The sequence below is a fragment of the Gallinula chloropus genome (assembly GCF_964237585.1).
Source record: "Gallinula chloropus genome assembly, chromosome: Z".
NCBI lineage: Eukaryota > Metazoa > Chordata > Aves > Gruiformes > Rallidae > Gallinula > Gallinula chloropus.
In genome coordinates this window covers 57,936,541-58,224,898 of record NC_140089.1, presented here as the reverse complement: position 1 = coordinate 58,224,898, position 288,358 = coordinate 57,936,541, and the positions used below count along the sequence as shown (strand labels likewise).

At 40.2% G+C, this 288,358-nt stretch overlaps 3 protein-coding genes across 3 annotated transcripts; all 3 read right to left on the bottom strand.

The window, feature by feature from the left end:
* Nucleotides 1-41,291: 41,291 nt before the first annotated feature.
* SHB (SH2 domain containing adaptor protein B) lies at nucleotides 41,292-112,857 on the bottom strand (the record flags this gene model as incomplete). Its single annotated transcript, XM_084278925.1, has 6 exons — nucleotides 41,292-41,475; nucleotides 55,434-55,553; nucleotides 59,778-59,946; nucleotides 70,678-70,893; nucleotides 96,659-96,776; nucleotides 112,276-112,857. 6 exons carry the CDS (start codon nucleotides 112,855-112,857, stop codon nucleotides 41,292-41,294), a joined length of 1,389 nt encoding a protein of 462 aa, XP_084135051.1.
* A 10,236-nt stretch (nucleotides 112,858-123,093) lies between these two features.
* Nucleotides 123,094-131,846, bottom strand: MINAR2 (membrane integral NOTCH2 associated receptor 2; the record flags this gene model as incomplete). Its single annotated transcript, XM_084278031.1, has 3 exons — nucleotides 123,094-123,273; nucleotides 124,315-124,560; nucleotides 131,682-131,846. 3 exons carry the CDS (start codon nucleotides 131,844-131,846, stop codon nucleotides 123,094-123,096), a joined length of 591 nt encoding a protein of 196 aa, XP_084134157.1.
* A 6,231-nt stretch (nucleotides 131,847-138,077) lies between these two features.
* On the bottom strand, nucleotides 138,078-271,533 carry ADAMTS19 (ADAM metallopeptidase with thrombospondin type 1 motif 19; the record flags this gene model as incomplete). The annotated part of the gene is made up of 23 exons (XM_084278841.1): nucleotides 138,078-138,229; nucleotides 141,207-141,384; nucleotides 155,790-155,942; nucleotides 158,608-158,812; nucleotides 160,713-160,848; nucleotides 163,568-163,721; nucleotides 164,480-164,637; nucleotides 168,439-168,519; nucleotides 170,342-170,462; nucleotides 172,874-173,001; nucleotides 175,931-176,100; nucleotides 177,665-177,795; nucleotides 180,958-181,059; nucleotides 187,230-187,380; nucleotides 188,552-188,692; nucleotides 198,413-198,518; nucleotides 221,172-221,215; nucleotides 228,973-229,126; nucleotides 230,519-230,606; nucleotides 231,458-231,630; nucleotides 242,525-242,690; nucleotides 269,796-270,409; nucleotides 271,449-271,533. 23 exons carry the CDS (start codon nucleotides 271,531-271,533, stop codon nucleotides 138,078-138,080), a joined length of 3,591 nt encoding a protein of 1,196 aa, XP_084134967.1.
* Nucleotides 271,534-288,358: the final 16,825 nt, after the last annotated feature.

Here is a 288,358-nt window from a genome sequence, read left to right as displayed (position 1 = left end):
GCATTAGTTTAAATCTGCAAGACATGGATATATGCTTTTTTTGGTGTCATGTTGCCAATTTTAACTTGAAGGCAGACCTGTGATTTCCAAACAAATACTGTAGCTGTTGTCTGCAGCTGCTGGTGGACCTACAGTGGCAGCCTGACAAACCACTGATCCCCGATTCTTCAAGTAAGTTCAATGGTATTTTCCTGGGTAAAAACACAGGGCCAGAGTCCAATATAGGCTCACACCTTTTCCATCCAGTGTTATTAGTTTAATTCCTTTGCCTGTGCAGGATTACCCTCACATCTAGCAGGTGTGTCACAATGATACAACAAGACTTGAGGCTCCTTATGAGTGTTAAAGAAATAATTTCCCAAGTAGCGTCGTATACCTAATGGGATTGCCTACTGAAGAATGACTAAGAGGTGTCTTTGTAGGCCTGCCTACCTGTCATTTCTTGTATTCAAAAGTCAAAGTTTTATCTGGAAATGCTTAGATACCTGTATGATGTAGGCATCAAAGGCCTGTTTCCAAGATGTTAAGGCCCAGATCTTCAAAGGCAGACATGTGCCAAGCTGTCACAGATTTAAGCAAGAGTTAGCCTCACTAGTGAGGATTTTAAAATATAAATTCTGGCCCTGATGGAGCTCACAGGGCATTTTCAAACTAAAAAGAAAAAAAGTAATGTTATACTCTTCTTTTTGACAGTTACCCATTAGTTTTCAGTATTTTAAAAATCCATATAGAACACCCATTTCTGCAAAATTACAGTTAAATGCTTGCATTAACGAGCTCTAATATGTTGGATTAACAAGGTTAATTAACATATCTAATTATTTTAAACACATCTAAAATTCAAGGCATGATTAAACGATTAATAACAAAAGCCTGCACAGTTAACTCTGCTGAACTTTGGGAACTGGTCTTTGCCAGGCTCAGTGCTGTCATCAGAAGTACAGTCTGCCTGCCACTGATCTTTCCTTTGGCCCTGTATAGAAGCACATTGCAACACCTTCATCATGAGATTGCAGATGAGGTGTTTTCCTGTAGCTAATTTACCTTATTCATCTTACATGATTGGTCTGGGTGAGAAGTCATCTGCTGTTTTTAAAAAAAGCTTGTGAGAACATGTGAACACGTTTCTGCTTTCTTTGTTACAGTTCCTGTTGCTTCACTTGATAAAAATATTAACTAAGTTGCGCAAACTATTTGCACCTTCTGTATCAGTAGAAATACCTTTAGTGTTTCAATGAACACAGGTCATATTTGCTGAAAAGAAGTGATGGCATTCCTTTGTAGCTACTTAATCTGGCTTAGGAAGCTGTGCATTCCCTCTCCATTACCTACACACTATGTGCGAAGGATCAACTTTGATTACACTGATAGAATACCCCTTGGCACATCCCATTCCTTTTTCTGTTTCTGGCTTCTGCTGTTTTTTAAAATGCCTGATGGTGGTTATGGAAGGGCATTGTATTGATGTCCCTGTCGCCTCGATGTATAAAAATCTCATGTGGATGCCTTTGGTAGAACCATGCATCTCCTTACATGCAGTCTAGAGGTCAGTAAATGAAATGTCACTAAATGGGAGGCTGAATCAGAAATATTTTCAAAGCCTGAATACGCCTCTAGGTGGGAGTATCTAAAGACATTTTCTTCATCAGTAGAATAGAACTACCTTAACCTGTGTATACCCATTACAGGAGGCTTTGGAAGCCACGGCGTTACTTGTCTGTGTGTTGCAGTAATAGAAACAAAGATCCTCAGTGCATAGAAGTTCTCAAACACTTGTGGTTTATGATAAATACAACTGATCAGCAAATCAAAGGCTGGGATAAACCACAAACCTATCTTTATGGTGCACTTGATAAGCTGAAGTTTTGCCTCAAGCAACGAATAGTTGTGACTTGCTGGTGTTATACACGAGATCAGCTCTTAGAAGGTATGTTGCCAAAACTGCTCTATGTATTGGATGTAGTAACACAGAATGCAACAGGTTACTGGTTGCAGCAGTATTCTACCTCTGCTTAATATAAGCTACAAGATAGCATTCTGAAATGCCACTTCATTAATAGTCATATTTGTTTTACTAACAGCATTCAGTTTTTTTAAAAAAGGAAATTTTGGCTCAAATTTCAAAAACTTAATAGTGTATTAAAGTGTTTCTCTGTCAATAGCTGTATGACAGCGTTTTCACAGAAGATCTGAGCATAAGAGAACAACTGAGACAAATGCATGCACAAATACAGCATGCAGCAGCACTTCTAGATTGTTCACAATGCAGGTCCAACACAGTATGATTTTCTGTCTCCTGAGAGTTTTGGTGCAGAATGAAAAAAAACCCTGTAATTACTTTTATTTACTAATTCCCAGCTTTTATGAACTGTCATTCCCAGCTTCTGCAGCAACCCATGGGCCCCATGGGTGCTGAATGTAGTGTTTCCTCAAAGTTGTGCTGGCCAGGACCTTCTTTGCCTTCAGCATGCCTTGGAATCTTAGCATCTCATGGCGCTGAGCTCTAAGATAAGTTGTCCTAACCAAAGTTTCTGGAATCACATTACTGTCTACATTTTCCTACTGCCACAAAACTAAGCTATAAAAGAGCATGTTATTGCTTTCTCTTTTGTGCTTACATCTGCACTGTATCTCCCAGTTGCCGCTAGTACTACATTGTTTTGCCGGCAGTAAGAAATTAGTGAGCTACAGGTGCTTTAACCAGAACCAGAAAGATTTTCTGTCTCTGAACTGCCTTGTGATATTCCTCCTACTCTGAGATGTGATTCAGTTTCAAGGCTAAGTCATTCTGAAGGCAGAGCAATTGATGGAGTTGGTAGCAGAGCAATTCCCATTGACTATACTTTCAGTATGAACTAGAGTGCTTGGGGAATGAGGTCTTTGGAGTTGTTTCTTGTATCAGGCCTGCTGGACTTCATGAAATGTCCATACATGGCAAGTTTATGCTGGCTTCTATTGCAAAAGTGAAACCAATTTGATAACTGAGATTGTGAGAATGACTGGTCTTTGGAAAAGCTGGAATAGACACTGTTGAAAAAACAAATTTCACCATTAGTAAACCATAAGACCTATAGATGAGAAAGGTGTCAATCATAATAAAGCTGAAACAAAAGGTGCACATTCCAAAACTAGTCTAGAGTTCTGTTAATGCCTTATAATGGAAAGATCAACTCTTGAAGGGAGTTTTAAGTATTATGCCAACATATTTATAAAACCTCCAGTTTCTGTCAACAACCTTCCTCCAAAGAGAGAAGACTGTTTGAATTTAATTTGACCCCTTAAAAAAAAAAAAGACATTAAGGAACTTAGAGAAACTGCTAATAATAAGTTAGCATGAAATGGCTGAGTATTGCCCATGGATACTGTGTAAAGATCTCTTCTCCTTCTTCCACTGCAGTCTTGAGAAATAGGAGTTGGATGGCTTACCCTTAGTCACACTGGTTTTGATGCAGAGCAGGAGACAGTTTGCTTTCTGGGCCACATAGCCAGATCATCTTGAGCTTCTCATCCACCAACACCCCCAAGTCCTTCTCCTTGGGGCTGCTCTCAACCCATTCTTCTCCCAGCCTGCAGCTGTTCTTGGGATTGCCCCACACCATTTGCAGGATCTCACACTTGAGTTTGAATTTGAATTTAATGTAGTTAGCATGGGCTGACCTCTCAAGCCTGTCAGAGTCCCTCTGCATGGCATGTGGTTGTGCTTCTCATTAGCCGACTCTGGTTTCACTGTGTGCATAGTATAGACTAATAAATTAGGTAGTTTTCTTTCCTTCACTCTGTCATTGATGACAGGATGATCTCTCCCTGTCCTTATCTTGACTCCTAAGCCTCCATATATATGTTTTCTCCCCAGCTCAACTAAAAAGAGGAGATCGACTTTGGTGGGCATCTGGCCTCCAGCCAGGGCTAAACCACCACAACTACATGTTCCTGTGAGTGTGATTTCTTAACAGGTAAAAGTGGGATATTACATTCCAACTGGCACTCCTGCAGTGGTCCATATTTGCTGATTCCAACCCAACACAGGCTTCCAATTTCATAAGATACTGTTTTCATCTCACTAGTTCAGCTCCAGGCTTCAATTCTGTTTTTTTTTCTAGTTTGGCAGATTTAGGTCTTCCATGTTTCTCAGTTGTCCATACAAAAGGGGTTACAGTGTCCTTTATGTCAGAAGATAATTGATTGGATCTTCTTTTGCTTTGTTATCTGTTGTCTTCAGGAATTCCTATAATGCAAATATTTGCCCTTTCAAGATTTTATTATGTGGAATATCAGGTCTAATTTTGTTTTTTGTCAAAGGTTAATCGTGTCTGAAGTTTGATTAATAAAACACTTTCCATTAGATATATAGGGCATTCTAGCAAATGTAAATATTCATGTACAAACATTTCATTACCAATTTTGTATTTAATTACTTGAAAAAAGGTCCCATTATTGGAACTGCAGGAGTCAGGTTGGACTGTTTTCTTCTTAACAACCTAATCTAGTGGATGATGTCTCTACCTGTAGGAGAAGGGTTGGAATTGGATGATCTTTAAAAGCATCTTCCAATCCACAACATTCTATGAGTCTGTGATTCTCTGAGCATGTGGGAGAGCCCATGGTACTTCAGAGAGTACTGTCACATTTATTTTCCTCTTTCATCGATACCAGAATCTTAGAGTCTTTTACAAAGATGTAGTTTATGCTGCTTGTATTGGAAGTTTTGTGGTCTTCTCCAGGTCTTGTTCCACTGTTTTGACTTTCCATATGGGAAAAAATATTTGTGCAGGGATAGAGTTAACAAATGCCTCTCAACCAGTGAAGATAAGTCCTCACATATATCATAGAATACCCATTCTGTCTGCCACCTGGAAGAGGTCACAGATGTTCCACAGACCAGCTATCTGTGCCAAGAAACACATCTGAATATCCAGCATTTCACGATTGCCAGCAACCCTGTTGTTTCCTAGTGCCATGAGGAAATCATCAGCAGTGTATTGACAGCAAAGTTTATTCATACTGGCAGAGGAAGGCTGGAATGGTAAAGCTAATGTGCACTTGGGAATGAGAAGTTCAAGATTCAGGGTTACAGTAAAAACTGAGGCATGGAATACTGAAGCAAGTGGGCATGAATTCTGTATCTAGTGATTCTACGGCATGGCAGATACACTTGCAAAGCACACCCCGGGAATTAATGAAACAGTTAATCCTGGAATCCATTTAAAAACACATAAAGGACAGGTCACTGCAAGTACTCAGCATGGATTCACCAAGAGGAAGTATCAGGATGTATCAATGCACACAGGATACATGCTGCATGAATTTGTGCTCTGGTAGGTGCACTCATTCACACTGCTGCTTGTAAGTACACATGTCACAGCTTTAGATCCCACCCCCCAAGTTCATTGTTCAAAACACTGTTCACTAGGTCAGCCAATCTGCCAGCAAAGATTCTCTTTTGTCTTCTAGGCAGTTGGACCCCATCTCTCCTCAGTAATCTGTATTCATTTTGTGATCATTCAGGATGAAACTCTGGCAATGATACCAGCCATGAAACCTGGTTTTGATCTGTGTGAAGCATTGACGTCTAAAGGGTGATACCTGCACCTCTGTCTCCGAGGAGAAGCTTATTTGGGGATCTGTCCTTTTCACTTGTTCCCGTGGGGTTCTGAAGTCCTGCTTGACTTCACCCAGGTTATGATTTACTGTGTAATTGGTGCCCACATGGAACGGAAGTAGGGGATAGTACTGTGTTTTTTACCAGTTGTAGCAGTCTCTGTGACATCTCTGATCTTGAATCCTGGCAAGCAATAAACTTCCCCCAACTGTCTATCCAGACAGCAGGTAGGTGCCTCAGTGCTTCCCAGCAGAGTGTCTCCCACTACTAGCAGCTGCCACTTCCTGTTGCAGATTCTCATGTGGGCAGCTGGTGCAGTTTCTCCCTGTGAGTCTTGCTCATTGGCTTCATCCACTGCTAAGACTTTGTATCTGTTGCTGGTTGGTAAGTATGTGGAAATGGGGGAAAGTGATATCCTGTTGCCACAAGTTATTAGAGTGCATAGTGGCACTCCATTCTCGAAGATGCTGCCTGTTGACTGTTGCTCTTTGTTGGATGATCCTTGGAGGACTGTGCCACAGAACCTTTGTATTCCTTTTTGAAATGCCTTGAATAATACTCTATATTTTTAGTTTCCCCTCCCAAACAGAGCATAACCTGCTGGCTTCCTCCTGCAGTTCCTCCACCCCGTGATTGTGTGACTCCACCAGAGCACGCCTTGAACAGGTAGAGCTTCCACCCTCCTCCACCTGACACCATGGGGCACAGACTTTACAGCCTTTCACCCATACAGCAGGCTCTCTGACAGGAAGCTCCCTGTTTGCATGCTCTATTTGCAGCATTCCTGGTTGCAAGGTACTCTCTCCAAGCTGTTTATATGTAGCTTCCTGCAGTTTGAACTGGCCACAGGAACCACCAGCACCACCCAACTCTTGCCTGCCTCTCTTGCAAGATTGGTTGCCTGCTGGCCAGTCTGATCACACACATAGCCCAGGGGTGCCAAGAATCCAGAAACTCCCTCAGATCCAAGGAGACATCGCAAGCGTTGCACTCTTCTTGTCATGTGGCAGCACCTACCACTGCAGTTTGAACTAGAAGTGGGAATCATTGACTCATTAAACTCTTTAAGGCAGATTTTCTTAAGGCTTGACCTTCAAATGAACCCTTGCTATAAATTAGTTAATTCATAGTGTTCTGGGTGGCAGAATGGAAAAAAGTTAGTGCAAGCAAAAATATCAGTGTCAGCTATTCAGGCATAAACAAACAGCACACCCTTTATAGTGCTGGTTTATCATAATGCCATGTGGAAGAAAGGGTGTCTTTACACAAACGCACACAGCATGGGTAAGAAGCTGGAGGAATTGGAAACCGTGATGTCACTGGAAAATTATGATCTAGTTGCAATCATGGAAACATAGGGGGATGATTCCCACAACTGGAATACCCCTGTAGAAGAGTATTGCCCTTTTATAAGGGATAGGCTAGGTAGGAAGGGTGGTGGAGTTGCCCTCTATGTTAAAAAGTGGATAGACTGTGAGGAGCTCTCTCTGAGAAGTGGTCAGGAGCAGGTTGAGAGCCCGTGGGTCAGAATTAGGGATGGAACTAATAAAGTACAGCTGGTGATAGGGGTCTACTACAGGCCACCTGATCAAAGAGAGATTACTGATGAGGCTTTCCTCCTTCAGCTGCAGGAGGCATCGCGGTCACAGGCACTCAGACTGATGGGGGACTTTAACCACCTGGATATCTGCTGGGAATACCACACGGCGAGCTGCAAGAGATCCAGGAGACTCCTGGAGTCTATAGATGACAACTTTCTGGTTCAGGTTTTGGACAGACCGAGCAGAGGCAATGCATTGCTGGACCTGGTGCTCACCAGTGTAAGGGGGATCATTAAAGGTGTTAAGGTTGGAGACAGCCTGGGCTGCAGTGACCATGTTCTAGTTGAGTTTGTGATCTCAAGGAATGTGGGCCTGGCAAAGAGTGGCATCAGGACCCTGAACTTTAGGAGAGCAAACTTTAGGCTGTTTAAGGACTTGTTGGCCAAGATCTCCTGGGAGGTGGTCCTTAGAGACAGAAATGTTGAGGACAGCTGGCTACTCTTTAAGGATACCTTTCTGAGAGCTCAAGAGCTTACTGTCCCTCTGAATAAGAAAGTGGGCAGGAGGGGTAGGAGACCAGCATGGCTAGGCAAGGACTTGCAGGCCAAACTACAGTGGTGAGGTGCCGGAACAGGCTGCCCAGAGAGGTGGTGCATGCCCTGTCCCTGGAAGAGTTCAAGGTCAGGTTGGATGGGGTCCTGGGCAACCTTGTGTAGATCCAGGCATGGAGGTTGGTGTCCCTGCCTGTGGCAGGGGGGGTGGAGCTCTATGATCCTTGGGATCCCTTCCAACCCAAGCCATTCTATGATTCTATGATCTGAGACAGGAGAAGCAAAGATAGAGAAGTACTTATGAGAAACAGATGTAGACATTTAAGATGACAGTTCCTACTATCTGAATAGTTTCATATGAAACTATTGTTTATATGAAAAGCCTTTTTTTAAACAAGCAAACAAAAAAGAAAACCACTAGTCCTGATTTTTCATTTTAACCTCTTTAAATCAAGAGCAAACACTTCCCATAGTACACCTTACCATATTTCCTACTCCCAAACATTAAGATTGATAGGTACCTCTTCTGCTGGAAGAGGACTGTGCAGTATAGCCAAAGTAACATGTGTCCTGGGTTTGGCTAAGATCGAGTTAATTTTTCTTTCTAGCAGCTGGTGTGCTGCTCTGGTTGGGAGTCAGGTTGAGAGCAGTGTTGGTAACACGCTGATGGGTTTGGATGTTGCCAAGCAGCCAAGGACTTTTCACTGTCCTGTTAACAGGTAGCTGGCGTCTCCCAGGAGTCTGGGAGGGGACACAGCCAGGACAGGTGACCCAAACTGGCCATGTGCAGTGACCATTTCAAGCTGTGGTGGGAAGGTTTTTCCATGAACTTTGTCAGGGTGAGTGCATCTGGCACACTGAGCCAAAGGCACACTGGCATGCTGGCACACTGAGACAAAGGAAGGACAGGAACAGTTTCATCTTTCCTCCATATCTGAAATAAAACCTGCTTCTGAAAGGCTATTCACATAGATCAAACACCTGAGGAATCACAGAATCACAGAATGTAAGGGGTTGTAAGGGACCTCCAAAGATCATCTAGTCCAACGCCCCTGCCAGAGCAGGATCATGTAGATTAGGTCACACAGGAATACATCCAGATGGGTTTTGAATGTCTCCAGAGAAGGACAGTCCTCAACCTCTCTAAGCAGTGTGTTCTGGTGCTCTGTCACCCTCACAGGGACAGTCACCCTTTACATATTTATAGACATTAAGGAGTTAATGAGGGCACCCCTCAGTGTCCTCCAAGCTAAAGAGGCCCAGCTTCCTCAGTCTGTCCTCATAAGGAAGATATTGCACTCTCTTAATCATCTTTGTGGCCTGTGTTGGACTCTTTCAAGTAATTCCCTATCCTTCTTGAACAGAAGAGCCCAGAACTGGACACAATATTCCAGATGAGGCCTCACCAGGGCAGAGTAGAATGGGAGGAAAACCTCTCTTGACCTAATAACCACAGACCTTCTAATACACCTCAGGATGCCATTGGCTTTCTTGGTCAGGAGGGCACATTGTTGGCTCATGCTCATCCTGCTGTCCACCAGTACCCCCAGGTCCTCACCCTGCAAAAACCACCCGCCTGAACATGGTATCTTCCCTGTTCTTCCCTGTGCTGGTCTCCAACAGGTCAGTCCCCAGCCTACACATGGGGTTGTTCTTCCCCAGATGCAATACTATGCTCTTGCCCATGTTGTATTTCATTAAATTTCTCCCTGCTCAACTCTCCAGCCTGTCCAGGTCATAAGGCAGGTGAGGGGAAGTGTCCTCATTGATGAGAAGTCAGGTGGTCAGGTCAGCAATTGAGGGTCAAGTCTGGAGATGCTAACCATGGTCAGACACATTCCAGCAATGATTAGCAAGCCAGTATGATGATGCAGGTCCAAGGTCAACCCATGAAAGCAAATCAGCAATTCAGGGTCAGATCAGAATTGGGAAGGCATGAAGCTAGGCAACACAACTGTACTCATTCAGATTTATCTGTAGTCCGTGGAAAGGATTGTGACTAAAGCAAGGAGTGGGCTAGGGGAAAGATTTGCCTGAGATGGAAGTTCTGGGGGTGGTGGAGGTCTCTGTACAAGTGTACACTTGCAGGATCATTTCAGAATCCATCTGCACTGGTGTAAAAAAGCCTTTCTCCTCCTCCTGCTGAACCTGTAAAATCATAGGTCATTCTTTATGGTCAGTACTAACACGGGGAGCCCCCTGTGCATGCCAGGGTTGGTTTTTTTCCATTTCTTCTCAAGTTGTCCTTCATGAATGGCCACCACATCTATCACTTAATGACTTCAAGTAGCACAGAGTAGTATATGCTCTCACAAGACTCATAATCAACCTCATTTTATCCCACAATGAGAATTTTGCAGTCTGTAGTAAGTTTCTGTTTTTCCCGAGGACTTGCAGAGGTGGAGCTCATTCCTGTTCACTAACTGCAGTATATGCTGTTAGGACACACATGTTGGGATCTTGATTAAGTAATTTCTTTCCTTAGAAAGCATTTATAAGCTGCGAGTGTTCCACAAATAAAATGACCTCTGGCTTTATACACCACCTTACACTGAAAAGTGAAAATGGTCAGAATTGTACAATGCAGCCAAGATCTGACAATGGTTTTGTTCATTAACTCTTGGACTGCTACATCTTCCCTTTGGCTATTAAACTTTACAAGCACAAAAGCTTATGACCAAAGTGTCACACCTGGGAGTTGACTCACCGCTTCCCTCCTGCCAAGCTTGTTTTGCAATGTTGGGGGGTTATCTGTCGGTCACAGTAGTCAAGACTACTTTCATTAGCTCACAAGCCAGAAGAGAGGGTGCTAGAGAGCATGGTTTGTTTGCATAAGGAAGTGTCAAGAACCTGCTTGGTTCCTCTTTGTATCATCAACTTCTAGTGTACTGCTAAAACACATCCTTCAAGCTTACTTTTGTAGTTACAGCTCATAATATTACATTATTATGTGTTGTGCACTACATTACATGTGCTAGATTCAGCACATGGTGAAACAATAGGAGCTTCCAATCACCAACTATTTATGAAGTACCAGTACTCAGGACTTGTGTTTCCTAAGAAAACAATCCCTCCAATATCATGACCTAAAAGAATTTCACAATTTCAATATAATGGAAAATGGAGTGAAGAAAAAAGTTTCTCTTTTACAAGAGTAAAAATCTAGTCCTGGAGAACTCAGTAGAAGGAAGACAGACAATGAGTCCAGAAGAAGGCCAAGGGAATGATTGAGGGCTGGAGAACCTCTCCTTTGAGGACAGGCTGAGACAGTTGGGCTTGTTCAACCTGGAGAAGAGAAGGGTCCAGGAACCGTTTTCTGGCTTAAAGGAAAGACAGAAATAAGATGAGGTAACGGTTTTAAACTAGAGTAGACTAGATATAAGGAAGAAATGTTTATGGTGAAAGTGGTGAAATAATGGAATAGGTTGTCCAGAGAGGTTGGGGATTCCCCTTCCCTGGAAACATCCAAGGTCATGTTGGACAGGGCTTTGAGCAAACTGATGTAGTTGAAACTCTCACTGGTCATTGCAGATGATCTAGGTGACCTTTAAGATTCCCTTCCAACTCACACTATTCTATGATTCTATGATAAAGCTGTATTATTGTTAGTTTTCTTTACAGCATAAGAATGGATCAGTAGCAGAGGAAGAGCTTATATAGCCTGAGTGAGAGCCATCATCACTCTTGTCCAAAACACAAAAAGGAGGTAACCTGGCAGTTATCAAGGAATCTTGTTTTGCAAGCTACAATTGCATGGAAATGCCATTATAGACTCTAGATTGCAGGTAGAAAACTAGACTGAATGAGACTGATTAAAAATACCTGTTTACATACAGATACCACCTACTGGCAATGAACACAAGTAGAAAAGAGACATGGAATTTGAATGAGGTTTGGTAGCTCTTTGCCTTATTGTGGTATTGGATTTCCTTTTGTGCTCAGAAGCTCCTATTCCTACTGTGAATAAGTATTTAGAGTTTCTCTTTTCTTACAAGAAAAAAGCTGGATAACACGTGCCACAATATCCATGATTGATCACATTGATGATGAGGACAGATGTCCAAGCTGTACAGTCTTTGACAGGAAATAAGCAATACTGTCAGTCACTTAAGAACGATATATATATGATGTTTAAACAGCCCATACTCTGGCACAAAATGTGCAGTGTAGTTGCTGCTTTAGCATGAATGTCATTGAAAAAGGTAAGCCAAGTCAGTCTCACAATATTGCTGTTTTGATGCAACTGTGCAAAGTGTAAAGCATCCAGCAGGGACCACACCCTAGATCACACAACTCTATTCCAGTGCTCCTTAAATGATCAGCACTTCACATAGTTTCTCTTAATGTGTTCCTTTTGGAAAAAGAGAAGATCCTCTTAAGAAAATCAAATTTTTGTTTCTCCTTCCAAAGCAATAACTTTTAAATGCTACATAATTTGCAGGTGATGTATTTTTCTCTATAATAACAATTATTTCCTATTACTTTTGTGGAAATCTTTTGTTATCATTAATGAGTCAATTCTCAGTTATCATGATGAGTGAAATGTTTCTGCTGTTGTCCAGAACTTGGAGCAGCAAGAAGGCAGAACTTCTATATTTCATCTTCTGAATGAAAACACCAGAGCCAAACCCCTCATTTTCACATTCATAAAGTCCTCAGTAAGGTAACAACCTTAGTCTCACATGCCAATACTGAATGATGAAAGCTTTCTATTTCATTTTTCCCCCTATCTTTTCCGGAGGAAAGTGAAATTGCCACTTCAACTTTGTTCATCACCTGATGGACTTAGCTTCAAATATTAAAACACAATATTCAATCCTGCAATTCAGATTTATATTCCTAAATTTATTTTCTATATGTGAGGGTGTGATTGCTTATACAATCAGATCTAGTCAAGAGGCCTTTTACCAATTACTGCAATGGCAGCCAGCATAGATATTCAAGGATTACCTAAGGACTATAGTTCTTACCCAGTTTTGAAATAACTTTCAGTCTTCCCAGATGGTGGAAGAGACCATTATTGTGTTAGGACTGCACAAGAATTGAAATGGAAAAAATGTGAGAGATTCCTCAGTGCCAGCTTTTGCTCTGCACTTTCTAGTTGTATTACTCTTGCCTGGGGTGGATATGTCTGGTAGTGGTCACTTTGACCTGGCAGGCTGGAGATTTTGCTCCTAGTTGTGAGATTGATTTAGAAACTTCCTGCATAGAACTACTTTCAACTGATCTACTAGCCTGATTCCCACTGAGGTTCATACAAACCCTCTCCTGAGTGTGAGGAAGGAGGATTAACATGTCTAATTTGCAGACAGTGAGTTTCTTATTATATTCTTCCTGTGATAAGTCAGTAACAAATGAAGAAGTAAAGATTGCACAAGTCTAGTCTCCACCTCTAGACCAATGAGAATATGCACCATATCTCTTGCCATGAAAAGAAGATAGTAAGAGCCACTATCCTCCACTGAGGGTGGAGAAGCCTTGCAGTGAGATCAGAGAGTTGGGGAATCACCAGCTGCAAGAAGTAAAAGGACAAGTGCTAGATTCTGCACCTGAGAAGGGGCAACCCTGGCTGCACATACAGACTGGGGGATCAGACACTGGAGACCAGCCATGATGAGAGGGATTTGGGGGTCTTGGCTGACAGCAAGTTAAACATGAGCCAGCAATGTGCCCAGGCAGCCAGGAGGGCCAACTGCTTCCTGGAGTGCATCAAGAATGGCATTGCCAGCCAATCTAGGGAGGGGATTGTCCTGCTCTACACTGTGCTGGTGCAGCTTCACCTGGAGTACTGAGTGCAGTTTTAGGCACCACAGTACAAGCGGGGCATGAAACCATTGGACAGTGTCCAGAGGAGGGCAACAAGGGTGGGTAAATGCTTGGGTGGGAAGTCTTACAGGGAAAGTCTGAAGTCCCTGGGTTTGTTCAGCCTAAAGAAAAGGAGTCTTAGGGGAGACCTCATCATGGTCTTCCTGACAAGGTGGAGCAAAGGGGCAGGCCCCAATCTCCTCTCTGTGGTGACCAGTGTTAGAATCCAAGGGAATGGCATGAGAGGGGAAGTTTAGTTTGCATATTAGGAAGGGGTTCTTCACTGACAGAGTGGTTGAGCATTGGAACAGGCTCCCTGGGAAATGTGGTCTCAGCACTGAGCTTGACTGAGTTCGAGAAGCATCTGGACAACATGCTCAGTCCCATGCTCTGACATGGCTGGTCCTGTGTTGGACTTAATGATCCTTATGAGTCCCTTCCAACTATCATATTCTATGATTCTATTTATTATAAATCAGTTGGATCCAATAAGTAACTATACCCAAAATATGGGCTGCTCAGCCCCTCCCCCCCCCTCCCCCCACCTTGAACTTGCTTAGCACTCGGGTTCCTCCCACATTTAAAATCTTATTTCTGCAAGAGAGAAAGAAATCTAGGTTGTGGGGGGTCTCAGATGAGACTATCTCTCTTGGCACTGTAATGCAGTTCTGCTGTTAGCTGAAGTGAAAGCATCAGGCTTGATAGGAGATGTCTGCCTCAGCCCCTTGAAGTTCATAGGAGTTCATGAGGCTCATCAGACTTCTTCAAGGCATGTATCTTAACAAAGATTTTTGTCTGTCTTGACCACTCTATGTGTTGCTTTATGAGTATGCTGTGAGATAGAGCCAGGAACCACTGGTTTTTGTGGCTCTTATCCACAAAATTGATGCTTAATCTCCTACACTAACTTATTAAAGTCTAGATATACTATGAAAACTATTAATGAATAGCCTCCCTGAAGGCCTACAGTCATATAGTACAGGTGTGTTAGGAAAAACAGGTTAAAGTGATCTCATTTGTGAGTAGAAAGTTAGCATTTCTCTTTCTGTCTTTTAGGATGACAGAAGATAACTGTGATTACTTAGCCAGGGTGTTCAGCAATTACTCAACCAGGCACCATGCCTGAGGAAGCAGAAGTCCTTAGGCCACAAGCAACTGAGGGAAACTTGGGGCTTCTCCAAGCAGCTGGTAAACTCCAGTTTCTTCAAAACCAGACCTTGGGCTTATACAGATGGTCTCACTGACACAGCCTAGGGACCCAGGATCTGACCCCTCCTTGATGCTAAGCTCAATGTATTTCCTGGGTGGGGTCATCTTGTAGTGGTACTATAAGGAGATATTTTTCATTTCAGATTCATAGAGCGATCACATTTGCAGTCCTCCTGTGAGAAAAAATGGAAATATTCCATAGAAATCTTTCTTTTATCTCATAATGAGAAACTAGCCCCATGAAAGGGAGCACGAGATAGGCGATACCCTGTTGTTCTCATACTGCTGCAGAGACATAGAATTTTGCCACATACATATGAGCACCATGTACTTCTTTTTAATACTGAAAAACCTGATGTAGAGCTGATGTGGGCTTAACAAACTGCTTTATTCACAACATTGAAAGAAATGTAGTCCTTTTAACCGGGCAGTTAAAGTAATCTGGCTTCAAGACATCTGGTAGAGAAACTCGGACATGATTCTTCACTTTTTTATCCCTACAAATTAATAGTGTGAATTTGAGGTTACTGTGACAGGAGGTTCATAAAAGAGCAATGAAGGCACCAGGATGTTCACATCTCTGTGACAGAGAATATATTCACTGCTCAACATCCAGAGGTAGTAGCTGCAAACATTGCCTCATGGCTGATTACGGAAGTTGGACAGACTACTGACAGTAAAAGAAGTCAAAGGCCTGCATTTCAGGCTGTATCAACAATATGACCTATGACAAAATATGTGGGAAAATATCATGTGTCGTTTTTAGACAGGAGCTCCTGAAAAAGAACACATTATTTACAGTGTTCAACTTATAGCAAGGAAATCGGGTCTCACCTCCACAACCACTAATGTATTCTGAATATAGGAATGTATAATTACCATATATTGGGGTTGCAATCAAATTTTTGTGAATCAAGGCATGTCTTTGATAATAAACTTTGAATTAAGGAATCCAGACAAGGCATGAGCGCCTGGCTTAGGAGTCTTATTTCCTTCCAGGAACCACATCAAACTCCTCTCTGTGAAATCCAGCTACGCTTCTCTCTAAAGCAAGATCAGCACTCTGCCTTTGTGATTCCTGTGGGCAGGCATGGGTAGTACCCAGATACAGTGGTTAAAAAACTTCCTTATTTTTGAGACTAAACTTACTCATAACAATACTGCACTCAGTTGTTCTTATGCTATAATTGTGTTTTAGCTCAAAAAGTTCTTCACCCACCATAGCATGTTCTATTCTGACACTTTTACAGAAAATAATCGATTATCTTTAAGCCTTTTCTTAACCTCCTTCCCAAAGGCTTAATATATACATACATCCTACCTCTCCTTTTGTCCTTTCCATAACTGCATATCCTTGGTCAATCAGGACGGCCGTGGTTTAGCCTTAGCGAGGTGCTAAGTACCATGTGGCTTCTCACTAATGTACCCCCACCTCATGTCCCCCACCCCCTGGTTGGATGGGGAGGAAAATCAGAAGAAAAACGTAAAAGTCATGGTTTGGGATAAGGACAGTTCACTGGAACAGCAAAGGGAGAGGAAATTAATAACAACAGTACTTAGAATACACAGAATGAGTGATACGCAATGCAATATGCTCATGCGATGACCAAACACTCATCCTGTCCCTGAGTCACATCTGGTCTCTGGACAGCCCCCTTTAAATGATGAGTGTGATGTCATATGCTATGGAATACCCCTTTGGATAGTTTGGGTCACCTGTCCTGACTGTGTCCCATCCCAACTTCTCGTGAAAATGAACTCTATCCTAGCTGAAAACCAGGACAATAACCATCCTAGAATGGTAAGTACACTCAATTACATTTTTTTCTCAGGTCATTCAAGTCCTGATGAGATGTGATTAGTCTTTGATAATCCATTTTTAATTTCTTCCTTTTTACTACATTTTACTATATTCTTTCATAAAAACCTCTCAAAATCTAGGATACTGTTAAAACTCTTACATTTCCTCCAAACATGTATTAGAATCCATGTCTTGTTTTTCCTGTAATTTATCTGGGTGTAAGGAGGAGGGATTGTTAGCTGAATTCAGCATGTATTCATAAATAATTGCTGTCATCTTGTTAACACACCCAAGTCACATCCTGTGGCATGCTATGGTTACTGACAGGGCTACTTGTGAGGGATCACAGGCTATTCTGGAATGTTGGTGTTCTGATATATTTCTACTACATCATTATAAATCAAAATTTTCTGTCTTATATATGACCCATAGAAGACACTCTTTTCTAACACCAGCAAAAACAACTACGCCTGTGTAGTCCTATGCACCCTGACAGTAAAACTTCGAGAGGCTGGGGCAGGTGAACATGTCAAAGTACCTTGATTTTCAGATTCACCACACACTCTTCCAAGGAAAACCCAGGATTTTTCCTGCTACCTAAAAACCCTATTATCTTAGTAATTGTAAGCACAAATAAAATAATTTATCACATTTAATAGGCAGAAGGAATGAAAGAAACCACTTTTTATCTTTTCAAACCTTCATCAAGAAGCTTGCCAGCATGTAGGGCCATTGACTGGAAATTAGCTGGATTGTGTGGGATGACATGCCAAGGTTGGAGGGACCAGGTGCCAGCGAGGGCCCTCAGTTTGTTGCTTGGAGACGTGCTAGATACACAGCAGCGTACTTGATGGCTTCCACAGGTGAGCCAGGGGCTGTTGACATAGTAGGAACAACAAGGAAAACATGTGAAAGCACCACAGAGGAATTCCAGTCCATTCAGACAGAAAGTAACCTTCATCAGAGGCCCAACTTCAATGCCTTTATGAAAATACATATAGTAGAGGAACAAGCAAGAAGAGTTAGAGGTGTGTACACACACAGAGGCCCGTGATTTTATTAGCATAATGCAGGTATTGTGGGATGGCTCCTGTGAGTGGAGTGCTGGAATGGACACAAGCTCTTTAGGAAGGGCAGGAAGGGGAGATGAAGCAGGGGTGTCACTCTCTATGTCAATGACCAGCTGGAGTGGATGGATCTTCATCTGGGGATGGATGAGGAGCCAAATGAGAGCTTATAGGTCAGGATTAAAGGGGGACGCAGGAAGAAGGGAACATTATAGCAGGGGTCTGCTACAGGCTACCCAACCAGGGAGATTAAGACGAGGAGGTCCTATATAGTTGGATAAGAGTAGCCTCACATTCACAAGCCCAGGTCTTCATGGGGGACTTCAACCATCCTGACATCTATTGGAGATGCAACAGAGCAGGGCACAAGCAACCCAGCAATGCTGGACCTTGTTCTCACCAGCAAGGAGGGGTTAGTGAAGCTCAAGGGCAGTTTTAGGTGCAGTGACCACAAAACAGTGCAGTTCAAGTTCCTCAAGGCAGCAAGGAGGATGTAGAGCAAGCTTGCTACCTTGGACTTCAGGAGAGCAGACATCGGCCTCTTCAGGGCCCTGAAGAGTACCACCAAACAAAGTCCTGGTGGGAAGAGGGGTCTAGGGCAGCTGGCTAGTATTCAAGGACGACCTTGCTCAGGACTGATACATCCCAACAAAGAAAAAGGTCAAACAGGAATGCCCAACAAAGAAAAAGTCTGACAAGAATGCCCAGAGACCTGCCCAGATGAATAAGGATTTCTTGGGCAAACTCAGACATAAAAAGGAAAACTATAGAGCATGGAAACAAGAGAAGGTAGCCTGGGAGGAATACAGAGAAACTGTCCAAGCAGTTATGTGTCACGTTAGGAAAGCTAAAGGCCTGGTAGAATTAAGGCTAGCCAGGCATGTCAAGGGAAACAAAAAATTTTCCATAAGTATGTTGGTGACAGAAGGAATATGAAAGAAAATATGGAAGGAAACAGGAAACCTAGTTACCCAAGATATGAAGAAGGATGAGGTACTCAATGAATTTTTTGCCTCAGTTTTCACACTGCCCAGGTCACAGGAGGGCTGGGAGAATGAATAACCTCCCTCTGTAGGAGAACATCACAGTCTAGACCATATAAGGAGCCTGCGGGTGCACAAGGACATGAGACCTGATGTGATGCAACTGCAGGTTCTGAGGGAACTGGCGAATGAAGTTGCTAACCAGTCTCCAGTATAGAGAGTGGTCTGGTCTTCCCACTGGAACTTGGTCTTAACTGGGTCAGTATTTCTCTCCATCATATCTCACAGGCTTTAACAGAGTAGGGCTTTGAGCAATGAACTCTTGAAAAAACACATATCACCTTGTGATGCTTCAGGGTTGTAGACACATATTCCTTTAACAGAAAGGAAGAAGAAAGGCACCAAGTATTTCCTTGATTGTTAGACAAACTCCCTAATAAATAAAATTTGACACTTTTCAATTATACCAATATCCTGGATATTGCAGCAGAAGCACTATGAGGAGCTGTATAACAGGGGAAATTATCTATGACTAAGATGACAGTGCTTTCCTGAGCGACAGCTCTAAGTGATTCTCCAGTCCTTATCTGCAAATGGACGTTAGTGCACAGCTTCTGAGACTGTAGTGTGCAGCCACTCAAGAATATTACCATAAATAAATAGATAATAACAAAGATAAATAAGATATCTGGAAATATCTTCAGAAAAAAAAACCTCAACAAACCAAACCAAAATAAAAAACAAGCAACACAAAGCTTCTTGGATTTGGACAAGACTAAACAGATTTTTATTAGAGATTTTTATTATCTTAGAGAAAATTATTACTGCTCATAAAGCAGGGCAGCTACTAAACCTATTCAAAACAAAGTGGTTTTGGAATAAAGTCTTACAGCAATTTTATAACCCAATTGCTATAGCAATAGGTTTCCCTTTCTTGAAAGAGCAAGGCAGCATGCATGGTTTACACGTTGCACCTGGCTAACTGGAATTATTTCATGACAGAAAGTTCACGTGCATGCTGCAGCTGTGGTATTGGTCCATAAGTGAACCTTGTCAGGCAGAATTAGAAGCATGCAGGAAATTACGAACGAGTAGTATAGGTTCCTTTGATTTGTAAGTGGGATACAAGACAAAATGAAACAGAATATTTAGAATATTCTGAAATATTCTAAGTGGGTGTAAATCAATTATCCACATATTCATCCCTCCAGAATTAATTTTAAAAATCCAGTGAAAACTGGAGAAATACTCAGAAATGAACCAAGAATCCAAGAACTACCTGGAAAAAAGTACTCCTGGACTATAACAATTCATACTAGCAATCCATACATAGAAATGCATATCATTCATGCACTCAGCCATCCTTGGATTTAAAACATTTATCTCTAGGTTAGAACATGCTGCATTATTTAAAATGCTGAATAAAAACTGTCCAGAAGGCTTTAAATGTCAAATGGACTTTTCAGCCAATGTAGAGGATAAATTTTCAGCACTGTCATCTGGGTGGCAGGAAGTATGTGGTGAGCATTTGCACGGAATTGCTCAACAATTTTTCAGCAACACACAAAACAAGGCAGTAAATCTAATAAAATGATCTTCATCAGACCTCATATCCATGTTCTCAGTTCTGCAAAATGCAGAATCATTGTTTAAATCCAAAAATTCTGTATCCTAATACTCAGCTTTAATCTGTGCAAAAGCCACGCTGGAAAAGACAGATCAAAAGCTGTGCTGAAGCTGTTCTGAGTAAAATTAGGTGTTGAGTCATTGGTGGTCCTGTTATCACTCTTCATTCACCTCTCTTACTGTCCTAACTGCATGTGGTTTATTGCCATATATAGTGAGGTTCAGAGGATTCCTCTTGAAAACACTCTGTGACCAAAACATTCAGATGCTGTTGCTGGAACCCCTGAGAAAATACTGTTCATGCAAATAACAAGTCTTGTACTTCCAGAGAGGTTGTAGATGCCCCATCCCTGGACTTGTTCAAGGCCAGGTTGGATGGGACCCTGAGAAACTCTGTGTAGATCGAGGCCTGGAAGTTGGTGGCCCTGCCTGTGGCAGGGGGGTTGGAACTCTATGATCCTTGGGGTCCTTTCCAACCCAGACCATTCTATGATTCTATGATTCTGTGATTCATGAAGCCTTGTCTCATAGCCGGTGCCCAGGGAAACAGAGGGACACGTAATAGTTGATAGAAGTATTGAGTCAACTGTAATAATATGACTAATTTTACCTGGTTGTTAATTTCTTTCCTAGCTTTCATACATTCAACAGAATACTACCATTTGGCCTCTAGTGGTTTTGGGAATATTTTATGTTACAATGTCATAATATTTTTCTGAATCTCATCCAGGTGAATACATATCTTTTCTCTCCTTAGTAAAGACATAGGTGCATGCACCTGTACCTGTATTGCCTGTTTTACAGCTAAGTAGACTATCTATGAAATATGACATAGGAAAGAAAACTTTTCTAGCAATAGCAGCATCTTGGGAGTAAGCAAGAGGTAAATCGCAAACCAAAGGCTACAAATCATGGCTGAACGCAAGTGTGGGTACAGGAAAGATCTAGGTCTGTTTACTCTCATCCAGATACATAACTTCTATACTTACTCAGGGTGGTATGTTTCTAATTGTAGGAGTATCTGAATGTGGTGTGAAAGCAACAAATTTTGTCATTATTTGCAGAGCTGTGACAGCAAAGTAGAAGTTGTGTATTGCTTTTTATAGTAGTTGCCTCAAGATTCATTACTTCTGATGATACATCATCATATTTTTCTTAGTAGTTTTTGCTTTATAGCTCTCCTTACATTAAAAAACCCAGAGAAACAGGTCCCTGATAAAAAGTAATGCTGCTATGTTTTTCCCTTTGTATTCATTGAAAGTTACACTATCCTTTTCTACCCTACTTACTGAGGATGTGATCTCAGTGGAAACTTTGGTGAACCCTGAGAGATTACTAATGAGCTGGACCTGACCTCTGTGTCCTGTAGAGCTGATTTTTAGCTTGCATTTATACAATCATGACACAGATCTTTGGAAAAATGTAGGATCTGCTACACAGAGAACTGAAGGCAGTAGAAACTTTTAAATGTATTTCAAAGGTTCTTGGATTAGGCTTTTATTTTATGTCCCTTGCAACTGGATTCTCACTGAAATCTGAAACTCATGTTATAGAAGGTCAGCATTCTAACAAGCAATAAAGGCAAAAATTATTATGTGCGATTGAAGGAAAAGAATTTTGAATTTCTGACCTTATACGAGATCCAGTTTTGTCTGTGAGCCTAGGGTTGACAGCATAATCTGAAACACTTCTGTCAAATCATCAAATGTAAGATTTATACTTAATTGGGATTCGCTAAATCTGACTGAAGAAAGTTTGTGAGAATTTCTGTAGGGGATCTGGTTCCTCCTGGTATTAGTGAAGTGGCTTATGTGCGATTGAATCAGCCCTGATTACATATTCTATTACTTACCTAATTCTCAGCTGCCACCAACACCATCACAATACTGTTTGGGAAGTTTACCTGGGACATGCTGGTCTAGCTCATTGCAGAAATCGTAACTGTCCTGAACAGCTAGGACAAAAATCCGCAGCTTTGAAAACATATGAAAAACCCACATTGGCAAGAATGCCCAAAACTGCAGTCATGCTGTGCTGCGAGGGCAGATGTAGTTAGAAAAGGCTGCACCCTACTGATCCTGCCACGAATGAACTTCCTTATCAAAGTTTTTTAATCAAAATTATAAAAAAAGTTGGGAGTGGTGTTCCAGGCACTGACAGTATGCTTCTCCTCTGAAAGGGGTAATAATATGTTTGTTTCCTGTGAAACAGCTAGGTGATATTCATGCCACATGCAGAAAAAGCCCACATGAAGCAAAGAATGCACGGTGATTGAACAGATTCACATAACTTTTCTCCCTCACACTAGAGCCTGAAAGGATAGCTGAACTCAGTGGATAAGGGGCTTATTTAACTTGTTCGGTTGCTCTCATTTCAGCTGCCTGTCTGTAGTTTCAGGAGTGCAATGGAGTCTGATGAAACTATGCTGATGTAAATTTGACAAGGTGTTCCCACATCTGTTGGTACGTAGCCGATTGGGCAGACAGGAGGTCGCAGGAGAAAGTATTTGTAGTTTTACAGAATGCTGCAATACCTCTCGTGCAGGTAACCTTAATGCAACAGAAAATCATAACTTGAGTTGGAAGAGACCCATAAGGACGATTGAGTCCAACTCCTGGCTCCACACAGGACCAGCCAAGTCAAAGCATGTGACTGAGCACATCAGCCAGATGCTTCCTGAACTCAGTCAAGCTGGGTGCTGTGATCACTTCCCTGGGGAGCCTGTTCCAGTGCCCAAGCACCCTCTCCTGTAATGAACCTCTTCCTAACATCCAACCTAAACCTCCCATGTTGCAGCTTCATACCATTCACTTGGGTTCTATCACTGGTTCCAAGGAGAGGAGATCAGTGCTTGCCCCTTTGCTCCCCCTCATCAGGAATTCATAGACCGTGATGAGGTTTCATCTCAGTCTCCTTTTCTCCACGTTGAAGAAACCAAGGGACTTCAGTGTCTCCCTGTAAGACTTCTTCTCCCGACCCTTCACCATCCTTGTTGTATATGGTGTATGGAAGACATGGAGTCCAGCAGATGCAAGCACAAAATCAGCTTTATTACACACACTACTGCTTAAATACCTTCCTCTAAAGGGAGGCTCCATTCATTCCCATGTGATCACTCAACTCAGGTCTCTAAATAGCACAAAGCTGAACACATCACTTTTTCCCAGGCTGCTGTTCAAGAGTATCCTACAAGTTCCCATTCACTCCCAGACTCATGCATATTTTGCTGTTGCAGATTCTTGGTCAAAACACACTCTTTGTTTAAACCTTGCTTCTTGGCACATTGCCTGTACCAGTCTTATCAAATGTTTCCAGTCTCTATATCTCCTCCTGTTCTGTTTAAACCACACTGCTGATTAGCTGCCCTCTTCTAGACGGTCTCCAATAGTTTTGTGTCCCTCTTGTACTGTGATGTCTAAAACCACAGACAGTACTCATGGTGAGGCCGCACTAGCACAGTGCAGAGCAGGACATTCCCCTCCCTGGACCTGCTGGCAATGCTGGGCTTGATGCACCACAGGATGCAGTTGGCCCTCCTGGCTTGCCGGGCACACTGCTGGCTCATGTTTAACTTGTTGTCAACTGAGACCACCAAATCCCTCTCAGCAAGGCTGGCTTCCAGTGTCTGATCCCCTAGTCTGTATGTGCAGCCAGGGTTGCCCCTTCCCTGGTGCAGAATCCGGCACTTGCCCTTGTTAAACTTCATGTGGTTGGTGATTCCCCAGCTCTCTGATCTGTCCAGGTCTCTCTGCAAGGCTTCTCCACCCTCAATGGAGTCAACAGCTTCTCTCAGTTTTCTGCCATGTGTAAACTTACATAAGTCATTCTCTAGTCCTGAGTCCAGGTCATTTATGAAAATGTTAAGAAGAACTTGACCTAAAATGGAGCTCTGGGGAACCCCACTAGTGACTGGCTGACAGCCAGGTGTAACATCATTTATTGTAAACCTCTGACTGACCCATCAGCCAGTTGCCCACCCAACGCATCATGGCTTCCTTTAGTTGTATGCTGGGCAAGTTTTCCAGCAAGATACTGTGAGACACAGTATCAAAAGCCTAGTTGAAATCCCCCCCAAATAACATTGGCTGTTTTCCCTTAGACAGCCAGCTAGGTGATCTTGTCATAAAAGAAAATCAGATTGCATAGACAGGACATGCCTCTCCTGACCTCATGCTGGCTGCATTGTCCTTTAGGTGTTTTTTAATAACTTGCATCACGATTTTCTCCATAATTTTACCAGGCACTGTGGTGAGACTGACAGGCCTGTAATTATCAGGGTCTCCTTTCTTACTCTTCTTGAAAATTGGTACATTTGCCAGCTTTCAGTCAATTGGGACATCTCCGGATTCCCCAGACTGTTAAAATAAAAACTGGAGAGAGGTCTCGCAGTGACATCAGCCAGCTCCCTGAGTACCCTGGGATGAATCCCATTGGTGTCCAAGGAGTCACTTGTATCCAGGTGGAATGCCATAAACAGGATGTTGGGGAAAGGTATAAATATTTGCTACCTGCTTTGGCATCACAGAGTCTCTATCTGTCACAGAAGAAAAGTCTGGGGCGATGCTAAAGATGATGCTTGAACAAGTTTCCTCACGTTCAGAAGAAAAGTAGTCTGTAAGAGAAAACAGAACCTTTACAGTCTCTTTCTGGTTTTTCTTTGCTACTTAAGTTACAAGCAATGATCTCACATTGGCTCTTTGACAAAGCTTTGACACTGTTATGAAAAAAAACTATCCCTGCTGTTAGGAAACAACCTGTCCCTGAACACTATTCACTGTCTTATAAAAGACATCAATATTGAAACTGAGATGGGCTAGTTTGGTCTCTACCTTAATGTTTGCTTCCAGCATGATGAAAGTTTTGGTCTGACCTTCATGTACACTATGAAGACAAGGACACTTTACTCCAATGGGTTTTGATTGCACTTCACTGCCTTTGATTCATACTGCTGGGGTGCATGCTGGTCTTGTGATGGTGATAAGCAATATTGATGATTTTCAAATTATTTCCCTTAACCTATACAAAATATCCTTCGTGTTCTTCACTGTAATTTTTTGTTTGTCTAGGTCTTTTCAGGAGAGGAAATCTCTACTTATGTAAGGGGACATAAATTTATTCCGATAACACAAAATGGAATGAACTTCTGTCTTGCCCCTCCTACAGAACTATGTGAGTGATTTATTTTGTTGTTATTTAAATCACTTGGTAGTACTGTCCTGGTTTTCACTGAGTTAGAGTTAATTTTCTTCATAACAGCTACGGGGCTATGTTTTGGATTTGTGTTGATAATGTAAAGATGTTTTCATTACTGCTAAGAGTCAATATCTTTTTGCTTCTCACCCCACCCCATCAGTGAGTAGGCTGGTGTGCAGGAGGTTTGGAGGAGACACAGCTGGGCCAGTTGACCTCAGCTGACCAAAGGGATATTCCAGGATATATGCTCAGCTTTTAAGGGGCTGGAAGAAGAGGAAGCGTTGAAACGGGGGCAACATTCACAGTGATGGCACTTGGTTTCCCAAGTAACTGTTACGTGTGGTGTAGTCCTGCTTTCCTGGAGGTGGCTGAACACCTGCCTGCTGATGGGAAGTTGTAAATAAATTCCTTCTTTTGCTTTGCTCGTGCATGTAGCTTTTGCTTTATTTATTAAACCGTCTCTATCTCAACCCATGAGTTTTTTCTCATTTTTCCCCTTCCAATTTTCTCCCCCATCCCACCGGGAGAAGGGGGTTGGGTGTGAGTGAGCAGCTGCATGGTGCCTAGTTGCCAGCTACTGGTTGGGCCTAAATCATGACAGATATTTTACTGAAAGAAGGATATTTGCCAACCAACTAAAGTACGTTTGCATAGCAGCTGATCAAGATTAGTTAATTAAAGTGAGATAAACAAGGCACAAGGGAATGATGCCATGGTGTGTTCCCCTCTCCCTCCTCTCTCGCCCTTGTTTAAGCCATAACCACCAACATGGTTAGGATGGCTGCATCTGACTTAGGCTGGAATTTGGGGGACAAATGGCAACACAATAGGCACAGGCTGTCTGGAAATAATGACACAGATGTCTTGCTGGTATGCAAATATGACTATAAGTCAATCATCTTATTCTGTAAACAGTAGACAGCCCAGGACACATTGAGCTCCCCTGCATAGCAGTGAAGGCATGCTAGAATCTCCCCCTGAGTAAGGATGCCTCTCCAGGCTAGTCCTCGAGGTTGAAAGATTCCTTACTGCAGCAGATCTTTGGTAATTGACTACTAGCTTGCTAAACTTTGAAATCTTAGTTAAGTGATACAAAGGATTAATTGTGCATATATAATCCTTTAGACATAGACCATTGGTTAACAATGTCTGAGACTGGAATTAGATTCATATACACCTAGACTCCTCTCTGAGGAGGAGTTCAGATAGAAAGAGTCCTCTCTGAACCTCATGACTCAACATGAGGGTCTCCCTGACAGTATTATCTGCCCCTGTCCTCCATGGAGTAAATAATAAAGTGTACCTTGTCACTGAATCTTGCTAAACCACTGCTGTACTTACCATTGAATGTTATTAACTCACTGTTTATATCAATGATGTATATTGTTGCCTGGGACAGTTTGAGAAGGTTTTACACAGCTTTCATTCTTTTGCTAGTGTGGAATGTAAGTAAATTCACTGTATTGCTGACTGGGTCCATGAAGCAAAAGGACAGTGCCTCAGCTAATGTAAATGGAGAGAATTCTCTGCAAGACATTATGAATCTAGACTTTTTTCCCCCTCATACTACAGAAACATATTTTTATTAACAAGTGTCTGCTGCTCTCAGGAACACACACCCTTTTTTGTAGTGGTTTATCTGAGTCTTTATAACATGTTACTAGGAAGCGATGTTGTAAATATTTAAGGCCTTTCCATTACCTAGTTAATCAGTTCCCCAGTGGCTTTAATAAGGAACTGCGCTTCCACCTGCAGCCCAATGACTGCCTCTGAGATAGGAAAGTTTTGTAGGAACTATACACAGGTCATGAGATTCATATCATGAATTGCTTCTTGTAAAAGCTCAGACTGAGAAAAAAAAAAGAGGTCTCATTATGAAGCCAGTATAAAAATCATGTTTTGCTCTTCAGCTCAGTGCTATCTATAAGCTCTATCTCCCATCATACTGGCTTAACCTGAAGGAAGCACATTTCTCCAAAAGGATTTAAAAAATAAAACTGTTAAGAAGATAATTGCTTGTAAAGGATATATATCAAAATAGCTGGGAGATTTCTACTCTAGGAAGATTTTTATACTATGGACTAACTGTGGCACAGATCTGCTACCTGCTACAGACATGTATGTTAGATTAAGTGCAAGTCCTAAACTGTCTGTGGTCATTAGCGGTCTTTTACATCAGGGGGTTCTGCAGACAAAATCAATATCATACTAAGAATCTTTGTGATTCCAAACAAGCCATATATTAGGGGTTGACCTGCTGGGAAGGAGCTCTGCAGAGGAGCTGTCTGTCCTGTCTCTCCACGATACAGCAGTGTGCCCTGGTGGCCAGGAAGGTCAATAGTATCTATAGCTGCTTTAAGAAGACTATGGCCAGGAGGTGGAGGGAGGTTGTTCTCTTCTACTGTGCCATGGTGAGGACACATCTGGAGGACTGTGTCCAGTGCTGGCGTCCCCAGTTCAGGGAAGACAGGGAACTACTGGACAGAGTCCAGCGAAGGGCTACAAAGATGGTTAGGGGACTGGAGTTTCTCTCTTATGAGGAAAGGCTGAGAGAGCTGGCTCTAATCATGCATTGTGCTCTCACTTACTAAGTCTATGATACAGGTTTTTGACTAGTAGAAGTCAGTGTAGCTCCATCAAAGTAAACGGTGTGTTCCCAGCAGCAAATTAGTTGCTGTCTGTTTAATGATAAATATAGTGTTGTCTATGTTAGAGATAAAACTACCACTTACAAAATTTCAGAAGAATTTCTAGAGAAAAATACTTGCTACCTATGTTTTCTGTGCTAGACTCCCTTTATTCTGAAAGAAGATAGATTCTTTAAGCTAGGAAGGTCTGCTAGTTGGGCATTCTCTTATTTCCTAATCCTGTACTGCAAACTGGCAGCACAGAAACTATCAAGGCTGTGATTCATGATAGTGTCCTCAGAACAAAGCAAAACTGCAACAAAACTGGATCCAGAACTCAGATCTAAGAAAACTAGATGACTAAGAGAACAATCTACTGAGAAGAATCCTGAAAACTCTGATTAAAACACCCCAAATTATTTAGAGTGCTGTCTTTCCATACCCAAGCCTCTCAGGCAAAAGTTTTCAGGGACAGTTTCCTACAACATTAGATCCAGATAAATATAAAAGAGGTATTTCCTGGATTTTCTTTGTCTTCCTCTTTATCCCTGCTCCACGCCCCCTCCCCACCCCCCCCCCCAAAAAAAAAAAAGGCATAATTAGTGCCCATTAGATATAGCACACTCCCACACATGGGAAGGTTGAAAAATGTCCTGAAAACATTTTTAAGTATTTTGAGGGATCTTTTTTTCCTATACTTTTTGGTCTATTCTAATGATATATTTAACCAGGCTGTGTATTCTTCCAGGCTGCTTCTGAAGAATGTGAATAAACCTCTATATGACAAAAAAAAAAAAAGTATCTAAGTATTTTGTTTGTTATTTCCTGAAGGAAATGTGATCACAAAATCCCTCAGAGAAGAACATCACTAGCAAGGTGAACTAACAACCTTCACCTCTCTCCACCACCAGAAAGAGCTGCAAAGACTGCAATACTCAAGGTGCCTTATGCCTGGGGCTGCAGCAGCCCCCAGTGCCCTCTGTCCTGCATTGCCTCCTGTCTGGAGAAAGGGCCAGGCCTGGGCTGGTAGGGCAGCCTCTCTTTGCCACCCCTGGGGAATCCCACACTGCACTCCACCCCAGGCAGCCATCTTATATGGGGCTTGCAATTAGAATAGTGCAGGGGTAGTGAGCAGCAGGGCATATGGGCTTCCTGGAAAGCGGCAGGATTCAGTACTCTTTCACCAGTCTCTCCTCTCTTGAGATGAGGATCTCCTCCCAGTCATATCCCATGGATATGCTGATGATTAAAGGCTATGTCTGCTTCCCTGGTGCTGCAGTTTTCTATCTACATCCTATCACTCAGCTGAACCTGGAGCCTCAGATGACGGTGCTGAAATCTGCCCAATGGGGAGGTGTGTACCCAGAACAGAGAGATTCTAAATGGGGTGATTCCCCCTTTGTATCAGCTCTAGACACCTGGAATAAGGCTGGGGGGGGGAAAAATCACTTCCCTCTTCCTGTACTCTGTCTCCAGATGTTCTTACATAGACCCTAGTTGTGCCACAACACTGTTGGGAAAGCAACACTGCCGTGAGGAGGCAGGGCTCTCCCTGGAGAAGCTTCCTCATGCTCTGCCCCTATATCAAATGGGGTTCCAACACAGCCAGGCCAGAGGAAGTTCAGTCTTCGCAAGATCAGGAAAGAGAGGGTTCTCTCTAGTCCCTTCCTCTGCAGCTCGGCAGTGTCAGGGCCCATCCCAGCTTGAAGAGTGCCAGTAGCTCTGTGTAGCGCATGCAGCCCCACGGACTTCAGCCCCTCCAGAGTCTTGGGGGCTGCACTGTCTCACTGGCCCTATCTATCAAGACACTGGCTGGGAGTGGCCACACAGGGCCAGGCTTTTCTGGAGCAGATGAAACAACATTTTCATTCTTGTATTGGAACATCTAGAATCTTCTAATTTTCCCAAAACTGAAACCAAATTATTTGGCATTTAGAATTGCGCTTTTCCAGTTGGTGGCAAAAGGAGGAGGAATGGGGAATTAGGATGAAGAAAGGAGTGACAACCTGCAAAGCCTGAGAGGACCACAGGCAGGCTAGGCATGGTTTCTATTTCCCTAGCTGCTCTTGTTGAAATGACCGAAGTGCTAGGATTCAGCAACAAGAAAACTCAGTGTGAAGGAAAAAAACCAACCCTGAACATGATGAATATTGAGTTAACATTAAACTCTACAAAAATGCAAAGCAACGAAACCCAACAACAAACCCCAACCCAAACATGGCAGGAATTGCCATGCATGGAATTGCCCCGGGCTTGACTAATGCATCATTTCGTTAAAAGCAGAAAACCCGGGTTTTTTGGGTGTGGGGTTTTTTTTTCAACCTGAAGCATCCTCCTTCCACAGCCGCTGGATGGCACGCGGCGCCAATGGAAAGGATGCAACCCGCGCGTTGGAAGCGCAGTAGCACCGCAGCCGCGGCGTCTCCAGGGCAGTGTCACCGCCTGCTTTCTCGGGGAGGCATCGGGCTTGGCGGGGTATCGAGAAGGTGAAGGTGAACCAGAGCTGCGCCCGAGAACGCCACGAATCACTTTGCAGCCTGCCCAGTGGCGTGGGGATGAGCTCTGCCCTGGAGCTGAGATGCTGATTTGATGCTGTGTGGATTGTTCTGTGTCTTCCAGCTCTGTGATCACACTTTCAGTGCTTGCATAGTTCTGGAAGCAAAAGCAACCAAGCAAAAAGAAGAAACATGGCAAAGAGCAGCTGACTATAATTTGCATGATTTCAGTGCAGTCTCACATTTTTAAATATGCTCTCATTTGCACAGAGCTGAATCAGAAGAAACTGAAGCTAACACAGTGAAATGAAAAGAGCAGACTTGCTCAACAAGGACTCAACAGGTGCGAAAGGAGCCAAAGTTCAAGTTTCAAAGTCAGCAGTTTTGTGCTGAGCCTCTCATCAGCTGAATGCTTTCTTCTGCATTTGGAATTTCACGTGAAACAACCCCCAGTGTAGGGAGAGGCACCGACATAAGGCAGGCATGTTTGATGTAATTGCTAGCTGACCTTAAACAAGCAAGCAGGCAAACAAAACCCAACCAACCAACCAACCAACCAACCAACCAACCAACCAACCAACCAACCAACCTACCTACCTACCAACCACCAACCAACACAATTTCCATCATTGTAATTCTTCTTCTCAATCTCATAGAATTAAACCTAGGAAATGTTATAACAGGCTTCAAGTGCCTCTTGAAGCAGAATTTCTCCCTGCATAGTTTTCCACCTCCCTAGAATCAGCGGCGTAAAAAAAATGCTTGAAGAGATCAAAGACATTATTTTACTAGTTTACTAGAATTTTTCTAGACCTCCTGAGGACACAAAAAATATTGTTTCTGGTGCAAACAGAAAAATTCCAGTAACTTTCAGCAAGCCTTACCTGCAAACAGGAAGCAAGAACAAGGCAGAGTTGGAAGGATGCTTCTACCTCCAGCTGTATGTTAAAAGGGCTACTTCAAGTAATTTTGTTCTTTGAAATAATGTATTATTCTTTACTGAAATGCAAACACTCCCATGAAAAGCAGCTCTGCAAGTGACCTTGTTCAGGCCAGTAAGAGGCATGACTTTCTTAGTTGGTGGCGTTGAACTGGATTCAGCTCTGGAATTACAAGTTATAGCACAGCAGATTCTGAGCGTGTGGATGGGCTCAAACCATTGAAAACAAAGGATAAAAATAGATGACAGGAGAGAAAAAAAAAAGAAAAAAAAAAAGGAAAGAAAAGAAAACAATTAGGGAGCTGCTGAGACAGGTAAATGATGATGAGGGATTACCCAAATGCATCTTTCCTGCTCAGGAGCGCGCGCTCACTGCAAGCCAGAGCTCAGATAGCACGTTGAAAGTTCTGACATATTTTTCTGCTCCCACAGTTGCCTTCTCAGACAAGATTTCCTGTCCTCATGGCTGAGGGCAGTGTTGCTACCCGACCACAGCAGAAGACTGCAGCGATCAGGATGGAGGCCTGTCATTTCTCTTCCTCTTTCACACCACTCTTTCTTCCAGCTCTGCTACAGCAGCGTTTGATGTGTGGCAAGCAGCAGACCCAAGTCACTGCTAACTCACTGTCTTGACAGTTTCCTTCAGTTTATCTCAATCTCTCTGATTCTAGTCGAGCTTTCATTGACACACATACTCCCCTCCCAATTCAAGCAAGGATAACAAACAGTCTGTGCCAATAACACCAAATTCTTCCTTTCTTGCTGCACAGAAAGGATAAGGATTAGGATCCTGTGCAACAGGGAAGGATACAGTGGTGAAATCTCTGTCAGGGCACAAAGAACCTTTCGCTGGACATGCACGGAAGATAGGGAATTAACAATGAGTTTTTCCATCAGAAGTTCTTCCTTATGCTCTATTCAACTGCTACCAGGAAAAAACGTGGGGGAAGCACTACAGCAAAATTAAAGTCTTTTGGGTTTAGAGAAAGAAAGATAATCTATTTGTCATGTTCTTAGGCTACATACCCTTCAATACAGCCAAAATGGACCATAATTTTTGGAAAGAGTCAGGGTGGAATGAAGCCCTTCCTTCCCTCCTTGCGTAAACACAATAATGTCATCCTCAGATCTGTGTCTCTGGTTTATTTTTGGGAAGCAAAGCTTAAATAAAACATGATGATTTTCTCTTCCAAACAGGCTCAGATTTAATGCAAAATACTTATTTCTACAAGTGAACAGTAAATTAGGGGTTACGTAAACATGTGTTTGATCTCATGTAAATAGGATGGATACGATGCTTTTATGGAAAGATTGTTGTTAAGTACTACTTAGCTGTTCTATCAACCAGTCTGATGTTGTGGCTCCTCCAGAAGATCTCTATATATGTATTTTGGTACACTTGCACTAATTTAGAAAAGTATTATTTAATGCCTTGATCTTGTTCATAAACTAATATATATTGAGGTGATTTTTTTGTTTACATTCAAGGAAATTGTCTTGGATGTAACAGGAATCCTTCAGGGTACACTGTTTTGCACTCAGTAAACAGTAGTGATATTCAGCCAACTAGAATGAGCAGTATTTGCAAGGGTCTCTTCATGCTATAGTGATTAGCAGGAGCTTCATGAGTACTCTTAACAACACCTGAAGTCAAGTGAAATTGCAGTATTAAGCCTATAATGTAGGCATTTGGAAATACATTTTCATATAAATAATATAGTATAAAGCATTTGGAATATATTTTGCTTTGAAAAAATCTAAACAACACCTACCTCATATCCAAGAATATTCTCATTTACTCCACTAGAAGTTGTAAGAATATTCTACATCTGTACCAATATCACAGTCCTGCCCTGTTCTCAATGTTTGGGATGTGGTCTCATATTGAGATGCGGGTGGGAGGGGGCAAGTAGAAGATAAAAGCTGCTTCATTCTCTACCCACAATTATTTATGTATCTTTATTTTTCCCAGCCTCTTACACCATAGATACTTCTTCAGATACATCCAGTTCATCAACAAGAATTAAGAAAACAAGAAAATTGTGTGCAATTAGTTTAAACCCAAAATATTTGTGAAGTAATGTAAAGAAACAAAGATTATCATATGCTTACATTGCTCTGGTACTGAGGGACCAACCAGAGTGACTTCTGTGAGAAGATACTAGAGTTTTTCTTCAAGTCAGATGAAGCCAGTTCCAGCCAGTGTTGCAGTATAACCGGATGCAAAATGTTGTCACACTGCTGCAGAAGTCCATTGTGCAGCCCCGTCTTTTCCGGTCTAAGGCCAGACAAGAAATATCTACATAATGTACCTTTGTCTAGCAAGTAAGTTATGATTGTTAAAAGCTGAAGTTTAACTGATCTGTTGCTAGTTTAGTTCGTAAACCATGAAGAGCTATTTGGACTCGCCAAAAGTAATGGGAAACTAGGGGAAAGGTGATTCTGGGAAGAGGAATTGCTACCACCAATACACAGACCACCTACTCCATTTAGATCACCTACTCAGATGATAAAGGTGAAGAAGAAAACTGAACATGGGTTCCAGTTTGTATGCTAAACGAAGAAATCTAAAGCAGTAATAGAATAACAATGCCTATGTATTAGAAAGATGAACATGTTGATGCTTGTGTAGAAATAAACACTGATTTTGAGCTTTGGTAGCCAGTATTGGGACAGCCAGATATATCTGTGCAAATATGCAATAAAATACCTCTGTGTATACTTGCATATTGTACACCAGGTAAATGAAACCCCCAGTTTTGGGACAACAGTTTTGGCAATGAAGACGGGACCATGCTGACAGCCTTGCGTAGATTATCCTGCCATAGCCAATGGGGAGAAATGGACCAGCGTGCACTGGTTTGTTGATAAGGCACTCGATTTCCTCCTCTTTTGTGGCTGGCTGGTTACTAATACAATGGTGCAGTGCCATTGGAAAAAAAAGAGGTATATTCCAATAGGTAAAGTAGGGGAAAACGGAAATGTCTTTTGGGGCAAGTAGCACACATCTGGGGACATTTTGCCCCATCTGACCTCCTAACTATACTGCTCCTGTGCACTGTTTTGCACAGTGGAGACAACCCTCATTCTGTTCTGAAACATGAATCACGTGTCCGCTGCTTTTAACAGTGGGAGGTGTCCCTCCTTCTGTTTAGAATTTGTGTACGAACTGCTGTTAACTGTGGGAGACATCCCTTGTTCTGCTCTGAATCTGTGGATCATGTAAGAAATGTTGGGTTATCCTTTACCTATACAAGCAATACTATTTCTCAGGAGATTCCACTTTGTTCTCCCTTAGGATGTGTCGAAAAATTAGAGTAAGTTTTGAAGGGACCTCATGACAAAAGATAAATTAAAATGCTATGGTAATCAGTTGTGGCCACAGTATAAATTAGATGGTGGTGAAAAAACAGCCTGAAAATGGATCTGTTAAGTATAATACTGTATTACAATTAATGTTATTTTGTCAAAGGAATGAGATACTGTTGTGGTTTTGCGTGGCAAAGTTTTGTTGGTGGAGTAGGGGGGCCGCAGGGGTGGCTTCTGCAAGAATCTGCTGGAAGATTCCCTTAGGGTCAGCAGAGTCTATACCAGCCAGCTCAAGGAGGAAAGGATGTTGAGGGGAGATATAGTTGCTCCCTACAAATATCTGAAAAAGAGGTTTTGGCTCTGACATATTAGTCTTGCATGATAAAAAAAGATGTTATAGGGCTGAAAATACAGTCTTGCTGACATAGTATTGAATAAATGTTCAATGTGCTGTGCTAACAATCCAAAGGTGGTGAGGAAAATGATAGGGGAAAATCTAAAATGAGGACTAACACCCAGTCAACACCGGCAAACAGATCATTCAGAGTTACCTAGATGAAACCTGCTTTAATAGCTACCTTTTCTGGTTGGCCTGAAGCCTTCCTCTGTCACATCAATGTGTAATGAAGTAATTAAGGTAATGTTATAAAGAATAATTACATGATTTGGTGTCCCAGAAGGAGTATTTTCTGACAATGGACATCACATCTTAGTGGAAGTGGTTCAAGGAATACAAAAATATTTTGAAAATAAAATGCGATCTCAAGATTCCATGGAGACCTCATTCTAGTGGGAAATAGAAAGAATGAATCAGGTCAAGTGCATGTAATAGGACAGGAAGTGATTGAATAATATTTCTCTTCACAGATTTTTATCTTATTTACATAGCTATTTAAATCAGGGCGCACCGTGTTCATCCGTTTCAGCCTGTCTGTATTTGGACTTGGAATGAGAGTCTAATTACTTATGTACTAGTTGTGCAAAATGGAAGTAAGACTTCATGAAAAACAGGGTTACCATAAAACCAAATGTAAAATGTTGTGTAGTACTGTTGATCTTCTTGAGGGTAGAAAGGCTCTACAGAAGGATCTAGACAGGCTGGATCGATGGGCCAAGGCCAATTTTATGTGATTCAACAAGTGCTGGATCCTGCACTTGGGTTGTAACAACCCCTTGCAATGCTGATGGCTTGGGGAAGAGTGTCTGGAAAGATGACCAGTGGAAAAGTGTTGGTAAACAGACAGCTGAATATGAGCCAGTGGTGTGCCCAGGTGGCCAAGAAGGCCAACAGTATCCTTGCTTGTGTCAGGAATAGTGTGGCCAACAAGACTAGAAAGTGATTGTCCCAGATCTTTGTGTTGGTGAGGCAGCACCACGAGTATGATGGTCAGTTTTGGGCCCTTTTCACTACAAGAAAGGCACTGAGGTGCTGAAGTGTGTCTGAAGAGTCATGAAGCTGGTGAAGGGTCTAGAGAACAAGTCTTATGAGGAGTGTCTGAAGAATCTGGTTGTTAGCCTGGAGAAAAGGAAGTTGAAGGGAGACCTTATCGTTCTCTGCACATACATGAAAGGAGGTTGTAGCCAGGTGGGTGCTGGTCTATTCTCCCAAGTAGGAAGTGAGAGGATGAGAAGAAACTGCCTCAAGTTGCACCAGGGGTGGTTTAGATCGGATATTAGGAAAAAAAATCTTCACTGAAAGAGTTGTCAGGCATTACAACAGGCTTCCCAGGGAAGAGGTTGAATCATCATCTGTGGAAGTATTTAAAAGATATGAAGACACGGCACATAGGGACATGGTTTAGGGGTTAATAGTTGGACTTGATCTTAAGGGTCTTTTCCACCAGAAATAATTCTATGGTTCTACGGAAACAAGAATATTCTTCATATGTGGACACAACAGACAGATGGCAAAATCTTACAGGCCATTCTCTCCATTAATAGATCTAATTAATGGAGTTAATAAGATGATTTCAGTGGAAAGTTTACTTCTGTGATGAAAGGAGGTGAATTAATGAACAGTAAAAATCAATGATGTTGTTTAAACAGGCCTTCCTTTCACAGAATTAATGATATCAAGGTTGAAAACATGGAAGCAGAAGAATACATTGCATTAATCCAACCTGGTCATATGAAATCCCTATCCAGAATCCTTTTTATTACAATGTTTTAGTACAATCATATCACATAAATTTGTATTTGGAAATAATTAACAATAGTACCAGTAATTAAACACTCCATTCATGGATATGTATGATGTTAACAACAGGTAGCATGACTTCCCTGTTCTGCAGGACACATTGTTCACTCCAGGAGAGTAGTTGGGTTGGTCATTGTGGAGGTTCTTGACATAATTTCCTTGTGCTGTGTGGGAGACCCCATGGTCTGGGAGAGAAGTCAGGTGGGTCAGTGTAGCAGTTCCAGCCCTGCTGTGTGTAGTTTAGGTTTAAGGTTGTGGGATTCCCTCTGTTTCTTCCAAAGTATTCCTCTAACCTCTCCATTTTCTCTCCAGCATTTTGATTGAGGTGTCTTCAAAGTCTCTGGATTGTCCCCAGTTTTCTCTAGTCTCTCCCCATCTTACCTCTCTCTTGGAAGCACCGAGTTCAACAAAAGAACTCAGTTCTGGGTGTATGTTCCTCAGACTGAGCTCATGGCTTGAGACAGGCAATAAGATCTGCAGAAGAAGACTGTACATGGTTATCCTTTGCAATCAAAGAACATCCTTTTTCAGTAGGACTTCTCTTTGCTTCATTTCAGACCAACACGTTTGTTCAGCTGCTGCCATCTCCCTTCCCCCTCTTACTGAGAACTCCACCAAAAGGGAATAAAGGGAAACAATTTGCAGTGTTTTATGTGGGGTGATTAGAGATGATTAAAAAGAATGACCATCCACTGTTCATTCCCTTCTCCCCTTGCTCAGATTGAGAGTGCAGACAGGTCTGTCAATTTCTGTTTTGGTTTTCCTCCTCTCCAAGGAGTGCAGTGTTTTGTGTGGGTTTTATTTCTTTACTTACTTATTTAAAGCAGTGTAAAGACCTAGCTTGTTCTGCTCAGGCACCACCCTAAGTACAACGTGAGGACAGCACGACCAACAGCAGCAGGGGATGAACCAAGAACCATAGAGCGTAGTTTAGCAGTGCAGCAGGGAGCCTGGATGAAAGATAGCATTTGCAGCTTTCACCGATACTGCCACACAGTGTTTGTGCTGCCAACTTGAAACATGACAAGAAGACAGAGGTGAAATCTTAAACCTCACTGTATATGGTGAGCAGCAGAACATAGAAGTGTCATCCTCCAAGCAGCAACCAGTTTTCCTATGAGCACAGACACAGGTCATGTTCTTTGAGAAGACAGAAATGTGTTTTCTGTTTTTCGCATTTAAAAGACCCCTGCACTTTGCATCCTGGCTTCAAAGATTTAATTTCAGAGGTAGAGAATAAACTATTATTATATAAATAACCCATGGTGCTGACTGTAATTCCACAAACTTGAACAACTTTTCCAATTATGAGAGGAGCTGCGAGATGTAATCTTGGCCCTTTACATGCTGATCATGATGTCATATGGCATGGAATACCCCTTTGGCTAGTTTGGGTCACCTGTCCTGGCTGTGTTCCCACCCAGTAATTTTCTTGTGAAAATTACTCCATCTCATCTGGAACCCAGGATGGTCATTCACATGCACAGTTGCGTTGTTTTGGCACAGCCCTTGCAAAGATGCGGACTGTCAAGAGAATAATTACTCAGGGCAGAAATAAGCAGTATGATTTTCCAGACTCCAAAACAGGTTATAGCCTAATGATTACTTTCACTACACAGCTAAGACACCCAAACTCAAGTGGTTCTGAAAGGCCACTTCTGCTACCAGCTGTTCAGGACAATCTGAGCTGGCAATTACAGGAAGACCAGGGAGAGGTTTGGTTTTTCTTTTTAAATAAACTTTTAATGTGCTCGATAGGCATGATCACTACAACATCTTACACCTGTACGCAGTACTACACACTGCAACACAGTATTTCCACTGCACAATGAAAAGCCTGGGAAGAATATTCCTTCAATGGAAAAATATTGTACAATCACTTAAATAAAAAAGATGACATTACAGTGCAAAAGAAAAAAAATCCTGGTTTTACTTATTCTGCAATTACAGTACTTTCTAAAAGTATTTTAGAATATAAATTAAAAATTCCTTCCCACAGACAACCAAAATTTTGAGATTATTTCCTCTTGCTGAAGCAAGAATCCTGATCTGATTCTTGAAGCTGTAAACACAGTTGTATGATACATATTGACCTGATTTATATGAAGCAAAAGATCCCCAAAGCAATATCTGCAGACAGCAGTGTTAACCTGCTGGCTTCAGCTGCCTTTTGATCAGGCCTGTGACAAAAAAGATTTAGTACAACAGTCATCTCCTTGAGCTAAAGACAATGTGCTTAAGGAAGTCTGGCAAGACTTTCGTCAATCATCATGTTGGTTTCTAACAGTAATTGATATTAGAGAGTAGGGGCTTACTTTTCTACTGCAGAAGAAAAATGTGTCACAGAACAACTACAAGGCCTGATTCTCAAAAAAACACACTTCAACATGCAAAAGAAGAAATATGTCATATTTCTGCCCCAATCTGATTCCTAATTTCTGCCATTTTCATGAGCTCCTACTCTGGTGAGAGAAGAATATGCTAACTTAAAAATGCCATATATTCTCTTGCCAGTTGACATTAAAAGAAGAATGAAGAGTTCTATGAAGACTTCAGGGAAATAAAAGTACATGGTTTCACTGAGAGGCATGTTGTCTCTTTCTACACCGTGGTGCCAGCCTTCTTTCCGAAAAACTGTAAGAACCTAGTACAATGCAGTTTCAGATTCTGGGTGAGATAGGGACAGCTTGACCCACTACTGCTTGCTGCACAGAATCACGCTGGGCTCTTCACATTTGTGTGATGCACTCCTGTCCAAACTCTGTTTGATGTCATATAATGAACAAGGCAGGCTTAAAAGGAAGCAGACCATTCATCACAAATTACATTACATGGAACATCCTTGAGGTTCTTACCAGAAGAGACAACACAATGAAGTACTATTTTATAGGCAGTAAGTGGTATTCCATCACAATCTTCAGATTTGCACTTCTTTCTAAGCATACATAAAAGGGAGCAATATGTAAGAAAGCTGAATTAAATAACACACGATTGCACAGTCCTACTGCAGTCTGCAAAATACATAAACTGCATATAACCAGTCTGGTACTACAACAGCTGATGGGTTAACACACAACATTCTAGACATAGGTGGGAGATAGCACAAAGTAAAGACTACCAGGCTATTGGCTCCCCAGCTCCAATTTCCCAGGTCAATAATTTTATTTTTTTTTTCTCCCTCACTTATCCCATTCAATATGCACACAGAGCATATAGAAAATATCTCTCAGGTGGATGGTTACTGAATTGGCAGGACTAAGGTACAGCTTCTGCAGTTCTGGCTGATAGTGACTGAAATACAGCATGAGGCTTCTGCTTAGGGTGAAATTGAATACTAAACAGAAGATGTGTGCCAAGAGATCATATTTTAAGAATGCCTTGGTACACCAGGAAAACAAATACTGCTCTGCTACATACTGCAGTTCTCATTCACACAGCTGCAAGTCATCTTATGGAAAGGCAGTGTGACTTGTTAGTCTGCTACCACAGTGTGACAACTTAATCCAGATGAATCAGCAAGTCAAGATTTTGCCTACTAAAGCTTTATAAAAGCCTTTGACCACTCTCATGCATAAATACTAACCCTCACATTAAAATGATTCATTCTCAACTACTTAAAACATTTTGGTGTAACCGCCCCAAACAGAATTAGTTGTCTGCATCAGTGAATGAAACTTGCAAAATAAGATGGTATCCCTGAAGAGATTATTGTACCAGAAAGGATAAAAATATATAACAAACTCCATTTTAATTATATCCCATATTCATAAATAATTGACCATAACTGCTTTCACAAAATTATTTTAAGATTGTATGCCTAATAGGAGATCAATATTTGACTACCCCAAGAAACTGCATGAAAAACCCCACCAAGCTAAGTGACCTGAGCCAGAGGGACTTGTCTGCTAAGCAGCTCCTTCTCAGGCCCCTAGGAGAAGAACACCCTAGAGTCCCTCAGAATCATGTTACTCTTTCACATGGAGAAGTTTCTCAGGGTAAAAAGAAAATAAAAGCTGTTGGTGTTTTACTTGTTGATTCTGCTCAAAACATGGAATAAGAACTTCACTGGGAAGTACTTCCATTCACAGAAAAGCCCTGGCAAGGTTATCTGTTCTCCTTGCTCTAAATCAAAATTTCTTTTATGTAGAAGCACAGTTCTAGAGGCATGCTGTAGCATAAGCGTACCACACTCACAGTCCCACACACAGCTCTGCAGAGTGCTTCCACTGCCAAGACTAAAGGCTGCCACTCTGTATCACAGACCTAAGCACTGAACTCTGGCAACGAACTCTGTGCAACCTCGCTTAACTCTCGCCTCCCATCCACAGGAAGGGGTGAGACTGTGCTATCAGAGGGTCCGCACAGCCACAGGGTAGAGCAGTGACAAGTGTTCTGCTCCTCTGATTGGCAGCTTTTTTGTAGTGTAGTAGTGGATGACTTCAGGAACGCTGTCGAAGGGAGGACTGTTCTGACCCAGGATGTATTTCTCTTTGGTCTTCATCAGCTTCATGTGCATAAACCCTTGACTGCTCCTGCAAGGAAAGCAAAGCGTTAGTTCATGTTTCTGCATAAAGAGGGGAGCAGAACTGCGAGAGGACCTCCTTCATGATGTAGGGGAATGTAGGAGAACAAAATGCAGACAGTTTCTAAGTGACAGGCCAAGTTAGTGGCCATACTCTGGCAGACAGTGACTGCCAGATGCAAACCTCCAGGAACAGACCAACACACTTTATATTTTCTTTCCACTACCTGTGCTCTCTGAATCCAGGTGCAAGGCTGTCTTATCCTGGAATGATCCAAAGGCATGCCAAAGAACAACCCCTTTCCTGTCCTCTCACCCCCAGTGGTTTCCTGTGAACTTTCCACTCCAGCAAATCATCATTTCTGGACCAGAAGGTACCATTGGTTTTTGCCTCTCAGAGGCCTGAGGATCTCTTCACAGACACAGAGCAAACCATAAGGTCTGCTCAGGTAAGGCCTGCCCTGCCCAAGCCTCCGGACAGACCTCCACCCCACCCTGACAGCAATTGCCCAGAACATGGCTATGTGCAGAACCTGGTGGCTTCAGATGGGGAAACTTCATCAGGTAAGTCCATTCCCAAGATCAAAGGCATAAAGGCTTTTACCTGCACTGCACTAAGACTGTCTGTGACTTCTACGCCAGAAGCATTCAATTCCTAGATGAACTGCTTTGATGCACAACACAATGCTTCTTTGAGGTAAGGTTCATGATTATAAAGGGAAACAAAGAGTGGCATAACAACTCTCTTCTTTGCTCCTGCAAAAGCTGTGGTGGTTTAGCCCTGGCTGGAGGCCAGATGCCCACCAAAGTCAGTCTGTTACTCCCCTCTGTAGTTGGACAGTGGAGGAAGTATATATTGAGAGGCTTAGGAGTCAATGTAAGGACAGGGAGAGATCATCCTGTCATCAATGACATGGGTAAAACAGAATCAACACAGAGTGAAGGAAAGAAAACTACCTAATTTATTACACTTCACTACACACACAGTGAAACCAGAAATGGGTAATGGTAAAAGTGCAATCAGATCTTAAAAGACCTTCCCCTGTCCCTCATTAGCAGACTTCAGTCAAGATTTTGCTCCCTTCTTCCCTCCCGTTGTGGCGGGAGCGGGGCAGGGACTGGGGAAAATGGGGTTCTCAGTAGCACCTTTCTCCCCATTCCTCCGTTCTTAACAGACTTCCCTTTTGTCATGATTTCGCTCCCTTCTTCCCCCTCATTGTGGCACGGGTAGGGGGTGGGGGGCGGGGACTGGGAAAATGGGGTTCTTGGTCACTTCTTCATGATCTGTTTTCCTTTTCCAGATCTTAAAACACCTCTACCTCTGCCCCCACCCTTCTTAGCAGACTTTAATCAGGATTTTGCTCCCTTTTTCCCTCCTGTTGTGGCAAAATGCACCTGCCTGCGTTTTTTTTTTTTTTTTTCCTCTCCTATATGCGATTCCCAGAGGTGCTGTAACTATTGCCGGTTGGCTTGGCCTTGGTCAGCCCTTTGGGGCCTGCAGAGAACTCTAGCTGCTCCTTACAGCAGTCTTTTTCTGCAGCTCCCAGTCTCTCTCAGCACCCAGCTACGCAAAACTGTGACACCATCTAAGAAAATACCACTCTGATGGGCAGCACCCACACTGCCATGTATTACAGAAGATGGTAGAGTTGACCTCACCTCTTCCCAGCAGTGACCCTTCAGTCAGTGTCTGCTATCTTTGGCATGTCATGTAGGCTATTTTAAGAGTGCTGAGTTTAGCCAGGACAAAACAAGAACAAAGGACAGTTCCATATTTCAAGATGCTAACTAAATGAAGACTAGAGGGTTTTTACAGCTTGCTCGATGTTCCACTCCCTAACTTCCAGGCTCCAAACTGCCATTTCTTCCAAGTATGTCTGAAGAACTGAAGCCCCTTTGGGAAGGCCTCCCACCGGAGAAGTCCATACTGGAGCAGGTGAAGAGTCCTCCCTCTGAGGAGGAAGGAGCAGCAACTTGATGACTTGTGATGAACTGACTACAACCCCCATTCCCCATCCTCCTGTGCTGCTTGGGGGAAGAAGGAAATAAATCATGAATAAAGTTGAACTCAGGAAGAAGGGAGGGATGGGCAGAGGTGTTTTAGGATTTGGTTTTATTTCTCATTATCCTACTCTGTTTTCATTAGGTAATAAATTAGATGCCTTTTATTCCTTGTTAAGTCTGTTTTGCCCATGACAGTAATTGCTAAATGATCACTCCCTGTTCTTGTCTCGACCTACAAGCCTTTCATTATACATTTTCTCCCTGCATCCAGCTGAAGAGGGGAGTGACAGAGCAGCTTTGGTGGGCATCTGGTCTCCAGCCAGGGTCAACCCACTACACTGTCATTTCCTAGTCAGAAGGCATAGCATGAATGCCCTCCAGAAGTGTTTGCAGCACAGTCATATGTCTTAGATATGTTCAATGAGTCTCTGATGAAGTGGTCCTTTCTAGTGAGCAGAAACCAATGCAGGTACTAAAATCTTACTTATCACACTTAAAATCTTGCTTTTCTTAGAGGAAAAAAAAATCTTTTGGATCATAATAGCTCCCTAAATTGTTTCCTTTAAATAAAGGTGGCATATTTAAATACTTCATTATGAGGACAGATGTATTGTTCCCTTCCTTTAGTTCACCATGCAACTGCTTTGCTACAAAATGCCTTAAAAGTATGCACATCACAGGTGCATGGTAGTTTAGGAGCACAGTAACAAGAACAATTTGCCAAGTGCCCTATAATGCAGGAAAGGCAAGGGCAGTGCAGAAGGAAAATGCATATAATGTAAACAAACTGCTACAAGCCATGCACTCATAACAGAGAGCTGCTCCTTCCCTAGTAAGGACTTATGTAGATACTTAAGTTTGGGTAGTATATAGTCATTGAGCTTACAGTATACAATATTTATGGCTACCAGAATTCCACAAACAAGAAGCATCTCATCTATATCACAACAGATCAGCCTTTAGAGAGACCATACTCTTTGTGAAGGTGAGTGAAAAAGAACGTGACCTAGAAATTATGGGTAGCAGAGTGATGGATTTCAACCAACGCAAACAGAAGGCTCTGCTCTTGCGAGGAATTAAACCCAGGCAGAAGTGCAATCTAGGGCATGTTTGCCCAGAAGAGAAACCATGGTGGACAGGACACAGAATGTGATTCTACAGTCTGCTCATGAATGCCTGCTGCAGCCCAGGATGCATAGCCAGCTTCTGGAACAAAGTGTCTACTTCCTCTATGGAGCACTGGTGAGACTGCATCTGTAGTTGTACCTGGTGTAAGGGCCTGCCCATAAAAAAGAGAAGCCAACACTACAGCAAGCCCAGAGCAGAGCCACTAAACATAGTCTGGAACTGGAAGCATGTGAGGTACAAGAATGGGCTGAGAGTGTCAGGTAACAGTCATCCATTGTCTAAAAGGAAGAGTTACAGATAAGAGTTAAATTTCTCAGAAGTAGGAAGTGAGTCAACAAGTAAGAAAGACAGTTCCTACTGAATGGAGGGAAAAGCTTCTTTATGAGAGCAGTTTAGCCCTAGGACCAGGCTCAGAAAGGCCAGGAGGTCTCCATCCTCCAAATTTTTCCATTTATGCCTATACAGAGCACTGCTGGGTGTGTCCTGCTTGGAGCAGAAGGTTGGACTAGACACTTGGCAGCCAGCTTCAAACCATTTGCTTACAAACAAAAGCATCTTTCTGTTGCTGTTTTCACCCTTCACTGCAAAGCAGCTGAAGCATGAACTTAACAGTTCTGTCATCATACTGTTTCACCAAAGCACTGCCTGTGGCTCATACTGATGCTGCACGAGGCAGCTCCAGCTGCCCTACTACTTCTCTTCCTTTGATAGAACATGTTTGAAGAGCAAGCTGCAATGACAGAGAACTGCCCAGCAGGTAATGCATTTCATTAATGTACACAATCTTTACTTCAATTCACACCAATACTGGATATCACTCATTGTCATAACAAAAAGAATTTTTTAATCAAGAAGACTACGAAATACTGCTAATCAAATTGACCCTAGTGGCAAAAGCAACCACTCCTGAAACACATGATCTCTAATAATACATTATGCACTTTTGCAGCTGCTGACCCATATTACCAGTAGCTACTATGTACCTCTTGGATCATTATTCCTGGTAATTGGTCAATTAATTTTCCATGAAGAATGTAGGGCAGCATTTAGACTAAATCAATTCCTTTTGTGACAGGTGACTTAAAATCACTAGCATACAAAACTAGTAGGACTGGAGGCAGAAGGGTCATCCTCATGCAATTCACATGTAGTTTGAATTCTGAGGATCAAAACTCCATCACTGATTTCTGACATTTCTATCTTACTTACAGCCATTTGATGTCACTGCAAATCCCTTCTTTTCAGGCAGTTTGCCGTATAATTTCTAAGGGGCATAGGCCTGTAATGTTAAAATCAGTAAGAAAATGAACTTGCTTGTGGGGTAGAAGGGATGATTCTATTCCCCTCTTGTGAGACCCCGCCTGGATCACTGATTCAGCTCTGGAGCCCACAACACAAAACGGACATGGACCTAGTGCAGTGTGCCTAGATGAGGACTACAGAAGACAAATCTCCTGGGAGACATTATTGCAGCCTTCCAGTACCTAATGGGAGGCCTATGAGAAAGCTGGAGAGGGACTCTTAATGGGGAGTGGTGTAGTGATAAGGAGACAAGCAGTACTGGCTTTCAACTTACAGAGCGTAGGTTTACAACCAACCAACAGGACCAACAAACCTGGAAATTTATTTGCACATAGCTTTTCTGTTGAAACCAACTGCTAACCAGGATCTTTGGGGAACATCACACATGATTCAACAGTCAGCTGGTTACATGCAGATGAAAACCTGTGAGGTTATCTTCATTCAGTTATCAGTTATCTTCATTCACCTTCATTTTCAGCTCTCTTCTGATTATTCAGTGATGTCTGTAATGGCTCTCACTCAAGCATTAGCTTCCATTTTCTTTTCAAGGCAGTGTTTTGGAAAAGTGGGAGGAAATGGTTGGCCAGCTAACCTACCATTTTGACTGTTGAAAAGTGGTTATTTCCCACCTCCATACATGTCCTATCTTCTTTGCAGTTTCTCTCCTTCAGCATATGTGGTGTTTCTTCAGCTTTTAGAGCAGGGCAAAACCTAAAGTTTGTCTTTTGCAGGTCTTTCCTGTAATAGCATTTTGTGGCTGGTTTAAAATGGATGTGGATTTTATTGTGGTTTCTTGCAAAATAATCACACCAAAAAATAATCACCCCCCGATCTGCTTTTCCCCATGTATTTCTATGGGATTTTTCATTGCCCTAAAAGCTCCAGAGTTACTTTAATCATGTAAAACCTAGTCTGAATGGAAAACCATCGAAAATGGATTTCAGAGGTCACTTTCTACAAAGGTTGAGGAAGAGCAGAGGTGGCAAGTGGGAGTTGTGTGAAACTGACTTCAAAGCTATGCAACGCCAAGCATGCAAATTTTTTGTTCACAATAGAGAACTGAGAGGCAAAAGCATTTAGTTAATTAACTATTTTACTTACGGCTAATGTTTGTAGCCAAGAGTTAACATGTTCCTGATCACTACCAGAGCTAAAGATGGGCTGAGTTCTAATTTCTATCCTGGCCACTCTTCTGTATGTCCAGAACTTTCAAATTGAGCATTATTCCAAGCTTACTGCAGGATGAAAGCAAAGATTATGTTTTCAAATTCCTTCATCCTTCTCTCCCTCCTACCCCCTTTTAGTTCTCAAAAATTACATTGTGAATCTGTTATCTGCCCTCCTTGTTTCAAGTAAACCAACTGAGGTGTCAATAGTTGCAGCTAGAAATATCAAACCAGACATTTCTCATCTCCTAGAATAAAGAATAAAATGGAAGAAAAATTCAGTTCAGTACCTTGAACTTAGCCCTTGAATTAAGCAATTCCAGGTGTATAAGATTTTAAACTGTCTTTATCTAAATTAGGGATCCTTCTGTGCTGCTTCCCATTGCTCCCACTACTGCTCCTAGACCAACAACTCCCCATCTCCTCTCCTTAAAATCCTTTTGATCTAAGCTCTGATTTCTGTATGCAGAGAGATTACTGAAATTTCAGGTGGCTTGAATTGGTTTCTGCTTCGTTTTCTAAGCACTGTTGGAGTCTACCTGAAAAAGCGTAAGTGGAATACATACCTGATAGTGAATAGTCCCAGTTTTGTTACACAGATTTCTCAGCTCTTTCAACCTCAGTAAATATTAGAAACTGCCAAGTTTTCAAAGAGCATAACCTAAATAGAAATCCCAAATTCATATATGTGAAGAACCCTGATGAAAGCCAGTGCCTTGAGATAAGACACACTGGGGTCTGATCGATATCTTATGATACTGTTAGTGTGAATTCTGAATGTCACTATGGTTTCTCAAACTTTGTAACAATTTTCTCCTGAGTTTATGTTCAACTAAGGGAAAACAATGACAAAACAGTGCCATGACCAACAGTATTCTCTCCTTCCTTTCCCTACTGCAACCACTCCCTTTCCCTACTGCAACCATTCCCATGAGTTTCAAATACAGAACTGCAGAATTCCTAGCTGCTAATCCCTGCAACAAATTGCTGTGGAACTCTCCAAAGAGAGACATTTACACAGACATAATACTTGATACATGACTAACAGACATTTTTTAGAATGTTTTTCAACATAACCGTAAAACCAAGTAACTGTGAATTACAGCTTTCCCACACATTTTCCTTCAGTTTTCACAACACAGCGTGGATGACAAAGGAATTGTGCAGACTGTGCTTCTTTTGATCTTATGTCTGAAATGTAATATGTGAATATTCAAGAAATATTAATTAAAGCTAGTATTTTTTCCCCAGAAAATGTGAATGGCTTTGAAACATCATTCGTGTTCAAAATCAGAAAAGTAGTAAATTAGCACCCTTCAAATTCTGTTTTAGCTGAAAAAAGTGCTGTTTTGTCAGAAAAGATTTTCTGCATTCATTCTACTGAAATGTCATTTGGACGAGGAAAAAAGTAGTAACTTTACAGTAATACCAGAAAAAGCCCACATTCTAGCAACGTAGGAAATACATATTGTGTTGTTTTGTTTTCCCATTCTGAAATGCCTTTCCATCTCAAAATTTGATGTTATATACTGTCACTTTGAACAAAACCTGTAATATTTCATGCTAACCTACCACAAAAAGGAACTAACTTAAAATCTCCTCTGGAAAACTGGGTTTTACTCCTCAGATGAACAATTACTTTGAAAAATCCTTTACTAGAGCCATTAAGAGGCAGACCTGTCCGCTGCTTTTCCTAACCCAGCTCTCCATTTCAAGAACAAAATAAACAGCATTGTCATTCACTATCCAAAAGCCACTGCCTGACGTTACTGTAAACAATGTCTCTTCCCCTGCGATCTAGGGCCCATTTACAACAGCATACAACGCATGTGAGTATCACTCTATTGGGCTCAGGCACCATTTTCTAGAAGGAATTCCCATCTGCTGACTTGAAGGCAGTAAGGATGTGTAGCTTAAAATTGACAAGATCCTTGCTGTTTGCTAACAACCACACACACATCATTAGTGTTTAGGCTAACCACACACTATGAATACACTTCTAAATACTTTTACTCAACTCTAGAGAGCCACCAGAAATGCATCTACCTCTTTATAAATTATACTGACAGTAAGAAACTCATGCTTTTGTTCAGTATCATAACAGTTACATTTCACGAATGCATTATGCATTTTAAATCAACTAAAAGTGACCAAGTCCAGCATTAGTTCAAAACCCACAGTCTATGTTCTCAACTTCCAGAAAACAGGACCTTCTTCTACAGATCAACACTGCGTTTTCACTATGACAGAAAAAACTTTGCTTGCAGTCCCCTTTCCTACTTAGTGAAAACCAAATGTCTGAGTCCACAAGATCGTGTCGTCAGTAGACACCATTCTGTCTCGATTCACCATTGTTCTCCCTCCACTGGCAATGATTCTGTAGAAATTACCTGACAGAGCAGAAAGCCGAGTCCATTACTGCTTTTACTTACAGTGTGCACATGTAGCTGACTTCTGAAATAATCCTAATGTAAATTCGAGAATAACGTTTCCCAACATCAAAACTTGAGTCAGGAAATGAAGTGGTGCAGGCATGATGCACACTGCTGCGAAGAGCCTTGAGAACGGGAAATCCTGGTAGAAGGAATTACCTAGTAGAGCCCAGCTGCTGGCTGGTCCTCACTGAGCAAAGATTTAAAGTAACACTGAGATGCTGGTTTATTGTTACATTAGGAAGGCACTTCCATGAGATCAATGTGCCGTGAAGTTATTGCTGAACACCTAAAACCTGTAACTGAGTGATGGCTGTCTTCTTGCCTGTCACATCTACTCCCAGTTCTTTCATCAGCCTGCTTGCTAGTAATGAACTGACCTAATTTAAGGAGCTTGCAACCAGGCATTTTAATGTTAGCCAGAGACTGGGAGCCCTGGCCACTACAAAGTTACTACACTATGGGTCTCCAGATTTTACCCAGCCTTAGGTAACTAAAATGGGGTGTAAGAAAAGAGTGGGTGGGTCAAATACTTACAACACAACCCTGAAGGAATATGGACAAGGAGAAACACAAGGGACAATGCAGCACTGCTGGAGGAGGTAAAAAAGAATGCTTAGCTGCTCCACAGACCTTTGGGATCATTTTGTTTGGGAAGGTAGATCACATTCCTTCCCTCTTCTGCTATGGAGAATTTAAACAATGTGGACAAGAAGGCCCATCTCTCTCGATCACAATCCATAGAAAAATGGGGGTTTTTTACCTCAAACATATGTCATAAACAACAACAAATCCTTGTTTCTGAGATGACTAACACATGACTCTGTAAATCACCAAGACCACCTCTGGGGCCCCCAGAGGTAGCTAGTTCACATGCAACTAATTTTCTCCAGATACACCACTGTCACCTCAACAGACATTTGACATAAGCAACTTAAATGTACCTGATTGATGTTTTATGTACAGGTGCATTTTAGTTTGGAAAAGAAGAAGCGAATTTGATGCTTGTTACATACATATGGTATGGTCATTTTTGGAATTTGATTCGGACAATCAAGTCGTGCAAATTCCCCATCCCAGTTAAGCCTGCCTACCTGCCCTCTCAAAGGCAACAGAACACAGAAAGCTTTCCTGCTATTGGAAAAGAGGGTCTTCAGAGACATACCCACTGTCCAATATTGCTGTATTAAATGAAATACAGCAAGTGCTAGCATCATGTAACTTTCAAATACAATATTTGTATAGATTCCCATTGCTTCACAATGCTGTTTTTAGGAAACCTAAAGTTAGGCTTTTGTTACTAGATTAAAAAAAGCAGAAACCCAAGAACTAGAGTAAGAATGTGTGTGGGATTTTTTGTTGTTTGTTTGGATTCGGGGTTTGATTTTTTTTAAATCTTGCCACATGAAGCTATTAAATCACCCTCACTTAATAAAAAAATCAAGGTGTCATTCTTTCTTTTACCCTGAATCAGAAATGTATGACATTTAACTGAAAAAAAATTGCTGGCTCACAGCATAGTGACTCACAACATATTGCTTCTGTTCCTGCTGCTGATTCACTTCCCAGGCGGTCATCACCTCTCTGATATCATCCTTCTGCTCATACAACATACCTGTGTCACTTCTTGAGCTCTCCAGTTGTGCTTGCCTATATATTATTAAGATGGTAAAGATGCAAAAGCATCAGTCCAAGGATACAATAGAAACATCAGGCTTCATCAGTTACTGGGGGGGAGGGGAAGAGAGCAGGTGTCACATCCCAAAATAAACCTCCCACCAAACAGGGGCTTGCATTCACTAGAGTTTTCCCACTAGGGTTTAGCATGTCTCCTCCTAACAAATTGCTGTGGAAGCTCATATACTTTGTAGGGCACATTTAATATTACAAAGAGTCTCTTATTCAGCTGACTTTATCAGAAACCCTGCAGTGAGGCACCTACATATAATCCTAATCATGCTCACACCAGCAGTCCAACGCATGCAGCTCCTTTAGAGTTTTTTACAGTTGCATATCCTACTCTTTCTCTAGTGTTCATAATGGAAATTAATTGCCTACCAGTGACATCAGCCAGAAACTTAGTGTACAAATCAATGTTTCAGGAACACTTTCCCGTAAACAGAAATAATTTTACTTCCAGCAGTGGAATCACTGCCATTAACTTGAGTATACAAATCCCTTCAGAGGAAGGGATGGCTGGTTGCTATTGTGTTTATGTGTAACTCTGCCAACTACAACTGATTTGAACACTTCTATACAAGCCATATATCTGTCCTGGTGAAAACGAGGAGTGAAACAAAGTCTTATGTAAATGTCACTGAAAGATGAAGCACTGGAAAGAGCACAAAATCATCTGAAATGGCTGCATCCCTGCAACACTTCTTACCTTACTTCTTCCTGAAGGCAATAAAATTGTGAAAGAACACAGAGACTTGAAATCTCTCTTAAAATCTCACAGGGGAAGATATAGGACTGCTTAAGCTAGAAGTAGAGTAGTTTTGAGTTGGAAGGACCTTCAAAGGTCATCCAGTCCACGCCCTGGCAACAAGCAGGGCCATATTCAACTAGATCAGGTTGTTCAAAGCCCCAGCCAATCTGACTGTGAATGTTTACAGGGATGGGGCATCTACAGCTTCTCTGAGGAACCTGTTCCAGGTTCACCACCCTCATAAAAAAATTATTCCATACATCTAAGTCTGAATCCACATTCTTTTAGTTGAAAATTATCATCCCTCATCCTATTGCAAGACCCTTAGCAAAAAGTTTGCCTTCATCTTGCTGTAAGTATTGAAAGGCCACAATAAAGTCTGCTTGAAGCCTTCTTTTCTCCAGGCTGCACAAGCCCAACTCTCTGAGTGTTCTCAAAGGAGAGGTGTACCTTCCCTCCAATCATTTTTGTGGACCTCCTCTGATCCTGCTCCAACAGATCCATGTTAATGAGGACTCCAAAGCTGGATGTGGTACTCCAAGTGTCGTCTCATCAGAGTGGCAGAATCACCTCCTTCAACCTGCTGACCACGCTCCTTTTGACACATCCCAGGATACAGCTCATCTTCTGCACTGTGAGTGCAGATTGCCAGCTCACATCCAGCTTTTCATCCACCAGGCTTGTGTTTAGCTTTTCGCACTTCTCCAGTCCTTCTTCACAGGGCTGCTCTCAATCCCTTCAGGTCCCAGCTTGTATTGATATTGGGAGCTACCCCAACCCAGATGCAGGACTATGTTGAAACTCATGAGGTTCACATGGGTTCGCTACTTGAGCTTATGCAGGTCCCTCTGAATGTCACCCTGTCTCTCTGGCATGTCAACCACACTACTCAGCTTGGTGTCATCAGCAAACTTGCAGAGACTGAACTTGATTGTACTATGTCACTGATGAAGATAATAAACAGTACTGGTCCCAGTATGTACCAGTGAGGGACTCCACTGAGTCACTGACCACTAATCTGGATGACACTATCCAGCCAACTCCTTATCCACTGAATCCATGTATCTCCAATTCGGAGAGAAGGATGCTATGGGGTACCATGTCAAAGACACTATAGAAGTCCAAACAGACTACATCCACAGCTCTTCCCTTGCCCACTGATGTAGTCACTCCACTGTAGAAGGCAAGCAACTCCATCCAATGCAAGAAAGCCTGGTGCTGCGTATTATCAAAATCCCTTAAGTTTTGGTGGTGACACCAGACACAGACCCATGTATTAATAGACCATGTCTGCCTGTTTCTCTCACTATCACTGCCCACAACTGGAAGGATAAAGGAAAAGGTTACCTGTGCTCCAGGTTCTCTTACTGATCACCTCAAAGCCCTGAAGTCTCTTTTGATTTCTCTGTGCATTGCAGCTTCACTGCCACCCACACTGAAGAGCAGTAATGGGTAATAATCCAAGGGCTGTAGCAGACTAGGAAGTTTCCTAGTGATGTCCTTAACCTGGGCTCCAGACAGGTAGCAGACTTCCCTAAGAGGTGTGTCCGCCTGGCATATGGGACCCCCTGTGACTCTTCAGAAGGAAGTTTCCTACAAATATTACTATAATCAAGACCATTGTGATATAAGGGGGTGGGCCGTACTAATCTTGGCAACACCTCTAGTATAGACTAACGGTCATCCACATCATACACTGACTGATCTTCCACATCCAGAGCCTCCTATCTGGTGCACAGAGGCACCTGAGAAGGTAAGGTGGGCAAGGAGGGGGTTTGCCTGCTGCTTCCATTTACTCCTTTAAGCTACTGCCTTCATCATGGTGGGGTGAGGATTCAGGGTCGTCTTAATCTTCAGTTTTTTTCTGGTGGCTGTTCCTGTTTCTGTCTCAGGGAGGGCAGAGCATGGCTCCATCAGTCTATCTCTTTCTCAGCCTCTCTGATGCTCTTTAACCTGTCTACTTCCTCTGGTAGCTCTGCCACCAGGCTGAGGAGATTATCACCTGGTCACACCTCACACAGTCATTCTCACTACTGCTATCCTTTCCCCATGACAGGCTCTGGCACACATATAAAAGATGAAGGAAGAGTTGTAGGGTACTGCAAGAATCTTGTGTTCCAGAAAACACAGAATGGTGGATGTCAGTCATTTAGCAACCTTACCACAGAGTAAGTTATGTGGAGACTAAAAATAAGTACCAACAGGAAATCTGGTTCAGAAAACTTTGGAATACAATGTGTAAAGGGCCAACATGCAAACGGACATCAAGGGCCTGCATCTAGAAGTCCAAAACTGTAAAATATAAATTTAACTGTTGGCCCCAGAAAGATGATTTTGCCCCCTCAAATGGGATGGATATATAATTAGATTGGATATTAGATAAAAATTCTTCAGAGAAAGAGTGGTTAAGCTTTGGAATAGGCTGCTCAGGGAGGTAGTGCAACCACTGTCTCTGGACCTGTTCTAAAAACGGGTAGATGTGGCACTTCAGGAGATGATTTAGAAGTTACAGTGGTGTAGGGACAGTTGGACTTGATGATATAGAAGGTCTTTTCCAATCATGATGACTCTATGATTCTATTACCTTGTTACCATCAAGTATTACCAGCATCCCAGCAGTAAAATGTATCCAAACCAGACCTATGAAGAAACAATGTAAGCCAAATAGTCAAGAGTAATGCTAATAAAAAAGACAAGTAGGTCGGTGTCTCAGACCTACTTGGAAGGGTAAGTTCCACCTCAGACCCTGTTCTGTAAGAAGAAAAGAAAGGAAACAGTTATCTCTGTATTTGTACATACTATACCAAGGGCTTCTTTTTCTCCTGCATGGAAAACATGGAAACTTTTCCGTTGCTGGAAATGCAAGTAAGCTTTTGTCCCTGCCCATGGTAGGAGGGTTGGACTAGATGACCTATGAAGGCGCTTTCCAACCTAAACTATTCTATGATTCTGTTCTATAGTATGTAAAAGCCAACATCTGTAACATAACCTGATTAGCCTAAGGTAGGTGAGGCAGGTTCAAAGCAGTACTAAAACTGGAACAGTGCTTATTTCCTAATTCTGTAGATCTTTCATCCTTGTTCATGGGCTTTTTACTTTCAAGAATAACAATTGTAGCAATACTGTACACCTCTACCATGGTAAACTGCATGAAGCCTTCCTTCCTTGCACAAAGCAAAAGAAGTCCTCAGACAATACAGTTGCTTATTCAGACTGAAGCAGAAGCAGCAGGAACATTTCAAACCAGAATAATTAAAGATAAATAAATAAAACTGAGTTAATATATTGAAATGGACACCAAATGAAGACTAAAAATCTCTTCATGTCAGCAAACTGCAAGGTCCTAATTCCACAACTGTCATTACATACCATGCAGAGTGTCTCAAACTCTTTGGGTGCCCTTCTGAGCTGAACCAGTTCAGCAACACACTGGATCGTGTTTTCTTTTATCACCTGAGAGTTATGGCTTATAAAGGACATCTATTATGCTTTACTGACAAGTACTTACTTCAGTGAAAGAGAATAGTCATGCTTGTTTGTTTGACTATTTCTTACAAGGTAGCTACACTCTTTACATAAACGTAGCAGATTTTCTGCATCTGTCCGACTGATTGCTCCATGATACCATCTACAAAAAAGAAAAGAGATCAATACACACACATATTCCAGCTCATATTCTTTTAACTACTTCAGCTTTTTAAGATATGAATAATGGCTAGTAGTATCACATCAATAACTTTAAGATCTAACGTATTATGGATAAAAAGCACATAGCCTACATTATCTGAAATTAACTTTACAACTTGCAGAGGACTGTAGCTCCTGTCAGCTGAAGGAAAAAACAAAACTTGTATCAGGAGTACATACAACAGGGTTGGTGTACATATTTATGAAAGAAAACCTCACTTGGAGCCACACATTACCTACCCTACAAGCAGCAAACCCATAATATACACATTCACTCTATTTCATTCCTGTGATATATCAGTAGTTCAACTAATATACAAAAGAACAAGAAAACAAACAAAAGAAAAAGAAAAAAAAATCACATCTGAAGAATAAGTAGCAAATAGTGGAAAAGACTTGCTGAAATAAATCTTTGAGAACGGAGAAGAGTGATAAAATGAGACGATATGTAACAAAATCATGTGTTCTGAACACAGCTGTGACAACTCAGAACACTTTATATAAACATCTGGTGGATCTGTGGAGTGCATGTGATCAGTCAAGAGAAGAAAGGAGATGGGGAGAGGAGAGATGGGTCCTTCACTAAGCTGACCACTGCAAAAATTGAACCTCCTCAGCACATGCTGCTCTGTGTCAGCAGTTAAAATCTCTCAGTCTAGTAGTAAACATTTTGACCCTTCCTCCCAATTTTATTGAGCAATATAGCGTACCTGGCTCTCCACTGGGTCATCTGTACCTCTGCAGAAGATCTCCCCCTTTCTGCAATTGTCACATGCACTTTGAAGTACTATGTGACACTACCATGCCTGCCTAAGAAGGACAATGCACACACTAGAAGTGCCGCCTGACTATTATTACAAGGAATTGTCACTGCTCTTGTGGAAATAAAATTTCCTTCCATTTGTTCTAGTGTTATTTCTCTGATGAACTTACTTGAATTGAGATGTTCCAACTAAAAAACAAGTGAATAAGGACCAGAGAGATCCCTTTGACAGAAGTCATGCTCTTACCTACCTTGTGATGATGTCAGCTCTACTGCCAAATGTGTTAAACAAAAGTTGGTGCTTAAATTAAGAATTCATTGTGTGCCTGGTTACAACCGAAGATTGCATTAGAGAAAACTAAAAGGAGGGTTATACTATTTTATATTCAAGACAGACTTGAAAGGGAGGCCTGACAGCTCCATCACTTGAAAAAATTGAGGCAGAGATGCAAATGTTTTCAGGCAGTGTTCTCCCTACCTGCTATTATACATTTACTACTAAGGGGTACTTTTCAACAAGTAATTTAATGTCTTCTGAGGGTAAGGGAAGAATATTAACACTAAGTGTAAATTAGAAAACAGATTTGGGAGAGTCTAAATTTATCCCCCCAAACGGCCAAGCAAAATCAATGAACTATGACCTAGCCAAAACCTGGGAAATACCAGGGACTCTGATATTCAGAGGGGAGTATTTCATATATTCTTCAGATCTGGTGTTCCCTTGTCAGCAGAGGGGTTCATGATAAAAGAACACAGGACTGGTTCCAGAAAGCAAAACTTTTTTAAAGCTTTTAAAATAATTGCAAGAAAAATAAAGACAGTTCCTGATAGGAGAACATCTGATTCAGAAGTGATGCCTGGAAACTGTTTTGGGTACAGCTGAAAGTAAACAGCAGTATCCAGATCTGTAATTGCTTGTGAATCATATGCCCATGTAAATAGGACACCGAGATTGCTCCTGTTCCAGTTAGCTAGAGAGATAAGCACACTGTAATCCTCAGCTTCAAGTTCCTGACTAATTCACTGTTTCAAATGTACTGGGGCTTTTTGCCCTGGGTGTGTCTATTTTTCAAATGTCAACATACAGGCATTTGTGCAGAAAAGTCAGAGATTCAAATGTTAATGATGTGATCACAAAATAGTGAAATTTCAACTTGTAAAAGATGCCAATGTAAAAACTTGGGACCTGAAAGCATGCATTTTTCCTAAGATATCCTGGAAAACATAGGCACACAATTCAAACCTGAAAGCCAAATTCAGACACAATCACCCACTTTGACCTCTATCAGGATCTCCTCACATGATTCAAAGCATGCTGATTATAGTTCATAGAACATACTTCCTGATGTCGCTTACTTTCTTAATGGTCTGTTTTCAGTCATTAGGTGGACACAGCTCCACTGAAGACAGGACAGATACATCAATTGTACAGTAAGTATAACCAGGTCTTATTGTTCATATAATCCACAATACCACTCTGTTTCTGAATTGGCCAGAGCAATGTATATAAGGCTGGTAGGGATTCGCTTTCAGTAAGACAATGGAAACAGAAGAACTCATTTTCTTCTTTTCACTGTTATTGAGGAAATTGAACAAATTAATTCCAGTCCCTTAAGCCCATGGGCTACTAAGTTCATAGTTACAAATTCCTTAATCACAAGCAATTAGAAATATTTTCGTGATTTATTAATACACTTCAGTATTTCTGCCTGTTTGGGAAATGTCCTAACCTACCTATTAGAAATCCACTTGTTAATTTGCATGCTTTCCTTCCTCTCTATCTTGTACTCCTCTCTACAAAAACAGACTCGGGTTTTGTAGAGAAAGGAGGAATGGATCGGCATGTGCTGTGGAGAGGTTTCATGTTGCTAAAACTTGAGCAGTTTGAGTGATTATGAATAGGGTACAATAAATCACAATGAATAATCAAAAAGAATCTTGTGTGACTAACACTTGAATAATTAAACGAATGAAAACTATCTCTGTTTTTTTCAGTTATTATCGCTTGCAGTTGTACATATATAGTTATACTAAGAGAAATAACCACACAACGATCTATTTATAACTCAGAAGTTATTTAATAGATGCTCAACTTCCTAGCATTTTAAATGTATTTCTGGGGCCTATCACAGGATGTTAACTACTCAAATCTGAGAACTAAATTTTACAGTCAAATGTATAGCATTTTAGACATTTTTCTGACAGTATCAGCCAACAGTGGTTGCTACTTCCTCTGCTGCAGAGGTCTACAATCTACAATGAGAAGAATGTTCAAAGGCTGAGGTTTATTAGATGTATTATGACACCATGTGGATGATATTATTCTCTGTTTCAAGTTTAAATTTCCAAATATTGCACATAAAAATAAAATGTCAAAGAAAAATAATTTTCTGAAACTACCTTCTCTCAGATGCAACTGACAGAGGGGATTCTCCTACTGAGGATCTGAAATGCAAAAGGATTGCTAACCCTCCTAATACTGCTACCATTCAGGAACAATGTATTCTCACAAAGAGCACACTCCCATCCATGCTAAATTATGCCCTCCCTCTCCTGTGAAAATAAACTGCATCTAATTTAGAATGATAATGTCTGAAGTGGGACTGCGTTCGAGGATTCAAGACATAGCTTCCTAACTTTACTGTGAACCCACTGAACTTCTCAGTGCTCACAAATATCAGTGTAACCTGTGTAAATGTTCTACAAGATGATATTTCCTTTTTTGTGTTAACAGTGGATTCTGGCCTCTTCTATGAGGCTGCATCTTTGGTGGTATGATAGAGGTCATTCCATCACACAAGCCAGTCTGCCCAAATGGTTCAAAGAAGGGCAACAATGAAGCAGGACAGAGGCCACTCTTGTAGATACCAGACATTCACTCCAGGGAATTCCACCAGTTGAGTTTGGAGCTGACAAACTGCCTCTAAACACCAACCTCAAGTTTGACACCACCAGAGCTGAAACAACAGTCTCTTTTCTGAAAGCTTTGTAAACAGTCTTATCAGTCTCTCCCTGGAGCAGCAGTACAACCAATGCAAGGCACATCTGAGGTACTGTGTAGCCACAAATACATAGAATTTGTGCAGCTTCAATGCACAATTTGCATAGATGTGATATACACTTGTTTTTCCTAATGCAATGTAATCAATGTGGTTAGAAGTGGAATAACTGCAAATACTTGGAAGATAAAATTCACTGTTCCTGAGAGGAGTTACCTGTTTAAATCTATTTTGTTCCCTGCAAAAGTTACTTACACTTTGCAGGATTCGTAAGAATAGCTTTTTGTGAGCACTAACACAAGGCATACTGAGGAGGAGGAGCTGGACAGCAAGATATGGGACACCTGCTGCTCCTGTGAGTGGGGACGCAAAGAGCTAGAGAGCAATTACTGTGCTTACTTACATCTGATTTTCCAGTTGAATAGTTGGATCTATTCTCTCTCCCAGGATCCCACAAAATTCTGGACTGCCATGTTTGATGGGTTTAAAGCCTCCTCCAGGTGCTCTTAACTGCCTGCGCTGGTCATTTGAGAGAGGAGATGCTTGCCGCTTCTCACTTCCATTAAATTGGGCTGCAAGATACACAATAATTACCTCTCTAGACAAGGTTAACAAGGACCGAAGTAGTTGTAGCACTTGAGAGAGGTTTTACATTTCCCAGGGATAATAAACATGCATCCACTAGCACTAACATGTAGTGGTTTATCTACAAAGTTCTATGTATCATAAAAATGTTTCTAACTGTGCAATGTACAGTTCTAAAATTCTTGCATTTCCAGTGACAAAATCCACTCTTCTAAACCTTGTTACAGTAACTAGTCAGTACTTTCTTTCCCAAGAGATGATACTGTTGAACAAGTAACAGTAACAAAGATAGGCCACCTGCCAAAACTACAATATCAAACAAGTGAGCACATTAAGAATCCAGCTTGCCTCAGTTGATGTGGAATCATTGTAATAGTGATCTGGTTCCAAATCCGGACTGCTAAGACCCACCTACCTGCATCAGAAATACTAGCAAGCAGCAATGAATCTAAACTGTACTCACTTACACAATGCTGGCACAGAGCTTTTGTCTTAAAACACTAGGATACAAAGTGATGAAAAGGGAAAATAGCATTAATTAGCATTTCCCACAAACTATATTATTCCAAGAAAAGGAATATGCCTTAGTTTGCAGAGGCATAATTTCTTAGACTGCTGCAATAGCCGTGTCAAATAACATACTGATAATGTCAGCATTTTCATTCTGTATTTACTACATTTGCACTTACAGATCTACACACCTATAATTTAAAAAAAATTAGAGGACAGAATATTGACAGAAACATCTTCCTGACTCTTACTGACTTCAGTGGTTTGCTTCTTCATCAAACTCTAACACTTGCAGCTGCAGATGGATTATTGCTTAAAGGTCACCTACTGGGGGCCAGGGAGAAAAACTTTACTGTATCACGAAGCAACATCAGAATGTGCACAAATATGCACAGCACAGTAACCCCCTCTGAGAGTGTCAAAAGCAGTATCAGAGAGAATGTTACAAGGACAAAGGAAGAACAACAGTATGGTGCAGATCTCATGCATTTAGAACTCAGCTTGTTTTACCACACAGCAGTTAGGGATGTGGCTGGTAGTACTTACTGTTTTGAAGCAGTGCTTTACAGCAGGAAGAAAGCTGTAACATTCAAAAAGGGAACACATACAGAATATAGATCTCTTGGAAGTAGGAAATGGTTTGGAGAGGGGTTTTTACATGCTTTCCTCATGGGGCTTCAAAATCCCCTTTCTGCTCAGAGAAAGTGGGCACAAATTATTGCAAACATTGGGCACAAGCATGGCAGAAGTATGGTGGTTATTAAAATGGAAACTCAGATTTAACCTTGTTACTGGATAATGAAAGCAGATTAGCATAACAAAGAGAAACACTGCATGTGCGTACTTGCCAGTGACATACAAGAACACCATTATTATTAAAAAAAAAAAAAGCTGGATGTAGTTTGGTAACTCTGTGAGAATACTGGTGAGGTTAATGGCAGCTTCTGACCAAGAAATGTCTTTAAGACATGAAAAACATTCAGTTCACAAAACAAACATGAAACTCTCAGATAGCAGTATCTTCACAATCTGATGATTAGAAGTAGGATCTATTGAACAAAAATAGCACAAAGTTAACATTTCAGATGTTTTTGAATGCTTTCTCTGACTGAAAAGCTCAGGCATGTCTCTGGAACCCTGCCCCTCTCCCCCCTTTTTATTTTTTTGTTTTGGTTTGGGGTTTTTTTTGGGTGGGTGGGGGGTATGTGTGTGTGTGCACAAATTACATTGATAGACGCAGTCTGAGAGGGATACTAAACTGACAAGCATGATAGCCGAACAGGCACCAATCCCATGCATCTGGAAGTGTAATGATTCTTATTGCTATTGTAGTTCTATTTACATAGCCACTACAGTTATGAAAGTGACTGCATACATAACACTTTCTCCTTTTTCATGTGCCCTCTCTTCCTCTGGCCTGTATCTGGTGCCATATCCCTTTGGTGGCAGCATGCCAGAAGTCCCCCTCTGGGGCCACAGGCACCAGTTGACTGTGCAACAGCACTTGCAGCCAGCAGAGGTGATCAGGTTTGGAATTTACAGATCCTCCTTTAAGGATTCCATGATCAGTGCTGAAATCTACTACCAGATGGCTCTCTTTGTAACAGAGCGCTACTTGCTTTGTAAAGCAATACTAAGACAGGCTCTACAGATACCACATGCATTTCCTTATTTGCTACCTTCGCATAACAGCCTGGAAAGGCCTGGTTTCTCACACACTCAAATGGGAGCCAGTTGGCCTGACAATCCTGAATGGCCTCTCCAGTGTTACTAGCCAGATTGACATAAGATTCACGTACCAGAAAGTACTTTGTTCATGTTACTTTGCTAACCTCAGCTCTTCCGAGCAAACCAGTTTGCCTAGCTCAGTACAAGGTCTAAAAAGACCTGCCCGCTTCCCATAAAAGTAATTAAAACCACATTTCAGCTTCAGCTGTACAGCCTCCAATGTAATAAACCCAACCGAACCAATCCAACAAATTTGTTTGTGAAAGAACTGAAGTTGCAAACAAAATGCTGCAGTCATCTCTGCTGTATACAGACACATCTTTCAGCACTGCAGTTAACAGCAGAAATCCCTGAGGAAGGCTATACGTAGCTTGCTCCAAAAGTATGAGCATGACACCTGCACTACTTACAGTATGGACATGCTCATCTCAGCAGGAGCAGATTTTACAGCTTGTGCACACTTTCAGTCTGGCACATCTCAAGCTCCAGTTTGGTGATAAATAGGTTTTATCTGTACATCAGCAATAAATCTTGACATCTTGGCAGAAGAACAAATGTTTTCCTTAAAAGATTTGCATGGTAATCCTAGTCGTGCTTGCCATTTTGGTTTGTTTCCTAGGTCTATCATGTCACACATCAAAAATACTTGCTGAGTGTCTTGGTCTTGTGTCTGCACTTCACATCACTTCTAGATGAAATTCTCAAAATAGTAAAGTTTTAGCAGATGGTCACTTCAGGTTCACAGCCTCCACAAATCTAAGTAGTTGGGTGATGGTAGTTGTGGGGGACTTGCCTATTATTGTAATTTCTAATGCCACTATATCAACAGTCAGAAAAATCCACCTCAGCTAAGAACTGAAAGATACCCAACCCAGTCTAGCTACTTTACATTGCAGAACCACAGTACACAGTCAGAAAAGCCCTTCACACATCTCAGCTGAGGTTCGAGGCTTCTCCATTGCAAACTTTCCACTGTTTCAAACTTCAAAGTTGGACCTCTTCCTTCATAATTTAAACATTTATAATTCCTAGGAGTTCGACTAAATATAGAGATACTAGATGTGACAGCGGCTTGAACCTGTGCTTGCAGTCAATCCTTATGCCTTCCTTCATAACAAATAACCAGGTGACCAAGACATATTAAGCTATAATGAATGACACACACAATCAAATAATTCCAATCAATCCGAAAAACTGTTTACACTTGTCCTAGGTTCATCTGGGATAGAGTTAATTTTTCTTCCTGCTAGCTGGTGTAGTGCTGTGTTTGGGGGTCAGGATGAGAGCAGTCTTGGTAACACACTGATGGATTTACGTGTTGCCAAGCAGCCAAGGATTTTTCAGCTTCTCAAGCTGCCCTCCTAACAAGAAGGTGGGAGGCACCCAGGCGGCTGGGAGGGGACACAGCCAGAACAGGTGGCCCAAGCTAAGCAAAAAGGGTGTGCCATACCAACAGTCATGCTGTGCTCAGTGTAAAGCAGACCTAGTGGGACAGGACTGCACAGCTCCAGGATGCATGGTTTTGGGGACAGTCAAGCTTCAGGACCAGTCTGAGCTCTATGGTCTGAGTCGTGCTGTTTGGTGAGAAACTGCTTTGAGTATGACCAGTTTTGTAGATTTTGCTATAAAATCCTGCTATAGTTATTTCTCTCTCTGCTGTCCCAGTAAACCGTCCTTATCCCAACCCATAACATGTGCCTTTGGTTTTCTTTCCCTTCCTCCCTCCTCAGAGAGAGCAATTGTGTGGAGCTCAGCTCCTGGCTGGGGCAAAACTGGGACAACTCTCTTACCATATTAAAGCAGAACTCTGCACACTGTACCCATAAGAAATTCAACCACATCATTCTTTTTAATTAAACTTTTTAGTCTGTTACTTTTGTAATGCAAAATTTTAATGTAGTGTGCTTCCACATGTTTACTACATTATAGTTAGATTAATATTTACACAATCATAAAATATCATATTGGATAGATTGTGCCTTATGAATTTACAGTCACATGGAGACCAACTCAAATCTATGCAGATGAAAAAAGTTGACAGAACTATGATTCCTCCTTTTTCTCAAAAGACTATTTCAGAGTTTACTTGATAAATAAAAGAAAATGTGCATGAACATTATTACAGAGCTCAAAAACTATTTACAAGCACCAAATGAGCTGTGCACAAAACAGTATGCAGTAGAAATTAATACATCATTCTTTGGATTCAATGAATTAAAAATCTGCCATTTCATGTAATACACACTATACATGAAGAATAAGGTCTTAATATTTCTTTATGCACACATATGACTCTTAAGACACTTACTTTTAAACTTAATAATCCCATTTTTACAGCTGCTGCATTACTGATGGAAAAATCTGTAAAGTGTGATCTCACAGCAGGCAAATTTGTACTGGTTCCACAGCTTGTATCTCTATGTTGCTAAACAATGAAGTTTGTCGTTTAGGTGTTTTGCATACTTTGAAAGAAAAATTACTCCTAGGTAGTACACCTTGTGTGGGAAGCTCACAATAACTCTGATACTACCCTTAGCCTTTAGAAAATTATCAAAAACTAATACGTAAGGAAAAACAGAATCTTCATATTACAATAAACCATAGAAACAAGGTACAGGAAGAGATAAATTGCCTTAATGAATTCTACCTCTGAAGACTTGAATGTTACCTGCTCAAGCATGTGTTGCTCCTTGACCTTTCATGCAGTTCAAGGGCTTTACTTACTCTCTCACCATCAAACAAAAATGTTCTTTGCTCAGAAGTAGTTCTAACATCAAACTGTCCAAGAATACAGACAAGAATGGCTGAACGTGCCTCCAGCCAAGCAAGCACTAGACAGGTTGGTAAAAAATAACCGGAAGCTTTTCAGCTAACACAGTCAGCAACAATTAACTGCTCAGCTTCCTTGCAGGAGCTTTTCCAGCAAGCCAGTAGTCACTGTAGCCCAGACATTCCCATGGCATGTAGCCTGGGGGGTATCTGGCATTTGGCCAGAGGGCTAGAGGGATGGGGATGAATGAGGAAGCACACAATCCTCTTCTTTTTGGGCAGAAAAGCACATACCGCTAATGGGAGAGACTTGGGTGATAGAGAGCAGCTGTCTGAGGGTGGGAGAGGAAAATCCCAAGGAGATTTAAGAAGACCACAGAGTGGGCCAAGTGTCAGGTAGGAGGTTGAATGAGAGTCTAGATATAGACACAGTTCTGCAGGATAAAAGAAAATGGAAAAGTAAACCATAAACAAAAGAAAGATGGGCAAGATGCAGACATGGTGGCAGAGGGAAAACAGTGGAAAACTATCCGGAATCTGCAATGGAAAATAGAGAAATTCCAGAGAACAGCCTAAGACTCACTGCAAATCCACTGTTTGTGTCTCTTCACAGTCCCTATGCATCCTCTGCGTAGCTTGTGAAACCTTCCAAGAAGCAGACATCCTACTTCTACAAGAAAGTTCCTGTGGACTACACTGCTGTGTAGTAATGCTCACCTGTCAGAAGATGGAGGCTGCACATGTGCTCTAGGCAGAGAAATATCTACTGCAGCAGGGCAGACAACAGTATCATTGCATAAACCCAAATCAGAAGGCTTTATACATACATGCCAGACTGATATTCAGCATCTGATAAACAGCCATTATGGCACGGGAAACCTACTGATAGAAATATCTATTGATTAGCCTATTTTGACACACAACAGTCATCCCAAATCCCAGCCAGGATCTCACAAGCAGGCAATCTCACAGGACAAGCTGTGCAAGCATTTTAATTGGTCCAGCAAAGCAGAAGAGTCAGCTCAGACAAGCCTGAACCAAAGCCTGCTTTCCATCAGGCAGAGCTCAGTAGCAGCACTGTATATCCTACTAGAAGCCACACGAACAGGTTAGATTGTTGTGTTGGAGTTCATGCTCTTTAGAGGCACTGCAGAGAGTGAGCAGAACTGGAAGCTGGTTTAGATCCTTGCTTGAAAGAACTATCAGAACATACTCAATGGGAAAGTGACTGAGCCTGGAACTCCGCAAGATTATTAATAGGTCACATGCCAGAGCAAACCATTATCCTAGGAAGCTGAAAGTTAGTTTTCTCTAACCTTCTCTTCTGTTCCATAGGAGCCCAACAAGAGGAAAAGGGATGCTGAGCAAGAGATCTTTTTAAGCAGCTGCTTCAAGTTCATCCATGGTCTCGTGTCCACCCACATTTCATAGAATGGATACTGCAGACATCACCTTGACATGAAAACAAATCAACCACAACCTAAACACGTACAAACAAATGAAGCAGAGAGGCAGAATCACTCTCACAACAGATCACCACTGCTCTATTCCACTGTACTAGAAAAGAAACACATTTCTGTCACCCACATCAGGCTACCTAGTAGAAGGTCAGGTCAGAACATCCAAACAGGTTATTATTACAACAGGCTCCGTTCACATAACAGTAGACCTGTACAGATGTGGAGACAAGTCATTTCACATTTCTGTAGTGCAGCAATATCACGGCATGCAGAATCGCAAAACCAGAATAATTCAGGTGGAAAGGAACCACAGGAGGTGTCTAGTCCAACCTGCTTAAAGGCAGGGTCTGCTATGTGATCAGATCAGGCTACTCAGAATTTTATTCAGTCATCCCTTCATACAGGATGAAAAAAAAACCCTAAAAATGGAGACAGCAAAAGACTCCCTGCACCACTGGTTCTGATGCTTCACTGCTCTTGCAGAGATGTTTTTTCTTTTATATATATATATACTCAGAAACTCTCCTGATCCATCTTGTCTTATCTACCCATTACACACCTGCTCATTTGTGAATAACAAGGCTTCATCTTCTTGAAGATCTTCTCATAGACATTGCAAAGTTGCTTATTACATCCCCTCAAACCTTTATCTTCTCCAGGCTAAGCAAGCCCAGTACTTTCAACATCTCCTCACAAGTCTGTGCTGCAGTCCCTGTCATTTTCATGACTCTCTGCTGATACCTAAATGTATCAACATCCTTCTTGCATTGCAAAACTGTATTACATATGTTATCAAAAAACATGAAGTAAAGAGGAACAGTCTACTGGCTATGTTCCTGTTCACAGAGGCCAGGACGCTGCTAACCTTCATCACTGTTGGGGAGCACTACTAGACACGTTTAGTCCACTTTCCTCTAGGACTTCTGTTGTGGTTTTACCTGAGCCAGTAGCTGAGCACTCTCTCAGGGTGGAGGAGGGAAGGGGAGGGGGGAAAACCCAACCAAAGACAAATCTAGTGAGTTAGGATAAGGACAGTTTACTGGGACAGCAAAGGGAGAGAGAAGTAACAGGACTTTACAGCAAAATACACAAAAGTGGTGATACACAAAGCAATTTCTCACTGAACTGCACAACTCAGACCATACAGCTCAGAGCCACCCCAGAGCCAGACGATACTCAAACCGTGCATCCTGGAGCTGTACACTCCTCCCCTACCAGCCCACTTTTATGCTGAGCATGATGCCGGTGGTACGGAACACCCTACCCTCTTTGGTTAGTTTGGGTCACCTGTCCTGGCAGTATCCCCTCTCAGCTTCCTGGGTGCCCCCCACCTTCTTATTAGCAGAGAGCTTGAAAAGCACTGCACCACCTACTAGAAAGAAAATGAACTGTATCCTAGCCAAACCTAGGATAACTCCCTAAGCACCCTCCAGCAAAACTGTAACCCAGCAAGCCAGCCAGTCCTTGGTCCACACCATTGTAAGGAGATAGTCTGCTCCAGATGCAAGTCTTGAATTCTGCCCTCGCTGGACTTTGTAAATTTGTTGTCAGCCCATTTCTCCAGCCTGCCCAGGTTGCTCTAAATGGCAGCTCTGTACACACACCTCCTCCCTTGCATTTGATAGTATTCCAGTGCACCATGAGGTGTGTTTCCTGTCTTCCTGTTGTGGTTTTGCATGGCAGGTTTCTGGTGGAGGAGGAGGGGGGTCAAACCACCATACTTCCTCTTCTAGGTTACTGATAAAGATGTTGAACAGGACAGGTTCCAGAGCAGATACCCTGAGTAATCACACTTGTAACCAGAATACAGGAAATGTATGAATCACAAAGCCCTACCCTTTTAGGTATATGACCCTAACAGGTTTTATGCATATACTAGTCCGTCTTTCTAGGCTACTGCATTCCAAATCAGGTAACACAGCTGATTCCACAGCATAACATTCTGAAGGCTTAAGTCAACATAGATGGCATTTACTGCTGTCCTTCCATTATCTAGTAGTTTCAATGCAGAAAAGAAACAGGTTTGTCAGGTAAGATTTACCTGGGGTAGATGCACACTGACTGCTAATCACTGCTCTCAGACTTCTTCCATGCCCCGTCCCAGAGCAACATCTCTCTCTTTCTTCGTCATCCCCATAATCATCACCACACAGAACTTTTGTCCAAGCTTTCTCACAAGCTGACTCTTAAAAAGAATGGGGGACAACCTTGCATCTAGACACAGCTTTTTACTAGCCCATACCACTGTGGGGAAAATCACAGTGCATGTATGACACCATCACTCCACAAAAGTATCCTGGAACACAGTCTGAACAACTGACCAGCTTGGCTTTGTTATGCACACACAGGGTGCAAGAAAAAGCCTTGGTCTTTAGAATCACCTCCTCACTCAACAAAGTCATCTCACCCATATCTGCAAAGTGACAGAAAAAAAAAAAAAAAAAAAGAGCAGTGTAACCAAAAACAATCACATGTGTATAAAGCCAGAAAACAGTTTGTGTCAGATCTCCCTGACTGACAAGTTCTGGTATGGAAAGACTGCAGCAGTTCACAAGGATTACTCTGAAAACAAGTTCTTCATATCCACAGAAATGCCTGTAATTATAATGAAAATACTAGAAATACTAAGAAACTCATTGTGGTTTTGCATGGTGGGGAAGGGAGAGTGTAGGGGTGGCTTCTGCAAGAAGCAGCTAGACACTTGCCCTAGGTCTGACAGAGTAAACACCAGACAGTTCCAGGATGGACCTGCCACTAACCAAGGCTGAGCCAATCAGCCACAGTCATGGTGCCTCTGTGAATCATATTTAAGAGGGAAAAAACCCGCAAGCAGATCATTTTTGCTGCCAGAGAAGGGAGTGAGAAGACATAAGAAACTTTGCAGATTCCAAGATCAGTGAAGAAAGATGGAGGCGGAGGAGGCCCTCCTTGCACCAGAGGAGAGATTCCCCTGCAGCCTGTGGAGAAGACCATGGTGGAGCAGGCTACCCCCCTGCAGCCCATGGAAGATGATGGGGAGCAGAGACCGCACCTGCAGCCCATGGAGAGGCCCCACGCTGAAGTGGGTGGAGACATATGGAAGATGCTGTGACCTGTATTGGAGCAAGCTCCTGGCAGGACCTGCAGCCCATGGAGAGAGAGAGGGCCCATGCTGGAGCATGTTTGCTGGGGGCACTTGTGACTCCATTGGGGACCAAGCTGGAGCTGCCTGGGTCTGAGAGATTCCACCCCACAGAAGTGACCCACACTGGGGCAGTTGATGAAGAGTTGTAGCCCAGTGGGAAAGGACTCGCATTAGAGAAGTTCGTGGAGGACTGTCTCCCATGGGTGAGGACCCCACACTGGAGCAGGGTAAGAGTGTGAAAAATGCCCCTCCTCCCCATCCCCAGCTCAGAAGGAAAACCACTTGTGAGGACCTGAACGAAACCTTTATTCCTGTGTGATCCCCTGCCACCCCCATGCCACCCTGAGAGGGGAAAAGGGAGAGAAATCATGAATAACGTTAAGTCTGCAAAGGGAAGGATGGGAGGAGGTGTTTTAACATCTGGTTTTACTTCTCATTATCCAATTCTGATTGTACTCTGTAGTGTAATAAATTAGATGTTTTATTTCCTTTTTAGTCTGTGTTGAATCTGTTTTGCCCATGGCGGTGATTGCTGACTGATCTCTCCCTGTCCTTATCTTGACTCCGAAGCCTCTCAATATGTATTTTCTCCCCTTTCCAGCTGAAAAGGGGAGTCACAGAGCAACTTTGGTGGGCATGTGGCCTCCAGCCAGGGTCAAACCACCACACTCATCACTGAATAGAAACATGTTACAGCATGCATGTCGCAGAGGTATTTTTTGTCCTGCCCTTTTAAGAATTACCCCATGATTTAAGGATCTTGCAAAGCAAGATTACCATTAAGTAAGTTACCACATCATGGAGCTGTTCAATAATAAACACTATCTACATCACATCATTGAAATGGTGGTAGGGTGCAAGGAGTGGAAGAAACAGAAGCCTTACTAGCATGAAGCAAGTGGTGAGATGGTTGACAACAGGTCAGCTGAAGCACCAAATAAAAAGTGCCACATTCCATATTTCTGCAGCAGGTAAAGATTTGAGACTATCCATGTTTGCTTTTTAGATTTTTCTGCATATGAACATATCCCCCCCGAAAGAGCAGAAATACTTGAATTTTCCCAAAGGCAAGTACATACGACATGAGTGTGGAAAAGAATGTCCAGGTTGGCATCTAGGAATCCTACCTGTCAGAGCTGGGATGGTGACTTTGTTCCACTCCCACGGCTGATCATATTCATCTGCAGGCCTGTCATCATCCTGTGGCAATTTGCTTTCTTGTAAAGGATGATTCACCACACTTTCAGAATCAAAAATCACACCACTGCCTTCTGGTTCATAGGGCATGTCATAGAGCTGCATGTTTTTCTGATGGGACTTCATGTCTTCCTGCTTCTGAAACTCTGTTAGCAAGAAAGAAAAGTGCATCAGCATCACTACGAACCACAGTTTATCATCACAGTCTATCATCATAGTCAATAGTTTTAAAGTATTCAACTTCATCCATTCCTTAGTAGCCACATAATTATACAGATGGTGAGTTTGTACAAGACTTCTAAACTTAACTTCTACATTTGATAACTGGTTGGAAGCAAAAGTTTTCTCCAGCTAACAACATCAGCCCAGTCTCATGCCTCCACCAGCATTCCCCATCTTGCACAGAGACAGATTACATGAAGCACACAATCCCTGTCAGCCTCCACTAAGCAAGCTTATAAACTATGGCACAAAGATTCCCCAGAACCCTGACATTTGCGAATGCAGTTAACTGTACAAGAGAACTGCAATTTGAAGATTCAAAGATCACAAAAAATAAATACCACAGTATAACTATATATACTGATAAAAAAAATCTCTATAGTTACCTCTACAGATTATCAGCAGAAAGTGAGCTAGGACTAGAGTAAGAACACTAAATAAAACCACTGTTAAATAGAGCTCAGCTCACATTGTATTAAGGAACATGTATTTCTTTAAATTAAGGCTTACAATGAAAAAAATTAACATGCTGATGCATCACAGAAAGGAACAGTGTAATGCACTCCTGGAGACAATAAACTAAAACCTAGACTTTGTTAGGAGGAACAAAGCTAGCAAATCAAGGGGCAAGGTGTCATGTCTTCACCCTTGGCCCCACAGAAGTCACACCCACCAACAGGTGGGTCCTACTGAGTCTAGTTTGCACACTCCCTACAAGGAGCATAATAAAAATAGAAAGGAACCAGTGCAGAACTACCAGGAGAGTGGGTCCTGGAGCCTATGATAAGGAGACATGTCTTTGATTAATCTGATGAGGGACGCAACAGCAGCTGTCAGCTGCCTGCCTGAAGGGCAGTTAGAAAATGCAGTAAGAAGAAACAGATACGAGATGTAGCTTGTGAGATCAGGTGGGACACTGGGGGAGCCTTCTTCCCCTGGTGTGTAGTGTAGCCATTGGATAGGTGTCCAGGACTTGGGACGTGTCAGGCCAGCAAGGAGAGGTGGTAGAGTTGCTCTTTATGTGAGAGAGAAACTGAAATGCTTCAAGATCTTCAGAGGCATGGATGAAGGATGAGTAATGACCTTATGGGTAAGAATTAAGGGTCAGGCTAATATGGATGACACTGTTTTGAGTGTTTACATACACCTGGTCAGAATGACACTCACAATCACAGGCCCTGGTTCACATAGAGGACTTCAACAACCCTGACATTTGATGGAAAAGCAACACAGCCAGGTGTGTGCAGTCCAGGAGGTTCCTACAGAGCACTGATGATGAAAGCTTTTTTGACACAGGTGGTGGAGGAGTCCACAAGGAGAGAGGTGCTGCAGGATCCTGTACTAACAAACCCAAGAAGGACTGGCTGACGATGTGAAGGCTGAGGTCAGCCTCGGCTGTAGTGGCATTGAGATGGTGGAATTCAGGATCCTGTGTGAAAGGAGACGGGCAATACATAGGATTACAACCCTAGACATTAGGAGAGAAAGTCTTGGCCTCTTCAAAGACATGCTTGGGAGAATCCAAGGATTAGTGCTCTGGAAGGTATGTGAGACCAAGAGAGCTGGTCAATATTGAAGCACCACTTCTCCCTAGCTCTGGATCAGAGCATCCTGATAAGCAGGAAATCAAGCTGAGGAGGCAGGAGACCTACATGGATGAGTAAGGAGCTTGTGGAAAAACTCAAAGGGAAGAAGGAATTTTATTGAATGTGGAAAAGGGGACTGGCCACTTCGAAGGAATATAGGAATGTCATCAGAGAATGTAGAGATGGAACAGGAAAGCTAAGGCCTACTTGGAATTAAATCTGGCAAGCGATGTCAAGAACAACAAGCAGGGCTTCTTCAAATATATCAGCAGCAAAAGGAAGACTAGAGAAAATGTGAGCCTGCCGAAAATGAGGATACAAAGGAGGCAGTTACTGAATGCCTTCTTTGCCTCAGTCTTTACTGCTAAGGCCAGCTGTCAGGAATCCCAGATCCTGGAGGCAAGAAAGGAAGACTTTCCCTTGGGCAAGGAGCATCAGGTTAGAGAACATTTAGGCAAACCTGATATCCACAACTCCAGGGGTCCTAATGAGATGCACCCATGAGTGCTCAGGGGCCTGACAGATGTTTCTGTTAACAGCTCTCTATCATCTTTGAGAGGTCATGGAGAACAGAAGTGCCTGAGGATTGGAGGAAAGCCAGTGTCACTCTGGTCTTCAGACAGGGCAGAAAGGAGGACTCAGAAAACTATAGGCCAGTTAGCCTCACCTCCATCCCTGAAAACAGCTTATACTCAGGTCATCAATAAGCATGTGGAGAAGAAGGTTATCAGGAGCAGTCAACATGGATTCACCAGGGGAAGTCATACCTGACCAATTTGATAGCCTTCTGTGTGGCACTACCAGTTGGGTGGATGAAAGGAGAGCAGTAGATATTGTCTACCTTGACTTCAGCACTGTATCCTGTTTGGGCTCCACAGTTCAAGAAAGACAAGGAACTACTGGAAAGATTCAGTGGAGGGCTATAAATAGATGATGTGTGGACTGGAACATCTCTCTTATGAAGAAAGGCTAAGAGCAGCGCATCTGTCTAACCTGGGGAAAAGACTGTGAGGGGATCTGATCTGTATCTAAAGGGTGGATGTCATGAGGATGAGCCAAGAGTGTTTTCAGTGATGCCCAGTGACAGGAGAACGGCCAATGGACACTAACTAGAACACAGGAAGTTCCATCTGAACATGAGGAAAATCTTATGAGGGTTACAGAGTACTGGCACAGGCTGCCCAGATAGGTTATGGAATCTTCTCTGGAGATAATCATGTCTACCTGAACATGATCCTGTGCAGCCTGCTCAAGGTGATCCTGCTTTACCAGGATGGTTGGATTAGATGATTTCCAGAGTTCCCTTCCAACCCCTGTAATTCTGTGATTCTGCAATTGATATACAGTAACCTGACGAAATAAACACAAAAAGCAGCTATTTTAAATACAAGTAAAGTAAGGTAGGTTATGAGAATTCCTAGCCATGAATGACGACCCCATTACCACCTTTCAATACAAGCAAATCTAGAAAAGGGTATCTTAAATGAAAAAAAAGTGCTTACAACTATTTCAAAGTATGTCTTCTGTCACTACAGCCTTGGGGAAGGGTGGCTAGAAAGCTGCACAGAGGAAAAAAAACTGGGCGTGTTGGTTGACACTCACCTGAACATGACTGGGCAGTGTGCCCAGGTGCCCAAGAAGGCCAGTGGCATCCTGGCTTGTATCAGGAATAGCATAGCCAGTAGGACCACGGAGGTGATCATCCTCCACCCCCACACCTTACTCAGCTCCGGGGAGGCCGCACCTCGAATACTGTGTTCAGTTTTGGCCTCTCACTACAAGACAGACATCGAGGCGCTGGACCATGTCCAGAGAAGGGCAATGAAGCTGGTGAAGGGCCTGGAACACAAGTCTTATGAGGGGTGGCTGAGGGACCTGGGACCGTTTAGCCTGGAGAAGAGGAAGCTCAGGGAAAACCTTATTGCTCTCTACAACTACCTGAAAGGAGGCTGTGGTGAGCTGGGGGTCAGCCTCTTCTGGCAGATAACAAGACAGGATGAGGGAATGGCTTCTACTTGTGCCAGGGGAGGTTCAGATTAGAAATTAAAAGAAATTTCTTCTCAGAAAAAGTGTTAAGCATTGAAACAGGTTGCCCAAGGAGGTGGTGGAGTCTCTGTTCTCAGGGTGTTTAAGGAAACATTGAATGACGTACTTAGGGACATCGTTTAGTAAATAATATAGGTGGTAAGGGGACAGTTGGACTAGATGATCTTGGAGGTCTTTTCCATCCTTAATCATTCTGTGATTCTGTAATTTTGCTCAAGAAAATATGCTGCATTAAAAAACACATCTATTAGAAAGAACACAGACATGATACATTTTTGAATGCTTCTGGATCAAAAAGATAAATGTTTTATTTCTTTAGACAGAAATGGAGTATGTATCTGTCTTTCACTACTGTGAAGCCAGCAGGAAATGTGCATTTCTGGAGAACAGAAGCCAGGATGTTGCTAAATCAAAGACTTCATGAAAAAAACAAAGCAAACAAAAAAGCCCCAAAGCTGAAAACCACAAACCAAAACTATTTAATTGCCAAACACAGCTACACCACTGGTTCCTGGTCTGTGTGTATATTTCAATATTGGATCAACATTGTTTTTTTTTTTTAAATCACAGGACCAAAGCACCAGACTGCACAGAAAAGCTGAATTTGCACCACAAGCAGTATTAGCATTATACACATTGATAGCGCAGTGAAGACTTGGTATTTATGAATTAGGTAACTGAAGACAAGAGAACATTTGTGATGAAGCATTTTTCATGGATTTCACATAATTTCTAACAATGACAGCTCTGAGCACTGAAATAGTTACTGGAATGACCAGGCAGTAGAAAACTGTGCTGTATTTTTAAATTTATTTTTCCGTTTCATTACTTTTATCCTTTGAACTACTACTGCTGATAAAGAAAAGTACATTTTAACAGAATTATACTCATTAAGTTAATTAACTACTAGAAGAAGAAACAACTGAAGTTGTGAAGGAATTTATTTTGCTAGTAGGCTGGAAGGCTACTAGCAAATTCTTATTCTTGAACACTAGCAGCTGTAACAGAATCAGGGTCCAGGAGTTTGACTCTTGTGTAAAATCAATAACCTGACCAAAGTACAGAAACTGAGACATCTGACAACACAAGCTTATGAGTCAAGTTGACATTCTTTGTTATATTTGGTGAACAATTCTAACACTCACGTACAGAAGAGCCAAAGCTCCCCAGGACATGCAGATAACTTTATGGTAACCTTTACTGCAGCCACAGTAAAAACTTTTACAAAAATAATAAAAACAGTATTACTCATAGATGCACCATATTCCTGAGTTTGGAGAGAATTAGGGAATACATCATTGAGAAAACAGAACAGCTATGCAGCCAACAAAAGGGAATTTGAAGACTACTTGCCTACAGAACCCAACACGTGAGCTTCTATAGCTTTCCTTCCAAGAGGATTTCTTCTACAAACTTTATCAAACTACAGCATGCAGTAACAAGAGGTAAAGCAATGTAGCTGCATTCCTAAAAAAGTATTTTTACTCACCAAGTACATCTGATTCTAAAATGTACTGACTCACATATATCAAATACAACTGTGACAAAACAGATCCATTTCCACTATAGCTACCGACTTCAGGACTGGTTCAGAACTTAAAGTGGCAGTCCTACCAGCTCAGCTGCTTTCTCTAGCAGCAAAGCCTTATCCTGGTTAGCTAAATCTGACCATGAAGGTGATATGCTGGAAACAGTATTGCCAAGCAAAGCCAACTTTTGATAAGCTGGCACTGAATTTGACTTCTAAGCAAAGTACAAGGGCTATCAACTCCCCTTGTACCTGAGAAGCCTAAGAGAACAGGACTCAGGGCAGATGACAGAATTCTGCTGCTGGGAATTTAAACAGCACACTTCGTTGCATCTGTCTTCACTCAACAGGATAGACCTAAATTCAGAGTTGGTGATACTGATGGTTAAAGCTTCACCCTGTCTCCTAAAGCATGGGACAAAATACTTAGCGATGCTTCTTAACCCAAAGAAAGAGCTGTTGATAGAAGTTCTTGAATAAAATTATGATGATTTTTCAAGACAATTTGTGCATACACTTTCCTTTGTTCAGATACATAGATATTTGAGGGAAGACCTGCAGACTGTTCATTCATTTATTTAACAGATATTAACATGTAAACACTGTGCGGGAGTAGGATCTTACAGAGCACAGCCTTCAGTCTAGGACAGCTGTGCACCCCTAACTTTGGACTCAGACTACAGGTCTCATCTAGATGGTTGCTTCACTTATGTACTCTTCCCAGAAGTCAGCATTTAAAAAGCTTCAGTCCTAGTGACCTGGCTTTACCTTCCTGCTAACCACACAAAAAATGCAACCCGCTATCAACTACACAAGATTCAAAATATAACCATCCTGGAGAGAATACCACTATGATGCTGTTCTCAGTTAGTACATTTGAACTACTTAAATGTCCTAGACAATTCCAGCTGCAAGGATCTTAATACCAAAGCAACTTTGAAAATCTCAGATTATTTTGGTATCAAGTTTTCAAGGCACACAGCCAAGCTAAATATTTACCATAGAAAGATTTGGATGTGCAATTAAAGCAGGCAAGCAAAGAACAATCCCTTGCTAGAGTCCACTGTTTGTATCTTAACTATTAAGTGTTTGGAGGACTTGCTATAGCACACTGGCTTTCTACAGATAAGATTTGGGAACGCTTGGAAGAGCACCATACATTAAATTTTTTTATTTAAAAAAAAAAGAGATAAAAAAAGAGAAGGAAAAGAAGGAAGGTACCTGAAAACATAACTCAAGAACTAGGACAGCAATCACTTGTATTCCTTGCATTTTTACCTGTTGCTGAAAACCTTACGTTATCAGTGCAAGTAGAAAGAAACTCAGGCTCACGATGAGAGGTACTGATGAATATCTGAATATCTGAATATCTCCCCAGACACTATCCTGACAGCCTGACTGTTTCTAGCAGGTGAAGGTCTGTGATGACACAGAAAGCCATGTCTCATTTGGAGTTGTTTTTACTATTTATCAGGCACTTGCTGAATTGGCCCAAACCTCTGCTCTCCACGTGTTCTGCTCTTGAGGCTTTCAATGAAGAGTCACTGAACTACCATGTAACTGCACCAAAGAACAGTGAGCTGTTTGCACCAGGGCAGGCTACATATCAACCAATAACTTGTTAATCTGCCAGAGGCATAAGATGGATGATAATGCAAAGATCACCCTGACACAGGAACATCTGGTCCCACTGAAATTACTTCCTTGCCCTCTCCATAAACAGATCAGAAAGTGTCTTACTTATTCCAAGCATCACCATTACTGGTTCTCATCATATTGGCAAGATAATGTGGAAACATTTTCCAGATTCTCATTGTATTACTGCAATGTCTAGTCACCACAGAAGCGAAGTTTACTTCTGCTCAGTTTTACCTCAGGCCACCAGAATTCAAACTGCTTTCTGCTCTGCTTTCAGGTCCAGAGCACAGCTAGGACACCAGAGAACACCAAAAACATTTCAATAGCAGAGGGGTGGTTGCGTTTCCAGACTGCAGCAACTGCCACTCAGTGCACACACCTCTAGATTTTGCTGCAGGAAAAACTGGCTGTCAGAAAATCTTCCCTCATTTTTCCTTCTAAGCCAAGTGACTCAGAAGTGAACCACTTCCCAGGAACGAACAACAGACATCTGCTCCACTGCTATGGTGTTAGAGCTTAGCATAACCTCTGGATGTGAAACACAATGTCTTGCAACAGCCTGTATCATGATAGAAATCCTACTGAAGTCCAAGTATGACTCACTACCCCAGGAAGAAGCACTCCAAGCAACTCTACCTTCTGATAATCCTGACAAAGAAACACTATTAGGCCTGTCAGAGCAAGGGCTAAGGTAAGAAGTCTCTTTATGGTATCAATAAAGCAGCAACAAAACACATTTATATCTTCCACAGAAAGTATGTGCTGAAATAAAACAAAAAAGCAAGCTTACCCTGTCCAGGAAGTCAAGGCAAACAGTTTTAATTCAGGGGTGGACGTTGGTAGAATTGAGGGAGGCTGATTAAAAAAACAGAACATGTTGGAAGAAAATCTAAATCTTGGTGGACTGGGAGAAGAGCAGTACTGCTTCCAATGGACATGAAACATATTTTTTTATGGCAGAGGGAAAGAAATTTACAAAAAATAAAATTCTTTTGTTCTCTGAAGTTAGAAATTTATTATACAAAGCCTTCCCCCTCAACACCTACTTATCTCTTAAATGAGCAGTGATTAAACATTGTAGCTGCCAATTTAACATTCGTAATTTCTGCAGCCTTCCCCTCTCCAGAGGTGCTTTGATCCTACTACAGCCACTTCTTTCACATTTCTCAGAAAGGCACAGGAGTAGGGATGCCCTTTATATTTAGGGAAGGGGTAAAAAAACCCCAAAACCCAAGATTCTTTACATTTACTGCTGCTTGACCAATAGCCAGCTCCAGGTGCTGCTAAAGCAAGTTGCGTCATAATACTACATCCACTGTTCGTTTGTAGGCTTCCTTGGTCTTTCTGATCAGGAGCACTGATCGTTGGGATTCAAGAATCATCACTCAATGTGCTAAGTGTAGCAATTCAAGTGACAGCAACGTAAATCAGAGACTTCAGTTTAATAAAAATCTGTGATTTTCATTCCATAGTCCTAAGCTTCTACACTGTGTAGTAGTACTACTTCCTTGTAGTAAGTGGGAGTGGAAAAAAAGTGAAGTGTAGGTATATTCCTGTACACCTGTTTTGGGTTTGTGTGGCTAGGCTTTGGTAGTGGAGGGGCTTCTGTAAGAAGCTGCTAGAAATTTCCCCTAGGCCTGACACCAGCATTACCACCTGGCTCCATTATGGATCTGATGCTGGCCAAGCCAATCAGCAATAGTGGTAGTGCCTCCACGACAACATATATAAGAATAAAAACCACAAACAACCTACTGACATTTTTTTTCAGCCAGAAACAGAAGGAAGAAGATGTGAGAAACCTTCCAGACACCAAGGTCAATGAAGAAGGGTAAGCAGCTGTTCCTGATGCTCCAGACCAGATTCCCCTGCAGCCCACAGAAGATGACAGGGAGTAGAGATTCCCCCTGCAACATTGTGGAGGACCCTGTGGTGGAACATGGGGAGATACCTGGATGAAGCTGTGACTTGGTGGGAAGTCCATGCTAGAGCAGGCTCCTGGCAGGACCCACATCCCATGCAGAGAAGAGCCCACACCAGAGCAGTTTAACTGGTAATAAATTAAATTAATTTTTTCTGAGTCTGTTTTATCTGTGTTGGTAAAGGGTGAATGATGTCTCCTTGTCCTTATCTCAAGCCATGAGCCTTTTATTATATTTTCTCTCTCCTGTCCAACTGAGGAAGGACGAAAGCCCAGCTTTGGTGGGCACCTGGTATCCAGCTGGGGTCAACCCTCCACAACACCTGTTAGCACAATTGTTCTCAAGAGCACATGACAGTGTCCCAAAGATTTTATTCCAAGATTAGCACAAGCAGAATTAAGTCTCTTTGATACCCACTCTAAAACCAATGTAGTGGCTATTTTAAATAAGGTAACACTCTACAGCATCAGGACAGCAAAGCTTGCAGCAAATATGACCACTATTACCTGCAGTTAGATCAGTCCTGCTACTCATGTTTACTTCTGATGCTCACAACGCCCTTGCCAGCTCTCTTCAGGTACACAGTGTCACCCCTTCACAGGAATCACCTTGAGAGGGGAAAGGAGTGGAAGAAGAACCCATTCATAATGTAAATGCCATTCTATGCTTATACAGAAAGAAGACATTTTCTTGAATCTTGCCTGCCTGTGAGAGTCTCTGCTTACAGAAAGCTTACTCAAAAGCATAAAAGATGTAAGCAAAAGTGAGTTAATTAAAAGCCAAGACAAAATATGCAACTATTTCCCTGATAGCTGGAGATTTCTGTTCAGTAAGAATTACCCAGAAAGGAGTTATCTTCTCTCCACTGACTAACTCTGAACATGGACTTACTTCCTTGTGATGGGGGAGGGGGTGGCAGGAAAGAAGGGAAGTGTACAAAGGCCTCCCTCCAGACTTAATTGCCATGTGATACCTAGTGGGGAAGAAGTTGTCTACACTTATAAACAACATACATTGCAGACTGAGACAGCAGATTCATGTAGCCAGAAGAGCTGCCGTGTCAGACTTAATACAACCAGGTGAGATGTCCTCTCAGCCAGGTGAGATGTACTCTTATCTTCTTTTAGCCATCTGCTAATATTCCCCACAGACAGTACAAGGTAGGGAGAAGGACTGCTGCTTAAAATCTGTGGGAATAGATTTCTTTCATAAACATGGTGGTTACAGAGTGAAATGCAACAAAGAAATGTAAATTGTCTGTTGTTTCTAAAGAAGCATGTAGCCTATGAATGATTGTGCCAGTATGATTAGAAAACCAAACCAAACAAAACAAAGAGCTCAAAACAACCAGAAGTTTCCCTGGTGACTGGCAAACACTAGTCATTTTTCAGAAAAATGTAATGAAAATGAAGAGAAATCAAATCTTTGGAGGTGATACCTGATGCATCAACAAGAGATCTTTCCCTTTGACCAGGACTGCAGCAAAAGCAGGCACATCTCTAAGGGACTGCAGTTTCTGGACAAGACCAAGTCAGAGCCGGGACAAGACAAGGAGTTCACTGTAATGTTAAATCAAATGGTCTGCCCAAAGGGACCAAGGATAGAGTGGGTAATGGAGCTACCTTTAAATCATTGTAATCCAGAATTTAGAGTTACATGTTATGGGAATTATTATAGTAGGAACCCCTTGCTGCTAGCCACACTAGCACAATTCATTGCAATGTAAAACACTATAACCTGGACCCAAAGTGACCAGGGGTGGAGATTGTATTGGCAATACCTTTAAATTCTTGTAACTGGTGATTTGAGTTGCATGTTACAGGACATAATATAGCAGGAACCCCCTGAACCAACGGAGGACAAGCCTTACAAGAAGTGTAAGTGCAGCAGTGAGCTGGTTTTGGTGCCCAGTAACTCCATGCAACCCACAGTCTCTCTTGTCCTGAGTAGCCACCATGAAAGACAGAGTCCAAAGTCATAGCCTAAATGAACTTAATGGACATTTTATAACAGTAGTCCATAGACTAAGGAAATGATATCCGCAGATTATATCAAATGGCAAGGGGCGTGGTAGTTAATGAGGATGTATTTAATAGTGTAGGACCTGAACATGAAATAAAGGAGTGGAGAATGTGCCAGTTTTGGCTGGGCTAATCATCTTCACAGTAGCTAGTATGAGGTCTGATTTGCATTTGTGCTGAAACCAGTGCTGATAATATAAAGGTACTTTCGTATTTGCTGAGCAGTGCTTATACAAAGTCAAGCCTATTGTGCTTCTCACATGACCCCACCAGAACATCGGTTGGGGGTGCACAGGAAGTTTGGAGGGGACACAGCTGGGACAGCTGACCTCAACTAACTAAAGGGATATTCCATAACGTATGACATCATGCTCAGTATATAAAATGCTGGGGCAGTAAGAAGAGGTGGGGACATAAGGTTTGAAACAATGGTGCTTTGTCTCACCAAGTAACTAACCATTATGAACAACGAAGCACTGCTTTCCTGGAGATGGCTGACCACCTGCTTGCTGACCACCCCAGAGGACGGAGAGGTAGTGACTCTGGTGCTTAGCTGCTGGCTGGGGCAAAGCAGTGGTATGCTCTTATTTTCCAGTATGTATCCCTAGATCACTAACCAATGCGCATGCAAATATTTTCAGTGCAAAAAGCACACCCGAAGGGACTACAGTGGAAAGCTGGATTTTTTTGCTGGGTGGTTTGGTTTTTTTTCTTTGTCTTTAAATAAAGATACAAAAAGTGTCCTTAAAAAAAACGTGACTAGAAGAGGCTGCCTATTGATATGTTTTATATTCTACAATGATGCTAAGTTTTCTCAGTAACAGTGCATCTCACAACCAGAGGAAAGGTTAATAGTGATACTCAGCTTAACATGCAAAAGCAATGGCTTATCTGAAAGACACCACATTTTCCTTTTGTTCTTCTCTTTCCTTTCTATTTAAATCGAGACAGCTCCACAGACACTTTCTGGCCCACCTGAGGCTGCAGTACAGCTACAACAGCTGCTGCAGGACTTGCTGAGGAAAAGCTCAGGAGGGGTCAGCTATGCCATTACACTTACCTGCCTTGCAGCCCACCCCAGTCAAGTGCAACTGTTTGGCAGTCTATATGAAAGCTACAACAGAACTACAAAACCCACTGTTTCTTCACATAGATTTTAAAATTGCCCATTCCACAGAAAATGAATGCAGAACTCAAAACAAGCCCAGAGTTCCTTCAGGCAAGCCTCACTTCCCACCAGTTTGCTTGGGTTTTTTTTTTAATTGTTAGTCTGACCTAGACCACCATCAGTTTTACATACCTACCTTCTGCTTCCTAACATGTAGCTGTGTGTGAACTCTCCCACTCCAAGTCACCAACACATGACACTAAATAATGCACAAACACGAGCAAGGTCAGATGAAGATTATTTCCCTCTTCTTTTTGCCCACACATTGCTCAAGAAATTTAGTCACAGTAGCACATGACCCAGCAGCAAGCAGAAACACACTGCAGGCACACCTTGCTTGGGGAGGCATGACAGAAAGAAGCACATATATCAGCACACCAACACTGACTAAAACAAGAGGAGGTTTCTCTGACTTCACCCTAAAAGGGCAGGCTGCTCCCACAGAAAAATAGCTGCTAATAGTTTTAGCAAACCAGACTGATGAACAACTGAATTTGCATAGGCATTTCAGCTCCTCCAAAAGAGCGCTTTCAAGCAGTTCTTCATAGTCAGAAAACAGAGAATGAAAGAATCTGTATGCTGTTGCAGCCTACATTAAATGCACAGTGCACAAATGTTGTGTTTCTGACCACTTCCTACTAAGATTTTAAGCTCATTTTATGACATGTGAAGCCACATTAAAATATTGCTAAACAGATATGGCAAGATGTTTAGTCTCTGTGGCAGGCAGATACAGAACTAGCTGAATCTTCAACCCTTGTTTACTTCTAAGGGTAAGAAAAGTTTCCTCTGGATGGGGTTACATGAGCAAAAAGGGTGTAGGTGAAACTGCAGCTGTGTTACAGCTGATCTCAAAACAAAACTCTATGTACATAGCGTTTCACTCATGTTTTGCCACTAGTGACTTCCAGAGTTTGTATGTAAAGACAGCAGATACAAATTCTATCTATTTACCAGCAGACTAATAATAAAAAAGATGACAAAATATCACAGTTTATTCCAAGAAGTATTTTGTTTGTTTCATCACATTCTTAACTAATACTTCCTGTACCATCATGTTTGAACTTACTTAAATTTTCTATACAGTATAAAAAAAACCCTAAAGTGACTGGAATAGAGAAAAATCTAATACGAAGAGATGAATAAGAAAGTACTTCTGAGAGAAAAAAAAAAAAAGGACCTCCAGCAGGACCTTTGACTTGATGTAACCACAGCTAGCTATGGAAAGACTAGAAATCATTCCTGCTGACACCACAGCACATGTAATGTCCACTAGTTTTCTTTAAAAATAAATACAAAAATCCAGGTTAGAGAAGATATTTTTATTCCCAGGGTTGTATTCCTGATACCAAAATATTTGGTTATTAAAGTGCTGCTTCTAAAGCTTTGCACATGGGCTTTGGTTAAAAGCCTCTTTGCAAAAGAACAAGAAGCAAGCAAAACAGCGTAATTTTGAAGAAGAGGCACATGAGTGTGAGAAAGGACTTCTATCTCATTTTTTCTTTTAGCATCACTCAGCTCCAATTAACAAATCTCCATAAACCTCATCAGCAACAGTCCACGGCCATCCTGAGCTGCTCACTCTTCATGTAACAGATTATCTACATTCTGCTTTTGAGCAACGTGCCAGAAGAACAACAGCACAGGGACCAGTTTGGGAACACTGCTGGCTGAACTGCTAAGTCTGTGGGATATACCACTGATGTCATTCACCCAAACAAGTAACCCTTCTCCCCAACAGAGCCAACAGCAACAGTTTACTGTGCTCCCTCCCTTTTCCATGCACGCCACAGTGATATTAGACACCTACACTTCCATCACACTTCAAGCTAGAAAGCACCCAGAATTCCAGCCAAAAAAGTCCAGACATGCATACGCAGGCCCAGTCCAGCTTGCAAGTCTGTCTTTCCAGCCTCTGCTCCTCCATCCCAAGAAGGCAATAGTGAACAGCTGTCAGGAATCATACTCGCTGCTGCTACAGTGCGCTTTCCGCATGCGTATCTCCCATCCACAGTGACCACCAGAAAACTGGGATATTTATGGATGAGGCCCTGCTCAAGCTGTATTTCAGCATTGCTTTTTAATGCCTCACAACCACCTGTCTGGTCCAGTGATTAAGATTAAAAAGACCAGTAATGGGAGCCTATTGGCATGGTGGCAAAGCTGCAAATGGATTAAGACCAAACAAAAATGGATTCCCACAAGCTAGCCTGGGATATTGTGATTCTCACAGCCATTTCTCACTTTCCCAGAAGAGTTACGGATCAGTCACAAGTTTGTAGGTTAAATTAGGTTTAACAAAATCTCAGGAACTGTAATTTTGTTCAATCTCATACTCAAAGCTATGAGATCAGATTCCTCGGGTTCTAGTTCCTCAATCCAGTCTTGGAAAAACTCTGAAGGCAGTGACTACAGAGTCTTACCAGGCAAGCTTCTCCACCATTTGCCTGTCCTCACAGAGATTTTTCTTTTTTTTTTTCTTCACATTCAGTTGGAATCTCTCATTTCAGCTTACGCTCACTGTTTCCAAGCATGGAAAGGTCAGATAGAACAGTGATGAAATCACAGAGAATCACAATTTAAAGAAGTCTGCTTTCAAACAAAAACGCAAAACAGTTTCATTTTTCATTTATTTGATGCAGTTTAAGGGTTCACACAACTCAGATAAATCTTTACAGGACAGGTGAAAGCTCCCTTAGCTGCCATGTGCCCTCATGCACAGGCATGTTCTTGTTCTACATAAGAAGCCTTTGAGGTAAGATGACATTCATATTTTCTATCTTCCTGGATGGCTGGAGCAGTGAGACATCTTCAGATTCAATATACCCGGTGCTAGATTAGGGGTAAGGGGAGAAGGGTGGAAGTGAGTTGGGAAGGAGGCTAAAATGATCTTGAATAGAAGTGCAACAAATTACTTAACCCACTAAGATATGAAATGGCAAAACAAGAGCTCTTTCATCTTTATAGCCAAAATATTTCCAAGATTTCCAGGAACCCAGATTTCACTGGATTCTTCACTCAGTTCTCTTTTTTGCATTTCTCAAATGGCGACTGCTAGAGTCATTGAGCAAAGGACAGATCCTCTCAGACTGCCCAGACCTCACTACTCCTCAAACTGCTGCCAGTACCATCCCTATCTTGTAGGGGCAGGCAATCCATGTACAGTAGGAAAAGAACCGCTGTTTCAAGAAAAGCAGCCCAAAGGCTTCAAACTTGCCTGGGTGTGAGGAAGACGGGTTAGAGTGAGAGGGAAGACCTGTGGTAACTAGCAGGCTAAAGCATAATCAAAGAAGAAACTTAACCATAATCCTCCATGCTAAACACAATGCTGTGTTCAAAGCACACACAGGCACCAAGAAATAGCATCATCATATGTTACAGACGTTGCTGGTATTAGGAAAGCAGCAAGGTTTTGCCTAAGTAACCTTGATCAAAGTGGCTTCAAACTACAGCTTCTTTATGAACATGATGCTGGCAGTCTTCCAAGCTGAGGCTAAGTGTTTAATAGCATTTTGAGCTCAATGGTTTCTCTCTCCTAACCATCCAAGAATCCATTCCTTTGCTTTCTGTGGAGGAACACAGGCCGGATTCATTGAAAGCAAGTAAACTGAATGAATAAAGTTAAGTTCCTTCCACATGCAGATTCACCTAGTCCATTATGATGCTGACCTACCTTTCCAAAGTTCTGGACATCTTGTTCCCATTACTTTGGGTATAAGCTGTGTCTTAAAAGAGGGCAAGAAACTGGAAAAAACCTTCAATTTACATTCAGGCTTATGATTGAGGTTTCCCTGTTTATTCCATTTCCAGACTACTTCAAGTCATAAGGGCAAGATGAAGGTGCTGATACAGAAAAAAACCCCAATAATAATCTTGGCTTAAACTCATTCTGGACTATATATTTATACACTGAAACTAAGCAACAAAATTCTGTGATGCAACAGCTGCACTCAGTGGCAAGACACAGGGTCCTTCTAACTCCTATTCCAGACCAAGCTTTGGGGATGGTTAGTCTTTCAAGAAAACCATTCTATGATTCTTCTACAAAACACCAGTTTTACAGTTACCTGGCTGTACAGAATAGAGATGCATTTAATTATAGCAATCACAACACACCACAGTCGCTCCTAAAATGAGAAATAAGACCTTATACATTATTTCCTCACGCTTATTGATGGGGTGTCAAGTGCTCTATGAAGACAGGAACAGAAGTACTGATCATGGCAACTGGCCATGGATATAAAGTGATAGTTTCACAGCACATGCGTGATTGCTTTGCTCAGAGAGAAGGTAAGGACTCGTGTTGAAGCATTATTTCAAATATTCCTCAATTCACACATATCAGACCTAGTGCATAGGCAGAAGTCCTCTTCTAGAAAGGTTCCTAGATCTTCTAAATCATTGCTGAATGAAAGCTTTGTCCAAATTTCTAACAAAGAAATAACTTGAAATAGATGCTGAAATCTAGAAGGTTTCAAATGAACACTACTTCTGGAATATTTCAGAGAAAGAGCACTGCTGTTCACAGCATCATAGAATGTTAGGGCTTGCAATGGACCTTGAAAGATCATCTAGTCCAAGCCCTTTACCAGAGCAGGATCACCTAGATTAGGTCACTGTCAAAGTTTTGTGTGGTTGGGCTCTAGCAGAGAAGGGGGGGCTTCAGGGGTGGCTTCTGCAAGAAGCAGCCAGAAGCTCTCTGCAGGCCCAAGAGAATAAACACTGGCCGGCTCAAGGCTGGAGTTGTTGACCAAGTCCGAGCCAATCGGCGATGGTCACAGCGCCTCTGGGAATCACATTTAGGAGGAACAAAAATGCAATCAGCCACTTTTTGCCACCAGAGAAGGGAGTGAGAGGATGTAAGAAGCTGTGCAGACACTAAGGCCAGGGGGGTTGGGAGAGGAGGCGCCCTGATGCATGTTCCATGATGGCCCTGCAGGCTGTGGAGAAAGCCATGGTGGAGCGGGTGTCCCCCCGCAGCTGAGACCCCAACTGCAGCCCCTGGAGAGGCTCCACGCTGGATGAGGCAGGTGGAGACATAGAGGAGGTGCTATGACCCATGCTGAAGCAAGCCTCTGCTAGCACATGGAGAGAGACAGAGACACTGAGATGAGCAAGGGAGAGATCCGTGCCAGAGCAGGTTTGCTGGGGACAGACTGGTGACCCTGTGGAGGACCAGCCTGGAGTAGTCTGTGATTGATAGACTGAGAGGCATTCTATGATTTGATTGCATCCCATAGCAGTGACCCATGCTGGGGCAGCTGATGAAGAGCTAAAGCCCCATGGGAAAGGACTCACATTGGAGAAGTTCATGGGCTGTCTCCTGTGGGTGGAGTGCAGCAGGAGAAGGGTGTGAGGAATGCCCCCCCAGCCAGGAAGAAGAAGATCTCATGAGGAACTGACTAAAACCCCCATTCCCTGCCCCATCTTGTGGCACAATGTGGGGGAAAGAAGGGAGCAAAGTCATGACTAAAGTGAAGTCTGCTAAGAAGGGAGGGGTGGGAGGAGGTGCTTTAAGACCTGGCTGCACTACTCCTTGCCTGACTCGGGTGTCACTGGGTGTGCAGTGCAGTGTAATAAATTAGAGTTTCTTTCCTTTATTCTGTGCTGAGTCTGTTCTGCCCACGATGCTGATTGTTGAATGATCTCTCCCTGTCCTTATCTAGACTCCTAAGCTTCTCAATAGATATTTTCTCCCCTGTCCAGCTGAAAAGGGGAGTGATAGAGTGACTTTGGTGAGTGTCTGGCCTCCAGCCAGGGTCAAACCACCACGGTCGCACAAGAACATATCCAGGCAGGTTTTGAATGTCTCCAGAGAAGGAGACTCCACAACCTCTCTGGCAGCCTGTTCCATCACTCTGTCACCCTCACAGTGAAAAACCTTTTCTTCTGTTCACACGGAACCTCCTATGCTCCAGCTTGCACCCATACATTCATATATTACACCCATACATTTTCAGAACATGTCTTTGATTCTACTGGGCTGCAGGGAATTTTGCACTGCAATCAGGCTAGCAGCAGGTGAGGGCCAAGATCTATAAATACACACTGCAATGCTAGTACTATGCTCCAAATCATGTATGCTCAGTGGTAAAGTCAGCACCAACAAGCAATATGCCAGAGGCCACCTGCTAAAGGGTTTTACAAGAACTGACTCACCACTGAACAGTAACCTTCTGAAGTTACTGTTCAGATGAAGTTACCTGTCTTAACAAAAAACCTGGCCTTTCCAGTTACAAGGAAAAGCAACGCCCAAGACCTTCTGAAGTAGGTGCAGGTTCATGGAAACAGTTTTCCCTGCAGTCCCAGCACTGCCTACTGCTCCCCATATGCTCATGGGAAGCTCCCAGTTAAAGCAGATGCACTGCTTTTTTTAGGCTGCCATGCATTGGAGATTCCACTGTGATTGAGAGACACTATTACCACAGCCCCTACAAAGAAGCACAAGAATACATGAAGGGATTTGCTCTTCTAGTACTGCCTTCATCTAGAAAGGAGGTTCTGAGCAGACTCTAAATTACCTCAAAGAGAAGAGAGGCACAATATATGTACTTAACAATAGCGTTATGACAGCTTTTTGAAGTCTGTTCACAACACAGCATTTGCTGCATGAGGACTACCGCATGGAATGTTACATTTCAAGGAATGTAACTATTTTCAGAAAAGCTACAAACTTAAGTCAGTGAATTCTGAAATACAACAGGGTTTCTCCCTGTCTACCATATGCCCAAAGCATGATACAGAGGCCAGAACCCCATGCAGGCGCTAATGCCCCTGGCACAGTGCTAGGTGATGCCTAAAAGGCAAAACGGAAACAGGGTGCATAAACTTCCAGGCAGGGAACTTTTAGGCTTCTAAGATATTAAGGTGGTCAATGTTCAAACTACTACCTTAACTCCAGGGCCTAGCTTGTCCCAACTCTCCCTCAATAATCATTCTATAACACAGAAAACACAGCTTCTGATTTTGATTATACAGAAGTGTTTTTTCTTTTAATAATTCCCCTCTCAGAGAAACATTCCCTGCTATTTGATAATGTGGTTCCAATTTTTTTTGATACTTGAACTGCCACTTTTTATATTAGAGCATATATGATGCTGGGCACCTTGTACTCAAAAAAATGGTGAGTTGGAGGTAAGGGCTCCCTTCAAAGCCAGGCAGCAAGTTAAAGAAAGGCACCAGAAGTCTATTACCTGATTCTTGTAGCCAGGATTTTTTATCATACCTTAAAAGGATACAGATTTTTATGCAACAACTTGGCTGACAGAGTGTCTCTAAGTGATGATCCAAAGTTGGATCCTCCTTCAAAAGCGAGTTTTAGATACACTCTATGATTCAGCACACAGATGGCTATGATACAGACTGCCTTGATTTAGCATTTGTTTGCAAATATTTCATATATTCTGAGGACTCAATTCCTTCTGAGAAGCAGAGGTATCTGGAAAGGGAAAGCTGTGTCAACAAGTGCAGTTATCAGAAGAAAGTGGAAAGGCACTATCCCTTACAGTTCACAGGGTATGACTGGGATGCAGCCTTATGACTTCAAGGAGATTTTAAAGGGAAAAAAGGTACACACATTTTTTCCCCCGGCGTAGCCATATCCACAATTGATGGCATGTTTCATGCACTCAGGTAAGGGATTAGCACAGAAAACAGACTAATCTCCAGTATTTGACATCCCTTGCAGGCTGATGGGAGTTCCATGCAAGTGGAATTAACTTACCCAGCACTCCCTAAGAAGAGATAATGAAACAATCCGGATATTACAGGTACCACCACTCTGGCCTGAAAGTGTCTCAGCCATTTACTTCTGCTCAAACGCAGCACCTCCAGCCATTGATCCCATGGGGAATGCTTTCTCAAGCATAAAGAGCCTTCTACACCTTGACCAGCAATGACACTTAGTTACAAGTTTGGTAAGGCATCACAGAAGCAGGCCTGTGATAGGCCACATGTTAACTGCCGCAGCTACAGACTGATTCTAGGGGAAAAGGTAGAACTGAAAGCTTTCATAAGAAAGCACTGGAAACATTGTAATAACAATACACTTGGAAAGTCTAACCCTTGCAAGGGTACAATCGGAATTTATTCTGCTGTTGAAAAGAGAACAGTCCTTTCCACTCTCAGATGTACGCTGCATTGCAGCTTTAAGAACCCCAATCACAGTCTTGTTACCTTTCCTTGTTTCTTCTTTCCTCTTCTCCTTCATAGAATCATAGAATGGCATGGGTTGGAAGGGACCCCAAGGATCATAGAGCTCCAACCCCCCCTGCCACAGGCAGGGACACCAACCTCCAGGCCTGGATCTACACAAGGCTGCCCAGGGCCCCATCCAACCTGGCCTTGAACACCTCCAGGGACGGGGAATCTACTACTTCTCTGGGCAGCCTGTTCCAGCACCTCACCACTCTTTCTGTAAAAAACTTCCCCCTAAGATCTAATCTAAACCTTCCCTCCTTTAGTTTTAGTCCATTCCCCCTTGTCCTGCCATTATCTGCTCTTTTAAAAAGTTGAATCCCCTCCTGCTTATAAGCTCCCTTCAGGTACTGGAAGGCTGCAATGAGGTCCCCCCGCAGCCTTCTCTTCTCCAGGCTGAACAAGCCCAGTTCCCTCAGCCTCTCTTTGTAGGGCAGGTGCTCCAGTCCTCTAATTATCCTTGTGGCCCTCCTCTGAACCCTCTCCAACAGTTCCACATCCTTCTTGTATTGGGGGCCCCAGATCTGGACACAGTACTCCAGATGGGGCCTCACAAGGGCCTTCCCTCCAATCCTTTTTCATCTATTTCTTGCTGGGATGTTGTTATCCAGACAGCATCAGCAAGGCCAGTATCTTATCATCAGGTTTTTTTCTCTCTGGTCCACCTACTTCTCAGGATCCTTAAAAATCAACATCATCTTAGCTAACTCAACTTGTTTTTCATGATGCATACATGAGCCAGGATCTCACTTCATGCATAGTCCAGTATGTCAAATATTAAGATCACAGGGAACTTCTTTCATATATCTGAGTTTACCCAGGGATGTCCAATTCCCAAACACACTGAGGATATGGCAAAAAGGCAACACTATTCCTGTGGTTTTGGGTGTACATCCACCCAAGCTGACTCACACTGCACAAGGTACACCAGGAACTAGATTTCCAGTGACTTTCTCTGAGCCTCTGGAATGGACTTCCTGAAGACAGGACAGACACTTAAAATACCAGCTCAGGTGAGCAGATGTATTTGGCTGCCAGAAGACAACAGCTTCTCAAACATGCTTTGGTCTCAACATGCTTTACCCTAGTTTCAGGTCAAGCCTTTCCTTGAAAAGCCTTTTACCAAACTTTGGCATAAAGGTTGCTTTCTTTCAATGAACTTCATCACAAATCTGGGAAGACAGTATTTTTTGGGGACATTATCAGCAGAAGAAACTTCAAGCCTGATTAAACCCAATTCTAACCACAGCGTGGAATCAAATCATTATTCAATAGCTTACTGAAATCATCAACATCAATGTGGTTTTTTTATTTTATTTTTTTAAAATTAAACATTTAACCACTAAGAACCAATTCAATCACAACTGCGAGTCCACAGAGCTTTCAGGGGGCAAGAATACATTTTGAGCAAACATATTAGTTATTTCAGACTTCATGTATTTCTATGCAAGTGTAAGCTTAAGAGCTTCTCAAATTGAAACAATGAGGGTTTATGTCATAGGGCATTCATTTTTGCTTAATTGTCTACTAATTCAAGGAGCATGCAGCACACACAACTTTAGGCTCCCTTTTCAAACTAGCCATTTGTCACATTAAACAGGTAAAGGCATTTGGCAGGAAATGAATCTCTTCATGTTCCAGCTTGTCCTCAGATATGGCAGGGGCTACGGGCAGGTAGGAGTCTGAGAGAGTGCCAATTCTGCACTATATGTCTGGTCACATTCAATACTGAACTACCATGATTTCAGATTCACAAGCAGTGAAAGAACCATTCAGTTTAGTCATGTTCAATTAACTCTCAAAATCAGACTCAAGCAGTTTGATCACAATCAATTGGCTAGATTAATGAATGGTGCTGTTTATCGAGTGCCAATTCAACACTGTAAGTCCAGTCACGTTCAATATACTGAACTACTGTGATTATGGATTTGCAAATAGTGCAAAGCACCATCCAGTCTAGTTGCATTCAGTGAACTAACATAGCCAGACTTAGGCAGTTTGGACATGTTCATTTTGGATTACTGGTGATGATCCACTGTCTACATAAGCAGCTGCAACTAACACAGCAACATAAAACAACATGAAGTTATATGCAAAGCAACACAGAACTATTCGAGCAATACAAATAATTCTCTATAGAGATTTCTAAGTTTCCTGGGATAGCTAAGTGTTCAAATCTCACCCAAGGTGTCCCAGAGAGGAGGAGGGGGGGGCGGGGAAAGAGAGGGTCAGTCTGTCCACTGGTCCCAGAAGTCAGCAGTGGTTCATGATGGTATCTTCTTGACTTGTTGCAATGGTATCTTCCTTAACATGCTTCTGGTTTTGGGCTACTTTTCTACTATTTTTTAACCTATCAGGTGGAGCTTGAGTGACTCTAGTCATGCATATCTTTGTTGTGTCCGGAATAAATTTTCCTCACTTCATATCTAAAGGTATAGGCTAACAGAAATTCAGAGCACATGCTCAGTGAGGGGTGGACGTACTTTGGAGGCTGGTAGCTTTTGGGATTGAGGTGTGGTTTTGTATTATAATGATATTATAATCAGCAAAAGTTGACCTGAAGAACATTATCTGGTCAGGAAAGTTATGAATTGCTAGCTCAGTTCTGGTTCATTTCTCACTCAGGGGACCTCTCTGTACCATAGCACACCAGATCCCCATAGATCACAGAGCCTAGTGGCAGCATGTCCACTCCACTCTACCCTCTATGTACTGTTCTCTCAGTGTTAGCACATCAAGCTCCCCTGATGTTGCCAACCTCCAAGATCAACTAGGGAACTTAACAGCAAAATGGACTTTTGGCCTATCAGCTGCTCCTCACCCCGGAAGTTTCTTGAATGTGGAACCTTTTCTTAAACTGTGAACATAAGTTTTAAGTCATCTCCAGTAATTATTCCACACCATTACATTTGGCTTCTGGAGTTGATTAAGAATTAGGGTATATCTGTAAACAAGGAATAATTGACAAAAAGCTGCTTTGTTTTCTATGTGTCCTAAAGTGCATTCTGGTAGAGTATGCAGATCTCCCCTCTCTGGGATTAACCCATATTAAATACGGTCAGAAGGACTTCACCAGATTAGTTAAACTAAATGGATAGCCTTTTGTTCAGACAGCACAGCTAACAAACATAAACAAAGCAGTAAACCCAAATGCAGTCCAAAGGTCTTCTTTGTTAGTAGATAAGTGATAGAACTCACCTGGGAAACTTAAACCAAATCTTTACAAACTTTCAAAAAATATGCCTGTCCTGGTTTCAACTGAGATAGCGATAATTATCCTTTCTAGTAGCCAGTATAGGGCTGTGGTTTTGATTTAGTATGTGAACAATGTCGATAACACACTGATATTTTTAGTTGTTGCTAGGTAGTTGAATCTAGGACTTTTCAGCTTCCCACACTCTGCCAGGTGCCCAAGCATCTGGAAAAGCACAGCCAGGACAGCTGCCCCAGACTTGCCAAAGGGATATTCCCTACCATATAACATCATGCTCTTCTCAGTACCTAACTGGGGAAGCTAGCTGGGAGGCAGATTTGCTGCTCAGAAACAGACCAGGCATTGGATCATTTTCTTTTTGCATGAGGTAAGCAACTGCATTTGTTCATCACTTGTATTACCGCTGTGGTTGGTTTTGTTATTACTATTATTGTCATCATCTTCCTTTGTTACCCGATTAAACTGCTTTTATCTCAACCCATGATTTCACCCTTCTCCCTCCCCCTCATTTTCCTCCCAATGCCCATGTGAGGGAAGGAGTAGGCAAACAGCTGTGTGGTGCTTGGTTACCTACTAGGGTTAAACTGCAACAATGGAGTTGGATTTTCATTTGTCAAGTAAAACACAAAGGCAACATCTGTCTGTACAAGGAAATAAACAAATATAAAACCACATACTTGAAATATAGGTTGAATGTAACCTGACCTCACTGAGGTTTATGGGAAGACTTTCTCCATTTCTACCAGCATTAGGACAAGATGACTGGAAAGCACACACTCAGACCTCAAAACACTAAGCATCTCCAAGGAGATATTAAGCTGCTTCCACTGGCTCAATCAAATGCATATTCAGAACACTGGCTATATCATTATAGTCAATTAAACCTCAGTCTTGAAAGTGTCTTTAGCATGTTTGAGAGCTCGTGTCTGCTTTTTAATAACATACAGAATAGATTTAACAGCTTATCAGCTGCACCAAACACCAATTTGGCAAAGGGTGCCTTGCAGTTGGCAAAGGCATAAAATTTACTGCCCCTTACTTAAGGTAAACCATTCAGTACTGCCCACTAAACCATCCCATTCGTTACGGCTAATCTGGAAAAGGAGATAGAACAAGCTCCAGTCCTAAACACAGAAAGAACAAAAGAAATCAAGGCACTATAAAATTCAGTTAAAATTCAGTTAAAATTATAAATGCTTAATCAGAGCATCAGAACTTACTCAGACTTACTTGTTTTTTGAGAAACTACTCAACTATAACACACAGATTTACACCCATGAGAAATAAAAGCTACCAGATACTGAAAACTTCCAAGCAATAGTCTACCTGTCATTTCCTGTGTCTCAGTTCAGAGATGCTATTTAAGAAAAGAAAAATAGGAACACTTGCATGAAAAAAGGATCTTTGCATCCAACAGCCTCATCTTCCCCCACTGATTAATCTTTTCTGAGGGCTCAAAACAGGAGCTGCCAATAGAAAAGGAAAGCATACAATCAACTTAACTGGGTACATGATTCACTTTCACCTCATCAGAAAAAGAGGACCTGCTGTACAAATCTGAAATGCACAACTGATCTGCACAAAGATGCGTATTGACTGAGTCAGATTATCATAAATTAAAAACAAATGGCCCCACCATACCCTAGAGAAGTTTATGGACTGCACAGCCAACAAGTAGGAAATGGATGCAAATGGTATGTGGAAAATACACTGACAATACGGTCACATCATGCCAAGACAAGGAGTTCAAACACTCCAGACTCCTACAGCAATACCACCATTGCCTCCCTACACAACACAAAAGGAAGGACAGTAGCAAGAATAGCAATTAAATGCTCACAGGCATTCTAAAGTGTCTCATTCTGACCACTGGTACAAAAAAACCATCAGAGAATTGAGGAAGGAAGGAAGCTACACAAAGATATATTTTGCAGCCCTCCTCCAACAGAGGGAAGACCAAGAAGCCTGCATCTGATTAAGGAAAAAAAGGCCGTAAGCAAATTCAGCAACTGTTTTTAAGTGAACTAACACAGCGTCACATTTTAGCCATCCCTAATACATGCACAGATGACAGTCCTGACGTTGCCAAGCTGAATAATACACACTCCAACTCCCACTGCTCACATTTTCATCTTCCCACATGACAGTACAAACCACCTATATTCAATAGTAAGGCCCAGAGTGGTATTTTTAGATATCAAGGCGTGTGCCGGCACAAGAAAACCCTCCAGAATATTTACTGTTGACTACCTAAACATCTTCAGAAATACGGTATTGTATGCTGAAGGACTTTTCTGTTTCATAGCAGCTGCCATGTCCATGTGAACTGCCATGCAATTAAAGCTCATATGCGCAACTGTCTTTTCTTACCAGTCATTATTCTCTGGGCTTCATATGGTTCCATATAGCCAGTGTTCTCCCCTCTTCCCATTCTGTTCAACTCACTTTTGGCATCAAATGGATCTGAGTAGTCATCAGCTATCAATACCTGAAAGACAGGAAAGTAGCTGTTACTAGAATCTCAGTCAAATGTGCAAACTAGAAGGCAGTAACATCCCACCAGAAAAAAAAACAACAATCAAAACCAGTTTCACACAGCTGCATCTTAGGGCATCTTCAAAATACAGTCTGGGTTCAGAGAAGACATGTTGACAACTGTCACAAATCAGTTACTACACAGTGCTGAAATAGGACTGTGCTCCTGTTCATACCAGAAACCACACAAAGGCAGACACCATGCCAAGATTTCTGGCTAGCACTAGATATGGAAGAATTGGGATAGACAAATTAGAAAGAGCTAATCAGTCATCACATTAAATCCATTGTAGTTCTTATCAGAAGAGTTTGTTAATATCAAGGAAATAATGCACGCTTGCATTTGCTTCACCCCTTCTGCTTTTTAGCTTTATCAACTGAAAATACTGATTTTTTTTTTCCAAATACACACTCAAAGGCTATAATTAAAGTGAGAAAGCACCTCACCAACCTCACTCAAAGCTAAGCAAGCCTAAAGGGTTTCTTCCTTGAAGGCCAGCTCTCTTTCAGATGGATTTTTTTAACCAAGACTCTTTCTGTCCCATTAGTTACTGTACATCTAAGACCAGCACTAATAAGACTGACAGCAGATTGCTAATCCAATGGCTTCATTCTTTTCAAGAAAGAACCAGAAGTACATTGCCAACTATGAGACAGAAACTGTATCTGCTTCTGTATTGTGCTGACAGCATACTCCATCAGCCAAAGCAAGATGCAGGGGATGAAAGCATTTCTGCACACTCGCACAAACGTCATAGAGGAAATAACACTATTACAAAAAGCAGAGATCTCTCTAAAGATTAGGGACCAAAACATCTAACAGACTTCAGAGTCACTACTCAGGCCCTGCAATGCTGCTACACTGATATTTTATACCACTTATTTTACTTACCAAAGAAAACCCTGAAAGCAAACCCACAATCAAATAAAGCAAAGCACAGCCAATCAAAAAAATACCCTCACCACATTCCTTAGCATAAGCTCCCAACCCTGTACTACTCAAAAGCACATTCCAAAAGAGGAATGTATTTGTTAGCACCAAATCCACAGTTGCAAATGTCACAGATTTAGCTACTACAGTCACAGGTTAACAGCAGGCATACTAGAATACCTGACATTGATGTTTTACATTGTAAGTTAATTGTATTTTTCTCCACTCAAATTTTAAAATGACTGGAAGGTTAGTCCTTGACCAGAAACCACCAGACTGACATGGATAACAGAGGAGGGGAAAAAAAGAATTCTCTCTCACTTAATGTCCAATGTTACTGCCACATTGTGAAAAACAGTTAACCCAAAAGAAAATTTCCCTCTGCCTTGTGTAGCAACATATGCTCAAGCAGCAAATCAAGTGCCAGCAGCTGCATACACAAAGACAACAATGTGTATCACACAGCAGTGATTTCTCCTAGTCACAAGTTTACCTCCCAAAGTGCTGCAATTGAAATGCCATCTATTTAATATTCTGATGAATTGTGTCAACAGCTGCTGGATGGTAGAATGGGCTTTGTACTGCTCTCCTATTACAAGTGTTGGTAAGCAATACTTGCCAATCCTTAGCGTAACTGTACTAAAACATGAAACAGAAAGCAATCTAACAGTTATTTGATATTCATTCTTCTCAATTTGCCAAAAATATACCATGAGGAAAATAATACATACTGAATGCTGTCAAGATAAAAAAATCAAGACTCGTTTGCTTTAAGCACAATGGTAACATATTCAAGAGCTTACTGTACCAAACAAGAACAGAAGGACTAAAGCAACTAACTTGTTATTCAAAAGAGGTCTAACAAAGCAAAAGCCACTTTCTAAAAAGGAAATTAAAACAAAAAAAAGGGGGGGGGAGAGGTCTAAGCCCACATTATTTCATTATTATATTTGTTACTATTATATTTTATTATCTGTGAATCTTTACCAGATAAGATGGGGACTGGAAATATATCCAACTACAGTAATCTCTGGAGTGAAAACCTCCTCTAGCTTGGACTGGGGTTATAAACTCCTCCCTTTCAGATGAACAAGTGTCACAAGCACTATGAGATTCTACACAGCTTACGATGACTGTTTACAACCAGTTCACGTATCAAATTTGTCAGATTGGGCAAAATGCCCTCCCCAGTGACTAGACTCCCCCTCCCCCAGCAAAAAAAAACCAAACAAAAACCCTAAAAAAATCCTAAATCCACTTTTCAGCACACAAACAGAAAAGTTTTATCTTCCTAGAGCTTTATATTTGTATTTTCTTATTAACAGTAGCTTTAGAGCTCTCAGCTATCAGAGTGTTCTTCACGTGACTGTTACTATTTTCATATATGTTAAAATGTACTAATTCTCAGCCTAGATGAAGCAGCTAGCGAGTCCAAACTTTTGATTTCTTCTGTACTTGCTAACAGCTGTAAATTCTTAACTTCTAGGAAGGCTCAAGTTCTACTTCTTTCAAAAACAAGCCTTTATTCAAAGAGACATGAAAACTTCAGATGAAAACACATTTTTGTTCTATTAAAACTTACTTACTGTAAATATCTAAATTCATTTTCACAATCTTGTTATGAAAGAATATTTCTCCTATTCTTAGAGATCCAAGCCAGAAACTAGTTGCAATTCCAACTGCAAATCTTTACGCCATCTCCCCAGAACTACAGACTTGGAGGGGATGGAAGAGACCTCTGGAGATATCTAGTCCAATCACCCAGCTAAAGAACGATCACATCAAACAGGCTCCACAAGTTCATACTGAAGTGGGTTTTGAGTATCTCCAGAAAAGGAGACTCCACAACCTTTCTGGGCAGCCTGTGCCAGTGCTCTATAACACTCACAAAACAGGTTTTGTCCTCACACTCAGATGAAAATTCCAGCATTACACTTTGTGCCTGTTAATCCTTGTCCTGTCATTGGGCTCCGCTGAAAAGAGCCTGGGCCCATCCTCTTGACATCCATCCTTCAAAAAAACATTGATAAGATACCCTCGCTGTCTTTTCTTACCACGGCTAAACAGACTCAGCTCTCTTAGCCTTGCTTCATAAGAAATGCTCCAGTCCCCTAGTCATCCTCATAGCCCTCTGCTGGACTGTCTCCAGTAGATCCCTGTCTTTCCTTCCTGGAACCCAGAACTAGACACAACATTCCAGGTGTGGCCTCAGCAGCACAGAGTAGAGGGGTAGCAGAACATTCTTCGACTTGCTGGTCATGCTCTTCTTAATGCACCCCTGGCCATCAGTGGTCCTCCTGGCCACCAGGGCACACTGTTGGCTCATGGATAACTTGTCCATCAGGAGTCCCAGGTGCACCTCCGCAGCTATGCTTCCAGCAGGTCAACCCCTGACTTGCATAGGTGCTTGGGGTTATTCACCCCTAAGTGTAGAACCCTGCACTTACCCTTATTGAAGTTCATTAGGAACAGGCCTTTCTACATAATAAGCAGAGTGCCTCCAGGTTCACCAGGGCTCATCAGTTCTCCAGACAGGGATATTTCTGTTGTGTTGTTTTATCCCAACAGTCTTTCAACCACTGCCTAGTAAGCTGGTCCCAGTGTTTTGGGGTTTTTTATCCACAGGCCAAGACTAGCACAGAAGATCCCAGATTATGGTCTGCATGCAGTGCCCTTCCCACATCTCAGGTAAAGCACGCTTCCAAGACAATTGCCTAAACTTGTTCAACTGGCCTCCAAATTTATCTATCACATTACTGAATTAGAAACACAGGACAGGAAAGAGAAGGGAATGGATGTCATCCATCATCTACTAATGTATAATACTCATGCTAATACATACTAACGCATCCCTCCTGGGAGTCTCAACTAATCAGGCTACACAGGATCTAATGCTGTACCTGACACATCTGCCTTAGATATAATTTGAGGAGTGCTAATATGCTGAAGCTTTGTAACCGCAGGCTACAGAGAACATTCACACAGGGTCTGCACTTTGGTGGACACAGTTAACTTGCTTTCTCTTCACCAAATCCATCCACCTCCCATGTGGGTCCCATCTCTCAAAATTTATCACAACTATCAGGGAATCTTGAGGCAGCCTCAGGCAACCATTCAGATTCCACAGTCATTCCTCAGCTGGCTGCATTTGTCAAAGCTATTGCTACATAGCTTATCTTTAGCTTAACTCTTAACAGAATGCAAGACTAGCAGAGTGGACTGTGAGTTCCTACAACTACTGACACCCCATACACGTATGTTATTAATTTTTATCACGTAGACCTACTAACAGCAATTTGAGGCATGAGTAACTTCAGGCAAATGAAAGCCCAAAACAAATAGAAACGCACTGATCAAAAGTAAGTGAAACTTGTGACTGAGTTTCCACGATCAGAGAGGACAAGGATTTAGGGAACACTGACAAAAGTTCTTCCTAGGAGGTTGTCTGCTAAAACTCAAAAGGCAAAACAAAGGAGTATGGCTCAGTAACCAGACAAGTTGACCAATTTAAAACTATAGCTCTCACTAAAAAGTCAGTTATCAGATACAAGATCAAAAACCACTAGCAACTACCCCACCCCCTATCTAAATACAAGCTGAGATTCTCATTTATCCCTCTAATATATAACTAAGGTACAAGCTTCACTGTTGATGCTTTGTTCTTCTGCAGTCTTAAGAAATACCATTTAAGACCTACATATGTTATACTAAATAAAAATTTATGTATTTGCATATGCAAAAGTATGATTTGCATACACAGCCACCCGAAGAAAAGAAAGAACATACCTTAGAGCTTAACCTGGTAGATATCTCTAACTAAAAAGTATATTTTAAAGGTACTTTAAACAAACAAAAAAGAAACCAATGAGAACTTACCACACTGAAATAAAGTAAGTCTTTAGGGACAACCCTTCTTTGAACTGAAAGGAAACATGAAACCACATATCCTTGAAATCCTTGAAAAAGCCTCAGCACAGAACTATTTGTAATTCGACTGATTTAGTGGTTATTGTGATTAATGACACACAGTTCTGGAGAATCAAAGAGGAATTCTAGTAAATTACATGAAGCAAAAAAGCCAAAAGACATTTCCTGCTAGCCAAATCTTTGGAAGACTTATTACAGGAGACTCCAGTTTCGGGGTGTGGGAGGTTTATTATTAAATGTAGCCCTCTCTTGGTTTTTGTGACTGCCAAGTCCACCACTATTACAGACAAAAACATGTGACTATCAGCAGAGGCACAGAAGACAAAAGCACTTGGAAACTGTGAATTTGCATCAAGAAAACACATTTACACAAAGTAATGAAAATTCCTCATCCTCTCTGAGAAGTTACAGTTACAAAAGACAACTCACTAGCTATAACAGAATTCACTCTACATTAAGTGGGGTTTTGTTTAGATTTTTTTTAATATAACCACAGTGTGAAATTTTTGACAGATACCAGTGTTCTCTCTTTGTTCCCAAGCAATCTACAGGTCTCACATCCTAAACATGGCCTAGGCATATTTCCTTAAAAATAGTATTTTAGTTTAATGCTCAGACTGCTACACATCAGAAAGGTCTCTGGTGATGAAGCCTGGACAGAACTCAGCCTGCATGAAGAACTGTGCCATTTGGCCTGAAATTTTTTTCCAAACAAGTAAAGACTTGCACTTATGCTGAAGCACTCAACCCAAAAGCCAGTATTCCCCATAACCTCAGTAATGGTTTTTTTCAAAATAAAGTTCGTAACATTGGAAAACCTGCTAATACAGTGATCTGGATATGGTTGAATTCCCAAAAGGGTCAGCAGAAGGATCAGGAATAGCAAAAGGATTTTTAATATCCTGCTAATGTTAGAAATTTAGGTCCTAATTGTAGAAATCTACAGATAGATCTGTGTATAAGAGCCTTTCCTTCTAATGTTAGAAATTTAGGTCCTAATTGTAGAAATCTACAGATAGATCTGTGTATAAGAGCCTTTCCTTCTACTCATAAACTTGAGTGTCAAAAAGACCTTTTTCAGCTTTTCCCTGGATGAAATTACAGGCTTCACTCATATCTTTGATTTCTAGAGACAGACACATTCATTGTCCAAAATGTAACCAAAACATAAATCAGGAAAGGTAGCTTCTTAATTTCTGCCACAGATGTGGAATGGTAGCAAGGTGTTTGGGGAAAAAAAAAAAAAGCCAGTATTTTAAAAAGGGTTTCAAGAGCTACTCCTCTACACACAAGCTGAGTTTTCAGAGAAAATGCATTGCTTTTTGTGGTTTCTGCAAGTCTATGCAATCTCACTTACAAGACCCAATTGCTTACAGGCTTATATATATAAACAACAGTTCTTGTCTTCTTGACTCCCCATTTCTCTCCTCTACGTCTTAGATTTCTCAGACAGTAACTGCAATTATTTCCTACCCCACGAGTATCCCTACTTCACAGCGGGCAATGTAGGCCACCCTGATGCTGCTGCTCAAAGTTTAAAAACAGAGCTGTACCTGCTTTCCCCTGAGAAAGGAAATGATCCTTCCTCGACCCATCCACTCAACTATTTTAAATTGGAAAAATTTACCTTCCAGCATCTGCCAGTATATCCAAGAGTTATGGAAGGGTGGACAGATGGAGCAGTTAATAGACAGTGCTCTCCTCAGAAAAATCAAGTTTAAAAAGTTAAAAAAATACTTGTATCCCATAAACAATCATTGGCAGAATGTTTTGTAAATCACTTTTCTATGCACTTCATGCACAGCTACTCCAAAACTACACCTTATTTACATTTCATTGTCAATGCAGACTGGTTTACAGCAACATTTACAGAAATAGTGACATATCCAGGAAGATCTGTACCACTGTCCCTATCTATCACTAAAATCCACTGTATGCTGTTTCAACTGCCAAGGCTCATATTACTTCCTCCACTTTAATATAGGGCCTAGCATACAATCACACTTATACAGAGCAACAAAGAAATGAGAAGGTAAACCATATTCTCTGCCATGGGTCATTGCTCTGCAGGAATGCCTGAGAATCAGACATAACCAACTGCTGGGAGGCAAGGACATATGTACAAAGACATTTAGAGACACAAACATCTCTCCTATACCACACAGTGTCAGTGAGCTTAGGGAGCAAATGACCTAGTAAAAAAAAAAAAAAAAAAAAAAAAAAGAATAGGCATTTCTTCAGCAATCCAAGCAAATACAATGGCAAACCAGCCACCACTAGATCAGACTGCAAACTAGAAGTTTACTAGGAGAGTTGATGGTTAAAAAGAGGAACAGAGATCCGCCTTTTTCCTTTCTAGGTGCTTTGTCCTCAATCAGGCTGAAATCCGTATACATAAGTTCCTACTGTGCTCAGTTTCTCATTTAGAGTTAAAATGCCATTTAAATCATAAAAAAATACATAACCTATTGTCTGTAGATTTCACTTCCACATACTGTATACATATTTTACGATGTTTACATTAAACCAATCCCAATCCTAACAGTTTGCTTTCAAGTTAGCTTTAAGTTGGTTGTGTGACAGAAGTGTAATACAGGTCTCCTTCCTTACCAAAACAGTTTTGAAGGAAAGGTTGCAGAAAAAATCTGTGCTATCAAGCAATAACAAGAAAGCTGGATTGATGATGGCCCAACTGTTGAAAGAGAACTGTGTAGTTTTAGCTATTCTCAGCGTCTCTGTAGGACTTAACTGAATCACAGCTCCTGCATGCACCCATGTGAAAATTCAGAAGAAAAATTCATTCCCTTTTGCTGATGAGCACCAGTATTCAGCCCTGCTTTAGTGTCCTGTTGTGTGATTGCCTGGCAAGCTTCTGGTGGATGAGGCTGGGCTGCAGGGGTGGCTTCTGCAGGAATTTGCTGGAAGCTTCCCCTAGGCCTGACAGAGTAACCAGCTAGGCTCAAAGCTGGAACCAACGCTGACTGAGGCCATGCCCATCAGTGACATTGGTAGCACCTCTGTGATAATGTATTTAAGAAGGGAATAAAACCACAAGCAGCTGCTTTTTGCCACCAGAGAAAGGAGTGAGAAGGTGTAAGAAACTCTCCAGACACCAAGGTCAGTGAAGAAGCAGGGGGAGGAGAAGGCTCTCCAAGCAACAGGAGGCAGACTCCTCTGCAGTCCGTGGAAAAGACCATGGTGGAGCAGACTGTCCCCCGGAAGCCCAAGTAAGATGATGGGGAGCAGAGACCCCACCTGCCGCCTCATGGAGAGGCCCCAAGCTAGAGCTTGTGGAGATACATGGAAGATGGTGTGACTCATGTTGGAGCAAGATCCTGGCAGGACCTGCAGCCCATGGAGAGAGAGAGAGAGGAGGCCACACCAGAGCAGGATTTCTGGGGAGACTTGTAACTCTGTGGGGGACCATGCTGGACCAGTCTGGGCTTGAGGGACTGCACCCCAGCAAAGGGACCTATGCTGGGGCAGCTGGTGAAAAGATGAAGCCCTGTGGGAAAGGGTGCATGTTGGAGAAGTTTGTGGAGGACTGCCTCCCATGGGTGGGACTCAACACTGAAGCCAGGGGAGAGTGTGAGGAATCCCTCCACTAAGGAAGAAGACAACTTGTGATGACCTGACCAAAATCCCCATTCTGCCATCTCCCCCTGTGCCACCTGGGGGTGGATGAAGGAAGATTTGGTTTTATTTCTGATTATCCTACCCTGCTTTCAGAGGAAGAAACAGTGTTGGTGACATTAATTGCTGAATGATCTTTCCCTGTCCTTACCAACTCCTAAGCCTCTTAGTACGTATATTATCTTCTCCCTATCCAGCCGAAAAGGGGAGTGATGGAACAACTTTGCTGAGCGCCTGGCCTCCAGCCAGGGTAAAACCACCACATGTCCTCACAATAACATTCTCTCCTACTGACTCACTCAGCCATGCCCAACTGTATACACATGCACTAGGTCTGAACAAAGCCCTATTCATTTTTATGCTTTTTCAGAAGGTGTGCTAGTAGGCTTTGGAGACTATTGTCAGACTAACTCCACATTAAATTACTGTACAGATTTGTCTACAGAAGGAGGAAAAGCACTCCAACTTGACAGAACCATGCCTTAGATCCTGCACTGTGGTTCTCGCACTGGAATGCTCTGTATTAACACAAGTCTGCCTGCAACACTCGGACTCCAGGGCAGTTTTTGAAGATTGTGGTTGCACTAAGACTTCGATTCCATGAGATCTCTGAACACAAATCACTCTTCTGCTCAAAGCAAGGCTAATATGAAAGCTACACCAGATTGTTGAGGTTCTCACCCACACAAACTTTGAAAGTCTGCAATATGCAAATACATAAATAAAATAACACATTATAATTACGTATTTTATATATTTTTCATATTTTGGTATATGCATGTATGTGCACATATATATAAAGTAGATTTCAGAAGTTTACAAATAATCTCAGCATATGTAACAAGAAAGCCTAAATACTTATATAAAACTAGTAAACCACAGCAACAGTTTGAGATCAAACACAAGATGTGTAGGTCAGAGACACAGAAGATACATTATGGTTCCCATGAAAAGGGAAGACAGGCAGACACTACATTGATGGACTGCTTTAGACTCAGCTCAGTAATTTAGAAAAATCCTTCCACATATAACATGCTGTATCCACCATGTAGTTTTCACTTGTATTTACAGTCAGAAGCTCTAAGGCAATACACATCTGCTGTTGGTATTTTTAGTCTTTTCAACTGCCGCCTTTGGCCACCCATGCAAACTCCAACATTGTGTTCATTTTCAAGTACTGTTTTTTCCACTATCGTTTATCCATATCCAAGATTTAGCCATATGCAGACTGCTACTACCTTCTGAGGTTAAACAGTATAGCTCCTCACCTCCTACAGTTATTAGCTTTATGAGTTTGGTGACTTTAATTAGAACTGCTGGCTGAACATAGAAACACAATTACAAAAGAAAGTTTAACCATAGGGACATACCACACTTGTACTATTAATAATTTTATTTATTCCTCTAAAACTTTTCATATTGCTTGTTCACAGATGCAAATTTAATTTTTACAAGGAATGCTCCAGGGTCTTCATAGGTGACCAAATAATCTACAGGTACTGCAAAAACATGAATTGCATCTACGGTATGCATCTTTCTCTTCAGTTTCCATATCCAAGAAGCAGTCAGCTACTGGAACCAGGTCAAAGTTATCACTACTAAATCAGGAAAAGCAATAGATTACTTCCATGTCTCCTGCAGCTGTTTTTTTCAGCTTATATTTTCATAGTAATCTACAGATTCTTATCTCTAGATACAGATATCTACATATGCAGAAGCAGTAAGAGGTAAACCAACTGCAAAACACACAAGGCAAGCTTGTAATGGGCATGCAAGTGCAAAGACCTGGAAGGTTACTGCATGCAGTGATACCCTTCCAGGGGCATCCCTGCAGCCCACCTAACCTCTTAAAGATAAAGCACAACCCTGCTGAGCAGCAGTAGGGCCACATGGCTCCTCTTCCTGCACTAGAAAGCTGAACAGAGGAGAGCCTTCTGCTGGCTCAGATACCTAGCTGTGTAGCTCCAGTCCATCACCCTGTAAAAAGAAACATAGCCATGCTGTTCTGCCCAGAGGTCTGCACACAGCTGGCAACTTCTGAAGTCAGGGTGTTTCAGTCTCAGACCAACCACAGGCACTCATCCTCCATCAATTGTCCTAACAACACAATGGTGGCAGAAAACTCTGACTAGGTTGATCCCATAGACAGCTCAGGATTCACTGAATTGCGTTATCCTGGATGTAAAGTTATTCCCCATGCTCCAGTCTTTAAGCTTTACTTAAGCCTGTTTGATGGAGCAGACATACATTATAGTCCAGCATTCAGTCCCCACTGAACCATGGAAAAAGAATCCTAAGAAACCTCATTGTCTGATGAGCCTGGGTCCTTACACTGGGGTCAGGACTCCCAGTGAAATTTCCACTCAACATTTCTTCCTCACTGTAGGCCTCAATTCAACACCTCTTCCCCCATGCCAGATCAGCAGTTAAAATTACTTCAGACACAAATACCAATAAACACTCTCAGAAGTATGGTGACAGCAAGCCCAACACAACAGCACCTGTGTTCCCTCCAATACCTTCCATCATCCTTGAAATCTAGCTGGAAACATGTCAGCAACACCTGTGCGGTTCAGTGAACCCAGAGTCATCCATTTCAATACACATAGCATCATGATCATGTACAGGCCAATCCACTGGTTCAGACAGTATAGTGTTACACATAACAGCTGGGAGCTGCACCCCACAGCCAAAGACCTCTCTGAGTACCCCACTGGAACTTCCCCTGTATGGGCTTCATAACAAGTGGGAGGTGGGGAAGGGCAGGCCCTTGTCTGCAGCATTAGGTACATTTGTTCTTTTCAAAACAGAAAGCTACAAGCATTCTAGGCAGTTCTGCACATTCCTATTATAATATCAGAACATCTGGCAGTTTTTGGTTTCTCCCAGGTTGCACACTTCCAAACCTTATCTATGAGTCATTTGCCTAATTCTTACAGTAGAAAAGTCACTCCCAGGATTTAGCAAATCATCCAGCTCACCTTCCTCAGTGCTTCTGCAATCTTAGTAACTTTGCACTGCCTTTACCAGAGAGGTGTATCTGTTAGCCACAGCAGAGCTTCTCAACTGAATTTCAAGTTTTAAACTGCCTACAGTAGTCTTTCATTCTTCAGAATACCCTGAAGGTTTCTCATAGGGCTATCATGACTGGCAGTATGGCTAACCAGCTTATTTTTTTAATGTAGACAATATCAAGGTATGAGAGACAAGAGAGAAACCCTAGAAATGTATGCAAAAGAGTGTCTCTCTAATCTAGAGCAGAGATAAATTAATTGCAGATCACAAAAGTTAAAGCAAGCTGGACCAATGCTTTCTCATTGATGGGTAGGATATCCTCTCAGTTTAACACAAACAAGCATTTACACTTTTCTACCCCCACCACAGGCAGAGTTACTCTGAAGACATGAAATCTAACCAGCATGAAAGTTTAACATGAATAAATGATGGCTTCTATACCTTGGATGGAGGGATGCCAGGTACAAACTCGGACAGTGGCTGGATAGCTGCCCTGCAGAAAGGGTTCTGGGGGTGCTGGTTGACAGCAGCTCAGTATAAGTCAGCATTGTGTCCTGACAGCCTTGAGGGCAAACCACATCCTGGGGGGCATCCAACACAGCATAAACAGCTGGTCAGAAGAGGGGATTATTACACTGTATTCAGTGTTGGTGTGGCCCCGCCTTGACTAGTGTGTGGTTCTGGGTCACGCAATTTAAAAAGAACGTTTGTGTACTCAAATATGTCCAGAGGAGGGCAAGAGAGCTGGTGGAAGGGCTGGAGGGCATATCCTATCAGTAACAACTGAGAACTTTGGAGAAGAGGAGGCTGAGGGGCAACATCATTGCTCTCTACAGCTTTCTGAGGAGAAGTGGAGAGAGATTTGCTGATCTCTTCTCCCTGGGATCCAGTGTCAGGGTATGTGGAAATAGTTCAAAGCTGCATCAGGGAAGTCTCAGACTTGACAGTAGGAACCACTTTTTAAGAGGCAGCTGGTGTCCTAAGCTTGTCAAGTGTTTAAAAGGCACTTGGTCAATGCCCTGAACAGTATACTGAAATCATCAGGCAGTGAGACTTGATCATTTAACACCCTTCCGACTGAGCTATTCTAAGACAGGCCAAGAACCTGTTTGCTGGAACAATTTTGATTGAAACTAGGGAAGAAAGAACGTATCTGAAAAGTAGCACTTCAACAAGACCAACTACCCAAAAACTTTACTGGTAGAGAATCCACTGGATCACAGAATCACAGAATTGTAGGGGTTGGAACCACAAACAGAGAGGAAGAGCAGAACCATCTGTAATGAGTGGCAACATGACACCCACTCCACTGCAATGGATTAAATATGGGAATAAGACAACTGTAGTTCAGGGTATCTAGGAACTATATACTTTAATTTAAATAACCCAAACACTGCTTAGACATATTTCAAGTGTTTACTCAATACTTCTCAAAATACCAGCTGTAAGATTCTGTTAAACACACCTGATCCATTCTCATGGGCAAAATCAAACTTAGACCTTCTACGTAGAGAAATATGACAAACATCTTCTCAATATTTACTAAGAGTTTTAATTATATAAATATGAATACTGTTTCATGGAGCCTAAGTACTTTTGTGCAAGACCTTAAAAATTCAAAAGCATTTCCACAGCCTATTGCAATGTCAGAAAGGTACTTGTTTCTTACATAATGGAGGAAAGCTTGTTGAAAACAGCTTTAGCCCTTATACATAGGTAGCTAGCAGCCAGATGTCTGCACCATATACTTCTGAGGTAGATCCTATGGAAACAAAGTCTGCTTTTGTCTGGGGATTTTTTTTTTGTGTGGGGTGTGTGATTTTTTTAATTATTATACATGGGTAGAATTCACATACACAGATACTGTATATGCACAGTATCCTCTCTGGCTTTACATTTCAGCGCTATGAATTACGATTTTGCTTCCATTACTGTGAGGAAAGAACACAATTGAACAAAACCCAAGCAAGCTATGTGGCTTCTCACAACCAAATTTTGCTGTGGGTGGGGGTAGGCACACTTAACTTTTGAGGTGTAGTGATGCTTTTATTTCTCAGACATTGAAGTCTACTACTTGTAACATTTACTTCTCAAAACCAGAAAGAATGTGACTATAACAGGAGTGTTCTGTTATCTTTTTTTTTTTAAAGAGAATTATAGGCTGCTTAGTCAAAACAAGTTTTAGAACTTGCAACAAGGGCTTAGCAGCAGCACACAGATTTACGACTATGCAAGGTAGCACATAATTTAGCAACAGATGTAGTTTCTGCTTTGAAAAGTACTTCAGCAATTGAAAGACAAATAAAAAATAATCATGCCCTAATAAAAAATAATTAGGAAAAAAGAAGTTGCACTTAGAAGGTTTGTTCTCTTAAGTATGACAGTTGCTCAAAGTACTTTTCTAACAGCAGATGTATTGGTATCAACACAGGCAATTGAAAAAAGTGTGAATATAATGAAACTATAACAGAGGAAGACTCTAATCATTAACTTTCATAAAAGAAGCTACTTTCATTCAGAAACTACACTGAAAATGACAAGCATGTAGTAAATTCTAGGCTTTAATCTTGTATCCTCACCATTGTAAGCCGACTTACTTGGAATTCCACCTCGACAGCATATAATTCATCAAGTTGACATGGAAACGTGTCACCACTCAATGCAATCACGTCATATTTAAGCTTGTACACACAGATCATTTAAATTGATAACATTCAGCACATACTTAAAAAATCCCATGATGTGACTATTACACTGAAGTTGTAAATGCCAATTTACAAAATTGAAAAATATTAATATGTGAAAAAACTAAACATATTCACAGGACCAACAGAGCTGGAGGCATACACCATTTCATTAGTATTTCTACAAAACAGCCAATAAAAGATGGGAGAACATTTGCAACTGAGCAAGCTGCTAGAAAGCATGCTTGAGGTACCTGGCCATTGGAAACAGTTATGATGCCATTATAACCCAGGACTTCAAACTACTTTGCCTCTGACAGTAAACCATGTGGCAGAGAAATCATTCACAGATCACAGAATTGTAGGGCTTGGAAGGGACCTCCAGAGCTCACCGAGCACAACCCTGTTGCCAAAGCAGGTTCCCTAGGACGTATTGCACAGATAGGTGTCCAGATGGGTCTCGAATGTCTCCAGAGGAGACTCTGCAACCTCCCTGGGCAGCCTGTGCCAGTGCTGTCACCCTCACTGTGAAAAGGTTCTTCCACATATTGGTGTGGAACTTCCTATGCTTCAACTTGCAGCCACTGCCCCTTGTCCTGTCTCCACAGACCACTGAAAAGAGGCTGGCTATTTCCCGCTGTGTCCCACACTTCAGATATTTATAAAATTAATCAGATCCCCTCTCAGTCTTCTTTTCTCAAGGCTGAACTGCCCCAGTTCATTACTTAACATGTGAGAAACTGCCTCCTTTAAAGCAGGCAGCTTGACTTGGGATGGCAGCTGACTTTTTTTTTATTTTGCATTTTTAATATATGACCACTGCATACCCACACGCAGTTGGTCTGAGACCACAGCTTCGGATAACAGGTACAGACAGGGCTTCAGATGACCGCAAGGCTTTCTCCCCAAGCACGGAGTGGAAGGCTCGCATCCTGCTCTGCATGAGCACGCCAACCCAGAAGCCTTAGTACTAGTGGTGAAGTTGGCAGTGCACCGTGCTGAAGAGGAGGACTAAGCACACCTGCCTCACCAGACGGGAGGTAAACTCGGCCCACCACTTCAGGTGCCAACCTGCTAGGCGTCCTGCCCGCCGCAAGCTGTTAAAGGGCCAGGCCATCCTGTGAGGCACAGGGGAGAGCAGCGGCTGCTCCAGCTGCATTCAGGCAGCAGTTAGCCCCCTCACCAGGAATCTTTCCTGGGGCTGACGCAGCCCCAGTCCTACTACTTCGTCCACACGGGGGAGGGACCAGGAGTACACTTACTTTATCCTTCACGGTAGAGGGAACAGAGGTCGCAAGCTGCTTGGGGCTCTCGTTGAGCTTCTTGACCGCACCGTCGCCGACTCCGCCGCTTTCGACCTTGATCAGCCGGTGCTTGGGAGAGATGTATTTCACGTCAGGTGGCGGCGCCGGGCGGCGCTCGCTGTGGCTGCGAAAGAGGTGCGGGGAGCCGGCTGCGCAGGTGATGGGGGACGCAGCACAGCACGATGAGGAGGAGAAAGCCTTGGGGAGCGCCTCGCCCAGGTCCTCCCGCGCAGAGTAGTCCGGACGGCACATGGCGCGTAACCTAAGCAGGGACGAGCCGGGCCCGCTGTAAGGGTCCTCGAAGTCGCGGTCCTTCTGGGCGCGGTAGGCGCGGAGCAGGTCACTGGTGTCGTCGCGCAGGCGGTGGTGCGGGAAGCCGGGCGAGGTGTGGTGGTGAAGGTGGAGGTGCGGCAGCCCTTCGGGGCGGGGCGCGCTGCTGGCACCGTTGCGTTTTTCCCGGTAATCGGGCCGCGGAGGCTGCGGGGGGCTCTTGGTCTTGTTATTACCTAGGCTGAAGTATTTATTCAGCCATTTGGCCATCGTCTCTCCCGGCCGTGGCCTCTCAGCACCGCGCACTGTCCCCGGCACCCCCAGCGCCAGCCTCGCTCACCGCCACGGCCCGCATGGAGAAGCGGAGCGGCTAGGAAGGGCAGGCCAGCCGCTCCGTCTGCGCGCACGCCGCTCTTCCGCTGCTAATGACTGGAAGGGTCCCGCTTGCGCCCCCGACCTGCCGGCGGGACTGAACCGTTCGTAACCTTAGCCAACCGCCCGCCGTAAGCTCCACGCCGTCTCCAGCAGCCCCGCGACTCTCGCGAGTGCAAACCAGCTCGCCCGCACCGGCAACACAGACCCACCTGACATCAGCACGCACCAGGGAGGCGGGGCACGTATCGGCATGCCGGTCTGGCCTCTGGGACCCGCCCACCGCCGGGGGCGGGGAGAGCCGGGCAGGGCAGGGCCGGATCGGGCTAGGTAGCGGCGGGCGGTGGCTGTGCGGTGCGCCGCGGGACAGAAAGGGTGGGAGAGTGGGTGGGTGGGAGGGAGGCTGGCTGAGCGCCTCCTTGCCGGGGGCCGCTCTAGAGCTCGTCGCTCCCCTCTGGGGCATTGAGAGATGACAGGAAGAAGTGGCCTCAAGTTGCATGACGGGTGGTCTGCGTTGGATGTTAGGAAAAACTTCTTTACTGAAGGTGTTGTCAGGCGCCGGAACAGACTGCCCAGGGAAGCGGCTGGGTCGCTGTCCCTGGAGGTATTTAAAAGTATGTAGATGCGGCAGTTCAGGACATGGGTTAGGGGAGATGGTGGCGTTGGGCTGGTGGTTGGACTTGATGGCCTGAGAGGTCTTTTCCAACCTGAACGATTCGATGATTCCGTGATGTGTGTTAGCAACAGCAGGAGTCTCTGGGGAGCGAGGAGGCGGTGGCACGGCCTTTTCCTGCACTCTGTGGCAGCAGGGATCTGCCAGGCCCCAGCAGGGGCCCCCAGTGGAGGGGCAGGGGTGGGGGGCACTTGCCTTGAGGAGGCACGATATTGTGTGCTTTGGTGGTAGGTGCCTTTCCCAGGTGTGTGGATGTGTTCTTAACACACCTCTTAAACAGAGGTGCTGATATGCTTTCTGCACAGAAGAGTGGCCTTAAGTTAGAATTAAGATGTAAGCTCCTCTTATAAAGATGGGAAAGGCAACGTTACGCAGTGTTTGGATAAGGGTGTGAAGATGTTAGGACCTAGTTACAGTTTGCACAACTTGCTGGTTTAGTTCTCTGGGAGATGGATTCCTTGTCTCTTTTTTTTTTTTAATACATACTCAGAATAGCTGAAGGGAAAGTAAAGGAATGCTTCATCTACTTCTCATGACAAATCACCTGTGTAGTTCCCTGTTGAATTTTGGCAAACACCTGTGTAATACCTTGTTGGCATTGTGGAGGCCCCACATCAGGATCATACCTGTAGTATGTTTTGCACAATCACACCCAATAATGCATTCTGAGTGCAGAATGGAGTCAGTTATTTTCGCAAGTTAAAGATGGATACGGTTGTCACAGGAAGTTTTCATCTGGTTTTATGGACCAATAAAACCTTACTCTTGGTTGCATATTCTCTATAGGAAGCCTTATTCTCTCCTTTGAATGCAATGGAATTCCTTGGGCTTGGTCATTATCATGCAGTTTGCTTAAGGTAAGTGTGTCTGTATGTTTTAGTGACTTCCTGTGAACAGAGCTCCTTCAATATCAACACAAGGTTCAATTACAATCCCTCCTTCCAGGACTTCCTGCAGCATTACCACCAGTTTGCATGAAAAGGAGGATAGCATGCTGCTTTTACTGGCCTCAGCAACTGGAAGCATTTCTAGTTTTACATTCTTAGTGCTGTTTTCTCATTTCTGATCAGCACATTGATCCTGTACCGCTTTAGTTTTTTTCAGAGTAACTTCTCAATCTAAGCCTGACCATTGTCCTGTTCCTACACTTGCTAGTACCAGGGCGTTGCAAGTTTTGCAAGTCTCCTAACAGTTGCTTTTTCTAAGAGTGGTGTGTTCTAGGCCTTTTACAGAAGGGTTATTTTTTTTTGCCGTGAAGCATGATGAGTTTCAATTTCTTTAAAACTAATTCCCAGAAGTGTAGTAGCTCCTGTTGCATTAAGGGTAGCAATATGCCCACTTTTTCGTTATCTGTCCAGTCACATGCTGTGCACTGAGCTGATTTGGATTCACAAATAATGGAATATACCTTCAGCCTAGTCGCATTCCTTGAGCTACCACAGCTGTACTTAAAAGACTTTGGTCATGTTCAATGAGAACCAACACGACTGGCTTAATGAAAGTGCAGTTTATTTAAGCAGTAGACACACAGATTCTTTGGGTTGCTGGTGATACATTCACTGCCTGCAAAGCGCTTGTAAATACCAAGGGTCTTAACTACTAACACATTAAAAGATATACATTGATTCTGTAGAGCTTTATGGCTTCCTGGGGAAGCCTTTGGTGTGACCAAGTGTTCAAATCTTAACCAAAGGTGTATCAATGCGGGGGGAAGAGAGGCTCAGCCTCTGTCAACTGATTAGGGGGTCAGGATGGTATGCAATGGCATGTTGCCTAACATGATGGTATCTTCCCTAATGCCTCTGATTTTTGGCTACTTTTATGTTATTTCTTATCTCTAAGGTGGAGCTTGAGTGACTCTAGTCATACATACTTTTGATGTGATTGGTGTAAAGTTCTCTTGCTTTGTGTTTAAAGGTACAGGCTAACAAAATTCAGACCACATGCTCAGTGGGGCTTGCTTGCACCTTGAAGCAGGTAGCTTTTGGGATGGATGTGTGGTTTTGTATTGTAATGATGTTATAATGGACAAAGTTTACTAGTCGACAGTGTTTTGTCAAATACACAACAGATTGTTGGATTAGGGTAGCAAATATGCAGCTTATCAGTTCCATCTAACCTTCAGGTTCCCATATTATCACAGAGCCTGTCCATGGTGTCTCCACTCCATCCTCTGTGCAGCTATCTCAGGGTTAGAATGTCAAGCTTCCCTGAAGTCACCAGCCTTCAAGGTTGCCTTGGAACTTGTTGTTTAGGAACTGACGATGACAAGGATGCTTGGCATCAATTGCTCATCACCCTGGAATGTTTTGTGAATGCTCAACACTTCTTTAAATTGTGAACATAATTTTAATTTCCAAGTTACCCCAGCCATTATTCCATGGCTCCCTAGTTCCTGTTCTTCTAGTCTTTCCACCAATAATTGGCTTTGGCATGGAGGCATGGGAGGGGCAGGAAGGCCCCAGGAGTACCCCCAAACTCAGTTAGATACTGTCCCTTGTGGCTTAATAAGGAACTGTATTTTCTCTACTGTGTTGACAAGCACCTTGGAGTAACAGGTAAGCAAACTGACGCCACTGAAGGGCAGCTTCTCTAAAATTTCAGAGTTTGTCTTAATTTACCTACCATCAAATCTCAGCAATGTATGAGGGTAGGCAAGGTTGGGAAAAAGAGGAAAAGCCATACCTCGAGAAAACCTATGAATGACAACAGAAAAATTTGTAGGACACGTGTAGCAGACAAATGAGAGCAGAGAAATGTGGCACATACCAGTCTCAGAGGTGGTTCCGATCTGAGTTTGCAAGGATTGCAGCACTCTTGGATGTACACAGCCTGCTTCCCAACCCCGACCGGTTCGTGCAGGGTATACCTGCACCTGCAGTACTACTAATCCCTTCTCTAAGTCATTTTAACATGGCTGTTTGGAGGAATAAGGCTTCATCTCTTGAAGTAAAACTATGCATTTCAATTTGTTCCAACTTACAGAATGAGTAATAAAGAGATTCTTATCACCACTGAGAGCAAATGAAGCATTGGCATTTGATATTTTATTGCCAACAAGTTATTCATTTGTTCTGACTAAGTGTGCACACCCTTAATCATATTAACTGAATAATGAAATTAAGTAGCAACTGCGCTGGAATTTATAAGACCTTTGTTTCCTCTCATGCTTCTGGTTTCCAGAAGTTACTTCTGGAAAAACCAAACCTAAATAATTTCATTATTTAGTTAAACTAATAAGATTAAAGGTGTGCACACTTAGTCAGAAACAAATGCTTCTGCCAAGCAGAAGCAGATGTTCAATTAGATCATAACATTTTAGGATTTGTTTTTTCACAGAGAACTTTAATGAACATTCTCTTTCACCATTGCCCCTCCATCCCCTTTGTCTGGTAAAAACATGCCACAAACCAGACATCCAGAACTCATAACTCTAGTCAAAGCTCTGAAAACATGAAGCTGCTCAGACAACCATACTTATCCCATGGAGGGCTACAAAGATGATTAGTGGTTTGGAGCATCTCTCTTACGAGAAAGACTGAGAGTGGGGTTTGTTTATTTTGGATAAGAGAAAAATGAGAAGGGATCTTATCAATACTGATAAATATCTAAAGGGTGGATGTCAAGGAAGATAGGCCCCAGTGCTTCTCAATGGTGTGCAGTGACAGGGCAAGGGACAGTGGGCACAGACTGAAATATAGGAAGCTCCACCTGGATGTGAAGAAAAATACCTTCACTTTGAGGGATGCAGAGTACTAGAAGTTACAATACTCTGCAACCTGCCCTAGGTACTTCTGCTTAGCAAGGGGCCTGGACTAGACAATTGATCTCCAGGGGTCCTTTCCAAACCCTACCATTCTGTGATCTGTGATTTTGAATAATATCCAGGTCATTGCCATTCTTCATAAACATAAGGCATGACTCACAGTAATTGAAAGTGTTCAGTGTGCTGGCACACCAAACTTGCTTTGACAGCAACTCTCGTCATTTTTGCTTGGGAGGCTATCCTTAACAGGAACTGAGATGTCTAATTAATAGAGGACTTGCTGGATTGAGTATGTCTGCATAAAGGGCAGAGTTTTTGGGAGTTTGCAGTCTACACTCTGAGTATTTTCTGCAGAAAGTGTTGCATTTACACTTTGGAAAGACATCACAGCTAAACGCCACACCTTAGTCACCCCTGATCCAGAGCTCATAGTGTGAACTTTTAAAATGCCCTGTGTGATTTTTAATCTTCCCTCAGGGGCTATGACAGCTGATCCCCAGGGTCAAGCATCTTGGTTATTCTCTGCATCTCTGCATCTAAATTAGAACTGGAGTCTAGTATCTGGATTATTTTAGAGACACAAATGTCTACTCCAACTTTGAGGTGTGCAGACAGTCAGGAAAATTCAGACTAGCTGAAGTAGTTAACTTTTTTATCCCCAACTACCTCCAGACTATATAGTAACAGTGTGTAAGTCAGGCATTTAAAGTTTACAAAGCTGCTAAAGAAACCAGTCCTGGTGAGGCTGTGTGTACTGGAAAGACCAAGCTAGGAGAAGCAAAACACAGTACTGAGGAAAAAGTGCTAAGAGCCTTTGGCACTTGATCTGTGTCCTGGTTTTAGTACAGCCAGCAGCTGAGCACCACGCAGGCAGGTGTGGCAGAGAGGGGGGGAAAGGGGAGCGAGGGGAGGAGTGGGGAAGTGGAGGGAGGAAAACCAAAGACAAGCCTAGTGGGTTGGGATAAGGCCAGTTAACTAGGCCAGCAAAGGGAAGGAGAAATAACAGGACCTTACAGCAAAATGCATAAAACATGGTGAGGCTGCACCAGCACAGTGCGGACAGCAGGACAATCCCCTCCCTATACCGGCTGGCAATGCTGTGCTTGATGCACCCCAGGATGCAGTTGGCCCTCCTGGCTGCCCAGGCACACTGCTGGCTCATGTTTAACTTGCTGTCCACCGAGACCCCCAAATCTCTCTCAGCAAGGCTGGCTTCCAGTGTCTGAGTCCCCAGTCTGTATGTGCAGCCAGGGTTGCCCCTTCCCTGGTGCAGAATCCGGCACTTGCCCTTGTTAAACTTCATGTAGTTGGTGATTCCCCAGCTGTCTGATCTGTCCAGGTCTCTCTGCAAGGCTTCTCCACCCTCAATGGAGTCAACGGCCACTCTCAACTTGGTGTCATCTGCAAACATACTTCAGACACCTTCTAGTCCGGAGTCTAGGTCATTTATGAAAATGTTAAGAAGAACTGGGCCCAAAATGGAGCCCTGGGGAACCCCACTAGTGACTGGCTGACAGTCAGATCCAATCCCATTTGATACCACCCTCTGGGCCTGACCCATCAGCCAGTTGGCCACCCAACGCATTATGGCTTTGTCTAGTTGTATGCTGGGCATTTTGTCCAGTAAGATACTGTGAGACACAGTATCAAAGGCTTTACTGAAATCCCCCCAAAATAACATCAACTGTTTTCCTTTGGTCAGCCAGATGGGTGATCTTGTAAAAGGAAATCAGATTGGATAGACAGGACCTTCCTCTTCTAAACCGGTGTTGGCTGTGACCAATGACTGCTTTATCCTTTAGGTGTTTTTCAAGAAATCCCAGTATGATTTTCTCCATAATTTTACCAGGCACTGAGGTGAGACTGACAGGCCTGTAATTACCAGGGTCTTCTTTCTTACCCTTCTTGAAAATTGGTACAACATATGCCAGCTTCCCGTCAACTGGGAGCTTTCCAGATTCCCAAGACTGTTGAAAAGTAATTGAGGTCTCGCAATGACATCAGCCAGCTCCCTGAGTACCCTGGGATGAATCCCATTGGGGTCCATGGACTTAGGCGAATCCAGGTGGAACAGCAAATCTCCCAGAAGTTTGGGGTTTTACTACGAGTTTATCATTACTGCAGTCATGGTCCTCCCACTTGGGGCATCTGGAGTCCAAAGGCCCATCAACTGTGTTGAACACAGAGACAAAGAAGGCATTTAACATTTTTGCTTTGTCTATGCCCATGTTTGTAAGGTGACCATTCTCATCAAATAACAGACTAATGTTCTCTCTGGTCCTCTTCTTGTTAATGTATTATGTATTTTAAAAAAACATTTTTATTGTCTGCCACAGTATTGGCCAACCTCAACTCTGACGGAGCTTTGGCTGCACAAATTTTCTGCCTACAAAGGTGGACAGCATCCCTGCAATCGTCAGGGTTGCCTGCGTTGCTTCCATTGGTGGTATAATTTCTTTGTCCCACCTAAGCTCTAAAAGAAGGTCCCTGTTCAGCCAAGCCAGCCTTCTGCCCCACCTGCTTGACTTGACATTTTCAATTCACAGAATCACACAGAACATTAGGTGTTGGAAGGGACCTCAAAAGATCACCTAGCCCAACTCACCCTGCCAGAGCAGGATCACCCAGACTAAATTACACAAGAATGCATCCAGGTGGGTTTTGAATGTTTCCAGAGGAGACTCCACAACCCCCCTGGGCAGCCTGTTCTAGGGCTTTGTCACCCTCACAGTGAAAAAGTTTCTCCTTTGCCTGTCCCTGTCTTTTAGAACGTGGTATTTAAAAAGTGACCAGCATTGATGGACCCTGATGCCTTCAAAAGCAGTTTCCCAGGGGAGCATCCCAAAATCTGCTTTGCCCATATGTGTTGACATTTGGAGGCTTTTTTCCTCCAAATTGAGCAAGATTTTGGATTCCACTACTTCATGGTCGCTATGGCCAAGACGGACACCTACCACCACTTCCCTCATGAGACCTCCTGGTGTTTCTGCTTCAGTCTCTGTCACCAATGCATTATGAGTAAAAAGGTGCATTACCCAGCACAGGAGGTGGTGCACAGCAGCCCTGCCCACCAAAAGATAACATCGTTCCTGTGCAGCAGAGGTAACCCAATGCTGCGTCAGGAGGCTAAAGGTGAGTCTCCTTCATTGCCTTTGGACTAGACACATTGTACGAGGGACCGCGAGGCTCCACTGCTCCCCATTGAAGAGTCTGTTTCTCTCAATCCGTTGTTTATTGTCTCACACCATGGCGCCCACCCCACATCGGAGAGCGGGCCGTGGACGTCCCCCATCTCCCCCTTCCCAAAGCGCGCAGAGCAGCGCACCGCTTTCTCCAAGGCCTGGCAGACGCCGCCGCAGAGAATGAGCGGGCTTTTCCCTCGTGCTGCGCATCCCTACCTGGACAAACGCCTGGGAGCAGGAGAGGTCGGGCTGCCCGCCCGAGCGGTGCGTGGCGCGGGCGGGATGAGGCAGGGCGGGAGGGGGGGGGGGTGTCCCTCCTCCTGCCTGCCTCCGCGGTCCGCCGCAAGGCGTCAGTAAAGGAGCGCGCACGGCAGGGCGGGAGTGGGAGGTGAAAAAACAGGTCCCTGAAAGTTGAAAGGAGGAGCGGCACAAAAAAACCCCGCAAACCAAACCAAAAACCCTCTCCCCCCCCCAAAAAAAAAAAAAAAACATGAGAAAAAGAAAGAAGAAAAAGAAATAACAAAGAAGCAGGGAGGGTGCGGGTGCGCGTGGGAAGTCAGATTGCCTCACGCCCGCACCTCCTGCCGGGAACTTGTTCCCTCTCTCCTGGGTGCCCGCTAGGGGGCAGCAGCGCGTGCGGACTGTGGCGGCCGGCAATGGGGGTGTGGAGAAAGCGGCTCCATCCCTGACGTTAAACAAACCCTCGGAGAGCAGCGCCGTCAAGAAACGCGCGTTACTGGCTGTTTTCCTGGAAATTACGGAGTCCTTTGCTTTTAGGCTTACCGTCTGCAGGCCTCAATAATTTCCGAAAATATGTCTCTACGTTGTGCACGATGCACCTAAAGAAAATGTACGAGGGCTGGGGAAAAGCAGTGAAGTATTTTTTGTTTCTTTAAGGTGAACACTTGCTTCGTAATGCCAGCTGTTATTCCTGTGAAATGCTCCAGGTTCTTACTCTGGTAAGCTGAAGGGGCCTGGTCTTTCAAACAGTAACACCTATCTACGTTGAAACTGTAGGAAGCTGGGAGACTGAGTTCCCCTGTATAGTTGCAGGGATGTTCAATTTTGTAATGGGAATACCAATTTCATGCCAATGCATGAAATATGGCTACAGTTTTGCTGTTGGCTGCTCACCAGATTGAAGCAGTAAACTGCTTTAGCTTGGGTCATCAAACCAGTGATGGTACGAAGTTAGACTGGAGTCCAGGTAGTTACAGCACAAATGAGATTCAAACATGGACCAGGTGAGGTAGGAATTAAACACAGTTACACTGTGCTTGAAGATTAATCTGCTGTGTTAAAGCTTGCCAAAGCTTCTTAAAGCACTGCAAAGTTCCTGTAGGTAGATCCCTTGATGGAATTCATGGGGAGCAATACACATCCTCTTTCCTTGGTCCTATTCCTGACTGATTCCAAAGCATCTTTTGTGTGAAGAAAGTTAGATCTCATGTAACCTCAGCTTTCCAGTTTTTGTGCATCTGTGAGATTCTCTTGCTTGAATGAGGGGGATCCCTACTTCAGCATTAGGGATGCCTCTTGTCCTAATGTGGAGGTATAATGGGCTTGCAGCACTCAAGAGTACTTTTCAGAAAAAAGGAATTTAAATTCATCTTTCTATGTTCATCATTATTTTGTAATTTTAGCTCAAGTTTTCATTTTCCAGAATTATTCTGAGGTGTATGAACTTAATTGTCTGCGTGCTCCTAACGTTAATTTTTGGTCTTTTCATTTAGAAAGATCTATTTTCACAGCAGGTCTATATACCTTTAGTCTTTTTAAGGTGTATTCTAATTCCAATTTATACTCTAGTATTTCACCAACTTTTGATGTGACAGATTAAAAATATTGTCAGTCTCTCTTTTGGGATGCTAGAGATGCTACATGGCACAAGGATGATAAACCCCATCTCGACTATCATTGAATTATTTCTATAGAAGCCCAGTAGTTTATTTTTTGTTTTCATTCTTTGAAAAATTATAAGGACACATTTGTGCCTTTAGGGTAGCTTCATATCAAGTACTGCATTAAACGCTGCAGCAATGCTTTCAGTCAATAAGTAACATTTAAATTTTTAGTTTAGAGTTCTTTGGGACATCTTGAATGCCTCTAGATCATACTAGTTTGTATTCCAATAATAGCTGTCATAAAAAGATGACCGTGGTGGTAGGTGTCTGTTAAAGCATATATCCAATTGGTTGTCTTCTGTACTGTATGCACCATACAGCACAGACTGACCCAAATCACTCATCAAAAGAAGAAGGTACAAAGAGAAGTAGCGTATTTATCATTTTCTTTTTTAAATTATAATCATAAGAAGACATTCTGCCATACTCAGAGCATTTGTGTCTTTTCAGGACCAATTTCTTCTGCTGCACAGGAACATTGTAAAATAATGATGTAAAACAAATTGTATTTGTGACCAAAAAAAAAAGGAATTCAAATAAAACAAGGGAGGGGAAGAGCTTAATAGAAATATTTATTGAAAAAATTCCCATCAACATCATTTGGCTGTACTAAGTAAGTAAAATGCTAAGCGTGACTGTGGCAATCAGGATGCAAAGAGCTAGTACCATGAGCAGGATGATTCGGCAACATTTGGAATGCTTTTTTTCTCTTTCTTTCTTTTTTAATAAGGTATCGTACCCAGGAGTATAAATATCCCCCATCCAGAACTGTAGATCATTAGGATTTTCCTAAAAGAAAAACCAGAAAAGGGATTCAGTAATTAGAACATAGCCAGAAGTATTTTGGCTATCATCAGATAGTGATTAATGAATTTAAAGGATCACAACACAAATGCAAGAGCCTTTCACTTGAACATAGGTTGCACTACTTGCCAGATGCTGCAAATGTTCCACTGGGGAAAATTAAAATCATGTTTTTCAGCCAGGAACCAGATGTAGGACACCAGTTATTGAAATGTGATTTTAAAACTCAGAAGAAACCATATTTTCTTCCCCAAAAGAGATGTCGATTTACAAACTCAGATCTGAGTCCCTTTCAAAAAAAAAAAAAAAAAAAAAGAAAAGAAAAGGAAAAGGGAACAGCAGAAAAAAAAAACTCATAAAAGTAACTTTAAGAATGACTTTTGCCAACCAACAGCAGGCAAGATTCTGTGTGATGTGAGTGAGTATCAAGGCTCCCATTTTTAGTTATTTTCTATGTAAAAGGAGAACCTGAGTCATGGGGTTGCTGTGGGACTTTCTCTAATCACAGAGGTCATGTTCTGTAGAACCAGAAGTCAAACCAAATACATACTTTTTTTTTTTTTTCCCATAATCAGAGTCATGTTAGTGTCATGTCTGTACCAGAAAATATGGAATCATAGCATGTTTTAGTTTGGAAGGGACTTCAAAGAACATCTAGTACCAATCCCCCTCATCATGGGCAGGGGCACCCTCCATGAGAACAAGTAGCCCAAAGCTCCATCCAGCCTGGCCTTGAACACTTCTGGGGAGGGGGAGTATAAAACTTCTCTGGGCAACCTGTGCCAGGGCCTCACCACCTTCCTGGCAAAATATTTCTTCCTAATATCTAATCTAAATCTACCATCTTCTAGTTTAAACCCACTACCCCTTATCCTATCAGTACACTGCCAGATAAACAGGAGTGTAGTCCATATCTGATCCTGCAATCCCACCAGAAGAACCAACCAGTCTGCACAGTGGTTCAATGCACACACACATGGCTCACAGCAATTCATTTTGCTCACATGCAGTGCAATGGTCCATTACCTTAATGTTGCTGGCCAAGTTAGAGTGCAACGAGTATCTGTCATAGTCTTGCACAGTCCAGGAAGGGGTCTTTTTCTTCTCCTCTCGGTAGTCATCCACCTGGATGTCACTATACAAGGGGTTGCTTTTGATGGTGCATTTCAGAGTGATGGGTGTAATGTGTTTCCCAAGGGCTTTGTCTATCATTTCTCGACTGACCCCATTTGAGTCTAAACCTGGCAATTCAGTGTCATTTCTTTTTTCTCTCTGTAAGGCACAAGTTAGATTAGACTTTGACTTTCACCTTCATTTACCTATGACATAGGGCCCCTTTCAGACTTTTCATCTGTAATCCAATAGAATACTTTTTTAAAATTACACATACAATAGTCTTTCTCATTCTGTAAAACATCTACAGTGCAGTAGAGGAGTCTGTCCTTTCACCCCAGGCAGATTTCTTCCTTCTAGGGAAAGCACGTAGGTACAATCTGAACATTAAACTCTTTTGTAGACGTGATCTGGCACTGAGGTGATAAGCCTCCTCTTTAGCAAAGCAGTGCTGCAGAGCACAGCAGTAGAAGATGCAGTTCTGACAGAAGCCATGAGCATGATGCAGAAGCAGAGCTGTAAGGATAAAGCAGAGAGAAGCACAGGGCTAACAGTAGAAGAGACTGCCTTGGTAGGAGCTGCATCGCTAACAGAAGGGGTCTGAGTTGCACTGCTGCTCCAGTTCTTAAATGCTAGACTCATGTATGGCTGTCAGAGGCCCTTAATTCAACTGAAAGTCCTTAATTTGGGCACTGTCAGAACTCAAATGTAACAGAGTATCTGACCAGTGTCCCAGTAACAGCAATGATTAAATAGGACCTTTTAGAATGCTGATGTCAAGAGAGGAACAGCCATGCTGGGATCACATTTTTGGACACCTCACAAGCTGCTGCACAGTACTAAGAGCCTCTTCAGGAGCTGGTAAGATGGCAGTTCCTGTATTTTTCAACCTGTAATGCATAGAGGAATGCAATCAGATGCTCCAAATCAATCTGTTCAACATGTTGATTCACTGTGATCTTCTGGCCCAGAGATATTGAATTATTATGTTGCCAATGCACAGTGCTAGCAGTACATTAGCTAGCTGAGACACCTGCTTCTGGCACAGCCCTTGCCTCATGCTAACACCTGTCCCGTGTCTCAACACTGCTTCTACACCACTATCACAGTGCAAATTAAGAAAACTCCTTCCATGAAAAGACATCTTTCCTAGCATCCTTCTTTTATATTGAGATCTTCAGTAGCCGTAAGTTGGATGGACTTCAGCAGCACATCCTGCTCCTCTTTTCAGCTCTCTAGTGGGATCCCCAGAAAACCCACCTCCTCCTGCACACTGGCTCTGGGTCTGCTCATATCCTGCATCAGCCAGTGCAGGTCCCTAAGCTGATGGCAAACTTACGTAACTTTCTACTTCCCTTTGGAGGGCTAGTAAATCCACTTTCAGTGGAAACCAGCTGTTACATATCATCACCTACTTCATGCTTCAGTGTCTGTGCAGATGCAGAGATATGTGTGAGTTGTTCTGGGGTAGGCAGGTGTAGAACAAAGCAGGAGGACTGGTTTCCTTCTGAAAGGAAACAGGGAGAAGCAAAAACAATAGCCTTTGTCTAAGCAACCGGAGGAAGAAGGATCATGCTGGCATTCTTACACTAAGCTGTGTGCACAAAGTGACTAAGTTTGTTTCCCATCCATAATTACCACTAGTAGGTGGGTGGATCCTCAGTGCCCTCCCTCTCCCTTTATTAGTTCATAATTTCCATACATCATTCCTTAGCCTTGACATATCCCCTGATAATATTACTGTTTGCGTTGCAGTTGCAGCTGGCACCAAAGCCCTCTGGGTTGTACTGGCCAGATTTCAGTTGAGCTGGTGTTTTTAACTGTCATTTCTTTCTGACTGCCTTTTATTTATTTTATTTCTTATTTAAAATTTGTCAATGACCTTAATGATGTTTCCCTCAGGCTTGCTAGAGAGTTGAACTTGGAGAACATTTTGTTGAAGAACGCCAAGCTGTCTCACCAGGGGATGCTTGGTCTCCCTAGGCTAAAATGTTGTGAAAAGAATGTGACTTGACAGGCATTTTTAAAGCTGTTTTAAATAAAATGCTCCAAAGGTTGCAATAAATGGTGTGATGCAAAGTTTGTACATAGAGTTCTTTGTGGCAAAATTTTTTGCTCCTTCTTTCTGCAGTACCTGTCTTTTCGTAGGCATGAGAATAGGAGCCTGCGGTAGTCTGGAGCAGAGGTAAAGAGGGACTAGGATGGGAGTGGCAACAGGGCTTCACTGTGAGAACTGGACATGAACTTCGGGTAGGAGATGGTTTGCAGAAGTTTTGGAGCAGATGTTGAAATGCCGAGGCAATCTAGAGCATACACTTGAGTGCAGGCAAACACTTGGCTGTGAAACTTCTGTGGTAGATGTGTCCTAGAAACTAATTAGAGAGAAGGAAGGAGAGAAGCCTGATGCACACACACAGACACACACACACACAGAGGTTTAGGTCCAAGAAGTGATGTAGAAAACCATGAAGATTGCCTGAAACATATGCATTTATAGAAGCAGAGAAACAGAAGGAAGTTAGATAATATCATTTTGTCTGCTAGTAATAACTCTAGAAAACCTATGTATTTTTTCTTTTAAGGTTCAAAATATCTTCCAACAGGTCTGCTTCATAAAACAAATGTTCAAACTTAGGTATCCATATGTATCATAGAGTTTATATGATATACATTGAGAAGCCAGTGTGAACAAAGGTGGAATAGATCAAATCAGAGTTAACAGGAGGCAATTTATGTTACTATTCACTGAATGAAGGGAGGGAACAGAAAACCTGCAAAGCAGCAATGGTTACAACGAGCTCTGAGAAACTGTAGTTGAAATATACTGTTGAAATATTCATTTAACATTATGAAAAATGCTCAACTCTGCAAACACATAACTGTGTTTGATCTACATATAGCTCATAAGCAAGAAAGCTGTTATAGTTTATAACTCATTTTTCACTGGGAAGTTTATCCTGCCTTGACAGACCCAGGCAGCCAACACAGTCAAAAAGAGGACTCTCAAAATCCTGAAGATTGGTAGAGCCAAGTCCACCCCTGGGTTGAACTGTGCTTTACCCACAGGTTTTTCTTGCTGATTATTTAATAATGCAAATTATCCATGTAGATATGTTAGAATATATATAATTAAAATTATGAATTAATCTATATTACTAGGAAAAATTTTCAGTCCCATTGGTAACTTGACTTCCTCCTTTCGTTCCCACTATTGTTACTGTTACCACTGAAACAAACTGAGGGTCTAACTGTTCTCTTCTGGGTCTGTGATATGAGACATCAGGGACTGAAATTGGGACATCAACAGTTAAGGCTATGGCTTGCTCTCAAGACCATCTAGCTGCAAGAAGGAATAGTGAAGAAGCCTAAAAAAATAAGGAGATTTACGTCCTGCAAGTTAGTTTCCCTTGTCCTGTGGCCAGCCATGGTCTCCAGCTACAGCCGCAGGAGATACTTAGGAAAAGTGATAAACATTGTTGTTGGGAAGCTATGCCTACAAGTTTTAGCCAGGATATCTTTTGAGAAACTTAGGACCACCAGATACTGCAGGATTCGTTTTCTCACAACTTTGATCCTAATGAAAATGGGTAACAGGGTGATTATTATACTTGCATGTATTTTTAAAAAAAACTATAACCCTCTGCTGTGCAAAGACCTTGTAATGCATCTTGGAGGACCCTCCCAGCACTCAGAAGGGCATTTTTCTGATATGGAGAGCTGTTTCCAATACAGACAAAGGGTCTGACAGACAAAAAGCTGCTAGAGTAACCCAAGAATCCCTGTGATGGTTGTAACAACTGTATAGGTTTTGCTAGACATTTGGTCAATAAACCCCTCTCATTTATCAGAATAAATAATTACTAGCTCTTTAGAATTTCCTGAAGAAATCCGATCTCATAGGGGATGCTGTGGAAAAGCAATCAGGAAGGCAAGCAATAAATGAGGATAGGTAAGTGGGTGTGAAAGACAGTGCAGCAGACAGCTCACATCAAGCATTCCTGAGACTCAAGTTTTCTCATCAAAGCAACTGAAGGGGATCAGAACTGCTTGGAAGAGAAGCATCAGGTGCTACAAAGCAATCTGGGAAGCCACCTGACATGGCCAGGACAGCCGTCAGTAAGTGGTTGTAAACGTTTAAGCTGGAGTGACAGAAATGTTTACAGAAAAGCAGGCATTCACACAGACTATTTTAGTTGTGTGGCATTGAGAGTAATTCTGTCCTTTTAATTAATTGGTTTCTCAAAGAAAGCTGTTTTATCTGTCATTGGCAATGGACCTCTGCAGGGTTGTGTGCACATTACATAAAAACCTCTGTACACTGTCAGACCAAAGCTCCTGGCCAGCCTTGCAGCTGGCTCTGATTGTGGACAGTTGCAGATGTCCAGGGAGGAACAAGGGAAGGAGCAAATGTATGTCATGCTGGGGAACAAACCAATGGCGGTAGCTCAGCACCTAACTTACAGGTGAAACAGATCTTACGTCCTGGTATGCTGAGAAACAAGCAAAGACAGGGCACAGACATGAGCTCAGTCAGGTATAGAGGTTAGGAGTGCAGTTAGCAGGATAGCAATAATACCTGAAGGCCAGAATTTGTTTGGAGTTGTGAATTCCTAAGCAAGACCAGAATGACAAGGAGTAGCATGGCATTCAAAGGCCATCTGGATTTCTGATGATTTTCCAAAGTAGGAAGAAAAAGGGAAATGCAAACAGGAAAGAAACAGAAGTCCGAGAATTCCAGAAAAATGACCAGGTAGACTACAGGGGAGACATGCATCTCGGCTATGAGAAGCAGCTATAGGTGATTAATCATCTGGTGCATGCTGAGCATTAAAACATATTGTGGGGCAGAGAGTCCAGCGGGACTGGAAATTTTCAAGGCAATGAGTAAGTGGTCATTTATAGGAGAAAGTTTGTGCTTTTTATGCTGTTTTCACAAACAAGGGCCAAGATTCCTGCACTGCTTTATGGTTTGTTTTATTCAAAGTAAATGATTAAAATATACACTAAGCAGGGAAGATGTTTGGTCTGCCTGATAGGGAAGAGGAAAGTAAGGAGAAAGAGCAGAATCTCTTTGTCACTAGTCAAGTTGTTTTTTATAATGGAAATAAATTAAAAAACATATAGGTGGAGAAAACGCATAGGCACTTAGGTGCACTTGAATTTAAGTGATCTCACAATAAAGGCCTGGAAGAGGCCACAAACACACCTCTGCAAAGTCATTTAACATGGGGACCCCTGAATAGCAATAGTTTCTTAAAAGAAAACGAATTTCTGGAGAGGGAATTTAGGCTACTCTGAAGGTTTAATGACTTTGGAAGTCGGCAGGTCACCCACATATGTTCTGAAATTAATTCTTCTTCCTCACCCTCCGCCACCCCCCATTTCCGTTTCTGAATTAACTAACCCTCAATCCCATTAGCTCCCTCATTTTAAAGCAAAACATGTTATTCCCGCGCCATTAGTTCTCCACTGTGCCATCGTGTTTATTCGGACGTCTGGAACTCATCAGCTCTTTTCCCCTTTGCTTGATTGTCAGCAAAAGGAAAGAAGTAGGCAAGCTCGTGGGGGAGAGAATAAGGCACTAGGAACTTTTTATCTGTGCAGCTTGAACCCACTACTAGTAACTACGCTGGAAAGCATAGGTTGTACTCCGCGTTCAGCGTTTGTAACACGTACTGCGCTGGGGACTGTGTTTCTGGAGGTGCGGCGAGCACTGAAATTTTGTCTGAAACGGCCATGCTGGGGCTGGCAAGGGAGTTCCAGGAAAGCCCTGTCGCTGGTGGCAATGTGTGTGGCACACATCTTCAGTCCTCCCGCAGCTCCGCAGCCCTGGCTCGGTGACAGCGCGTCCTGTCTAACAACAATGGGGAGAAGGACCCCCGCTGTGGAGGAGGCTCTGTGTGTGGCTGCCTCCCTTCTGCACAAAAGAGGGGCTTAGGTGGGGTGGGGAGGATGACCAGCATTGCACCATACCCCATTGTTCGGGATCCCACAGGCTCCTTCCCTTTGTTAGGGCTCTGCATGGGAAACAATGGGTGACAGCGTGCCACCCCCTCCCAGGTCTCCTTGTGAATCGTCAGCAAAGATAATATGAGTGGCGGAAGTGGGGGAGGGGTGTATGTATGGGGGTGCGGTGTGGAGTACGTGTTTCTGGAGCTGGAGGCATTGGGCTAAGCAGAGGGAAGGCTGTCTGATGTGGGGAAGAGGCTAGGGGAGGTATAAGGAGGTATCATGGAAGTGGGTGTCAAGAGGGGAATGCTTGCCTGGGGGTGAGGACCGGAATGGGCTTTGGAGGGAGCAAAGGGGTTTGGGGACCTGATGGGGAGAAATGTCTGAGCGGGGAGAAGTGCAACTGAAAGCAACTGTGGGAGACTTTAAGGATCTTTCTTCTTCCCCGCCCCCACCCCCTCTCCGATTGAGTTTTTTAGGCTCTGACTCATTCCCCTGAGGAATTAGACTCCCATCCTAAGGATCCTCAGGATGCAGACCCTTCTCCATCCCCGCCCCCAGCTGCTTATGTGTGTCTCCATCCCTTGACAAGAACCAGACCTTGGAGTTTTTGCTCATGCTAGGGGTGGAGAAATGCAAGGGGCTCCCCGGGCAGCAGGGAAGAAGCACTGCGGAGCAGCAAGTGGGGCCCAGAGGGGTGTGAGCTGATGCAGCTGTACAGCTGCTGATCCAGACATGAACTTCTCCTCTGCTGGCCCCAGGGCCTCTGCTAGGCAGCGCACGTTTACATTTTTACTGAGATACTACTGCTACCACTGTATAATAACCTGGATTAATACAGTCAGTGTGTTTCACACTTCCAACAGCTATCTGTCAGGATATAACAAGAAGGTCAAAGTGGAATGAGAAAAACAAGGCAGAATAAAGAGGAAGCCTAATGTGCCTTTTCATCAAGTTTGACCTGGCTTTCAGATTTAAGTCTGGGGTGTTTTTCTTATTTCTTCAGGGGACCGAGTTCCATACACCACTTTAGTACAATTAATCGGTATTTGACATCAGTAAATTTTCTGGAAAATGCTTCAAAAACGTTTAAATGAGCAGCAGAAAGCCTAACATACTGAAATGAAGTCAGCTGACTGCCATGAAGAGAGTAACTTCTCTTGGAGCCGGATTCTCTGTGAAAAACTTAGAGGGATATTAGTGATGCAGATTCAGACATATAGGAAACTGAATCCACAGCTGAAGTCACAAACTCATGTAATGTTGTCTCCTAATCCCCACAAAAGGGTGGATAAAAGCTAGGGGAAACTTCACCCTCTTTTAGACCTTACCTGTAAGTAGACTCTGTTGTGCCACTGCTGCACTCCAGGTAAAGATGCTCCTGGGAGTTTTGCCAAGCTGGCCTGTAGAAAGGCAGAGTTTTTCACTAAAGATGTCGCTTCCAATTGCAGGAATTTATCAGGGTGGTTGTTGTTTGGCAAAACAGAGAAGTCCATCTTTCTGTCCTGTAGTGTAAAACAGCCCCCAGTTTCTGCTTCCTGGCTGTGCACAGTCCTTCTATTATTAATGATGTGAAGAAGGATACAACAGTTTCCTGAAACTGTATCTGACCCCTGTTTGGTGTAAGGCTTACTTATATCATCTACCAAAGATAAAAGATTGTTTAGTAGCAGAGACCAGACAGGACATGTTTCTCTAAGTGCCTAGCTTAAGTTTTCAAGTTCAGGGTCTAGTCTGATAGATACATATGTGCTCGTTAAAGCTAACAGAGTACCAGTGAGTAGATGCATAAGACACTTAAATGCATACCAGCACTTCCTCAAGTGACTTGCCAAAAATGTCAAGTTTACAATACTTCAAAGTAAGCTTCACCACCCCCACCACCCCCACCCCCCATCACCACCCCAGGCCCGAAAATTAGAAGCAGTTCCCAGTGCAAAGCAAGGCTTTTTTTTTTTTTTTTTTTTTTTTCTTTCTTCTAGCGGTATTAAAAGGCTCCATTGTGCTGTGTGGGTCAGTAGCATTTACCACAACGGCTGTGACATGGACTTCTTTAGGTTAAGGGATTTTTTTCACAATACATTCTTCCTGACCCTCAGAAATATTAGTAAGTTTGAAGTAATTGATAACAGAAGTTTTCAGGGAATTGATTCTGCTCCTGTTCAAATGAATACAAAACTTCTTGGTGACTTGAGTGGCATAAAATCAGTCCCTTCACATTCATTATTTCATTCTGAGATTTGATGATTCCATCATTATTTTCTAAGCCTTATGTTCTTTTGTTTTTCAGCTAATGAAATGCCCCTTACCTTGCAACTGGCAAAAGAAATTTCCTGATTTTTACTGTAACATTTTTTTCCCAAACCTTTCTGGTTTTCTAAGCTATGTTTTGGATTTGATCACACTACCATGGAGGATATGTTTTCGAAAGTATGTTGTTTGAAATAAAAATACCCTATTTTGGATCAAATTAGTGCTGATAATTAGGACATAACAAAAATTTTAGCCTTGCAGATAGGTTAGAGAATCAGATCATTCTACTTTCCTTACAGAAGACTGCTGAAATTTTAAAAGAAAATAAAACCAGTGTATTATTTTTTACATGTCATAATGTGAGATACTAATGTGGCAAATGTATACTTTGCTATACGTGTAAGTTAAACCCCTTACCTACTTAAAAAGCACATTATTTTTCCTTTTGCGTAATTATTGACAATTATTTTACAGTGTATCTGTTAACATTATTAAGCTGTTGCCCTTCGAGTATGTAGTCATACCTAGAGTATTTGTAAGCTGTCACAGAAGAGTAGTGACCCTGTTTCTGAGTGGACCTGTGGGCTGCTGAGGAACCTGCTGCTACATTGAAAACAGTTTCGCTGGAGTGTAATGAAGGCCTGAAACACTTAACACACTTTATACAGTGTACTCTAAGGGATTCCCATGAAGCTGCTGCCCACCCCCCCCCCCCCCCAACCCCTCCCTCCCGCCCCACCCTTGCCTTTTCCCTGTGCAGAGCTAAGGCACTAATAATTCTAGAACAACTGGGTATATACAAGCATGCTTTCTTTCATAAACTTCCTTTCCTGCATCTCTCCAAACACAGTATTCTTCTTTACTGCTGTAGCACAAGATGTAGTGTGCAGCTGTGTGAATTTGCTTGTTGACATTACTTTGTTTCATTAGATGTGATGTAAGAACATAAACCACACTACACTAGGTCAGACCCCTCAGGCCCAGGATCTATCACTGTGTTTGAAAGAGACAAGCAGAGATGCTGTTTAGGGAGACTGTACACCTGGCCACTTTCTGCAGTTTGTTCTCCTCCTACTGCCCCAAAAGCCACACAGTGTCTTGTGCTAGAGTGTCTCTTCCCATGTTGTCCATGAATTTGATTAATTTCTTTTCAAATCTTCTGATTTGCTTCTCCTCAAGAAGCAAGCTTCAAAACCTGATGACCATTTGTCTAAAGTGCTTACTTCTATGTGTTTTAAACTGATTTCCATACTAGTTTTATGAAGGATACCCTATTTGTTTACTGCAGGATTTTAAGAACAAGAGCTCTACGTACAGCCTATCAATTACCTTCAGGATATTTTAAATCTTGACAATGCTCATCTCAGCCTCTTCCCCTCCATTCTCAATGACCAACGCTTTTAGTCTCATCTTGTAAGTCACCTGGTCTAGCCTTGCTCATTTATTTGCCTTCTAAAAATATGTTACACTACAATTCCACTACATTGTTCATGAAAGCACAGCCAACATAAAAGTGGCATACTCACAGGTCCAAAATAGGAAAACTGATGCCCTCAGTTCTGACAACATTCATTGGGTTTTGGTTTTCCCCTCTGCTATTCTTGTAGAGTTTATAACTTCAGTTTTCTGTTACTAATGACAGCAAGATTTTTTCCTCCACCTCTGTGATTGCCAGTTGCAAGTTCAGTGCCTTACAGGAATAGTCTAGGCTATTTTCCACAGCCATACTACTTTATTTACCCACATGAAAGTTTATCGGCTAACATCTTGTCCAATCACTCAGCTTCCTGAGTTTCTTGCCAAGTGAGGCAACAGTTGGTTAACCAGAGTAGCTTAATGTTACCTGCAGAGCTGAAGATCTCAGCTTTTACTGTCTTTCTCATGCCATGGATAAAAATGTTGAAAATAAATGCAGCATCATTCCTTTTGTTCCAAGTGCTGTTTATTTGCTGTTTACAATTGACCTTCTAGGCTTTAGGGCCTTCACTGGTCTCATCATTGCAGGCAAGCTCTCACTTTTAATATATATTTTAGAATAAGCAAATGGCTGTGTCTCTGCCACTGAGGATGACAATGAAAACTGAATGGAAAAAAAAATCAAACAACCCATAACCTTAATCACACTCACCAGAAGAAAGCAGCAAATTCCCTTCAGAATAAATGACAACACAATTAAAATTCAGGTATTCCTTTTCTTTAAGAAAGGTATGAGAAATGGCAAATATTGTAGCTTTTGGTCACTGCCATAGCTAGCCAGCAGGTATCTGTGGAGTAAGCACGATGCACAGCAGCCTAGCACAAGCCTGTGCACCACTTAAATCCCACTTAATCCAACAAAATAGTCTAAATAGGATTTAATTAGCAGAGAAACCTACTCCAGCCCTTGTGAACTGGAGAAGATTTCACTTTACTTGTCAGCTGCACTTGACTAATTTGACATTCATTAGTTGAAATTTTACATCAGGCTGGAAGGAAAGTATATTAATGCAGAGGGATTGCTGCTGAAAAAGAAAGACCAAATCCAAAAAAGCAAGCAAGCTTGTGTGGGAATGTCTACCAGTGCAGGTGGCTATTGCTTCCCAGACCACAGCTGGAAAAGGCTGCCTACTGTCACGCTGGGCTGTGGCAGGGCTCTGCAGGGCAGCCACATCCATGCACACCCCCTCAGCTGGGACGTGGGCCACCAGATGGGCACATTCTCAAAACAGCACTGTAGTTTTCTGACAGAACAGATGTTCTGGTCTGTGCTGCTCCTCTGAATGATTATGCAATGTGTTGAAGCAGTAAAATTGACTTGCTTTCAAAAACATGCAGAGAAAGAAAAGGCATTTTTGCTATGTGGACTCAGAACTGCTTTAAAATGATTCACGTGCATCTAATTAATGGTTCTGTACTACAGGTGCTGAAGGAAAAAGAGCTGGAGCTATCAGCATCGAAACATCCTGATTTTACCTGTTGCATTTAAAAAGGACGTCATTTTTCTGTGCAACTTTCTACCCCTGGTTCCCACCCCTAAGGCTTTTCTTTTATGATGTTGTATATGTGGGCCATGGGGGAGAGGGACAGTTTCAGCACATCACATGTTTCCAACTGATACAGGCAGAATTTAAATGTATTTCTCCATTCTCAGAATTTACTATGCTCAAACTTGAAGTCATTGCCCCTTGTCCTGTCCCCATATCTCTGAATATTCAGAAAAGGGCAGTGCATAAATGTTCAAAATTGTGCAGATGATACCAGTGACTCACGAAAGACTCACTTTGGCCCCAGGCTGCAGACATCTTTCCTTTCACTTGATTTTTACTTGTGATTCTGGCGAGCGCAGGAGTGTTAGCAGGACTTGGTACTAAATAAGCATGAAGAAAAATCAAAATAATGATTGTTTCTTTTGCCTGCTAACTACAATAATTCCATTAGACCTTCAAGAACTTCAAACATGCGTCTGTGATGTTGAGGAGTTATGCCCAAGAGTAACTGAGTTTTCTGTGCACTGAAACTTTTTAATTATACAAAACAAAGTATCACATTTCATCATGTTGGTTATGTTTCTTTCCTTACTCACTTTTAAAAACCAGAAGTAACTTAATTTGAAATCATATTCTAGTATGCAGGTTTTGAATATGCAGCAGTAAGATGCCAAACCAAAGATTTTGACAGTACAGCTATTTGAAAGCACATGTGTTGAGTTCAATGGGAGTTAAGACTGCACCTAAGTATTGGCTGGTACTGGGTCTGTTGGACCTAGGGGTAAGCTTCTATTAGCTTCTCACAGAAACCACCACTGCAGCTCCGCCCTCCCACCCCCTAAAACCTTGCTACAAAAACCCAAAACACTGGACGGAATCACAGTACTGATGGGGGGGACCTCAGTTTATGAACTTGTGTGGATATCTACATCACACCATCGCAGCAGACTCTGCACAGAATTAAAAAGAACAACCACTCAGATAAGGATGCTTTTTTTTTTGCTTTGAGTAGAAAATACAATGCCTTTCAGACTCATTTCTACAGCTCTCTTTTCTTTTTTTTTTTTTTTTTTTTTTTTTAGAGGGTTTGCTCTCCCACGTAATTTCAGAGCATGCCTAAAGATTTGGATCACAAAATGGAGGTAGAGAACCTACCCCTCTCCTCTTGCCCAGTTTACTGATTGCAGGACTCACCTGTGATAACTAATTCCTCTCCCACTTAATATTACTCTGTTATCCCCAACTTTCCATTTATCAAGGCTCACAGAGTGTCAAGTCTCTCTTCAGTGGCGGAATGGTGCCTAAGTCAAGAGGCAGAAGGCATTTGTTTTAAGGACCACTGTAGGTGTATGTGCTGTGATGCATGGCTTGATGGTTTCAGCTATGAGACACAAGAGGAAAATGCAAATAACAAAAGAAGCTTTACTTTTTATTGAAAATGTAAAAATCATGTGAATCATGTACAGTATTTTCTCATAAGGAAAATTTTAGCTGTTCCATAATGTTTCACAAAACTGTAAAACATTTAATTTTATAAAGACTTTTTCATAAAACAAAGATAAAACTAAAGTAGTGTTACAAAGCTATTTTCTAAATCATCAACAGAGAACTGAAAATGTTTAACAGATTAATTCATACAAGTGGTAGGAGGAACAACTCTTCCATTTGTAAATCTGCAAGAGGACACACAAAGGTATATAGGGGCATGGGGTTTTTTGTTTCAAAATGTTTAAAATCAAGTGACATGTTAAAACAGTACAGATGTGGATTCATAGGATGGTAAAAGTTCTAGGACTGCATTTCTCTACACTACCTCAAACAGTGCAACAGTGATTCAGTGTAAATCTCTACAGTGTTTCATTGATTCAATACTTGTGTTCAAGTATGTGTCCATGAGAATGATCAAAATCCCTACTTAACTATTTTAATTTTCTTGTTTATAATATAAGTTACAGTAGATTATCCCCTTCAGTTTGTTTCTAAATCAAATGAACTAATTTAACAATACATTCTGTAATAACCTGCTCAATAATGTTGGCTTACTCACCTCAACATCTGTTGCAAAATACACAAGATCATTCTGACTCTGAATGCCAAAAATATAATAAAATTAAAAAGGGCTTTATTTCCATATACAACAAACCTATGCAACTACATTAAAATAAATTCAAGATACCAAGACTTCTTTCTTTTTTTTTTGGCAACAGAGAGACGACCCTACTGAAAATAAACATTTAAAATATTAGTTACTATTTTTTTAAATTGTTGATACATGTATCCAAATTTGTTCATATAAAAATTAATTTAAAAAATATCAGAGGTTAAAGTGAATTGTCTGTGTAACCAAAACAATTAAGGATGTTTGGCAGGCAAAAATAAATTAATTATTAAATTATATGTAATCTGATAATATTTGGTCTGAAGAAGCGTGCGTGAATGTATGTGTGTGTCTGTGTGTTATAAATAATATGATTGCAAAGGGCTGCAAGCTAGCTATCCTGACAGAGGTCAACTTTTCTGTTGCATTTTTTGCGCATAAAAGTCCCTGCACGTCTCACAGCACCTCTGATACCACCTCATGTCTTGACAGAGGTTCTTCTCTCTTACCACCCTGCAGTATACAGGCCACTGGTCTCCCAGGCACTTGAATGTTAGAGCAGCTGTGAAACAAAAACAACAAAATCAACTATACATTACAGCTACATTTATTAGTGAAGAATCAGGTATCAAAAGTGACAAGGACACTAGAAGTGTATCTGGAAAGGAGAATAGATGTAGATATTCAACAAAAGACAGACATAAACTCCTCAACCTTCCTGCTGTCAATATTTTTTTGGTTTTCATTTTATAAAATTCATTAAGTTCCATTGAAACTAATTGTTTTAACTGTCTCCTTCATGAGAGAGTGAAGCACGTTTTTCTGAACTACACAGACACTAGCTGGGGCTGGAGCCAGAGCTACCTGGAGGCAGCAGAGCCACACGGAGCAGCAGCTCCAGCTGAAAATAGCCCTCAGCGTTAGGCACAAGTTGCCACTCAAAAAAACAGGAGGCCTCAGCTTGAGTAATACCGGCAGGGCGTTCTCAGTGTCATCTAGAAGGTGATTTATTTGTTTATTTTAAAATCAGGAGCAGGTATGGAAATGTAGAAATTAAAGCACAAAGACTGCTGCTGGTTTTCTGATCAGATTTGCTCAAGAAATCAAGACCCTGTACCATGTTGTCAGTGAATGGAAATCAAACACAATGTCTTAGACCATCTTTCTTTGCAAGCGAAATAGCCTACTAGACCTTTAGTTTTGCCTGGCTATTTTGTTCAAAGGAACAGAAATATATTATCTTGCTAGCTTGAATACTGCAGGTGCCACACTATGAGGCACTCCTGTGAAGGTTAAGGACAGTTAGCGAGTTCTACAGTACATTTCATAACGCAAATACATTTTATCTAGAAAAATGACACAGTAGGGAACCAATGAAGCTGATATGTTGGCAATTACACTTGTCCAAGCTAATTCTCCACACTTTATGCTTCTGAAATCCACAATTACTATGCATTTCTTACTCTTCTGATTGTTTTCTCTCTCACAAGTACATTATTATTTTTTTGAATTGTCTTCCAATACATTGGTCTGAATGTATCATCCTCTTTTTAATCACTGCAATGGGTCTTCCCTCTTCCACTAATCCCTACCTTCATAACTTTCATGTCTTATCTTCGCCCCGTTATTCAGGTTAGTGTCTGTTGCTGCTTTCTGTCGGTGGGAATCCCTGACTAACAAATTCTTCCTTAGAAACCTAAAATGATGAAGGCATTCACTAGTGTGAAAAGCCACTGCTTGGTTTATTCTACCTCCTCCCACAATTGCTATCACTATTGGCTATAAACATTCAGATGCAGAAACCTGACTTTGGTTGTATGCATGTTCTACAAAGCAGGCATATTTTCATGTGTGTTCTCTTTTCTCTTGTGACACCATCTGTTAAATGTTTTGTTTGTGCTTGTCATAGAAGGAACCTGTTACTGAATTTGAGTCTTTTCACATTCAGTCATTTGAAGTGTTGCACATACACGGAATTAATGTAGGAAAACAATGAAAAATAGGGCACAAGAAACAGAATTTACCCCAAAATCATCTTAAACACTGAACTGGAAAAAAAGAATCTCACAGATTTGAGTAACTCTCCTTTTTAATCAAAAAGAAAAGAAACCGAGACCATATGAATGGAGATGTTGCAATCAATATGGTGCAATGCACATCAGTTTGAGCTAGCCCCACCTCCAAATACAGAGGATCTATACTGCACAAAATGAATGGAACTGAAGGGCAAAATGATCAATATATTCATGAGAAGCTTTGCATTATCTATTTTGGAGATGGCAATGTTTCTACTGGACTGAATCCTGACTTCTGCTATATGAGGCTGACCTGTAGATTACCGACATTACTGCTAGATAATCCATTCTATGATAGTCCAATCCTTTTTTTGTGCACTCCACATTGTCAAATTTTAATGCATCTGATGCTGTATTTTTTTTTTTTTTTTTTTTTTTTTGGTGAAAATTTGTTGTGACACAAAGCTGCTTTTACCTCCCCAGAGGGAAAGCATCAGTGATGGCCTCTTGGTTCTGAATGACTAGTTGTACAGAGAAAGGTAAAGTATGAAGGGCAACCTTACAACAGTGAAATAGCAGAGGAGAGGGTCATATGCAACAGCTGCCATCTTATCCAGTCATATGAAACAATGACTACTACACAGAAATGTTTAAGCTTTAAAAACTTCAAAGAGAAATACCACTCACTGTCTTAAACAAAGGATTACATACATACAGCCTGAAATATTAAGACTAGCTTTCCATGCAGGATTAATCTATTTGACAGAAGGGTTTATCTTAAGGGCTCTGGAAAATCGTCTGGAATGGGTATGCTGTCTTACAGCAAACCTTTTGACATTCCCCAGTCATCTTCAAGAAACAGATGAATGATTTGGTGTGCTAATGGTAAGACCATCATCAACAATCCACCAGGAAATAACAACAGAATTAACAGTTCTGTAGTTATGCAATAACATGATTTCTTTAAGACAGAGACCCGAGTTTCTCCAGGAACAGCGTACCTCTTCATACTAGTAATTTTCTTTCATTTGTCCTAATCCTTCATGCATAGATTGTAGATATTTGAACTAAAGGCAAATTAAAAGAGCTTTCTGTAGATGAGGAACTAAAAAGGGCCTCCTTGATCTCACAAATACCATAACAACATAGTTTTCAGAGCTTTTAAAGATAAAACAAAGTGTTTTCTTAATTTTGAAATTTTTCATAAAATTGAGTGGACAAATATATACATAGACATATATAATATGTTTATAATGTCTATACTATTTTCATCTTTAATGTTTTGTGTCCATAATGTCATACAATCCCATAATATGGTCCTTCCTTGGACAACAAAACCCCTCACCATACCAAGGCACAGTCTGATGTACACACTGGAAAACTCAGGCAGACAAAGGAGTTTGCATAGAATTTATACCTCCTGAATCCTAGACCTCGGTTTTTAAACTGCAACTGTTAATACTCTGTGGAGAGAAGGAACTAAAAATAGATTTCCAGTGGGAACAGGCCATTTTGACTGCTTACCTAACCTGGGTGATGTTATTGTGTTAACGTTAATTTTCTCATTGCAGGGGTGGAGATAGCAGGGTCTGTAGGCTGCAGGCTTTTCTGAGGAAAAGCATTCATTGCCATGCCTTCCCGTGATCTTGTGCATGCATTGGATGACTCGGGACTGCATCCCTTTGCCACAGGTGACAGAGCACTGGAAAACACACAGAAGACATGCATTAATTCAAAAGGTATTTTTTTTCTGTAAACATGGAAGGTGAGATGCCAGTGCAGGTGAAGTCAGTGGCTGCTCCTTCAGTTGTCAGTGTTTCTGCCTTCCATTCTGTTAGCCACATGGAAATAAATTAGAAAAACACAAAAAAATTAGCAGTATTGAAGGACTGAGTCCAGTATCCTGTTGCTGTCAAGGTCCATTTTGTAAAGCCTGTGAGGAAGCCAAAATGCACCAATGTGCCTGAAGGGAGCACGGATTGCTCTCCTCCATCTGTATCATTATTTACTCTCATTAGAGGTGAAAGTGATAGAATAAAAGAAAACACTCACAGACACGCATTTTTAATTAAACCATTACTCTTGCCTGTGCAAAAGTGTTTTTTCCACTGAGCAGCGTGTATGCCTCCTGTCTGCGTCACATCTTCATTTCCATGTACACCCCAGAAATGAAACACCCAATGTGAGATATGCTACCTGATCTTTAATCAATCTTCCCATTTTGTTGCCACAGAGAATGAGGTGAGAAAATAAAACAGCTGAGCACTGTAATGATAGTAACATTCTACTTCTCTAACAGTAATATAAGCTATTAGAATTAAAATTTGGGCAGTGCTGTAGAGATGCATACCGAGCCTATTTCAGATCAATAAAATACATGCTTTTGCCTTTGCTTTTTGTTGACTTTTTGGAAACAAGAATTCACAGGGCATTAATTATGTTTGTGTCCCTTGATCAATGTTCTATTGCTTTAACTACAAATTGGTTAAAAAAAAACCCCTCCCAGATTTGCTCCTCCCTGTTAATGATTGTGACTCAAGTACCCCCAAATTTTATTAAGTTTTTGAGAAATTTACTATAGAGGACATATTCAAATAGTGATTGCTTTCTTTCAATGAATGATATGAGCACTGGCTGAAAATTTACACTACTACTATCCGTATAATCCTGAAAATATTTTTGTTCTAAAATAATCTTAATTAAAATTACATTTTTATGTTACTTGGAGGAAAGACACATGCCAAATGAGAAATAAAGAGCTTGAACCCAAATGCGTACATTAAAAGAGAGGTACAAGAGACTAGGATATACACTTGAAAGATGTTTTTAGGAGACTGAAAAAGGTCCAAAGCACACTTTAACCTGTAACCACATGAAATCAAATACTGTCATTCTATACAAATAGAAAATTGACTTGATTTTGCCTCTGCTATAAGTGATGTATACAAGGAGAAACTCCATAAAGTCAGTAAAGAAATATAATTTCTTGCAAAGTTAATCAGATATAGCCTGAGTGAGCCAAGGCATGCAAAGGTATTAAGTTATAAATACATAATTTTCTATGCAATAGCAGTCACAGCTTAGCATATGAACAAATACGCCATTTACAAGACTGAATCTAGCTAGTACTGAAGTTTATTCAAAGCAGAAATCTGTCATCAACCTTGAGTTTAGTAGACTGCTTTTGATTGCATGAGAAAGAGCCTATCAACTGAGTTCCTTTTCCTGAATTCTCTACCTTTGCTCTGTGCAGATAAAAACATTTCCACTACCTATAATGGCCAACATTATGCACATGGTAAACATGTATAATTACACATATACATATGCAAATTCAATTACCAATAGCCACCAGAACATCGGTCTTAATCTTGTCAAAATTCCAGCCACTTTTTGTATTCCCCTCTCCATAATTTCAGAGAGTTTCTTTGAAATGTTTCAATGGAATAGCAAGTGACACAATGGAATAGCAAAATCTAAAAAAACCCTAACACAAGCACCTCCTTCAACCTCCCCCCCCTGCCCTCCCCCCTAATCTGTGAATGAAGGAAAGATGAAGATAACATGAGGAAGATAATGTGATGAGGGTAATAAGGTGAAGCAAGTAGAACACTTGGACATTTACTAAGCACAGAGTATGTGTGAGTTTGCAATAGGTATGTATCTTCTTTCATCAGCTACAGGTGGATATAGTACATAAGATCTCCTAATCTATCTGCCTTTAAACGTTGCTTCTCCTGAAATGAGTAGGTACAACCTAGCCATCTGGAGTATCAGAGGGGAGAAAAGGATTTGAAAACACAAGACTTCTGGTGACAAAGTGGGTTTCAGTTGTTAATCTACTAATTGATAAAGCATAAAAATTCATGTATGAGTGTGCTTTTGTGGAGAGCACTCTGGCAGCAGTCATATATTCTCTGTTTTCAAATGAGCCCTGGCTTGAAAGCTTCTTGTGACTGCAACTGAGACAATACGCAACAAGCAGACAGATCTCTCTCTTGGCTAATCAGTATTTAGGTCTCAGGTTTCTATGCAGAATTTGGCAAGATTTTGGCATTAGCATCATAACTAGTGAATGAACATCCCTTTGATGACTGAGCTGCTACTGACCTATTTTAAAGAGCTATGAAGCACTGCAATATATATTTCTATCCAGAAATGCAAACAATGAATTTTAGCCTTGCATGACCTACTTCTTAATATCCCAATTTTCAAAGGTAAACTGACATGGAAGTGTAATAAAATAAAATTTCATATAGGAAATATGAGGCAAAGCAGGAAATAAGAAATTTACCTTCTGTTTTATCACAGAAATCTACTGATCTTTATATTTGCATTTATTCTTATTTTATTAAACTGAGAACTTTTATTAAGCCTAGTAAGAGGTTTGGGGAAAACTCAAGAGGAAAGGTTAGCACACTGATTTGCAATTCAAAACTTTCAAAGACAGCCTGATCAATTTACAAGTAAAGGGATGCTTTCACTAGTGTTTTAAAGTCAACCAGGGATCTGATAGTCAAGCTGTACTCTTCCCTGTTCACACATCACCATCATCAGTGTTTGACTTTGAAATTGACAGTTCTACTGATTGGAAGCCAGAAAAAAGAAAGGGTATCTTTTCACAGTATCTATATTATCTCACATTCAAAGTAGCATAAAATAGCATCGCATAGGGAAAACACACTTAGGGCTTTTAGCAGTGCATTTGCCCTGTACACAGTGAGAATCCTGTTGGTTTTTTGCAAAGTGGTCTTAAAGTGAACCGAGTGAATTTATGGTGCATAGATAGCAGCTAAATCCTGGAATAACTGAGAGCAGCCACTGAATACTGGAGGATAAAAGGGATACATAGTATTTTTCATTTTCACTCTATAAATATCTAGACTTACTCCAATTTCACCATGAGACACCTCAACTTCTACAAGCAGCTACATGCAACTCCAAGCAACAGCTCTGATCCTGATTTTGGTACTCATTTTACTGCATATGCATGCATGCATTCTAGCTAAAATGGACTCTTACAAAACTGTCTCCTAAGCTTTCTTCACTTCTGGATATCTTTCACTGCTAATATTCAACCTGAAGCAAATAGTTCTCACTGGATGTGCAGCACTGGATGTGTAGCAGATGTGGTATGTAGCAAAAGCTGCACAACTTCTGTACACTTCTGGAGTTGCCATGTTTAAGACTGTAATAGAACTTTCAACTTACAGGAAACAAAAAATACTTTTGTTTTCACATATTAAGAAGTGACTTTAATCAGAAAGCAATCTGTCAAAACTGCCTGCATTTTCCCTGATTTTATATATAAATATATATCAATATAAAGGTTATGTATATATAACTTATACCAAATGCCCACTCCAAAATAATCTGTAGCAGTTTGAATCAAATCAGCAGATCACAGATTATTTTAAACTCACAACTCTTATTACTATTGAATGAAGAATACTTTTCTATAGCTCAATACTTTTCTATAGGTCTCCCCACCTTCTTAACCTCCCAAATATCACTCTGCATATGACATACTTTATTTTTGTTGTGGTTAATTACATCTTACTTCTGACTGTTCAGATGACCCACACTTTAAGGCCATGTAGATGATATGCAAAAATTCCCGTAGGACAACCGTGTTTGTAGGTTTAGACTAAATGTTCTAATATACAGTCAGAGATTTTTTTTATGTGGCTGTTAATCTGTGCATTTTGGCTGCAGTCCTAAAGGTACTGTAAAACTGTTCAATAGGCAAGACATGTAAAACATTCCTGTTAAAGATTACAAATAATTTCTGGATAAATACAGTTAACAGCTTTTCTTTTTTTAAAGTTTTTCTTTACTTCAAATAAAATCTACCCACCCTGTTTGAGTTTTGTCCTACTTTTGAACTTCTTTTAGACATAATTGCAAGGACAGAAACCTAGGCATTAAATATAACAAACCTTGCACTTGGCATGCACACCCATTACCCAAGATTCCTTCTCTCTGTTCCCCGCCAAAGATATATATTCTGGAGAGAATACATATTCCCAAGGCCAACAGCTGAGGAAGGTGCTGTAATGCCTTAGCTGCTTCCAGCTGGCCTTCGTAAGAAGTAGGAATTCCTAAATTAAGGGAAAAATTGTCACTGGCAGACAGTAACAGCCAAAATGCATCTTTCTGCCAAGACATCAGGCAGTCACTACAGAGGCTGATACAATCCACAATGAAAAACCCAATCTATGACAATGTTACCAGAATTTACTTGGACTGTTTATTTTCAAGAATAAATGGATTTGTTCAATAAAAAAGCTTTTACAAGTCTAAGTAGCATTCAAAGTGGAGAGGGATGTGCTCATAAGGAAACTCAGTGATGAGTTCTACTGGAAATTATTAGCAGAGCATTCCTAATCATTTATGTATAGGTTCATCAGTTCCAGCATTATAAGTGGTTTCAACCTTTTCATAAAGTGAGTGTGAAACAATGATAGCAAGCAATCAGACTTTAGCAGCAGAATTTGAATTTGCTGACATGCTTGTAGTCTTTTTGCAATCTTTGCAATGTTCTTAAAGGATACTAAACAAAGCAAATAATCTGCATCTTATTTAAGAACTTTTTTAACCTATATAAAATGATATTTGTGAATAGTATAACTAATACAGAAAGAGGGACTAACGGATCCAAACTGAGGAAGGACTCTGAGTTCTCCCATGCATCATTTCCAGGAAGGTCTTTCTGCCTCTCTCATTTCTGACACACCCAACACCTCAGTATGTGAATGCCAAATTTAAAATTCAGAACTTCTGCTAAGTTTAGCTGAAAAAAGGCTGCTGTTGGTCTACCCTAAGTTTACCAAGTTTAAGCTGTCCTTACTTATTTTATTTTTCTTGTCATCACCCTCTCTTTTTTCTTTCTAGCTTTTCTTACTGCAGTAATAATTAATACTGGATAACTGTTCAAAAGAAGTGAGATTTTTAACTAAGATAGACAGAGCCTCAGCTCACCTTTGGTGAGTTAAGCTAGAGATAGGCTATAGAGAAAACCAACATCACGTCATCTCAAGAATCTGGACCTTTTTTATTCTCTTTTTTTTTTTCTTTTTCTTTTTTTTTTTAATTAGGTACTGCATATATTACTGCCATTAATGCTCATTGATGACTAAGGCATTAGTGTATCTCACACTTTCACATCTGAGATATCACAGCATGGCATTTTGGCAGAAGATGACTTTCCAGTAATTATAACTATAAACATGCAAACAATATCTGGAAATAACTAGATCTGATGACCTCATAATTACCTTAACCTTTTCAATGAAATTAGTTGGAGCATATCATTCTAGACTGATGTAAGCAAACTCTTAAGAAGAACTGGAAATACTAGCTTTTGAGTATATAATTTAATGTTAAGATGTATCACAATGCTATCCTGCTTCTCTGTAGAAAACCTTGCAGGAAAAAGCATTGTTCATCAGCATAAAAATAATTAAAGGAATATGGCATTTCTAATAAAAAGACAATTCAAAGAACCCCCAAGGACATAAAGGAAATGTCCTAGGAGAGGATAAAACCCAAACTTCCAAGAAACCCCTTTCTCTTCAAAATTTGTACTATTTTATCTATTAATTTTTACAGACACATGTCAAAAAGCTGGTTTGTACCACAAAAGTCTTTTCTTTTAAACAGCATCCTGCTGTCTAGCACTCTCAAGTTTTAAAAGTAAGAGTTCTACCCAAGTAGTAAGTAAGACCTCATCCCTATCAATGACTTTATTTCCATTCACTGTATCTACTAAATTTTAAATCATGAAGATCTGAAGTAATAGCACATAACTGGGGTAAATGTATATAAAAAAATACAAAAGAAAGTCACAAACTGAGATCTTAGGAGCCAATTGAACCCCAAGCCCTTTTATTTTTTTTTAAAGCTGAAATACATGATCCCACATACGGGTCATTACCTTTGGAATAAAAACCTTAAAATAGAAAAAATGAAGCAGAAAAATTACTTGCAACTTTCAATAAAACTTCCATTGGTTAATTTTATCTTCAAAATGTCTAAACATGTTCTCCATTGGAAGAGAATGTATTTCCAGAAAATTATTCTATCTGCTTTATTATTAGGAAAACCATACTGAAGTGTTATGCTTTTATTTTGTATGATGAGGTGACCCAAAAGCATGACTGAACTGAGGGAGCTATCAGAAGGCCAGGAGATAGACGATATTGACCTGAGTTGTTGTGATCCTGTGATAAACTTCTGAAAGAATGATGATTACTTTTTCATGATCTGGTTTCTGTCAACATTATTGGAAGTACTTGTGGCAAGATTAAATGAGTGAGCTCTGGATATTAAAGATAAATCTACAAACAACAGCCTGAAACACCACGGATAAACAGAAAAGTAAATCTTTCACAGAGTATTTAAAAATATGTAATATTGCCTGTAATTGCATTACATACATTAACTGCACGAAAAATAGAATAAGACAATGCAAAAGAAAGAAAGAAGTTTTGCAGCACACAAAAATCAATTAGAACCCACAACAGCGGAAAGATTATGTAAGTTCTAATATAGCCCAAGTGAACTGGCTAAATGAGTTACACATTGGCAGATACATTCAGAGATGTTGAGGAAATCATTTGGAAAGAGAAAGAGATGATCTTAGAGATGGAGATACACCAGGCAAAGGAATGCCTACTGGACTGAGTCTCAGAGCTTGACAGAGTAATTGAATTTTCCAGCACACAATGACAGCTTTGGAATGACTTGTCAGCTATCAGAGAAAAAAATCTCAGCTTTACCAAGAACAGTCTGATGAAATGATTTGCCCAATTTGTATCACTAAGCAAAAGCAAGAAATAACATTAAGACAGAAAACAGAGTAACGAGCATGCAGGCTATGTGGTTCGAGGGGACTGGTGTTTTCCTCCAAACTGTGGGACAAGCCATGAAAAGCTGCAGTGCTTTTCATTTTGTTTACTGAGGCAATCTTACAATGTACAGTCAGGTACATAATCAATTATTGTAAAGAGGCCGGAGGTCCTTACATAGGATGGACTGTATACACACAACATATCAATTTCAGTCAAGTGAAATTCTATGAAGTTAAACCACAAGTTGCTGCTCTTGTTTGTCTCATCCTCTCCTTTGTTGTCTGATGTTACTTCTAATCCATATAAATTCACCTCAGCTCTTGGGACACTGAAATTCCGATGGCCTGTGAAGTCCCTATCTTTTAAAGGTTTGTTGAGAACAATATTTTTAAACTGAGCTTGAGCAAGAATTAGTGTCAGCACAAAGACACTGAAGGTCAGTGTTACTACTCTTGCTCATTCAGAAGAGTACTCCTGGATACTTGGTTTAACCAGATTTTCTCTCTGATGTCTCACATGTCTATTACTCTAAAATTTCAGGGCCCTTCACTTGGTCCAAAAAGAGCCATTTCAAGAAATTCTCCAGTTGACAGAACATTGCTTGATCAATCCACTTCTCATGAAAATGTTTCACCTTGATTTTATGAGTCGAAGCAATTAATTTTTCATTTTAAAGAATTCTCAAAAAATAAAAAATATTGTTACTATGCTAGACATTCATTTTTTTTTACCTCATTGTGTACAAAGACAGTTTTTAAAATGACAAAAAATTGTTATCAATCAGTATTTTGGAAATCTGATATATACAGTTTTTTCATACTCCAGATGACTGACTCAGTTCGTCACAGTTGAAAACAGCCATTAACGCTATCAAACAATATCAGCACTTTTCAGGGTACCAAACATCTACACTGGCACTCTGCAATAAGGCTGTAGAAAGAGTAATTTATCCAAACACTGTCACTTGTGTGGAAAGAAAGGTATCCGATCATGAAGCTCTGTGGATGCCTTGGATTTTTTAATCCACCATACCACTAAAATGTGTCTCACAGCTATCCATCATTTCATATCCATCATATCACCAAGCAATGACTGATTGGCAAACCTGACAATTCAATGAACAGCTAGAGAAGCTGCCAGTACAGAATTACGGAAACTAAAGGGCCAGTTAGTTGTTGACAGAAAATAGCAAAATAAAGGTCATGTGTACAACATAGATACCCACAGTCTATTCAACTTAAGTTAAAACTGTCTATGTTGTTTAGTGAAAAGATTTTCAAATCATGACAAGTGACACAGCACTTTTTGCTTCATTAGAAATACAAGTCTGTTTTGATGATATAGACACATCTTTCTCACACCACTAAGCCAGAGTCCAGTCAATCATACCCGTCAATTTTAAGAAGTGCCAAACACTGTCAAGGCAAATAGCAGTCAGACTGGTTTCAGGCTGTAAAAGCCATAGAGGGTATAACTGAAAGGGGCACCCAGAAAATACGCAAGGGTTCAAACTCTATGTCTGCATACTAATTCTAACAATATTTAGTTCTGAAATATTGCTGGGTATATGTGGGAGAAAGCGTAATTTATTTATAAAGTTCCCAATTACGTACTTAAACAGCATTTTTATCACTTTACATCTAATACCTAGGAATAAGAAAAAGCCAGCTTGCTCAGGTACATTTGAAAACATCTTTTCATTCGGAATTTCATGGGCCGCCTCTAACGGCTAACGCTTATGAAGGTGACCTTGAAGTCTACCTTTTCACTGCTGATTTGTGTCCCGAGTGTGCACTTCAGCAGGCCTCCCTGAAAACCACTCCTTAAAATCAGCGCAGTCCACAGCAATTTCACACAACTGCAGAACCCATTGATACCTCCCTTTTCTTCCTTAGACAAGCAACAATAGAGGCTGCAGAACGTAATCTCTTTCATCACATCGCTCTTTCAGATGGCACCCTGCAGCATGCTGTACATCGTGCAATAACTGTGTCTGTACAGACCTGCTTAACATGGGGTAGTATTTGCCTTTGCTATATGCTGCCGCATTCCAGGCATCCTCTAGCTATGAGGCTTAGGGTTTTTTTTTCATCTGCTTCCCTTCTTTTTGCATTATACCATCTCTTGTACTCCATGAAAAGGTCATTATGGGCACCCACTTGCTTATTTCTTGAAAGGAATGTTCAAAGCTGTACCTTCTACTGGAGACCCTCACCTAGGACACACAGGGGAAAAAAAGAGTAGCTGCTATCAGGTGGATTTGAAATGTTGTGTGTTTTCTAATTTCCTTTCCTGTTAATTATCTTTTTTATTATATGGTTCTCACCCTACTATGCCCCTTGTCAGATAAGGCTGCAAAGCATCTTTCATCAGGAACTGTAAGCTTCTTTTGTTCTTGCTTTGTTTTTCTATAAGGCCTACTGAGTTTCAATCCTGATGGGAAATACTGATGTACCACAAATTATTTTTTTCCTAATATAACTTCACTTAAAGATAATGCAGTTCAGGAGACAACATATCTGCCCATACTTGCCTTTTGATTTCAGTCTGGCATTTCCAAAGACTTTGCTTATCCTAAAGAGGCTTGGAGCAGAAAACCAGCAAAGATGTCCTAGATCTAAATGTGATACAAATACCAGAAATTTCCATTTATGTTTGATTTTGTATGTGTGCAAAGTGAGCAATGTCTACTTTTAAAAGGCAGTCATTAGTGTTTTTTACTATTACTATGGGTGGCTTTGTTCTGTTTTTCTAGAAACTAAAACAAAATCACATTTATTCCAAGCAAAATACTACAGTACATTGATTTGTAAAAACAAAAAAAACCACAAAACATGCCCCCCCCCCAAAAAACCCCAACCCCCAACCCCCTAAGCCCCCCCTTAAACCACCGCAAACACCTGAAAAAAAAGATGCTTATATTTCAGGATTAGTTACAAATGTACAAAATCCTCTCCATTACATTGATATCTTTGATACCATTTGCTCATACTTAATTTCTGAAACAAAGACATATCTCATTGGCTGGAAACTAATTGTATAATTAAGATAATATAAATGTTGTTCACTTGATGCCAGTATTATTTTGACTTCTATTATTTCACAGAAGTCACATAATTTCTTTGTCCATAAATCTATTATTAATGTAATATTTTGACTCATAGAATCCTAGAATGGTTTGGGCTGGAAGGGACTTTAAAGATGATCAAGTTCCAATCCCCCTGCCATGAGCAGGGACACCTCTCACTAGACCAGGCTGCTCAAGGCCCTAGCCAAAATGACTTCGATCAACTCCAGGGAGGGTGCATCCACCACTTCCCCGGGCAACACGTGCCAGGGCCTCACCACCCTCATCGTAAAGAATTTCTCCTTAATATCCAACCTATATCTACCCCCTTCCATTTTAAAACCATTCTCCCTTTTCCTATCACTATATGCCCTTCTAAAAAGTCCCTCCCCAGCTTTCTTGTAGGCCCCCTTCAGGTACTGGAAGGCCACTATAAGATGTCCCCGCAGACTTCTATTCTCCAGGCTGGACAAGCCCAACTCTCTCAGCTTGTCCTCATAGGAGAGATGCTCCAGCCCTCTAATCATCTTCGTACCTCTCCTCTGGACCCATTTCAACAGTTCCATGTCCTTCATATGCTGGGGACTCCAGAACTGGACACAGTACTCCAAGTAGGTTCTCACAGGAGCGGAGTAGAGGGAGAGAATCACTTCCCTTAACCTACTGGATATGCTGCTTTAGATGCAGCCCAGGATATGGTGGGGCTTCTGGGCTGTGAGCACGTAATGTTGGCTCAGGTTGAACTTCTTATCTACCAGTAGCCCAAGTACTCTGCAGGGCTGTTCTCTATCTTGTTATCTCCCAGCCTGTATTGATGATGAGGGTTGCTTCAACCCAGGTGCAGGACCTTACACTTGTCCTTGATGAACCTCATGAGGTTCACATGGGCCCACTTCTCCAGGTGGATGTCTGAGCAACAGAATAATAAGCCAGCAATGTAATGGCCATCACTGTTTTATTCCTGTACTATAAAAGAGCTAACCATTTTGGATGAGGATCCAAATAATAAAACCAAGGCTAACTACCTTGTCAGTAAAACTGTAACATTAATATTATCTAAATTTTTACTTGAAGGAGACAGTATCAGTTAAGTCCATTTGCTATGGAAATTTAGGGGATATTTACATGTTTAAGTTTAAAAGTTTAATACCCTGTGGTGTTGAATAGTTTCCAAAAAATGTTTGGGTTTTTTCCTTTTCTCCATTTTTACTTGTTCTTTGATTGGCACAGAAGAGGAGCAATCCTCATAACTGACAGCTGGTTTTTGCACCACTCAGTTGAGAGATCTCCCTATGACCTGTTGCATTCACTCTGTTTCCCTCCAACTGTTAGAGATTTGACTTCACCCCGATACAGACAGATACTTTCTATACAGCACTGTGTGTTCCATCTTAAGTAATTTGGCCATGAATTCTGGGGCTCATTGGTTTCAAAATGACAGTTGCTTCAGATGTCCTCTCCCCTGCCAACTTGCTTACTCTTAGTTGATGAGTGCCTCTGAGCTTGACCTTGTATTGCCTTGAAACAGGTAGCAATGGGCAGCTTGGTAAATCACTCTGCTGCTAGTAATACTGAGCTAGGCCTCACTCTAACAGGCTTTATAGTAGCTGTGAGCTATGCACTTTCCTCATATGAAGGTAACATTTACATAGTTAAGTGTAGTATTTCAAAGACGGCATTCAGTGGGAAAAGACAAGGTAATCTTGCTAAGTGCTGGCTCCAGAAGCTCAGTTTGAGCCTTTATTCTCATACTCATTTTCCTCATGAGGGCAGGCACAGAGCCCAGCTGATGTTAAGAACAGCAATGTTTAATGTATTGAGCCACCTTGGTGACATAAGAGCTATTACGGAATTTAATGTTGAATACAGGCCAGGTTATACAGCATACTTTTAAATTAAGTGAGAATTTTAGAAGGGCTGATGTGTTTGTTGACCAATTGGGCCTTGCGATTTTGGTCAAATTTTCTTTCATAGTGATTTAACTGTTAAAACATTGAGAAGAAGAATTATTTATCTATATGTGACTGTACCTCTAAAACAAAATAACTCTATTACAACACTACTAGGATTATTAATAATGTTATCATTTCAGTAATAGTGCCTTAGGAGTTCAAGGGGAGCAGCAAAGCCAGTAAGGATCACATTAAACCTCTTGTTTCAATGTGTGAGAAGCATTTTGGCACTAGCTCAGGGGAACTTGGCTCTGGTCAAAGGAACAACCTTCTGTCAACGTCAAGAACAATCCTAAAGAGTAAAAACAGTGAACACAGAAGGCTACACTGAACCTCTGAGTTTGAAACAAACAGTGAGCAAAGAGTAACATTTATCTGAGGTTTCCATTTGTTTCCCTCATTGCAGACATATTAGCATGTATGCCATGACTTCATGTTGCTATGTACTGTAGCAATGGAACAGAATAGTAACAGGGAAAAAAAAAAGGAAATCCAAGTGTATTTTAAATTGAACTCATGTCTCTGTAGAGAAATTAAAGTATCTATTTTTTTGTATAAATCTTGGAAAAATCTCAGCTGCACAAGTCACAGTTAGGCTGTATGTTAACTGTTCAAAAGGTTTTGTTAATTCCATATGAAATATTTCATCATCTCCTAATTTTGAACTTTAAAGTACAATTGAGGTGACAGTGTTGCAGCTGTGGGAAGAAAGCAGAACATACAAGTTGTCAGTGAATTTTGAAAAGAAAGAAGTAAGTTCTCACGCATTTATCTATGACATGGATGTTTGTGAAAATACTGAATTAGAGAATAAAGCTCTTCTTTTCTCCAGGTTGCACTGGGAACACAGTGTAACTGTTCGAGCATCCCCACACAGCCTCCCTCAGTAACCTCAATTTGAATGACTGCTTCAACTAGGAAAGCAGATGACTGTTTCTCAGTGCTGTACTCCCTGCTGGTGCTAGCACCAAATGATGCAGATTTTTACGCAGTTGTATGGTATGGAAATGCAAACGCTAACTTTATTGCCAAACATCTTGTGAAAGTAACCCTGCTACTGAAGGCTAGTTGCTTCTGTTGTTTTAAAAATTAATGGTTATACTACTTTGTGCCTTTAAGTAACAGAGGTAAAGGGGATTATCTTCCTAGTTTCTGTGGGGCTGTTCCAACAGACTTCCATATATTTTAAATGATCACCACATTAAGAAACAAACAAACATGACAATATCCTTTAAATGTGAAAAAAAGTAAATTGAATAAATAGTAATGTGATAATAACAATTTGTACTCCATAATCATAAAATGGGAGTTCTCAAGCAGAATTCTATGAAACATTAGTTGCCCAGAGAGTACTTGCAGTTAATTCTTGGAAGACTGGCTAGTCATACACTGCTGGCTTTAATCCTTGTTTCCAGCTGTTACATCACATGAAATACAACTAAAAATACATTAAATACTTCTCCATACAAGCAAGTAAAAAGCTGTTGCAATAAGGCTAGGCACTGCAAGTAGAAGTGTTATGTGCAAAGTTATGAAGAGAAGCAAGGAATATAAATATTACAATCTCTGCTGAAGTGTGGACTGTGATACAGCAAGAGAAAACCATGAAAAGGTTCAATTTCAATATATTTTGGATATTCAAAATAGTATGAAATGTTAAGTCCCAGTCCAATAACACACTTGATCATAGATCTAACCAATATTTTGTTACAGTTTGGCCTACGCTTGTGTACCTCACTGAAATAAAAACCCATATACCAAGGAAATAATATACTGACAATTATGTCAAATGTTCAGAATAGGCAGCAATAGAATCTTCCTAGATATTAAGTGGTCTATGTGGAATTTTAGTTGGCTAGAGGTGCTTCCTCATAAGGCTGGAGGGTGTAGTTTATTTGAAAAACAAATAAGATGTGTAAACACAAATTAATGAAATGTGCGAACTGTGAGATTGGAGTGAGCTGCAGCTTCTGGAGTTGTTTCCTTGCCTACTGACAACCGTAAATTCATAGCAGATTTGCATGATATTGATGATTCATTTAATACTTTCTTCATATTTCAGACTTCTATTCATAATGTGGTCTTAGTGTGACTACATGTCTTGGGTTGGTTTTTTTTGGTAGCCTTATTATTCCCTCAGCTGAGTCCTACACTTCTGATAAAAGTAATTATTCCAAAGAAATGAGCATGCAAAATGTATTTACATTGTGGGGCACTAGTATCAAGAATGTCTCACCTTCGACCAGTCTCCCATTCTCCAGATATAGCATTTTGAATAGTCCTCGCAGTCCTCTGCTTCTTTAGGTCTTGTGGACAAAACACATTTCTTGCGAGGATTGGTGCACCTCACAGTTCGGTGCCGTACTCCCTTACCACACTTTACAGAGCACTGTTGGAAAAAGATTTTTTATCAGGTTTCTACAAAAATCACAGTTACCCCATTTTATACATTTCTAATGACCTCTGCCAGAATATCATAAATATTTTAAGACCTCTGTGATTTCCTGATTTCCAATACTCAATTGCATAGACACTGGATTTGTTAAAATCTAACAAAACAAAAATTCCTTATGGGGAATGTTGCATTTTTGCTAAAACTATATAATTAAACTAGAAATTATTTGCTAAAGGAAAAACTAGGGTTTTGGATAAGAAAAATCTTAAAAGTTATGATGAAGTGAATCCAAAATGTTATGCTGAAACTATAAATCTTTGGTCCATTAATGGAAGGAAATGTGATAGAAGAAAATCTAAACAGTGTTCATAAGAATAATATATGAAACAACATTAGAGAAACTCAGCTAGTGTCTAATAGACCTTTTTGAGTAGAAAGATAGTTAAAGTGGAAAAGTAAATATTCCAAAACCATGCAAGAATCCAGACTGAATTTGAAAATTTAAATTTACTGCATATACAGTATTTGAAAATTCCCTTTAAATTGCACAGAAGGTCTTAAGCTATGTCTTTTTCCACCATTCCCACTTAAACTGCCAAAAATTATGCCATTTCCTTCTCAAAACATTATCACTGCTTTTCATCATCCCACTTCTTCCAGATCAAGACCCTGCTTTGCCAAGCTGATTAGAACTACAGGAAGCAGTAATGGCTAGCTTCCAATATAATGCTGATAGTAGGAATGGCCATGGGAAACACCTCACTCTTCAAGATATATTTCTTGCTTCCAACAAAAACATGCTCATTTCTTTCTCATCTCTCAAGTAAAACAAGCTAACTAAACAATCTGGGTTTCTTTCTCGCACATCTGTAAGTGAATATCATTCTTCACACAAAGAGCTTTTGCATTATAAACCTCTGCATTCCAAAGCAGGAACTGCTGCTGTTTACTTCTCTTAGCTCTACCTTAGCATCTGCTTTTCATCTTTGAAAACACTCCCTATGTCTTTCCTATTCCTTAAGCTTTTTCTTGCTCATGGGTCAAGGTCTGTGGCTGAGAAGAGGAGCCCAAAGAAGGGACTGCACCTACATTTAGAAGCTGGTATTTGTATTTTGAACCCGTACCACAGTTTCTGGTATTGGAGGCAATCAGAATCACCTTTGCTCTACCATTGGAGAGAGAAGCTCCAAATAAACCCTTTACGGATTCAGAGATTTAAACTTGTAAGGGTTGGATGGGACCTCTGGAGATCATGTAGTCCAAGCCCTGAGCTACAGCAGCATCACCTAGAGCACACTGCACAGGATTGCATCCAGACGCATTTTCACTATCTCTGTAGGAGAAGACTCCACAACCTCTCTGGAGAGCTTCTTCCAGTGCTCAGTCACCCTCACAGTAAAGAATTCTTTTCACATACAGAGCTGGAACTTCCTGTGCTCTGGCTTGTGTGCACTGCCCTTTGTCCTGTCACTGCGCACCATTGAGAAGAGTCTTCCCCCTTTCTCTAGACACCCACTCTTCACTTATTTATGTGTTAATGAGATCCCCTTTCAGTCTTCTCTTCTCTAGGCTAAACAGACCCACCTCCCTCAGCCTTTCCTCATACGGAACATGTTCAAGACTTATCATCCTGGCAGCCCTCCACTGGGCTCTCTCCAGTAGTTCCCTGTCTTTCCTGAACTGGAGAGCCCAGAACTGGGCACAATACTCCAGCTGTGGCTTCACCAGGGCAGAGTAGAGGGGAAGGATAACCTTCCTCAACCTGGTGGCCACACTCTTCTTGGTGCACCCCAGGATACCGTTAACCTTCTTGGCTGTGAGGGCAGATTGCTGGCTCATGGAGGGCTTATCATCCACTGGAGTTTATCATCCATCAGTATCACCGAATGGCAGTACAGCCTTCAGGTGTGTCAGCCACCCCTCTAAGCTTAGTGTCATCACCAAACTTGCTGAGGACACACTCGTGTCCCCTTATCCGGTTTGTTGATGAAGAAGTTAAATAAGATCAGACCCAACACTGAGTTTTAGAAGTAGTAGAGCTTTCAACAACAAAGCCGAACAGACATGTGCATCAAAAGATCTTAAATTAGTATTTTTGCATAATAATTGCATTCTACAGCAATATTTCAGGATGTAACATATATGAAATTATGTTCTTTACAAGCTCTTGAGCCCACTGCTTCTGCTTTTCTTGGAAAAGGAGGTTACAAATGAGAGAAAGGGAAGCAAATGTCCTTTGCAAACACCCCCCCCTCACATCCTCTCTGAAGCAGAATGGCAGCAACCATTTGCTGATCAACATCCCATGGTACAAAACGATGTCAGAGATGTTCCCACACTGAACGCAAGGTCTGGTAGCTGGTAAGTGATGGTGTTAATTCCATTTACCCCTAGTTACCTACTACAGTCAGGACATGTTTGATTTTATGTGCTTGAAGATTTGCCAAAAGAAATTGTTCCACAACATTAACTAGGTAAATTCTAGTCGTTCTACAAGGCTGGCTTTCCTTGTCCCTGATCCCTTTGCCAAATCATTGCATGAGGACCATGAAAATGATTAGGCTGAGCTGTACCACTTGTCACTGAAAAAATCATATTCCCAGAAAACAGTAAGGCGTAATTAATCTCTATGTACTGTTTGCATAATTAAATGCAGCACCTCGGACCAGACTCCCGCCTCCCACACAGTCATGCAGTCCTGGCCTTCACAGCGCTGTGCAGAGGCAGGCTTTGACCCATGGCAATCCCTCTCTCTAGCTCTGATCAGGGTCCCATTTCTGAGCTGCTGTGTGCAGGCTACTTGTCTGTTCTGGGTCCCTTTTCCACAGGTCCTTGAACATGGAGTCCATTCTGTCATCATCCACCTGCAAAGAAATACGGGCAATGCAGTAACAGTGAATTGGGAAGGAAGAGTACTGTCACATCATCTTGCTCACTTGCTTACTGGGACACACGCCTAAGACATACTTGCACATTTTCTGCCTACTTTTAACTTCACTTTGTTAATGGACTACTTATTAATCTAACATATTTCACATTAAATAAGATTTTAATGTTTGAATTATTTAATTCCCCAGCTTACTGTTTTCAGAGTACTGAAAATCCTTATGTTTCCTTTCATTAGAATTCCAATTAGAAATGCTCCAGAATACACATATATTTTAAGATAACCAATTGCTGCTTGTTCTTTTGTTCACTATATGACTATCTATATGTCAAGGGCATGTCATGCACACAAAGTCCAGCATTCTTTGAAAATACTGAGTTGCAAGAAAGAAGTGTTCTTAAATGAAAGGCTTGCTACTCTGGAAGATGTATAAAAGCTCAGACTTCTTCATGTTCCTCAGGGTCAGGCCTAACTCAAGCTGTATGGTTTAAATCACAGCAGCAAGAACAGCTGATGAAGCTTGTCAGACTCCACATACCTGGAGAGCAATCTTTCTAGAACATAATTTTCCCCAAACATTTCGAAGCTCCAGGCTGTAGCCATGTGGTCTTAAAATTCAAAGGGCCCTGACACTGATGAAGTACACAGGTGTATTGCAGATTTAAATTGCAAGGGAGAGTTTTGAGGAAACTGAGATTTAACAAATCTGTTCCAAACTTCTCTCATGCATTTGTGTTAAGAAAATAAAATATTTAACTAAGGCATTTTTTATTGTCAATCCAGACACGCAATTTGTAAATCACAGCCTGTCAAGATAATGCAATGGAGTTTAAGATACTTCCTCAAGTGCCATTAACAACTAGTGATGCAAACATATGCTTTACTTACATTTCTGCTGAAAGCTAACATATTTGTTTTATCATAATCACTAACCTTGTATGAAAAACTTGGTACATAAGGATCGTTATATCTTTATACATTTCTCAGCACAGCGTCTCTGAGTAGCAATTTGCAACACTGATTATTTTTCATTTAATAAGTTGCAAAAAAGTACAGAACACTGAATATTTACAGTTGACAATGCCTCAGAAAAAGATTAGACTATTTCTTTTTACCCATTATGAACACAGTGATGCTAATAAAATAATATAAAAATAGCAAGATAACATAAATTAGAATAAAATAGATTAGAATTAAAAAAATTTGATCAAGTATGTAAATAATGAAATGCAAATAATTCCTCCAAAGTATAATGCCCTAGTCTGGGAATGTCCAGATGTCAGTGGTTTGTTTTTACTTAAAATGTATCTTACCTTACTTGTTATCAGTTTCAGTATTTCATACTTTCTAAGAAAGTTATGCTTTCTGATTCATTTTACATACCTTCATCAAAAATATTTACATTTTATTTACTTTGTATATTTTTCTATAAAAATACCATCTACCTTTCCACCGGATGACTGAAGTAGACCTATCCCATTGCTTATTCCCATGGAGGCTAGCCAACTATTTCTAGCTTCTCTCCTCTCCCTTGAAAGGTGACATACTTTAACCAAGTCCACACAATCCTCCCTTCCCCTTCCCTTTTCATTTTCCTATGAACATTTCAGTTTCATAGTATACATCAGACTACAGGAACACTTCCTGAGGAACGTATTTAGATGCTTTATTGAATGAGAACTGATTTATGCATGGTGCGTAAGGGATCTCTTTCATTAGAACATTGGAGAAACAAGAGCCAGTGTTTCTATTTTCCCTACATTTTGCATTCTAACCTTTTGGATGTATGTATTCATCGCCACAGGGAGTCATCTCTCTTAGGTCCTAAGATCTCTGCATATGGATTATACAGTTTAATTTAACCAAATCACTGTTACCTGGTCTGGCAGGGCTGCTCATTGCACTTGCGGATCTGTGGTTCGGGTTTTGTTAAATATTTGCACTTCTTACTGTCCACAAGACTGATATTCTTGTTCATAATCTTTGTGCAAGAGACTGTTGTCTTTCTTTCACCTAGTAAACAATAAAGCAAGGATTTGGGGAAAACAGGAACAAGCAGCTTTGTCACAAAAGGAAGGACAAAGATATCATTATCAGATAAAGCTATTTCATGTAAAGTTTAACTAAAATAACTGTAAAGCCTGTACAAGAAAACCAAAGCTAGCAAGAAGGCTAATAGTGGCATTAGAGCTTGTAGGGAACAATGTGATTTTCTGATCCAATTTTTGCACACCATCAGCAGAGTTTTACTGCTTTATTCCTGTAACTGATCATGGGTCAAAAACCTTAGTCTTTACTGGAGTAACTGTTTCTTTCTCAACCACTGAGATCCCAACACTGGGGAAAGCTCACGGAAAAATTACATAGAAAGTATTTTTGTTAATTAAAGTATATATTAAGGAGGGGAGTGACAAGTCCTGCTTGTCTGTCATGCTTTAGCTTAGTAGTTCTGCCTGGTTTAGCACATGCAGCTAGCACCCACCTAAAGGGAATCAGCACATGTGACCTTCAGTGAGGAGTCTGCACTATTCTCCATGAACTAAAGAGGGCACGGAACTGACCTCATACGTGTAGGGTAAGCATTTAGGAAGCTGGGTACTACCTGCTGGGGCCTAGTGCATGTTCTGTGCAGAAACCTTGCCCTGATGGGTGGTTTGGAGTTAGACTGAGTTGAGTTAGACTGAAGCCTAATTTTTATAAAACTGGAAATCCTGTTTTAAAGACATTAATTAGTACAAAATACATTAATAACCATAAATTTTGATGGTTGCATTTTGACACTTTGATTTTATATGGAATTTCATGCAAAAGCAGGGCAGATTTCAGCATGCGATGCTCACCTGCTTTCACAAATGTGCCGGTGCATGAGGCAGTTAAGTTACAAATGTGTATTATGTGTGTAACTACAGCTGACTTTTCACACGGGCAAAGTAGCACAGGGGCACATGCAACTAATCTATCATAAGCAACATTGGAAATGTTTGAAAATTCTGTATGTATTTACATATACATCTGTGTATTCGTATTCTTTTCCACAGAGAAAGTTACCTGTATCTAAACATACAGGAAACCACAAAGCTTCATCAATCATTTCATCCTATCATGCCCTTTAAAGTGTTTAAGCAAAACTACATCCGGACATCTAAATATTGATGTTAAAAATTGAATTACAAATATCTATACAGCATACAAGTTGTATCATTTTAATTCTGTAATAGCTTCATATTTAAACCAAGAACTAATAGTTTTGTCTAAAGTAAGGAAAATATCTTACTTGTATTTTAGAATATTTGTAGTAAAAATACATTTTACGGAACTCTGTATTAACTCATCTATTTTAAACAGAAATATAAAATCAAGGTCAGTTACAGCTGAAAAATATGATAAGCAAACATTGCTGTAGAACAGATACTTATTTAAGCATTAATGAAGACTAAATTACAACATACTGCATTTTAAGACTTCTCCTGATGATAGGTAACTTTAGAAATATTTGAGGCAATAGTGAGAGATTGTGGTAGCATTAAAATCATTCTAAAAATACTACAAGAAACTTTAAAAAGCAGAAATATTCCAAGCGAAGAGGAATGCATTGCTAAGAAATTGAGGATGCTACTAGCACCAAGTACAAAATACCTTCAGGGAAGAAGCTTTCTTACCAAACCACAAAAAGCATGTTTATGGAAACTACAGTAATCTGTCATGACACCATGATTCTTCAGAGAGTCAAAGGAGCTGGAACACTGTGTTCCTTATACTACTGTTATGAGAAAGCAAAGCGTTTCCAGGCCTTCTTACTCAATCACAAGGTGCACAGCAGTTTTTGGAACTGCTGATCTGCACAACCATGACTGTCAAAGTCGTAAGCAGAAAAGGCAGGTATCAAATACAGTATTCGCAGTGTAAGTTTCACTAATTGCACAGGGTATGAACACATCTCTATAGGATGCATTCACTAAAAATTCTGAAGTGCTTTTTCAGATTAATTATCTATTTGAAAAACCAGCTTCCAAACAGCAGTTTTAAAAGATTTTGTTATAGCAATACTGTTCATGTTCCAGTATTTGCTTTCATAATCGTATTTTGTTCTTCTAAATTTGCATTTTTAATGGTTTATAGCCATAAACACAGGAAAAATATCACATCAGTTTACTAATAACTGCTGTTGTAATTTTTGTTCCATATGTTTCTGGATCATCCTCAACTAGTGTTATATTTGATCAGAGCCTGGGGTTCAGCTTTTCTGTAGTTTGAAATGTCTTTTACAGATCATTTATCTTCAATAGTTCCAAATACAGACTGGAATGCATATGCACTTTCTATTCTTGTTCTCACTCCTGCACTTGTATTTCTTCTTGGAAACTGTGTCCTAAATTTGCTTTGCAATCTAGATTATAATCCTTTACTACCATCTTTTTCTACTCACTATTTAGTTTGAATATTCTCCTAACTTACCACTATTGTTTTATCAGGAAGTATGTTCACCACGTCATGGAATCATACATGTTGCAATGAGGATATTACTATTAAATATACAATGCTGACCATCAGAGTCTTAAATACACTAAATGCTTTAATTGAGATTATGTATACACACATCATGCATATACATTTATAGGTGTATTGTATGCACCCACATATATGTATTACGTATACGCATGCATACTGTGTATACATACAGATTTTTAATATATATATGGGGGTGAGTGTGTTCGTGAGTTTTTTGTTTTACCTCCTCCACATACAGCATCACAGTCCTCCCAGCCAGAATGAGTCCACATGAAAAGCGGCTCTGGTACTTTAGAGCTCTGATTCTCTGGAACAGGATCCAGTGGGATTGTATACTCATAGTGTAAACCATAGCTCTGGTCATGGAAGAGCAGCACCTGCAGCAAACAGAGAAGGAAAACTACCTATGTACACAGACACTGTGGAAGCCAAACTTGGAACTGTGAGGAGATAGTCTTGAAGAGCACAATAAAATGAAGAAATGGTAGAAGAAATTAATGACAGTATGGAAATCAAGACAACGAAAAAAATATTTTACTTAACATAAAGGTCAAAAAGCTCTCCATATTAAATAAGCAAACAAAATTCACCAGAAATCTGGATGATAATTACATACCATGATTTCAGTGCTCCTTTAAATAGAGGAGGTCTTTCCTAGGTGCATCAGATTAAAACCTATTTTAAATATATACCAGACAACTTCTAGCATTTGAAGGATTTTGCATTGTAAACTACTTCCTTGTCATCTCATGCTCTCTCTTTCTGGTGACTATCAAAATTTCCTTCCCTACACTGAAATGCATCTAGACTATTTTTTCCTGGCAAGCTTGGCGACTGTGGTCCTGAAATGGTGATGGTGTTCTATAGTCAGCCAGGACAAAAAACATCTGATTAATTTGAATCTCTCACCTTAAGGAGCACGTGAGGCTTTTATGGCATTTGTAGGAACACTGAGACCTTCCACCCAGCCTGAGCAATGTAAAAAATTTTCTGGCATTTTTTAGAAGTGGGCTAACAGATATTCATAAGTACATATATAAAAGCAAGTATATCTTATGTAAATCTCATTGTCTTCAGGAGCCTATATGCTATATGATAGGAACCGGTTAAAAAATCCCAATCTGTATTGTCATACCAGTAAATGTAAAGGAGATGTTGTGGGACCTTTGGCTGATATTTTCTCCCATAGACCTCTCCGAACATAATGGACAGTGGTCCCAGCAATATTGAATGTTCCCGAATGCTCTATCTTCCAGTCACTATTGATTGACTGTTTTCCAGCATCTCGAAGAGCTGCAAAATATATGAAAATAGACAAATATAAAAGGTGTTTGTTCAGTGTTTCAGTCCTCCTTTCATTTTTTGTTTGGACAATTTGACAAATAGGTGGATATGGATCCCACTATATGATCTTCAATCAGAACTTGATTAAAAAACACTTTCTAGAAGGAACGTTTGGCAAAACCATGTGTGTTTAAGCCATTAACACTATAGAACAGACCTGTACTAAAACCCCCCAATGATTTAAGAAGATTTCAACATTGGCATTTTAGGTTTAAGTATTCTATTAATAATTGTAAGTAAATTATCTTTAGTGTTTAAACTGTAGGGGCCAATCCTCTTTCCAGTGGAGACAAAAACCTCAAAACATACTCAAAAGAAGTCCAGTCGGGTCATGCTGCTCAGATGGAGCAGCATCCTCTCCCTGCAGAGCAGCAGACCTTGCATCATTTTGTCTGGCTTTTAGAATGAATGAGTCAGCCACAGCATGAAGACATGTGTAGGGGATGGGAATCTTAGCCTCAGAATTCAGAAATATGCCAGATCTTGCGTTTTCTGCATTCAGATTCCTCACCTGAGCCACTATGGTTGGATGAAGTGAGAAAGGGTATCATCAAGCCTAAAATCTAGGCTTTCTTTTGTCAAGGAAGTCATTGTTTCATTTCCATTCAGGTTATCATGTTTTTGCTTCAAGCCATCTTAAGAATATTATGACACGAGATTTGAATAATTTCTTGAAAATTTCACCTGAGATGAGGCTGACTGGTTAGTAGTTCCCAGGGTCCTTGTTACCTTTTTCTTTAAAAATCGTACAATATTCCCTTTACTTCATTCACTGTGGACTTCACTTGACTGCTGTGATGTTTTAAATATGCTTGAGAGTGGCTTGGCAACTACATCACCTAGTTCTCTCTCTGGATCCTGGCATACATCTCACTGATTCTCATACACTTCCTTATATTCAGCTTCCACCAGTGGTCTCAAACTTGTTCTATGATGGGAGGGACTTAATTCCACCAGTCCCTGCCTTGACATTCAGCGACTTGAGAGACGTGGGAAGAGTGTTTATGACTGAAACTGAGGCAAAAACCTCTAGAGTACCTCAGCCTTCTCCATGTCAGTTCTCATTAGTTCTCCTGCCTTATTTTTCAGGGGTGTGTTTCTGTGTGTGTGTACATACTTTCTTTAATCTTCTTTGACAAACACAGCTGTAGAAGCCCTTCATGATCTTTGACAAACTCAGCTCCAACTGTGCTCTAGCTCTCCTGATCCCATCCCTACAAATTTGAGCAGCATCCCTATATTCTTCCCAGAATATATGTCCCTAGTTTTACTGTCTATGCATTTCCTTCTTACCTGTTAGTTTAACCAGGAAGACCTTACTCATCAGTCTAGGAAAAATGTCCTTAAGTAGATGCCAGCTGTTCTGTTCCATTATACCTGATGTCAGGGGTCTCAAATACTAATCCAGGTCCTTAAAAAACTGTAAGTGTGCTCTCCTAACATTCAGAGTCACAGCTTTAGTCTTCACCTGTCCCAAGATGATGAGTTCCACCAGGGCATGATCACTGCAGCTTGAGCTGACACCAATATTGAGCTCTCTAAATTGTTCATCTCTGTTTATAAGCGAACTACAGAGTCCAGTGAAGCTGGTTTTGTGGTTGGGCTGTCAATCACCTGGATTTTTCCTGGACTATTTACAGTTTGCTGTGATACTTTTCCAGCAAATGTCAGGTTATTGAAGTCCTCAAGCAGGATCAGAACCTGCAAGCGTGATGCTGTCAGCAACAGGCACCCCTTGATCAGGTAGCCTGAGTAAACACCAACCACAAAGCTTGTTCTGTTGTCTTGGCCCCTAACTTTCACACATTAGCTCTCAATCTCCTCACATCTGTTTTTCAAGCACAGCTCTGTGAAGTTAAACCATTTTTTCTTATATAGAGGGCATTCGATTCATCTGACATAAAATGGTTTCAAAAGGTGTTAGCTTATCTACCATTCTATAGCCTTGTGTATATGAAAAGAAAATGTGCTCATTCTCAGTGGACTCTGGTCTCTGCTATGGTGCAACTGGCTTTCCTCGAAATTAGAAATTACGGTCTAAGGATTTGGTCCAAGTAATTTCAAACATACTGACATTGTCACAAATGAAGTATGCAAAATTTTTTACTCTTTGTCAGGCCCCATCTGCTTTTCCATACCCTCCTCCCACTAATTTTATGTTTCACAGTACTTATTTTATGATACATAGTACTATAAGATAGTTCTATATGCAAATTTTCTTATTTTGTAAGATACAAAACAAATTATAAACATGAGGAAATTTAACCTGTATTACATGTCACATTTTTAATGAGAGTATTGTGAAGAATATTATTTCTAAGATGAAAGATTTATACCTTCTCCCCAAAACTTTCATTATATTAGTCACATTCCAAATGCTTCCTTTAAATTCAGATGTTTATCTTTCAGAATAAATCTCCTATAAATGAAGAAAGTTTAAATACCTTCCACTAATAAAAAAAATAAAAGGTGCAACAACACAGGTTTTAAATCAAAATGCCATAGCAGACCTGTTCCTGCTTCCCCATAAAGGCTTAACAAAAAGATATTGCAGTGAAATTCTGGCAGATCCTCATTCAGACCAAAATTAGTAAAATTAAGAAAACTAAAATTAAACTGACAAACAATTAAGAGCTGGTCATGTGCTAGTTAGCACCTTTTAAAAATAAGCAGCATGACTGACAGTATTTGCTGTCCATATCAGTTTGTTACTCATAAACAAGGTATTAGTTTCCCTAAATACAATTACACATTTATTTATTTTTGCATTTTTTAAAAAGTTAAAAAATAGATTTTCTATTGTCCATATATACTAACACAGTAGCCACAGAGGGGGAAAAAAAAGTCTTGGAAAATTTAGAAAATAGAACCCACAATAAATCAAGAGTTACCTAGTGATAACATAATGTGTTATAATTAAGGTTCCCCTTCTTCAACATTCTGTCACTTGAAGAACTGAGAATGCTCAGATAAAGAGTTTCTTAAAATGTAGATACTACTTATGAGTAGAACTAAGCAGCATGATCAAACCAGAGAATTTTTAATTTCATTGTCCTATTTTTTATATTAAGTCTCTCCCAATTTAAATTTATGCAGTGCATGGAACAGTACCAATTATGATATTTCTATCTATTCACTTAAACCCTGTAACAATAATAGTAATAAATTATACTCTCCTACACAACAGCTTTAGAACTCATTAAAAGAGAAAACTTTTTAAACTAAAGATGATTTTCTAGAAATGGAAAAATTTTTTAAAATATCGTTATGATTAGATTTCTCCATCAGAACATTCCAACAATTCAATATAATGCAAAGAAATACTTTTCTCCTCTCAGTCTACATTTACACTGTTCATTTGACTTTGTAGTTGATGTGCTATACATTTTGGTCAATGTGTGTATTTTTGTTTTCTGAGCACAAATTATTCCATGTTTCAGCATAAAAATCTTTTCACCAGTTTTAATGCAAAGCATTTTCTTTAGCGTTTTCCACATGAAAACCAGAAAATGTTAAAGTAAGCAGAATTCTTCCTGAATCATCTAAACACATTCTTTAAAACATTCTCTAAACAAAATGAGATGAAACACAAGTTAAAAATAAAACCTATATGAAGAATGATGCTATAATAATTCATTTATTAATTCCACAAAATTTCTTTAGGTATATTCTTCAAAGGTTTTGTTTAATCACAAAAGCATCTTTAGCTAGAACTCTTCAGTGATCCCAAAAACAGGATAAGACATTTACCTAAATAACTGTGAGCTGGTTTCTCTTCCACAACTTTGATTCTCCTTGCTCCTGCAGGTATCACCAAAGCTTCCACATAACCTAGACATGAAACCAGAAGTCCTGAGTTAAACACAAAAGTGTAGACAAGTACATCTGGTATGTTTTTTCTTCCCTATTTCACTTATAAAACGTGACATTAATTTATATAGCAATGGGTTGAGGGTTCTTGCAAAATGCTGAAATGAGCTATGAAACTGTGCATCTTGTGCAATATATATACCAAGATACACAATTAAGACAGCATAGCAGTAAAACTTAACAAGAACTAGGGAGACTGTGCAGCTTGGGGCTTTAGCAGATGAAATTGTGTCTGACCAAGTAGTTGAGTGTCATAATCACCACAAGACAACCACAAAAGAATTCCAGCTTCACTCTGTATAGTGACAAATTGCATTGAAATGAAACCCAAACATCCTCCCAGTGTTTGGTTTCAGGTTTCGTTTGGCTTTTTTTTATATATATATATATATGTTTTGTGCTCCATTTCCATCTTCCTACTTTAATACATTCAAGCCCAGTAATGAATTACTTTAGTTTTGAAGTCCATTTGTTAGTTATTTGCTTGCCATTACAATTGCTTCTTTAGAGTACAGGACTAAGAAATGCTGTTGAGCAATTTGCTTTAAGTAAAAAACGGTGAAAAGGCAATGACGTTGAAAGTAATATATTGTTGTGTAACTCCTGTACAAGGTGGAATGTCATAAATAAATACATATTTTAGATTATCTTGCTAGACTTCAAAAAATGGACAGTAAACTAAGTTTTTATTCTGTGTAGCTACGTAATGTTCTGTAACAAAATACTGAGCATTTATAATACGTTTTCAATAACCTGAAACATGAAAATTAAAGTGCTGGAAAGCACCTTCTTTATAGTTTTTGATCTTGTAGTCCTTCATACTCATCTGTGGTTTGGGATCCCTGTTCTGCAGTACCTTCAGCTTAAGAGAGCCAGCATCTGTAGATTGCTTGACTTTTTCTCCTTCAGTTTATGATGCATTGATGTTCTCAATTTTTCAAAGATACGCTGTCTGCTTCTAATTACAGTATTTTTTGATGTGCATTTCTTACTGTATTGATATTCTGCACATTTTCTACTAAAGAAACTGCAAATCTAATGGCAAAAAATGCTGAAATCCTTTGGCCAAACACTTTCAAATAAAAGACTTCTTGGAGAGAAGGTATACATGTTGCATGGTGCACGTTACTAGGATTTCAATCCTCTACTCTGTCAGCACTACTGTGCTGGAGCCAGTCAATTATTCTCAACAGATTTTAAAATCTTATGTCCATTCTCTATATGTATCTAAAAAACCTATTTTGTTTTATGTGATGTACTATTAGTAGTATGAAATTTATTATTATAACTTTATTAGTATAAACCAATGAACAATAAAATTATGTAAGTCTTTTTCAAACATTCAGCTTTGCAGTGTTCCACTGCCAGGCTTGGTTTTATGATGCTACTCTAGGAGACAGATCATAATTTGAACATTTATTTTAAAGAACACTAAATTTATCTAAACACTATAAGAATTTATAATTAATTTATGTAAAAACAATATAAATTTTATTTCACAGTTTTTAAAAAATCAGGCTCTTCTATGTAATAATGTGTGTCTTAATGGAAAATAAATTAGATAATTCCTTAATTTTACAACTGAAACCTTTGAAATAATTTTGCAACAATCAAATTTAAAAATACTCATGCATTCTTATCTTAAATATCTTATTAACTTAAAAGAGTAGATCTGAATTTCTTGTGAGGAACTGCATAGAAGTATGGATTTATAAAGTTCCCAATGCTTAAAATAATAAAATAACTACTGGCTTCCTGGGTATCTCACTAGAAATAGACTTACCTGCACCTCTGGTATGGTTAAAATCACCTTTAATAACTTTGCATGACTTTCCATTTCCATTGCATACACCACAATGATCTTCACGAGCCAGAGATCCTAATATGCCATCACAGCCAAATTTCTATAGAAGAAGAAAAAAACCCCCAACATTGTACACAGGCCATGTTTTTCATAACGCCTTTAGTAGTGGGCATCTCACCCTTTTGCAAGACACCCTAATGAACTTTATTGCTTTCTACTCAAAATATGAAATGTTCTTTGCCACACACACAATTGCAAAGTGCTGCCAGAATTCAACTTAGTATATTATTCTGAACAGGATGCGAACAAGGCTGGAATATGTGATTATAAATATTATTTACATTTTTTTAACAAGCATTCAATTTAAAACAAATTAAGCTTACTCTGTATGCTTCTGCAAATTTCTATCAATAAATACCAGTGGTAGCTTGATGGTGTGAATACAGTTAATATCATATGCTGGCCTGATATGAAATAAAAGGCTTTTAAATTGTAGGTAAGTCATCACAGTGTAAATAATGTATACTGTGTAAATGCATCTGATAAAACCAATTAAACTTCAAGACTTCGTTAAATAATGAAGATAAAAGCAAAGTTAAAGAGAAAATAAAGGCTTTGTTTAAGAATACAAACCACGGTCTATCAAGGAGCCACTTCACATTGATTGTTACTTCACTGCATGCACAGAATTTTTATTAGAGTTCCTCCATCTTAAAAAAAACATGCAGATTTCAAATGGCATAAGCAAAGAGCTGTGTATCCAAAGTGGAACATCTACAAGATATAAATACTTAATTCTATAGCATTAGACCCCAAAGTTCTTCCTAATAAATCGTATAAGAAGATGGGGTAAAATGTGGAAGACCATCTGGATTAGATTTACAAGCCTGATTAGCACCTATTTCTTTGGCTCTTAATATTTCAAGAGGCAAACTAAGTCTCAGTCAGTTGGTTTTGGTTTAAGGCTTTTTTTTTTTTTTCTCTTTATTGATCAGTTGTGAAAAGTAAATGGTATTTTTTTCAGGAAGAAAAAGGCTATGTATCATCTCTGTGATTAAACCTGTTAACTGTTACCTGTTAATGGTGACCTGCCAGCCCAATACACAAAATCACAAAATCATAGAATGGTTTGGATTGGAAGGGACCTCAAAAATCACCGAGTTCCAACACCCTGCCATGGGCAGGGACAGCCTCCACTAGACCAGGATGCCCAAAGCCCCATCCAACCTGGCCTTAAACACTTCCCAGGATGGAGCTTCCACAGCCTCTCTGGGCAACCTGTGCCAGTGCCTCACCACCCTCCCAGTAAAGAATTTTTTCCTGATGTTTAACCTAAACCTCCCCTCTTTCTGCTTGAAGCCATTACCCCTTGTCCTATCACTTCACTTTCTGGTAAACAGCCCCTCTCCCACTTCCCTGTAGGCCCCCTTTAAGTCTTGGCAGGCTGTAATAAGGTCTCCCCTGAGCCTTCTTTTCTCCAGGCTGAACAAGCCACACTCTTGCAGCCTGTCTTCATAGGAGAGGTGCTCCAGCCCCCGATCATATTTGTGGCCCTCCTCTGGACTCGTTCCAACAGCTCCGTGTCTTTCCTGTACTGGGGAGCCAGAGCTGGAGGCAGGACTCCAGGTGGGGTCTCCTGAGAGCAGAGGGGCAGAATAACCCATCTCAAGCTGCTGGCCACACTGTTCTTGATGCAGCCCAGCACCCTGTTGGTCTTCTGAGCTGCTAGCACACACTGCCAGCTCATGTTGAGCTTGTCATTGGTCAGCACCCCCAAGTCCTTGTCCTCAGGGCAACTTTCAGTAAAGTGTCCACCCAGCCTGTAGATGTGCTTGGGATTGTGCTGGCCCACATGCAAGACCTTGCACTTGGCCTTGTTGAACTTCATGGAGTTCAAATGGGCCCATCTATCCAGTCTGTCAAGATCCCTCTGGATGGCATCCTTTCCCTCCAGCATGTCGACTTCACCACATAGCTTGGCGTTGTCAGCAAACTTGCTGAGGGTGCACTCTATCCCACTGTCCATGTCACTGACAAAGATATTAAACAGAGCCAGTCCCAGCAAAGTGTTTAAGCGTAGTCCTGTTGCACACAGTTACTTAAAAAAGGACAACTATACTGATATTTATATGGATATATACATGCATCTGTGCATCTTTAAATTAATTTGGAAATTATTACAGTATCTAGCAATGCTGTTTCTGTGTTAAAGATTCATTTACCACTGAATTCAATGTGTGCAATGAGAACTAGACAAAGAAAAAAAACAGTCCTGTGGGATTTTTAAACATAAGAGCTTCCATCTGAGAACCTATGAAAGCAACAAAAGAACTTACATGAACCAAAAAAAATCTGAGGATCAGGACTAGTTCTCATCTTTACTTATTTGTTGTCCTGCTCTTTTGGTCTTGGCCTGTTATTGCTATCACAGAAGTAACACATACATGTAACGAATGTTTGCACTTGCATATGTGTGCCCGTGTATCCACGCTCAAAACTAATAATTCATACCTGGCATCTACCATCTGCACAGACATCTAACCCATGCTGGCCACAAGAAGTCCCATCCATCACCTTTTCTGTTAGAAGAACAGGTTGATCCTTTCCACCCAGTGAACAGAATAAGGCACATGGCTTTTCTGTAGTAGCAGTTGATAGGGAAAAAGAAACAAACTGGTAAAAGATCACTTTGCACATACAGATTTATTATCAACTTCATTTCTAAACCCGAGATTTTCTTATCTGTGTCATGTATCTAGATTAGCATAAAAGTTGTCTTAGATACAGTGAATATAAAAATATTTTGATCCTTTCCTCAGCTGTTTGAAATAGTCAAGTTCTTTTTCCTGCTATACCATGCTGTTGTTAAAAACTTGGCCTACACAGTACTCATGTCATGTTCAATGTTACAATTAAAAATACACACATTACAGGTGTTGGAATATTTTGTTTGTAATCTACACTTTTATTCTACTATATTTATGGTAGACTATAAACATCACTGAAAAAAGAAACATAATACTTTCTGGATTTTCTAATTATGCAGGTCAAACAAAAAAAAAGGGGGTGGGGGAGGAAGAATAATATATGGAAGAAAAAATATATGGATTTAAAAGTCCTTATTGAATAAAACCAAACCTGGCCAATAAACTCAATCACATTACTTATAACACCTTTACCAAGGTCAGGCAATTTTCTGCTGTATTTCTAAAATAATATACAGCAATATTAGGCAAATCATTTCTAATTTTGAAAGAGAATAAAATAGAAATAATATCTTACATATCCATGTATTCGTAATGGCCTTCATTTAGAAATAATGAAATTTCCTTCACCACTGCCAAAGTAATACCAAATAAAACAGTCTTCTCTCAGTGGTCAACTGAATACAAAATTACATTATTTTTTCATATCTTTATTTGCAAGTTTACTGACTCAGAACTTCTTCCTAAATCTATTGCATAGTTTTGAAAGCATAAAGTAAACCCTGAACTTGAAACGGATTTCACTTGGATACAATCTACACGACTCTGATTACATACTGACTTCTAGATTCCTGGAGTGCGTTTTTACTAGTAAATTAAACTGTTCCAGGAAATGTTCATGAACTCTGGAATTCTACTCTCTATACAGCTGTACTATGAAACAGTCTATGCCACATTTTTTTGCCTGTGTAAGATGCACTAGTTCGATTTAGACTTGAAATTGCCACCTGCGAAGACCTTTTCCAAAAAGCAATTTCAATGTCACCATCCTTTTTATAGTGCAACAGTGTTGAAAGTACAGGCATAGAACTTCTGCAAACTGTGCCACTTGCACATCGGAGCAGGCTGGGCACATTTCATTTATTAAAATTGACATGGCCTTTGGCATCTCTAGGGGATTGGTGCAAACAAACTTCTCTCTTTCGCTGACATGAAGTTACCAGCTAACTCCAGCTGTGAAATGTATCTGCCCAAATTTGTGCCTTCTGTATTTCTGTACTAGTTCTTCAATAGTAACCCCAAAGTTCCTCAGGAGCTTTAATTTGGTATCGGCAATTTTTAGAGGTATGTAAAATTATCAACCTAAATATTATTTGAAGGATAATGAAACAGATGGTAACTCGACGATACTCAACAACTTCAACTGACAACAGGTGACTTAATTCAAACATAGCAATAATTTTGGACACAGTACCCAACTAGTGTCTACTAAAGGCTAAGAGTGCAAATAATTAAGGATTTGGGAACAATCTATTTCTTTCACACTCAAACCCTTTAAGCTGGTGTCCACATTTGTGACTCCTGAGGGACACTTCAAGTCATGGGTCAGGAGAGTGTAAAGATTTTTCATCAGATGACTGAATCCCTTTTGATCCCTTTTCATATAAAATGTGTTCCTTTGCTAAGATGAAATTTAGTACAACAAACCAAAGATAGTTCACTAGATAAGCACCTATAAAATAGCTGAGGAGGGTTCTCCTTACTACAAAATGACCTAAAATAGACACTTCATGAAAATACTTCTACGTGTTTTCACTTTGGTACTTCCACTTTGGCGCCTCCTGAAAAGGCTTAGAATTTTAAAAAAGCATCTTGTTTATCTAGGCATATATTAAAATAAGTTCTTGGTAATAAATAAACATTTTGGGGGATTCAGCAAAATAGTTCTCTTAAAATCTGTGCTTTCCAAAGGTTTCTGATTATTTCTTTCAACAGTTAAATATAAATGACAAAAAAAATGTGGTAACACATATCTGCAGTATTGTAATTCCAGGCTCTTCTTTATCATCAGTTGCTATGATTTTGTTAATTTCTGAATAATTGTTTTCATAATTGTTATGCTTTCTTGCTTTCTTGTTTTTTATTTGGGGTTGATTTTTTTTTCAGTTGAAGAAATTACATTAAAATAATTTAGAGAAAATTCAGTGAAATGGCAGCTATTGTTCAGATTTCTAGCAAGAACTTGGGTAGAATATTTTCTAGTTGCTGGTATTTTACACCAACAGTATCTTTGCAGAAACTGTAAGTTCGACATTACTACAGTCCTACTTTAGCATGGTCCTAATGATATGCTATCTAAATTTGTTACAGTGGAGCATGCACGCAGTGTGCCAGGAATTTCCACACAGTAGCTATTAGGATTTATAGAAGGCTTATCTAAGCTTGTGGTATACGTTATATATGGATTTCTGCCAAAATCAAACACTGGTATGTGAAATACTCAAGTGTTAGCTAAAAGTGTGGTCTCCTTCTTAAGGAATAGAAGCTTAATAATGCAGTGTTCCTCTAGAAAGCTGTACTCTGAGTTATTTCACACAACATTTCTGATTAAATAGGACCAAACTGATACTGAATTTCAGTTCAAATGTTGTCATTACATATCAAGAAAGATAATTTAAATAGGAATATAAGACAAAAGATTCCAGAGTGTGTGAAAATACCACCTGGTCTTGTATATGAAATAAAATTTACTTACCAAATCTTGGGGTTAAAGTTTGTTTGCTTGTTTGCTTTAGTTTTTAACCATACCATTCTTAAGCCGTATCAGCAGATGATAAGGACATGGAAGATGGTTTAAACTTACCGTCATCAATGACAGCCTGCCACTGATGCACGTGCTTCTGATATGAAGATCTAACACTGAAAGCCTGGCACTGCCAGTCCCTGAATGCAGGCATGCTAGCAGGACAAGAAGGATTTTCACATACTCTATATTGCATTGTGGGACCATGACACTCTCCTTCAAGGCCTGAACTAGAAAAGATGGCATAAATATCATGCTTTCTTGTTGTTAACATTTTGTGGAATATGCAACACAGTGTATTTAATTAAATTTATTTAATTAAATTAAATTTAAATAGCAGAATTTTCTTGACACATAACATTAAGAAATCACCCCCACAAAAAAAGCCACAGAACAAAACTTGCACTGGTTACATTACATATAAAGAGTCAGAGGTGCTAAGTCATGAATTACACTTGGGAGAAGCACTAGGACTGATAGGACTGCTGTGTAATGAGAACCTCAACTGCAGTTTTGATGTATTTCAGGTGCTTTTTCTCCAGTTGGTCTAAGCCAAAGGTGCCACCTATGGATTTGCTACTTCTCCTTTTTTTGCAAGTGTGTCATAACGAAATGTTTTGCTTCTTTTTGGTTACTTCAGTTGTACTTGTAGGTCCCAGTGAACAAATGCAAAAGGACAGTGGACTATGAAAACTAGAGATGATTATTTGGAATCTTGCCTGGGAAAATGAATGAACGAAAGTGAAATTAAGACATCCCTAAATTCTAGAAATAGCTTTTAGGCATACAACTGGAAGTAGCATTCAGATGGCAGGAAAAAGGGAAGCATTTTTTGTATCTAAGGTTTCTATTAGACTACCATACTTTTGTATAGCCATATCCAAGTTTTCCTCACATTTCTTTATGCAGACTTGTCCTCTGTAATTCCTCTCTTTCTTCTCATTCTTTTTTGCCCCAGATCTGTTATATTGTCTGGCATCTTTCTTCATTTCCCCTTTTGTTCTAATATTTCCCCAAATCATCTACTCTACTCTCCATGCCCTATTCTGGTGTGTCGTGTATAGTCTAGTCTAGTCTATCTTCTGTACACTTCATTACTCAACTCTACTCTGTTCCCACTTCTCTGCCTATTTATTCTTTTTCTCCTGGTGTACAAATGGCTCATGAAAGAGACATATAGTACTGAGTAATTAAAAGGAAAGAATCTTTAAGCTCACCATTGAGATAAGGTGAAACAGACTCCATTCAAGTCAATGGCAAAACTGCTTTTATCCCCAATGGCACAAGGTTTTAATTTTCACAAGATATGGTATCTAAATGTTTTTTCCCCTGATATTCTATAAAGCTGTGAAAGCCTGTGAAACTGGTGAAAAGTCTCTTTGTAAAAGTTGCAATTCCTTGGCTCTCCAAATGAGAAAAGAAGTAAATTCTTGCCAACAAAAAAATAATTTTAAAAATAGAATATTTAAAAATAGAATTACATGTTCATGCTTTGCAAGTCAAAAATTATGCACTTAATTTTCTCTTGCTGTTTCAGTGAAGCCTAAAAGTAAAGTTGTATTCTGTTATTAATATTATGTAGGCTTATGACAGAAGGAGCAAAGATGAAAAACAACACTACAATGGAATAAAAATCCTGAAATACCTAGTGTCCTATGTGTTTTTCAGTATTTATAAAAAATTAATTGATTATGTGTAGGACAACTATATCTAAATCTGTTTCTGTACTCATAAGATTTAAATTCTGTTTGGAAATTCTGACGAACAGCAATGGAAACCTGAACTTTTGTTTACCCAGGGCATTTGCGTTGTCGACTGCTGATTCCAGTGTTGCAAGTACGGCTACAAGTGCTCCATGCGCTCCATTCCCCCTCCACATGCTCCGCAAAAGAGGTCCGATTGATACATTCTCCAGCTTTACACCACTAGATGAAAATTCAGCGCTTAGATAAATAAATCAAGGCATATGCAAAATAATTCACCACTCCACAAGCACAGAGGAAGCACAACAAAAATATTTTGTTCAATACATATTTTTCATATGAGTCAGATACATTTTTTCCTGTTGATCCCAATAGGCTTTTTCATATTTTTTTCCTACCCTAGTAAATACAACAAGCAGAGACCTTTCTTTGTCTCAGTGTCCAAGGAGCAGTTGCAACTAATGTCCACAATCTCTAGCACAATTTAATTCCCAAACAAGTTTGCCTCCTGGAACAGCCTGCTGAAAATGGGCTCCAGACCATTCTGTTCCCTTCATTTGAGCCTGGGCACTGTCTAGGAAAGCACTTTTGGGTCTAGCCCAAACACACTGTAGGGATCATCTTGCAGCTGAACTGTAACACTGATCACAGCCCAGTGTTCAGGGCTGTTCTCAGGACTTGTCTGGTTCACTGTTACAGTTCCCATGGAGCTAGCAGGAACTGCATTGTCACTGATTATCCAGTGACAATTTCAAAAAAAGGATATGTAACAATTAATAAATTAAATTTTATTTACAACTTGATTCAAAGAGAGAATGGAAGCCTTAATAGTCTAGTTTTGAGAAAGAAAGAGAATTTCTGGCATTTATTTAAGTAATAATAATCACCAAATTAATCTTTTATGCTTATATTGCTTCCCAGGGCAACTGCAATTTCTCACACTAAAACTACCCAACCACTACTGTTAAGCTCTCTAACCCATATCCATATCTGGTATAAATTATTATAACTCTGTAGAAACTAATATTTTATCAACTTATATCAGCTGGATATTTGTCCCATTTATTATTAAATTCAGCAACTGCAAAGCAATAAGGCTATAATGAACACTTAATGTCATTAACATAAGTTATTTAATCCATTTCTCTCTGCATTCCGAATTACTGATGAATTACTGCTATCAATGGGTAAAGTTCAGGAAGAAGTCACATTTTGATCCAAACAGAACATCTCACTAATGCAGTCAATGAAGGCCTTTGGCACTTTGACAATACACTTACTTGCAGTGTCTATGCTAAATCCTTGTCTGGTGATATTAAACTTCGCCTGCAGATTCAAACTGGCCTTCACTGATAATTGATCTTGATTTTCTCTCTTAAATCATGGCATTACAATGAAGTCATAATTATACTATGTTCAGTCATAAACTGAAACACAGGAAGTTCCATCTCAATAAAAGGAAACACTTCATCACTTTGAAGGGAGACTTTGAGGGAGGTAGAACACTGGGACAGGTTGCTCATGGAGGTTGTAGAGTCTCCTTCTCTGGAGATATTCAAAACTGTCCTGGATATGATATGAAACTTGCTTGAGGCGATTAGATGATCTCCAGAGTTCTCTTCCAACCACTACCATTCTGTGATTCTGTGATACCACCTTTGAAAAGTCTTCACATAGTATGGCTCCATTATTACATTGCATTTGTAATCAGAAACTAAAATTTTTGTAATGCTCTTGGATGTTTCAGACCAAAAATGCTCATTATTATTTAAAGATAGTCCTTTGGATATAATATGCAAAATGGATTTTTCTGTAGAGATAGTTTCTGCCTCAAGTAGAGTCTGAGGGATGCTTAGAAATCCTTCACTATAAAACAACCAAGTTGGACAGGCTATGCAGATGACATTCCCATCATTTCCTAAGATCCTAATAGAAGGGAATCTGAACAATAGTCCATCTCTACATTGTAAGTAAAACAAACAAACAAACAAAAAAAGCCAGTGATTTATGTAATCTGAAGCTCATCCTGGACAGATACCAAAGAAATTCCCTCTAATCCGCTGAGAGGTTTTAATGATACCTGCTTATTTTTTTTTTACTCCTAGACATAAATAAGGTATCTCTGCAGCCTGACACAAGGCTCAGTGAAGCATTCTAATTAGTATCAGTACTTTGCCTTACAATAATTATTTACTCCCTACTAGCTAAACTCTACAATAAAAAGAACAGTGTTAACATTCCTCAATGGACTTTCCCAGGATACATGTCACTACCTGGTCATAATGTTCCCAGAAGTATAAAGGAAGAATGAGTCCTCTGCAATGTGTTGCTGTTATCATCTTCTGCAAACCAGACATTAATAGAGAAAACGCACACTAATTTCAGGCACCCAGTTCATGGTGGCAATGGCTTCACAATGAAAAATTCTATGCAGTCTTAATAAGAGCTGCTGCTTTCTTACTCTATACCATGGGCAGATCAATCTCAATGTAAAAAATGTGACATCAAACAAAAGGCATGTCCAAGATACTGACTTAAGACAGAATTATCAATGGCACAGATTCATCAGAATTAAAGATTGCAGCAAATGTCATTATTTTAGAGGCAAATAAATAAAGCATGTTTCTTCTTTAGCATGTAAAATCATATTATCTGAACATTTAATCTTCCTTTGTTGATTTGTTTACATTCTTAGAGTGATGATGACCATCCTGGTTAATGTAATATGATTCAAAGAGAAAATAACACCTGTCATAGACTGACGTGACTACAATATCTGGAAAATCCTAAAATAAATGAATGCTCCTGCTCTGATATCTATTTTAGTTAGTTTATCTTCATTTATAGATGTATGCAGAGATGACAGAGACTGTTCAAACAGAAAAGCTACTAAAGGACATTTAATGCAAATCTGACTTGAGGTGACCATTTAATTTGTCTTGATGACATACTTAACAACATTTATCATTCTCTTACATGCACTGACACTGTAAATATTCCTTTCAAAGCTTATATTGAAATGTTCTTTCACTGAGACTATTTCTAAATCTTAAATCATAGCTGATAGTGGTGCATCTTCGAAAGTTTAAACGGTGCAACAACAACATACAGGATGAATTTTTAACAAAACAGTGTAATCATTTAAACAGCTGATGCCTTGGCTACTTATTTTTTTAATTCAGTGTTTTTAGGGAAATGTACTTTCTATCATATCTATACTCTATAATATATAACATAAAAATACATTCGACTATTTGTGTGACTTCTAATAGTTGAGGTAAGCAGGAACTTTAAACAAGTGCAAAGACCTATTCAGCTTGTTTACTTAACTGTTAGGAGTAGGTGTGCAACGTAATTTATGTCGCTTTTCCATCAGAAACATACCTTTCTAGTGTCACAGTCTGTTCCATCCATTGGTGGATCCAGTTTAGTTCTGCATTCCTTCTCACTTTCAACCTTACACCACAACCCAGTGCAAATGACGTGCTGAAAACCGAACACACAGGGTAAGCTAGCATATCCAAAACTGCTTTCTGCATGCAGTCCACAAATGCTGTCATAGTCACCAGCTTGATGGTACCGGAATATATTTAAAGATAAATCAATCTCATATCAAAAACATGAAGTGGGAAGATTCTGCTTAGTTTTCTACTAATTTCAAACACATGGAATATAAGTTAAGCTAGTGTCTTGATAGAGAGGGGGAAGAATCTTTTAAGTCTTTGTATATGGCATATCTGAAAAGTACATAGGAACAATTTTGCCCCCTGTGGCCACTGAACAGATGCTTTCCCTCAGAAACTGGAAGAGGTAGGAACTTTCTGGCAATGTAAAAAAAGAAAATCATATTTTTCTCCTTTTATTTAGTGCTCATTCATTTTATGGGAAAGGGGGAAAATAGCACTACCACTAGCAACAAAACCCAAGATTTTAAAATTACTCAATTATAATAATAACTATATAAAGGGATTAATTAATTTCTATATATAGGGACTAAAAAAAGGGGTAAATGATGTACTTAGGGATATGGTTTAGCAAAGGACCGGAACAGTTGGACACAATGACCTTAAAGGTCTTTTCCAACCTTGTGATTCTGTGATTCTGTAATGAGTCTTTGTATGGCTAGCTACATGGAACTACGTACACAATGTTCCTTAACAAACTTGCTAGCACTTTCAAATGCCTCTTGTTCATTCCATCCCTCAATGGTTGCTGATAACTTATACTCTTGCAGTAATTAATAATTACTCTAGAATTCATTCATTCCTCTAGAAAAGAGCAATTGAGCCTGATATCCACAAAATTAACTGACAAATCCGAATGAAATTATTTTTCTGGAAGGAAGGAGAGAATGGAGATGAGAGGGGTACTAGTCAGTGGTGAATTTTAGAGAGATAAAGAAAAGCTGCTTATTCTGTCCCTGTTAAGCCTTCTTTAAAAGAAAGCATAGCCTTGAAGTATGCTGGCTCGTATTTCCCCAAATTTCCTTGACAGCTTTCCCTATTTTCCTCTAAAAAGTCCTCCTTCTTTTATAATTTTCTAGGCATGACTTCATTCTCCTTGCTGTCTTGTTCCCCCTTACTGCTAAACTGTGTGGAAGTGAACAGAGGGCATGGGGCCTCAACTGTGACCTGAATATAACTGCGTGTACAGACGGATTCCTCCCTTAATATGTAAGTACCCTCAAAAGGGGGAAAAGAAGGATTAGGAGAGAAGCTGTGTTGTGGGGTGGATAATTGGAAGGCGGGGGTTGATTGTGGTTTTTTTTTAAAACCAGGGTTGCCAGAAGACTTGCTTTTCTTGACCCAAATTATCCGATACACTATACATGAAAAATATGTGACAAACCCTATGCTACCTTCAAAAAAGTCTTACCGCACTGGAAACACAATTCAGAAACAGGACAGTTCCACATGTAAAAATGTCTGCACCATCAGTTTTCAAATAGCATGGTCTGAAGCATTGTACAGGATGGTGGCAGATTCACTCCTTATTCATCCTGTAACAGTTTTGTGCTGAAGCTAAACTAGCGAGATGAGAGTTAGCCTATGCATATCCTAAAATATAGCTGCAGAAGTCCTTTCCTGTTCCTGTAAAATTTTAACAAGCATTTTTAAAATACCAAATTCTTGTGCAAGGGAGGAGAATTTATTATTCTAAATCTGTTTTAAAATAAGTGCTTTAAAATAAAACTTCAGAAATTACAACTAAACTTATCAAAGAGACTTCTGGGCCAGTTTTGGAAGACAATGTAGTATAAGATATCCATGGCAAAGAGCTTCCACACCAACTATGAAATGTCAGACTATACTCTTGGAGCAACTCCACAAAAACTATTCTAATTTAATATTACTAATCCAAATATTTTTTTTTTCATTTTCATTAAATCTTCATTTGTCGGTGACTACATTTGTCAAAATGTCCTCCAGGTTTTCAAGAAAGAAAAGTCAAATTTTCCTTCAGGTCATCACATTTCCAAGTTTTCCCGAACTCTGCTCTTTTGCTCAATTTCACTAGCACATGACTACAGAGTGGCTGACAAGAAGCTTACAGTTTCTTAAAAACCCATAAACAATTATTCTAAATTTAGGAAGACATCAAGTCAGATCAGAATAGATCTGAGTGCCTGCACAGACAGAGAACTTGACCTGTTTAAAGTATATCAAGGTGCTTGACTTGCTAATGTGCTTTCTATACATCTGAATGTTTCTGCAAATACTTGTATAACACCTCCTTATGAAACATGAACCTAACTTCTCCAGCTAGAATCATCCTTAAACCTTAAGTGAATTGCATTCTAAAAACACTCACTTCTCTTCACCATTTTTTAAAATAAGCATTCAATATTACTGGAACATTCCATCCTAGACTTTAAGATTCCCCAAACCAAAGAAAATGGAGATATGATATTACTAAAATTGGAGGATGACTTCTAAGTCTTTTTCTTCTGGGCTTTCCATTTCAGTCAAATCACAAATAGACTGTTTAGTTATTTTTCAGACATTTCTGCTGCAGAAGTAAGCAAAATGGAAACTACTGTTACCATTTAACTTTTGATGGCTGGGGAAAAAAAAACCATGATGCAGAACTTGTTTTCTTCATTAGGGCTGCAGATCAGGACTGATTTTAAAACTACTAAAGTCACTCCAAATTCCGAACATAAACTTCTAAATCATAAATATACTCCTCAGGGAAGAAAGTTTCATTTAGTCAAAATCAGAACAGCTAAGTGTTCAACGAGGTTTACTAGTTATCTATCAGAGGCTTTTAACAGCCTTTTAGACTAGCCAAGGGAAGTAAAGATTACTGGAGATGATAAACTTACACTTTTGGTATTAGACTCTTAGCAATCTGTAAAATATTTCATTGTGTGTTCACTGTAAAACAAAATATTGCACAAAAGATTGTTTTCTGAAAGAATGTGTTAAATCTGAGTTTTTAATAGCAGAACTTGTAAAATACAATATGAAAGTCCCCCTGTACTACAGAAATAGCAGAGGTCATTCCATCTTTCTCTCTTTTTTTTTTTAATATGAAGACTGAAGCAGCTCTGTGTACATCAAAAGAATGCTTTTCCAATCATATAAGCTTCTGGAAAGAAAGTTCAGTTGAAAGGAAAGAATAGAGTCATAAAGAATACTTCAGAACTGTATTTGTGCATTGTTTAAATGTGGTGGTGGGTATGAGGACAGATACCTTACCAGGACTATATTATTTCCATGACTTTCATTCTTTTCATTGTCATCTCTCCCTGAAATGTCCTTAAAAATCACGATGAAATATAACCAGTTTCCTACTTCTCTGCAAAGATCACAGTTGTGTTATGACACATATTGTTTTAGTAGAACTCACTAGATAGTATTTGCATCCTTTAATATTAAAATCCCACATTTAGTAGTTCAACACTTATATTAAATTGTCAAGTTCTACAATCACATTTAATCATCAAGAACTACTTCTGGGCCATGATCTCACTATCTGTTCTGTGAAATAATGTTAGGGTCTAATTGATTCTTATGAAAGATGTTATAGACATAAAAACTTGGCTCCCTTACAAGATAAGCACAGTGACATGGTATGAATTGTGTACTCTGAGATCCACTCACACTTTTCTCAGGATCTATAAATTTTCCCTAGGGCATGTGACAGAAGTCTGTGAAATGAAGATGAAAAGGAAAAAAATAAGTCTGGACACTGCTCATGAAAGAGGAGTGGGAGAGACTTAGTTAGGAAAATATGTGAGTAGGCCCTGAATGGTCCCTTCAGTCTTTTGCTCTAGCTATTAAACTATAAAGAGGAATTCCTGATAGCAAGGGAAAATCATTGTCATATGCAGTGTTTCTCAGAGGTTGCCATGTAACTGTAATATTGTGAAGTGCTGTTCAGTAATTACATTTGTAGAAAGTTACATATCAGCAGAAATGCAGTATTGATTGTACCACTGACATTTGTAGGTTATATTTAGATCATTGAGAAAATTATTTTATATCGTTACTCAATTGTTTTCTTAGTTGAATAGCTGTTGTATATGAAAAATGCTTGCTCAATGTAAAAGATTGCTTGGAAGTTTGGTCATCAAATTATCCTCCAGTCATAAAAAAATGTAAGATTCTGACATAGTTCACAATTTATCTTTTACATTCCTTTATCGAAGTGCATGAACTGTTCAGCAACTAGAATGTATCCAAGAAATCCCAGGCTATAAATAGTGGAATTAACTGAAGTTGAGAGGAACTCTCAGGCAGTATATTTCTCTCTCATTTCCTGGCTTGTAGACAAAGAATCTAACCAAAGTTGTTTGCCAGTTATTGGCAGAGAAATATTCATAGAAGACAGCATTAGAGATAAAATAGTTATGATTTAATGGAAAATCCAGTGTTTGCCAATATATTATACAGTAATTATTTTAATAAATTAATACAGCAACTAATGAAGTACTGTATTCAATTTAGAACAGTCTTCTAAATTTTGACTTCTTGAATGACATCCACAATAATCTGCACCGTCCAGTCCTAAACTAATAACACAAACTGAAGAAACCTTGGAGTCAGGACCCCAAGAGAAGAATATTCACTGCATCAAATGAAACACAATGAAACACAACAGGCACAGAACCACTGATGTATCTGTATTAAAATACCTGAATTATTACTAAACACAAGGGTATTAAAGGAGGAGAAGTGAACAGAGAAATGAAAAGCATGTAAGAGTATTATGCAACAGCAAGTCTTCAGGTTTGACGCTCTCTTCAATTACTTCTGAAATTCTTTTACCTAGATAAAGAAGACATGGAAGAAATAGTAGGCTAATCCCGTACTGTTTTCTAGTTCAAAACAGGTTTCTAGAGAATAAGAAACCAAAATCACATCTTTTAATTGAAAACAAAATAGCAAAAAGATAAAGGACAGATTGCAATTTATGAAAAAAGCACTTGGAATGAGCAGGTCAAGGGAGGTCATTCTCTCCCTCCGCTTTTGTGAGACCCCACCTGGAGTACTGCATCCAGCTCTGGGGTCCCCAGTAGACTAAAACTAGGGACCTGTTGGAATGAGTCAAAAGAGGGAACACTTCTCCTGTGAGGACAGGCTGAGAGAGTTGGGAGTTGGTCAGCGCGGAGAAGGCTGTGAGGGGACCTTATTGCAACCTTTTAGTACATAAAAGGGAATTATAAGAAGGACGAGAACAAACTTTTTAACAGGGCCTCCTGTGATAGGCCAAGGGATAATGGTTTTAAATCAAAAGAGTGTAGACTGAGTCTATATATAAGGAAGACCTTTTTGTATAAGTGTGTTGAAACACTGTAAAATAAGAGAGATGCCCCATCCCTGGAAACATTCAAGGCCAGGTTGCACAGGGCTCTGAGCAATCTCAGTTGAAGATGTTTCTGTTCATTGCAGGGGTGTTGGACTGGCTCTCGTTCAACCTATTCTATGATTCTATGAAAAACATCTATACATCTTGACTTGGTTACCTTATCAAGGGCATCCAGCATGTTCAGTACTTGTCCTAATAATTTTTCTCTTTAAAACTATTCTTAAAATGCTTCTTCAATCAGATTTCTACTGGTATTAAGTCTTCTTTTATTTTGTTAGTCTGTCTTTTCAAGGTTAATATATAGTGATACCATTTAATGCAATGGCACGAAACAATGTCACTTGAGTACTGGAACTTCTATTGCCATGGCACTGCACAGCTCTGCCTGGGCTCACCAGGGACTGCAGGGATGCAGGCTACATTCAGCAATACAGAGAACCCAGCTAGTACCACTACTCTCCCTTGGATCATAGACAGGCACAGCATACTCCGATGCTAGTCAGATGTAGAGGTTCAATACCTACACTGTCACAAAATGGAAGCTACATGTGAAATCAGTAGAATAAATTGCAAATATTCCATTCACTAAAGTGAGGGGAGTTTACACTATGACATCTTCTATTTCTAAAGTATTAAGAACCTATTACTGATAATCTATAATTGGGGATGTCTGGAAATCCAAAGCAAGCCTTACAAGATAAAAAAGGAAAATATTCACAGTAACTTTAGAAAGCAAAATGTAGTTTCAAAGGTGCTATATTCTCTTTCTCTCAAATATATGCCCCAAAACACCACTCACAGAAAAATGAGGTATTTTTTCTGAAGTGGGCATCCATCATTACCTGCATTTCTTGGCAAAAGGAAGCAGTTGGTCCAAAAAGAATCTGACACTGTTCATCTGCAGTGTATGTCATTCCTGGGAGCTTGGAGGGAATAATCACAGAATTGAGGCTCTGAGGGTTCGTCTGTAGCAGACAGTTACTGGCCTTTGACCTGGAAATATGCAGAGGTTCATTATGCTGAGCAGTCCAAAAGAGTCTGATTGTCATGCTGACTTAAACATGCATCGACATTAGAAAAATGTGGATGCTGAATTTTGGGGGGGAGGGGGGTCTGCATCAGGCTGTTATTCAAAAAATGACTGTATTAATTCATATGGCTTACCTGATATGATAAGTTAATGATGTGTTTTGATGTTACACATTTGCAGAAAGACAAGCTAGTTTATCGACTATAATAAGAATTTCAGGAGAGAGCTGGACAATATTTAGTGTACAATTTACTAAACTGTGAATAAGTTTTGGATAGAGATTTAAACTATAATAAAAACCACACAACTTATAATGCATAGGTAGTTGTGTAGCTTAGTTTTCACATTTAGTAGAACCTCAAATTAATCACTTCTAAGTGATCACATTTCTAAACTGGAAGCCATAAATTTAACTTCTCTAAAAAATGTGTTTTAAAAATACTTACACCTGTAAAGGCATCAAGTCATTGGGTTTGATTTTTCTCTAGATTCAGTAGAAGTGTGTCAGACTAACACATCTAACATACTAGCTATTTCTGTATCATAAAGCAGACCTTTTGAGGATTGATTAACTGTTTCAAGTAAATTCTGAACAAAGACATTCATAAACTTAAGGGAGGAATGGAACTTTAAGGAAGATTCTATTAAGAGATATGGAGTGAAACCAAATGTTTTCAATTTCTTTCTAGGAATTCCATTCTTTATAAAATATATTAGATTTCAATTTAAGAATAGTATAATGTAATTATCCTACATGATTTGATATTTAATGGTACAACATAGATGACAGAATCTATACAATGTTCACTGGTCATTCACTGTCCAACACTTTTCAATACATAGCATACTAATATAGTTAAAACCTATTTACATATATAAAAATATTTATATAAACATGCAAGTATAATAATATACACTAGCACAAGAAAAATAAAAGTAACTGCTGAAAACAGTTACATTTTAATCTGTCAATTATAAATATTATATTTAGGTCATAATGATTTAAAACATTTTGATGAGCTATACAAATGCAAGTCTTTACAGAAGTAAGTGGAAAAATTAATAAAAACTTTTTCTTTCAGGACATTTATTGTCACTATATGCAGTAAGAGGGTTTTTTCTTGAATAATATACCTGAGAAATCTTTCCAGATCTTCTCTGCTGCACTGAGACCATGAAACATCCCCAAGATGCTGTCCTTTAATCCACTCCCCAGACATGATATGAAGGCCATCTGCACAGGATGGGTGGTCATTGTCATGGTTTATCCCCATGCTGAATTTTGAAGTTATTAAAATAAACAAAATGAGATATTTTAAAAATATTTAGAAGTTTAACCTCTTGACATAGACTATAAAAAAACTCATATTTATTATATATAGGAAATCTCTTGATTTTTTCCATGATAGCTTTCATAAAAGTGCCTGGAAGCATGTGTGGAGGACGATTCTATACTGAAAGGAGAAAGTGAGGACTCATTCATTTGATCAGAAATAGTACATTCTAATCAGCTGTTAAAAGTACACTTCGGATAGCTTTTTGAATGGTATGAACTGCACAACTACAGCAGGTTTAATGAGCTGCACTTCTCTTACAAACAGGCAAGGAAAATACTGGAAATATATTTTTCTTATGAATAGGCAACGAAAATACCAGAATCTACTTCTTGAGATCCAAGAACTATTTAATATTTTGGCAGTGATTCTATTTGAATTTCATGGTTTGTTGAAATTTTATAGAAGAGTAAAATGCTTACTAGTTTAATGCATGGTTCTCTAAAGAAAAAAAGTTACCTAAAGATGTCTGTGGTGTTTACTATAACACTGATGAAGCAAAGACTCGGCCTCCACATACATGCCTGTGAGTTCTCACATACAGCACTGAAATGAAAAATTCACTAAAAATCTTCTTGATGCTGCTACTTTAACCAGAGTGAAGACTCATGGTCACTCCCATTCACAGACAGTAAACATAGAGGTAGATAGACTAAGTAAAAATAAAGTTTTCAAAATTAACTAAGTGGATACTTGCTTGTCTGGCATTGAGAGAAATAAATGAAATACTCTCAACTGTTTTTGAAGATTTGTAAATGAGTATGGGAATACTCTCCAGAGCATTGCATTCAAAGGAGTGATGGAATTTTTCAACCCTAGTCTGCCCTAAAGAAAAGCAAATCTTTAGGGTGATTAAGCTTTAGCAGTTCTGCTGATTCCTTCAGCCAAACAGCACTCAAATTGCTTAGAGACTGCAAAGATGGGAGAAGCTTTCTGCTTCTGTAGAAAAGCTAGAATAAATCACGTTTCTCCCTATTTCGCCATTCTGCAGTGCCAAATGGTAAAAAAGGCCTGCCACCCATCACTGACAATATCACTTTTCTCTTCCACTCCATCCCAAAAGCACTCATGACTAGATCAAATTTTGAAAGCGGCATTACCTAGTCTTTACCAATTAAATGAATTTCAGTTTATGTTGCCTATCAGAGTGCTCTACTCTCTTGCAGTGCAGTGCACTTACATCTTACACCCAACGATCTGGAGCACTGGCACAGCTGCCTCTGTGTGACTTGGGTAATTTTGCCAGTTATAAACAGTGTAACCAAGGTATACAAATCTGTCTGACTCTCATCTTAGCCTCCGTGTTTTCCTGAACTGATTGAATGGGACAGAACAATTACAGGAAAGTGTCTTTGCACTTTTCTTACATTCTTCTACATGCCTTGCATGCATAATGTGAGATGGTGTTATTTCCAGAATTCTATCCATAACAATTATGGAAAAACACACAGAAAATTTAATGACACTTTGCTGTCTGCATGAGAAACAGAATTTGCTTACAGCACTTCAAGTTATATACTTCCTTACTGCAGAGGAACTCATTTATCAGTGTCATATATATATATATATATATATACACACAAACTATGATTTGAAATAAAGATTTACACTATACTAATACACAAAATCTTGTTGATACACTTTGTTACAGAATTGATGACTTCCACTTGTGCAGAGTGGGAATTAATGCATTTATATGTTATTTAAAACATTTTCACAAATTAAAATAATATTAATAAATATTTTCTGATTATCCTTGTTTCCCGACTAGTCTGAAGAGCAGTTCTTGAAGTCAGACTTCGTAAAAGTCACCCAGAAAAATATATACTGAGGTGAACCAAGATTTTTGCTTTTTTTTTTTAAAATGCACTAGCAAATACTATAGACTAACATTACTGTAAACTTCTTTTCCAATTGACTACCACAAAAGTGTTCTATACAATCTATCAGTACCTGAATTTGGATGACATTGACTTTCAAGGTAAGAAGTGCTAAAACACATGAAAAACATTAAGTGCTAACAGAAAAATCAAATTCCAAGTGTCTTCCAATACATCTGCTATACTTCTGTAACACTTCTGCTTTGACATCCAAATGTGATTCAGAGCATCTGCACTAACCAAAAAGGATTCATTCTTCAGGGCAGTTCTGCCTCCAAAGTAAGGACATGTAACAAAATTCCCAGCAAGTACAGAAAACCAGCATCAAAGCCTTTGATTACCAGAAAGAAGCTGAACAAGCTTCCAGCACAAGAGCAAGCATATATGCATGTTTATCTACTTCTTCAAGGATACAACATTTAATGCTCACACTAGTGGGCGTGGTATTTTCTAGGCCACCCTCCCATACTGTCTACACGTAAGAGACAACTATACCCTTTCCCTAAAACAAAGGCACTGCAGAAATTGTGTCTGTGTAAGGTGCTGTTCTGTCCTCCCCCTACACAATTTTTTATGCTTGCATTGTCAATAAGCTGCATTGTCATTCAATCTCATGCAAGAGTAAAGCCACACCATGTGCACCTGGGTGGAAGACAAGGGATTTTGGGGTAAGCGGATAAATTTATCACAGTCTGAAAAAAACATATTTAGCAAAGAAGACAGTTCTGTCTTTTAACAAGTAGCAGATCATATCTATAAAGAAATAAATCAAATTCAGTTTTAAGAACAGAAGCATTATTTTTTCACTCATATATAAAAATGTTCCACCCGTTTTGACTATATATGGCAGATAGCATATGACAGTAGAAAGCATCCTACAGAATGCATTCCCTAACTGAAATATTCACAGAATGTAACTGGTAATGTCAGTTTAAAAGCCTTTTGACAAAGACCCTTGATCAAATAAACTCCACTAACATTCTATATGCTTTTCAAGTCAACTGAAAAAAAAATCAACCTAATAAACCCACTAAAGCTCGTTTAAAAATATTACTAGATTTTTTTTTGTGGTACCATGCAGAAATCTTTTCAAAATTTTGAAGATGATCTCTCTTGATGTTTAATATGCAGTAGGAATAGCACACAGAAAAATCCTTAATTTTTCTGTGCTTAGAACTCAACAACTCAGGCAACTGAAAGTGGGAGAACTGTATTAATGAAATTTTTCACCTAAAAAGTAATTATTTTACAATTCACTACTGCTGTAATCATATGTATACCTCTGGATTAAAGATAACTGACAGCATCTCTCCTGCTATCAAGGGAATAGGTTATATTCCTGCAGGCACAAAATGCATTTCAGTGTTAACCCACACACAGAAATGGACCAAGGACCACACTTTGATTCGATTATAGCCAAGTATTAAGAAATAAAAACTCTTCTAAGTCTCAACAAAGGGTCCTCAGTCTCAATGCCACATTTTAATAGTTAAATAAGGCTATGCACAAACCTTATGGAAAGAATTAGGTCTCCCTTATAAAGTGCATTTTATATTTCTTCTCACTGTAGGACTCCAAAATTCTTCTACATGTGCTACATTCATGGCATCATGGATTTGTTCACTGACTCCACACTTTTCCAAGGGGAAAGGTTTTTATTATTTATTCATTATTTTTACCATGCTTTGCAAATGGCAAATGATGACCTGATTATCACCACCTCTTTCCTCTTAAAGGTATGGTAGTGCAGCTAAAGAAAAATGATGCTACAGGACTAGAAACAAGCAATGCAAGAACAAAGACTAAGTAGCATCAAAAAACTTGATAATAGAGCAATTAATTAGAAGAGTTCAGAACAAACATACAAAAAAGCTAGAAGATAAAAAAATAAAGTACCATTTTTTAGCGTTTTACAGTCATAACATGACACAAACTAGGAAATAAAGAGAGAGATTAGGAAAACCACAAGTACCCATTGAACTAGACACAGGTTGCTGAATATTCAGTATAATATATTACCAATTACTATAAGACAACAGTTCAGCCCAAGATATATAAGCAGCAAAGGAATGATGAGCGTAAACCGCAGATGCAGAATATTACTAAACTCATGACAGTATGAAAATTATTGAAGGAAACTTCTGTTTTGAAGAAGATAGTATACTTCTGAATTATGCTGTTAGTTTATATCTGTGATATGTGATGGGATCAGGGTGTCATTTGATTTCTTTCTAAATTTGTATTTTTATAAGTGATAGCTAAATAGCATTTGTAAATTTACTTTAATTATAATCATGGGCAATTATCCCATAGATTTTTTTCCCATTCCAACAATAAATCACAAACGTAAAATGGATCATGTTACTTTCAAAAATAAAAATAAGAAATAATTAAAAATCATTGTTAATTACAGATTGTTATGCTTCCTACTATTTCTAGAGTTTTTTGACATCATTGCATACAATACAATGTTAGAGTGATCAACATTCTTTGAACTATGGACTTGGAAATGACAAGGTTTACGAGCTTAAATTGTCCCAGTAATGCAAAATCTAAAATTCTGCAAATCACAGTTTCACAAGGATGTATTTGATAAGGGAAAATACCACTCCTTTGACTATCACAGATGGAGACAGAAGCTACACTACTTTCTTAGTACTTAGCACACTATTATCTCTACAGAAAAAACTATGCAAACACATTAGTAGAAGGTTTCTGTCTGGTTTTTATAGAATTAATGCAAAAAATAGATATTACTATACGTTGGGGGTTTATTTTAAAATCTCTGTTAGTGAAGCAATAATTATTGTGTGATTTTTTTAAAATATATGAGGGCTTCACAGATGATTGCGTAAATGGCATGAGACACATGGTTCTGCTCATATATGAATTATTTAGCCTGAAGTGAATTGACAGGCAAGTGACTCAGCTACAAGAAAATCTACAACAGCAAAATTTAGGAGATGATTTCTTTGGAACAACGTTGTATTCAAAGGAGGAATATAGTGGATAAGGAAACCTCAATCTTGTTACTAACTTGGTAATGAAAAGAAAAAACTCAACAAAATAACTATATTTAGGCAATGAATATTTATCTTGTGAATGATAGCTTGTTTTCTAGGATGTTGGTAACTCAGATTGCATTTTTAGTCTTAAAACAGTTGGGTAAAACTACAACACATATATTAAGATAGGACATTGACATATACTGCATGTTACCATCCAGCTCAGTTTGCAACTTTTGCTGAACAGCTGCTTTCTTCTCTTATCACCTCAACAGTTCTGCCACTGTGCTTCAAGAACCTGGACTTAAGTCACGGTCCTTTGACTAAAGTATATAAATATTTAAAAGCTTTGATGTGACGGATGTATTTTGCATCATCATATGAAAATACATATTGACCCTTGCTGAAGTTTTTTTACAAAAAGTATATAATACAAAACCCCCTTCACTTCTGGCAAATACAATACCCATGCCACATACTGCAGTATTTCAAGATAAACCACTATGTTTATGGTTTATGACTCTATTCTAGTGCCAAGAAAGTACTGACATATAATGTGTCTTCAAATTGAAGAAAATAAGTAATCAGGAAAAAGACTTTGAGCTATCATGTAATCAATGAATAGATCAAAAACCCCAAACCAATTAAGTTTCCATATTAACAAAAAAAATTGACACTATTGTGATCTTTTGCCAATTTTTTCCCAGCTATTTTAAAAGTATTAGACTCTAAATGAAGCCTACGCATCCTTTAGGCTGTTGTTCAGATACTATCTGTTCACAAGAGCTAATCTAAGAAAAATTAACTATAAATCCATCCTGGAACATTACAGTCTGGCAGAAATGTAAGCCTTGATAATTTGCTAGGGAGTTAACTCATTTTCTAAATGTGAAGCATGAAATTACTCTATCTTTTGACCCCACTAAAAATGCTGATGTAGTGTTACTTCACTGTCTCACAGCCTCACCTCTTTCTGAGCTCTTTCCTTCTTCAGCTGTCTAGCTACTAGCAAAAGGCTAGTGAGGCTTAACTTGTCCTAGGCATTATTGTGGTGCATTTGCATAAAACCTTTCTTAAGCCTCTGTCTGTTCTTAGAATTGCATTAAGCAAAACTATTTTTTTTCATGGTTTGCATGTTTATATAAATTTTGAGAGTAAGAATAAATGGAAATGCAAAGTACCTAATAATCTCCACCTTCTTCTAATTGCAAGTGTGTTGATTTCCAGACCACTGGCAAGTCTGATACAATACACCTATCTGCCTAGTAAGATCCTAGGTTGATTTAAATTAATATAACTTTATGACTGTGACACACAGAACCCTACTTTGACATATATATAGGAAAGCCAAAGAACTTTTATTTTTAAAGAACTTACTGTCTAAACCATGAAAATTGAATGCCAGAATCTAAGCTGATCTCAAGGACCTTGTTTCTGCCTTTTTTGGGGACAATTATTAAATATTGCCAATAGTTTAACATTATTCATGCGGTATTAAATATCCTGTTTGTATGGTTAAACAACTAAAAGATTGAACTTCATTAAATAAGTTAAAAATAGTGAGATTTTTTATAAAAGACTTTAAAGATCAGTCAGAACACTGTGGGATTTTTATTGCAGATGTTTTGAACAGTTATCTTATGGATACTTTTCCTAATGCAAAAGAATAAAACCCCAGAAATTATGGGGGTGACTGTCATATAAATCATGTTTGAAATAAAGAATATGCTGAAATCAAAACCAGCTATTGCATTTTATTAAAACAATAAATTAGATAATGAGGAAAAGAGGAAGCATTGCAGCTTTCTTAAGAGTGAATTTAATATAGGTAGCTTCTTATTAACCAGTAGAAAGCTTTAAAGATAAAAATTTCCTGTAAACACTTGTGAACAAACAGGAAAGAAAATATTATCACAGGTAGTAAAGCAAAACCAAAAATACAATAAAATTATGTCCACATTTTATGCAGCTATCCATAAATTGCAGAGAAGTATTGCCATTTCTTTGTAAATATGTCAGTGACAGAAATATGTGCAACTAGAAGGTGTAAAGATATTAGGCAAAAGAAGAAGGTAATAGTTGAGTGACTTCAAGATTCAGAAAGAGTTTCTGAAAATTTTCTAGAAATCATAATGTTTTGAAAGACAAAAACACAACTGTTTGTAATGGGAATCTAATTTCCATTTCTGAGACAGTTAAGAACTAGCAAGAGAAATCTCTGTGAAAAATACTCTAGTTACATTTGAATCTCTTGAAGTAATTTTCAATGGGACCTTCATTCCAATGTTTGTCTCTCCACAAAGGGCCCACTAATTTTAGTGTAGTCTTTGTATCACCAGTGCTAGGCTGGCAAACAGAGACAGCTATGCAGAGAAAACAAACATCTCTGGAATATCACCTTACTCTTTGGGACCAGACCACTCTATTTCAGATTGCAACAGCTAAGGACTCTAGCTTCAGGGATCAAGCTGAATGCCTCTGCATGTTTTGCATTCGCAGTTGCCCCCTATTTTCTATTTTTGTGGCAGCTGTTTATATATCTCTGGTTACCTATTCCTTCACTTTTGTGGTAGTCTTCCTAATTTCCACATGGGCATTTATTAGCCTTCATGAGGTTGAATTTATTGAAGAAATATGTCATTCAAATTACATCCTGAACATTACTATGAAATATTTGGTTTGTACTTTATTGTTTTTAAATGCCTATTGCAGTACCTACAGAGAAATGTGAGCATGTCTCTAAGGACATCTAAATGCCATTATTACTGTGAGAATATAATGGCTGAGTTATCATCATGATTTGTTTTTCCAAATTTATTTGAATTAATAGGGAAGTGCTTGAAAGTTCTGAAATTTCATAATGTAGCATTTAACATTTTTTTCCCAGGATTCACATATCAGCAATTTAGTTTTTATGTCCCTGTAGGAAGACCTAAAACCTTTCTCTTCCTCAGTCCCACAGCAATGAAAAGCCATGAAAATATTCTAAGTTCAGGAATGAATGCAACATGGGGTGACAGACCTTGGCCTGTGGCAGGCTTGGAAGAATTGCTAGGCAGCAACAGTGAGCTTCCAGGCCTAACTTGTTTCACATTCTGTTTAGCATCCAGCAGCCCTTAGAATGTCAAAGATGGGTCTGATCTGTCTGTTGCAAGACAAAACCTCCTTTATAGGAACAGCATCCCATATCCTCAGATTTGCAGGTGCAGAACCAAAAAAACACCCTGACTTTGCAAAAAATGTATACCTGTTTTCCACATCTAGGATTTTGTATATCACCATTTCTTAGGCAGCATAAGGTGCTACATTTCTTGTTCATCAAGAGGCCTATTTTTTTCAAATCCGGTAACTCTGCTGCCAACCTTTTTATTCTCTAAACATTTTTATTGAGCAGGGCATAAAGTACTAGTTGCATTCCTTTAAATTATTTGGTATTATCATACCTGCCTCAAATAAATTTCTAATTTACTCCAGCTGTGAACTCATCTGCAGATCATTTTCAGTTATCATTTCTTTCTCCTTATACTTGTTTCACTCTCATAAGAACAAGTATACAGAAAATGAGCCTTCCTCTATTCGAGCCCCTTCTCATATCAGAAAACACTGTAGTGGAAAAAATGAAAAAGGCCAGCATGTGGCTACAAAACACACACAAATTTTTCTTCTGAAGTCTTTACTGTATCATATCTATCACTCAAACAGGCTGTCTGATGGTAACCGGGAGTCGCTTTCTGCAGTCACAAAAACTCAAAAAAAAAAAAAAAAAGAGAAATGGTCAATCCCATTTTCATTGCATTGGAATTCAAGGTCATTCAATTTCAGTGTCTAAGTCTCACATCACATTTTCTCTCCAAGTATAGAATTGCTCTGAATGTTTTCATTTTGCATTCAGGAAAATTTTAAATAGAAATTTTTAAAATGCCAATTCTTCCTTGCAATCAACTGCATGTTTCAACATCAGGTACTATGACCTCCATTTGCAAATAACTTTGACCAAATTTAAATCTAATCACTTTTAACTCAGAATTTTAGTCCTAAGATAAACATCCTCATGGTTTAGAGGTTCAAAGTATTTGACAACACATCCTTCTCTGTGGTCACTCTGAATTTGCTGCTCTAAAAATGTACTCACGGATACCTGGAGCACACAGTGTGATTAAAAATGGAAGATTAATGCGCATTATATATTTTTTTAATTTTAAATTTATCAATTTTAAAATAATAACTCTCCTATTTATTTCTTTAACACACACTGAAGCCAAGAATCAAACAAAACTCTCAATAAAAAAAAATATTATTGCAACATAAAACATACAATCCAATTGTGCAGGATAGCAATCTTCCCTTTCACTTTGTTGTCATTTTATATTAAGGGGAGGAAAAAATAATGTTAAACTTGCAATGGGCTCCTCCAACCCATGAGTCATTAAAATGTTTCTTAGCAAAAATAGTCAGAGTTGGACCTGATATACAATACCATATTCACAAAAGAAAAACCATATTGGGGCACCTGCTTTTCTTCTAGACACTGTCACTTAAACTATTTGTTGTTTAGCTATAAAGATTCCTGCATTAAACCAAGCTGTAAACATGTTCTTAATTTTCACACTATATATCAATACATGTCACTAGAACATTGTTTTCCACATTTTTCATTAAATGCAAAGGCCATTCAATAAGAAACACAGAAAAAACCTGATATATACAACCAAATTAATCAAATCATAGTAATATTACATGCAAACAAATACTAGGGTTTGATATCCACATACTTACTTGTGACCCATTTCATGGGCAATAGTAAAAGCAAGATTCAGACCATTGTCTTCTGCAATTACACATTTTCGTTTTTCACTGCACATTCCACTCAGATAAGCTATACCTAGGAAACAAAACCATTAAATCATTTTTTATTATTGCTAACTGTATGGTGGCATTACTGACCCCAAACAGATCTGAAACCTTATTGTGGTCAGAGCCATCCAAATATATAAACAGATATGTGACAAAGGTTCATTTACTGGTAAGCTAAAATGACTGTGATTGTAGCACAAGATCAGATAAATCAGAGAGAAGAAATAGCAAGCACTTGTAATATCACCTGATAGTAATATCACCTGATAGTAATACTACCTGATTGCATAGACTGTGATGTGCAGAAAATGTGTTCTTTAGAAGTGTTGCTAGGTACCTTAATTAGATGTGATAGAACACACATATAATTACCAATACTACTTTAAATGAAAATAGACATCTGCAACAATAGGGCATAAATCTGAACAGGTATTCCTCTGACAGACTCAGAACAGAATGCAAATCCTGCTACATATCCCTGTTAAATAGTGATACAGTGTTCAGCATATTCGTGTTTTTTAAAATGTTTAAGATTAGAGTCAGGTGTCACAGAAATAGAAGATTTTGTTGGAGACTGCAGCCTGACAAGCACACTCATTGTAGAGGCTATAATGCCTCTACTGTATAATGCCTAAGTTTTCAAAACAGAGAAGCCTGAATGGTAGGCTTTTGAGTTCATGTTCAGCTTCTAGAAATTAGAACATCTGTCATTGTAAAAACTTGAGGAACATGCAGCTTAATTTGGGTAATGGAAATTTTTTTCTCAGACCACAAATACATTTAGCAGAGACCTATTGTCATAGCTCGTCATTTGACATTTCTGAGTAAGCAATCAAAACACTGTTTCAAGAATTTGGCCTTCTTCCCAGGAGCATCCTTTCAATGGAATGGTGCCCTGTGGATCAGTATGTCTGGTGGATATTTGCATGTAAAGGTCAAGTTTGTAATGTTTGACACTGTTTGAAATTCAGTCATAATTACCATTCTAAGTTAACATGATAGAAGTAATTTTTCTTACTCTACCATTTCTCAGTCTGTGAGTACAAGACCTCATCCACAATGTGAAAAGCAAGTAGCAATCACATCACTAGCCTGAAAATGTTGCTTCCAATAGAGTTGGCTGAGGGGTTTTGAACATAGAACTCGTGACAAAAAAAAAAAAAAAAAAAGCTTTTTAGGACTAAGCAAAACAATCACCAATTAGATCTGAATAAAGCAGAACACTTCAACTTCTACTATTTCTTTCCAAAGAAGGGAGAAAATACATAGCAGGATACAAAAAAGACAACACATATTCAAAGCAAAAATAAACTGAAGTCCTTCAAATGACACCTCATGCTAATGTAGACATCATTTGTATTAACTTACTGAAAGTAAAAGAAGTAAGAAACATTCTGAAATGTAATGTTTTGTTCTGAATGTTATGCCTCGGTGCCTAAAATAACAAAAAATATTTCTAAACCCCTTTTGTGCCTTGTAGTTCCATTGTTCCATGCATTTTCTTTTAAGTTTTAATGACAAAACTGAAAAGGACAGAGCCCTAAGCAGTAGTGCTGTTAATATCAGAAACAGCAGAGTTTATGGTCCTGACTTCCAATGAATTTACAAACACCACCAATTAATTTACAAAGTGGTACAACAAAATATAAAAATTACTCTAGCCATTGACAAAATCCAGTGCTGCAGTTTGAAATGTTCTGCACATTCCTATTACTATATTACAAATTATTGAGAAATACCTTTCTTACTGTGCTGGTTTTGCCTAGGATAGGGTTAATTTTCCTTGCAGTAGCTGGTAAGTAGTTATGTTTCAGATTTGTGCCGGAAACAGTGTTGATAACACAGGGATGTTATTGTGTCATCACCCCATGAGTAGCTGGAGCTGCACAAGAAGTTGGGATGGGACAAAGACAGGAGAGTTGACCCCAACTGATGAATGGGACGGTCCAGACCATATGATATCATGTTCCACAACAAAACTAGGTGGATGTCTGGCAGGGAGAGTATTACCCAGGAACTGGCAGGGCATTGGTTGGTTGGTGCTGAGAAACTGTTCTCATTTGCATCACCTTTATTTCTCGGGGTTTATCTCTCTCTGCTAGTTTCCCTTTTCATCATCATAATCATTATTATTACTATTGTTATTCTTGTTATTAATTTCAATTAATAAACTGGTTTTATCTCTACTCATGAGTTTGCTTGCTTCTGTGATTCTGATTCTCTCCCTCCAAGTTGCTGGGGAGGGGTAATGAGTGAGTGTCTGTGTGGTGCTTCACTGATGGCTGGGGTTAAACAATGACACTTGCTGAAGATGGTTATCCTCAGCTTGATAAAACTTAATAGATGGGATCTACAGAAGGAGAATTCCCAAACCTCCCTCTGCTTGCTGATGCCAAGTACTAACTGGAAAATGTCTGACACAGTCTAGCTTTCTGTAGGGAAAAGAAACTCCCTAACCTTTTGGCCTCTAAAATGGTAGGTTCAAATATGTTAATAGTATCCTTCCATACAACATGAGTACTATTAGTTGACATCTACTATGCTGCCTGCCTCACAAGTATTTAAATACTGCCTCTAAAAGAATTTACTGCCCAAGAACTATGCACAACAAAAGTTTCATACCTATTGTGAAGAAGCAGCAGTCAGCAGTAGTAGGGATTTTCAACAACACTCAATATATAAGACCAATACGGGTTTTAGACTTGACATTCCTTGAAGGGAATTATGTTTAACCTTTTTAAATGTAACTTATGAAACATAAGAACTGCATTTCATTTAGATTAAATTAGATTTCTGAGTTTAGAAATGCCCAAAAAGCATCCAATGCAATGAATGCTTTATGACTTTTCCCATATTAAACAAAGTCAACCTCATATGTGGAAGCCACATCCAAAAGGAGCTACTGGATGTAAATCAGCCAACTACTAGCCATGAACTTGTTTCATGTCTTGTCCGTGGTTATTAATTTCACATGTAGAGAAAAAGAAACTGACTTCACTAAGCAGCTGCTCTTGCTTAGCTGTCTCTGCATTAAGTAAGAGAAGGAATTTTTTCTTTAAATATATGTATGTTGACTGCAGCTTCCTGTGGCTTATTAACACAGCTGGAACTGCTCCAAGGTTAAATCCACAAAAAACCCCACCCAAGAATGAACAATTACTCCCTTGTTATGATTAAGGTATTCATAGTGAACTCCATGGTCTCAACACACAACTTCAAATTAAAACACTTAGTATCTGAAAATGTTGGTTAGAAAGCAGGAACATCATCTCACTGACAATTTAAGGAAGGATCCTGTTATTTATTATTTATCTGTGTTTTTAAACACCCCCCAACCCCCCCCCCCAATGTCAAATGTCAAATATTTAAATGACATACCTCTGTAGGTAACTTCTCAAGTTAATTTAGAAGCAAATACATGCAATATCAATTAAGAGAGTAAAGGTTTATCATTGTGCCCTAGAAAAACCACACAAGGGACTAGATTTTCTCATTAAACATGTAAATATCTAAATTAAATACATGCTGCTTCAGAAAAGCAGAACTTTTGCTAAAGTCACAGCAGTGATTTATTACTACTAGCACCTTTACTGGTACTCATAGAGATAGGTATTTCATTCTACAAAATACATTTTCTTCTCTCTCTTTACCTACAAAAGCCACTTTCTCTTTTCTTTTTCTCAAAGCTGCTAAGTAACAAAAGGTTACCTTGGTTCCCCATAAAGCCACATGGCTCACCTATATTGTGAGGGTGACAATGTTAATAGCACAATTTGAGTTCCTGTTAAAGTTAACATTTGTGTACAGACCTAAGTGTTGTATCACTTCAACTCCAAAAAAAGGGAGCTGTCAAATCTGAGTCATCTGTCCCTCCTTTTGGACTGGGCTGTGAAAATACTAAGAATAAAAGTGATATTTGTGAAAGCAATTTCTTCTTAAGTTTCTAAACCAGCTTCATGAGCAATAGTTGTCCTGGGTTGGGCTAGGATAGGGTTAGGGTAGGGTTAATTTTCAACAGAAGTTGGGGTATTCCATATCATATGATGTTATGCTCAATAGAAAAGGGGACTAGTTGGGGAGAGGTGGCATGGCTCTAGGATGTGCAGATCATGTATGGTCCAGCTTCGTGACAGGTCTGAGATGTACGGTGTGAGTTCTATAGTCATTTTGGTGAGAAACTGAATTGTTTTGTATATTCTGTTATAGCTAATGTTTTTATTTCTGTCTCTCTTTGCTGTCCCAGTAAACTGTCCTTACCACAACCCATGAGGTTTACCTTTGCTTCCTATATACACCAGAGGAGATAATACACAAATGAGAAAATAAGTAAATTTCACCAATGTCCACTCCTGGCCTTTACTGACACTTGACACATGGATTCCCAGTGCTAGCAGCTGCATCCAGACTATCACCTTTAGCAGCCACCAGACCATTTGTTCTCTGAATTTAGCTATTTTTTCTTAACCTGGGTCAGAGTATGGGTCCAAAACATTATGGAAAATAGTTCCAGAGTGTAATTGTGTAAAACAGTACTTTTTTTTTCTCATTATGAAGACTGTGTAGTGTATATCATAACCCAAATTAAAAGTTCCATGCATTTATTCAAAGCCATCTAAGCATTCCTAGACCTCTGTCATCTATCTCAATTAAAAACTGAGACACTCTGATACACTTAGCAACACTCCAAGCAGAGGCAAATCACACATTTTTGACTTCTTATCACCCTTTGCATACCTTAACTTCTCTTGTTCTACTAGTCTGACAAAAATAATTATAGTCAAAAGGTAAGTTCGATCCATTACTCTAACTTCCTCATGGCACGATCTGCTTGAACTATTTTTCTAGGTATTTCTTTTACATGACATAGAAAATTAAGAATATTGATCTACATTCAGAGATTTAACTTTTGGATACAAGTAGAATAGTCAATTTTTAAGCCTTAGACAATGAATAATTTCAGCCCTTGAGTAAGAGTGCTTTATGAAAGCTTCATGGAATTCCACTGTATACAATCAAATAAGAAGTGACTTTGAAAAGGAGACACATCACTTCTTTGGCAACAAAACTGAATGGGGCTTTTGAAAGTGAAGTAGAAGCTTGTTACTCAAGAAGTCAGCAATAGGTTTCAAGCTGAGCACCAGCCATTTCAGAACAGCTCTCTCCAAACACATGCATAAATATAAATTCACCTTGCGGATATGCTTTTCACTGATGCATTGGACAGACACAACAGAGACATAGTTAACTTTAATATCACATGCTTTAGATTAAGAGTTGGTGTCCATTTCCTACCACAAAACTCTAGATTCTATAGGCTGACAAGATGGGGAGTTGATGACAGTGAACAGTGTGGTACACCACAGGAAGTATTTTTAACAACTCAAACTTGTTTTCTGTGTTTTCAACTTGTTCTACATTTACATTTGCGTTACAGGTGGGCAATGTGACAATGTTGCTTTGCAGTCTTTCAGACTGTATTTGTAGCTTTTGCTATCAAAGCCTTCTGGGGCTCATATTCATTTCTGAAGAAAAAGTGAACAGGGAAAGGTATTTGTGTGAAGTAGCTGTTTCCACTCCTCACGGTATCTAAGCATATGGCACTATTGATCTTGGGATTAGCTGTAGCAAAACAAGAACTAGAATCTACAAAGAAAAGTTCTTTATTGTCCATTACTTTCTTATAAACATACAGCATAAAAAGACCCTTATGAATAAACATTTTTAAAAACATTACATTAGATAGAAAAAAGCAGAGTTTGAATTCTGTTTTTCTTTGATAAAGTGAACACTAACACAGAAGCTAAGGAAAGACTGCTGCTAATGGATCATCACAACTACTAGAAAACAGGTAAACCAAATCATGCATTTTCTTTATACTTATTTACCTTTGTGACCAGATACATCGCTACTCCAGATTGGCACCTACAGTTGTAAAGTGTTAAAAGCTGCCATGTGTGCACATGGTATGAAAGCTTTGTCTGCTCTGACTGTCTCTACATTTTCTCTATGTGTGTGTGTGCATATATACATATACATGCACACACACAAAACACACTTTTCTTTTTTCTGCTCTCACAGCTTTCACTTTTCTTTTACATACCTGCTTTACTTAAATGAACTCATTTTGAAAAAAAAAAAAAACAAACCAACGAAACAGTTTACCTTTTTGTGTCTGGTCAATAAACCCCTAAAGCAAAAAAAATGTTCATATGAGATGGGCAAGGGCAATTAACAGAATCGGGAGAGTTTGTTTTAGATAAATGCCTGTATCAGTTCAGTGGATTAACTACTTGTAGAAGTGTTTTTCTACCAAGTTAATCAAAAGACCGTAAATAGCTTTTTGATTTAGCCAGCCCAGCAAAGGATAAGTGCATATGTGGCTTGGCCCAACAGAGAGTACAACAGAGAGTACAAAAAATGAACAATTGCCAAAATGAACTTCGAATCGAGCAGTGGGCTTGAGCTGACTTAAACTCACATACTCCTTTGGAGCACCTGAGGATGCTCAGCATTGTGACAGTGAGAATACAGAGACCAGTAACGTTAATTGGGTTTCTACTACAATCCAACAGTATACTGCAATGGCTATACTGTCCTTGCACTGGCTGTATTTTAGTAAATTGCTATATCACTCTCATAAATCAAAATTCCATGTAAGATCAAATAGCTTTTGAGAGAGAAACACTCTTCATGTAGAATCTCTAGTAGAGACAACTGATGGATTCTGATACTCTTTTTTTTTTCATTGTTCCCCTGTGGTGGTTCAGCCCCAAGCAGTGGCTGAGCACTACAGGCCACTCCTTCCCTCCCTCCCAGAGCAGAAACAGACAAAGCCCGGTGGGTTGGGATAAGGACAGATTACTGACAAAAGCGCAGTGAAAGGGTTTTGCCAGTGGCAAATTTCACCCACAGCTGGTGATAACACAGAGTACTTTACCAACACAACAATAACACTGACCACTGCAATGACTGAGGACCAATGCGGTGCCCGGGATTCAGACTGCACTGGAGGTACCCCGGAACCACCCAGGAGCACCACTTCTATGGGTGACCTTTTATGGGCCACCAGCCCCTTCTATGGAGGGTGATGTCAGGTGGTGTTGAAAACAGCCCAGGCTAATTCAGCTCAGAACATGGCCACACAGCTGGAGAACGGCTGTCACATCTGCCTGGGCAGCTGGGAGGAGGCCAGCTATGTGATGCCATGCCTCCACCGCTTTTGCTACCAGTGCATCCTACAGTAGGGTCAAAGTAAGCCTGAGTGCCGCCTTTGCAAGAGGGGGATCCAGTACATCCTGCACTCAGTGCAGGCAGATGACAACTTTGTGGAGCATGTCATCGCTCCACCTGTTCCACCACCAGCTGTCATCCACCAGGCTCCCAGAAATCCAGGTGCCCATCAACCCCAGCACCCTGGACCACCCCTGCAGTGGTCTGTAGGAAGGTTGCCCCATGCTCCCCTCCAGTCTCGAAACTGGATGAAAAGCTTCCACAGCAGCCCAGCACTCCACCAGATCCTGCAGACCATGTTCGAAAGGGAACAGGAGAACATCTTTCAGAGCTACATTCAGGGATCAGGTTAGAAAAGCAAAACCCCTGATACAGCTGTATCAGGCCAGGGATGGGAAGGGTAACAAGAAAAGTTTTTACAGATCTACCAATGAGAAAAGGATGCATCCTGGGCAGGATCAAAACCAGTGTGGCTAGCAGCTCGAGGTGGGTGATTTTGCCCCTCTGCTCTGTTCTCGTGAGGCCCCGCCTGGAGTCCTGCCTCCAGCTCTGGGCTCCCCAGTACAGGAAAGACATGGAGCTGTTGGAACGCGTCCAGAGGAGGGCCACAAAGATGATCAGGGGCTGGAGCACCTCTGGTATGAAGACAGACTGTGAGAGTGTGGCTTCTTCAGCCTGGAGAAGAGAAGGCTCAGGGGAGACCTCATTACGGCCTATCAATACTTAAAGGAGGCCTACAGGGAAGTGGGGGAGGAGCTGTTTACCAGGAAGTGCAGTGACAGGACAAGGGGTAATGGTTTCAAGCGGAACGAGGAGAGGTTTAGGTTAGACCTCAGGAAGAAATTCTTTACCAGGAGGATGGTGAGGCCCTGGCACAGGTTGCCCAGAGAGGCTGTGGAAGCCTCACCACTGGAAGTGTTTAAAGCCAGGCTGGAAGGGGCTTTGGGCATCATGGTCTAGCGGAGGGTGTTCCTGCCCATGGCAAGGTGTTGGAACTAGATGATCCTTGATGTCCCTTCCAACCAGAAGCATTCTATGATTCTCTGATTCACAGGGTGCTGCAGAGAGAGTCATCGTCAACTGGCACGTTAGGATGCCTGCACTGCCTGGCGGAGAGAGGGCAACCCTAGAGGTGTTTCCATCCCCGCTGCCTCCCAAGGAGGGTCTCTGGCTTCCAGACCAGTCTCTTCTGGCAGTCCTGCAAGATCCAGCATGGATGAGGAGCCCAGCACCTCATCTGCTGCTGCTGTCTGGGGTGCTGACGGCCAGCCCTCTGCTCATGTTACCATCCCTGTGGAGCAAGAGGAGCCCCAGGAGGAGCCAAGAGAGGCTGTGCCTGGGCCCTCCACTTCCAGCCTGGGCACTGAGGGCTCCCCTGGGCGGCCATGGTGACGCCCAAAGAGGAAGATGGGCACACCAGAGACCTCTCCAGCTGCCAGCAAGAGACCAGCGCCATGACAGTGACCCAGCAGGGTTCCTCAGAGGATGCCCAAACCAGGACTGGGTCACCACACCACCTCTAGGTCCAGTTCTGGCCTCATCGCTCCTTGCTACACCCCATGGCCTGTCCTCATCCTTGTCCTCACCCTCTGCCCCCACAGCCCAGGGCTCTGCTCTCCCATCAGCCTGCACTGCTGGGTGCAGACTTTCTACAGCGCCACTAAGCCAAGTGCAACCTCCTGTGCAGACTCACGACCCGGCACTGCTCTCTGCATGGCTGATGGTATAAAAGCCCCCCACCTGGCTCAGCCCCAGCCCCATCCCAATGGGGCATGGCAGCAGCAAACAGCCTCCAGACATCGGTCCTGCTGCCAATGAGAACAGAGGAGCCAAGGACAGGCCTGCCTATAGTCTTTCAGTTGTGGATTTTTTACCATAAACTACACAGAAATGAAGAGCTGCTTTTAGAGTTTAGTTGCCTATTCATTCCTTGCCATTCATTCTTTGCTTACCACCCCGCTTTGGCAGAAACAAACAGCTCACCAGAGATTTAAAACTTTGCTCTTAAAGATAGCTTAAAATAGGACAGAGGGGAGGTATGCCAGCGAGCATGCCAGCCTCAAGCAGCAGCTGAGCACCACACGCCGCTTGCTTGCTCTCTCTCAGAGGAGAGGAGAAATAGACCTACAGAGCCTCTGTGGCTTGGGGATAAGGACAGTTTACTGATAAATTCACCATGAAAGGGGCACAGTGACAGCCCATGGCAAATTGCACTCATACCCAGTGCTAACACAGAGTACCTTCCTGAGTCCACCGTAACAGAGGGCTGTGCAAGGACCAACATGGCAACCAGAACCCATTGGGACAGCCCTGAAGACACCCAGGAGTACCCCTCCCCAACCAGCCCCTTTGATGGGGGAGTGATATCAGGTGGTGTGGGAAACAGGCCAAGCTAACTCAGCTCACCTGGGCTGGCTGTGTGGGGAGGTTAACTCTGGCCTGGCATGACCCGGCCCAGGACATCTCCACAGAAGATACACTTGTAAATATTGAAAAGCAAGTTTAATATTGGTCTATATACAATCCTTACATAATTAGCCTTTTCTAAAATACATTTCTTCCATATTCTTTTCAGTTTGAGTCAAGTACTTTTTAGCTGCTGGAAACCAAGCTTGTACCAGAGTATAAGGTAACTCTTGAACTTAGCAGGAAGCAAGCCACACCCCTATGAACATCTCGGATATGAAGTGGGTATCTGTGTTTAATAGTGCCACTGAAAAAGACGGAGCATTCTTGAAAGTGAGAAATTCTCTGTGAATTTCTCCGAAGAGAAAAATTACTAATTGGATTAATTTAAAAATAATGTGTTCAACAACAGGAAAATTAGGCCTACGTACTTCCTTCTAAAACATTTTTTGAAAAGTAAACCAACTGATATTTGGCAACAAATATTTAGATGATTAAACAGCCTGATTAATAGTCAATTACTTACATCTGATATTTGTGGATTCAAAAATTTGTTAGGAATAGATGGCATAGATTTACTGTGGCAGGTATTTTAAAACAGGTATCTTTCACAGAAAGAGAGGAACAAGTTAATTTTCTAGCCCAGTGTAAATACCTTGTTCAAAACTTTTTTGAGGCTGGCAAACTGCTACACTATGACTCCAAAAGGAAAAGTAAGAATCATAAACTCCACACTGAATTAAAAGGGAGATGCCTTTGCATAAAAAGGCAAGTGAATTTTTAGCTTGCCAAGAATATCTGAGTAGTACAAAAAATTGCAATTTAAATACTTGCTAGCATTAAGAAACATTAACTGACCTCATTTTATAAGGATGACCTGTTCTAATAAGTTTTTACAGGTTTTCTGTTATATAATTTCTTACCACAGCCAATTGTATAAATGACTTTTTTTTTTTCAACTAAGGACTATTTTAAACACACTTTTCCAAAAATAATGTATGGAGAGGCTTGTCTGATTTAAAAATATCTTAAATGTCTGGAATATATATAAAAAACCCTCAATAGTCTATTTTAAGGTATATTTTTAAAAAGCCTTGTCATTTAATGACAAGGGTCCTGAAGGGCGGAACATGCTAAGTATTAGTCAATCTTGTCAAATAAGTGTGCAAAGGACCACAATGTCAGCACGTGGTGTGTGTGCATTGTGACACCTCAGGAGAAACAACGTATCTCTCAGAACGGAGTGATACAGGGAATTAGGGACAAGGAACAGGAGGGGGGCTCAAGTCTGCAGAACCGGCTCGGTGGCTTTGTTAGCAAGACAAAAACTAAAGCTACCCAAAGGGACCTGTGGTGAGGAGTAAATTAAGTAAACGGCCATCAAATGTCTTCTAAACCCACCATAATGTGCCTAGTATTGATAAAACCAGCACAGATTATTGTGATAATTAGCTTGTAATTTCCTTTTTTTTCCTTTAAACCAAAGCAGAGGTGCACTGTGTAATAGTGCAGATTATTTTGTCCATACTTGGGAATACCTTTTTCTGATGGACACAGGAGTTTTGCTTGTGAAAGAAATTAAATTTCTAGCTCCAAGCACACTTAATCTAAATGCTATGAAACATCACGTTAAAATTCCTTATATATAAGTCTCTCTATACTTTAAATCCCTTTAAGATAGAATTTTAAACACCTCGGGTAAGATGAGATTAATACAGAAAGTGTTTAAAAATAAATACAAAAATTTACCTATAGTATAATGCGTAGAAAAGGGCAAAGTTATATTACATTTTCACAGAAGGCATATGACTATACACAAAAAAATTAAGAACTATGCATGATGTTACAGAATAAAAGGACCGCATACTGAAGCCAAGAACCAAATTCAGTAATTCAGCAATTCAGCATGTAGCTGATTGCTGGGATTTAAATTTATGTTAAGAATAATTGTAGTATGGCACCTAAATGAGAAAGAGCACAACTGAATGTATCTGAAGTGGAATGTACAACAAATACTAGACATGGGTCTGTATAGATATAATATTATTGTAATGTGAGAAAAAATAATTGCCTCTCAGAGGTATTTTAGGATACCCACAATATTTGAAAAAGGTCATTTTTTAGTAAGTGAGGAATGACTTCTTTAATACTATCTTCACTACTGAGGAATGACTGTTCTTTAATACTATCTTCACTACCCTGTATTATTTTTAATTTATAATCATTAAACAAATAAATACTACAAATGAAAACCATAAATACCAACATTATCAACAAATACACAACATTATCCTGCACATCAAATGAGTAATGTGTTAGACTGCTTTATTCCTAAAAATTATTATTCCTTGAACCAGAACCTCCACAGGTTAATGTAAATTTGATACAGCTGTTACAGATTTTCTCAGCTTTACTTAGAGATTTCATTGTTAAATTCTGAAGCTGAAAGGAAACAAGAAAATTAACCTTCTAGTCTTCCTAAACACATTTAAAGGCCCTATTGTTTCCTAAAACAGATTACTAACACATACATTGTGAGAAAGCAGTGAGTGACTTCTATGCTATAATCTGAAAACAATAACAAAATATTTTCCCCTCTTCACTTTCAGCTTTCCAAATGTGTTGGCTAACTACTTGCATAAAACTAAAACCACACAAAATGTAAAGCAAACAAACAAATGCCTGAAGCAGTAAGCACTTGATCAATTGTGCTGATGACATCAAGCTGAGTGGTGAAGTTAATGTGCCAGTGGGACAGGATACCATCCAGAGGGACCTGAACAGGCTGGAGGTGTGGGCTCAGGTGAACCTCATGAGATTCAACAAAGTCAAGTGCTGGGTCTTACACCTGGGTCAGGACAATCCCCATTATCTATACAGTTTAGGAGATGATGTGCTAGAAAGTAGCCTTGAGGAAAAGGACTTGGGGGTAATTGTGGATGAGAAGCTGGACATGAGCCACCAATGCACATTTGCAGACCAGAAGGCCAACAGCATCTTGCGCTGCATCAAAAGAAGTGTGGCCAGCAGATTGAGAAAGGTGATTCTGTCCCTCTACTCTGCTCTGGTGAGATTTCACTTTGGAATACTGTGTCCAGCTTAGGAACCCTCAACACAAGAAGGACATGCACCCGTTGGATCACATCCAGAGGAGGGATGCAAAAATGATCACAGGTCTGGAGCACCTCTCCTGTGAAGATAAGCTGAGAGAGTTAGGCTTGTTCAACCTGTAGAAGAGATAGCTCTGGGGGGACCTTATAGCAGCCATCCAGTACCTGAAAGGTGCCTGTAAGAAAGCTGGGGAAGAACTGTTCTCAAGGGCATGTAGCAATAGGACAAGGGATAATGGTCTTAAACTAGAAAAGAGTAGATTTTGGCTGGATATTAGGAAAAAATTCTTCACTATGTGGGTGGTAGATCACTGGAACAGGTTGCCCAGAGAGGGGTGGAGGCCCCATCCCTGGAGATATTCAAGGTCAGGCTTGATGGAGCTCTGAGTGAACTTATTATCACGATCTTGCTGTATAAGGGAACATTGCGTGAATGCAAAATTGTATGTACTATACAAGTTGTATGAGCGGTTTAATTATGCTACACACTGGAAATGTCACTAGGACATCTGTCTTTTCCAGATTAAATGATGAAACCAGTTCTCTGAACATCAGCAATCTTCCTGACAAAAATTATCTTTACTATTCACAGCATACCCAAATGGCAAGCCTTGGGGTTTACAGATTCCTGTTTGCCTTGGCTGATGAGAAAGTTCCCTCACCCCTTGCAAGTGTCAGCAACTCAAAAACTTACAGCATTGGCTTTTAACTGCCTAAAGTGCATTTTCTTACATAATTGTGCTTCAAGAGAATAGAAGAAACAAACAAACCCTTCCTAGTGAATATAAGCAAGAGAGCCTTTTTTTCGTATCTTCTAGAAAAACAGACACATGCTGTGGCATCCAGTTCTGACAGTGGGGAGGGTTGGGGGGCGTGGGGGCAGACTTTGCCGTGCCTCTTTATCCCAGTGAAACCAAATAGGTAGTGACATTGCCTTCTCTTCTCCAAGCTGAACAAGGCCAACTCTGTCAGCCTATGTGGTGGTTTAGCCCTGGCTGGAGGCCAGACACCCACTAAAGTCAGTCTATTACTCCCCTTCCTAGTTGGACAGGGGAGAAAATATATATTAAGAGGCTCAAGAGACAAAACAAGGACAGGGAGAGATCATTCTGTCAGCAATGACATGGGTAAACCAGACTCAACACAAAGTGAAGAAGAACGAAACTACCTCATTTATTACAGTACGCTACAAAAAACAGTGAAACCGGAGTTTGGAGCGTGACCAGAACTTAAAACGAATACAACCAGATCTTAAAACACTTTCCCCCACCACTCTGTACTTAGCAGACTTTAATCAGGATTTTTCTCCCTTCTTCCCCGCTGCTCGCAGTGCAGGGGAGCAGGGACTGGGAAAAAATGGGGTTCTTGGATACTTCTTCATGAACTGTTTTCCATTTCCACATCTTAAAACACCTCTAACCTCCTCCCCCGCTCCCTTCTTAGCCGACTTCACTCTAGTCATGATTTCGCTCCCTTCTTCCCCCCAGTCGCAGCACAGGGGTACAGGGACTGGGAGATGGGGGCTTCGGTCAGTCCCCTGCAAGTTGTTTTCCTTCTGGGCCGGGGTGGGGGGGCATTCATTCAACACCCCCCCCCTGCTGCACTGTGGGGTCTCAACCACAGGAGATAGTCCTCCACGAACTTCTCCAACATGAACCCTTTCCCACAGGGCTTCACATCTTTATCACAGTGTCTCTCAGTCCCAGTCCTCCACGGGATTCCAAGCCTCCCCCCAACAAACCTGTTCCGATGCAAATATTTCTCTCTCATCTCTTTGTCTCTGATTCTCCTCATGGCTGCAAGTGCTGGCAGGGCCTTGTTCCAATGTAGGGTCACTGTGTCTTCTCTATGTCTCCACTTGCTCCATCCAGCGTGGAGCCCCTCCACAGGCTGCAGGTGGGGTCTCGGCCTTTTCCATGGGTTTCTCCATGGGCTGCAGGGGCAGCTTTCTCTCCGGCACCTGGGGCGCCTCCTCCCCCACCCTTCTCTGGCCTTGGTGTCTGCACAGCTCATTACATCTTCTCGCTCCCTTCTCCGGTGGCAAAATGCAGCTGCTTCCGGGTTGTTTTCTCCTATATGTGATTCTCAGAGACACTCGACTGTCTCTCGGGCGGCGACTTTGTCCTTGAATTGCTCATTGTTTATAGTTTCGGCTGGCAGAAACCTCTAACTGCTGCTTACAAAAACTGTCTCAGCAGCACAGCCTCACAAAACTGCAACAGCCTATCTTCACAGGAGACATGCTCCATCGCTTTGGTCATTTTTGTGGCCCTCCTCTGGACATGTTCCAACTGGTCCTTGTCATTTCCCTCCTTTTCTTTCTTTTTTCTCTAGAGAAACACATTTCAGGGTCCAGTCATCTCATCCAGTCTAGCCACACAATGTGTTAGAGAGACAGAAAAACTAATCATGCCTACCAGGTTCACTTTGCAAGGGCTCACAGGTACTTGAACTAGCTTTAAGTTAGCAGAATCAAATGCCCTCAGGAGTTCAGCCACACCAGCATGATGCTTAGCATGAGAGCTCACCCTCCTCCTCAGCAAACTTATCATTCACCTAGATAGTTAGGCTAAAGGCAACTAAACAGGACTACAACTGACCGAAGTGCTGGAGGAGGGACACCAGATGGATACAGATGAGAAAGCACAGGGAAACACTTAAGTTTACTTTTACAGTGCTATTGCCTGTGTTCTGTGCAAATTTTTGGCTGCTTGTTCATTGTTAATAGGCCCTAAGCATTCAGCTTCAGCATTTCAAGCATTAACCCCCACTAGACAATAAGAGCCTGCCCAATTCCCTACTTCTGTCATATCTCTTAAAGCATAGGGCTGGACTAAAAGTCTGTTTCTGGGGACAACTTTTGACCACATCCCATGTATGAAAGATCTACAGTTTTCACATTATAGACGAAAAATAAATCTCTCCTGGGCATTTCCTTAAGTTGGATGGAGGACATGTTTTCTCATTTTGTTTTGTGGTCAGAATTGTGTAGATGCTTGTCTTTCCTTACTCGTTTTTCTCTGTATCCACACTATTTAGATCCTTGGCAGCCAAATGAAGACCTGGTGGCACCTCAGGTTTCCACTGCTGCTTTTCCTCTCTGCAACACTAGCTTTTACCAGAGTTATAAATTTTTAATATATTAGGTTTGTAGCATCCCTCTGAAACAGCCTGACAGAAGTTTTTAAAGTTCTGTTTAGAGACTGCAATGTCAGCATTTTATTGCACAGTGCTTTCTGGTAAGCAGTTTAGATGGAAGCATGATTTTGGGAAACAATATTCTTATACCTAATATTTTAACTGAAATGTATCTGACAGTACTGCATCAAATAGTACAGTTTGAGGGGTTTAATTTTAATTTTTTAAAGGAAACTCTGCTCTTTTGTGATTTCCTAAGATAAAAAATATAATTTGAAAACAGCATTTAATTACCACATCTGTAGGAGATCACATTGCATGTACACTCCTCTAAGATAATGAAATACTGGAAATTCTGTCTGTCATAAAGCATCAGGAAAGCTCAATTTACTATTCCTGAAACATCCCATTACTTGGGAAATTCAACCACAACTTAGGGTTAAAGCAAATTGCATTAGCTTTACAGGAAACATGTCTATGCAGAAGAAAGACACTGTCAGCCAGAAATGTATTTTAAAAAAATCCCAAAACCTTGTGCTGCTGGAGTAAGAAGGTAGCACTGAAACAATAAGCTGAGGTCACTTTTTAAGGCAAAAGCTATCTTTGAAATGACTCATTATTTTGATATATTAGGTCAAATAGAATTCAATTTTACATGCCGAGAAAATTCCTGATCTTCAACCAAGGCATTTTTTTAACTGCACACAGTAAAACGCTTACTGGAAATACTACTTTGTTGTCTTATATTTTTTTTGCAATCAATGATACTAGGACATTTTATCAGCTATCAAGAGGCAGAGGGATGCTAAAGCAGGCAGTGAGCAGCCTCTAAGCACAGCAGTCCCAGAGAGAACAAGGCCTCCATTAGAAACAGGCACTCCCTCAGTTCCTGCAGGTAAATGAAGTTCCAAAGTGATGACAGCACAAAACAAGCATCATTTTAGATTCTGTCCATGCCTGCAAACTTACACACTCTCTATTATAGTGAACTATATAGAACTCTCTATTATAATGTTTCCAAAGAAGACATTAGCTAGCAGCAAACAACAAATGTAATTAAAAATAAGTATGTTTCAGAGACTCAATTGCTGCAGTGGAAAGGCGGACAAAGGAAGGGAAATTCAAATTTTAAGAAATAGTTTTAAGAAATAGTCTTCCTGTGTTTATTAGCCTAATCTTTAAAGAGAATAAGAAAACATCTGTTGATTTCCATCTGCTAGTACTAAGGTTTGTGCAATAACACAGCAACAAATAGTCCTATGAATCATTGCTCCTTACAATTACCCAAAGGGAACAATACCAGAAGATCCATGCACAAGAGGAGTACAGCATGTATGAGCCACCAGTTTACATATTGCAACAATAGTATAGGTTTAATTTGCTGAAAATTAAAACCTGAACTATTTCTTAGAATTTTCAGAAGTTTGTTGAGAGATCTAAGCTCATAATTTTACCTGTCTACACCATAAGAAAGAACAATACTCGAATCAGTACAAATTTAAAAGATACATCATAGAATCATAGAATGGCATGGGTTGGAAGGGACCCCAAGGATCATAGAGCTCCAACCCCCCTGCCACAGACAGGGACACCAGCCTCCATGCCTGGATCTACACAAGGTTGCACAGGGCCTCATCCAACCTGGCCTTGAACACCTCCAGGGATGGGGCATCCACCACCTCTCTGGGCAGCCTGTTCCAGCACCTCAACACTCACTCTGTAAAAAATTTCCCGCTAAGAGCTAACCTAAACCTTCCTTCCTTTAGTTTTAATCCATTCCCCCTTGTTCTGCCAGTGTCTACCCTTTTAAAGTTGATTCCCCTCCTGTTTGTATGTTCCCTTTAAGTACTGGAAGGCGGCAATGACGTCCCCCAGCAGCATTCTCTTCTGCAGGCTGAATAAGCCCAGCTCCCCCAGCCTCTTGTGCTCCAGCCCTCTAATCATCTCTATGGCCCTCCCCTGTACCCTCTCCAACAGTTCCACATCCTTCTTGTACTGGGGGCCCCAGACCTAGACACAGTACTCCAGATGGGGCCTCACGAGGGCAGAGTAGAGAGGGACAATCACCTCCCTGTCCCTGCTGGCCACCCCTCTTCTGATGGAGCCCAGGACACCATTAGCCTTCCAAGTGGCAAAAGCACACTGCTGGCTCATGTTAAGTTTCTCATCTACCAGAATCCCCAAGCCCTTCTCAGCAGGGCTACTCTCAAGGAGCTCTTCTCCCAGTCTGTATCTATGTCTGGGATTCTTCCGGCCCAAATGCAACACCTTACACTTCTCAGTGTTGAACCTCATTAGGTTCCCCCGGGCCCACCTTTCCAGCCTGTCAAGATCCCTCTGGATGGCTTCTTTTCCTTCTATTGTGTCAACCACACCACTCAGCTTGGTGTCATCCACAAACCAGTGGAGATACACTATCAAAAGCTTTACTGAAATAAAAAAAAATAACATCCACTGGTTTCCCTTGGTCAACCAGCCGTGAGGCCTTGTCATAGATGCAAATCAAGTTGGATAGACCTTCCTCTCCTGAACCTGTGTTGGTTGTGACCAATGAAGGTTTAATGGTTTGAAGGTAACATGAACCAAGAACTCTCCTAAGAGGAAAGGAATGGTTGCTCAGAAACGTGCTAAAACTCCCTAGAAATAAATAATTTCATCCTTGAAACAAATTGTACGGTGTCAGTCTTCCAAATACTCCCACACAAAAGAATTCTAACTAGACAAACCCATAATGTGTTGGATGGACAACTGGCTGACAGGTTGAGACGAGAGGGTGGTAGTAAATGGGGTTACATCTGGCTGACAGCCAGTCACTAGGGGGGTTCCCTAAGGCTACATTTTAGGCTCAGTTCTTTTTAACATTTTCATAAATAACCTGGACCTAGGACTACAAGCTGTATTATGCTTGCAGACAACACTAAATTGGGAGGAACTGTTGACCTGGACAGATCACATTGCTGGGCAATCCTAAACAACATGAAGTTTAACAAGGGCAAGTGCCAGATTATCCACCTGGAAAGAGGTAACCCCAGCTGCACATGCAGACTGGGGGATCAGACACTGGAGGCCAGCCTTGCTGAGAGGGATTTGGGAGTCTTGGTTGATGGCAAGTTAAACACGAGCCAGCAGTGTGCCCAGACAGCCAGGAGGGTCAACCACTTCCTGGGATGCATCAGGCACAGCACTGCTAGCTTGTCCAGGATGGGGATTGTCCTGCTCCTCATGGCACTGGTGCAGCCTCACCTTGAGTACTGAGTGCAGTTTTGGGTGCCATGGTACTAGACGGACACAAAACTATTGGAGAGTGTCCAGAAGAGGGCAACAAGGGTGGTGGAGGGTCTGGAGGGGAAGGATGGAGAGGCTGAAGTCCTTTGATATGTTCAGCCTGGAGAAAAGGAGGCTGAGGGGAGACCTCATCGCAGTCTATAGATTCCTGACAATGGAGCGAAGGGGTAGGTGCCAGTCTCCTCTCTGTGGTGACCAGTGATAGAACCCGAGGGAGTGGTATAAAGCTTGGATGGGAGGTTTAGGCTGGATATTAAGAAGAGATTCTTTACTGAGAGGGGACTCAGGCACTGGAACAGGTTCCCCAGGGAACTGGTCACAGCACAAAGCTTGACTGAGTTCAAGAAGTGTCTGGATGATGCACTCAGTCATATGCTCTGACTTGGCTAGCTATGTGTGGAGCCAGAAGTTAGACTTGATGATGATCCTTATGGGTTCCTTCCAGCTCAGTATATTCTATGAGTATGAAATCACTCCATTATTTTAAAAGACAATGAAAAAGTACTAATTGAAGAGTGCATGTGTTATGTACTTTGAATAGAAAAAGACTGAACACAGAGAAATGCATTATTTGACACCTAAACACTTGAAAACATTGTCTATATAATAGAATACTGGAATTTATGGTCTGTCTAAAGTGGGTACTCCTATTCAGTCTGAAAACTGTGTCTTGGCACTTAATGAATAAACAATAAATCCACTATTTGTTTGTTTACATCACTGGGAAGAACTATGATCCAACATGACAACCCTTTTCAGTAATGAGGTCTATTGTGTAAACATTCTTTTCTTGTGACTTTCATTTCAGGATTGTGTAATGGGCTCACCTTGATTGCCCCATGTACAAGGCCTCATGTTAACATAACTGTAATGTTATCCTAACATTTCACTGAGAACTGCCTTACTGTACTCTTTATGATAGAAAAAAGTTTATGTTATATTCTTTTTTGAGGGGTGTCAGGGAGAAGAGGCAAACTCTGGACAGCTGGGAATTGTACAGTTGATATTACATTAGAGCTAATTTCTCATCTACTTTCTTTGGCAATTTCTGTAATTCACTGCATGTTAAACATCCCTGGAATGTGCTGCCTCATGCCTGTAAACATGTTGCATGAAGATCTATTATAGTAAGATATTATTCCTTATCTTTTATTAAGCTTTTACTAATCTATGACTAAAAATTAGTATTTACGTTTTCCTATGGAAATTGGAAGGAAAAGAAAAGATGCCAAAATGACACCACCATCTACTTGCCTCTACTTTCTACTTTCAACATTTTTGCATGGAAACCATCAGTTCTAAAAATATTGACAAAATACATCTATGCCAACAAGACAATTTAGAAATCCTCTTCAAGAGAAAAGCTATCAACTTTTTAACACTTTTTCTTAGATCAGCTAACAAACGATAGTGGACAATAGTTTCAGAAAGACATTATCTTTTTAAGCCTTGCATGGACTCACAGTACTGTAAATTTGTACAGAAGAAATGATACACTGAATTTATGGTGCCTTTGAACTGTATTAATCCTGAAAACTAATGATTAAATATTATAACCAATGGAACAGCAGGAAAAGAATGACCTTATCTTTTGCTACACGCTTTTACCTACATGGAAATGACTACACATATGAAATATGTTTCAATTCTTGAAAAAAAATCTAAACATCAATGACAGAGTGGGGAAAGTCCACAATGGCCATTCCACAAAATGCCACATTAGATAGCCAAGGTCTCTACTTCATTTTGTTTATCACTGTATTAGGACTTAAAAGTCTTAACTTCCTGTGCACTTACAAGTAATGTAGCGCCTTCAAGTGTCATCCAAGCTACTTCATCATAGAAATATGAATGACTGATACTTGATTCGGTTCAATCTTATCTCATTTACAATTGCATGGACAAAATCAGAGGTAAGTAGTCATTATCTCTAAGGTTCAAAGAGGACACATTTCTCAGAGAAATACATTCACATTGATTTAGATATACTGGAAAAATTCCAGATTTGATCTTCAGTTTAGATCAGCACAAGATGCTGAAGAATTCTTGTTATTTTGCTTCCTCCTTCAGCTTGAAGGAAACATTTTTCCACTTAACAAGGCAAAAATAAATGACACTGAGCACCAAATACTCATACAAAATTCACCTAAGACCACAATACCAATTAGTGGAAGAACATGAATTCTTAACTACTAACTGTTGTGAGAAACATTCCACTCTTCATTTAAAAGGATTCTTTATTGATATCCACCCCACAAACATGCTCACATAGACTTCGGATGTCTTTTCTGGATGTTTTACAGTAAAAGAAAAAAAAAAGCAGTAAGAGAAAAAAAAGTAAAAGAAAAAAAAAGACTAGCAAGAAGTGAGGTAATATAGTTTACATAAGAATTCTCCTTAAGCCTTTGCCATGGATATTAAATGGGGAAAAAAAAATTCTAATTCTGCTCTACCTAAGATAGAGCACAAGCATGACAATAGTTAATACTCCATTATTATCATCCTAAGCTTACTGAAATCATTTGTGTTCTGAGTTTTTGAATTTAAATATAGAACTGTTAAAGACTTTGATTGGTCAGAAGAAATTTGAAGGTAAAACCATGCCCCGACATCCTTCATTTAGTGTCATGGCCTCTTTTAAGGTAGAATTATAACTGAACAGAATAATTGCTACATTTTTTTGTTTGTGTTGGGTTGGAAAGGACCTTAAAGATCCAAATTCCTTGTTGTGAGCAGGGGCACCCTCCACTAGATCAAGTTGCCCAAAGTCCCATCCAACCTGGCCTTGAACACTACCAAGGGACAGACCATCCAGAACTTCTCTGGGCAACCTGTTCCACTGCTTCACCACTCTCTTAGTGAATTATTTCTTCCTAATATCTAAATCTGAAGTCCTTCATCTTAAGACCCTTTGTCCTATCACTGCATACCTTTGTGAAAAGTCCCTTTTACTACCTTTTCCAACAGAACTTTACACTGAAAATCTGACTTCCCAAAAGGGTATGATCTAAATTAATGACTGTTTATAGAAAAACTTGGTGCAGCTAGCACTCGCTTTATTTCAAGATAACAGTAGATGCATTGCACAATAGTACATGTCCTTTATTCTGAAGTTACACAGTGCATAGTCACTGTATCACTCTAATATTTTACTCCATGTTCTTAAGGAAGCTGTTTTTAAACATAGATACATTATCACCAAAGATAAGCCCACTGCATGAAAAAGAAAACATATTTGCTTAACTTCATATTCTGGATAAAGAATATTAAACTTTTCTTTTTATTAAATTGTCAGTAAGATTAAAAAACAAAGTTTTAAAAAGATATTTTTCTAGAAGCATACACAAATCTAACAAAATATTATTGGCACTGGAGAGGTACTTTGCATTTTAGCTAGTTGCAGCTATCTATCACTGATGCTGTTGCCATGTTTTAGCTTCACTTTTCTATTTATGTTACATGTATTTTATGAAGTGGTTTATATACACAGTCTCTCACGTTTATTTACTTACCAACAGTATCACATGGTTCGTCTTTATGTACACAGAAATCCTTCCTAGAATTGAGGGGGAAAAGAAAAATGTTAAGCAAACCAAGCTGTCAGACTGGTAACAGCTGTGTGACCTATTTACAATTTTGTATGGCTCAATGAATAAATACAGAACACTATTACCTCAACAAAGAGCATAGGGAAGCAAAGGCCAGGATTACCCAGAACACTTAAACCAGTTTATTGTCAGAACAGATTTAGGAGTCCATTGCACCTAATTTTTGGGGTTTTCCCCCTGTAGGAAATTTAAGAACTCTAAAGTTAGTCTTTCTTTTACTTGAAATGAAAATATCTTCCACATTTGGTATCAAGTCTAAGATCAGTATTGTAATCCAGCATTTAGATCACAGATAGAGTCAGAAAGTTTTTGTACTGAAAAGTTAATAGTTAAAATGACAATAGAAATACATTCTGGAGAAGCCTTTCTACTAGAATGGGCATCCCATTCTAGTAATGGAATGCTTGCAAATTAACTCATAGGGAGAAGCCTATCCTATCTCCAACAAATATTTCATTCCAGCCATAGCTCTATAAATAAGACTGCTCAATTACACAAAGCAAAGTAAGTATTTTATCTCTGTGTTAAACAATATCTACTTAGGATTAATTTTAATTTCACACCTATTTTATCTGTTCTCAAAGACACATAACAAATATACCAAAAGAACAAAAGAAAACCTTTTACTGGAACACATGTTAATTTTTTTTTGAACTTGAAATACAAATAAGGCTGCTTAGGTATACATGAAATGGGGAGAGGGAAACCCACAGGAAACAAACAACAACAAAACCCCACACAGAGCAACCAAACAAAATATAGCCCCGTTATCTGAGCTTCATTCGTACATGTACTCAAATAAAGATGTTTCTGTTCTCTAGCTGTATGTCATACTTTTGCGTAGCTGTTGCTGAGAGAGACTGGGGGCTGCAGAAAATGGCTGCTGGAATGCTCTGCCAGCCCCCAAAAGTGTAAACATCAGGCAATTCAAGGCCAAAGTCGCGTCTAGAGATAATCATAGTGCCTCTGAGAATCACATATAACAGAAAACAACCGGGAAGCAGCTGCATTTTGCCACCGGAGAAGGGAGCAAGAAGATATATTGAGCTGTGCAGACACCAAGGCCAGAGAAGGACAGGGGAGGAGGCGGCCCAGGTGCCAGAGAGAAAGCTGCCCCTGCAGCCCATGGAGAAACCCATGGAAAAGGCTGAGACCTCACCTGCAGCCCGTGGAGGGGCTCCACGCTGGATGGAGCAAGTGGAGACATAGAGAAGACACGGTGACCCTACGTTGGAACAAGGCCCTGCCAGCACTTGCAGCCATGAGGAGAATCAGAGACAAAGAGATGAGAGAGAAATATTTGCATCGGAACAGGTTTGTTGGGGGGAGGCTTGGAATCCCGTGGAGGACTGGGAGACACTGTGATAAAGAGATAAAGCCCCGTGGGAGAAGTTCGTGGAGGACTATCTCCTGTGGTTGAGACCCCACAGTGCAGCAGGGGGGGGGTGTTGAATGAATGCCCCCCCACCCCGGCCCAGAAGGAAAACAACTTGCAGGGGACTGACCGAAGCCCCCATCTCCCAGTCCCTGTACCCCTGTGCTGCGACTGGGGGGAAGAAGGGAGCGAAATCATGACTAGAGTGAAGTCGGCTAAGAAGGGAGCGGGGGAGGAGGTTAGAGGTGTTTTAAGATGTGGAAATGGAAAACAGTTCATGAAGAAGTATCCAAGAACCCCATTTTTTCCCAGTCCCTGCTCCCCTGCACTGCGAGCAGCGGGGAAGAAGGGAGCAAAATCCTGACTGAAGTCTGCTAAGAAGGGAGTGGTCGGTGGAAAGTTTTTTAAGATCTGGTTGCGTTTGTTTTAAGATCTGGTCAGACTTCCAACTCCGTTTTTTCACTGTTCTTTGTAGTGTAGTGTAATAAATGAGGTAGTTTCTCTCTTCTTCACTTTGTGTTGATTCTGTTTTGCCCATGTCATTGCTGACAGAATGATCACTACCTGTCCTTATTTTGTCTCTTGTGCCTCTTAATATATGTTTTCTTCCCTGTCCAACTAAGAAGGGGAGTAATAGACTGACTTTGGTGGGCGTCTGGCCTCCAGCCAGGACTAAACCACCACACTGTACCACAGTGTAACAGTCTCTGTTTTTAAAGAAGGTCTATATGAGCCAGAGAACATTCATTTTTATATTCAGTCTATATAGCTACATCGATATATACACAGGCTGATACACGTAAAGATACACACATGTGTAAACACCCATTTTCCAGGAACAAAATGCTGGAATTGTTTTTTGCTTCAGATGAGAGAGTGGACTAGTGATACTTATCATTTTTACAAAAGTAACAGCTCCAAAAGCTTCTTGTTTGCTTGTTTGCTTCGCACAGATTATTTCCACAGCGTGATTTAGACCCAAAAGCCATCTCAAGATGCTAGGAGATTTCTGGCACTCGTTAAAAGCTACATGGCAAGAGACATGGGGTCTCTAGGTCTTGTGAATAATCTGATAAAGAAACTCTGGGAATTCACTTAAAGAAGTCCTGGAAATTGAGCCAAAGGTGCTGAACATAAAACTATAATCAGATACAGAAGGAAGTTCTTTTATTTTTTCAAACCTGCAGCAAACTGTATCAGTGCACTGGGTTGCAATGCGATTCTTTGTTTTGTGCCATGTGACACAAAAGACTTGCTGTCTTGGTAACCAACGTGACAGAACGATTGGAAATATGGGACTTTTGGTGAAGCAAGAGAACATGGGTAAAGACAATCTAAGGACATAGATTGTCTTACACACAGACAACCAATAGTATTACCTGATGTAACATGTAAAAAAAAAATTTAAAAATCATACCTTCAAATGTACAAGAGTACCACCTGACATTTTAAACCAGCCAATATCCAAGAGCTTACTGCTCGTTTAATAGCTCACATACTGAGCTGGTTTCAGTTTGGGTTTTTTGGTTTGGTTCTTGCTCCCCTCTTGGCTCAGACTGACTATGGTTATGCTGTGCATCCAGAGTTTCATTATGTGACTTGCGAGAAATGGTACTGCTATGAGTGGGATACAGGGAAGTAAAATAAAACACTCAGTTCCTGATTTACATTGCAAGAATCTAACATTGCCTTTAATTTCCAAGAATAAGAATGCATTGCATACATTTGAGACTAGGCTCCTCAGTAGATTTACAGCTCTAGGTAGACCTACCAGTGACTCTCACAGAAATAACTCTCTAATTCTCAGTCACTTAAATATTGCATCATATTATAACTACATTCCTGTGAGTGTATATAACATACACATGTATATATACCTCTACGCTTTTATATATATATACATATATATATATAACATGCACATACATAATATATGGAATTGGCATACTGAAACTATAAACAAAGGATACAGACTCTTCCAAGTAAGAAGAGACACAAGATAGAACAATAAAGTACATTGCAAAACCCTCAGGAAAACCACTGACATTGTTTGCCTTTGTTCTTTTCTTCTCCTCTTAGCAAAATAGGACAGAGTTATTAGTGTTGTCATTAATGCATACAGAAAAATTTCTGGAGCAAGTTAGTAACTGAATCTAACACTGAAAGCAAGAAACTGGTTGAATCACTAAAGTCACTTTCAAGCCAGTATCCAGCACACATTACTCTGAATGGTTACTTTGCATGTACATGGGAAGGAAATAGGTCCTTATTCAAATGAGAGACAAAAGGAGCTTTTGTGAGATTTAGGACTGAGCTCTGAGTTTGAACAGATTGGCTAACCCCAGAAAATAATTCTAAGCGAGATTGGGTAACTATTAATCCATTGTTACAAAAAATTGTATTTAGTTAGCATGTTTTTAATTGAGTTGATAAACTCCTTCAGAGCAAACAAAGGCTATCCAATTTCTAAATACAAAGTACCTTATTACATTTCCTTTGTTGAAATAAATCCTGATATGTGGATGATGGCATCGACAACACAACACATCAAGAGCAGGAGTGGAATGCTAAAGAAGAATCCAGACTTACATTTCATGAATAGTTTGCACCAATTTGTCACTTTAAATAAATTTAACATTTGTTTTAGACATACTAGTCAAATGACCTGTTTCTTGACCAAGACAATCTATCATTTCCTTCCATTGGTTAGACTGGAGAAAAGAAAGAGAAGGGGACAGTTAACGGATTTTACCAGTCTACCGAGTTTTCATTCTGGCTTTCACCCTACTTTCCATTTTGTAACTTATGTTAAGAATTTTGAAAAAAAAAGTAGCGTAGGCTTGAAACTGCAGTCTCCTGTTGTCATTGATTGGAGCATTTGCTCTTTGGCAAATAACATTTTCATCACACTGCAAATATGAGTGTTTGTATTGTGCTAAGTGAATAATGACAGTACTGCAGCTGCTCCCATCTCTTCATGTAATAGGACATTCTGAACTTGTTTCCACATATAAGGTAGGCAGACACAGACTAATGAATGCACATAAAAGCAGTTTTTAGGTTAATGAGCCACATGTACTATTCTGTACTATCCATTTTAAACAAATGGACAATGTTGCTATCATAAATGCTATTTCAGAAGCTATTTATTATTTTGAGAATAAACCTCAAATGTACTAGTATGTATGACAGTGTATCATGAAATACTAAAATATTTAAAATTGTTAACAGATCCCTTAGGGTCTATAAAGTTAAACTGAGATGAAAAAGGTTACTATAAACAGGTGTTTTTCTAAATCATAGAATATACTGAGTTGAAAGGGACCCATAAGCATCACCAAGCCCAAATCCTGGCTCCACACATAAGCCAGCCAAGTCAGAGCATGTGACTGAGAGCATCATCCAGACACTTCTTGAACTCAGTCAAGCTGGGTGTGTGACCAGTTCCCTGGGGAGCTTGTTCCAGTGCCTGAGCCCTCTCTCAGTAAAGAACCTCTTCCTAATATCCAGCCTAAACCTCCCCTGTCAGAGCATCATACCGTTCCCTTGGGTTATATCACTGGTCAACAAAGAGAGGAGATCAGGGCCTGCCCCTTCGCTCCGCCTTGTCAGAAATCCATAGACCGCGATGAGGTCTCCCCTCAGCCTCCTTTTCTCCAGGCTGAACATATCAAAGGACTTCAGCCTCTCCATCCTTCCCCTCCAGACCCTCCACCACCTTCACTACCCTCCTCTGGACACTCTCCAATAGTTTTGTGTCCGTCTAGTACCATGCTGCCCAAAACTGCACTCAATACTCAAAGTGAGGCTGCATCAGCGCCATGAGGAGCAGGACAATCCCCTCCCTGGACTGGCTGGCAATGCCATTCTTGATGCACCCCAGGAAGTGGTTGACCCTCCTGGCTGTCTGGGCACACTGCTGGCTCATGTTTAACTTGCTGTCGATCAAGACCCACAAATCCTCTCAGCATGGCTGGCTTCCAGTGTCTGATCTCCCAGTGTGCATGTGCAGCTGGGGTTGCCCCTTCCCTGGTTATATTTCAGCCAAACTAAAAAAAAAAAAAATAGCAGCTGAAAAGTGTGCGAAGTGAGCTAATAACTGAATTAAATGCATAGCTAACATCTCAAAACAGGTATAGAAATGTTAGGAAGCCAAGGAAGATATTTTTGAGTGGAGTCCAACAGAATCTATAATCTATTGGCATTAAACACTGATTTAATGCAGCCAAAACTGGGCCCCCAAACTTGATCAGATACATGCTGTTGCTTGTTGTTACAACAACAACAAGAAGAAATGAGTATTTGAAAACAGGCAGTGGGAGTGAACAGTATCCTTGGATGAAGATGCAGGAAAATATCAGACATGGCACCAGTACAATCGTTCACACATTACTGTGTCCAATTTTTGTGCTTATGCTTCAAAAAACCAATTTGGAAACAGGAAAATCTCTGGAAACAGCTAAGAGAATTATTACATGTCTGGGAAACAGCCTTAAAAACCTCACTAAATTAACTGAAGAGAAAGATGAGTTGTGACTTGAGCACAGCCTGCAAGTATTTACATATGGAGGAGCTTTCTAACAGCTCCTTAGGAACAAAGGGTACAGAGACATCCATGGTAGAAAACTGAAGTTAGTGACTGTCTGATTTATTAGAAATAAGTCACAACTATCCATTCTGAAAATAAATAATTCTGCCAATGGTGTTCTTCGGAACACAGTTAATCTTCCTGTATTTTAAATCTTTATCATGAATCTCTCTAGCTTTCTTATTCACCATAAAAATAAAATGTAAAAATAAGTGACTGAATTTAAAATTAGGGACTTGCACTAGATAATCAGCCAATTAAAATTCACTCTAGGTCTATGTAATGCTATGTAACAGATCTCTATGAGTGAATAAAGCATAGATAGCCTGAGCACTAAAACTCTGTAAAACAACCTAACAGTAACTGGTTAATTCATGTAGATTTTTCTCATACGTATTTTTACAAGAATTACCACTTTATTGACTTGGGTGCCTTGACACAGAACATGTAGAGGAGGATGGCATAGAGTAAGAAGAGATGGGTGTGGGCTTTTTTAAGAAAAGGTAAGGTATTAAAAAGCAAAAGTAGCAACAAAGCTGTCACCACAGACAATTTGGTCTTCATCATTTCCTGCTTCCAGTATGTAACTGCTCTCCAAAATTGGGATAATTCAGGGAAGCATTTTTCTGCTTTTGAAAACTGAAACACTTTATTGGAATAATTAGAACGTAAACTAATGTAAGAGAAATGCATACAGGTCCAAGTGAGATTGCCCTGTATAAATGGTATAAGGCTACACTAGTTTAAAGATTATACATCATTTTAGGTTACTATGTCATCAACTAGCATGGGATGGCACCCATTCTAATAGTTCCAGTCACAGGCATTTACTGTGGAAGGGAACTCTGAAGGTCATCCAGTCCAAAGTCTACCTCAAAAATGGGACTAAGCCAAATCCTAGACCAGTTAAACCATCATTCTATCCTTTTATTAGGATAATGGCTGTATGTTGTCTGAACATCAAGACATTCCCCTGTGCGCCACTTACAGACTAAGCCATGAGTATCTGCTCCAGAGGAAAGAGGTGGGCTGGAGCTGTATTTCCTTCTGAATGTGTGAAGCACCTGGTAAAAGTTGTAAGGAACTGCAGAGCTGGGGTCCCACCACTATGGCTGCAAAATCACATACTGTGTACATGATATACCTTCAGTACATGCAGCATACTAGTTGCTAAATCCGTTAGAGACAGGCATAACTTGGCAATGTGCTTAGTGACATGCTGATCCGGCTCTGAATTACATAAACATGCTTTTGTGTTTTGAATGAAAGTATTGACTGGTGTGTCCATGCTGCCTCTTCTAAATGAAGGCATACAGAGAAAGGCATCAACCTATGTCCTGAGCTATATAGCCAAAGAAGAAACAAGAGAGTGACTTGTCATTTCACGTTTACCATCTGGGAACTACTTCCTTTACCACCACCTTTAAATTCTGTAAAGAAGCCTCAAGTTTCATTCTTCCTCATTGCAAAACTAAATTCTAACTATGTTGGTCAGTTGGTCATCTACCAATTCACAGAATCACAGAATGAAGGGATGTCTGGAGATCATCTAGTCCAAACCCCCCTGCCAGAGTAGGATCATCTAGAGCAGGCTGCACGGACAGCATCCAGGTGGGTTTTGAGTATCTCCAGAGAAGGAGACTTCACAATCTCCCCGTGCAGCCCATTCCAGTGCTCTGTCACCCTCACAGTAAAGAAGTTCTCTTTGAATTATGTTCATATTAAATCTTTCAGTATTTTACCTTGTGATTAGTATGGCTGCATCGACTGAAGACATGTCTTCTCCCCAGCTTGTTGACATTTCTAAGTGTATATCATTCTTCTTGCCAAATTCTTCATGTTGCCATTTACAAAAGCTTTCCAGCATTTTTTCCCCGTGATGTCCAATATACATATCTGCCTTGATACAAACAAAACAACTCATTTTATTAAAATTATGATTCTATAAATAGAATTAAGAGAGGTTTATTTAAAGACTTAGCAAAGAATGTTCTTTTTATGGCATAACATTTTAATGGTAGAATGACTTGAACTTCATGAGCAGAGATCATAATTTTCTCACATTAAAAATACAGGTGAAGACAATGTGCTGAGAGGCACACAGTGGAATTGTTCACCTGAACCCTTATCTAATTTATTCGCTGATTTTTCACTACTTATAGTGAAGAAAAGGACCATGATGTGAAGATCCAGAATCAGAATATTAAATGTGGCTTCTCCACTTGCTGAGAGGACACTTAAGAAAGAAATACATTATCCACTGGAAAAACATACTTTATAATTAGAAACAGGAGTCCCTTTTTCTTATGAACTAAAGTATAAAAGGATTTCCATAATATTTTGTAGAAAAAGCAAGAAATCCAGTTGACATTGTCCTGAAATACAACATTGTCGTGATTCAGCCCCACACAGCGGCTGAGCACCACACACTGCTCACTCACCCCTCCAACTGGAGGAGAAACAGACAGAGCCCCTGTGGGTTGGGAGAAGGACAGTTTACTGACACCACCATGGAAGGGGAACACTAGCCTCATGGCAGAATTCACAGGCAGCCGGTTGTAACACAGAGCAATGCCCCCACACTATGGGACTTCCCCAGAGAGCTGCTCTAAACTGCTCATTCCTGACCAGCCCCTTTTATGGCAGTGCAATGTTCTGTGGTGTGGAAAACAGCCTGGGGCAACTCGGCTCACCTGTGCTGGCTGTTTACTGAAGTTAGTTCTGTCCTGGCCGGAACCAGGACAGATATACAAACCATAGGTTAATAGAAAGTATAAGTTTATCAAGACAACTTGTCTTCCTTCAGAAAGAAAGAACAGGATTTGAGATGATGCCTGAAACGTGCAAGAACAGTGCTCCTTTTGATATCAAAGATCAAAACTCCTTTTGTTTTTCTAGGGATTTACTGACAAAGAACATCAGTCCTCCTTCTACTGTCCACTGAGTTTAAGGCAGATTATTTTTGTACTGAGCTATTCGAATGCACAAAAAGCAGAGCACAAGCAGATTTTCTTAAGAACTAGCTGATTACCACAAGGAAACTTCACTGAATTGATTTCGAACTGCAAGCATAGAAGAATCTCAGTATGTGCACATAACACACACACATTAGAAGAAGATCTATTTACTGGGGTTGCCCAGCAGTGTAAATAACTAAAAAACTCACAAAAGCCGACTGAGAACATTTGTCAGCCATTAAAGTCAGTGAATATTGCAAGTCTTCATGGAGTACAAGAAATAAGCTAATTAGCATTACCCTCTACAGGTTGACACAAACGTAAGATATACTTACTGGAGTCTCATGAAGGAGGACAAGCTTAGTCACACGAAGATTTACTTGTAGTCCAAGGCTCTTGTGCTGGAAAAGGTTAAAAACCTAAGATAAAAGAAAGTAAGTAAAAATGCACACTTGCATTGCATACAAGATACTGTTGACTTAAAATAACAGCCTCATAAGAACCTGAAAATTTCTCTTTACTATGACTGCTGAATTTCCCATAATTTGAGCTCATGTAATGTGTTGGTTTTTCTGAAGGAAAAATAAAGCTTACACAGTATTCACTCTGGGACCATAAAAAAGACCCTTTCCCCTCAATGGCCATGATCACTTTATAAATTGTAGCCTGTTTCTCCAAAGACTTGCACATGCATACGATGCTATTCACATGAAAATTTCTATTTACATAAATCCAGGATCATGGCTCAAGTTGTCTGAGACAAGACACAGCAATAACTCCATCATTCAGAATAATTTTTAATATAGGTTTTAATTATTCTTCAGCTTAAACTTCTTCCTTAGAACAATTTCTTCTTGTACATTACATTGCAGACAGTAGTTTTCACTGCTTTATGAACAAAATGGGTGCACTGAAGCTCCAGATAGTGCTGGGAGGGAATGTAATTGTCCTTTGTTTTGTTTTTCAGCCACTAATGATCACACATCTTACATCACATGTAACCTCTTCGTAACAAGTACAGATCATGAGAAATCATCCAATGCCTCAGTCTTCCCAACAGCATCATGGGCTTCTAACCAAAAAATCATCTTGTTCAGCTCTCATTTCTGGTTTCCTTGCTCAAGATATAAGACCAGACAGTATAGTCAAGTTGGTATAGAGTCTTGACAGCCTGCTGATGGTCACATACTGACTGTCCCTCAGACAGAATAATTAAATGGATCAATGAAATTAGCCCACAGTGCATGCATTGCTGGCAAAAATTTCCTACCATGTTTAAGATGGTCAGAATAAATCTTCTGGCAGCATCTGTTCCGTGATATGAAACCATAGCTGGATCTGCTACCACAACCGTTTCTATATTGTACTCCTGAGGTAACTTGTAAGAGTATCGTTTTCCTCTTCCACTTTCTGACACTTTTTGATTCTGGGTTTTTCTTTTACCTGTAACATAAAACATTGCTTGATGAACTCTTCCTTCAAACTACTCCTACATATTTTTAGGATTTGCTATCTGTGCTTATGATGTCATTCTTGTTATATGGAAAGCAAAGAGCTATGAGCACTAAAGCATACTTATTTAGTGCTGCCAATGCTAAGGCTTGGAATGAAGGCCTGTGCAACACCAAAATGTTAGTTCACAACAAGAAAACAGAAATCTTACACAGCTGCTCAAATAAAATCAGTCATGTTCTTTGCATCCCTTCATTTAACATACTTATGAAAGATTATGTGTCTCCTAGTTTGGTTTGTGTAAGAAAACTAAATTAATGTTAGGTTTGACATAAAAATCATCTCACTGAGATTGCAGAACTGTTTTCTGCCCATCTTCATAAATCACAGAGAAAACATCTTTATGTAATTGTATGTTAGGTTACAATTAAGGATACAATAAGCTTTGTGCTTATGCCACATACCCAGGATTAAGAAAATACATGCAACAAAACAGCAATTTTTCAAAGATGGAAGAATATTTCAGAAAACTAAATAAGATAGAGGTTTGTTAAAAAAAAAAGGAAGTTTTGCTAAGGTGCTTTTAAAGTCAGTAAAAAAACTTCAAGAAAAATTTCACAGAAACAGTTCAAGTCAGGAGGAGGTCAGATATTCATCCAGCAGTTGGCAAAGATTTAATTTAAAATAAAACTCCCTGTTAGATCCCCTTGAGATAACATAAAAATTCTGGGACTGATCTCACTGAAGTCAGTAAAATCAAATTATTTTTTTTCCATTTTCAACAATGGAATATCAAGTGCTCTGTTTACAAAACTGATGCTTGAGATGACAGTTATATACACATGTTCAGGAAACAACCAAATATTCAGATATGTTGAGGAAATTTTTTTGCAACTAATCAGTCTCATCTCTCATAGGAACGGTCCTGCAGTTCATATTATAACACGACTACTTTCCAAAAAGTAAGTTGTTCTTTGGGAAAAAGGTTAAAGTATGTCTTAAAAAGTCACTGAATAGAAAAATTAACTTTAAACATAAGGTACAAGTGAAAAAAGAAGCTTCAATTTAATATAAATGTGTGTGAAACATAGATTTGATATAAACATAATGTAGATCTATATTTATCAATGTAACGAAGTATAAAGTATCCATGCTTTAAAAAGGTTTGCCATAGGTCACATGAATGATGTAGTGCAAACAACTATTTTAGAATTGATTCCTGTAAAACAAGTGTACTAACACTGAAAAGCATACAAATTTGCTAAAAGAAAAAGCTGAAAAAATCTCCAGAAAGAAATATTTGATGTTTGCCTAGAAGTAGAATCAACATAAAAGACCTAAAATTAATTTTAACCTCTCTCAGTTTGATCCTTCGGCCACTTGCTTATAGCCTTCTATGTACGAGCTTTACTTGCATTTGCTAACTGTGGACCTACAGCCTAGTTTATAAAACATTATGTGTGTTTTCATCACTTTTCTGAGAATAATTTTTAACAAAACTTCGATGTCTGGATTTCTACAAAAAAATCCACGCCCTGTAAGTATGACTTACAATGCAAGCACCTAATACTATAGATCTAAGCCTAAATAATAAACTCATTTTAGTTTAAAAAGATCTCTCATGAGCCATCGGGCCAGTCTGCCTTCTTCCTAGGAGCAGTGATTGATTCCAGTGAAGTTTCCAGCAACACTTTTTATTAATTGTTTGCTTCTTTGTAAAAGCAGCAGCTAGTGGTTGAAAACTTTAATATTAGTGTGGCTGTTCAGAGAAGTCTGCTAACACGCCTCTCCAGAAAGTTTTAGCTAGCAGTGAATTTTATTCAGAATTGACAGTAAACAGCCCACAATAAAATACAGCATCGCACTAAACAATAAGCTCATTCTAGCCCTGCGAACTGTTGAAATCTCTCTTTTGGGATTGTAGTGGAAGGGGAAAACTGCACAGTTCTGTAGGCAAGCTGGCTGCAAAGTGAAGTGACCATCATTTGCCCCAGGTATCTGCCAGTTAACAAACAATGGACAATCTGTTCTTGACCAGCCAACCATTTCCAAATCACAGGCAGAATTCCCTATCACGTGAGATCTCATTTATCAGAAAATTTTAGCTCTTCTCTAAGACCTTTAGATAAATGGAATTAATAACTTTGGTACCAATGGTATTCAAAACTTTGCCATGACTACTGTCAGATAACGGGCAAAACAGGCTTTAGGCAAACACACTTAGCTCTTTACATACTCATAAATAAGGAAAAATTACAAAGAATTGTTCATTATTGAAAGTACAGTATATAAGGAAGAACTCCTGCAAAAAACACATACATACACGAAGAATGTGAAAAAAAAATGCTTCTTGGTATGAAAGATGCATAAATTAATCTTTAAAATGCAATTACATTGGCAAAATAATAACAATAATGATAAAAATATGCTACAGAAGGCTTATGCACGACTCCCATGTTTTGTGTAACTACAGCAAATACGAAGGTTCCTTATCAATTTATTACTTAAACTCAATTAACCGAAAGGAAAGCTAGAAATATGCCACTACTGCAGTAAGAAGGCTAGAAATACTGCAGCAAGTGCATGTCACATTCAATAGGCAATTAAGAGAAAATACCAAGTGTTACAAAAACAATAAAAATATATACACACACACAAATCACACAACTAAGCTGAGAAAGTCCAGCTGCTACAATCACGTTGCATTAAATTTCTTAGCAATCATTAAGAACATGCTGTGACTATAGGAATCAGGAACACTTGAGTCCTCAGACACAAGAGCACTCCCCAAGTACATTCACATGAGGCCCAGACTAAACGGCAATCACCTTCACTCCAAAGGCTTTTTTCTCCAGGGAAAACAAAATGGATACCATATTCACATGGAAATTGTGGTATTCTGGTTTGGTAGAGTATATTCAGGAACTTAGGAAGCCATGAGCTGTACCTCCACTGTGGTTTGGATAGGGATTTAAATGTCCTAAACTACTTGTTTCTGAACCAAGGAACAGAAACCAAGAACTCAAGCATCACCAGTCTCCATTTACTGCAACCTCATATAGCTAGAACCATAGAATGGTTTGGGTTGGAAGGGACCTCAAAGATCATCTAGTTCCATACCCCTCTGCCATGGGTACAGACACCCCCACTAGACCACATTGCCCAAAGTCCCATCCAAGCTGGCCTTGAACACTGCCATGGAGGGGGCATCCACAGGTTCTCCAGGCAACCTGTTCCAGTGCTTCACCACACAGTAAAGATTTTTTTTTCAAATATCTTATCTAAACCAACCCTCTTCTAGTTTACAACCTTCTTCCCTTGTGTCGTAACTACATTCCATGATAAACAGTCCCTCTCCAGTTTCTCTGTAGGTCCCCTTCAGGTACTGGAAGGCTGCCAAAAGGTCTCCCCAGAGCCTTTTCTTCTTCAGGCTGAACAAGCCCAACTCTCTCAGCCTGCCTATAAGAGGAGTGGTGGTCAAGCCCTCTAGATCATATCTGTGGTCCTTCTCTGGACTCATTCCAACAGCTCCATGCCTTTCTTGTAATGGGGACCCCACAGCTGACTGTAATACTCCTGGTTGGGTCCCACCAGAGCAGAGTACATAGGCAGAATCACCTCGCTTGATCTGGTCATCATGCCAGTTTTGAGGAATGCCACTCTTCATTCAGGTCCACTTGGACATTCAAATCATGGTCCAAGATAGTTTGGATATCAGGACCTATGACCAAGACTGTTCATGCATTTTATCTCACCTGGAAACAGGCTGTAGAGCAAGAACAAACACAGGTCTCCCAGCTGACTGCCCAGTCTGTATCCCATAAGATCAAACTTCTGCCTTTGACCCAATATAACTAGCGAGCTTTTTTTCTGTACAGGCAAAGCAGAAACTGCTCATGACTCAGAACAGTATATTGTTTACTAATAACTCAGAGCAGTATATTGTTTATTACCAGAACAAAGTAAAAAGAGGCTTCTTGTTTCCTAAACACAGAACGGATTCAAAATTCAGACCTGGTGTATCCTGGATAAGAGCTCTTACTCACTATGTGAAAAAGAATGACCATTTGAGAAGATGATTCCTCCCCAAAGTGCCCCATGCCATTATCATGAGTTAGTTTCATTGTACAAACAACTTAGGCCTGGGACAAGCACTACAGATGAGGTAGCAGGAAAAGAGCTTATCTTTTGAATGCGACCCTTTGCTCTAATAGCAACTGCAACAAGCTTGTGAAAGGCTGGCTTTGAACAGTTTCCTGGGCCAAGTGCTAAAGAAAATTGTGGTGTGTGAAGTCTGTGTATGTGCAACTGGCTCACAGATGTAAATGTCACACACATGTTCAACAAAATTCAATATACACACAGTCTTACAGATCCCGTAGACATCTGCTTCTGTTGGTACTGTTTTCTCCCTTCCCTAGTTAATAAGAAAAGTCCACTCCATTCACAGACACAAGTTCTTTACTGTGCACCATCTTTCAATCCATCTTTTGAAACCACAACAGTTTGGGACAACAAACAATACATTCTTCGACTGCCTCTTCTAGTACTGCATGACAAGCTATTATTTCCAGTACTGATCATTCAACACCTTCAGCACAGGTACTCATTCCTTCTAATAATTGCAGTTCATCATTGGTAATACACATTTTCTTGATAGGTAGCCAGTCTTGGAGACCAATTTGGCTCAAAGCCAGTAGCATAAATACCTGACCCAGAACACTCTAGTCTGATACAGAAGTACTGTAGAAGAAAGTTATCCTGTTGTAAGATAAGTTCACCTTGCTAAGAAGTTGCCATATTGGCAAGAAAATAGTTTCTCTGTGTTACACAGCTACAACTCTGCCAAAGGCATCTGTGCACAAACATAATTTAGGAGAGCCCCATCTCTTTTATCTTTCCATTATCTATTTTAGCTTAAAATTCTCAAATACAGCTGTAAAGTCTTATTTTTGTTGCTTCAATCCCCCCCTTTCTGGGTATGCCCCTATCATGAATGTGACTACTGCATGTCACACCAGTAGATTGCTTCTAACACAGAGCTTTTATGCAAGTGACTTACTGCAGCCCCATTTAGTAAAATAACCTGTAGCAGCAGAGTGATGGTCTTTTAGTACCATAGCATCAGTTAGAAATTGCAGATATTTTTACCACCCCAGCAATAAGGTTCTGCCAGAAGATGCTAATCAGTTAAGCATAGCTTGAGTTATTTTGGAATTTCAGGCTGGCAGGAGAGATAATGAAAACTTATTTCAAGCAAATATTTGAATCTCTGTTGACAGACTATTTAAACCAAGTCAGAGCCTTGGGCATAAGAGTATTAGAACAGAATAAACTGACTTTCCCATTTTAAAGCATAAGAGTAAGTAAAAGGATGACAGGTAATTTACATGACAAAAATAATGTTCTAACAAAAATGTTTCTTCACTCATTTTTCTACACATCATGGTTTGGTGTCTATCAGATGTTGCTTTCCTCTTTCCCAGTGTACACTTTTCATTTTCTCTCTTTTTCTCACTTTCAAAAATAAGCAGGCATGTGTGCTCTAAACTCACTTATCACTGATAAGAATAATCAGATTTACTTTCTATGAACAACTTTTCATAGAATCATAGAATCATAGAATCATAGAATCATAGAATGGCATGGGTTGGAAGGGACCCCAAGGATCATAGAGCTCCAACCGCCCTGCCACAGGCAGGGACACCAACCTCCAGCCTGGATCTACACAAGGTTGCCCATGGCCCCATCCAACCTGGCCTTGAACACCTCCAGGGACGGGGCATCCACCACCTCTCTCGGCAGCCTGTTCCAGCACCTCACCACTCTCTCTGCAAAAAATTTCCCGCTAAGGTCTAACCTAAACCTTCCTTCCTTTAGTTTTAATCCACTGCCCCTTGTTCTGCCAGTGTCTACCCTCTTAAAAAGCCAATTCTCCTTCTGTTTGTATGTTCCCTGGAAGGCTGCAATGAGGTCCCCCTGCAGCCTTCTCTTCTCCAGGCTGAATAAGCCAAACTCCCCCAGACTTTCGTTGCAGGGGAGGTGCTCCAGCCCTCTAATCATCTCTATGGCCCTCTTCTGAATCCTCTCCATCTTTCTTCTATTGGGGGCCCCAGGTCTGGGCACAGTACTCCAGATGGGGCCTCACGAGCGCAGAGTAGAGAGGGACAATCACCTCCCTGTCCCTGCTGGCCACCCCTCTTCTGATGGAGCCCAGGACACCATTAGCCTTCCAAGTGGCAAAAGCACACTGCTGGCTCATGTTAAGTTTCTCATCTACCAGAATCCCCAAGCCCTTCTCAGCAGGGCTACTCTCAATAAGCTCTTCTCCCAGTCTGTATCTGTGTCTGGGATTCTTTCCGCCCATGTGCAACACCTTACACTTCTCAGTGTTGAACCTCATTAGGTTCCCCCGGGCCCACCTTTCCAGCCTGTCAAGATCCCTCTGGATGGCTTCTTTTCCTTCTATTGTGTCAACCACACCACTCAGCTTGGTGTCATCCACAAACCTGCTGAGGGTGAACTCATTTCCATCATGGATGTCATTGATAAAGATGTTAAAGAGCACCGGTCCCAAGACAGACCCCTGGGGGACACCGCTTGTCACCGGCCTCCACCTGGACATAGACCCATTGACCACCACCCTTTGTCTATGTTCTGTCAACCAGTTTCTTATCCACTGGACGGTCCACCCATCAAATCCACTTCTCTCCAATTTAGAGATAAGGATGTGGAGGGGCACTGTGTCAAAGGCGTTGCACGAGTCCAGGTAGATGACATTGGTTGCCTTCCCTTTATCTACCGATGCTGTCACTCCGTCACAGAAGGTCACCAGATTGGTAAGGCACGACCTTCCCTTGGTGAAGCCGTGCTGGCTGTCCCGGATCACTTGCTCATCCATCCCTCATGTGCTCCAACATGTCATCCAGGAGGATCTGTTCCATGATCTTCCCAGGCACAGAGGTGAGGCTCACTGGCCTGTAATTCCCTGCATCTTCCTTGCTCCCTTTCTTATAAATGGGAGAGACGTGACCCTTTTTCCAGTTCCTGGGGACCTCACCCAACAGCCACGACTTTTCAAATATGATGGAGAGCGGCTCGGCAACCACATGAGCCAGCTCCTTCAGGACCCTGGGATGCATGTCATCCGGCCCCATAGACTTGTAGACATTCAGTCTCATGAGGCGGTCTCGGACTTGCTCTGTCCTTCCAGTGGGGGGTGGGATTTACTCCCCCAGTTCCCACCTAGAGGTCCAGGGATGCAAGGTTCTGGGACTTGAGAATTATCAGAATCCTGGCAGCCAGAGAAGACCGAGGCAAAGAACTCATTCAGTACCTCAGCCTTCTCCTCAGCCTTCTCCACATCAGGTGCAGCCAATTCCCCTTTCTCATTTACCAAGAGGGGGTACACTCTCTTTGTCATGTCTCTTCTGGCCAATGTACCTGTAAAATCCCTTCATGTTGTTTTTAACATCCCTCACCAAGATCAGTTTCATCTGCACCTTGACTTTCCTGATCCCGTCTCTGCAGGTCCAAACAGCATCCCTGTATTCTTTCCAGGCAACACACCCTTGTTTCCAGAGCTTGTATTTGCCTTTCTTTTCCCTCAGTTTGTCCTGCAGGTCCTTGCCTAGCCGTGCTGGTCTCCTGCCCCTCCTGCCCACTTTCGTATTCAGAGGGACAGAGACCTCTTGAGCTCTTAGAAAGGCATCCTTAAAAAGTAGAAAGGCATCCTTAAAGAGTAGTATTTTGCTAATATAGAAAATTTCACATTTAGATAAACAGTGAAAATGTAATACAATGTCAGGAAGACAAATACAGAGGCTGATGGAGGAAGTTACATGTAGTTTACTCAGTACCTCTTAGTAGTAGCTACAAAAATAGCCTTGCTTTGCTAATTCACCTTTGATTCCAATCTTTGGATGGACACGTATTTATACAAAATTCCAAAATGGAAAAAAAAAACCCCAGTACACTTGTTCTGTAACCGTGTACAATGGACAAGACAATATAAGTGTTCTGCAAAATGTCGTGGTTTTATCCCGGCTGAGAGCCGAGATCCACGCAGCTGCCTGCTCCTAAAAGGAAAAGAGCAGGGAAAGAGGGAAGGGGATTGGGAGGGGGCGTGGGGAGGGGGGGGGGGGGGTGGGGTGAGAGGCAAGGGAAGGGAAAAGGAAGGGGAAAATAACCCCAAAACCAAGAAACTAAGAGGTCCGTGGGTTGGGATAAGGATAGTTTACTAAGATAACAGAAAGATACAATGTAACAATGCTAACAGGACTTTAGAGCAAAAATATATGAAGCTGTTGATACACAGTGCAGTTTCTCACCAAACCACACAACTCAGGCCATGCCACCCAGAGCTGTCCTGGAACCCGACCGTCCCCCAAGAACCGCGCGTCCCCGAGCCGCCTCGGCCTTCCTCCCATCAGCCCCCCCATATCCTGGGCAGGAGGTAACTGGCGTGGAATACTCTCTTTGGTCAGTTAGGTCACCTGTCCTGGCCTCGCCCCTCCTTTCTCATGAAGAGCTGAGAAAGTCCTTGACTGTCTGACAGCAACTAAAAACATCAGGGTGTTATCAGCACTGCTTTCATTTTAACTCTCAAACACAGCATTCCATCAACTGCTACAAATGAATTTAACTCCATCCTGACTGAAACCAGGACAAAGAACCACAAAGCTACAGACAAATTTAGGCTGGAAGGTATCTCCAGAGATTAACTAGGCTATCCTTTTGCTCCAGTCAGGGCAAGCATTGAATTTCCAGCTGTTTTGTAAATGTCTGTCTCCACAACCTCTCTAGGCAATGTGTTTCATTGTTGAGAGGTGCTGGTTTTGTTTGGCTTTTTTTCTTACACCCAACTGAAATTTCCTTGAATGGAAGATATACAACTGTTGTCTTCCATCTTGTCATAGCATAAGTCTAAGGCAAGTCTGGCTTTATCTTCTCTCTGCATCCTCTTAGGCACCAGCAATCTGCATCCTCCCTTTACCTTTCTTTAATTCTGAAATAACTGTTCCTTCTGCCTCACTCCTAATGTGATATAATCCAGCTCCCAAGTCATGTCAGGGCACCTCTGCTATTTCTTTCCACTTTGTCATTATCTCTCTTCTACTAGGTCAGGAGAAATGAAAAAAAAAAATGCCTATATGTGTGCATGTGTTATGGTTTGTTTCCTCTGAAAAAAAAAAAAAAAAGTAATTTCTCACAACAACATTAAAAACACCCGAGGTCAAAAGACTGCCTGTGGTGGTTTGACCCTGGCTGGAGCCACACCAAAGCCACTCCATCACTCCCCTTCTCAGCTGGACAGGGGAAAGAATATACAATGAATGGCTTGCAGGTCAAGATAAAGACAGTGAGAAATCATTCAGCAATTGCTGTCCTGGACAAAACAAACTCAACATGGAATGAAATACATCTATTTTAATACCCAGTCAAAACAGAGTAGAACAATGCAAAATAAAGTTAACTCTTAAAACACATCCTCCCACTCCTCCCTTCTTCCCAGGTTCAGCTGCACTCCTGAATTCTCTACCTCCTCCCCCGAGCAGCACAGGGAGACAGGGAATGCAGATTGTGGTCAATTGATCATATGTTCCCTCTGCCACTCCTTCCTTCTCAGGGGGAGGACTCATCACACTCTTCCCTTCTCCAATGTGGACAGGAGACAATCCTCCACTAACTTCTGCAACACAAGTCCTTCCCAAGGGCTACAGTTTTTCACAAACTGCCCCACCATGAATCTTTTCCACAGGGTGCAGACCTTCAGGAGCTAACTACTGTTGTGTGGACTTCTCTCTCTATGAGTCCACAGATCCTGCCAGGAGCATGCTCCAGCACTGACTTCCACTAGGTCACAGCCTACTTCAGGTGTCTCCACTTGCTCCAGCATGGGATCCTCCACAGGCTGCAGGTGGAATCTCTACTCATCATCTCCGATGTGCTGCAGGGGTACAGCTTCCTTCACCATGGTCTTCTCCACAGATGCAGGGGTTTCTCTGCTCTGATGAGTCCTCCCCTACTCTTTCACTGACCTCAGTGTTTGTAAAGTTTCTCACATCTTCTCACTCCTTTCTCTGGTGGCAAAAAACCCGACACTAGGGATTTTTTTCCTTCTTAAATATGTTATCACAGAGGTGCCACCACCACCATAGATTGACTCAGCCTTGGTCAGCAATGGGTCTGTCTTGGAGCCACCCTTGTAGCACCCCTATCCCCTGCTACCAAAACCTCTTTTGAAGAAGAATAGCTGCTGATGAAGCAACAACATCAGAATGTCATCTTTCACAAAAGCAGCTTCTTTTCCCTCTCCATTGAAAACTAAGTCATCATTACATGCCAAATTTTTGTTGAAACCTTCTACTTCAACAATTTCTACCTGCTCTTAAAAAAAATGCATTATGACTGTTTCATACAGTTCTTCTAAGTGTCAATTATAGAACAAGAAGACTGTCATAAAAATAATCCCAATTCTGTGTCAGACCCATTTGGAAGTTCAAGATTTAATACTAAGCAAAACTCTGATGACCCGTGCTAATATTTTAAAACAGAAAAGTAAGTACTGCACATAGTAAGTACTTAAGCAACTACAATGACAGAGACAAGAAATATGTTGTAATTATTAAGTTGAAGTAAAAAAAAGACCCAAACATTTTTACTTACAAGTATAATTGGACATTAAGACTGAATTCATCAAAGGCAAGTTCCTGTTTCTGACAAGTAAAATAGCAGCCTCATAATGCCCCCTCAAAGTCCACCACATGCTACTGTTACAAGAACAATCTTTTCTTGCTTTAATTGGAAGCTGGTTTTAACTACTATTGACGTATCTTAAAAATGTTCTCTACAATGCATTTTTTCAGTGAAATTTGTGTATTACCTGTAACAACACCACAGTACAGATTTTGAGAAGCTGGTTTTTCAGTAATTTTCTCCTCTATGGACCTTTTTCGTCTGTACACCCTGTGAGCATGACCTGTCACAGCCAAAGTGCGATTCAGTGGCTCAATAAATATGAAGTCCTCATTAATCTGTATAAACCCCATCTGCAAAGGAAAATAAAAGAAACATGTGAGATAGAAATTTAAGAGAGTATGAAATTGTTAACAGTCTATTAGAAGAAAAAATAAAACCAAACACCAAAACCCTATATCGCTCAATTTAAGAAAATCTTGTAATAACCTTGTAGCAAGATGACTATATTTTACACGCCTTTCTACTTAAATGAACTAGAATAAATTGTATTTATTTCAACTAAATCTGAGTGGGCAGGTGGCTACATGCCAGTAGCAGATGCACAGTAAAAGATCTGGAATGTTAAAAGTTTGCTTTAGAAGACCCATGAGGTCATTTAAATATGTACAGCATGTACCAAAAGGTCTATACGCTAGTTTTATTACTCAGTGCATTATCACATTTTTAGATAACTATATTTTTACTGAAATGAGAGCATAAGAATGCATCTTGAACAATTATGAAGCTGGAAAGACATCTTGTGGTACCTGTTTTACACTTTTTAAAAAAATAATTTTATAATTATAATAAAACGGATGCAATCCCATGCTAGTTGCCAGCAGCTCAAACAGAATAATATTCTAACATGGCCATTTAGTTAGTTAGCTTCACCCTCCTGCCCCAACATATCTGTAAGTACAAACAAAAAGCAAATACACCAGATGCATGTCTAATATTACAAGAGCGTGACCGAAGTAAAAAAAAAAAAAAACCAAAACAACCAACCATAAAATGTATTTATTGAAATACCATACAAATCTAACTCAGTTCAAATTGTTAAGCTGTCAATACATACAAGTTCCTATCAAGAGTAAAGGTGGAGACATCAAGGTTTTGTGTTTGCTTTTCATCAGGAAGACTGACAGTTACCTTTCTCATTCTCTAAACTTAAAAATCTATTAAACAGTTTTACTACACAAAGCAAACAGAGTGGGACATCTGACTAAGAGAAGCAAAGAACTCTTCTGTATGTTTTCATGTAGTAAGAATGGAGAGAAACAGAAAATCATTTTCTTTCTTCTGGAGTTATGTGGATGCCATTATCACACGGGATATCCTGCCTGACCTATGGATAAATCATCAAAAAGAAATTTCAATCCAAGCAAGAAGACAAGATGAAATTTTGAAAGTGTTACAAAATACGATTTCCTTGAAACAGAAGTGGCATTACTTTAAAAATAAAAAACCCAACATAATCTCTCTACAGAATCACATTAAATGAGAATATATCTACTTAATTTTTCAATCAGCTATACTAGCTGCAGAATCCTGAACAGATGTTGTAAGGCTATTTTTAATGTTGTACACAAAGAGTACAATACAGGGTTTGTTTGGCTGTTCTGTTTCCTTTTTGTACTTACTTTTTTTGATCAGTTTGTCTTCTTCATGAGCTTTAAACATTACAAATTTAGAAAATTAGCTACTTAATTATTGTTAGGTACTTTGCATCTACTAGATAGCATTCCTATATCTCTTGAATAATGTAATCTTTTCATAAGAATTAAATTTTCTAATATAAGCTATAAATGATGTTAAATGAAATATTATTTAAAAGCATAGTTCTCAAATAGATGCAAATTCCTGAACTGTTTTTCACTTGATTTTTATCTAATGCTGAATTTCACATATAGGCTTTTTTGGTTTTGCAACCCATCAGGTGACGTTGCAGGTTTCCCCTGTCCAACTGAAGAAACCCCCAAGGCAGGTTCACCTTGAACAAAGATTCAAACATAGCACATTTGCGATATTTCTTCTGTTTTCATTCTCTTTACTGCAAAATGAAACCAAGGGTTTAAATACTGTTCTTCAGACTGCCAATCAGACATACTGAGAAGCTGTGCTAGGACCACTGACATGTTTGCTTTCAGCTCCTTGCATAAACTGAAGGTTAATCAATTGGTAGAGAACTCCAAAAATGATTACCAGTCTCTTGAGTCAAATGTCAAAGACCTGAACAGAGATGCCAGGTTTATCGAATAAAATTAACTTCAGTTATTTATGTTCAAATGGGTAATTTTCAGACAAATATGGATAACCAAATAATTTCTGCAATCACTTTGACTGCTTTTGAAAAAATGTGACCATTTCTCCATTTCTTGGTAAATTTCATGGTAGAAAAGGGAAGACGAAGCCATATCCTTGACAAGCACGCCTTTATTTTTTCATAAGCGTTAGAAGTGGAGTTAGGAAGATCTTCTTCCATAAAGCTAAACGCACAAAGCAAAGAAAATCAAAGCTATACAGTACAAACCAGAGTTTCAATGTGTGCTCAGATACTGGATGCTGGGCCCAATACAGGCCTTAGTTCAAATGGCAAAACCTCCATGTCATGAAAATGCACAGCAGAACAAAGATTTAAAAAAAAAGTTAAATAAATAAATAAATAATGCATTTGGGGTAGACCTGTGAGTTCTGAGGACCTGATTCATCTCCCACCACTTTCATCTGAAAAGCTACCACGACTCACAGCTGCAACTGAAAAGGCTATCAGGATGCAGGACTTCTCTCACGTAAAGGAAACATAACACTTTTCTTCCCCTTGCATTCATGTATACCCGCATTTTCAAGTTCCTTACCTGAAATAAAACAAAAGCTAAATGTAGCACACATACATCTCAGTGGACTTCAAGCCCAGCACAATCTTATTTGGCAAAAAAAAAAAAAATTTCTTCAGACACTCTAAGGATGAACCAGGGACTCTGCATTTTATTTTCTTTATGCAGTAAAGTGAGACCTCAAATACAGGTTAGACTTCATCAAATGAACATGTAAAGCATTACATGGGACTATGTATGGGCACTCTGAAATGGATTCACATCCACAGCATGCATTCTAAAGTGGAGACTCGCCATTGCAAATGAAACATTTCCAAAATATATATTCACAACATATCAGTGTTTTTACCCCTTTTTTTTTTCCCTGGGATGTTGCCCCTGGTGCTATCACACACACAGGCTATCTGGACAGATGTCCCCTCTTCTTGCAGGTTATTCCTACCAGCTGCATGCTTGTGTGGACACAGGCCTACCTAATAATAGAGTATTTTCCTAAACAAGTAGTAGGTTCAAAATTTACTAAATCTTACCTGAAGTAAAATCACATTGTGTTACATATGTCCTGTCTTCCCATTACTCTTTCTGCCTCTTCATCTATGCAACAGGCAACTTAATCAAGATTTCAAGTAACAAATCACAGAATTACAGAATTGTAGGGGTTGGAATGGACCTCGAGAGATCATCGGGTCCCACAGACCTCGCACATCATGATCTCTGTAAAGCTTTCCCTGCAGTCTACTCTCTGCTGTCTTGTGTGCAAGCACAGGATGTATGAACATCCCACCATACTGCCCAAGGCAAGCATCCATCCCTATCATATGTAGAAAATGTATACACATTTTAATAAACATAGCCATCAGCACCAAAATAGCAATGTCATCTAATGACATGGAAGATTTTCCTTAATGTACAGTGCAAAAGACAATTCTAGTTTACTAGTTACAATACTACTAGTTTTCAACACATTCTGCTAATGTTAGACTTCACACTATTTGTAAACTGTCCCAGAGCTCAAGATCTATTTTTGACAAAAGAGGCAAAAGCTTTAATTTGCATGTGAGTATCACACTCTGAAGGTTTCCCTCCATGATTATGAAAGTCTGGATTAAATTCAGTATCATGATTCTAACGGTGCTATCAAGTCCTGGCACCAGCTGAACTACAACAAAAATCAAATTCTCCAGCTCTTACAAATGCATATAATAAAGCAAGCTCAAACAACTTTTCAAATCATATAAATAACAAGGTAAGAACTTAACGCAGTCTTGTTATTAAGACACACTACAGCTTTCCATCTTCATTCCTGAAGGCTGAAGAAACAACTCGTAAGTGCCAGCAACTTCTGTCTTCAATTAACTGCATTTCCGGGCTTTGCACAGCGTATACATTGTACATCTATGTTTTCTCTGTTTATCTGCTCACTGTGCTCTGCTGCACAGTTAGGAGAAGTCACAGGGGTGAGAGAATCAGTATTATTCCTGCTGACTGGCTTGCCGCTGACGACATAGCTTCAATCCAAATCAAATCCATTCTAGGATTATTTTTTTTTAAACAGTACGACTGCAACCCAAAAAGGTACATGCACAGCACCATAGCTTATAGCCCTGATAGAGGAAAATAATCCAGTGTTACACAGAGACAACTAAATTAAAACTCTGCATTCAGGTACCTGTCCCAGAATTTAAGGTGTTTAGAAATGATTTTTCCACAGTTTTTAAACTGTTCCAAACTCCCACGCTTCCAGTCTGGTTTAATATATAAGATAACCTGAACTTTTAGGAAAATCACTCTCTGTAGGATGCTGCTCTCATGATGTTTAAGATTATGACTACTTTTATCAAAATAAACCAGTGTTGCACATGCAAAAGTATTGCTTCGTTTTTGTTAGATAAAAGGATGTAGAATAGTGAAGCATGCAAAATTAAGATGGGTCTGCACACACTCATGCATTTCAACAGGTTGCTATTAATCACATAACCTTACTCTTACTGAGAAAGAATCTCCCAAGCTGACAGCAGAGAGTGGCATCTAATCTGACCACAGAAAGGTTACAAATCCAAAGGAATCTAATTAGTTGAAAATAAAATTAAGTAAAGGACACCAATGGATAAAGAAACTATAGACATCAAATCCACCCAAAGGGTCTGTGGTTGTTACCACTCAAACTTCCATTTTGACAATTACTGCACTGTAATACTGCAGATTCCAAATTTCATGTTTCCTTGCAAAAATAAATTATTTCCTTTTTAATACATAAGTCTCCCTCTATAAACGTATTATTAGAAATGTTCTATTTGGTACAAACTGCTGCTTAAATTGCCAATATTCCAATATTTCCTATGTTTTTTAACTGTCTTCACAGTGTAGGATGATATGTAAACAAAGTACAGTCTACTTAAGAAGCAATCACATAGAATAATTTACTACCTCCAAAATAAACATATTTTAGTAAGGCTGTGTGTGCAAGACATTATTTTGTAACACTGTTTGAAAAGGAAATTTTCCAGCTAGGAAAGTTTCTGATTGACAATACTAAGAACGTAATCACATCTATGTTAAGTACCAATGAACAGCTGGATTGGGACAGAATTAAGGTCCACCCTGTGCAGTATCCTTTCTCTAAGAACCCATTAACAGATAACAAGAAGGACCGTAAGAACAGAACAAACATCTAATTTTTATGCTTACAGTTTACAGCAAATTTCAGTAGGGATCTGCCACCAGTAGCTTTACGGTCTGTATAAACTTCAACTACAGTGGAAATAAAGAGGACAATTCCTCCTCTTCTCATTTGCCCATTTAGAAGATTGCAAGTTAAAGAATCACCAATAAAAGAATTATTTGCCATGCAGGAAGATTCCGTCTCTAGAGTATGAAAAAGACTGACAATATACAAAAGCAAAATTAATTAGCCTTCTTTTTCCAACTATGGTGAATGAGATCTCAAAAAATATATCAGTCATTAATAAAAATTATGATAAGAAAAATATGTAAAAGGTTCAGATTACTTTTGCTTTGACAGATATTTTATAAAGTTGTTTTTTTTTTTTCCCCCACTTTACTAAGAGCAATGTACAAACACTGGTCCTGTGATCCCACCGCTTCAAGCGTGTACAGACACTGTTGGTAACATCCAGTGACCAGGACACAAAGAAGGCAACAGATTTGTAGCTTTGGAGATTATTCAATGTTGTAGAATATTTACTAGCAATCTCACAATCAAGGTTGGCAGCCTCACTTAAAGCTGTGACAAGTTTAACATGCCTTGGAAACAGGGGAAATGAAGCCACATGATATATAGTCACAACTGTGAAACTGATAGTACTGTGGAATACCTATTGATTTTTATTCATGTTTGTAGACATCCACGAGGATGTCTTTATCTGCTTTGATGCAGCTAAACTTTCCCCCATCAAACTGAACATTAACTTGTATCTTGCAGCCTAATGTCCCTCTGTATATCTCAGTTCTTCCATTGCACCCTACAAATGCCTTTCTTATCAACATGCACCACATCCAGACCTGCAACCCTAAAACCTCCCACAGGCTTATACTTCTTGCCAGCAATACTTCTTGCCTGCCTCCACTGCCAAAGGGTGTCTCTCTCCTTATGGCCTGCTAGACTGCCTTTGTTTCTTCCAGGTGACGTGAGGCACAAGAAATAATTTCTTTATATGAGGCACTGCTATTCAGCTACTTGTTGGCATCTTGCCTGTGTGCAAGGTAGCACGCACTTCTACTTCAACTGACATTGTAAGTCAACAGATGTTCAAGGTACATGTTAGTCTGGAGGATGTAGGTTGTATCACCTATGGTGATAACATGGTAGCATGTTAACAATTTGGCAGCCAATTATGTATTTTTTTTCCCAAAAAAATATCTTAAGAATGTTTATTAATGCTAACATGTAAAAAGCATTTCATATTAATGAAATCCAACTGGAAACACATGAACTATCGTTTCATTTAAAAATCAATTTAGTATAGCTGTACAATCTGAAGATTACCAGGCAACATTCAATAATACCATTTTAAGACAGATCACATTTTACACAGTATATTGCAAAAAGAACCAGGTAGAACTAATTCTTAAACCCATTTTTTCATAAAAATGCTTTGGAAATCTATTAATCCTACTGCAACTTCTTCCTATTCTTTCTGAATTATGCTTCTAATTTTTAAGTTCCAACTCAAAATTAAATCAGTTCCATTATCAATCATGTGCATTTAAGTCATACCTTAAAAAAACTCAACAGGACTGCATATATGGAAGCACTGTCAAAACAGAATCCCTACAGCAACATTAATTTTTGCTCAATCTCAGTCTGGTTTATTTAGGTCTGCAATATGCTACACTAGCTTTTTTTTTTTTTTTTTAAAAAAAGTTTTACTTGTAAATCTAAGTATCTCATGTTGGAGAAAGCTCTTCCTGACAGACCTAGAAAAGCAAACTGTTTATCTGGCCTGTACAAGTTTCTACACATTTCCATTTTGAACTTACTGAAGAATGGTGTAGAAGCTGCAAACTTAGGTGGTGGTAAGAATATCTCACCAGCAAAATACTGTTTCACAGCCATGCTCCAAACTCACGGGCTACAAGCTTCCCATAATAGTTTCAGGGTCTGAATTTTAGTTATTCAGTGATGTGCAACCTATCTTGTTGAATGACTTGTGTTCTTCAGTGACATTTTGTTGCAATACAGCTAAGCGAAGAAAATGCATTTTGAGTTTCAGCTGTGAAGTTGGTGACAGGCTGTATTCTCTGCAAAAATCTGGTCATCCAAATGATCCTAAATAGTGTTAATCTGTTGAAAAATTTCTGATATTAGAAGGTAAACTTTCTCAGGTATTACTTCTGATCTTACCTCCTGTTCATAAAAAGCATCCAGATCAGGTTTGTCATGACAAACTCACCAGGGCTTTCCAGCTAAAGAATTCTCCTTCAAAAACACTGAATCACCAGAAAGAATATCCTCTTTATTATCTAAAACACTGCCTTCTTTCCAGATTAATATGAACAAAAGTCACACTGAAAACCAGGCAAAATTCACTGAAACCCTTTCTCTTGTTCTGCCAGCCAAACTTGTGAGAGTGGGACTTCAGAATGACAACATCAATGTACAGCAAAGATAATCTTCCATTGAAAGACAGCCAGCTTCACGTGGAGAACTAAGTATTTAAGTGGGAAAGCTCAGAACAGTTAAACACGATAGGATCATTAGATATAGGAGAATTCCAATTTTGCAATAATGAAAATTGTTTCTCCTAAGTAATGTGCCAGCAGGTTCATTACAAAATAATGTACAAACCTTCATAGATTCCACTTTAAAAAAAAAAAAAAACAAAAAACACAAACCAAGCAACAGCCTCTAAGAAGTTGACTGAAATGAAACATAACTTATTCTTTTCACAGATTTATTGTCTCAGCAGTACATTGTAAACTAACTACACTGTACATTCTTTTTTTGGCAGCAGTTACCCAGAAGTATAGTCTAATTTGAGTTTGCTCTGGTCAAATTAGTTGTGTCAAAACACTGGAAGAGACTCAATGTTTTACAACACAGACCCTTTTAATTCTTACACTGAGAAGGCACAGCTTAATTTAAACATAAATAACAAAATTCAAAGTCACTAGTGCAAATTAACTCAAATTTCAAAATATTACATGTTAAAAGGCAGTAAATAGGACCTTGGTGTTGAGCAAAACCCTATAGTTCTTAAGCTAACTCCTCCTGTAACAACTACATAAACTTTTATAAACAATCACTACTCTACACAGGCTGTCCCATGGACTAGATGTGTGTGTGCTGTTCTTTCTCTCCATTGAGACAAGTCTAATCTGTTCCAGTTTGAGGTAACAGAAGTACCTTTAACAATAATTCATTGTAAACTATTACCATAAAGCAATTCAGGTGCTATTTTCAAATGCTTCAAACAGAAATGTAACAAATATGAATTACACTCCTAAAACTAAATGTACCATTCTTGTTGCACTTTTCTAAAAATTACATGGCAACCAAGTCAACCATGTCTGCCTGCAGAAATTTATTCCCAATGTTTCACGTGAAGATAATTCCGTTACTTAATGATTTGCACTATAGACACTAGTAACCCTTGGACAATTTGAAATTGCAGAGGTTGAAGAGAGATGACATTCTTTGTCCAGCCACACAAGCCAGATAAAAACATAAAGAACAGAGATACTCAGCACGAGCCCAACATCTTTACTGAAGCCACAGAACAATGGAAATGTGGATCTCACGTGACCTCATTTTAGTGCCATCCAACTTATACATATATGGATAAATGGATACTAATGAATAGTTATCAGTAGGATCCTCATGAAATTCAGAAGAGATCCAGCCTCTGGGACTGATTTACCCCCTACACTAGTACGGGGTTCCGATTAGGTGGGTGGGTGGGTGAGTGGATGGATGGACGTTGAGCACATCTGCCGAAATGTACCTGGTGGTCCTTGTTGGCAGTAGGTGGAGCACAGTATACAAAGGAACATATGCAAACAAAGAGAAAAAGCTCAATGAAAAAAATCTATATAATCCTACTGAAGTGTAACATAAATTCAGAAAGAAAGTTTACCCAAACATCTTTGTCTAAGGTATTAAAAAAAAAATCATCAGTGCTGCAGGAATAAGAAAACATTTCTCTATATGTATGATTTCTAAAAGATGTAACAGCTTGTTCAGTAGTTTCTCAGTTTAAGGCTGAATAATCCCTACAACTCTGGTCAATTGGAATTTGGTTTTTGCTGGTTGTAACAGCTGATCTATGCCATTGCTTACAACCACATCATCACCTCTCATGAAGGGGACATGTAGTGATGTACTAAGTTGATACTGTCCTGATCTCTGAATTCTAGTCCAATTCTATTATTTACTTTTTCTCTGTCTTTGTTTTAAGTTTTGAATTCTAATCTTGTTCTGTCACTGACTTGCAATATAAATTTGGCCAAGATACTTAGGCTTATGTATCCTTAACTAGTATTCAGTTCAGGAGTGTGTATGTATATGCTGAATAGAAATAATCTGAGATATTCAAAACTAGTGGCTGTATTTTAAAACTTTGGTGTAAGCCACAATTTAAAGCCTAGCTTTCAATTGCAACATCTATAAAACAAAAAACTGCAGTTGCATGCAAACATACATACATGAAAAAAATTTGGCAAAAGCATAAATACTCAAAATGCCTTTTTTTCATGTTACCGTGTTACACAGCTAAAATCACTGTGTAAATAAACAGGTTTTTTTACAATATTGCAGCTATCCAGATTCCAAATACACATTCTCCATAGCTACACATATAGTAACTTATCAAGTGTTTAGACTCTACATCCTTTAAACAAGGGAGTGGGGGAGGGGGAGGAAGGGGGAAGGAGAGGGGAGATACACTATACCATATAGACATGATTTGGTTTGAATTTGCAGTACGTGAAATTACATTTTCTTTCACATACAGTTTCATGTTCACTCAAGGAGAGTGTTCTACTGAAATATCTTTAAAATCAGAAATTCAAAATCATTAAGATCTAAAGATTTATGCTTAAAAACTAGAAACTAAGAAATGCAGACTTAACATATGCATGTTCTTAGTTATTTTCTGTATGCAGCACTCCAGAAATTAATGAGGTATAGAAACCCTACTACTCTTAGCACAGGTGACTATAAAATTTAAAAATTAAATGAGCATTTCTGATCCAAATCCTACAAGCCACTGCAGAAATGGGAAGTGAAATTTTACATTATGTATGTGGCAGTCAATTTAAAACTTATTTTCAAGACACACTGTGTTAAAGACACACTGAAAAGCTGAATTTGTAAACTAATTTAAATTAAAAAACTGTGTTGTATGCATTTCCTCCAGGTAACTATGCACTAAGAAGAGACAGCTATTGACAAGCCATTGACAATGGTGCAGCTATTAAATGTGCAGAATATCCATAACTATGCACAAGGCATACAGTGAAATTCTTGAGGAAACAAACGTATTTCAGCGTTAGATGAGATGCTTAATAAATAGAGATTTACATATCAACCATGACTGTCAAAAAAGAAAACACCACTTTTTCTGCCAACCCAATGCACAATGTATTACTGGTTTCTCTGTGATTGTTCCTCTGTCCACTCAGTTGCTCCTACTCCTTACCTCAGCTTAAAAAGTTTGCCCATTTATTTCAATGACATAAACTGAATTAATAGTCATCTCCTGCCCCCAAAATTTGCCTAACATTAAGTAGTTATTATTTTTTGAAAAAAACAATATTAAAGACCATCCTATGTCTCTTTCAAAGCCATTGTCATTATGTCAACTATAATCAAACCATGATATTACAGTAAGAAAGTAACTACATTATGGTTAGGATCAGAATAGACTTTATCAATTTTTGAATATTAAAAGGGAAGACAAATGAGGTTGTTGTTACAGAAAAATTATTTAATGGATGCAAACCTCCAAACTTTCAAACTGTTCAGGTCAATAAAGCATAATACTATATTTCACCTAAATTGATTTCAATTTAGATGAATTATATTGCTGTGATAGTAAAACATACACATTTTATAAATTAATCAAGATTCTTGATTAATCATGAATAAATCCTGTTAATCAGAAAACAATTTAATTAAAATCAAATTTACTATTCTAGAAAGAGAACTCATAATCTTTCTGTACTCACAGCTCTAAATGGTCAACTACAATCAGAACCTTTTTTGTAAAGAAGTTCTTTTATTGGTGGCCCAAAAATTTTTCAGGTTTCACATTTTGATCTATCCTTATGTGGGCTAAATAATTACATTTTGGGGGGGTTCTATGACTTCTCATTTTCATATAGGCCTGTGTTTCAAGAAGCTGGAAGATACAGTAATAGTACAGCAACTCACAAGGGCCATCATGCCTTCAGTTTGGATTGTCAAAAACACTATGATCTGAGCTGACGATGATTCAAGCCCAGTTTCCAAACAAACTAAAGGAAGCTCCTACCATTACAGAAGAAAGCATTAACCAACTACACAGGCTGCCAAATCAAAGGCAAAAAACTCCACTAGATATCAAACGCTTGATTCCTATGAAAATTTTGATCCCTACAATCATACATTAAACAGATGTTTTATGTGGTTGTATGACTTCAATTCTATTGTCAGTGCATGCACCAAGTGACTTATGAATAGAGATGTTTCCTGGCTGTTGCTTGAAGCCTTCCAGAAAGCTTTATTTATTTTACTTCAAAAAGTATTCCAGAGCAACGTGCTGAACCAACCACAGATGATTAATACAGACCAATAAAATAAACTGTAATCAGACTGAAAACCAAGATACAATTATCCTTGAACAAGCACGACACAGTCCTTTACTTGCACAATTTAAAATGGATCTGGCATATAAATCTATTTTTAAAACAGCCACCTAACCTGAAAATTATGACTAGCATGTTGTCCTAATAGAGTGAAGCATGATGTTAACAATCACTTCTTTTTGTTCTAGAAGTGCATGCTGTATTATATGGAGTATCATCACTAATCTACTACTAAAAAACAAAACTAAAACAACCCCGACCATATACCTTTTACAGAATGAATGTAACAGCTTTTTTAAAGTAAGCTGGGATTTAAAAAAAAATGCATTCCACAAAACTAGTGTTAAAAATGCTTTACAATGGAATGGTGTAATGATATTTCAGATAATTTTTCATATAACAACACGTAAGTAATTATTAATTCTGTATAAGAAAATGCCTTTGCATAGCTAAATATAACTAGTCCTAGAAAAAGAGATGCCTATGGAAACATGTCATCTAAGAAAATCCTTGCAATTAAAGGCTCAGTGCTTGTAAGGTTTCTTTAGAGCATTTTGGTGTAATATGAGTAACTTCAGCACTTCCTGTGGTAAGACTAAAAGCCACTCTTTTGAAGTATAAATCAAATTGATGTACCTAATGAAACTACGTTAGCTCTTTTTTTTTTTTTTTTTGCAAGCCTGGATTTGTTCCAATCAGAATCTTAAATGCTATTTTACACAGGCAAAAATGTAATAAAGCATGAAAACAAAGCATTCTACTTTGAATCTCATGCAGATTGAAATGGAAAATATTAGAAACCATGTATGTAACCTGTGTCAGACAAAACACATAGACCTGTATCAGAAAGACCAATACAAGGGATCTAAGTTTACATTGATTCATCCCTGTAAAACACTCAAATACTGCATACCAATGAGGTACCACTGTTAAAATCCATGTGCTTTCATTGCAGACACAGAGAGATGTGGCACAGCTCCAAAACCCACCCATGATTGCCCACAGAGAAATTTAATCTCTGCTAATCCTTACTGAAATAACTATCCATGACTCTATTATTTTGGTTTTCTTCTGAGAGAGGGATTGAACTGTATTCAAAGACTATTTAATTCAAGGCAACACTTCATGAAACTCTAAAATGTGCCAGAACTAGTAACTGTGGAAAGCAGTAATTCAAGAAAGAAAATGAAATTGTATTTATGCAATAAAACTATAATTCAACACATCAAGTTAGTCCATCTATAAAATAAACTTATGCTTATGCTTTTTAAAGCTAGACATATATAACCTTAATTCTATATCTAGAGTTACATGAATCCAGAACTGGTGGCTTTAAGAGAAATAAATAAGACTCACAATTTATTATTATTAAATTCACATTGCTTTAAAAAGTTTAAAATATATACTTCTATGACTCCATTCCTAACTGAAATGAATCTAATTTTTTCTCCAAACTACTTGGGGTTTTTTTGCTTTTAACTTCTAAGCCTAGATCCTTGTTCCCCAGTTTGGGTGAAAAAAAAGCAGTTTACCTTTTGCTGAACACAGAAACTAAAGTTCTGCTACTCTCATGAAAGAAGCACCTAAATATTTTTCTCTAACTGTTATTTCAACAGAAAGAAAAAAATAAATCAGATTTGGAAGAAAGCTATTTTCTTTTTTTAAATAGCGCTAGAGAGTTTGGTTTTATGTGTTTAGGAACAACATGTTCAGAAATGGGGATCAGAATTTAGCTTTGCCATTAGCATACTGAACCAAGTACCATCAGTCTGGTCACTTTTAAGCAAATCTGTTTACATGAAGCATACAAAAGATTTATCACCCAAAATGAAAGAAAGTACAGGATTATTTCCAATGCAAAGAACTGTATTGGAACAAAACAAAAAACCCAAGAAAAATCACTAAAGGACATAGAAGAAATCTTTGTTATTACATTTCCTTAGATAGATTCCTAGTTCCTACAGAAGAAATATGTGATCAGACAGAAAAAGGGCAACATGCTAAGACTATCAATTAGAAATTGGAAAACTAAATTTATTGTACCTATAATTGTATCCATTTTAGTCTATAAACCCTCTTCTAGTTCTCTCACTCCCCTTGTTTGTTACTTAAATATTTGGAGTGAGATCCACATATGTCATACAAGGGCAAAAGAGTCTGGAGATGTACCTGGGTATAAAACAACTTCCCACTTCCTAACTGTCATCAAGCTCATAAATTCTCAGAAGATTTTAAAAAATTGCCTGTTGGAAGAGTGTCACTCAGATCTTAGAAGAGAAACACAGATCCAAACAGCTTTATGCCTAAAGAGCATCTTTAGAAAACAAATTAGGCAGGACCACGATTAAATATTAATTCCTGAGAATACGTGTGCAAACCTGGTTTTACGTTGCCTGCACATACCAAGCACCTTTCACCCCCTGCTGTATCCCAGAATAACAGATATTCGGCTTTCTTTTTTAAAATTTGTTTTAATTTTTGGTCTCTTATGTCTGTCTGCTTTCCCTGTCTCTCAGTCAGCAGTTCATACACGAAGCCTCAAAGCAGAGTTACACCTCAGTTTTCAAGGTTGCAACCCAGTTGCCAGGCTAATAAGTGTTCCCGCTGACAAAAAGAGTGCTGAAAAGTTTAAGTACACCTGAAGCACAATTTAGCAGCTTACATAACAGGTGGCATTACTATAAAGGCTCTAGCCATAATGTGGGCACTTCTCCCAGCCAGTGTCCCCTTATGACCTGCAGAGGGGACAAAACAGGACATTTACTCTGTACTGCATGATAGAAAGTTGTTCCCAGCTGAATTAACATCACCTGCAGAAATATCTCCATTTTCCTTAACATACTGCTATCTAAATGAGCCTGACCTGACTTGACCTGGTTAAAACTTCTGACAGGTAATGAGAACGTACGGTAGCACAGCTGAGATAATAAAACAAGCATTGTAATTGTTGGAGAATAATCATACAGAAACGAAATCACTTCACAAAGCAGTTTTGTGCACATTTCTACATTTTTGGATGCAAAATTCATTCAGAAAATAATTCTGACTCAAGTACCAGTAGGCCCAAGAAAAACATTCACAGCAGAGTATTCCAAAAATGTAACTTCCTTTCACTTACATGCAGATGCATATATTATTAGCAAATAACATTACAGTATTGATTTATCATTCTTAATGCACTGATCTACAATTAATACACTGTTCTTGATTCTTTCCCTTTCAAATACTACTTCTTTGCTTATTTATGTTATTATTAGAAACAAGAGAAATAATCACACAGACCTGATTGTCCATGCAATGACAAGTTAACAGCAGTTAATTGAACTACCAATACACAACACACACCCAATTTTAAATCTAATATAGATTTTTTGGTCTATTAGTTTACAAAAGTTTACTACACAGAGGCATGTGCTTAGCATATTTCACATTATTTCTATTACATTGCAGCTTCTGCTAAACAATAAGCAACAAACCCACCGTCCCCCATGCTCTGTCCCTAAAGTTACCAGTGAGAGATACCTGAGCACACCAAGGAAAGGCACATGCTCCACATAACTTCTGTAACCATCTCATTCTCCCCCAAATCCAAATGGCTTCAATTCATCCCTTTCTACCGTGGTAGCTCTCTTTATCACTTAGCAAAGAGAGATGTGCGTAATTTGCATGCTATCTTGCAGTATCACAATGACAATGGTTAGAAAGAACCTCTAGAGATCATCTAGTCCAACCTCTCCTACCAGAGCAGGATCACCTAGAGCAGGTTGCACAGGACTTTACTCATTAATGGACTTATCGAGTGCAGTGATGCAAACCCACTTCCTTGGCCTGTTTGGTGCTTGGTACATTTTCTCCTTTTTTTTTTCTGAATCACATAGCTGAGTAGCAGACCAGAATGTCAAGGTGTCCCTTCATATGCCTGATTCTTGCTCACTTGGCCGCAGGAATATCCTGGTACATCTGTGCTCGAACCATGACACTCTTGTTCACAGAATCACAGAATTGTAGGGGTTGGGGGGGACCTCAAGAGATCATTGGGTCCAACCCCCCTGCCAAAGCAGGCTCCTAGGACAGATCACACAGGTAGAAGACCTCATGAGTCTTGAATATCTCCAGAGAAGGAGACTCCACAACCCCCTTGGGCAGCCTATTCTAGTGCTCTGTCACTCTCACTGTGTAAAAGTTCTTCTGCATATTGGTGCAGAACTTCCTGTGCTCTAATTTGAAGCCATTGCCCCTTGTCCTGTCTCCACAGACCACTGAAAAGAGGCTGGCTATTTCCCTCTGTGTCCCACACTTCAGATATTTATAAACATTAATCAGATTCCCTCCCAGCCTTCTTTTCTCAAGGCTGAACAGCTCCAGTTCACTCAGCCTCTCCTTGTAGGGGAGATGTTCCAGTCCCTTAATTATCTTTGTAGCCATTTGCTGGACTCTCTTCAGGAGATCCCTGTCTTTTTTACACCAGGGAGCCCAGAACTGGAAACAATACTCCAGGTGGGTCCTGACGAGGGCAGAGTAGAGGGGGAGGATCACCTCCTTTGACCTGCTGGCCATGTTCCTTTTGATGCACCCCAGGATCCCATTGGCTCTCTTAGCCACCAGGCCACACTGCTGGTTCATGGCCAACCTGTCATTTACCAGGATCCCCAGGTCCTTCTCCTCAGAGCTTGTCTCCAGCAGGTCATCCCCCAGCCTGTGCTCATACAAGCGGTTATTCCCTCCCAGGTGCAAGACTCTACACTTGCTTTTATTAAACCTCATCTGGTCTCTTACTGCCCAGTTCCCCAACCTGTCCAGGTCTCACTGAACGGCAGTGCAGTGTTCCTGCATGTCAGCCACTCCTCCCATCTTTGCATTGGTGTACTTGCTGAGGGCTGTCACATCAAGGTTGTCAAAGAAGATGTTAAACCAACCCCTGGGGAACACCGCTTGTCACAGGTCTCCAGTCAGATTCTGCTCCACTGATCACTACCCTCTGAGCTCGGTCTGACAGCCAATTCTCAACCCACCTCACTGTCCACTCATCTATCCCATGCTCTCTCAGCTTTGCTATCAAAATGTCATGGGAGACAGTATCAAAGGCCTTGCTGAAGTCAAGGTAGATGACATCCACTGCTCTCCCTCCATCTACCCAGCCAGTGGTGACATCGTAGAAAGCTACGAGGTTGGTTGAGCACGATTTCCCCTTGGTGAATTCATGCTGACTACTCCTCATAACCTTCTTCTCTTACAATTGCTTGGAGATGGCATCCAGAACAAGCTGTTCCATCACCTTTCCAGGGACAGAAGTGAGGCTGACTGGCCTATAGTTACGTGGATCCTCCTTCTTGTCCTTTTTGAAGACTGGAGTGACACTGGCTATCCTCCAGTCTTCAGACACCTTTCCTGTTCTCCAAGACCTGTTGAAGACGATAGTGGCTCACCAATCACCTCTGCCATCTCCCTTAACATACATAGAGCCATCCAACCCCCACCTCAACCAGAGGGAAGCTCTCCATTTCCTGAACTCTCTTTCTTCCCTACAGGGTCTAGGAGTTCCAAGGGGGAGTCTTTGAAGTGAAGACACAAGCAAAGAAGGCATTCAGTATCTCCACCTTTCCAGGACACCTCCTCAGCAGGGGACCCACATTATTGCTAGTCTTCCTCTTACTGTTCACATACTTAAAAAAACCCCTCCTTATTATCCTTTATGTCCTTTGCCAACCTCATTTCCACCCTACCCTAATCGACTCAACCATCATCTGTATCAGCAAGTTATCTCCAACACATTGCAGAAACCATCTGGACCATGCATGACTGGCCCTGTTCTTTACCCAACAAATATCTGGGTAGCTGAAGTCCCCCTGGGATTGAGAGGCTACTTCTAGCTGCTTGTAGATTTCATCAACTTTCTCCTCCTGATCAGGGGGCCTGTAGTACACACCCACAACAACCCATATTAGCCTGTCCCTTGATTATCACCCACAAGCTCTCAACTGCTACATCACCCTCCCTCCAGGTGGAGTTCTATACATTCCAGCCGCTCTCTCACATAAAGTGCAACTCCTCCACCTTGCCTCCCTAGCCTGTCTTTCCTAAAAAGCACACAGCCATTCATGACAGCATGACAGTCATCCAAGCTGTCCTACCACATCTCTGTGATCGTGAGGAGACTGTGGCCTTGTGGCTGCACAAAGATCTCCAACTCTTCCTGTTTATTTCCCATGCTGCACATATTACATGCTAGATACTTTAGTGTCTGTATACTAAAGGGATGCAGGACAATCCAGAGATTTTTCGCTGCTATCACCTAGAACAACATCCCCAAGCCCATACCTGTCCCACTGACCTCTACTCTGTTCCCCCATAAACTGTAGTTGAAACCTTTGAACTACTTGCTCGACCCCAGTGAACATCCTGTAATCCCCTTCCCCCCTCATAACTAGTTTAAAGCCCTCTCAATGAGCCTCATGAGCTCTTGGGCTAGGATCTGCTTTGCCCTTGGAGACAGGTGAGACCTGTCCACAGCCATCAGGCCAGGCACCTAGTAAACTATCCTATGGTCAAGGAACCCAAAATTCCTGTGGCATCACCAGCCTTTTAGCCACTTGTTCAAATCCTGGGTTCTCCTAGCCCGCTCTGAATCCCTCACTTCACCAGAAGAGGTAGAGGAAAATATCACTTGTGTTCCCCCTTCCTCAACCAAGCACCCTAGACCCCTGAAATCTCTTTTGATAGCATGTAGGCTACCCTGAGTGACTACATCACTGCCTGCCTGAATAATGGGTAGTAATCAGAGGAATGGACCAGACCTGGAAGTTTTCTGGTGATGTCCCTGACCTGGGTCCCAAGGAGGCAGCACACCTCCCTGTGGGTTGGGTCAGGTCTGCATATGGGGCCCTCCATTCCCCTAAGAAGGAATCACCTACCACAATTACCCTCCTTTCTTGCCTGGCAGAGGTAGCCTCAAGGCATAGCGTCAACCACAATTGCTTGGTTCCCTCATTGCTTGGGAGCAATAGTGAATATCAATCACCTGCTGACAACCTAGTATACCTGTGCCTGAGCCCTGGCCCAAAAAGGTAGATGACTGAAATCTTCTGAGTCTGCACAACTGGTGGAAGTACCAGAATATCTCATCATAATAAGCTGGAGTGTAGTGGAAAAGTACCTGACAGAAGTCAATTATCTCGGACCCTGTAAATAGCAATTCTAATTCGAGGCCATTCGGAGCTCTCCTGGATTGCAAAGGGCTGTCACCAATATCTCTCAGTGATACCCTTCACTGCTCACCCACCCCTTCTCCAATCCCCACACACCAGAGACACCTCTCAGATGCAGACTTTACTAAAATCATCTACCAGGGTGAAAGCCAGCCTTCCCAGTCTCAATTATCACCTGTCAAGGAATGCTGATGCTTTGTATTTACTCTGAATTTGAAGAGGGAAATTTTAATTGTAAGCTAGCTTCCTTCATCCACCTCTCTGTTTATATCTGTGTTTAAATACATGTATTTTCAGCTAGGTGTGTGGGTGGCATGTATCACTGGGACCAAATATTTCTGTTTCTTTGCTTGCATCTATCTTAATTTAAGATACTTTATAGCAAGTTAGTGTGAATCATGTCATCTTTCAATCTGTAATTAAGTTGCTGTTTTGATCATATTTTACTGAATTACTCATAAAACTTTCAAATCAGTCGCTCAATCACTACTAAAATTTAACCTTTGACTTATCTTATATTATTAAAAATTTTCAATTGACTTAATCATAATCATATCAAACTCCTTCATCTGCAACACCCCATCTCTCTCATTTACCATCTCACTTCTGTATCTTGCAAAATAACCTTGATACTTTCATAATTCTTAATTACAATGGGTAGAGACCTTAAGTGATTCACAAGTCTCATTTTTAAAAAAAGTATGGTAACTCTGGAGATAGCACATTTCTTACTTCTACTTGTGGCTTGGAAATATATTGCAAAAGTAATATTTCTATTGAAACTAAGCACTTTAGGACAATAGCAGGCTATTATAAACAGGATTAGAATCACAAATCAAGCCTCTCTCATGATGGAGTGATTGCATGATTATAGGATAGCTGTTAGGAGGAGAGAATCATTACCACATGGTCTGAGGCACCTTGGTCCAACATCTCACATAACATGCCACAGTGTTTAATATTAAAGGAAACAGAGATCGTTATAGTTCAAATGTAATCGCAGATGAAATTGAAACTGATTTTCAAAATCTTTCAGCTTTAAATTAACACTACTGTTCCTATGTTTAAAAAACTTATCCTTCTTACCACTATCAAGAATTCTCAGATACACAAAACCAAATTCCAAACTATGTTTTATCCGGAACGGCGAAAACCGCAACAGACTGCAGCATCAGAGCTCAACAAGCAAAAGAGAAACAAAGTTTTTAGTCTCTTATCTTTACATAACTCTTCTTTGGTTTATGGCTCCTAATGATGCTAAATGTTTAAAAGGATGCTATCTCCAGCACTCCTTTTGTTTATGAAAAAATAAAATAAACAATATGTAGTAGTTCTGTTTGCAATTAACTTGCTGCTTGCACAGAATAATGTTTGTTAATAGTGCTTTGTTTGCACATACGTGCTGGTTACTCTTGCTGGCCACAATCAATTTCTTGATTTCAATTTTCTCTGGCATTTCTACTGTGTTTTCAGTTATGCTTAGATGTTCAAGGTGAGATTATAATGAAAAGACTTTAACGTAACAGAGGTTAACAAAAAAACCCCAGGTAAATCTATGCTGAAGGAAGATGCATCTGTGCCTTATCACGCCTAACTAACCTCATGTTTACGATTCATTGTGTTCAGTTGGTGGCCAGACTTCCTTGAAGCCTGGCTGCTCTCCTTTCTCCGCTGCCACCTAAATCCAGGAGGAACAGCCCTGCTCAGACTCCACACATACATTGAAAGTATTCTCCCAGGAGCACCACCAGATTTCACTGGTTCTCCCTGCTTATGCAGAGGTGAAGAAGCCCAAATTTCCCAGCAGAGCTTGTTTCTTCTGCAAACACGCTTTCATAACAGAGTAAAGCTGCTCTCTGTTCAGAGTTTACACTTCCACTCATACCTTACTTTGCCCACCTATTTATACTGATGACAACCTTTATAATGCTCATTCAAAGATATTTAAAACACGAATAAGGCATAAGTTAAAATGAACAAAGCAAAACTTGAACCTGTGATGTCTCAGTATAGCATCACTCAAATTTATTTCAGTTCCTCTCAGAAAAGTATTATTTAACAAACTTGGAATGCAACCATAGGCTGTGTGCTAAGAAATAAAGCTGAAAAAATTTCCAATAAACCTACCTATGATTTCCCACATATTTGTGTCTTGAGTTAGCCCCATTATTATTATTTTTTTTTCAAAGGGGATTCAAATACATATTTTACTGCTTGTGTGTGTCCTCTCTCATTCAAGTATCCCAGGAAACTGCATGTGTAGAAGAGAGGTGTGTACTTAATTTCATCCTGGCAGCCTTTAAGGATAACCCCATTCAATTTTATAATACCCACTCTCCAATGCAAACTTTACTGTATATGTATGAAACGGACCATGACAATTACTAACATTCTTATTTTCTTTCCCCTTTTATGAACAATTGTTGGTGATCTGTTTTGTAATGCTTACCCTTAGCACAAAAGAAGCTGTAATTGCCTCAAATTGTTTTTGGAAACTGGTATGAAAGTTACTCAATACTGATGTGTAACTGCAACATCACTGAAGTGGGGAGGCAGGGGTACTATTTTTGGTTGACATTGACAAAGCAGTTTGGTACTTAACCCATTTCAGGGTTCTATGTTGGTGCTGTGTGGTCCAGGATATGTAATCAGGTAGTCATCCTCCACCCTGATCAAAGCAGGGAGCCTATTAAGAAATCTCAGTCAACTCATGAGTTGCTGGTGACAGCCTGGTTCAAGACTCCCTGAAAAGCAGGGATGGCCAGAAAAGCAAGGATTTATCTTGCATGTGCACTGCAAAGCAAACATCATCTTCACTACTCACACTAAATGCAAACAATCTATGCATTCCCAATCAGTTTAATGCTATGCCAGGAAAGGTTAAGCATTGCACTGCCACTAAAAGAAGCTGTACAGCCAAAAGGTAGAAGTTCAGTACAGCTCTCAAAAATTCTCCAAGATGTTAAAAAATTCAGGTAGTACTTGCCATGTCAAACACTGCTCCATTACAGGAAAGACTAGGAAGTACAACTAAGAACTATATTCATTGGCAGTTTACTCATACAAAAATGTTGAAACACTGTGGTTAAAATCCTCCTCTAAAAGGAAAGACATCAAAATAAAGATTAGCTTCAAAAATTACCTCAGAATTTTAGGAATACAGGAAATACTTTTATTACTATTGTTCTGTTATTTCACTCTGTTTTGGTGCAACCTGTAAAGTCAGACTATTCTCTATGGAGAGGTATAAAAATTTGGAATCCACCATGTGTAGTTTCCTATTAATTAACAGCACTAATCTTCAAAAACTAATTGTGTCTGGAAAAAAAAAATCATACATGTCCTGTAAAGGTGCTTCAGCGTGGTTTGTTTTGGGTTTTTTTCAAAAGTACCATACAAAGATTATCTTAGCCAAAAGTGGCACATAGCTTTTTTCACATCCTAGTTTAGTTAAGTAGGACATTACTGTCAAAAGTATCTGATAAAATGTTGCTGTTCAAAGATATCTGGCCTATCTCTGCAAGGCAAAGAACTACTGATGTCTATTCCTCTGCTGATGCTAGCAGCACTGCTTTGGACAGTGCTCTTTGAATGTATGTGTACCAGGTGGAGTAAATCTGTGATCACCTGTCTATAAACAATTGATCAGAATTTTGAATGCCGGCTTGTTAATAGCAATGTGTCATAACAAAAGCACCATACACTTCACTAGAGAGAGCTTTCTCTGTATTAGATTGGAGATGTGCTAAGACTAATTCCCACTCAAGTCACTGGGAAAATGCACATTAATTTTCATTGCAAGTAGAATCGGACACTGACTTTTCAGGGATACAGACAACTATAAATATCCTATTGACCATTTTGTATTCTTAATACCCAGTGAAAATAGAAAACCACACAGAGGAATTCAAGCTCCTTCCCAGTAAATTAACCCACTGCAGCCTGTTTACGCAGATCTCTGCACATGTTCTGGTAGACAACCTGCTACTGCTGTGATGAACAGCATAGTTGTATAGAGCTGCATTGTCCTGTCCAGCCCCTGCGCTACTGCTTGCACTTCCTAACAGTCTAATCATAGTCCAGTGCTTTAGGAATAAGAAGAGATTCCAATATAAGACATTCAAATAATTTCTCTACCTAAGTGTTCTCTACTTATTACATACTGCTTCAATTAAAATAAAATTAAAAAAAAAAAAAAAAGAAAAAAAGAACATTGGGGAAACCCCTTCCTGCCACCACAGAGCCATATAGTACTACCTAGCCAATTCAGTACTGAGAAAAAAACATTAAATACCTCTCTGAAACGAAAGGAGTAGGGGACAAAGCACACACTTGCTCTGTTCACAGCTCTCTTTGGGGCAAGGCAGTGGGACTACTTCAACTTCCATGTTAGTGGCAGAGCAATTGTTGGTAAAGAGCCAGCAGCCAGATTTCTTAATTCTTGGTACACAGTAAGTTTCAGCTACAGCACACTCTAAAAGAATTACCAGTTGTAAGTTATGTATATTATCCATTACAAATAATACCATGCAACAACATTTGACATGCTTTTTTTCCTCATTTCAAATGTTATCGCAAAACACAAGCAAGCTGTAGAAACAACCACTGAAATAATTAATGGTCCAACTCTGCAGTTCGTAACTTTCAGAAGAGCAGTTTCGTTGGCACCAGCAGGACTGCTTACATCCTGGTATTTGGCTAATGATGAACAAATAGGCAGTAGATGGAGAATTCTTGGAAACCTCTCTTTATTAATCTTCCTGCAGCACCAGTGCAGAATCCCAACATGTACTCAGAGCAAATCCCACTGTGCCACAAAAGGATGAAAGAATCCACAAGTGTTTTACCAAGGAGTTGGAGAGGGCCATCACCACTGATCACGTGAACTCTTAAGATCACACCACAGTCACAGTGATGGAGTTTCTAGATGGTCCATGTATATGGACTAGAGTCTTTAGTTTGATTAGACAATATTCCCCAAACTATTTTTCCTTCATTTGTCAAGAATAAGTTGCCAAATGAAGTCAATGCTGGCAGTCAGAATGTGGTTAGTGATTATCTGGGAATAGAGTTCTCATTTTTCACTTGTATATTCACATGATTAACATAGTATGTTATGAAACCCACTAGTATCACCCCTCCATACTGGCTTTTGATCAACAGCTCAAGAAAAAACACACTACTGAAGCTCTCAAGAACTGTGGAATAAGAAATATGGGGAAGCTTTAATGTTGTGCTTTACCCAACTGCAAACAGTGAACTATTTAAAATATATCTAAATCCCACTTTAAGGGGACAAGGTGCCTAAAATCTGCAATAATATTCTTCTGACTTTCTGGTATAGAAGGAGCAGTTAAAGGCTTCTGCATAGACCTCCATGCCTTGAAAATTCACACCACCAACAGAAACAGCCACACATCTGTACCCTGCCCATGACGGCTAAACTTTTCCTATGGGTCTTTACCTTTCTTAAGCCTTCACTGCAGCAAAATCACTGTGGTTTGACTACAGTTACTTTCCTCAACAAATAAGAGGTTCAACTAACAAGCTGTTAATTACAGATGTTGTTTTTCACACTGAAAAGAAAAATTGCTGAGCGGAACCTACGTTGCATATTAAGGGATTTAGGACTCACTTGTTTGGCCTTCCAAAGTGTATGCAGCCTAGCAATCCTCACTGCAAAACTTTGAAATGAGAGCTTATCTGAGACATTCACACCAGACTTCCTCCGAAATTTCTTTGTATTCAAAATGAAAAAATAAATTGTAATTGAGGTAACTACAATAAAATATCTGCGGGTTCAAGTTTCATGCATTTTTGTATCTTAGAAAATATAGTTTGAAATACTGCTTGGCTCTTCTTGCAGGGCAGGGCCTAGAGGAAATGGTGGAATATGCAATGCATGTACAATGTTTTTTCAAGACTGTTGGAAACAGTGTAACTTATAAATGTAATAGAGCCCAAACAATGACTGAAAAAAGAATGACAAATAACCTAAGATTTGTTATGACAACTTTGACATAATAGCACTCTGCAGTTTTTTTAACTGTGTTCCTGATGCAGCAACACTCTCAGGAAGAACAGATGCTTTAACTATTTCACTGCAAACAAGACTATGCAGTTGAGGATCATGACACCAGTCAACACTGACAACGGTTTCCAATTTTATTGGAGATATATAGAATAGTTTATATTTCAGCTGCAGCTCTCTAAATGGGGAGCATGATCTGGGCACATGGACACTGACAGACAGTAGGCTGGGAGCAAGCTGCTTCTCTTAGGAAAAGTCTGACTGAATGAAAAATTACTAATGGACGTACTGGGAAACTGGGGTCTATTTAAACAGTGAAATTCAATTTATAAATCAAGTCAAAGGAATTACAGATATGCAATAGTATACATCACTTCTGAGCAGACATTTCTGATAATTATCTCCATCAATTTCTTCGCAAAGATTTTCTCTAACTTAATTTTATCTATAGGCAATGTAGAAGGAAGTAGAATTCTAACAAGAACAGGATTACAGAAGTCAAATGTTTTCCCAGAACTAAGAAATCCATTACCTGATTGCCTTCTAAACACTTTCAGTTGACTTCCAATATTTTTCTCCACAATTACTTCTGTTACCATGCTTTAGAAAATGTGACAAAAATTCAATTATGAGATGCCAACCACTTAAGAGTTCTGTCAAAATTAGCAGTTTCGTTTTGTAGGAGTGAAGGCAAATATTTAGTTCAGTGTCAATATATACATGTTCCCTCTCCACCACGTTCAGGTTGGGATTTGACTTTTGAGTAGGTCCATACAGGCAAATGAATAAGCAGTCAAAATCTGACCATGCAAATAAAATATTGGGCAGGCATCTTCACAAATCAACAAAGGAACAAGTCAGATGTTTGATTCAGAACATCTATCATACGATGGTGGTGATTTACACTGATCTAGCCAGGGCCATGATGATGTTAGCTCTCCCTAGCACCATTACTGTTTATATTCTGTATTCTGTAAAGTGCTGCAGGCGTGTGCATTTATGATGTTATATAAAGGACCAATATGAGAACAATAGTTGCAATAATTGTTTTTGTTTTAAATCTTGCCAGCATTTTACATCATCCCAGCTGCTTTCTACTCTTTCCATCCACCCCCAAATATTCTGGGATTGCAGCTCACTGGACCACCACTGCTGTTGTCAGTGTGCCCAGTTCTGCTCTTTATCTGGTAAAAATCACAACTGATTCAACAGATATTATAGCAGGTGAAATTTGTTTTAAATAAGGGAGGTATGCCACAGAAGTAATAACCATTCAAAAGGTCTGACTGTGTTAACAGTTCTGCTGAGAACATACTCATTGCATACTTCTATGGAGGAACTTGAAAGGAAAGAAGGGTATGGAGTCCCAAACCCAGGTAACAGGTGGGAACTTGTGAGACAGAGAAGAAAGGCCAAAGGGATTAGAGGAATGAAAGAAAAGGAATAACGAAGATAAGAAAGCAGATGTAAAATATTGGTAGAAGTAGAAAGGACTGAAGAGTCTGAAAAATGAGAAGCAGAAGATAAGGAAGATAGCATAGATGAGAATGGTAACTTTAAAACATAGGATGGGAAGGAAGAACAAATGGATTACAGATGGACTGGATGAGAGATGTTGATACAGGGAAAAGGAAGAAGGCTGAGCATGGAGGCAACTAATTACAGGCAAACAACAAAGACCAAGATAAAATTACAGTTGAAGATGAGAAAAGTTGAAGAAATAATGGCATAAGAATAAAAAGGAGAGAGACCTAGAAGACGGAAGTATGGGACTGCGAGACAAAAGTGTATCTGGAAATGGGACAAAGAACATCAAAACTTTCTAAGGTAAACAGAGAAATATGATTTGAGAAAAAAGATGAGTGGAATAATAAAAGTATGAATGGCAAAATGGTTAAAGATGAGAATAAGTACAGAGACAGGACCCAAGAGGATATGAAAGAAAGACCACAAGGGAAGGGACGGGAATGAAAAGCTGCAGATGAACCTGATACTTAGATAGAGACCTTGGTGCTATCCCTGCATGCAAGGTCATCTTACCAATCCACCACAGGTACTGAAGGAGGCAAACGAGCCTGGGTAGCGGAGGACAGCACCACTGTAGTAACAAGCTCTCTCGGGTTGTAACTGTGTAGCACCGGGTGGGCTCTTGCCCTCCCCCCGAAGCCGCTCCTCCACAGCAAAGCCAGGAGCCAGGAAGCGGCTGTCTCTCTTGAGCAGCAGGTAGAGCTCTCGAGCAAAAGCTGGGATCCTCAGGAGCACTTCATCTCTGTCCTCTGCTGGAGGTGGTGGCGGTGGTGACGGTGGTGGTGGCAACTGAGCGGTAGCACCAGATCCTTGGGGCAGGGGTGACCAGTGGTAAAACTCCTGAGACTCATACTCATCCTCAGTGTTGTCTTCCTCTGCTGCCTCCCCCACAGCCTGCGTTTGCCCCTCCACTGAGTAGGAGACTGAACGCACCTCCCGGGAACTGCCGGCCACTTGGCTAGGTGTGACGGGGGCACTGAGGGTGCTGCTGCTCCGGTTCCCACAGCTGGGGTCAACACTGCAGCCCCCTCCACCACCGCTGCCACCCACCGGCTCCTGCTGGCCCCGGCTCCACAGCGCAGGGAAGACGATCTCCCACTCCTCAGTTTCTTCTGAAGCATGGAGACCTGCAGGAAGGCCAGCAGATGCTTTAGGTGAACGAGTGCAGCACCCAGTGGCTCACAGCACCTGCCAGAAACCTACCCTATGCTTGCCGCGACACAATTCTCCTGGTTCCTGGCCCACCAAGCACGCCACCCCAAACACACTGTGGGCTGGATTTGGCCCTTCTCACCCTACCCCTGCAGACGGCAAGCGGGCCAGCCGCTAGGTGTCTCTGCGTCTGCTCAGGGACCTGGGACTTCGGGCCCTGGGACACACCGCGGCCCTGGGAAGCACTGAGGCAGAGCTGGAGCTCAACCTGGGCAGAAGTTGTGTTTGTACGGGTGGCTGGGGACATTCTTCATGACCACCACCTCCATGCAAGGAGAGCTGTACAAAACTTTCAGCACTTAGACAGAGTGCCGAAATATTTACATACCACTAAAAAAAAGTATGTTATTTTACCAGGGAAAACCTGAACCAAAAACAAACAAAAAAAGAATTTAAAATTTCAACCTTGCTCTCAACATGTTTCACAAGAAGCACTTTGACTTCAAAAGTGCAGGCAAATGCGCACACACCCCACGGCCACACATTTTCAAGTGCATGTACAAGTAGCTGATGTATGCACATACTGTATCATCACTATAATCAAACTGCATGTTAATTACTAGAGATGTCTGCATATTACATACACCATATCAAAATTTAACCACAAATTTCCCAGTCTGGCAGCATTATGTTTGTAAACATGAGCACACACAACCACTGCCATCCTGAAACAGGAGGCAGTGTTTTATGTACACATTCATCCCACGCACGCTAGGAATATCCCTGCTGAGATGACAGACAGGGCTGCCTAAGAGAATCTATACCTTGTACAGACGAGCACAATGAAATTCACCCCCACAGCAGAGGCACGAATTATCTGATAACGCATCGGTTGCAGGGGACGGGCACGGCGGTTAGGGCGCTTACAACGGTCAGGTACCGGCTACCGACAGCCGGCGGGGCACGGAGGCCGCCCCAAGGCTCGGCCCAGACCCGCGGAAGGCGCGCACTTACCTGCGGCTAGCCCGCTTGACAGCACGCACAGCTGGTAGAAAACGCAGCAGACGCGGCTTAGGCGCATCCTCCCGCCCATCCCCATCGGCTCTGCGCCCGCGGGACGCCAGCGGGCAGGACGGGGAGGGGGAGTGGTGGTGGGGGGAAGGGGGGCTGTGCCAAATGCGGCCGGGCGGGAAGTGCCGCGGGGTGCAGCCACCTGGGCGCCCGCAGAGGAACCGCGGGAGACCACGAAGCGCACGTCCCGACGGGGCGGTCGGGCAGCCCTGGCAGCGCGGGGAGCGCAGCGAACGGCGGGTGTGGAGATGCGTGTGTGTGCGTGCGCGCGTGTGGGCCCAGGCAGGCAGGAGCGCGGCCCGTGCGCGCACACAGCGCCCAGCGGCGGGCGGGCAGCTGCGCCCCGGCGGCTGCGACCGCGCTGCCCCCGCCCGCCACTCGCCCCCACGGGGCGGAACGCGCCAGGCCCCGTCCCGTCCGGCCCCGCCCCGCCCGGGCACCCGGCGCGGCCCCCCTTCCTTCGTTCCCCCACCCAACCCCCGCTTCAGTCCTGCCGCCGCGCCGCAGGCGGGCGCTCGGCCGACTCCGCTGGCGGCCGAAGCCCGCCCGTGCCCCGCGAGCACCTTGCGCGGTCCTTAGGAGACCGCGCTTCGCACCCGGCCCGCCTGCAGCGGCCGCGCAGTGGCCCACGCCGCGTGCGACCCGGCAGCCGGAAGGGCTTCTCTCATACCCGAAGCCAACAAGGCGTGATCCGCAGCGTTTGGCTCGAATTCAAGAGCAGCAGAGATTGACCATTTCTCCCTGGTTTGTGTGTAATTTGATTCTAAACTCCTTTTGCCTCTGCCGCACAGCCCTCCGTGCGAACCCGTCGCTTCCCACCCCAGTCTTAGTCGGCAGAGGAAGGTTTGAGTCGAGCAAAAGCTCTAACTGCAGATCTAACATCAGCGTAAACCACAGGAGCAACAGGTAAACACCTCCCTCTAAAAGCCTGCTTTCTTACCATAACTTCTGCTTTACCTACTGTGCCTGGTGTCAAAGGTGACCACTATGCCTTGGGGGAAAGCAGAGCAGCCCAGTGTGGAGAGGAAAGCCATCTGTGCCAATGAGCCCAAGCTACAAAGTTGCAAGAATTCTGTCTGAAAAGTTAGTTGTATAAAATGAAAAGTGAAACAAACAAACAAAAATCACATGTTAGTGTTCCAAATAAAACCCATTTTTAGAGTCCACAGAAGCCAGATGCAGCTGGGGTTAGCAGCTGACTCTGTTGTGCTCAATAGCTCCTCGAAACCTGTTCTGCATGGGCATGTATTCTCACCTACCTTCAGACAGTACTGTTGATTAGTTGTTTGGTTTTATAGGAAAAAGTTTACCATACAGTGGTCCTTTTTATTACTTTTTGTTTTTTCATCTGAGCAAATTTGCACTTAGCAAAATCAGAGAGACTTAATAAAAACAAGATGACGGATTTACATCTAAACATTTTAGGAAGAGTGGAGTTTTCCAAAGGCTGCAAACTAGTGTTTGCCTGATAATTAGATTATGAATGAAATGCAAAGCTTTGTTTCACAAGTAAACTACAACAAACATAATAATCTACAGTGAAGTTAGATAATAGGCCTGATACTGCAGCCTTTCCACAACCAAAATTCTCAAAACTCATCAGGAAATGCTATAAAATGTGATTTATAATCTATTGTACAATGCTAGATACAGATTCCAATCATATATTTTTAAAAAACAAATCAGAATATATGTATATACAAGATGCAAAAATTCAGAGAGAAAATCTTTACTTACAGTGCATACAATTACATGCCAAAAGATATATTGAAAACCATCAGGAATAAGAAGCTAAAAACACATGGCATGTGAGTTTGCTAGTTTCAAAACACTCAATTGCCTGTAACTTTTCAATCTGTTGAAGTTAAGCCAGTCCACTTGGACAAAATTCTACTTCTCTTATTCTTATGTATAACCTTACTGAAAAGACAAAAGAACCGCTTTTGTCAGTAAGGTGAGCAGAATGTCACCTTTTCAACACAAGCTGCGGGGCGTAAAGAGACTGTAAGAAACCAGTTGAGACAGAATTTAGTTAATACGTTTCACTTTATCACCAGCCAAAAAAAAAAAAGAGGAAAGTTTCAAGTAAGTCTCCACATATTAAAACAATAAGGCAAGCTAAAGTACTAGTGGGTCTGCAACAAACTTCTTTACCTCATTTTATGGTTTTGTTTGTATGGGGGTTTTTGTTTGTTTGTTTGTTTGTTTGTTTGTTTGTTTTAAAAATCGTTTCAATATTTAAAGTAAAAGGGGCTGGAGGGGCCGGGAGCTTCCCTATGTTTAACTTTGGGGAAGTACACTATAAAATAGAGCCCCTACTGGTATTCAGTAGTTTTAACAAAGAGGCTGGTCATAGGTTAATACTGGTAGACGGTATGTTAGCCCACCACATGCTAACTGTCATCACTGTGAAACTAGTGCAGAGAAGTCTATGTCTAAAAGAACAGTAATGAAAAGAAAACAGTGGTTTCGTACTGTAATTGTTTTGCAGAGAATAATGTTGTATCCACATGTACTGTACAGAATACTTTGTTTTCCTAATCACCGAGCCACCAAAACTCTGTGCAAAATAGTTATTTTACAGCACGTATTGTACTTGGGCTACTATTAACGATGCCTTCCTAGAAACAGTAAGAAGTAGTGTCTTCAAACTCAAAATGGAGCAAAATGAAAAGAAACATTTAGTCCACCACATTAGATTCTTGAAACTGTGCTTCCTGTCAGAAAGGTCTAGTAAGGGACTTGTGCAGAATCATAAATGTGTTACATATAGAATGTGGTGATTTATAAAGTACGACAATGATCCAGACCATCTCACTGAGGAAAAAAATTACAAAGAATGAGTTAAAGAATGTGTCCCCATCAGTCCTTTGTGATTGAGATAAATTAGCCTAATTTTACTTAAACCAAAAGGGATTTTACAATTTCCTGTCTTTTAGCCCTCTGTGATGTTAAATTTATAGAATTGTGCCATTGGTCTGTTAGGGGCTGGCAAGACAATAATGCTCTCTGGCTCCATTACAGGTTGACTTATCATTTCTTCAGTGTGCCAAAATCATTCCTGATAGTGTCGCAATCCCTGGTGATGTACCACAGACATCTGAAGCCATTTTTTAAAGACATGGATATTGTCTTCAAACTCCACAGCCATCACCACTAGGGTTTCGTTTAAATCTGTGCTGCAGTTACTGTCTTACTTTACAGGAGCAAGGGCAGAATACCCCCATCTTATAGTGAATCTGTTGCAACGATGTCATTCTGGTCATTAAGAATGCACACAGAATTGCAGAATGTTAGGGGTTGGAAGGGACCTAAAAAGATCATCTAATCCAACTTCCCCCTTGCCAAAGCAGGATCACCTAGAGTAGGTCACACAGCAATGCATCCAGGTGGGTTTTGAATGTCTCCAGAGAAGGAGACTCAACAACCTCTCTGGGCAGTCTGTTCCAGTGCTCTGTCACCCTCACAGTGAAAAAGATTTTCCTTATTCCTTATGTTTACATGAAACCTCCTGTGCTCCAGCTTGTACCCATTGCCCCTTGTCCTACCACTGGACATTACTGAAGAGCCTGCCTCCACCCTCCTGACTCTTGCCCTTTAAATATTTATAAACATTAATAAGGTCACCCCTCAGTCTCCTCCAAGCTAAAGAGACCCAGCTCCCCCAGCCTTTCCTCATAAGGAAGATGTTCCACTCCCTCAATCATCTTTGTGTTCCCCATGCTGGACTCTTTCAAGTAGTTCCCTGTCCTTCTTGAACAGAGGAGCCCAGAACTGGACACAGTATTCCAAATGAGGCCTCACCAGGGCAGACAAGAGGGGGAGAAGAACCTCTCTCTGCCTACTAACCACACCCTGTCTATTACGCCCCCAGATGCCATTGGCCTTCTTGGCCATGAGGGCACATTGCTGGCTCATTCATGGTCATCCCGCACCTCCTGGTCCCTTTCCCCTATGCTGCTCTCCGACAGATCTGTCCCAACCTGTACTGGTAGCTGGATTTGTTCTTCTCCAGAGGTAAGATTCTGTACTTGCCTTTGTTCTATTTCATTCAATTTCTCCTCACCCAGCAGCCTGGCATGTCCAGGTCTCTCTGGATGGCAGCACAGTCTTCTGGTGTGTCAGCCACTCCTCACAGTTTTGTGTCCTCAGCAAACTTGCTGACAGTGTACTCTATTCCCTCATCCAGGTCAATGATGAATATATTTGCTGATTAATGTTTATAAATATCTGAAGTGTGGGACACAGGGGAAATAGCTAACCTCTTTTCAGTGGTCTGTGGAGACAGGACAAGGGGCAATGGCTTCAAATTGGAACATAGAAAGTTCTACACCAATATGCAGAAGAACTTTTTCACAGTGAGGGCGACAGAGCACTTGAACCAGCTGCGCAAAGGGGTTGCGGACTCTTCTTCTCTGGAGATATTCAAGACCTGTCTGGATGCCTACCTATGCAATATGTCCTAGGGAAGCTGCCTTTGCAGGGGTGTTGGATCTCTGGAGGTCCCTTCCAACTCCTGCAACTCTGTGATTCTGTGATATTGATTGCACAAACCACACTGTTGAATTTTAAATACCAGCTTCTAGCAATACAGAAACTACCATCATTGAGGGGCTTTCCTTGGTTTATTTTTTCTTATAACCATCTAACTGTAAAAGCTATCAAGTTTATCCATACAAAAGTGACTTAAAATTCCCTCATCTTTACAATATATACAGGATTGTCTCAAGTAATTGTTACCAAAAAACCCCCAAACCTTTAATCCTCTTCACAGGGAAATAGTTGTTAATTATTTGATTGATGAGATCATTGATGTTTAAAAGATCTTTGTGTACATTTATTTCAAATTTTTACAACTTAACAAAATATGCAAGATGAATAGAAAAAATATATCTTGTTTTGGATGGTGCTTACTGCCTTAAGGCCATGTATTGTATGATCACTGAGATTAGGAACAGAAACTCAAACCTTACTGTTTCTAGCATGATTTGCAAACGTTATCTCAGTATAAACTTGTCTAAAAGCAGTTTGAACTAATCTTTTTTCCCTGCAAGATATATCTGAACTTATACAAATTTTCTCCACTTAAGAGTGAACGAAATGAGTTTTTTTCCATGTTAGAAAACGATGTGTTCCCTACTGAACAGTGAATTTCCACTGCCTGTTTGCTCACAGACTCTGAATGTTTAGTCTGGTAATTCAGTAATTCAGTGAAATTTACTACCAAGTTATGATTGTTATCTTGTGAGTTACTTCATGAAGTCATATTGTGAAATTGATTGCAAACTTTGTGAATGGCATATATAGGTAAAAATAGACTTTGAACACAGCTATTTGTATAGAATTTTTGGCAGAGTCAGCATTTAACCAGAATAGACTTTCACAATGATTTTGTTATATTCTTTTCATTTGGTGATGTTTTTTTCTCAGAAAAATTGATGCTTGACAATTGCTGAAAATTTTACAAGAAAGCTCAATCCCATACAACGGAAGGTACCAGGGTACTGTACTCAGGTTGAAGCCTTTTAAAAAATATCAAGGCTGTCTCTGTAAACCTGAGTCCCACACAACTTGCCGAGCTAAATCTCCCACAAAGAGGAGCTTCCTCAAGTTTCTAGACTGGATATCCTCTATCAAAAAATATATCGGGAAAAAGATAATTTAGAATTATCAACAAATAGTTCCTATTCTTGGAACACCTTTAAAGGATATAACATCAAATTTTAAACCTGTAAGTTATCTGTTGGAGAAAATAAAAATTGTTTATTTGTGAGAAAGCTTCTATGAGGCACAAATCAGATCTCTCACTTTCGAACATTAAAAAGAAAGATAAACCAACACAAGAAACAACATAATAGATCATAACCCCCACCCCTGAACATGGATTCCCTCCCTCAACTTTAAACTTTGTTTGTGGGTAGTGATCCACTTAGTGCAGTTTCTTTTGTACGTTAAATATTTAAAATCTTTGACTGATTTTTTTCATATAAAAAAGCAAATCCATTAAAATTCTGAGCTCCTCTTCGTATTCAAACAACTTGAGAATAAAGTGTATTTGCTGAATTTTCAAGAGTATGAAAAAAAATCCTTCTGAGTTTCTTCTTGATGGCAAAGGCCAACTTAGTTTGCAATTCAGGAGATAGCTGAGAATTGTGAACACAAAACAAGGTATTCAAACAAATTCAGGGTTCTATCTAAAAAATTCTATCTCTATCCAGAGGAAAAGCAAAAATAACAATTCAGGACTTTTTGTGGCATTGGGAATCCCTGATAACCATTATTAGTATTGACAGTAAAACCTTTGCTTTGATTCTGAAAGAAATTACTAGGTTTAAAGAATTAGATGGAAGAATTCTAGAAAAAATAACATATGCATAATAAAAAATATTTGGAAACAGTAACTGTTAGTGTCTCCTTTAGACTTTTGTCCTTTGCAATTTCAAAACTTTATCTTTCATAAGGCAAAGCAGATAAAAACACTGTTTTTGAAGAACTTTTGAGATTTCCTTTTGCATGGGATCCTCAGTAAGAGTTAAGGTTCCAACACTTACATGGTTTACATGCATGCCTGAATTTAGAAGAATAATCCTTTTGAAGTCAGTGCTTATAAGCTTTTAGTTGTTGTTTTATAGGTGCTGTTGAAATCTTGTTCCAACCTTTATAAAAATCCACCTGTACTCACCTACATCAAAACCAGTATATCAATATTGATATCTTAAGGTATAGAAGAGGTATTATTGTACAGACTACTTGTGAAGAGTACACTTACATTATTCATTAACACTGTATGGTTCTTCTTGAGATTTAAAAACCAATACATTTAAAAACAATACAATAAATATGTCTTAAAATAGTAATCTCTTCAAAGTAATAATAGCGTTTACAATTGTATTAGAATTTGTAAATGTATATGAAGACATAGAAACATTAACTACTGGAAAAAAGCAGTAACAGAAAGTAACTTTAAAATAGCTTGGTGGACATTATTTCTCATTGTGAAAGAAAGTCTCTGTCTCAAATAAAGGTAATGAAAGTGACTCCTCTGCCAAACTGTAAGAGCAGGTTAGAAAATCAAAGAAACATTGCATTATCAAAAAACCCCATTTGTGACTGTAGCATTTATATTTTTAAAAAATATAGCTTCTGTTAATTTATATCAGAAACAAATTCAGGGAACTTAACTAGGATACTTCATCCTCTCACTACTGCTATGTCCCACATTAAAAAGCTGTGAGGGCAGCAGGCAGGAATACAAGCTGTAGCACAAAGGAAAGTGTTTGGAAGGAACTACAAATGTCCAGGGCTCAGTACCAAACTCTATGGGTCCTATGATCATACCAGAATAATTGACAAGTATGTTAGATTCTGCTGTGTTTTAACTAGTAAGTTCAAAAGATACTGTAAGCCACAATTATCCCAACCCTACTAGGCAACCAGTCTGTTTCAGATTTTATTCTGATTTTATGTTAAGAATTATACCATGAGTTAAAAATACATTTACACACACAGTTTGAATGTCTGAATGGTATTACCATCATAACATGTTTACAGCACTTTAGCTTCAGAAAACTTCCCTCCCCCATCCCCAAGGAATTAGTATATAAACTTGAAGATAAAAAATAAGAATCAATGATAAGTAGGTTAGAAATATGAGAGGTAGCAGAGCCAAATCTTCTATAACGTGAAATATGACTCCAAGAAAGGTTTAAAAAATGAATGAGTTTTAGAGATTTTGGCAGTTAAGTTTCAGTTTATCAGTATAGATGCATTATTGTTTTTATTATGTAACAGGGTTTTTAATTTTATATATATATTTATTATATAACTGTTTTAATTATATATTACACTATTAATGCAGACAGGGAGAAAGAAGACAGTATGCGGGAGGATGGATCCAGGAGGAAGAGAAACGGTGTAGAGATGATTGAAAGCTCATCAAGATAACAGTCAAGAAAAACAGGAGAGAGTGAAGAGAAGATAATGAGATACCAATTCAAATGCTGTAAGTAAATCAGAAGTGGTCCCTTCAGCAAGGTTCATTTCATTGCCCTTTTGGAAGGTGAGGCATATAAATAACCCTGCTTTCTGAAACACATCTTTCTTTCCATATAGATTTAAGGAAAGCATGAACAGGATAGCTGAACAAAGTTAATCACTGATTTCTAGACATCCTTCTTCAACATGTCACCTAGCTGCAAGCACTGAAGTTATCATGAAGCCTTATAGAAATGAAGCTAACTAGTCTCCAGGTCATTATTCATTTAAATGACATTGTGAATATCCTATTTGCACTTTTCTGTGCCGCAGGAGAGAAAGACTTCATTATATCTACCAGATAAAAAACAAACATTGTAGAAATTATTTATTTTTTCCTATCTAAAAGATTTATTCATAAGAACTGCTGTGTGGTAGCCTGCAGAACAGGCTGCCTTGCTCTTTAGCCTCTGTAACTGGGAAACCCATTAAGACCACATGAGTTGTCAAAGCATACGGTATGTTACATACTGTATGAGTACTGTCTGCAGGCACTCACTTTGAAGACAGGGCCAATGGCAAACAGTGGCACCAGGAGACCAGCTAAACTATAGAGAAATCAAGGTGACAGCACATAAAACACAGGTTATGCAAGACCTCTGTTAAACTGGCAAAAAGCCAAGAGCACATGGCTAAAGGTTTTCCAAGCTACTCTCTAGTAATCTTTTGCTTGAATTAAGGTGGAAAAAAACCAACCTGGCATCAGAGGAGATCTTCTCAGTTTTATTCCTCAACTTTAAATCTCCACCTCCCTCTGCTATCATGCTGAGACAAATAAGAATAAAAGTTCAAAAGTTAATATACTTATGTACAGTCATGTAGTAGAAATAAACAAACTGACAAGCCACCAAAACCACGTGAGTGTCAGTCAACTGAGAGCTCAAAGATCTCTGCTGTGGAGGAGATGCTAGCTCCTGTTTGCAGAGCACCCTGAAGATTAAAAGTGCTGCATACCATTACTGTCCAAACATGCTCTGCTGTCCAGTAAAATACAAACTGTGATGTATTGTCAGAAAACCTTGGTATTATTTATAAATACTTTTTCTAATCCATCTGATATAAATCTACTGAACTTTTACAGCTTTCAGTACTCTTAATCAGCTTTAAGTACTTTTTTAAGGGTGAGTGTCAGGAGGACGGAGCCAGGCTCTTCTCAGTGATGTCCAGTGGTAAGACAAGGGGCAACGGGTACAAGTTGGAGGACAGGAGTTTTCATGTGAATGTAAGGAAAAGATTTTTTCACTGTGAGGTGACAGAGCCCTGAGAGGCTGCCCAGAGAGGTTGAGGAGTTTCCTTCTCTGAAGACATTCAAAACCCACCTGGATGTGTTCTTGTGTGATTTAGTCTAGGCGATCCTGCTCTGGAAGGGGTGGTTGGAGTAGATGATGTTTCAAAGTCCCTTCCAAGCCCTAACATTCTGTGATTCTGTGATCCATATAACTGAAAGATAGGAATGCTTTTTTTTTTTTTTTTTTACATTTTTTCTGAAACAAAGAACTTAGACACGATTCAGACATCTGCTTAGAGCTACACAAGGAGATAGTAGTAAAATCTGAGTTTAAAGTCACATCTTTGATTCTATGATGTCTTACTTCCCAAGTTAATGTCCTAGATACCAGATGTTTTGATATATATATTAGGTAAAGAAGATAATTTTAATCTACATAATTTCCTAAACGAGATTATCTGCATTTTTCCTTCCCATCTTTGACTTAAATTTCGATATAAAGAAAAGGAGAGGACCAGTCTCTAGAAGCATATCAATAGTATCTGAACTGACCAATGTAAGTGTGACAGTGTCAGTGTGACAGTTTTTCAGAGATATCTAATGACAGAACACACTCCCATAGGTTTCTGGTGTTCATTTCACTTCTGCTTGCTTTGATCTGTAATGATTTAGGACTGGATTTGAATTCTCAGTTGCATATCACCGACAACTTTGTAAGTTATCCAACCACACATTTTTTTCAGTAGAATACTTTTATCCCCAAATGACTTTCACTTCATGAGGGTTGTCTGTCCGTTAAGATGTTGAGCTTTTCCTCCATGGAAATATTTTTGTGAGAATTGGATTGATGAAGTAGAAATAAACTCACCCATACAGCACTTATAATTCTAACTCACAGTGACCTGATTTCTATACAGAATTTCTTCACTTGATTTCCTTTGCATAAGTCTTCCTACCAGCCAGAGCTTTTGAACAACACATTTGCAAGAAGAATGAAGCCTTGCAACCAGTACACTGAGTTCTGACTTTTAGCTTATTTTCCAGTAGCTCACACATTCAAGGAAGTGTAAAAATGTGTAAAGATGATCAAAGAAAGGCTTAGATGTGCTTCCTTTCCCCACCCCACCCCTCAAGGAAGCTGAGCTTAAGTAAACCCAATTACATAGCTGTTCATCATGATGGTAGGGAGAGATAAGCTAAGCATACCAGAGAGATTTCCTCTGTCTCATTTCTCCATAATTCTAAATAATATGGTTGGGCAGGCGATTTATTCTCCTTCCTGCCTAAGAAACAGTCATAATGCCAGTGTCCTGTCTGACAGTTATTCATCAAATCAATAAGGAGATTTAAAATCTCATAGATGAAAAATCACTGTCTGGTTAGGATCAATTCCAGCATTAAACTGTCATAACTGTTAGAAAACCTGCTTTTCCTTAAGCCTGATTTGGGCTTTTTGTTCTACTTTCAACCTTTTACTTTGTTATCTGTAGTTAAGAAGAAAATTTTTTTACCCTTTTTCTTTTCAGTAGCAGCCTACCAAACATCTATCACTACTCTTTTGGGGGTTTTAATGCTCTGGACCAAGCATTTTTTTTTCAGTATTTCCCTACTTTCTGGACTCTATTTCCCTATTTTCTAGACCTCTGATGGGCAATGTTACTCTCCCTTGGACTCTCAAACTGGCCCATATAGTTCTGGAAGTGCAGTTACCCAACACAGTTTCTTGCTGAAGCCTTACCACTTCTCAGTACATAAGAGCAAATATTAACTCTGGATTTTGAAGGCCTTAGTCATGTTTGTATGCCTCTAGGGATGTTTTGGACTTTCCTGTTGTGTTTGAAATCAGTAAATGTTTGTAGAGTAAGAACTAACAAAGTCTTGGGTTTATAGATAAAATTGTGCTTTTTAAGCACCCCTATTAGACTTTTCAGTTTTCTCACTCAAAAATAATGGTGCAATAGGAAATAAACCAATTAGATATCTTACCCTTGGAGAGATATGTAGTAATAAAATCACACAATTATAGCTGTTAGGCAGAGAATGCAGGGTATTTGAGCAAGTGTGAATTGAATATCTCTTGAAACTGGCTTAACCTGTTGTACAAACTGAGTTGTTCAAAGACTCACTCAGAAAATGGCTTTAAAGGGGCAATATTGTATTTTAAATGTAAATATTATGCCTGTGATCCTTTTCAGCAAACGGAATATATTTTTTCATCTTCCAGTTACCTAGGCAATGTATTTGTGGAATACAGATCACTTTTTTTTTTGCCTCAGGAAACCTGTGTTTGATATTTGCACATTGGTGCCAAAGTAGCACTTCCAGTTTCCTTCATAATGTAGCAAGATTTCTTTTACATTACTTATTCCCTCATTCATCAGTCTGCAGATATTAGGAAAAAGATTTCCTTTGATCTTGGAAATAAAGACAGGTCTTCTGGAAAACTTTCTCAAACATTAAAAGGAACTAAAGAAATAATTTTTGCAAAGCAATGAAGAAACCTGGGTGCAGGTGGGGAACAGGAGGCTTTATAATACAACTGCAAGTTAACAAATTCAAGTTACTACAGATTAAAAGGAAAAGTGGATTGCCTTGCATGGTTCAATAACTTCCTTCTTTGTAACCAGGTGTTCCAGGACAAATGTCCTCTTACTACTTCAGCTAAAGCTAGGGGGCTTGTTAAGGCAGAAAAACTATAGAGATGGGAGTATTACCTTCTAAATTAAAATATTAAATTAAGTTTTAAAGCATTGGCTGCTGGCAATGGAGTTAAATATGCTTGTTCCTAATACATATGCACTGTGATAGCTATCACTGATACTTCAGTCAATTGATATAAATGTTTTTTCCACTTTATATTTATTTAAAGTTAGATCAATTTTTATGCCTTCTTGACCTGAGTTTGTGAAGGTTAGAGTCCTTTAAGAGGCCTATGTTGTTTTTACATGCTAGGTAGACCATATAGCTTATATACTTCATAAGTAAGACTTCTAGAGAAAAAAGAGATGAAGGCACAGCAAAAGCAAACAGGGATATGGTTTGATTGCAGGAAATTGCGTGGAAATTGGTCAAATAAGCAAGCTTTTCCTCTAACTGACCTATGAAATGGTGATCTCAGTAGTGAAAATGCACCAAATGAGCAAGTTGTTCCTCCTCTTCTACCTTATGAAAAAGTTAGTGAAAAGGACCACTGCCTCACCCAGAAAAGTGTACTTAGAGGACAGGATTTTCCTTCCCTTTTAGGCACTGCAAAACATATTGTAATAAAACATATTGTAATGAAAAAGTTAGTGAAAAGGACCACTCCCTCACCCAGAAAAGTGTACTTAGAGGACAGGATTTTCCTTCCCTTTTAGGCACTGCAAGACATATTGTAATAAACTGTCCAGTCTTTAGTAGGCAGATCAGCAGCATTTGTCAAACCAGCATGAATATGCAGTTCAGATCTGGCTGACAGTGGAATGCCATCTTGCACATGTTAGCATATTATAATTTTTCCCTACTTACTTTTCTTCCTTTCTTAAAAGCTTGATAATACGTAAAATCAAGTGTTTCTTCTGTTAACAAGTGTGATTCATCAAAAGAAGCAAAACTGATGAATAAAAGGAGTTAGACCTAAAAAGGAAAGGGCAAAAAAACCCCAACCAACATGAGGGAACATCCTTTTCACTTTGTTAGTTATGAATGCTGTGAGGTTCCTGCATTGGCTGTCTGGCATACCAGATCCCAACTTGAAGACTGCTGAAGTTTTGCTCTTGCTTTAATAACATACAGAGCTTTGCAGAAGGCATACTATTTTAAGGCATTTAAGCCATTATGTCAAACTTCTGTACACTGTCTTATAAAGCAGTTTCTAATAAAAGAGAAACACCCATCCAATTAAAATTAATGTTGCTTCCAACTTTGAAATTATTAATTTAACATTCTTAGCATCTATCAGTAGGTCACACAGTTTGTTTTTTCCTAATTTCCATCAATAGTTTAAATTGTTTAAGAAAAAAAACCCCAAACACGCTGTCACTGTTTTTTACACAAATAAATATGACAATGATAGTAGATCAGCAGTACATATTAAAGTTCTCAGGCTCTTGAGGCTTGATTCTAAGGAGAAGAAAGTCCTTTCTATTTTACGGAGCATTTAGATATACATTGTGTGTTTTAATAGTTCAGTGGATGCAGTCATACATTAATGAGAACGACCAATTTCTGTTCCTCAAAGCTCCAGGCTAACATTTTTTTCCTTGATTTCTTCCTACACTTTCAACAGAAGGTTTTGTTAGGAATGTATTTCATTTATTTAATTAAGAAAACCAAATATATTTCTGTAATACATAAAGCAGTAAGCAAATATTGAATTTAAGAAAATCTGCTGCATGATATCAAATAGATTTTAATCAATCAAATCATAAAGGGATATATATAATGATGATAAGTAAACCCCCTTTTCTTAAGAAAGCAAATGCTTTCTTAAGTGTTGCAGTCAATTTTCATGGTGAGATCAATCATTTTCAACTTACTAGAAAATGAAAGTTTAATTAAATATATATTTTTTGTGACAACAACTTTTATACAAAGACTGAACTCACTTTTCTGTATAGCCTCTCAAATCACTAATTGCAAACTTAAGAACCCTCTCAACTTTTTATAGTAAGAGTGATCTGTCTTTATTGGTGGTAATGCAGACATCATTGTCTTTTTTAAACGTTTGCCATGTTTGTAAGAGAGTATCAGTGATTGTAAATTTGAAAGGTCTCTTCAAGTATCCGTTTATATCTTTCCAAGATAAAAAGTGGTTTTTTTCCTCTATTAGGTCTGTCATGAAAATAATACTTCTACATTGCATAGATTCCTTGCAAAATAAGTTTGATTCCCAGTATATCTAGCCATAACTTCTGAAATAGCATAAAAGTGAAGCGATCTATTTTAAGAAAATAATGAGAAAATCAATTGTAGAACCCCTTTAGAAGACATACTGGATAAAACAACTAGGAATAGCTAAACTCTGCTAGAGGGAGCTCTGCAGCTGCATATTTACTCAAATAAGTGATCTTTACAAGAATTTGTAATGTACCTACTGTTGCAGACAAAATTGAAGCTAGCAGCTTAAACATTAATAATAGAGTAGAAAAAACTAGGAGCTTAAACAGTAATAGCTAGAGTAGACAAACTCTACTGATCAAGGAATATGAACTGTAGCAACCATATTAAAACTACCAAATAGCTAACTACAGAGTTGGCCAAAACCAACCTAACAGGGTGTGGCTTTGTGTAAGACAGTGACCGCTTAGCAACCATTTAGTAACAAAGCAGAAATCAAATCAAACCAATAAACACCCAAGAAAATCCCAGACCCCAATATTACTGTTGGTTTGAGCTGTCACACTGATGGTAGAGAACTCAGATTGCAAAGATATAATTGTTCAGGGGGTTCTTTCTTTGGTGTCTCTCTTTGGAGGGAGCCAGTTTGAGCTGCAGCACTATTAATAAAGAGGACTTTAATCCCTTTTTGGCTTATTGATTCGGCAGAAACATAGAGTCAAACCACGTTACGATGGCTGCTATGCATAATTTCCATAACATTACACGGAATTATGATATAAGTCGTGCCAAGCACAACAACAAGGTTACTGATGATCTGTAAAATTAGTTTTTGCTTTGAACATTAATTTTATTACCGAATTTGAGTCTGCTTTTCATAGAATCTTTAAATGGTAGTTCTGTTACAGATGCACAGGCATGAACAATATTATGTGATAAGGAATAAACTTTATTTCCTATTTTCAAACAGAAATGTAGACAAAGAACATGCAGTTGTATGCTTTGCATGCTTATGCTGCCTTGACCGGCAATGCTACCAGTCAAGGCAGCATGAAATTCCCTCATGAAATGGCCATAGTGCAAAACCTGTGCGGAGGAAGAAAATACTCTGCCATTTTATCTCTGCTAGATGTCCTAGCCATGGTAACTGGCTATAAGCAGAAGTGAATCCTCCTAGTGAGGTCTTGTTCCAGAGTACTGTATGCACAAGGATGGCCTCCAAATGAAGGAAAGCACAAAGCTAAGTGTGTGGTGAGGGAAAACCCAAGTGTTTCTTTACCAATCCTTTTATTTATTAATCACTGCAGAAACAGTGTTTAGCCCATTGTTGACTTCCAGGTGTATTTCCCTCCCATATACATCTTACTGAGCAGGAGATAGAGTTCAGTGTTAAAAATCAGGGAAGAGAAACTGTCTGTTACAAGATATTAGTGACATGCTTCTACATCCTGTGCTATGCTTACAAGAAAGCTTTAGTGTAAGACTTCTTTAAATACAAGGTAGCGAATGGTTCCAGGAGCAACTTAACTTGCATGCCTAAATGAGCTTATTGTTAGTTGTAAGATAAATAAAAGTACAGTGTGATTGATTCCCCCCTCTCCCCTTAAAATGGGAAAATACAGACATTATATTTTTGCAATTATATAAACGGAGCATTTTTGCAAATAATTTCTTATTAAAAATTTCACAGAAAAAGATCAAAATAACCAGTTAAAACAATGCCCTTTTGAGTCCAAGGATATTAACAGATGGTTTCTGTTAAACTTCTATTGCTTCTTCAAGAAGAATTGCTTTAATGTCTACTACAGTTTTATTATTATTATTATTATTATTATTATTTTGAGAACATACCTATAGTATTTTAGACGTATAATATAAGGGCAGAGCTATGCCAAAAATCTGACAGCCTTTCTAGTGGACTTAACTTCTACTCTTTTTTTTTTCAGCTGCTGATGCAGGTCACATTTTCATCTACTTTCTGCTAATGTTGGACTTGATGATTTTGTTCAGAAGGGGGCTTTTTCACCACTGTTCAACTTCTGTTCAGAGTTTCCTCATGGTTTTCTTCATCACCAGACCATTTCAAGAAAAAGTGCTTAGAAGTATTTTGTTTCCTTGGCTTTCGAAAAGCACAACAGTTTAGGATTTACAAGAAGGCATCCAGCAACCCTTAAGGAAATTTGTTGATGTAGAGTTTGGTCCTGATCCCAGACAAGAAAACTTGCATGATTTAAATCTTTTGTAAGCATAAGAGCTAACTAGGTAACATACTCATCTTGTGTTATTTCATACTAAATGCATTCCAAAATGACTAAGTGATGTAATTCTCTATTGGTACATTGCATTCCAGGAAAACATACCCTTTTTTCTTCTACAATAAATGTTATGCAAAAACATAGACACGTAGTAATATGGTAGATTTTTCTATATTCAAAAGACCAATGAAAATGGCATGGGGGGAGAGGAGTGAAATTTAACACACAGAGTACTCTTTGATGGCCACTAATTTGAAGTCAGAGTGAAATGAAAAATTATAATGAGGGATTCCTACTATTTCTGTTTGAGGTACATTCTAGGTATTACAGAATCACAGAATCATAGGGGTTGGAAGGGACCTCAAGAGATCATCGGGTCCAACCCCCCTGCCAAAGCAGCTCCTTAGCTCATATTGCACAGATAGATGTCCAGATGGGTTTTGAACATCTCCAGAGAAGGAGACTCCACCACCTCCCTGGGCAGCCTGTCCCAGGGCTTTGTCACCCTCACTGTGAAA